Genomic DNA, 221,574 nt, shown 5'->3' with positions numbered 1-221,574 from the left:
TGCAATCAGGCCCTGTATTCCTGAATTAGCATTCAACAATCTTCCATTTTCCAGGGTCTTGGTGCTAGGTCAATGGGTCACAGCAAAATCCACATGACATGCAGCTACATAGTTGCTAATACTTTTTCTTTCTTTTTTAAGCACTAGATTTTTGCTTTAAGATTCCATTTCTGAAGAATAAATTTGTTTCATATTAGGTGTTATAGAAACCTATATATAGCTCATACCATCAGTAGGTGCTGACCAGTTGGCGTTGGTCTGTGACAGAAACTTCTTGGTGGTGGTTCCCTGTTTGTGAAATGCCCTCCCTGGTGAGGTGGGTCTGATAACATTCCTGTTTACCCAGACATTTGATGGCTGAAAGATGCAGTTCCCAGCAACTTTGAAATTATTAGCTGTGAGGTTGTGTAACTCTTTTAAAATGTTTTTAGATGTTCTTAATGTTTTTAGATATTTTAAATATTTTTTATTTCATCTCATTTTTAATTGTGGTGTTTTACTGATTTATTGTTTGCCACCCTAGGAGGAAGGGTGGAGCAGAAATTTAATACATACATAAATAAATGACATCAGTGGTAACAGACTCCCTTGCCTGGCCTGTTTGCTCTGGACCTCAAGAAACATCTCAATAAATTCAGAGACTGCAAGACAGAGCGAAGAACTAGGGGTGCGTCTGCAGATGGGATCACATGCCAGCAAATTCACATTGCACAATTAAAGTAGTTTTGGTACTCTTGTGCAACAAGCCTGCTTCACACAGAAAACAACCAGAAAACGCAAACTGGAATATTTGTTATAAAGAAAGTGATGGGGAAATGCTCTGGAAAGGTGGGATAAATAGAGATATGAAGGCTTGGGGAAAAATGGAAAACTGGGAAAAATTGATTTTGAAATATTTTCTTTTAGAATGATGAATAAAATGTTTAAGACAAGGTGTTCATGTGTTTACTCACCAAAATGATTTCTAAAAACAGTGGTACAGGAAGACTATGTACGATATTCACTAATAGGCAAAAAAAGCCCTTGCGGTTTGAGAACGTACCTATAGCCAACAGATATTTCTATCAAACTTTAAAAGGCAGGGAAATTGGGCAGCTATAATTAATGCACCAGGGGAGCAGGATACCTGACCTCTTCTCTGAGATATTGTACTGCCCTACAAATCTGTAAAAATGCAAACACAATTTGGGTTGGTCTTTCATAGTCCAATCCACTTCCCGAGTTGCTTGGAAGGATTTTGTAACATGTACCTCTGAGCATATGGTGAGTGGTGGCAACACTATCAAGAGAGGTTAAGGTGGTAGGAACACAAGACAGGACCTTTTCTGTAGTGGCACCTTGGCTGTAGGTCTCCTTCCTTAGGAAGATTAGACTTGCTTCACCTTTGTTCATTTTTAAGTGGGCCATTAAATGTGTTGTTCCACATGGCTTTTGGCTGATTTTAAATGTAATTAATTCAATTTTCTGTTTTAATCTGTCATTATATTGTTTTAAAGTTTCTTTAAGTTTGCACTTTTAAATTGTAGATCGCCTTGGAGGGCTTTTTGGGGGCTGAAAGATGGCTCAAAATTTTAAAAAGGCAATGGAGAAAAGCATGTTGGTTTTAGGAGAAGGATCAAGGAAGAAAAGGAGTGACTCAAAACATGCATCACGCCTGCTGGTGTATCAAGAACAGGGTCTGGCTGCGTAACAAATCAGTCACAATGTACTTGAGGGCTTTTGATTCCTTAAACTTGGCAACCTTGCTACAACATGATTCTGGTCCAATAACATTTCAGTGCAGGTGAATGTCAATCTGTGCTGATCTTTCTTACACAATCGCTTCTGGCCCTTTTGAAAAGCAGTACTATGTTGTCCTTTAAAAAACTTCAGTTGAACACTGATTCAGCCTCTGCTAAAGCAGCTGTTGATTAAAATCGGAAAAGGAAAGATAGTTGGGTAGGCTGATGATCATCCAGCTGATCTTAATCTGCAAAGGGAAAAGGTCAGAGGTTGGGCGGAGTAGAGGAAGTTTGTCTGTCATTTGAAGCCATCAGAATGTTCACAGGGCTATCGTTCCTATCTAATGTGATCTTATTACCCAAAGCATCCTTTTCTGTGCTTGTGCCTGCTGAGAGAAACCATAGATAATGTTGTTTGGTTTAATGAGACCTGTCACTTTATTGGTGCAATTCAAATACAGCAGAGGGGAGGGCCTTAGGCCCTAAAATTCCCAGTGCTCACTGTAACCTTGTTTGATCACAGAATTCACAGCCTGTGAGTTCCAACAGTAGGATGGGAAAAGTGCCAGCAGCCAGAATGAAATACCATGCCTCCTAGCCCAGCCCTGCCTGACTTGGTGCATGGCCAATCCCTAGGGCTGATGGGAGTTGTAGTCCAATATGTCTGGAGGGCACCAGGCTGGGGAAGGCTGGCCTAGCCTATCTATGAGCCTATTAGTCAATAGCTACTTTTTATTTACTCCGTGGCTATCCATGAGGGAGTGGCAGTGACCTGCCCTGTTCTTCCTCAGTCATGCAGGTAAAATACAAAGTTGCAAAGCTGGTCTAGCTCAGAGTTTATATTGTCTTGAGCAGGAATAAGATGAGCAATGCTGGTGCGGTCATTGGTTGGGTCTGGCAACGATTCCTGATTGGCTGAGAACATGACACCAACTTTCACCACCAGCCTTTTGAAGGGGAGCCAAACCGTTCTCACTATGGCCAGCACAAGACATTTTGCTGCCTGAGGCAGAGGAGCAAATAGTGTTCCCTCCCCTCCCCCAACTGAACATGAACAGTACCCAAATGCAAGTCATGTTAGTTTCACACCTGAGGCAGAAAATCCCACAAGCGCCACTTCTTTTCCCTGGCAGTAAAAATACAACAATAAAAATTGAAAAACTGACAACCAGGTTCCCTTTTTGTAACACCCCAAATCATCCGCCTGAGGCAGCTACCTTGTTCTACCTAATGGTAGGTTCACCAGCCTTGATGCTCATATTTAATGAGGTGCTTCCTTCATTTCTCATCCCTTTCCTGATGTGTTTAGGGCCTAAACAGGCCAAGGGGTGCTTGGTGACGATTAGCTCCAGAATAACCTCCCACACAAAGTGCATTTTGTCAGAGTTGTACAGGACACTAGATACTTGCTATGCTTTAGACTGGTGGTAGGGAAGCCAGTGTCTACCAACCACAACTTCTACCATTCTGTGAACTATTGAGGAGTGACAGATGTATAAAACATGTGCGTAAGGTGCCTCACCCTGGCTATTGCTGTGCTCCTGTGTCCTCTCAACAAAGGCTGCTTCCAGCCAGATGACCTGTTTGTTGAGCATGCATCCTGACTTGTTTGCACAACATTTGCAGGGAATCTAGATGACATTGACTATTCATTGAGAATTCATTCTGTTTGGTTTGTGGGGGGGGGTTAGTCAACGTTGCGTCAAGCAATCACTATCCCATATTTTCCAGTGCATTTCTCTATTACTTTCCTTATCACAAAGTCAGGTTTTGGGGGGAACTGGGTTGGTTACACAAGAGCACCAAAACAACTTTAATTGTACAACCTCAGTTTGCCAGTATGTGCTTGAATCTCATCCCAAAACAGCAATAGTCTGAAGCATCCAAATATTCTTTTTTTTTTTTAATGAAAAATAAGGATACAGGCAGTTAGGCCCTGGCTTCTATGTCCTCAATACTGAACAGTTAAATGGCTCTAAAAAGATATGATCCAAGTGTCTGGAGGTTCTTTTCACATTGCTGAAGTCAGCTTTAGTACCAGTAGAAAGAGGGTGTGTGCATTTTGCCTTTGTAATTGGAATCTGTCTGGAGCTTTCAGAGCAGATTGTGGCTTGAAGGGTATGCTTGGAGCAATGTTATATGAACAAGAGACACAAAGATTTGTGATTGCTAACAACTTTTTTTAGCAGTAAAGCAAGTGCATTGATCTTCTGCCAGAACTGAGCCATTCAACATAAACAATAAACAGCAGACTCTGGACCTAAAGGCAACCTCTTTGTTCTAAGAGGCAACAAAGTGCCTTTGTAAGTGAGCTGGGCTATTCTTCAAAGTGGCAAAAGAAATCCAATAACAAATGAAAAGAGATTTAAAAATCTGGTACTTCTTTTCATTTTAGGGATCTGAAAAGGTCACAGGACTCTTGATCTGTTTCCCACAAAGGAAGAACATTTGTTATCAATACTATTAAGCTCGATTATCAGTGAACAATTTTAGTTGATTTACCCGTCTGGATTATAATTAATTGCCCAATTTAATTTAAATAAACCTACATCTTAGTAAAACTTCCATGCAGGTGTTTTGTTTGTAATGGAAGAGTATATTTTTGAGCTGTGAAGAAACATACAATACAAAATTGCTACCCTGGGCTCCTGCTGGGAGGAAGGGTGGGATATAAATCAAATAATGAATAAATAAAAGCAAAAGTTAGTACTCTGAAAGGAATCTGTCTTTTTTGGTTTTAGAATATTTCTATCCTGCCCCTCTTGATTTTTCCAAGACATCTTACAGCAAGATTAACCACATGATCCTCAGCATGTCTAACTTCAATGGGTCATTCCTGGTAAGTGTGTACAGTTTCAGCCTAACACTGCAATCCTTTGCCCTCTTACCTTGGAGTAAATCCCATAGAACTCAATGGAGCTTACTTGTGAGTAAAAATGCATAGGATTACACTGTAAAATGGAAAAATAATATATATAAAAAGCTTTAAACCTAAAGCAATAGAAAGCAGCAACTGAAACCATCAACATTAAAATACATTTTAAACCAGAAATGAAAAATAGACACAGGTCTGAATCAAGACATTTTTCTCCCTGAAGCAAAGATCAAGATGCCCCCCCTACAATTCCATGTACGAAACCTGACCAGCCTGGAAACTGAATCTTACTTCAATACTGATGATGGAACAATGTCTTCCACAGCACTTGAGGATAGTAAGCTGGCCTAGGGTAGGCTATGTGGCCCACACAGCTCTGTCCTCCTCTGTCTGTGTGGGAATTGCTTTTAATATGTTTTTAAACCTTTAAAAAAATAGATGTTTTTAAAAATGTTTTTAAAGATGTTTTATTTTAATATGTTTTTAATGGTTGTTTTGTTTTAATATATTTTAAAGTCTGTTTTCATGATGTGTTAAAATGTTTTTAGTGCTTTTGTTTGCCACCCTGGGCCTCTACTGGGAAAAAGGGGCAGAAGTAAATAAATAAATAAATAAATATAGCGTATGGTAGAATATTAAATATATGCCACATATTCAGTATTTCAAAGGCCTTACAACAACCGTAGGTCACTGGGCAGTATCATTATCTCTGTATTTCAGATGAGGGAGTATGACGAAGCTTGGAGATAGCAGCTGTGTGGCTGAGGCAAGATTTGTACGAGACTTTGCAATTCACAGCTCAGTTTTAGCAACTACACAACATGAGTGGTTTTCAGTTTGAAACATGACTTAATGTATTTATGAGAGAAAAGAGGAAAAGGAGCATTTTGTATGAAAATCTCTTCATTGAAAAAATATAAATACTACATAAGAAATCCAGACTCATAAATAAGCTACAAAAAAAGCTACAAAACATTAACTCAAAAACGTCCTTGGAGACAAAGAGAGACAAAGATGAGTTACGCCAGTTCCAAAACTCTTTTCTTCCATTTTCTTATTTTGACTTATTTTGATTCCAAAGCTGATTTCAAAGTGAAAATGGAGGGCCGCCTTAGAATTCTGCTTTTGCAAACTTCTATAGGCCATTGAGGCTGCAATCCTATAACTACTTACTTGGAAGGAGATGCTTTTGAACTCAAAGGGACTGACTTCGGATTACACATGTATAGGGTTGCACTGTAACGTATTAAAGAGTGTGGTAGTCCAAACCTCAAGCAACAATTGCAGCTGAGGGGTGAAATAAGACGCAGAGACATCAGCTTGGGTTGAACAAGGGCCACTTTATTTAAATTACAGTAAACAAAAACCCCAATTTAAAGTGACCTGCAGAGGGAAACCTAGGTGCGGGAACTGTCTATAAGCAAGTAGCTTACCACGCAGCTCTCGGGCGACCAGCCCCTGTTGGGGCAAGGGCAAGCCCATCTGCTTACCCTTTACCCCAGCCACACCTTGCAGGTGAGTAGGGGGGCCTTCCCACGTCATCCCCACCCGGGATCGTATAACCCCTGGGTAGATGAGGATAAGTTGGCCCCAGAAGCAGCCCATATCCTGCTCTAGAACCGTAAAGCCCTGAGAGACAGGCCCTCCGGAACTGCCAATCACCTCCAAAGGTGCCTAAGGGGGCCACCTAGCTGTCCTTACCTATTTCCCTTCCCGCACCTTCCCGCCTTGGTTTTAAATATATAGCCCTGTGGGCATGACCTGTTGGATGATTCAATTAGCCAAATAAGCCGAATCTGCCTATTAAACACAACACCCCCTAACCCGATTCCCTCCCAGTCCCATAGCGTGGAGTAGGCAAAAAACCTGCCCGCCAATGCGGGTGGGCAGGATAAAAATTCCTACTCGGCCCCGGAGCGACCCCATAGGCACACCATGAAAGAGGGAGGGTGGGGTGGGCGTTGTCTCACAGCAAAACAGAGGGAGATAGGAGGGGCGGCTGGACTTAAATAGTCCTACAATCTCCGCCCCTCACGTTACGCGTCGCGCCTCTGACGTAAGCGCGACGCGTGACGCTGCCTCCTTTAAAGATGGAGGCAGCGTCTTCACCCCCATCAGCAATCTAGCCCTGCTTGTCAGCTGCGCGGCGAGCGGGGTGCCATTTGCAGCTGAGGGGTGACATAAGACGCAGAGACATCAGCTTGGGTTGAACAAGGGCCACTTTATTTAAATTACAGTAAACAAAAACCCCAATTTAAAGTGACCTGCAGAGGGAAACCTAGGTGCGGGAACTGTCTATAAGCAAGTAGCTTACCACGCAGCTCTCGGACGACCAGCCCCTGCTGGGGCAAGGGCAAGCCCATCTGCTTACCCTTTACCCCAGCCACACCTTGCAGGTGAGTAGGGGGGCCTTCCCACGTCATCCCCACCCGGGACCGTATAACCCCTGGGTAGATGAGGATAAGTTGGCCCCAGAAGCAGCCCATATCCTGCTCTAGAGCCGTAAAGCCCTGAGAGACAGGCCCTCCGGAACTGCCAATCACCTCCAAAGGTGCCTAAGGGGGCCACCTAGCTGTCCTTACCTATTTCCCTTCCCGCACCTTCCCACCACAAAAGGGGGACAAATCTCTATTTAGTCCCCTTTTACCCCACTGCCGAGAAGCACCTCTCACAGACATCTCTGCAGGTCTCCCAAAAATAAGTCGTTACCTGCGTCGGACAGGTGAACGCCATCGGCCCTGTATAGTTCACCCTTCTGTGGCTGAATTTGGGGATGCGGAATGACCAACCCCCCATGCCCAAGAAGAGCCAACCGAATCTGCCGGTTGACCTTCTTCCGTGCTCGATCAATCCCCACTGGATCCCAAACATCACGCCACACCCGGCGTGGAAGCAGGTCTGACCACAGCAGACGCACCCAAGGCCAATGCTGCCTTATCGCTTGCATGTCCTTACATGCCTGTACGCTGAGGGCCTTGCCCTTCACCAAGCCAAGGTCATTACCACTCAGATGGATGACCAGCACTTGTAGAATTGTCCGCACCAAACCTTGCTGGAATAGAGCGGGTAGGAGCCCCTCCCAACGCATTCCTCGCCGGCCAAGCCACTGTACTGTAGCCCATCTACTGAGGCCCAACTGCAAGCCCATGCTCGACTTCACTGCCCTCCGGGCTGCCCAGAAGATCATGCTGTGGCCGCATATAAGGATCTGCGTCTGCTCCATCCCCATCCAGCAACCTGCCAAAACAAATGAAAAATGTTAGGCTTCCGCATTCCCTGCCCTCTGGAAGGGGCGAATGTAGCCCTTATACGCGTCAGAGGACCAGCGTCCAATGGCCTCTACTGTCACCTGGGGAAAACCAAAACCTGCTGCCGTAGAAGCAGCTCCGATTCTAAATGAATGTGTTCCAAATTGTGAGGCATCGTAACCCATCCTGTGCAATGCTAGTTTTGTTAAGGCCCAAAATTGATAAATAGAAAGAGGGTCCAGGTTCACATGTGTAAATAAATAGCCTTGGGCTGAGCCCCTGGTTCTTAGGAAATCATTTAAAGCCCGTACAGGGCAGAGGTGAGGCTCTGATGATGGGGCCAAGCGCACCTGTCTCCCTTTATACGTTTGGTCCGTTTTAGACCATCTCAAAGTTATGCAAGCGTAGCCTCCTTCCATGGAGACATCCGAAAACTGGAGGGCGCGTCGAGATGTGTCATGTTTAGAGCCAGCCACCACCTCACTTATCCGAAAGGCTCCAAAAAATAGCGTAAAGGCTACTGCCTGGAATAGCTTGGCCTCATAACTAGTAGTACAGACCGTTTTCCACTGGTGAACCATCCCTAGTATCATGTCCAGTGAGAAAGGTCGACGGGAATCCGGTGTGGCAGGGTGTTCCCTAGCCCATCCAGCCAACATGCGTCGGACCCTGAAGTCCCCGGTATGATCCGGAAAACCACCTGCCTTCGCTAAAAAGGCAAGCCCCACCAGCTTACCTTGCAGCGTTCGGACTGACAGGCCCCGTTTCCTGCCATCCACCAGGAATTCAAGCAGGTGACTTACTGGAATAGGCCACACCGGTGCATAGCCTTTGAAGGCCCAGAAGTCCTGCATGTCCCTACCTGCTCTCTGGTAACTGTTGAGCGTACTGGGGGCAATGGAAAGGCTTATGGCTCTCTCCAACTCTGCTCTCCAATCTCCCATAGCGCAGGGGGCACGGCTTCCGGCTGAGCCCTGGCCAGCGGTGCCAGCTGACGGAAACGTTCCATCTGGTTCCGTGACAGAGCATCAGCAACACTATTGTCAATGCCAGGAACGTGCCGTGCCCGAAAAAGAACATTAAAACGCAGGCACTGGAGAACAAAAGAGCGGACAAGACCCATAACCCTGGCGTTCCTGGATGTGAGGGAATTGATAACATGTACTGTAGCCATGTTATCACACCAGAAGTGGACTGTGGAATTCTGCAACTCCACAGCCCACAAATAGACCGCTACCACTATAGGGAAAAATTCCAAAAAGGTCAGATCCTTGTCTAGCCCCTCTTGAACCCATGTCTGTGGCCATTGTCCCTTACACCAGGAAGACCCAAAGACTACCCCAAAGCCATAACCGCCAGATGCATCAGAGTGGACCTGTAGCTCGGCCTCCAGGAGCCGGTCCTGCCTCCAAAAGGATGTACCATTGAAATCCTGTAAAAAGGAGGACCACACAACCAGGTCGGCGCGTAGAGCTGCTGTAACCCGAAATCGATGGTGGGGTCATAAGAGCCCCATCATGGACTCATATACCCGCCTCAAAAATGCTCTGCCAGGTGCTATGACCCTGCACGCAAAATTAAGGTGCCCTGCTAGCTCCTGGAGGGTGGATAGGGGAACTTTCTTCGCCCTTGTAACTTCATTTATCCTGTTGTGGAGGATTATTAGTTTGTTCTGGGGTAGCCTACAGCATTGCTGCAAGGAATCAATTTCTATGCCTAAGAAGGTCAAAACTGAAGCGGGACCCTCCGTCTTTTCTATGGCTAGAGGAACCCCCAGTTCTTCGGTCAACTCCTGAAACTGGGCCATTAAGTGTAGGCATTCGCCTATACCAGCCTCACCCGCAAATAGAAAATCATCCAGATAATGAACGACAGAAGTCCTGCCCGCCCTATGTTTGATGGCCCATTCTAAAAAAGTGCTGAAGCGCTCAAAAACTGTGCAAGAGATTGAGCATCCCATAGGCAAGGCGCGGTCCACATAGAATTTGTTGGCAAAACTAAAGCCCAGCAGGTCAAAATCTGCTGGGTGGACGGGCAGTAGTCGGAAAGCGGACTTAATGTCACACTTGCCCATTAATGTTCCTATACCGCACGCCCGAACCATGCGCACAGCCGAGTTGAATGATGTGTAGTGGACCGTACATAGACTGTCAGGAATGGAGTCATTAACTGAGTGTCCACGCAGGTGGGACAAGTGGTGAATAAGCCTATACTCCCCTGCCACCTTCTTGGGTACAATCCCTAATGGGGATACTCGAAGGTTAGGGAGAGGGGGTGATTGGAACGGGCCAAGCACCCGCCCTGCTTGCACTTCTTTGTCGATTTTTATTCGCACTATTGCCTCCCTGCCTATGACAGATTTTAGATTTTGGGACATGTAAGAAAACCTAGGACCGTTGTAGGGGATTCGGAAGCCTGACAAAAAAAATTAAAAAGAAAACCAGCATCTCCAGCTACTGGATAACCGGCTAACAAGCCCTGTAAAACATGTAACTTAATTGGGGAGGGGCCCTTTTCCTTGATTAGCCCCAGGTGGGGGCTGTTTTCTGCCCCACTGCTGGTCCCTGCCGCCTCCTCTGTATGACCTGCCTCTGTTGCAGGTGGTGGAAGGGTGTGAGGCTCCACAAATCACACACTCGTGTCGATAACAACACGGGTTGTGAGTGCAGGTTCCCCGGGCATTGAACTCCCAGCATAACAGCCGTTGTTGAACCCCTTGCCCCGCAGTAAAGCGGGGAAGGGTGGCCATCGACTGCCTGCTAATCAGATGCCCACTATCACACCTATCTCCAGTCATGGCACGGTCCGCAGTCATAAACTGCAGCCATAGCTCGGGTTCCTTCTTGTCCCAAGGAAGGGTCACATCGCATGCCGCCCGCATACGAAATGCCTCTTCGTAAGACAGCCATGCCAGACCAGAGAATTCTACGTACGCCCTATATATTATGTCCAGATACTTAAAGAGAGACAATGCCCTTTGAGGCTGTCTCTCGATCAGCACTCCTGCATATATCAAATACGCTGGTAGCCAATTAGCCCAGGTGCAGTCGTTCCTCCTGCACCTGGGCCTGTCTATGTCACTCTCAGTCTCCTTATCTTTGTCCCTTTTGGGGTGCTCCCTATAAAGTAGCAAAAAGACATCCACATACTCTCCCTTCCAAATTTTTTCTTTTGTGGAAGGCAGCAGGTGGAAACCCAAGGTGATTGATGTATTCCCGAAAGGAATAGCATTACTTGCCACTGACCCTAAAGGGTCTGAAATAGCATAGGGACTTGAAGTCGTGGTAGGTTGCATCTGTGCAGCACCTAAAACAGTTGTTGTAGCCGGCCCCTCAGGTGACACAGCTGATGTAATCCCTTGACCATTGCCTGCCTGTTGCCAAATCTGGCTGCATGCAGCCTGGAGCGACGGTTGAGATGCACCCTGACGAGGCCACCCCACACCTGTAGACCCAGAAGCCTGAGGAGACCAGACAGACTCACCCGCTCTTACCAGCTGCCCATTCAGAGATGACATCATGCCAGCCTGGGATGTAGACATTTCACTGCCAGTCCCCACTGCCGCTGTTGGAGCATGAGGCGCCGCCAGCCCATCGCTCGCCATCTGTGCGGAATCAGGAGGGGTTTCAAGCGCCTCAAGCCTCGCTAAAACCAATGCAAGGACATCACGGTTAGACCCTTGCTGTTGACCTTTATGTGCGTTACCCTGAGCCCGAGCAGTGGCTCGCTTTGGCCTGGTAACCCCCCCAGTGGAAGTTCCGGGATTGGCAGCTTCGTTTAAAACGGTTGGTGTGGACCTGGGCGCAGGGGTTGGCATCACCCGCCCCTGCTGCTCCAAGGCCTCAAGGCGCGTTAAGATGGCAGCCCATGGAGGTGCCTCGTCCTCATCCGAGGAGCCAGGCGCCGAGGGGGCGTTTTTGTGGAGGCTTGGAGGCTTTCCCCTTACCTTTTGCCCCCCCTTTCCTTTTTTGGATGGCATGACTGGTGACCTATTTGTTAAACCAGAAACCAAATTATTATTATTGTTATTATTATTATTACTAGTATAGGCTCTCAATGTAGACTAGTGTCTTTTGGTTCTAGTCTATCAATTAGAATTTAATTAAGGAATGTGTGTGTGTGTGTGATCTAATGTGTGTGCTCTTGTTTTAACTTGTGATAATATGGCCTGAGAGGCGAATGAATGCCTCTCTCCCTAGTGGGGGGGGAGTGAGGGCAGTTAGCGTTTAAGGCCTCGACGGAGACCGCCTAGCTGCCGCTCCTTGCCGATCTCCCAGAGGCAAAAGAGAGGGAGATAGGAGGGGCGGCTGGACTTAAATAGTCCTACAATCTCCGCCCCTCACGTTACGCGTCGCGCCTCTGACGTAAGTGCGATGCGCGACGCTGCCTCCTTTAAAGATGGAGGCAGCGTCTTTACCCCCATCAGCAATCTAGCCCCGCTCGTCAGCTGTGCGGCGAGCGGGGCGCCATTTCTCATGGTAAGGGGCTTGGTTTTATTTCCAGTATTCTGTAATTAACATTAATTAATTAATCAATCGATTGGTTGATTTATATCCTGCCCTTCCTCCCAGCAGGAGCCCAGGTTAATGTTAATGTTGTCATCAACAGATTTGCAATGAGATGGTTATATTGCTGTGGAATATAGTCTTTGATATATCTTGGCCTGAGCAATAGCAAAGGTGAAAAGGGGACCAGTTGCCCAATAATTTCCTGCAGAGTTTATGCAATGTCTTTCCAAACACCTAAACATAAGAATAATTTCATCAGATTCAAATATACTTTTTATCCATCTTAGTACATTTCAAACAAAGCCCAGTAGCTTACCCTGTATATCTGCCTAAGCTCCTTTAGGTTAAGGTACCAATGATATATTGATTTATAGCAGTTTCCTCTATAAATGAGAAAAGTGAGCAGCAAAAGGATTAATCTCTGTTACAGCAGGGAAGGACAAACTGTGGCCCTCCAGATGTTGTTGGACTCCCATCAGCCCCAGGCAACATGGCTAATGATCACAGATGGTAGGAGTTCTCATCCAGCAACATCTGGAGGATTCCCCACCCTGTAACCTTGTATTACAGTAACCAGAAGAACTTTCTTCCATATTAATTTTAATATGCATTCTTTTAATAGCATGTCATAAAATGATATTGTATGCTTTACAGCGGATCACTGTGCCTCTGGCTTTCATACACAGTTCAGCTTCTTGCTAACACAGGGAGTTGTTTTCTTTATACTTTCAAGTAGACTCTGATGAAGTCATATTACTTCCGCTGTGCTGCCCACTAAACCATGATAACGAAACACAGAAATGTTCTAGGTAGCATTTCGTGTCCTGCAGAATCCAGGCAATGCTTGCCCTTTGAATTCCCTAAAGGGAAAATAGTATGTACAAGAAACAAAATAATTTGTACAAAAAGGGACTAGGTCAGTGCCAGTCATAGGTAAAACAGAAACATTTGTGAACGATTTGAATGGTTACTATTGCAGACATCAGCTAGAAGCTAGTTTGCCTGCTGCCTCTTCTGAAAAGTGAACAGTGGTTGGGAATAGTTAACGTTGCTTATTGACATATAAAAAAAAGGTAAAAGTGTCCCTGCACTTAAAGTGCGAGTCGTTTCCGACTCTTAGGGTGGCGTCTTGCGACGTTTACTAGGCAGACTATATATATGGGGTGGGATTGCCAGTTCCTTCCCTGGCCTTTTTTTACCCCCCAGCATATGCCGGGTACTCATTTTACCGACCACAGATGGATGGAAGGCTGAGTGGACCTCGACCCCTTTTACTGGAGATTCGACTTCCTCCTTCCATTGGAATCGAACTCTGGCCGTGAGCAGAGCTTCGGTTGCATTACCGCCGCTTACCACTCTGCGCCATGGAGATATGCATGTTAATTTATGCAAATATAAACTCAAAATATTAGTGCCTAATATTAATTGTGAGAGCCAGTGTGGGAGAGTGGTTAGAGTGTTGGACTGTGACCTGAGAGACCAGGGTTTGAATCCCCACACAGCCATGAAGCTCACTGGGTGACCTTGGGCCAGTCACTGCCACTCAGCCTCAGAGGAAGGCAATGGTAAACCACCTCTGAATACCGTTTACCATGAAAACCCTATTCGTAGGGTCACCATAAGTCAGAATTGCCTTGAAGGCGGTCCATTTTCATTTCATTTTCAGTGGCCCAAAGTTGGCCTGTGGGCTGAAGGTTTCCCATGTTTGTTGTTTTGGTCTCTCTTTTTCTGCCACCCTCTTGCAGGGCTTGGAAAAGTTACTTTTTTTGAACTACAACTCCCATCAGCCCAATCCTGTGGCCATGCTGGCTGTGGCTGATGGGAGTTGTAGTTTTAAAAAAGTAACTTTTCCAAGCTCTGCTCTTTTCTCTTTCTCTCTCCTCCCCAGTCAGAGAGACAGATAACTCTTGCAAACAGATCATTTGCAGAATATGTGAAATGAGGCCAAAGTATAACCTTTGGGTCAATACTCAGGGCCAGTATCAGCTAAGTATGTCATTAACAGCTTCCTGTGTAAACATTTATGTAGTTATACTGTTGTTGTCTTGGGCAAACTGTATTTATTTTCATTCTGTCACTACAAACCAGCATTACCAGGTCTCAGGTTTTTACCCAGAAACTCTGGTTTTGGGGAGTTCTCTCTGGGTCTCCGACCGAGTCACCCCAATCTCCAGTTTTCTGGGACGATTCACCCAATGGCCTGGAGATCTGGCAACACTACACTGGTTGATCCGGGTTACCTATATCTGGTAGTGCCACCTCTTGTGTCAGCACATTAGTGCACATGCCTTCTGTCAGCCAAGATGGCAGCAGGGATGTGTTGATGCCCCTGTTGCCACCTTGGGTGATAGAAGTCATCATATGCTGATGCAATGATGTGGCACAGCCTGATGTAGACAGGCAGCACCGTCTGCCAGCTGTTCCCTGGGAGAGTGAAACTCCTGAGCTGTAATCCCTGTCACAGTCTGGTTGTGATGCTGGTGGGGATTGTGGAGCAGGAGCTCCACCCTCCCAGCCCCAGAGGCTGGCACTGGATCTGGCAAGAGGCAGGGGTGGCAAGGCAATGGTGGCAGGCAAGAGGCGGGGCAGCAAGAGACATCAGCAGGTGAGAGAAGACAGTGGTGAGTGAGCGCAGGCCTTCTCCAAGGTTGAGCAGGAGGGAGACCTATAAGTGGCCAATTCAGAATGCTCACAAAAGAAATTGGTGAGGGGGGGTTGAGTAAGTGCCTGGGGGAATGACTGGGGTGGCTGGGAAAGTGCCTGGGGGAATAAGTGAGGGGGGAGGGGTGGAAAGTGTCTGGGAGAGTAACATAACTATGGCCCGCCCCTTAAATCTCAGGGTTTGGGATGCTTCTGACTTGGCAAGTCTGCTACAAACCTTTGATCAAGGTCATACAAAACAGGGGAATTGCTTCAGAGACAGGCTAGCAGGTGGCTGTTTTAATGAACAGAGACTCTGTGCCTATAACAAGCTGTCCATATAGAATGGTAAGCCCTATATGCTAATTTAACAACATCAGGGGCAAACTAGAAAATGTTTAGTTTTTTCTTTTTTTCTGTTGTTACAATAAACTATAACAACATTAACATTGGAGTACAGTAGGGCTCTGCTTTATGGCATTCTGCTTTACGGCGTTCCGCTGATGCGGCGGCTTTCAGTCGGGAAATTCCCCGTTTTAAAGCCGATTTTGCCGTTTTGTGGCATTTCACGTCATTTTCGCGCAACACAACCCATTAAAATCAATGGGTTCCGCTTTACGGCGATTTCCGCTTTACAGTGGGGGCCTGGTCCCTAACCCGCCGTATAAGCGGGGCCCTACTGTACTGTTATTCTTGTCTCATTATCCAGTTTCCTCTTTGTTTGCACACTTCTGTTGCAAGACATTTAAAGTATTACTGAATCTGCGGACAGTGTCTCCCCTTGCATCAAAGGCAGGATCGATGCCAGGCTACCTTTGTCCAAATTCATTTATGAAAGACACCCAAATATCTCCAAATCTGTCTTTCACATCAGGTCCTGTGCTAGCTCTGTGGCCAAACTAGGTGTAGGCTGCATACATACCAAACATTTATAGCACATTATTTCTCCCAAAGAATCCTGGGATCTGTAGTGTAGCTTACCCCTCACAGAGCTACAATTCCCAGCAACCTTAACAAACTACAGTTCCTAGGGTTATTTGGGGGAAATAATGTGCTATAAATGCATGGTGTATATGCAGCCATAATGTTAAATGAGTCTTCATTTGATCCAATGGAGGATTTCTTCTCAACACAAATACCTGCTTCAGAGGAGGGATTTTTTGCAAAACTGAAGTAGAAGAGGTTCAGGTTTTTTCCTCCATGCCTACTCTGATCCCATTAAGTTTCAGTTTGCATTGTCTTGGTTTGCTCTTAGCCTGTTATTAGTTACTTGTTTTTAATAAGGTTCATGGAGAACTCATGTTTAAGCATTTTTTTAAAAAATGAATTTCAGGTTCAGACATGTTTAGGGAAAACTGGTTCTTGGCTCCACCAAGTGGCATTGCCCTCTAATGACAAGAGCAAGATGTTACTGGGATTTGGTTTAAGGACAGTTTAGCTACACAGGGGTGGGGAAAGAGAAGATCCTCAATATGGAATCAAGAAAAGGGGTCTCTGTCGCATAGGACATTTAAGTTTAAATCTGCAACAGAGGTGCTTTAGATGTTTGGCTTGCAGATCAAATATGATTGCCAGGTTTTAAATCTAGAGACCATTCTTGATCCTTTAAATCTGGGGTGGGGAACCTTTGGCCCTCTGGAGGTTGCTGAACTACATTTCCCATCTGCCCCAGCAAGCATGGCCAATGGCCAGGGATGATGGGACTTGTAGTTCAGCATTTCCTTCTTGGCAAACTTAAGATAGCCTCATGCCAGCAGTGGGTAGGGCAAGGCCAGAGGCAAAATGACAGTAGAGTTTACTTTTGTACAGGAGCCTGGTTTCTACAGACACTGACATGTCCCTCTCTATTCTCCATCCAGGGAAGCAAGGGGCATTATCAGAGGTCAAAGACACATTCCAGCCAGGCAAAAAGAGTTATGGAGAGTGCAAAGCAGGGCCAGTGGGAAGTGTGGCTGGGAAGAGGGTGTGGCCTGGAGAGACCCCTTAGTGCCAGATAGAATGGCTTGGAGGACTGTGTTCTGCTCCCAGGCCTGACGTTTCCCAGCCCTGCTTTCAGTGCTGCAAGGCAGCAAATGAAACCTGTGCTGTGCTTCCTGCATGGTTTGTCCATGAGCATCTTTGGCTACCTGTTGTAGCAACTAGGATTCTAGTTCTGCCCAATAGCAGGTGGGTGAAGGAACCAGTGGAGGAAAGGGGCAGGGGGTTCAGCAGCTGCCACTGTCTTGAAGCATTTAAAAGTGTAATGAAATCCTGGCAACCAAATATCAAGCAGCCCAGATAAGAAAAAAAGTCTAACCCTAGATACACGAGTTGTTAAATGCAAGTGGTACTAATCTGTATTGTTGTTTATTAGGAAAGACAGAGGATACAACTCTATGCATACATACCTGATAGCGAGCCAAATGAACATAGTGGGGCTTATGTCTGACTAGGGTTGTACCAAGAGTGAATTATATTACTTCTTTTCAGCTATGGAGTAATGTATTGAATATAATTTCTGTAACTAACCAGTTGTAGCAACTTCATGCTTTTCAGACTGCAAGAGACCAGGGGGGAGGGGGAACCAATGTTAATAGATATATAGATATTTGTTTGACTCAGCCTTGCACCCTAAACCTACAGTTTGCTTTGCAAGACAAAAATAGATAGGAATAGCTGGAAGAGCCCTTGTACCTGTTTCTCTCATGTTGCAGTTAGGGTTTCTCGTTAGGAGAAGAGAAAGTCAGCCAAGTGCAGGTGTTCTTGCAACACTGTAATGAGAAAAACCACAAGGTGGAATTCCCCCTTCCCACTGCACAACTTTTAAAGATACAGATACAGGATCAGTTTCAGGCCATGAACCTGGCAACCCTAGTTGCAGTGTTGCACCTATGTAGCAAAACATTCACAATCTTGCACCAGCAAACTGTGCACCTGCCTTGTGCAAATTTTTGGATGTGAGCAGAGAAGTGGCTTTAGTGCAACATTTCATGTGTTACCTTTTTGAAAAGCACCAAATGTTAAGATCCATGGAGCAGGCAGTTCAAAGGATGCTGATTAGGAGTAGGACTCCAACAAGCTTGACTAGCTCAGAGATGATGCAACATCTTTTTGCAAATATTTCTAGAATCAGGCTGCTAGTAACCTCAAAAATAGAAGCAAAAATGTTTATTTAAAGTAAAGGAGTAGCCAACATACCCTCCCCCCAGAGAAGTCCTTCACCCCTTTTAGCATGAGTAAGTTTTATAAAGAGGCAAAGGGCTACTTTTTGAGTGTTGTCATTTCAAAATTGTCTTAGGATCACTTATTGTTATTTCCTTGATTTGAATGAGTTCTATTAAGAGTTTTTGCCCTTCCTTAATCCTGATATCACCACTTTCCCTAGACACTTTCCTGAGTTCTTTTCACAGGCAGGTGTTGGATGCTTCAGATGCTAATGGGCAGTTCTTCAGAGTTTCAAGACTCCAGAGGTTACCTTGTCTCCCAAGCAAGGGAGGATACCTTGTCTGAGTCTAGTCTCCAATGTGTCAGACAGGATGTACTTATTAAAAATGGTTTTTGAATCCTCTTTTTCTGGTGTAAATACTATTCTCATAGTATTTGTGGGTTGTGATTTACCTGAGAACAGTATGTTCGGACTGAGCACCTTCTATTTTTGAAACCTCCTTAATTTGCAACAAATAAATCATAGAATGCCTAGTTCTTTGCTAAAGTGCTTGACAAATATGACATAAGTTGTGGTGTGCTTGTGGTGGAACCGCCTTCATACAGTGGCAGTGCACCTTCGTACTGACCCCTTAATTACATTGGAACCTCAATTACAACAGTACTAAAGGTTCCAGCTCCAATTACTGTGTAACAAGAGCTAGTCCATGTCATTTACTCTCTCAGGATCAATTAGAATAGATGTTACATTTCAGACGTAGGCCTTTCAGAAATGTGTGTGATTTGACAGATTCACTCCTGTCAGAAGGCTTCTGATATAGCAGTTGAAGGAGGGATTTGCAGATCTCTGGAGTTTACAGTTGCAGATGCATGAGTTCAAAACATCCTTGGCAGCTTTTTATGTAAGGTGTTAGACCATGCAAACCCAAGATCAATAGGAATAGGAAACAAATTAATGAAGTACGAGTAACAAATCTGTTATGGCTTTGTGGATGTTGCATTTGATGGAGTTCACTCTAGTCCAGCCTTTCGCAGCCTTTGCATCCCCAACTGGACTACAGTTCCCATAATTCCTTACCATTGGCCATGCTGGCTGAGACTGATGGGAGTTATAGTCCAGCAACATCTGGGTACCCAAAGGTTGGGAAAGGCTTCTCTACTCCACAAATGTTTATGCCATGGTATGTTTATTAGTCTTTGAGGTGCTACAAAACTTTAGCATTTTTGCTGCTATAGACTAACATGGCTACCCCTTTGGAAGTTATGTTTAGAGAAACTAAATATTACAGCAAAATAAAAATCATTGATACCATGATTATGTTTTATTTATTTATTAAATTTATATCCTGCCCTTCCTCCCCCAAATATATGTCCCACTAGCAAGCATCAGATCTTTGGGGGGGGGATTAATTGAAACATAATAATGCTGGCAATGTTTTTTTCTTTGTCAGGGCAATGGATAAATGTAATAAAGACAACATTAGCCTATCATCTGTTGTTTGAAAGGCCCTCATATTAACATAGGAAGCTGGATTGAACTCTGACTGGCATTGGTTTTCTATGGTCTCAGGGAGAACTCCTCCTTAGCCCTGTTACCTGAGATCCTAGCTAGAGATGGAAGGGATTGAACCTAGAACCTTATGCATGCAAAGTCTGAGGTCTACCACTGATGGCTCCTCTGCTCCCCACTCAGGTTACAGCAAAGCTGAGAAAGACTTCCCTCTGCGGCCTTAGAAAACAGTTGACCATGCAATTAGAGGCTGCTGGGTAAGCTAGACAATGGTCTCTGTAGGAGGCAGCTCCATCTTTTGTGTCATAGGCACTGTAACGTAGGACAGATGTGGGGAACCTTTGGCCCTCCGAATGTTGCTGAACTACAACTCCCAACATCCCCGTCCATTGGACATGCTCGCTAAGGCTTATGGAAATTGCAGTTCAGCAACATCCGGAGGGCCAACGGTTCCCCACACCTGGTGTAGGAGGAGCAGCTGATTGGTTATTTATGATCTTGTAGAGCTTTCTCAGTAAGACTGAGCTAAGGCACTTCAAGTAGCTTAACTAGTTAAATGTTTGTACGATTGAAGATACATAGAGCTATATAAATGTTACATATTATTAACTGCACTTGGCATGAAGAACTTGCCCCTGGCAGCCAGCAATGCTACTCACTCCCATTGCAGCTGAAGGTATGTTTTTTTTAAAAAAAAATGAAAGGGTAAAAGGTCATGTGGTTCAGAGTACAGTTTGCAAGTATCTTTTAGCAATATTTTGAAAGGGCTCAAAAAGAGAAGAGAGGAAGACTTAGAGAACAAACAATGTATTGGGAATCTTTTTGTATGACTTCAATCAAAGGGATTCTCAAAATATTTGTGGGTACCAGCCCAGAGACCATAAAATTCACTGCCCTGAAATAGCAAAGGCCAATCACAAATTTACGCTTAATATCCAAAGTTGGATACAAATTATATGTTAGAAAGAACGAATTCTTAAATAAAGCAATTTCCATCTGTGTTATTTTATGAAACATTTTTAGGAGATCAAGATATGGGGGGATTGGAAGCATAACAACCAAACTTGTGAATAAAAGTATAGACATAGTCATCTAAGGATGAATCCAGACATCCACCACCACCATTGCACTGTAAGTTTTGCAATCATTATGAACAGTGTAAAACAAGTGAGTTGAGATTAGCTTAAAGGATTTAATTTGTGATGGAACCCAACTCTGATGCATGCGATGGAATTTAGATAGTGGTGACATCACACCATGTATCTTGGATTAGCAGTATCCTCGTTATGTGACCAAACATATGTACACAGTAGGATCATGGCAGCAAAATCACTTGCTGTTGGCACCTGTGCAAGGCAGAGGCTTGTACAAGCAGTTGGAGTCTGCTCATTGAAGCCTACATATATAGGTTGTAGCACATGTAGGCACACTACAGATGTGCAAACTAATGTAAGGCAGTGGACAGAGCCATTGCAACTCCTCTTCCCTTTTGCGCTGTTTGCAGTTTGGATAACGTGAAGCAAGGTTAGCTGTTATGGGGGAAGCCATACAACTATCACAATGGCTCAATCCAGCATTGATCTGGCAATTAAAATGGTTTAGTTACTTCGTCCTTTTATCTTGTCTATGTTTCTAAATAAACAAGAATCATACAGTTCTGAATCCGAATCTAGACTATACTTGAAATTAATAATCAATGCCATTATCTGTTTAGCCTGCCTCCAAAGGAGAAACAAAGTGCACAACAGCAGAGACCTATCACACAAAGAATCATACTTGGTGACTCTCCTTAGGACTACCAAATTCCATGTCCAATCCAGCTTCATTCAATGAAAATCTATGTAAAAGAAAAAACAGAACCTGTACTTATCCAATTGTATTGTTATCCAAATATTTTGGCTGTCCCCTCTGGCCATTTGGTGAAATTTTACTATGCTGTAATGTTAATGGCAAGACAGGTTTGGACCATCTTGTAAGTACATAATCACTCTTGTCCTACTGCCAATGGAACTGGCGGCCAGTTCATGCAGTGCATTTTTAATCCATGTGAGCAGTCCTAGCTGTCCCAAGATTCGTACTCAAAGGGATCAACACCATGGCTGGTATCCAATTAATTACTTTAGGCACACCCAAAGAGTTAGCATGCTGAGTGATTTTTTTATTATTGAACAGCAGACCCTCCCCCGTATGACATATTGTACACTGTTTTTGAAATGCATCTGAGTTTTAAAAGCAGTTTACCATGGAAAATGGGGGGGGCTACTGTTGAAGAAGCATCAGTCCAGGAACCCTTGGACTGTGGACCTATGGAACCACTTGCATAGTTCATGGAATTCTGGCTAGTATGTGTGTCAGGTGATCATGGAGATAGTCAGGAGCAATTTACATGATTGCCTTTTCAAAAATTGTCACCATGATTGAGGTGACAATGACCCATTTCTCCTGTAACACTAGATGAAACCATATCTTAGCATGAATGAATAAATGTGGGAGTTTCCAGAGAGAAGATTGTTGCTACTTTGCTCCTCTTCTGGTTCTGCTGTTGCTCCACTGCTGTGAGCCAAGCCATAGTTGGGTTTAGTATTACTTTCAAACCAGGACTTGTGGTTTATCTCATTCCAGACAAACCATGAACTATAGCTAAGGTTTGTTCTATGGCTTACCGCTCCTGGTTTGTCTGGGGAAGATAACCCACAAACCCTGGTTTGGACATAACATTAAACCAAACCATGACGTAGCTTACAGCAGCATGGCAGCAGGACCAGAAGTATGCAAAGTGATCACAATCTTATCTCAGGGAGTCTGCATGTTTGCTTTTTTGTGCTAAGCCTCCCAAAGCTGGGGATGGTTCAGTGGCTGCATAGCTAATGCCAGCAAGAGCCCTGTGCCTGCAGATTCCTGGCCACAAGATTGCTTCATTCAACATATCTAGTATTTATTTATTTATTAGATTTATATCCCACCCTTTATCCCAGTAGGAGCCCAGTAGGGGTACCTAACCTGTGACCCTCCAGCTGTTGATGTGTCCCAACTCCCATCACCCCAACTAGCATGGACAACGGTCAGGGATGTTGAAGTCCAACATCTGGAGGGCAACAAGTTCCCCACCCCTTGGTATGCCACCTAGTTATGGATACTAATATGAGACTAGATTTCTGTGCCTTCAATAGTTGTATGGAGGCCAAAAGGTCTTTTTCTTCCATCAAGGAGCACTGTGAAGACACAGGCTCTCCCCTGTACACATTATCTTGTACATTGAACCTGAGAACCCCAACATTAGTGACCTTGAAGATATAAAGCAGAGTCTCAACTTATTACTGATTTTAAGTGAGATTCTGTACACTGTGTAGATATATATTTTATACGAGTTTGTGTTAGATAAATATGGTACAGTATAGAAATTAATTAATTACTGTCCAAATGAAAGTGTGCAAGCTGGCAAATTTATGTGCATGCTGGCAAGCTCTGAAGAATAAGCATTTGTGGCAAAGAGAACCTCACACTCTCCAGTATCCACGTGTTGGACTGGTTTCACAACACGCTAAACTTAGTGTAAATGCATGGGCTTCCAGAGAGGCGATCATGACAGCTTTCCTCCTCTTCTGGTCCTCCTACTGCTGTGCTGCCTTGACGCAACCCACCTGGGTTTGTGGTCCCCCAAATTGACCATGAGTTCTAGCCAAGGTTTGTCCTATGGTTTACGGTGTGTGGCTTGTGCAGGAGAGCTAAACCACTAGCCTGGGTTCAGGTGACATGCTAAGCCAAACTCTTGCTTATTTGAGCAGCAAAATGACTGCGGAGGAGCAAAGTGCTCATGATCTCCTTGCCCGGAACTTGCACGCTCATGATTTGGGTTAGCATGATGTGCAAAACATGCCATTAAAGAATATCAAATCACACCTATATATCAGTCTCTTTCAAAGGTAGAAGACATTGACTGTAAAACAGTAATAACTGGATAACCCACTCAGCTGTCCCTCATTGTGAGGAACCCCTTAATAACATCCTGCCGGAAATGTATTAGTGAACTGAAGGAAATAAACAGGAAACTGAGGGAAATAAACAGATGGAAGTCATGGAGCCAATGGAAGATGGGGGAGTAGCTTTTAAATAGATGCAAGATGTCAATCAGGGAGAGGGGCATCTGGCATTGAACAGCATTGGTCTTAGCAACTGATCTGCCATCTTGGTTGTACTTCTGACTGGTAAAAACAGCTCCATGCTGTTTTGGCAAAAAGAAGCAAGATTATAATCTTCTAATTTTGAAAGCCCAGGTGTAGCAAATAAGCAGCATGTTTACAAGCATTCATGTTACAGTGGCTGTTTAAACAATTTATTGCCTTTCAACATCTTGCCCATACTTTTTAATTAGCGCTACCCCTTTATCATTTGTGTTGTGTGTTCTTTCAAAGTCAGTTATGTGAAGGTCCTGTTTGCCCAATCGTGTAATAAAATGTGTAGACTGGTAAGTAAGTCAGGGAGAGTGTTCTTTCAAGTAAAAGTAGCTCTTACTTGTTTGTTTTTGTCCTATTCAGTTTTAACTTTCTGAGTTAGTTATATAACTGTTCCATTTGGCTGGTAGTCAAGGTTTCAGGTTAACGATAGCTATTCTGCACTTGGCTGGGAAGTCAACACCACACACACAACCAGTCCACGTGTCCGTGTCATATTCCCAGCTCCTAAATATTCTGTTGAGTGGCAGGAAGTGGCATATCTACAAAGGCGCAGATTTGCCCTTCAGCATGACATAGAGAGGGTGATTTGCAGATGACGCACAATGTCAGCAAAATTAATAATTTGTAAGGGCTCAATTAGGCAAAACACGTGTGTGAAACAGCCCACCAATTGCTCCTTTTCCCCACAGAAAGCAGCTTTGAGAGAAGACATGGTGAGGAGGAGGGACTTAATCCCTTCCCTACCCACCATTCTTCTGCTCGAAATAGCTCTTTAGTTAATTGCCCCACCATGGGATTCAAAACACACATTTGCCTCTTTGCAGTCAAGAAAGAATGAGAGAAGGTAGGTGGAACCCTTGCCCTGACAGCCTCTCCCCCTAAACAGGAGCCCCTTTTCAGCCCTTCCGGTGCCCTCATGCCGTTGGTGCGTGGGGCCTAGAGATGGAAGGATCTGTCCATTTTGATTCTCTCAGTTTCTTAATCTTAAATTCTGTTCTCTACATTTCTGCAGTTCAGGCTATTTTTATTTTCAGACTCTTAAATAGTCTTCCCTCTAACCTTTCACATGGTAATGCAACCATCATGTGGTAGCTTGTTTGCAGGAAAAAACTAGCACAATACATGCAGCAGGGACAAGCTTATCATATGATAGGCTTATCACTTGATAACTGCTATTTCTACTGGGTATATGAAATAGCTCTCAATCTTAGGCATTATAGCTGTTACAACAATACAGTATGCTCCGCTGTTTAGGATTTGAAAAAGATGTGAAGCTTCAGTTTGGGGGCAGATGTAAGCCATCTTCATCTCATGTTGGGTATTAATTTCGATGTTTTCACAGTCGTCTAATGACAGGGTAGATCAAATCAAATCACTGTTTTAAATCAAATTTCTCATTTTTAATTAATACATTTCCTGAACAAGAGTGCATACTAATTTGTTGCTGAAATGGTTACAACATATATTGGCTTGCAGTTCTTTACTCTTTCTAGAAGCGTGATCCAGAACCCCCAGATGTGCTACCCACTACAAAATTATCTATGCTTAGATACCAGGCAGAAATTTAATGGGTTTCTCTTTGGCTCTCTTTTAACTCATGAAAGGGAACAAGGGATGAGGACCTGTGGAGCTCCAGATGTTGTTGGGCCACAACTCCCATCATCCCTGATCATAGGGATCTGTCCCTGCCTGCCTTGAAGACAAGGGCTCTGTCTGAAGCCAGTTTTTGGGTCCTGGATTATGCCTAGGAGCGCCAAAACCTTTCCCGAAGCAAAGGCCGGTAATTACTGGGTAGAACAGTGTTCCTCCATAATACAGAAAGTCCATGATACCTATGCTATTTTAGTTAATACGGTCATAAATATGGATAATTTGGCATAATAATAGGTAGAAATGCAAGGCCTACTGTATTATAGTTTAAAATGCTTGACCCCAGTCACTGTAAGCTTTAAAAAGCCTTCAGCAATCTCCCAATGCGCTAAAAAAATATGTTGGGATACTGCCCTTATGGGGAAAAAACACAAAAATCTTGTTTGCATTTCCTGCTCCCATACGTTATCTTACCCATACAAAATATGCTGTAAGCCATGGGTTTGATACAAGGTTTGGGCCTGGAGAAGGGCTCAGTGGCAGAGTGCTTGCTTTGCATGCAGAACATGCAAGGTTTTCAGTCCCTGGAATCTCCTGCTAGGGTTGCGAAGGACTCCCTTCTGAAACCTTGGAGAGTCACAGTCAGTCAGTCTAGACTGGGGATGGGGAATCTCAGGACTGGGGGAGTAAATGTGGCCCTCCAGGCCTCTCTGTCTGGCCATCAGGACTCTTCCCAGGCCACACATTCTCCTGAGCTACATCCTACACCAGCCCAGCTTCACACACTCCTTGAGTGCTTTTGCATGGCTGGAATGTGTCCTTTAGCTCTGATAATGCTTCTTGCTTGGCTGGATGGACAGCAGGGAGGGGTGTGTGAACATGAAGAAACTAGCCTGCTATACAAACAGGCCTGGCACCAGTGGGTGGCCAGGTTGGGCACTGCCCAAGGGCCTCTGCAGATGAGGGTGGGAGGGTGGAGCTCCGGCTCCATGATCCATGCCAGCACAAGTTGTGGGTCAGGACTGCAAATAATGCCCTGTGACCCAATGCTGGCTTGGATCGCGGCACAGGAGCTCCACCCTCTCAGGCAACACCTCCCCCATTCAACCAAGATGGGCTTAAATAGTCCCAGCCGTGTGATCTCCTGTGTTGCCACACCCGCCATCACCCAAGATGGCGGCAGGGGCACCAACATGCCTTTGCACCCATCTTGGGTGATAGCAGGTGTGCCCATGCACTCGCATGCTGGTGTGGCAACACAGGAGGTGGCATAGGCAAAACAGGTGCAGCTGTGTGACATCCCATGACACTACATCAGTGTGCTAGCACACTGCATGCGCACACCTGCCATCACCCTGCACTAGTGTGCTGATGGGCCTATTTAAGCCCATGCCAGCTGCGGGGTGTGTGTGTTGGGGGCCCACTGCAGTCTGGTGCCCAAAAGCCTGCTGCAGTCTGGTGCTGGCCTAGTATGCAAAAGGTAAAATTCACATTCATTGCTCTGTCCACTTTTACCTCTGGCCCTGCTCACCACTGGCATGTGCCTTCCAACCCCAGAAGGGAAAGTAGCCCTTTGGCTGCAAAAAGGTTCCCTGCCCCTGATTTAGATGCTACTGAGCCAGATGGGCCAACAGTCTGACTTTGTATAGTTTCCTATGGAATTATTTTTGAGAGATAAGTGCAACACGTTTGGCTGTATTAAATCCAAATTTCATTTTAAAACAAATTATATTGAAAAAACATTTTTTTTAAAAAAAAAATCCAGTTAAAACTTTTACCCTTGTGATCTCCTCTGTGAATGGTGATCCCTACATTCCTTGACCATCTCATTTTCATATGCTATCCTGTGCAGACACTCTTGGATGAAAGCCTGTGACACTGTGACTCTGAAAATGCTACATGTGATCTATTATTTGCACACAGTAATCTCTCTTTTTGTTTGTTTTTATTTCTGATTTTTATAACACTTATAAAACTTTAATACATTTACATTATGTACAAAAAAGCTAATTCCATGATAGATTAATCTAAAACAAGCTACTCCATGTTATTATATTCTTCTTATTCTCCACCTGCTTTTATGATACTAAAGTCATAACTTTCTGCCATGTGATCTTGAGTGACACCTGAGAAAATGTGTTTGTTTCCTGCATACTCACACAACTCCTTGGCTTCCTTTCTGAAGCATGTGAGGCTCATATAATTTGTTGTTAGCTTAAGCAAGCTATATGGAATCTGAAGGCAATTCCCTGATCTTGAACAAGCAGAACTTCTGAGGAGGGGCCAGGGAGTTCTCTGAGCTCTTGGCTGTGAACATGCTTAAATGAAACAATTCTGTATGGGGCTGATAAAAATTCAGTTTGACATAATTCAAGGGGATTCCAACCCCAACCCCCATCTTATCTACTGCAATACATGAGTAGAAACAGATTGCTAGTGTCTGATCGTAAGGTTTGTACTACAAGCATGAGTTCTGTGAAAAAAATGATGTTTTGCAGCTGTTCTGTGATTACTGTATGCCTTCCTCCCATGAAATGAATGGGAAGACTTTAGGGCGGTTCAGAAGAATCCCCTTATACAGTTGAAGCTAGCCCACCCACCCCCAAACCAATGCACTCCCCAGCCACTCGTGCAAGAGTGGCCCTATGGGTATACCAATATATGCGCATACAGTGTCTTCACGCAAGGGGGGAAATCCTTGGGCCACACCAAAGGGCAAATTTTAGAACACCATCCTCATGCAGAGGAATTCTACACACATACACAGGTAAGCCTGTGGGGCCTTTTCTTACACTTGCCAAAGGCCATGGCTGATAGAGGGCACGGCTGGTGAGTATATTGGCAGCAAGAGAAATGGGGATGTGAGAACCTTTGCATCTACAAGAGTTCATGAGACTAGGGTGTAAATGTTTTTAAAAGACAAAAAATGTACAGTAGTTTGTCTTTTTGAATGCAGTTCCCCCCCTTCCAAAAAGGCTTTTTTCAGGAAAAAAAGCTTCTCTTGTGGACATATTTTAGGGCAAAATCCATTCCATTACCTTGAGTAGGCCCCACTGAAACGCACAGGTGCTGTGCAAAAAGCACGACTTGTATTGCCCTTCTTTGTGCTTATGTGTATAAGCTCCCTGGTGGATTTTGCCCTTTGCATCACACGTTATCTTGCTTAGAGACAAGGCTGGGAATCTAGTGGTAGCAGACCAGTAGCTAAGGTTGCCAGGAAATAGTCCAATGCCAGGGGTAGATCCTTTAAGGAGAAGATACAATATCACAATATTCATTATTAAGGATTCATTTTCTCTTTTGCTTGCCATACAATGCATTCAACCACTGGGTGAAATGAGTATCCCAGTCACATGCACATAGCATGCTTTGTTTAAGCTCTTGTCATCAGCCAACACGTGTAACTTGCCTGTAGTGGGAGGTATGAGGCTCTCCTAGGATTTTGGGTTACACCCACTTCTGGTGTGGTCCTATAGTTCAGTTTTGGCAGTCACTTTCAGAATAAAACTTTCTTTTAAGAAAAATAAAAATAAAAGATAGATATGGCACAGTTTCAGGTCTAGACCCTGCTGCTTGTAGCAAGCGAAGGATAGATGTCCCCTACAGGGGAGGAAGCAACTATGCTCTATTACTATAAATATAGAGAGCAGATAAATTTTCACTACGTTTTTCGATTGAAAATAAATCAGTAGACATTCAGTTCATGCACATCTTGCCAGCAATGGCAGATGCTGGGAGTGTAAAAAAAAATGTGATCAATCTTCATCATGGAAAACCAACAGGCATTTTCAAAGCAAATAAATACTGTGTTTCATACGCTACCTTGCAGTGCTTGACTCATTCATTTGCATGGTTTTATGAAAGACAGGAACTGCCTGTGGCCTAGTCAAATCAACTGCTTCCTATTTTAGCTCTTCACATGCAATTTTCACAATTATTTTCACATCAAATATTTCTTTAACTACATTTCCTGGTCAAAAGAGGCATTTGTGTGTTGTTCTATAGAAGTACATGTATGCATTTTAATTGAGAAAATTTAGATCAGCTTGATAATGTATAATTGAATTTTACAGCTGGAAGGGAAAATATGTTGCTGCTGTACAGGGGGTTCTTAAATAATTACTCTGAAGGCTTTTCCATACAATAAATGCATAGTTGCATTATTTCATTGCAAGGATTCCAGATGTCATCACTGAAGAGAGTAAGACTGTGAGCACGCTAGTTGCCTACAACAAAGCATTTCCATTGGCCACACCTGGAGAGGCAACGAGTTGATCTGCTGATCACTTGCAAAATCTGTTTGAAGCAGAATTTTAAAAAATGCACTTGAGCTGATCCCACCAGATTTTACAGTAAAAAGGGGTGGGGTTTGGCTAGTGTCATGTGCCCCCATTTTCAGAAGAGAGTAGTGGAGACGCACTAGAGTCGGCAGAACAGTCAAGTGTGTCTCTATCCTTAGTAAGCATCAGTGCTGAGTACCCTATGTTCTCTTCCTCTCGTTCTCCCAGCTTGAATTTATATATATATAAAAATTCAAACGCACCCACCCACCGCACCTGGCATTTTTTTAATGCACATTTATTGCATTCCGACAATTAACATTGCTTCTTGGCCCAGTAAAATTAACTCCTTATTTTAGCTCTGCACAGTCGGTTTTCACTTTGTACTGTGAAACAGACTTGCCAATGTCACTTCTCTGATTTTGGTCACAGAAGTGAAATAAATGAAGCTCTCAGTCACAGCATTTGTGACCTGATCTTGAAATGAATAAAAACCCTTCCCATCTTAAATTCTGGAGCATGATCTAGTTCTCCCCCCCCCTTTTTTTTAAGGGCTCACAGTGACACAATTACTCTCCCAGCCAAGTCTGCACTGCTCTGTATGCCTGGGTTTCAGACTATTGTCCTTAAGAGATTTGTGGGAGGGTTGAGCAAAGGAAAAAATGTTGGGTACATTTTACAAGGTGATGCAGATAAGCCTAAAATTGCCTGTCCCAGAGGCTCGTTCCCACATTACAGTTTAACATACTACTCTTTGTGCTTTTGTAATTGTGGAGCATTACGTGCTATACAGTGGAAATATGGCTTGAGAAATAGATATGACCCTGTGACAAAGTAAGTAACCAACCAATTTATCCTCATTAGAAAACAAACTTTGCTCAGCTAAACCCTCCAAGAGTGCCCAACACTTTATGTTCTTCCCCCTGTTTTTTGACAGGCAGGGCATAGTTTCAAATGTCAGACTGGTCTAACAGAAAGTGTGACTTGTACACACTTGTAATACAATAAATACACTATAGAAAAAAAGCAATACAAAATACAATTAAAAATCATACAGCATCTAGCAGAGCACATTACAATTGCTACAAGAGGCAGAAAAATCATTAAGTAGTCCACCATAACCCTTAGCAATTTTAAAGTGGTCCATGGGGGAAAATGTTAGGGAACCACTGTGGTAGGCCAAATGTGACAGTATCTGGTGACCTCCCTTATTGATTTTGTTTCATTTATATCCTGTCTTTCCTTCAAGGAGCTCAAGGTGATATACATGGTGTGAGTAGGGGTGTAATTGTCCAGGGTCTCAAGGGGTTTTAGACCACTTACCGTTTTGAGAGAAGGGTCTCAGCAGGCTCCCTATGTCTCCAGCATTCTCGGAATCATTCAGCATGAAAGGGGAGTGTGCTAGCCACTGAGAAGAGTCTTTTAGCATACTTCCTTGTTCTTTCCTACTGATTGGAGGCAATCAGAATGAAAGGAGGTGTCTGCCACTGAGAAGAGTCTTCTCAGTATCTAACATGCTTATTGGCTGCTAGAGATGTCTGTTGTTATGGGAAAAGGCATTAACAAGAATATAATTCTCAACCAAGCAGCAAAAAAAAAGAGGGAGGAGCATGGCTGTGACTCATATGAAAGGCCCTTACACTTCTGAATTTGCCACTATAGTAATGGGTATGAGGAAGGTTAGACTGAGGGACAGTGACTGGCCCAAAGTCACCCAGTGGGTTTCATGGATGAGTGAGGATTTGAACCTTGGTCTTCTAGGTTCTAGTTCATTCTAACCACTGCACCACACAGGCAGATAGATTACTGCAATGCATTATATGTGTGTGGGGGTGTCTGCCTTTGAAAACTGAAATTTCAGCTGGCCCAAAATAGGGTAGCAAGACTGTTTACTGGAACTGGTCTATATGATCACAACATGCTAGTGCTTTGGCATCTACACTTGCTTTCAGCCCATTTCTCCTGCTGGGCTTCTGCTGGGAGGAAGGGTGGGATATAAATCAAATAATAAATAAATAAATTTCTGGGACCAATTCAAAGTGCTGGTATTAACCTTTAAAGTCCCAAACAGTTTGAGAACAGGACTGTCTCCTCCCCACATATAACTGCCCAGACCCTAGATTATCTTTAGAGATTCTTTTTGCCAAAAAAGGCAGGCAGCTACAGAGAAAATGGCATTTTCAGTGGTGGCACCCCTGTTGTGGAATTCCTTTCCTAGAGAAGCTCCTCTTGGGCCTATAGGGTAGTCTTCCCAGCACCAGGTGAGACCTTTTTATTTTGGCATGCTTTCCAGATTTAAAAACATGTCAAAGTGTGGTACAGATATTTGGCCCTGCTGATTTCTCTGTTGTTTGTTTACTTTGATTTCAGTGTGATTTACATTTATTTATTGTCAGTTTTGCATTGTATAGTTTATGGGTTAAAAACATAATAATTACATTATTCTGTAACTACCTAGGGAATATTTTGTTTATTTATTTATTTATTTATTTGTTTGTTTCATTTTTAAACTGCCCATAGCAAATAGCTCTCTGGGCGGTGTACAAAAAGATTAAAATACAAAATATCATAATAAAAACAACCAAACAATAGTAAACACAAACAAGGAACAACAGAAATATAGAAGTTAACACATTAAAATGCCTGGGAGCATAGCCAGGTCTTAACCTGGCGCCGAAAAGATAGAAGCGTAGGCGCCAGGCGTATTTCTTCAGGGAGGCTATTCCACAGTTCGGGGGCCACTACAGAAAAGGCCCTAGATCGAGTAACTGTCCTCCGGGCTTCCTGATGAGTTGGTACCCGGAGGAGGGCCTTAGCTGCTGAGCGAAGTGACCGGGTAGGTTCGTAGTGGGAGAGGCGTTCCACAAGATATTGCGGTCCCACGCCATGTAAGGCTTTATAGGTCATAACCAGCACCTTGAATCTGGCTCGGAAACAGATAGGTAGCCAGTGCAAATGGGCCAGAACAGGTGTTATATGTGCTGACCAGCTGGTCCTCGTCAGCAGTCTGGCTGCTGCATTTTGCACTAGCTGAAGTTTCCGAACTGTCTTCAAGGGCAGCCCTACATAGAGCGCATTACAGTAATCCAGCCTAGAAGTTACCAGAGCAAGGACAACTGAGGCGAGGTCATCCCTGTCAAGATAGGGGCATAGCTGGGCTACCAACCGAAGATGGTAGAACGCATTCCTTGCCACCGAGGCCACTTGCGCCTCAAGAGACAGGGAAGGATCGAAAAGCACCCCCAGACTACGAACCTGTTCCTTCAAGGGGAGAGTAACCCCATTTAGAACAGGGTAAACATCCACCATCTGAACAGGGAAGGCACTCACCAACAGTGTCTCAGTCTTGTCTGGATTGAGTCTCAGTTTATTAGCTCTCATCCAGTCCGTTATCGCGGTCAGGCAGTGGTTCAGCACATCCACAGACTCACCTGTAGAGGATGAAAAGGAGAAATAGAGCTGCGTGTCATCAGCGTACTGGTGGCAACGCACTCCAAAACTCCTGATGACGGCACCCAGAGGCTGCGTGTAGATGTTAAAAAGCATGGGGGACAAAACCGACCCCTGAGGGACTCCACAATGGAGAGTCCAAGGTGTCGAGCAATGTTCCCCAAGTACTACCTTCTGGCGACAATCTGCCAAGTAGGAGCGGAACCACTGCCAAGCAGTGCCTCCAACTCCCAACTCCGCGAGTCTCCCCAGAAGGATACCATGGTTGATGGTATCAAACGCCGCTGAGAGATCAAGGAGAATCAACAGAGTCACACTCCCTCTGTCCCTCTCCCGACAAAGGTCATCGTACAGGGCGACCAAGGCTGTTTCAGTGCCAAAACCAGGCCTACAACCGGATTGAAACGGATCCAGATAATCGGTCTCATCCAAGAGCGCCTGGAGCTGACCGGCAACCACCCGCTCCAGAACCTTGCCCAAAAAGGGGACATTCGCCACCGGTCTATAGTTGTTCAGGTTATCTGGGTCTAAGGAAGGTTTCTTTAAAAGAGGTCTTACTACTGCCTCCTTGAGGCTACCAGGGACTACTCCCTCACTCAAGGAGGCATTTATCACTTCCTTAGCCCAGCCGGTGGTACCAGTCCTACTAGCCTTCACTAGCCAAGATGGACAAGGATCTAGCGCAGACGTGGTCGCCCGCACCATTCCAAGCACCTTGTCCACTTCCTCAAGCTGCACCAACTGAAACTCATCCAATAACGAAGGACAAGACCATCTTCTGGACAATTCAGTGGATTCATCTGTCATAACATCAGAGTCTAGGTCCCTACGGATGCATGCAATTTTATTTTGGAAGTGCCCTGCAATGTCGTTACAGCGAGCTTCAGATGTTTCAATGGTATCTTGAGGACCTGAATGTAAAAGTCCTCTTACAACCCTAAAAAGCTCTGCTGGGCGGCAAAGAGATGTCCTAATAGAAGCAGCGAGGTAAGACTTCTTCGCCGCCCTTACCGCTTTTATATACGACTTGGTGGAGGCACTTACCAAAGCATAATTGCATCCGTCTGGAGTTCGTCTCCATCTGCACTCCAGCCTCCTTCTCTCTTGCTTCATCGCTCTCAGCTCCGGGGTATACCACGGAGCTGTATGAGCTCTGCAACGAAGAGGGCGCGTGGGCGCGATCGTGTCAATAGCCCGGGTCATCTCCGTATTCCACAGTTCGACCAAGGCCTCAACAGGAGCGCATGTACTATCAGCCGGAAAAACTCCCAGAGCCCTCTGAAAACCAATAGGATCCATGAGTCTCCGGGAGCGGACCAACTTAATAGATCCTCCACCCTTGCAGAGGGAAAGAGTCGTCGTAAGTCTAAAACTCAACAGGCGATGATCTGTCCATGACAATGGGGTAGATGAGAAACACCCCACCTCCAGATCACCATCTCCATGATCCGTGGCGAACATCAAATCAAGAGTGTGACCCGACACATGCGTTGGGCCAGTAACAAATTGAGACAGCCCCATGGTTGTCATGGAGGCCATGAAGTCCTGAGCCGCCCCAGATAAGATAGCCTCGGCATGAATGTTGAAGTCCCCCAACACCACAAGTTTGGGGGACCTCAACAACACCTCCGAGACCATCTCTGTCAGCTCAGCTAGGGAAGCTGTTGGGCAGCAAGGTGGACGGTACACCAACAGGATTCCCAGTCTGTCTCCTTGGCCCAGCACAAGGTGGAGACACTCTAGACCAGTCGCCGTCTGGACAGGATGCTTGGTGAGCGAGAAAGTACTCCTATAGACCACAGCGACCCCGCCTCCCCGGCCCTCAGATCTACCACAGTGCTGCACTGAATACCCAGGTGGGCAAAGCTGAGAGAGGGCAACTCCTCCCTCCTCACCCACCCAGGTCTCGGTTATACATGCCAGGTCAGCACCCTCATCCACAATTAAATCGTGGACAAGAGAAGTTTTATTATGTACCAACCTGGCATTCAAAAGCAGCACCTGGAGATCTAAGGGCAGGCTGATAGAACAACCAGCAGTTCTGTGGCCATGAGGAGAACCGGAACAAGGCACAGACTTGTTAATGCGTAGTATGACAATGGTGAGACCTAGATAAATACAATAAAATAAATACAGACTGTAAATTGCTGGTTGTTGAGGCTGACAGGAAAAAGCAAACAAACAAAAAGCAGGAAAAGGAAACAGTTACATCACAGCGAGCAGTTTGACTCTATCATCTTCTTAGCATAATGAACAGATATTGCCTTATTTGACTATTTTTGCAGAGTCATATTTGCATCAGAAAGGGAGGCTGAAGTACAGTTTTCCCTCTTGTAAAACCTGGAAGCTCTGGTCAGGATCACAGCTAAAGAAATGTGTACCTTTCTATACAGGTGAAAAATAGTGGAGACATATCTGTATTTCCCACTAGGTGGCATCAGATGCTTCTAAATCAGGACACCCCCTAATTTATTTCAAGATTGCTCTGGAAATGATCACTCATAGGTTTTAATTTCTTTATTTTTAACATTCTTTCCCATTTATTCCTGTGGAGCTATAATGTTTATTAATGGCCAATGTCAGCAAAATATTAATATGAATGAGCATCTCTTTTTCAGAATTTAACATCTGGAGATGCCATATGATCTGCCTCTTACTCTTTTAGCTTACTCATTATATGCCAAGCTAGGGTTTGGCAACACATGTACATCTGCCCTTATTAACAAGCATTTCACAAGTTAACAGTTTCAAAGCAAGCCTAAATCACTGGATCATCCTATGCCTAATAGTGTGTCCCCCTTTCCCACTTTGTTTCTTCTTCCACCCTTCCAGCCATTTTACCAGGCCAAAGTGTTGTGGTTGGTAGAAACTGCAAGTCTGTAGCCCTCTCACATCAAAACAGAAGTAATATTTTGGATTAGCAGGAAAAAAATTGTCTTTAGCAAACAAGTCATCTTCTTCCTTTTAATTTAGAGTATTCATGTTGGAAATGAGAGGCCTAGCTTGTAATTCAGTAGAGATTTCCTCGGATTAAACCCACAGTAATAGTACTATCCTTGTTTAGAACATCCATGACATCAGTGATAGCAGATTGTTGGCTCAATGTCAACAACAGCAAAGTATTCAAATGCTCAGATTTTATATCAACAGTGCAGGGCAGATTCAATAGCAAACCCCTTCTAAATCAAGTAGTAGTATATGTTATCTACTGAACCAACCTTTCTGTCATTGTTATTTAGCTTATTACTGAAAATATTTATACTTTCAAGTAGAAGCCCTCTCAAAGTTATTTACAAAATGAAGCCCTAAAACAATAATATATCTAATCTAGATCTATACATCAGTTTGAATAAAATACAATTAATTAAAGCAGCAGCATCAAAATATTCCTTTTGATATTATCATTATTATTTATTAAATTTATATTCTGCCCTTCCTCCCAGAAGGAGCCCAGGGCAGCAGTGAAGACCCCCACCCAAAAAACCAATGACAATAGAATGATAAAATGTAGCTCAGCATCAGTTAAAAGCAGATTGAAACAACCAGGTCTTTAAGACCCATTTAAATATAATCAGATGTACCTCCCATGGAAGAGCATTTCATAAGGATGGGGCCACCAGAGAGAAGGCCCAGATCTCTTGTGCCTGCCAACCTGATGTATCTTGAAGATTAATTCCACTATGTCCATCAGAAGATTATGTTTCTAGGCCTAAGTGTCTAATAGGGTTGCCAGGTCCATGGCCTGAGACTGATCCTGTATCTTTAGGAGAAGAGAAAGTCAGCCAAGTGCAGGTGTTCTTTCAACACTGTAATGAGAAAAACCACAAGGTGGAATTCTCCCTTGCCCCTGCACAACTTTTAAAGATACAGAAGACCTCTTGGTTAGCAGAAGAAATACTGGCATAGTGAAAGTGATAAACCCAGAGAGCAATAGGAGTGGAATCAACCTTTGGCACGATTGCCTTTACCATGCCTGCAGATTCATTCTCCAAAATGAGCTGAATAACAATATCCAGTGCTTGCAATAGAGAACCTATAAAGCTACATCCAGCCTGCTATGGCTTTTGGGAGGGAGCATGTTGTGTCCTACACCGCCCCCAGGGAACATCTTGCCCGGAAGGATGCAGCCATCAGGTTCTGCTTTGCCTATCCTTGGATGGAAAACCAAGCCACAACTAACATACATTCTAGTCATTGTATGGGAGAAAGCCAGGAGGAAGCAATTCCGGGGTCTTATGTCGCCTACTCCTGGAGTAATGTAAATACCAGGGGAAGGCATTTTTGGCTTATAATAATGTATAGTTTAGTCATACAATGTTCTCCTTTATTCCATTGGTTTTCATTTAGTGCAGGGACAGAGAATCTGCATCCCTCCCTGTGTTGTTGGAATAAGGCTGCTCCAACCCTAACCCCACTTACCTGGGAATAAGTCCCATTAAATTCAATAGGACTTACTTCTGAACAGACATGATTAAGATTATGGTATTAATTACTATCCCTGACCATTGCCCATACTGGCTGGGGCTCATGGGAACTGGAGTCCAACAACATCTAAAAGGTCACAGATTCCCCATCCCTGATCTAGTGAACTGGGTTTCAGAATTGGGCCATGAGTCAACCAAAGGTGAGTCGCATCAGAAAGGCAAGCACTAAATGTATGCATCACCTATTCATTGCTGGAAAAAAATCTGCAAGAGCACTTTTAAAAAGTTCATCAAAATAATGCAACAATTAAAATGGGCTAAAACAAGAATAAAATGACAAAGCAGAATGAAACCAGCAAGGCATCTTAAGACAATAAGCTATATAAATCCATGGTCACAAAATCAGAAGAGCAAAAGTGAAGATTAAGAGCTAACCATCATTGAATGTGTAAGAGCTATTACAACATTCAGAAATACTGCTTCCTGTTCAGTAATGAATATATTGGGGGCGAAACCCAAGGAAAATACTCAGAAAATTTGCTAAGGATCACCCAGGAAACTGTCTCAAAAAGGGGTAGATTATATGTTCTCTGACCCCTTGATGAAATCTACAGTAAAAAAAACCTTGAGAAATTGTTTCAAGTTCTGGTTGATTACACGGACAGCACCTATCCTTGAAAGGGACTTAAGCAAATCTGTCCTTTAATATCTTTGATGGTAAAATGTTAAAATGTGCCAGCAGAACAGCTCTTCTACGCTTAGATATTGTTAAAAATTATAAGTATGGTATACATTGGTTAGAGGCAGACCAAGTCAGGCCCGGTGGGCATGACCAGAGCTTGGAAGTAACTCATTACAAATAACGAGTTACTTCTAATTTATTACTTTTTGAAATAACGAGTGGATAACTTCTTTACATTTTGCTAGTAATAGAACGACTAGTCATTTCCTTACTTTTCAGCAGCAATGTTCCCAGCGTTACTTTTGGGCATTACTTGGGGGGGAGCAGGGGAAGTCTTCTGCTCCTCTGATTGGTGGATGAAAGACATGTGCCTCACAATGGGCTTCTGCGCAGCATTGCTCTTCCCTCGTGCTCTGTGTTAGGAGGCACAAGGGAGGAGGTGAAGAGCCAGGCGGTTGTGCAGTGGAGAGAGAAAAAGAAAAAAAAATGGACGGTGGAGGGAGAAAGCCAGGGCAAGGATGAAGGAGAAGGCAGCAGCAGAATGAAGAGCTGTGATGATGATGATGATGTGTGTGTGTGTGTGTGTTAGAGTTACCCTTTCACTTGCAGGTAATCTCTGGACTCACTTCGGATGGTGGGTCTCTGCTTGCCCTCCCTTGCCCCCCGCCTGCCTGCCCGCCCACTTGCTGACTCCCTCACTTGACCTACTGCCCCCCCACCCCTGCTCTCTTGCCTGCTCACTCCCTCTCAGCCTCACTCACCCTATTGCCCCCAACCCCCCTCTCTTGCCCTCTACCACACTGCTCGCTCACTCCCTCTCTCAATCTGCTGCCCCCACTCCTGCTCTCTTGGACCCCCGCTAGCTCATTCACTAACTCCCTCCCTTGTCCTACCACCCCTCACCCCTTGCTCTCTTGGCCCCCTGCCTGCCCCCCGCTTGCCCTGTGTTGCCCTAAGTTGGTGGGAACACACACAGAGAGACAGAGAGATCAGCAGAAACACAGATATATAATTTAAAAAATTGCAGATGTCTCTGATGGAGTTAAAAGTGGCTCCTGATCCAACAAGGTTGACAACTTCCTGCCTAATCCATTGAAAATGTGTTATTGTAGATGAGCTAGCTACTCTCCCTCCTTCCTCCAAAAGGAACATGAATTCTCACTCCTTGTTCCTAGGATTACTGCTAAATCCCATCAAGCCCTTGGCCTCACTTGGTCTCAACACTCCTCACACCCTGCAACTAACCTATGATTCTATGAACCCAACAACAACAAAAAACTCCCTTTGACGTACTGGAAGAACACAGTGTGCCTTCATCCACAGCCTGGCTTTCCCTGATGGCTCTGATTTCTTTGCTCCTGTCTGTAGCAAACAGTTAGACGTCTACAGATATAAATCAGTGCTAAGCAGACGGGCAAGCCAAGACTCTGTCACAATGTATTATCCTTCGAGTTTGTGCAGCATGGCTGCTAGCGGTATGGAAATACTGCAATGCTGAAAAAAGGTGCACGAACACAAGCCCAAAGAAAATGAGGACAAGGTAGGATATTCCGTCTGAAATATTGTTAAAAAAAATAGAATGCCGTCTGTAAAAACTGTGTGGACATCAGCAGCAGTCAGAAAGTGGTAGGTGGTGAAGGGTATTGGTTAAAAAGATATTTTAATTGTTGTGTTCTTTTTTAAGTAGGGTATGGGCTGTAGTTTACCTGGTAGAACATATGCTTTGTATGCGCATGCTTTGTATGAATCTCCAGGTATGGCTGGGAGAGATCCCTGCCTGAAACTCTGGAAAGCAACTACCTGTCAGTGTCGGCAGTACTGAACTAGATGGACTAGTGGTCAGACTTAGTATAATAAGGCAGCTTCCTATGTTCTTAAATATAGTTGGTGGTTGATGCAGCATCAAGGATAGATGGACATACATCATAGCCTTTTCCTCAAGGACAGCCTTAGCCTTTTGATCAGTGTGAAAGAACCAGATGCTGGCCACATTTGGGACACATACAATTGCTCACCTGTGCAGTGTTGTCACTGGCCTAGTGGCAGTGATAGAGGGCAGTGATATTTCCAAGATGGGGCCATGAAAGCACCAAATCAGTGAGTGTCATGTGTATACTGTTTTTTTCTGTTAATAAAATTATCAAAATTTGCCACTCCTTAAATCATGATGCGTTCTGCCATCTGAGGCTTCTGCCTCTCTTGCTTGCACCTTGTGATAGGGTTGGCCATCTTTTCCCCTTTTATAGATTCTTATTAAGCCAGGTAATAATTGCATTTTAATTCTACTCTGAATGGTGTGCATATGGAGGGACAAGCATCCCAAGCTTTCGACTTATTTGGCATGTATTTGTTGTTGTGGGTGTGCCGATTCATTTGCTATGATGTCCAAAATTACATGTAAGCAGTGCCCTATGTTTACGTTCAGAACCAACCTGTTAAATGAGTAGGGGGGGAAATATATCCAATATGGATCGAAGAAATGAAATTCAGTAATAATTTCAATATAACATTGAACTAGCCATTATATATTAATTTCCATATTATATGTATTATCTTTTGGTATACAGAAAATGTCTTAGTAATCTATTATTAGAGGCTTAAGGATAACTTGGAGATTTAAAATCCTCTTAGCACACTGACATAGATAACAGGATGTATTCTAAAAGAGTTTGAAATCATGGAAATATTCAGGTAAACTTGTTCCAGAAACTCAACATTTGTACCTTAGTAAAGCATGGATGTGCAGAGAAACTATTTTCAGATTGTTCACTACAAGAATGAAAATATACATTTCTGATTAATCTGCTTGATACCGGTGCTGCTGATGCTATGTGAGGAACATAGCTTCAGGTTGTGGTATTCTTTGGATTGGCAGGGTCTGGTGTAGAAAAGAAGAGATTCAAATAAATTGAACTAGGGCTAAAGTTTAGGAAGTGTGATAAATGAATGCTGCAATTAAAGTGCACTTAAATAGCCTAAAAAGACAAATCAGCATGGTATTACCAAACAAAACAATTAAATGGCCTGGGTAAATAAAAATATTCCCTCTGGTTCAAAAATAAAATAAAAGATTCAGCTCAGGTGATCTCCTTGCAGACAGAATTCCACAACCAGGTGCATTAATAGAAAAGGTCCTTTCTCTGGTGGCCACTTACCTAACTCCGCAAGAATACACTCAGAAAAGGATGTGTGAAACATTTGGGTATAGGGTTGTCAAGTTCAGGGCCTGAGACTGATCCTGTATCTTTAGGAGAAGAGAAAGTCAGCCAAGTGCAGGTGTTCTTGCAACACTGTAATGGGAAAAACCACAAGGTGGAATTCTCCCCTCCCCCTGCACAACTTTTAAAGATACAGAAGGCCTCTTGGAGGCCGGGCAACCCTATTTGGGTAGGTTCATCTGAGAGTCTGTGGTCTTTAAAGTGGTCCCAAGATACATAGGGCTTTAAAAGTAAACACCAATAGTTTACACTGTTATCCCATCATCTGAAACATAGCAGGTGGGAATAAGAGACCATAGTTTAATGTTGCATGTTTAAGATTAACTACAGTTTGGATTTGAACAACACAGATGAAATTAATCAAAAATGGAAGTGAAATCTTTCAAAGTCCTCTTCACAGCTGCTCTGGTTGAAAAAGCGGAAGTGATTATGTGAGCCTGAGACTCACTGTGGTTCATTTTTGTACAATAGCATTATGCCTGAATGCAGCCACAGTCTTTTTTTCCCATGTTTACTGCTTTCCATATTATACACTTAGCCAGGGGCTTGTCTCTTTTATGCCAATACAGGACTAGTCTTGAATCATGTTTAGCTAATCTTTATCTAGTAATTTAAATCTTTTGAAACAGTGTCACTGATAGTTATTAGAACTAATAGAAGGCTTGTGGAAATTCTTCATTCCCTGGCAAAATTCAAGCCAGCTATTGAAAAACCACTTTAACTGGTCAGACCCATAGATTCATCCATTCCTCAGGCTAGAACACTAGCACAAGTCTCACTAGTTTCAGCTGAGCTTATGCTGCTGTAGCCCTCTTAGGATAACACATTCTGTATTTTTATCACACAGTTACAAAATAGCTTCATGAATTCTAAAGGAAACAGAATCAACATTGTGTGCCAAAGATCATCAACAAAGATCAAATGTCTTAATGTGAAGAGAATGAAAGATAAATGGAAGTTTTCTTGCTGCATAATTTTTTTTTAAGGACACTGAATTGTAAGAAATTAGCATTTTTTAAAAGTGGGACTTACAGATTATGTGCTTTCAATATTGTTCTGCTTCATTAAAGCAATTCTTAAGGACAGATATGAGTATTCATTTTTCATAAACACACAAGACTATTTTATAAAACCTGTCAAGAAAGAGCAAAAATTATTTCTCTATCTTAGATGTAGCGAAAGTCTGTCAGTTTTGATAAGGTTCTTCTCCAACCAAAACCAATTACCTTTGCTGCAGTTTGTGTGTGTTGGATCCTAACTTGTCCTTCCATTCACACAATAGGGAAGAGTTATGCCAGTTTCCTCTTCCATCTGCAGCCCTGCATAGTCCACACAATTCAAAAGGGTCCCCTAAAGCCAGGAAGATTATCAGAGGTACAGAGAGAAAGGGGAGGCAGAAAAACCCTGTTCCATTAACATGAACTTAATGATGTTTGAAGAAGTAAAGTCAGGATCCCAAGCACTCTTTCTGTCTGTATACCAGAAGTAGTCCATGTGGGTGCCCTGCAAATGTGTTTGAACTGCAGTTCCCATGATCCCCTGCCAGCATGGCCAATGGTCAGGGATGATGGGACTTCTAGTCCAACATCTGGAGGACACTATGTTGGCTACCCCTGCTGTAAATGTACATGCACTCTCATAAGCAATTATAAGCAAACAAGAATATACCACAAGTCCTAACATTAAGTTTATTTAATGAGGCATCCCACTGCAGGACAAGCGTCTTTATATCTTCTACAGTCGTGAGGGCTAGATACTTCCTTTGGGGAGAAAAGAGGTGGAGCCACAGGCAAGGAATCATTTGCAGTGTCTGATTGTAAGGCAGTTGCTCATTGTCAGCGGATGCAATGGCAGCCACACTCTGCTTTCTCCCCCCTGCCCCAAATGCAACTTCAAATGATTGTGATGCCCTGCTTTTGGAATTCCCTCCCTGCTGAAATACAATAGGCACAAACCTTAGTTGTGCTTCAGTGTCTGTTAAACATTTATTTATTCATCCAAGCGTTTGCTGATCCTGATTCCTACCTTTTATTGATATATTGTATTTGACATACTGTATTTATGATTTTAATATCCTGTTGTTTTAATGTATTTTGTAAGCCACTCTGGAATATGATAATAAAGGGCACAGATATGTACTTTATGTACAGTATCTAAGTAAGTATGTAAAACATGATCCTGTACTAACCTCATCCAACCAGAGCAAGGGAAATGCAATACGAGAAGCATTCCCACATCCTGAATTTGTTTTATTTTCCCTTACAGCTTGTCCATATGGGAACATTACTTCATACTAAAAACACTGTTTTTACCTGTTTCCTATGTGCATTATCTGCAGTGAGTGCTCAATGCTAGCTACAAATATAGTCTTTTCTATTCACATAAGCAGTCCTTCCTAACTAAAGGATCAATCACACAGTTTCCTAATGACCACTCCCTCTAATTTTACATTTCCAATCCCTCTGGTTGCTAGGGAACTGAGCATGCTCAGTTTATTTTACCAGGCTGCAGTAGATTCCTTAAAATAATGGGGGGGACCCCCAAATGGTGGGCAAAATAGGATTGAGAAAGTACATCTCCCTCTGTTTATACCCCATGGGTAGAGGACTTAAAATTAGTGTAAACATTCTAGATCAGGAGTTCTGAAATTTTGTCCTCTACTGTACCTTGTCCAAATTGCCAATGGTCTTTGTGGGCAAATGAATTGATTTTTATTCCTGTTTTTGCAATTGTAATATGCTGTGCTAGATAATCTATGACTTTTAAATGTATTTGTATTGCTGCTATTATTTCTGCTTTGAGTTCTTATATATTGATACTTTTTCAACTTTCATCTGCACAAAAGCTACTTAAGTGCCCCAGCAAGCTGGGTTGAAGGGATAGTCTCCTAATGCATCACCAGATAATCATCTGCCTTTAGATATGTTAAATCAAGTACCCAGCATGGCAATTACAGATAAATGAACTGGATAAGTTAATTTTGAGATGCTACAGCTGAAGGTACAAACCTGTTTGAGCAATATTACACCTTTGCACACAAGTTAGGGAGAAAAAAAAGAAAAAGAAAGGCACCATTAATCTGCCAAGAAGCGGAGCTGCTTGGTGCAGTAAATAGCTGTAGAACACTGTTGGTAGTCTGCCCCCTGTAGCTGTTTGCAGCAACATAAAAAAGGCCAGCAGAACTGAGGATAGCAGCTGGAAGTTGTTTGTCAACCCACAGGAAACAAAATTAAAGAAGGGAGGATATAGTAGGCATGGAAAGGGGTATATGAAAAAGTAACTAGTGACACACCCACCTAAAAACATTGAAGCAAAGTATCTGCAACCACTAGTGGAGTGGATTGAAGACGTATTTTTCTCCACTTTTTGTATTATCAGTGGATTGGGGTAGTATATATTTACAGGGGGGAAACTGTGTGATAGCTTCTGTTTGCCGGTAACGTCATGTGAACAATGCAAATTAGGAGATGTGAATAGTAGCAAACACACAGTAAACCATTGTGGAGATAAGCCCACTGTCACAATGATAGATTGGATTGGATATTTGGGTGGGTGGTATTACTGTATTCACATTGTGATTCTAGAATTGGGGGAGAGGGGGATGGTTCTGATGGAAATGTACAAGGGGTAGTGAACAGTGGGTGTACAATGCTGAAAGAAAACTTATGTTTTTGAGGGTCTTTGGGGGAATATGTTGTGTCCTCCCCAGGAAAATTCGGTAGACCTCTACAACAGAGATATAATAGGCTACGTGCACACTAGTGTCCTTAAAAGCAGTGAAATTGTTTTGCCTTGGACTGTGTGCGGTTTGAAATTAACCTGCACCAGGCTGTACACATCTTTACTGTTTTATTAATTTTTAGCATATTGACTCCATGTACTCACCAGTGGACTAAGCAATTAAAAGTTTACTGAATGACCACACTAGGCACTGCATGGAATTTAAATAGAATGGCTCCTGCCTAAGGGGCTGGCTATCTTGGAGCAAGTTCTTGAAATCAGTGGGACTGACTGTCACTGAATACATTTGGTTAGGAGTAATATGTAAGACAGAAAAAAAATGTAATGATGAAGTGGGAGGGTTGGGATAAAGGAGTCTTTGACAAAGTACTGACGTCCAAGCGGGAAGGGTTACTGGGTACCAGATAGTGCAGAAAAAGAGCCTTTTCTCCATAATTGCCCTCTGACCCTGTAATAGTCTGGCACAGAATTCTGCAGTTTAACGCAGTTCCACAACACTGTGCATTGCTCAGTTTAAACCTGTAGTAAAGTGCCAACAAAGAGTCGAGTCACAGTGGAAAATGTAGAGAAACCAATCCAGAAATGAATAGGCTTTAAATGTACTTTGACTATTAGACCAGATTCAGATTGCTAACATATATATTTCAGATAAATATGAAGTGTTTAGAATTCATGTGCAGAATTTCTATAAATTTAGGTCTAATTACTGGTTCTCCATCTATATATTTGCAATCTCTTAACAAAGATTTAATGGCAAGTTCAAAGGCCCAACCTTGAATACATTCAAAATGAAATGCAAAAAGGCAATACATACTGAGAGCACTTATATCAGTCATATCCTTTTAAAATACCTCATAACAGTTACAGCAGTGCTATCAATACAGACCAAACAGTCACAATTTTTAATGCAAAAGGATTTGGCAGGCATAGCCCATTTAATTGTTAATAACAGCAATAACTCTGCATAACCTATGAGTGAACTTGTGCTCCTGAGGTATAGTTGCATATGACCTGAAGCACTGGCAGTGGCAGCTGCTTGAATGGACGGGAGAGAAGAAATCAGGAATTCTCTTAGGGGTCAGATTTTAACCAAGCCCAAGGAAAGTTTTGGGTCTTGTTGAACTGCCAGCACCCCTAGTCTTTTTTTCTTCTAGTTGTGCAGTATCAGAAATAGAACTGGTTACTGGTTATGCTGTTGATTTGTTCTCAAATTTAAAAAGGTAAGATCTTGTGATTTCAAGAATAAAAACAAAACAGAAAATCCTAAAATGTTCTGGGCTGGTTCAAAATTAGAGTCAGCCTGACCAAATTCCAAGGTAGAACCAATACTGAAAACGTGGAACTTCAAAATCTGGAGCAGAATCTGGTTGAAGCAGATTCTATCAGCATTCCTAGTAAGTATCATAGTATGCACCGCCCATAATTCTCTCACCCAAACAGTGATCCTAGAAACAAAGGCAGCTGGAAAGTCCTACCATACCTGGATGATGCCTGGTTTGACCTGACAATGGAGATCTGGCAGGGCTGGCCCTGTCATTAGGCATAGTGAGGTGATCACCTGAGAGGGCAGATTCTGGGGGTTGAGTGGACAGTAACAGCACTATAGTAGTCCTCCCTTGGCTGTTCTCCCCTATTTTGCCATGGAGGCTGCCCTATATCCCAGAAACTGGCCTGTTTCGCATCCTCCAAGCTAGTCTACTACCCTCGGGTATAGGGGAGGATGTTTTCCCACTGTTAGTGCTGAAATAAGATTCAACTGCCAGTCTAGTCAGCTTCTGTATGTGTGCTCCATCTTGTCCCTTGCTTCAGGCAGAAAAATGTCTTGGGCCATCTCTGGTGATCCAGATAACTGAGATTCCAATAACAGAATTTTTAGTGAAAGAATTAGAAAGGGCTGGCTACAACCACTGAACGCTTGTATAATGTAAACAGTTGCTTTTCCTGTTGAGGGCCACATTCCCTGGGGTAAATCTGTCAGGGGCTACATGCTGGTGGTGGGCAGGTTCAGAGCCAAAAGTGGGCTGAAGTTTGAAGCACTGCATAATGCTCTCTCTCTCTCTCTCTCTCTCTCTCTCTCACACACACACACACACACACACACACAGCATACACAGTGGTCTGAAAGCAGGAGACGATCTGCAGCATCCAAAGGATATGTGCCCCTCACCAAAACTGCAGGTTGCCCACTACTGCTCTAAGGTTCCATACACACCAGGCATTTAAAGCACATGGTTTCCCCCAAAGAACCTTAGTAACTTTAGTTTGTTGAGGGGGCTGAGAATTGTTTCTCTGTGATGGGTAAAGTATAGTTCCCAGGATTCCTTGGGGGAAGTCATGTGCCTTAAATGTATGGTGTGTACAAAGTCCAATATAATAATTCTCTGCTGCATTTCCCAGCTCCAGATACAGGTCTATTCAGAGTGTGCATATTATTGCCTAGAGTTTATTATACAGCCACAAGAGTGGCTGTATACTATAGCCAGCGTGGATTTTTCACATTCTGTAATGTTAAATTGAAAATACCCCCCATGCCATTCTGAGGCTTCCCATAAGCTCATTTCATAACAAAACCTTACAAAACTTATAGTCCTGAACTCAGAAATGCTTGCTTAACAACCTTCTCAATTTTCATGGCTGTACACAAAACAGAGAAAATAGAGAGTTCAAAGTGTAAAAAGATGGGGGGAACCAGAGCCCTTTTGGAGTTTTTTCTGTCAAAGTTCTCATAATCTGATGAAATTCATTAAAAATCAGCCAAATCATCAAACCAGCCCTCCCCTCCCCCTTCCTTTGCCCCCCTCCAATATGCTCCTTCCCCTTCCCCTTCCCCTTCCCCCTCCCCCGCCTCCCCCATGGTCAGTTTTTCCTATCCTAACCAAGATTGCATAGGAGTAAATCCCATTGAACTCAATAAGCATGCAAACCAGAGCTTGAAAAAGTTAATTTTTTCAACTACAACTCCCATCAGCCCCAGCCAGCATGGTCACTGGATTGGGCTGATGGGAGTTGTAGTTCAAAAAAGTAACTTTTCCAAGCTCTCATCAGCCCTGCTTTCCCCCTCCTTCCCCTCCCCTCTTCCTTCTTCCTCCTCCCCTGCCCACTCCAGCCCTCCCTCCGTCCCCCCCCCAGTCAGTTTTACCTATCCTAAGCATGATTGCACGGAAGTAAATCGCACTGAATTCAATAAACATGCAAATGATCAAACCTGTCCTTCTCCTTCCCTCTCCCTCCTGCCTGCTCCCATCCCAAAATTATGTTTGCATTTTGACAACTTTGTAGGGCAGTACAATATCTCAGAGAGAAGGTCAGGTCTCCTGCTCCCCTGGTGCATTCACTTATAGCTGCCCAATTTCCCTGCTTTTTAAAGTTTGATAGAAATATCTGTGAGCTATAGGTACGTTCTTAAATCACAAGGTTTTTTGCCTATTGTAAATGTAAATGTACTGCCTTCAAGTCGATTCCTACTTATGACGACCCTATGAACAGAGCTTGGAAAAGTTACTTTTTTGAACTACAACTCCCATCAGCCCCAGCCAGCATGGCCACTGGATTGAGCTGATGGGAGTTATAGTTCAAAAAAGTAACTTTTCCAAGCTCTGCCTATGAATAGGGTTTTCATGAGGCTGAGAGGCAGTGACTGGCCCAGGGTCACCCAGTGAGCTTCATGGCTATGTGGAGATTTGAACCCTGGTCTCCCAGGTTGTAGTCCAACACCTTAATCACTACACCACACTATATAATCATTTGTGCTAAGCTAAACATATATATTGAGAGATATGGCTTGCCTTTTCTCTGCCTTTGGCTAAAGTATTTCGACAGAGATTTCAGAAGACAAGAAAAATAGACTACACTGCCTCAGACATATTTGTGCTAGTTTAATATCCTCCTTTGAAACAGCCTGTGATTACACTAGCTAAAATAGCTAGTTTTAGCTGGAAAATAGTGGTAATACCTTTTTAAATAAGGTTTTTCATCTTTCCCATCATTCTTGGGCTTTCAAAACAGTAGTTTATTCATTCGAAAGAAAATCACAACTGAGTCTAACCAAATGCTGAATTCAATCATTTTGGACTCCAATTCACTTTGTTCATTTTGTTTAACTCCTTGTGCTAAAGCAGTTACAAATGGAGTTGAACTCCAAAGCCTGATTCTATGGTCCATAGGATCATAAAATTAGGGGAGTATTTATATTATTACATATGTAAATAACAAACATAATCTGTTTGCTTTTATTTAAAAAGTATCAAACAGTGGTGCAGTTAGGTAATGTTACATTCAGGCCCAGTGCCAGCACGCAACCAGGTTGGGCCCTGGCCAAGGGTTCCTGCAACTCACAGAAGCCCCTGAGGGGCCCCTCCTTAGGGTGGGAGGGTGGAGGCTGCTCCGCAATCCATGGCAGCGTTGGGACATGCAAACTGACACTATCACAAATCGTGAAGCGGAACCTCCCAGGCACACCCGATACAGGTGGTATGGGCTTAAATAAGCCCACCTGCCTCCCCTACCTATAGCGTTAGCGTGTCAGTGTGTGCACCCCGTGCAATGTATGTGCATTCTTGCTATCACCCAAGATGGCATCAGGGATGTCCCTAAGGCATTGATGCTCTGCCACCATTTTGGGTGATGGCAGGCATGCACACTGACATCAGAGGTAGGTTGGCAGAGTGGGTGGGACTATATAAGCCCCACATTGCCTACATTGGGAGGAGGTACTAGGCTGAATGGTGCTGCGGGCCCAGGCAGGCTGGTCTCCAGGGGCTCAGTCACACCTCATGTCGACCATGGACTTATTAATTACTTTTTTATAAAAAAAACCCATATCCTGCTTATTTCATGAGGTGCCTATCAAATCACAGGTACAACAACATTTCAAAATATAAAACAATCCCCATGTTAAACTCTATCATGATGACCACCAAGACCTGGCTGGACAAGCTGGGGAGGACTGGTTCAACCCAGCCCTGTCTGCCTAGGCACCAAATGTAGCACCAACACAGACTAGAGAGATGTGGGAGGGGAGGGAAAGAGAACCATTGTTTCCCATAAAGATTCTGTCTCTCTCCCCAGGAGGCCCTTCTACTGGTGGACTAGAATTGTTGGAGGATGTGCTTGAGATTACTCAGTTTCCTATGAAGACCACTTCCTGGTGAGGTTTGGCCTGGTGGTGATCTTGCTCCTTTCTGGGTTGGGGGGCCAATTAAGATGGTCTACCTGCAGATACCTATGCGGTCCCTCACTGCTCTGGGATTTTTTTGGTTGACAAGGCTGAATCAAAACTGAGGCTGAATCCTGACAAGGCACAGGCACTGTGGTTCGGTAGCTCTTGGGTCCAAGAAACTTGGCAGCTTGCCTGTTTTGGATGAGGTCACATTCCCTCTAATGTAGTGGATGCATAATTTGGGGGTGCTCCTAGATCCATCACTGTCATTGGAGGAACAAGTGGCTGCCATGACAAGGAGTGGCTGGATGTGATTTGCTGGGTGGGGCAGAACTGCTACTCTAGTTTCCCAGGGGGTGGGTCACTGTTGCTTAGTGAGAGGGAACAGGAGAGGAGTGAGGTGGTGCAGAGGTTGTTGTGGTGCAGACACACTGGCATGAGCACCGGATAGGGTAAAAGGATAATAAAAACAATGGCATCAAGAAGGGCAGAGACTGAGTGAGTGAAGCAATCAGAGGATGCACAGGGGAACATAAGATGGACAGGACCAACTAGACATTATTATGCAGATGCATACAAAATGCTCCTGGTGGGGGTGTTACCTTTTTAAAAAAAACAAAACAAAACTGAAAAGAAGTGTTAGGAGACTGAGATCTGGAACAGAAGAGCAGCAGGAGAGAGGTCGCACAACCCTTTTCTATCTTCCCACAGTTCCTTTTTTATATTTTCCCCCACATTAGGAAAACCATCTGGGAAGGTGGGTCTGGGTGATAAAATGATCCCCTGGGGAAGGGTTAAGCATCACCTTCCCTGCTGCCCTTCTATCCTGATCACATTCTCCCATGGCTGCTGTTCATTAAAACAACAACACAGGAGACTCTTCCACATATCTGGAGGTAAAATCCAGTTTAGCCCTCAGATTACACACATGCTCAATATGTGCTTTTTCTGTGAGAAATGAAGCACATAGGTTAATACAACATTCACAGCCTCTGCACCATGTACGCATTATGCTTCATGCAATACTCAAAATGTTAAAAGTAGCTGGACTTCGACTGCCCCAAATCCTGATATTTCCTTCTGATAGCTGAGGAAAGGTGCAGGACCTAGCTTTGAAGTCATACTGAAGAGGAAGGAGATACTGCTAGCTTTTCACACCTGTTATCTCCCTTAACTAATCTCCCTTGCTATTGCTTCTCCTCCCAATTGCTAGGTATGTGCAGCTTTCATCAGAAACTGCTTAGTAAATTATTAAATAGTTTACACAATGAGGCCTCTACCACTACATGGAGAGTCATACACCAACTTCTGTTAATTTTTGCACTAGAGAATAAAGCCCATTGTATTCTTAGAGCACAGTACTAACAGAAGTTGTGGGGGAGGGGGTGGCTGGGTTATATCTTTTGAATCAGACCACCTAGAAACTTAATTTAAATAAAAATGAAATCTAAGAGTCTGGAGAATAAGGTGACTCACTCGGAGACCTGGAGAGGACCCAAAAAATCCAGAGTCCTGGCAGGCCTAAGGTAGAACATAGCCACCATGGCTAGTAGCCATTGATAGCCTTGTCCTCCATGAATTTGCCTCATTCTCTCCATCTAGGTTGGTTGCCATCACTACTTCTTGTGGGAGCAAAGAAGAAGCACTTTTGTCTGTCCTAAATTTTCCAACATTCAAATTCACTGGGTGGCCCCACATTCTAGTATTATCAGAAAGGTCTATCCAATTTTTCTACTCCTGGCATAATTTTATATCTCTATCATGTGCCCACTTACATATCATTTTACAAACTCAAAGGCCCCATATATAACTTTTCCTCATAGGAGAGTTGAACATTTTGATTGTCCTTTTCTGAAACTTTTCCAGCTTTACAATGTCCTTTTTGGGGTGTTCTTCACAAACCTGGTATCCTTCAGATGTTTTGAACTACAACTCCCAGCATTCCTATACAGCATGTCTGGGCTGGCTGAGGCTGATGGGGGTTGTAGTCTAAAACAAGCAGACAGCACCAGTATGGAAAAGCTGTTATTAACATTTAGAATTTGTAAATCAGAAGGCATCCTGCAAATTAACCGTATAAATAGTCACTTCAGTGTTAAGCTCCTAGTGTGTAAAGAATACTTTTGCAATGGAATATTAAACTAGAAAATGAGATTTATTTCCTTTATAAAAGCATTTGGGAGAATGGGGGTGGATATGGGAAATATTTATTTCAAAAATTAAATCAGGGTGGCGGATATTGCTCTTAAACAGCATTCTGAGCACAATATTAGGCAGCCTTATGAATACTCAGAAAATGGTGCCATTTTGAAATTATCTTGAGAATGTGGATTTCAGCCAGTCTTTGAAGGATGAACTTAAATTGCTTCAGCCAGCCTGCCAAAACAACTGAGGTCAGTTTCTGTGCGTTTGTGTGTGTTTAAAAAAACACTGTTAGGATGTAAATGTCACATCCATTTAGGAGAAGACTCATAATCTGGGCCATATACATTATGTAAGGTTTCCATGGTAACAGTTTCTCTGAGGGAAAAAGCAGCTGTCTGCAGTTTCCAGAGAAACTACTCCCTGCTGAGACAGGTGCCTTGGAGGGAAGGGAATAGGAATGAGAAGTCTCACGTGACCCCTGCAGCATACATACACGGTACCAAATGCAACGGTGCATCCTCTCTGGTCTTATTTCTTCCCTTTTTCGTTGCAAGGAAATTGGGTCGGAAGTTTCAGTCACTTGAATCCTGTAGTGTAAATCGCTTGATCACAGTACCTTGGGCCTATATGGAGGTAGCTTTGTTGGTCCTGATTTGGAAATGCCACTCATCTCGAGCAAACTGAATCCAGGCACTTCAGCTTCTCACGTCCCGCATTTTAAGAATCACTTTGCATGGGACCATTTGACTGGTAAATGAAACCTCTTATTTTACTTCCTTTATCTGGAAGAGCCGGCAAGCAGGCATATGGATACAGAGGAAGGGATGGAGAGACTCCTCCTCTGGATTTTTTTTCCTAAAGGGACCGTGGTTGTTTTAAATTAATGTTGTATTAAGAAATATGGAGAGAATTGAGGCGCATCTGTGTGTGAATTTGGACCCCGATTAATCCAGGGAGCGATTTATTTTATTTTAAAATAATGACTGCAAGATATGTTAGCGTATCATTTAATTAAAAAAACCCATAGCACTGGTTTATGTCTAGTTCGAAGGAGGGAGCGGTGAATAGTGTGGCATTCATTGAAGGCTTAGTGCTGGCATAACCGCAGATTAACATGCTGGCTATTTCATCTTTTGCTGTCACCTCTTTTCCTCTTTATGGGGAAAGCAGCCCGACATGGTTATTAAATCTGGCAGCTGTGTTGTGCATGCACACGGGCAGCATCTAGAGCAGAGCAGATAGAAAATGAGTGGTTTTCCGATAACAGCCTTCTTTTTGCCGCTCCTGGGCTTGAAAGAAGGTTCAAAAGGCTCTTTCTCCTCTTTGTAATTACTAATCGGTGGATCACTGCACAAAGTGTCGCGAACAATTCCAAATGTAAGTATTCCTGGCTTTGCTTGTTTGCTGCTTTCAGGTTGCCAGTTAAGGGTAGGGTGGGTTTTTTGGTTCGTTTTTTTTTTCTCCCTTCAGTGTTCTAGCTGAAAGAGCAACAAGATGAAAGCCAAAGACCAAGTCAGACAGGAATGTTTCTTTGCAGTGCTGAACTGACTTTCAAATGAATGGCTGACAGAAGGGGGGGAGAGAAAGTTTGGTACCTAGAGAAGTAGCGTAGTCCTATTTTGCAGTGATTAGAGGCTGTGTGAGGTGAAATCTGAAATCTCAAGGTTTTTTTTTTACAATTTTTTAAAATAAATGCAAGGTCTAGAGAAGGGTAAGGAGCTACTTATTCCTTAAAATAAAATTTGTGTTAATCTGGAATCCCTGGTTAAATTTTAAAAAACAAATCCAAACCTGTGGTTGTAAAATTGTGTAGGATCTGGTTAGAAAAGCTAAAGCAGGGGTATTTAACCAGCATAAAAGTGAAAATAACAATGCCAAGAAAATGGTGAACAATACTTATTTTTTTAATAAAGACTTTTCAAATGTATAGAGTATGACCTTTCATTGCCTTTGAAGCATTAAATGCTGACTAATTAGGTTCAGGCTTTTCTCAGTGTTGGATATTTAACATTTCTCAACAAGGATTCTCTGTTTCTCTCTCTTTATAATTTGCATTTTATACCTAATCAAGTCATTTTTGTTTATATGTTCTTGGTTTTATTGTAAGGCTGCAGAAATGTGGAATTTTAGAGTACAACTCTCAAAATTGCATTATATTATGAACAAAACTTGCATACTTGAAAGTGGTGCAACTGTTATTATGCATATTCAAATCAGATAATTGCATGAGAAATGCCTGCCATTTCCAATTTGTCTGAGTTGTCATGTCCTGTTTGTTTATTTCCAGGATGTGTTATTTACTGGAGATTCAGACATGGTGCCCTAGTTCTCATCTATGTAGCAATTTTATTACTGCAGTTCTGTCACATGGTTATTACAGAAGGAAAGTGTGAAGTGACGAAAAGGCTGTTTATATTATGTCTCAATTTGGATGATCCTGTAAGTGTAAATCATGGCTTGGAAACTTGGGAATATGCTTTGGGCTCACATGCTCCCTTCTCTGCTCTTGTGTCCAGATTTCCTTCTTCATTTTCCAAGTTGCTATAATCATAGTTTGGGCAGCTGTGGTTAATGCTAACTTCCATAATGTAGTTTGCAAATGTACTTAAAATCATGGTGTGGACTGGTTAGCGCTAACTATAGTTTACTGAAATCTTATGTCATAGCAAATTGGTTATTATAAGCCCAGAAATGGAGGAGAGAAATTGTGTGGAAGAGGAATGAAAGAGTCCACGCTCTGTTCTGGATCACCAAAATTGAGCCTGTTCTGCTCTTTCAGGCAGAGGGATAAATGTTTTCCTGCTTTTGTTGCAGTGTAATTGGAATACCGTGTGTTTGTTCATATACATACTGCATCTAGTTTGCTGGAATGCAAAGAGATATTTTTATATCCAGATTTCCAGGCTTCAGTAAAGCTTGAACCTCTTATATGTATGTGTATATATATATATATGTATATATATATGTATATATATATGTATATGTATATGTATATATATATGTATATATATATATATGTATGTATATATGTATATATATGTATATATATGTATATATATATATATATATATATATATATATATATATATATATATATATATATATATATATATATATACATACATACTGTATTAGGTTCAAGCTTTACTGAAGCCTGGAAAGCTGTATATAAAAACATCTCTTTGCATTCCAGCAAACTAGATGCAGTTTAACTTTGGAAATACTCTGGCCCCCCTTTTTCCTGAAATAGCCACACCCTGTTTCACTGTGTATGAAAATGATCATATTTCATGAGAAGTGATGGGTTTCAACTTCCCCCAGGATGATTAGTCCATAAACCAACTGCAAAGACCAATGGTTTCAAGGACAACAGTCCATTGCAAAATTGTTAAATGTGATGCCATGGGCATCAAGGTAGGGGAGTGTGTGTGTGAGAGAGTGAGTATGTGTGAGTGAGTGTTTTCGGTTGAAAAGCATCTAATCCAGAATCATGTTGGATTAAATTCTCAAACGCAGAAATATGGTGGCAATTTTTAATTCAAAGGGATGTAGTGAATTTTTTTTGCATGGGATAGTTCTGAAAAATGGCTTAAAATTGAGATGTTTAAAAAAACAGGATTTTCTTTTCTCATGTCTGGATTTACTGATTCCAAATGCATGATGACTTGCACTGCCCTTTAGCTATGCCTCATATTATCTGTCTGGAAATAATGTTCTCTAATTTGGAAATCTGGTCCATAATTTGAAATGCACATTGGCTTGCTGTGATCACTTAATAGGGGGGAAATGGTACTTTGTACATGTACAGATGCAGTCTGTGGTTAGTATACTTGTTCCAAGCCTGATGTGTGGCATTTAAGCAAATTTCTAGCTCTTGAGTAATGGCTGCAAATTCATCCTAATAAAGCTTAAATTGCAGGTGAACAGCCCTTGGCTTCTCTTTCTTTCCAGCCTGGGGAGCTCCTTCTACCTTTCCCCTCTTCTCAGCTGATGTACCATCAACCCTTATCTGAGTGGTGGGGAAAAGATAGCTGGCCGCATGCTGTTAAGTAGTGTGGGGTCAGCAATCTTTCTGAATATCAGAAGCATCGTGGGAGGCTTTAACCTCTAATCCAGCCAAGATCATTGGGCAATGGTAGAAAGGATGAGTGAGAGAGGCGTGGGAAGATTGTGTATTTGTGGGGGGGGGGAGGATGTGGGCTGAGTATGTGTGTGAATGGCCCCACCTGCCACTAGAAATGGAAACAGGAATGGAAATTGCTGATGTTTGCTTATTCATTCCATGTCTAGCATGGAAATCAATCCAGTGAATACAGTCGGTATTCACTATTGTTGATACATTGGTTAGGGACTTTTCCAATTTGCACTGAAATAAATGGAGTGGAATAACTAGAGATGTGAAGGCCTGGGAAAAAAACAGAATTTTTTTGGGGGGGCAAACATTTCCCCCCAAGTTTTCTGGAGTTTTTTTTTCAAGCCTTCACATCTCTAGGAATAATACAATGATAATGCAATTATATAAGTTACATAATTCTGTAACTTACGTAATTTTACCACAATGGACAGCAAGATGAATAAACAGTTTCTGGTGGAAGGTGAACTGTAGTGAAATGGGAACAGTGCTGCATGTGACTCATACAGGGCAGAATGGAAAATGATACCTCCTTACATCCCTGCCCACTGCCTGAGCTGGCAATACCCACTAGCATGTGTACCTGAACACCCACCTACTGCTGCATTTTGCCCACTCCTTATTTAAATAAAGCTTAGTGAAAAGTGCTACAAAACCTGTGCCCTGAGATTCTCAAAAATGTATTTGAATGCATGAAATAACCCCACAAAAAATGCTTCTCAGTCACTTTGTTTCACATTTTGTCCCATGTATTGAGCCATTTGACTTAGCATTTGGACAAGGGCTGGCCTATGACATTTTGTTGCTTGAGGTGGAACAGTAAATAATATCCCTCAAGTCAAGGCACCTAGTGCCCAAGGACAGTCAAGTTGGGAACATAGGAAGTTGCCAAATACAGAATTGGAACATTAGTTTATCTAGCTCATTATTGTCAACACTGACTGATAGCGACTGCCCAGGTTTTCAAGTAGGAGTCTGTTCCATTCATTTCATTGGCGATCGCTCATGGCTGAGTAAGATTGTCTTCCAAGATAAGGTCTTTAACAGCCTCCCACAGTGAGGACATAGGTTTCCAGATGGAAGATGGTCATGATGAGGATTTGTTTGACGTGCTTTCTGCTTAGCTCGTTTGTCCCATTCGCCCTGTATTCGTGCTTCTTCGAAGTCCACAGCACCTTTGATAATAGCCGACCTCCATTTGGGACATTCATGGGCCAATACTTCCCAGTTGTCAATGTTCATATTACATTTTTTTAGATTTGCTTTAAGAACATCTTTAAACCTCTTTTGCTGTCCACCAATTTTCTGTTTTCCATCCTCAAGTTGGGAGTAAAGTAGCTGCTTTGGAAGATAATGATTAGGCATTCGAACAACATGGCCAGTCCAGTGAAGTTGATGCTGAAGGATCATTGTTTCAACACTGGTAGTTTTTGCTTCTTCCAAAATGCTAACGTTAGTCCGTCTGTCTTCCCAAGTAATTTGCAGAATCTTCCGGAGGCAGCGTTGGTGGAATCTTTCAAGAAGCTGGGAGTGGCGTTTATAAATTGTCCATGTTTCACAGGCATACAGTAAGGTCGGTAGTACAATGGCTTTGTAAATAAGCATTTTGGTCTCCCTGTGAATATCCCGATCCTTGAACACTCTACGCTTCATTTGGGAGAATGCGGCACTCACAGAGCTCAGACGATGTTGAATTTCAGCATCGATGTCAGCTTTTACAGAGAGATGGCTGCCGAGATAGGGGAAGTGATCAATGTTCTCCAACGTCACACCATTAAGCTGGATTGATGGTGCTACAGAGGGACTAGTTGGCACCTGTTGATGAAGCACTTTGGTTTTTTTAATATTAAGTGAGAGCCCAAGCTTTCCATATGCTTCTGTGAAGACATTTACGATAGTTTGAAGATCTTTCTCTGAATGTGCAGAGACCACATTATCATCGGCATATTAAAGTTCTGCAACAGAGGTTGACATTACCTTACTTTTTGCTTTCAGCCTACTGAGATTAAAAAGTTTTCCATCTGTTTGATATATGATTTCCACACCAGTAGGAAGTTTCCCCTCAATAAGGTGTAGAATGATAGCAATGAAGATAGCAAATAAGGTAGGAGCAATGATGCATCCATTTTACGCCTGATCCGACTCTGAATGGATAGCTCTGAAAGCCATTGTTGTCCAAAATTGTTGCTGTCATGTTGTCATGAAGGAGTTGCAAAATATTTACAAATTTATCAGGGCATCCAGTTTTCAGAAGGATGATCCAGAGAGCGGTTCAATTCACAGTGTCAAAGGCCTTAGTCAGATCTTGAACTTGGCACCTTTTGCATGGGAAAGACCTCTGTCTGAAACCCTAAGAGCTGCTGCCAGACCATGTTGACAATACTGAGCTAGATGACCAACTCGGTATAAAAATGTTCACCTGAATATATCCCTCCCTAGCAGTAAAAATACAATGGTAAATTAAATAACTAATAATTTGCTGGCCTTTCTTTATACTCTTGGGTATCTGTTGCATTCCATGCGTGCTCCAAATATCACAGAAGTGGTGGCCTCTTGTCCAACACAGAAGACATTCTGTAGGTGGCAGAACATCTGGACTTCTGTATTTTGTTTCAGCATTGTTCAAATGTAAATATATCTTTCATGGAAGAATATATTGCGGAATAGGCATGGAAGATGCTTGAGGAGTAGCCGGGGAATATATTGAGGAATGGGTACGGAAAATGCTATGTAAGAATGAATTGTGAAAACTGTAAAGTGCTAGGTGGCTATGGATTTGTGACAGTGCTTTAGCCTACAGATAAAGTATAAATTAGTAATTGGTTTTTGTCCTGGCAGTAAGTAATTAGTAAGCAAAAGGTAACCGTTGATACTTAAAACTGGTTAAGCACTTAATGAAACAATGCCCAATACGGATGAACATGAACATGTTGCTGATATAATATATTCTTGAATGGTAAGCAAATGTCTGCCTCTGGGTACAGCAAGCAGGTTCTTTTGAAGCAGAATTTGCTGTCTTATAGTTTCCAACTCTTCTTGCTTTTCTGCCGAGATGACCAGTGTCATTGGTTCCTAACAAACCCCGGTTGCAGTTTGAACATATATAAAAATATGTTTTTGAAAGTCAAGATGATGAAAAGGCTGTTTTTAAAGCAGCAGGGTGAAGCATGTAACATAGCTTTCTTGTGTAAGACATGCTGTGGACACCACTGTATGGGCCTCATCAGCCATGAAACACTGTACATAGGAATCATTAAGTAATGATGAAAAAAGAAGCAGTTATTAACAGTGTAATTATTGACATGCTGGTGGTAGTTTAGTTAGTGCTGTCCTTGACACTTGGGGCACAGAAAATAAATAATTGCCCCTGATTCATCATGTCAGCTTTGTTCTCCTTGAAAATATGAACAGAAAGAAATTGCACTGAGGCAATTTTTCAACTAAAATAACACATTAATTTCTGTATTTCTCTTGACCAAATACAGCCATTTTTGTTCTACCAGATCTAGCTATCTTTCGCTTGCTGTTTGTGTATTGTACAAATTCTAAGCCATCCAAATCTTCTATTAGGATTGCTTAGGTGAACACCTCTGAGAAAAATTTGAATGCAGAGTTTTGTTTTTTATCCTGCCCCCCATTCATGACACTTCCCAAAGGGCCCAAACCGTCCCCCCCCTTGTTTAAGCATTGGAAACAGGTGCTAGAGGAAGGGTCGTAGCTCCGTAGTACATCTGCTGTGCCTGCAGACAGTCCCATATTAAATTTGTTTTCCAAATAATATAAAGCAGTATGGAAATGACATAAATAAATAAATAAAATCTTTGGCCTCATCAGGTTGAGCAGAGTGATTCCTGCCTGAAACCCTGGAGAGCCACAACCAGTCAGTATAGATAATACTGAGTTGAAAGGATCAATGTCCTGACTTGGTATAAGGCAGCTTCCCGCGTTCCTGATGGGGTTGGAGAACTTTTGGCCCTCCACATGTTTTGGACAACAGTCCCCATAATCCTTGACCATTAGCCATGCTGGTTGGGGCTGATGGAAATTTTGGTCCAAAATACCTTGAGGGCCCTAGACTGGCAAAGTTATACCTTCCCCTCCTACAGGCCCAATCCAAATCAGGTTACATCCAGTGACAGCATTTAGGAGAAGAAAATTATGCGGGGGTGATCAAATCACAGATCTCCTATGTAACGTAGTTTGATGGATTTCTCCAGCTGAGTTACAGATGTTTTCACATACTCTGTGTCAATGGGGAAATTGGGACAGGCAAGTTATGTTCTTATGCGGATCTTTATTTCTCCTCATAGGTTCATTTTTAGAGGATCAACAGCCTTTCTTATACCTGATTATATGTAGATGATGAGGGAGAAGGCCTATCTAGAAAAGGAGATGATAGCTCATTTCACACATAACTATACGTCATGGATAATATAGCTCATTTGGTTTGAGTAGCATGTTATTGCACACTGCCTGATCACTCATGCATTGCTCCAGCCACCCACCTAGGCTGCTGGTATGCCATGAAGCCCTTGGCTGGATGTCCAAACCTGGGTTTATGCTTTGTTTTTCCTGGAGGGAAGAAAGCATGCTCACAAAGCCATGATTTGTTCTTGACTTGACTTGGCCAATAGATACTCATGCTGTTTGCCTTCTATATCTCTGAAGACTTCTGTAATTCAGCTGGGCAAGTCACCACACTAGATTTCATGTGGGAGATTCCTGCTTGGATCTTCCTGGTGCAGTTTTGTCTAAAGTCATGGAGCAAGGCCTGATTTGGAGTGAAGAAACTTGGAGTTTCCCTCCCAAAGAGGGTTCTGAGTAATAATAAAAAATATATTTTTAAATGAGTGCTATATGATGTCCTGTCCCCAGCTACCAGCAGCTGTTGACGTGGGAAGATAACTGCATAGGGTCTGAGAGGAGGAGGAAAAGCCTAGTTCTGTCCTCTTCCACAGCTTCAGTCCAAATTATTTGTCTCCTTCTCTCCACAGTTGCTTTAGGAGAAAGAAATGATGGGGGGGGGGATACAATCATGGCTCTCCTTGTACAAATAGCCCTCAGTTATTTCAGTTTATTTGTGTTTTCAAAGGGGCTTTTGAGATGTGTTTGCCAGTTTTGTTACTGTGTATGCAAAGAATATATGCAAACACATTATGATTGTTGGCTTGCATGCATCCAACAAACATGGCAGTAATAACATTTCAATTGAGGAGAAATTGATAAAGAACACAAATGGCACGTGGATGGTACCAGCCACTCCAGATAATATTTTACAAAACATTTACTGAATGGTTTTATTGTTGTGCTTAACAATTGCTGGTCCTTAGACATGCCAAGCACGGATACAGAATGCAGTCTCTTTTGCCACACTCTGTGTCCAGTTTTTTCCACGAACATTTACATTCAATCAGTGCTGAAACCATAATCAAGTGGAGCATCCACCAACAGACAGAATGAAATCCAGAATTAGAGCCCTGCCTCTAGATTTGGCATAATGGCCTTACATAAGGCAGAGAAGCAAAATCTGACAAAAGTTTCTGTGCTGGAAAGATGTTGTAGCACATTTCCACTATGGGGTACAGATAAAAAATTGAGGTTTCTGAGAAATTTATGGAACCTGCTTAGAGCTTCAAGACTCCTATCAGCACTGGAAATTTATAAGAATTGGGTATAGTGATAAAAGTACATCTGATCTGCACAATCCATACAGTGCACAGCCCAGCTATAAGATGCTTATTGAAATGTTTGTGTCCCATTAATTGAGTCCATCAAGTTACTTTGTGAAACTCTGATTTCAGACAGGGGTGGGAAATAGGGTTGTCAGATCAGAAGCATCCCAAACCCTGAGTTTTCAGAGGTCGGCCCTAGTGATGTCACGCGAGCAGGCCCTAGTGATGTCATTAAGCATGACACATTAAGCATCAACCACAGTTGCTTGGATCATACAATTAAAATAAAAATATTTCTCTGATTGGAAATTAAGATAGAAATCTTAGCTAAAAGATGGAGCCTGGGTAGGGAACATTTAATCTAGCCTACTTGCTTCTACCAAGAAGGGTTTAAGTGCCCTCAGACCAGGCCAGTCACCAGAAGGCCATTGTAGGAAGAAAGGAGTCTAGTTGTGGAGATGTTACATGGAAGCACTCAGGACTAATGAGCGATGTCCCGAAGGCTGCAATTTTAAACACACTAAGGGACTAAGCCCCATACAACTCAACAGGACTTACTTCTGAGTAGATACAGTTTGGATTGTGCTGTTGGTAAAGCTTGACTAGGGATCCTCTGCAAAGATATCCATATCCAAGCAGGGTTGGCAACCCCTTGCCTAGAATGCCCTGCCACTGCCTTTTAATGTGGCTGGTCAAAATCAGTTGGTCGTTGCAGAGCATTTTTAAAAAAATAAAAATAAAATAAAATCAGTATTAGTTTCCTACATAATAAAATCAGTGATACCTAAGTAAGCCTTGCCTAATTGCTTAAAAAAAGATTGGAGGGGGAGAAAAAGATTTACAGCACAAACACAATTAATTAACAGCACAATTCTAACCATGTCTACTTAAAAGTAAGCCCTATTAAATTCAATGGGGTTTACTCCAGGTATGTGGGATTAGCATTGCAGCTTTACTCCCAGAAAAGTGACTATTGGATTAAAGCTTCATATTGGGAAGGTTTTCAAAATGCTGCCCACTTCAACAGCCCAGGAAAATTTAAACCTGTTTGACTCCTGCACACAAGACAAAAAAAGACTGAAAGCTATACACTTACTCAATTTATGAGATTTTCACATAAGCAGGAAAAAAACACATTTTTTCTTGATTTGCAATGGGGTCTTGCTACTACCTGGAGGTCAACAAATCCCTTGTCAATCATACCCCTGACTTCAGTTATTGGCTTCAAACCTGAAAGGGTGGGGTTAGAGCAGCCAATTATGAGCTCATTTAACAGAATTTGCGGGGGAGGGGCTGACATTTTGGTGTATATCTCATGAACCAGACCACCTAGAAACTTAAATTTTTATTTTAAATGAAAGCTGAGAAACTATAGATTAAGGTGACTCGCCCAGAGACGGCCCCTGAAAACCAGAGTCTCCTGGTGAAAACCAGAGTCCTGACAACCCTAGAGGGGAACCTCCAGGCCTCTCTAGCTGGCCCTCAACTCTCCCGAGGCCACATCTCCTGTCCTCATGCAAAGTGGCTGGAATCTGTAAGTGAACTCTGATAATGCCTCCTGATTGTCTGAATGGAGGATAGAGAGGGGAGTGTGTAGAAACTCATCTGCTGTACAAAGATAAGCTTTTCATTGTGCCTCTGGCACCGTCCACCACTGGCATGTGGCCCTCAGGGGTTGCCCAGAAGGGAATGTGGCCCTTAGGCTGAAAAGATTCCTTACCTCTGCAGTAGCCAGTGATCTGTGGAATTGAAAGACCCACTTCTAGGACTGGTTGAAGCATTCACTCTTGGAGGTTAAGCTCCTATCCATGGTGTCATTTAGGTCTGAGGTTTGAGAATGTGTGTAACAATTACCATGTAAATAGTGTCACTAAAGAGGTATACAAAATAGTTACATTGCGTGCAGATATGGCTGTAAGCCTGGCTCACACTTAATACCATTCATGCAGTGGTATGCATGCATTATTTCCAAAACTTGGGTCTACATTTGGCTACCTGTATGAATATCTGAAGCAAGAATGAATATCTGAATCCAGGGCCGGCTCCAGGCATGCCGGGGCCCTTGGGCATCAGCTTGCCCTGGTCCCCCGGTGGGTGGGTGTGCGCACATGTGTGTGTGCACGTGCGCACTCTCCCCCATGCCCCCATGGCCCCCCTGTCTAGTCTTTACCATTGCCCTTAATGAAGATGGTGGCCATGGTTTCCCTAAGGGGAATGAACCCTCCGCCGCCATCTTTGTTGATGGCACATGTGCATGCTACGCACGCACATCTCTGCCATCAACTAAGATGGTGGCAGCGGCTTCAGTACCTTAGGGAAGCTGCGGCCGCCATCTTCATTAAGGGCAATGCTAAAAAGCCGGCTGACAGGTAAGTGGGGGGCGTGGGTGGGGGTGTGGGTCGCAGAAGGGGAGCGGAGGGCCCCTCAGGGGCTCCTGTAGCTCCGGGGCCCTTGGGCCAGTGCCCAACCTGGCCGCCCTTTAGAACCGACCCTGTCTGAAGCAAGTCTTATCACCATGGAATTTGCCATGCTTCTCCATTCATTCACTCCATTTTGGCTTCTAGAACCTTATTTCATAATGTACTCTGGAATTTTGCCTTGGGGGTGGGGGCAGGATCTCCCCAAATATTGCCCAGCAGAACATAGCTATTCTGCTCATTCTTATATGTTCCTCTAATGACACAGCTAAAAGTGTGTTCTGTAATTCTGGCATATTAGAACAGTGAGCCTAGTTAATTGTATTTGTATTTGTAATTGTATAAATGTAATCATGTGTGTACTAATAAATTAATGTAATTACAGGGAAATTACCAGCAGGTTTTTAGACTTAAGTTTAAAAATAAATAACAGGAATTATTTTAAAATAAAATACTTTAAAAAACCCTGTTATTTTCACTTTTCACTTATTCTTGCCTGAATCCATCCCTTTTTATAGCAGTAGCTGCTAGTTAAATATGAATGTTTTTAAAATAAAATCTCTGCAGAAATGCTGCTGAATTGGTTAATACTCCTTCATTTCTCAACTGTCCAAATTCTCGCCTCCCATTTGCAATATAAAACAGATAGATTGTATTAAAACATAAAAGATACAGCTTTACACATATAGGACTCTTCCATTTTGTATGGGATCTGGTCAGCCAGGGTTTCCAGTTGCCCAACACAATACTATACGAGTGCAGTGCCCTTTTTGCATTAACACCAAATGGGTGATCTGATGTGTGGGCAGCAGATGCATTGTCATGGGAGTATGCATGGCCTTTAGTTGCAGTTCAACTGCCGCCTCATGCGTTCAGTAAATGTAAGAGGACTGCTGCTGATTGTGTTTTTAACAGACGGATTTTTTTATAATACATTTGTTATTTTCTGATTCATATGTGTCAAACTTGTTATTAGTTTTGTTGTAGTTTTTTTAAAAAGTTAAGTGACATTGAAGTAGAAAATTCCACCTCTGAGGGTCGTTATTGGTATGTAGATAAGATGGAAGGGGACGGATGTTGCAACAGGACTGGGCAGACAAAATCTGTGTTCTTGTGCTGATCAAACAAAATAAAAAAATCAGATCACTTGCACTGCAATCCAAACTGTGGCAAGGCTTGACAGAGTGGTGGGCCCACATCCACCATCTTGCCATTCATGCTGGGCTGGAAGGTGGAGGCAGGCAAATCACATTGGCCTCAGCTGATAGCAGTGGGTCTGGCTTGGCACTTTGGCCAGCCGGCACCTCAGCAGGAGGAACAGGGAGCTCCACACCAATGGAGTCCAGCAGGGCTGGGTGGAGGGATACCCTCACCCCCAAACCAGCCCAAAGTCAGTTTGGACTGCTGCCTTGATCTATTTGCTTCTCTATACAAAGATTTTATTGAGCATCCAGTTTCTGAAATTGTTCTGTGTAACCTAAGAGCTTGCATGTCCTTAGGGGGTGATGAAACGCAGACATTTTTCTATGGAATATTCCAGTGCTTTGTTTTTCCACAGAAAGTTTTCCATTTCTTACCTTTACTAATAACAGTGAATAGATACTAATTGCAAATACAGTATTAGACAAGCTTGTCAGTTTCAATGTTTTTATATTTTTAAAAATAAAATACAACTAAAATAACCATGCTAAATAAGATCACTCTCTTAGGGCACCAGAAATATTTTCAATAGAAACTGAAAATGTTAAATGTAAAACATTTACGCTAATTTGCACAGGATAATTTTCCAGAAAACGTGCATCACTGACCGAAATATATAACAAATGGCCAAATGCAAATACCCATGCACCACTTTTGTTCTAGTTAAGATGAAAATATATGCTGGTAGCCATTTCTTTAATCATAAATATCTCACTGCTTTAATCATAAACATTTCAAAGGCACATGCTTCTAAATTAAACATATGAAAGATCACCCCCTAAATCATTGGTGGTGTTTGGCTGGCTGTGAATCGCAAGTCTTAATTTACACTTCAGTAAGCATGTTTAACTTTATAAGAAGCACAAGTGAGAATCAGAAACTTAACATAGAAAGAGGCAGGGTTTCTTTTTAAATTTTACTATTAATATTAAACAAACTGTACCGATGAAGAAACTGATGTAGTTGTCCATTCCCCGAAGTCTGTATCCCTGCTGATTTTCCATTAATCACAGGACAGCAGCAGGGTTGGAAGCAATAGCCTATTAATATTAAGAACAAACTCTTCCATAGGGTCCTGACACAAAGTTTTGCTTGTTAGATCTGAAAGCTGCCTTTTTCAATCAATATTGTTACTAATACCAGTGTTGCATTTCCATAGTTGATCTTCAGTAGTGGATTTCAATAGTGCTACATAGTAGGTTAAGAGTGGTTGTTTCATTTCCTGCACAGAAACAATGTGTGCTTCCTTGGAAGTAGGTACCACTGTATTCAATGAGACTTGCATATTTCAGACTGCACACTTACTCTTGTGAGTAACATACCAGATCAACAGAATCCAGCACAACCATAGATAATCCCACATCTGTGGTTCAGCCGTTAAATGATAGTTTCATTTAGACTAATGCCATAATCCTCTTAATACCATATAAGTTAAAGCTTCAAAGGCAATAGTTTCCTAGTTTGCATTGCAGGAAAGCTTCAGGTTAATTCATGGATGCACTATTAATGCCAGCAACTGGGCAACTGTCCAAGTATCCACTCCATCCTGGCAAGGGGCCCTTATTCCTATATCCTCCCGCTGCTGTTCTGTAGCTGGCTGGATTGAAGATGCAAGGTCAGTCTGAAGTCTATTCTGTATGAAAGGAAACATGGGGGCAGGGGGATTATGGGAAACTGGAAATTACTGGCCTGTAAAGAATACCCCTCATTTCAGTGGTCTAGAAACCTTATTGACTGAACAAAATATTTCAGTATTAGCAGCAACTATTGCCCTCTAGCAGTTTTATCACAAAAAATGAAGACATAACTGTTTCTGGTAAACATCAATGGTGCTTTCAGAATCAGTACTCTGCCAAAGCATCTGTGCCTCCTACAAAAGACTGGCTTTCAAAAAGGCCCTTGAAGTTGCATGTATGAACGAATCGGCAGATTTGGCTCATCAAAGAAATTGACAGTTGGGACTCTATGATTATTTTTGGACATGACAGTCCTTTTGTGACTTTTTGGGGTCAAACATATGCTCTTAAAAGGATTTGTGTTGTCTTTCTTTCCTTTATAAATAGTATAGGAATTATTGGGTGGCATGCAACATTAGTTCTTACTCAGAGTAGACCCATCAGAGTTAATGGACATGACTAACTTAAGTTCATTAATTTCAGTGGGACTACTCTGAGTAGGACTTAGTTGAAGACAGCCCATTATTATTTAAAATACTCTGCAAAAATACAGTTTTGCTCCACATGCTTTTTTTATTACCTAATGTAAAAGCAACACTAAGCTAAATGCTACATCGTGGCCCATGGGCTTTCAGTTAGTACATGCAGCAAATATGTGCTTTTCCTGGAGTGACTTATTGATTTATATTTTCCCTGTTCTAAGCATTTTCCTCCTGTTCAGCTGCAAGCAAGCCCGGCACAGTTCTTCCTTGTCAGCTCTTCTCACTCCCCCACTCTCCTCTTTAAGAATGAAACACAATATCTTAACCAAACAGATACTAAAGTGTCTCATCATTGGCTAGCGTTGTCCCCTGATACAACCGGTCCCGCCTCTTTGGTTGTGCTGACAAGCTGTTTATGTTTTTGCAAGGCCACCCTTTAACTCAGCCTTCTGATGGTTGTAATGGGGCCAATTGTCTGAATGCTGCAGGGAGCAGTCTTCTCTCCTCAAAGAGGCTGCATTTCAGTCCCTGGAAGGACATAATGGAACGCCTGTAAGTAAGCTCCTAACTGTGCCATCAGGTTTTCTTCTTTTTACAAAATTGTGCTAGGATTACAGAAAATCCTCATTTAGCACGGCTCTTCAGGGTTTTATGATTCCAAATGTGTGTGTGTGTTTGGGAAGGAAGCCTTAAATCTTTTGAAGGAACAGCTACTTTGTATTCAGTAACATGCTTCCAAAGACTCCTCTGTTCATATCTCATCCTGGAGATCTTCCTGGAGGGAAACAGAAACTGATGAAATAATGAGTGGGACAAGATTTTAAAAGGACAAAAATGTGGAAGTCTTTAAAAACTTTTAAAAGAAGTATAATTATGACTTCATTGTCCTTTTATGTGCTTCTTTAAGACGTGATCAAAAGTATATTAAGATACAGACATTCATCAAAGAGTGGTGGGAGGTATAGAAGGTAATAAGCACAGTTCTTTTGAAAACTGAAAAGGTTTAGAGGTGGTATGGTGTAACAATTAATGCTCCAGAAGGGTGCTCAGCTAGAGTTCTTGCTGTACTAAGATGTATTTCTAGTAATAAATAGCTTATGCTCTGCATTGTCAAAATATCTGCCTTGCAGAACCTGGTTAAGGTTCTGAAACATTTTCAGTTTAATAAAGAAGTGGAAAGCGGAAGAATGAATAGATATTAAACTTCATAGTCATCTATGACAAAATAATTCATGCTTCCCCCTTCCCCATATTCATAATTTTACAAAGGAAATCTTAGCATCTAAACAAAATTGTAAAATTAATTGAAAACATTAAATAAGATATTGTATAGACATGAAGTGATTTAGAAAGGGATTCTGATGAAAACCCACTGCTTGAATGATATATACACTGCTATAGTGCCACCAACAGCAATTGGGAGCTGATTTTAGCACAGAGTCCCTCAACTCCTAAATCCTAATTGATCTTTATGGCTCATAAAATAAACCATTTCCTAAATAGGAAAAAAAATAAAGAGGCAGCAGGTAAATTACTTCTCATAGGCCACAAGGTATGTAATTAACTCTTAGAACTTCCACAACTAGTAATTTCTCTTCTCTTTCACTTAATTGCAAAATTCCTCCCAACACTGTTTTCTAATAAGGAGTAAATTTCCTCAGGGACTTTGCTTTGGTTAAAAGAACCACCTAAACTTCATACTCTGATCAGACATGCAAAATACCAGGTGAAGCCACCAAGAAAGTGGCCTCTTCTTGTTCTGGCAGTTCCCTGTGCTTTTAACAGCTGCTTTGCCTTGGGCCAGTCACTGCCTCTCAGCCTCAGAGGAAGGCAATGGTAAACCCCCTCTGAATACATTTACCATGAAAACCCTATTCATAGGGTCACCCATAAGTTGGAACCGACTTGAAGGCAGGCCATTTCCATTTTGCAGACTGAAATCTAATAGCTGCAGTCTTTTAGCTGATGTGTGAGTTTTCACTTGTTGAATTTACATCTGCCATGTAAGTTGTTAAAGTAACAGGAATCTCCTCAGGAAAAAAAAGTACAACAATTCTCCAGATAAAACTTCTTAAGCCTTCCCCTCTTTCAGTTTCTTTTATGCTTTGAAGCTAGAGTTGCTCCTCCCAAAAGAAAGCTCTGAGTGTAACTTATTTGCATATGGTATTGTTTTGCCAAAATCTGTGTAAGGAATAGACATTATTGTAATTCATGTTACCCCATTTTTCCTCCAAAGAATCTCAGCATAGCTTACATGTTTCCCAGCTGGCTTTCCATCTAAGGCAAAGATGGGAAGTCTGTGGCCCTCTAGATATTGCTGGACTACAATGCCTATCATCCTTGACTACTGGCCATGCTGTCTGGAGCTGGTGTGGTTTGGAGTCCAACAAGAGCTGGAGGACCACAGCTTCTCCACCCTGATTTAGCTAGGGGACTTGCAGGGTTGGTCCTGCTATCTTCAACAGTTGAACTGGACCATTCGCTGTCTCTGCCATCTGTAACTGCTGCAGGTACTACTACATGTCTTTAAACATTTATACTGACAGGAATGGAGACTGAGCTAAGGAAAGAGAATCTGATAAGGATAGTTTCAAAATTCCTTGGCAGCAATCCTATTTGCTAGTTCACCAGCTTCTTTTAAGCAAATAAACCTGAACAGAGTTCTATTCTAAAATAAATGAACATATGAACAAAAAAGTCTGGAATGTGAACATTGTTAATAAGTTATAGAAAGTGGCTTTCACAATTTAAAGTGAATGTATGTTCAAGGCAATATAGACTTTGTGTTGATTTTAGACATGAGAAATGCAAAAAATACGGTTAACCATCGGCTGGAAAAAAAATTATCCCAGCCAAATACAAAGTCCTAAAGCAGAAGTAACCAATGTGGTGCCCTCTAGATGTTTTGGACTCCAATTCTTGTCATCCCTGACCTTTGGCCATGCTGGCTGGGGCTGATGAGAGTTGGGGTCCAAAACACATTGCCCTAAAAGAAAAGGGCAACTTTTCCATCTCCTGGAATTCTTGGGGTCACCTCTCAGCAGCACCAAAGTTTGCCTACCTGGTTTCCCATTGCCAGTGTGTGGGTATACTGGGGGAAAAGTATATCTTTTTTTTTTTAAAGGGCACTGTCTGGAGTAAGTCAGCCATGTGAATTAGCCCTTAACACTGCATTAGCTTCCCCCAGGCACCTGGTTGGCCACTGTGAGAACACGATGCTGGACTAGATGGGCCACTGGCCTGATCCAGCAGGCTCTTCTTATGTTCTTATGTTCTTACTGTTGTCTTGATTATGATCCTTTTGACAGAGACAAAATTATTCCGTAAAAGCCTTCACACACTGGTCTGTTAAATGTGGTTATAGCGCATAAAGGTATGGATTTTGCAGAATTTGAATCAATTCTGTGTTTTCTTTCTTCAATCTTGCATGTGTTTTTGTGTGTGTTTAATGGGGGACATGAACTGTGCACATGTTGAAATTGAATGATTATTTCAAAGGCCATAACAAATTTTTGGAGGAAAGGACTCTAACAGCTAGTAGCAAAAATATTTGTTTGTGTGCACAGCTCCAAAAGGATTTGGGCAAAATATCTTCTGATGAGTCTCTTCCTATGTCAGTGAGCTCTGGCAGGCTTACATAGTAACAGACAACCACCACCATTTTAATTCCCTACAATGTTCCTGATATAGTGTCATTCCAGAGCATTGTGGGAAATCTTAAAATAGAAAAGCCAGGGCAGATGTCATTGATAAACCTTTCTGAGGTTTGGAGCCTCCATCTCCCCAGTAATATGTGTGCTTATTCTGTCCTTAGCTATATGACACCTCAATATTCAGAGCTGTATTTCCTATGAATGCTACCAGTTGCTCAAGGCAAATAGTAGGAGAGGGCTATTGCATTTAAGCCTCTGATTGCGGGCTTCCATGCTTCATCTGGCAGACCACTGTGGGAAGCAGGTTGTCAATGTAGATGGATCTTTGGACTGTTCCAACAGGATAGGGCCCATAGGTTGGGGTTAGACTACATACTTTGCATGTAGAAAGTTCCAGCTTCAAACCTTGGCACATCTTGGTAGAGCTTAGAAAGGCACTTACCTAAACCTGGAGAGTTGCTGTCAGTAGACAATACTGAACTATATAGTATTGCACACAATTTTAACTTCACAGCATGAATGAGTGATGAGTGGAGCTAGGGCAATGGTTGGGAACGTCTGCCCCATAGGCCATTTGGCTTGCAAGGCCATTTTGGACAAGCCACATCCACCCACCCCTTACATGGTGTGTCATACATGGTGTCAGGTATGGGGCAGGTTAGAGAGGGCTTCAAAGGGAAAAGCTTCAAGTGACTTCTCAATTGATCCTTTGCTGGAACAAGGCATGCACCCACTGCCAGATGGGCAGTGGGAGTGTGCTTTGCTCCAGGAGGAGGAAGCGGTGTCCATTGAATAGAAATCACTTTGCCCTCGCAGCACTCCTCCTTGAACTTCTGAAAACCAGAGGTTCAAAGAGCAGCACAGGGCTGTTTGAAAGCCCTTTTATAAATAGCCCCCTGCTGCTTTTTGAGCCTCTAATTTACAAGAGTTTACAAGAAAAATGTACTTTGGGGAAATAATTCATGATTTTTCAATGAAATAAACCAGAAAGGAAAAAAGCTTTAACATGAATTAGTCTGTTTATAAAATGTTTGCAGCTGCAAGCTTTGTAGGTCTCTTCTTCATGCTAGATGTTAAGAAACAAAAACAGGAGAAAGGTGTGTGTGGGGGTGCATGGTAGAACAGCCCCTGTGTGGAGTGTGATGTAATTTCTGAAATGTAGAAAATGTCATTTCAGAATAAAAATAGAAACTCTTCTTTCATCACTTATAAGATTGCATGTATGGGATGAGATCATAGTATGTTTGTCGGAAGGAGTGCATATTACTATTTTGTACAGAGCCTGGGGAAAAAAATGCTTGGATTCTGGTTGGGGGTATGAAGGCCAAGCACTCAGACCTGTTCTCACATGTCAGCAAGATGGTAACAGCAACAGAGGCTTCGATTAAGGACAGCAAGATGAGTTGGGATGAAAATCCTTCTCACCTTAACCCAGCCTTTCCCAACCACTGTGCCTCCAGATGCTGTTGGACCACAACTCCCATCAGCCTCAGCCAGCATTGCCAATGGTCAGGAAGATGGGAGTTGTGGTCCAACAACATCTGGAGGCACACTGGTTGGGAAAGGCTGCCTTAACCTTTTCAGTAAAGCTGCTGACATTACCATTATGCCAGGATGGAATTCAGAAAGGCAAGCCATCTGCCCTTACCTCTTGCCGTTGTATTCCTTTATTGAAGTCATTCTTGTTATTGGCAAGCTTGTTGTGCTTGATAAAAAACTGACAGTGTAACTGACAGTGACATATAACCAAAAAAGACACATTTCATTCTTTTTGGCTGTTTTTTAATTTAAAACCAGAGGAACTAAGAGTGATCCTCTGATCTACCCCAACATCTGCAGTTTGACAGCTTCCAGACATCTAAAACAGAATTCTGGAGAGGCTTATCAATATGAACAACTTACAGCCCAGCTTCTAAGTTATCTCTATCCTGTCAGGGGTGAGTTAGGAGCCCAGGAAGGAATGCCTTTATCCTTCCTTTGCCTTCCGCTTTATATCTTGTCCTGTTCTCTGCTCCTTGGTGATGTTCAACATTTGTAGGATAGGTTTGCCCTCACCAGAATAACCCTGCAACAGCTGTATAGAAACTTCCAGGTGCAAGCTATATATAGAATAGTATTCAAGACTGTAGTTTGGGGGAAAACCCTGGAATATTAATAACTTTACTATGTACAGACACTTAATTAGAAGACATGCTTGCATGTTCTTCACTATCAACTAATGATGTGTGATAGAGACTCACAAATCAAACACCACCTACAAGGGCTCCTCATCGTAGCACAGTACTTCCCAATTAAAGCAGTTCTTCCATTCAGAGAATCAATGAGGCTGCTTCAATCCTCTACCCAGTTTCTTAAAAGAAAGCCCCACGGAACTCACTGGGACTTACTTTTGAATAAACATGTTGGATTGCACTGTGAGCAAGTAATTGAAGTGCTGTTTATATGCACGTGTGAATCAGGCTTTTCAGGAAAATAGATTAAAATATGGAAGCTTGGCAAATACAAGGATAAGTCTTATCCATGGTGTGAACATACAGAGTGAGGAAGAACTAATCTTGGGCTTGATCACAACTGTGTTGAGATGGGGGGGGTGGAATGTGTTGAGATGGTAAAGCCATTGTTTGCTTTCAACTTCACTTGAGAAACGGACAATGTGCTAATTTGGTACTGTGGAGCTAGATCAGGAGGTGTTAGAATACAAACTAATCTGATGGGCTTTGAGCTATAGTTGCTGATTTGCATTGGGCCACCTGTGTTTATTCTGCCAGTCCCTGGACTAGCAGACAACAGCATGAGGATCAGCACAACACCTGTCAGGCTTGCAAATGGGTATGCTGATTCAGTGTGAGGTTGGTTTGGTTATTTTTGAGCATCTGCATGCAAATCACACTAGAAACTGGCTGAATTGTGTCAAAATTCTACACAATTATGTGGGGTCTGTATGTGCCAGGCCAGCTGGAGGGAATGATATTGTGACAGGGTTGCCTCTGGCAGTCGTAATACTCTACCTGGGTCAGCTGGTGTCATTGTAGGGTACTTTGGGATCTGCAGCTAGGGGAATGTGGTATTTGCATGCTTCAGTCTTTCCTCTGTGATTACATCAGACTATGAATCAGGTCCACTGGAGCTGGGCTGAAGGGTGTGTAGGATTTAGCTTTACCAGTAAGCATCCATTATCCTAGCCTTTTGACCAATTTGGAAGAAGTACTATATGCAGTGTATTTGATTCTGCTCAGTGTAAATTTCATTGCATATCTTCTACCCCCCCCCCCCGGTGTGGTGACTTGTATACGGATACAATACTGATAACTGGCCAAGGGCCCATGAATCAGGTCATGGAACTGTATTTAGATTGGTTGTAGGAATATACTTGTTTGCATTGGTGATGTTGTTTTAAAGGTACGCTGCTGAAATTCTGAATTAGATTTTATTGGCAGTCATCTGGACATGCAGGGTTTTTATTATTATTTAATGCAATTTTAAAACAACCAGCCATTGGATATTTTCAGACTCTTTGAGATTCAGATTTCTTAAATTTGTGAAATACAACTGCACAGCATACATCTTTGTGTTCCTGTTGTCAATTCATGAAGGACAGATGCGTGAAAGGTCTGGAAGTTTAGCATAATAAATGCTACTGTAAGAAAAATCCCAGATTAAGAATATTTTGATACTTTCCCCCGCCTCCGTTTCAATTTTCACTACATCAGTGGTATGTGTCCAAGGAGTAACAGCAATTTCATTTGTATAATGTGGAGATGACGTTTTAACATTTCAGATCTCATCTTACCATAAAGTAGTGGAGCAACAATAGTTGTAAGGAAGGAATTATTTAAAGGAACCACTTGGTTCTTTTACCACTGTCTTCTTAAATACAGTTAAGTTTTGCTACAGCTCCTTGCATTAATTTTCGCTAGGAAGCGTTCTGTTAAAAGTGTTAACAAAACACTTCTGCTGAGATTTCTAACAGCAGTTCTGCTGTGTTGATGTGAGAGTGTGAAAGACGAGAGGGAGAGCTTGCAGCGCCCCTCCCCCAAGTTTGTTTTGGGAAGAGAGGGTGGTGGCCCTGGGTGAGGTCAAGAGCTGGCACTTTGAAAGCTTCTACTGCAGATGAAGAACATCTATTTTAGAATTTTAGTCATTGCATCTTGAGAGCACAGAATTATCAGAGCTCAAGGCTGAAAAAAAGAAAAGGGATTTTTAATCCAGTCCTGTGTGTCAGGAGTTGTCTGGAAACAGCTGTCTGAAGAGATTGTGGGATGCTGCATAGGCCAGAAGAGCCATGACAAAGAGAAATATTTCCTGCTCTTTTAATCTTTTGTAAAACTGGCTCAGTGCCAGGTTTCTTGCTAATGAAATGTGGAAAAGTGTCTTTATTAGAACAGGGATGTAGTTAAATCTTACCGGGGGAAATTATCCTTGCTTTTTAAACTCTTTTTACTTTGTCATTTCTTTTTTCCTGTTGTTTTTTAAACCAAACCCAAGGGTGGTGGGTTTCCTCCCCTCCTTTTTGTGTGTGTGGAAAGAAGACATTCAACAGATAAGGTAAGTCAGCAAACAAAGTGCTAAATAATTTTTAAAAGTGTTTCACAAACTTAAAATGTTAGGAAATGCCCTTGTCTGCTGAGGGGGGCATTAGTGGCTTTATAGGTATTTGGACTGTTTTATCTTTGCACAGTTATTCAGTAGCAACTTCTGTGTGTTTTGATCTAAAATGATAGGACATAACAGGATTATAGGCATATGAGCCAAAGGAAAGGTTTTGGTGTTGTCTGATCGGTTTGGAATGATTTTTTAAAACAAAAATCTTTATGTGAACACATTACAGAGTCTTACTGATGTTTGTAAATTAATTGCATGTCCTGATCTTATTACATCAGAGGTAACGTTATTTCAGGTGGCAATTGGAAATGGTTGGCATTTCCTTGAAAGTTGACAACACTTGTACTGATGAAAATCAATGTGTGACAATCCTCAGGTTGCTGGCATTCACAGTTAACGGTAATAAATGAGAAACTTGGTGAGTTTTAAAAAGCTGTGCACAATTTTTTTGAGCCACAATTGGTCCTTGTGGGCAACGTACAAGGATGAGGCCTTTAGAAAACCAAGATGGTTTGACATTGCAGTATGTGTGGGAACTCTGTTATTTCTTTAATTAATTAATTAAATTTATATCCTGACCTTCCTCCCAGTAGGAGCCCTTTGTTATCTTGCAGGTGTAACGGTTAAGCTATTGTTATGACAACTGACATTATTGCTTGATATACAGAACTTGTGAAACAACTATACTGCATTGGTTTCATGCAATTGCTTATCACAGGACTGTTTTCTCTTACCACGCCAAATAATTACCCATCCTTGGGAGCCAAGCTAAGAGGTGATAAGCTTATCAGAGCCTACCTATTCTAATTTATTACAATCTGCCTGTTCTGTTTAGACAGTGCTGAAAATCATTTTGGGTTTCTTTCTTTTTTAGATTACTGTCTGAAAACCCCATTTACTTTTTTTCTTCTCACCCAAAGGTGGGTCTGGATAGTTGTAGAAAGGTCTGTTTCTGCACATTTACTAGTAAGTGATGCCCAAGCCAGATATCATTTGCTTGGCAGCTGCTGTGACATGACTACTCCTCTGCTTCCACTGAAGGCCAGTCATTCCATAAATCCAGCTGTTTTAATGGTCAAGTCTAATGCCCAGTCTTCAACAATTCTGCTTGCCCAACAAGCATGGTGTCTCCCTCAAGAGAACATGATGAGCAGGCAGTCTTCTTCCCAACTTTGTAATCACAGAAGTGGGTGGAAATTGTGCTGGCGGTTGCAATATCCTTCCAGGCTCCAAAGCTGGAAGGAAGGCTGGAAGTTGTTTGGAAAGCTGAAGTTCACTGGCCATGCAGGACCAAGGTCTCAGCCTCCCCCACCAGCCTTTCTTGCTCCAGAGCAGAAAAAGTGGTGGTGAGGCTTGTAAGTGGCATCCAAGCTGGCAGACTCCTATCCCTGCTGGCCTCTGCCTTGGGAAAGGCAGGTGAGGAGCTCATGACTACAATGTTTGGCTAGGCCAGTGCAAAGTATTGTGTAAAGTTACCATGTTGGCCACGTTGTGTGTACAGTTGTTGTTGGCGATTGTTTGGGAATTGTGACATTGCAGAAGCCCCCACATCAAGGAATGTATGAATTGAGCCTAACAGTACATTTTTACTGTTTTCAGTGGGGCTTATTCTCAAGTTAGAATGCACAAGATTGCACTGCGAGTTGCATTAAACTTGATAACACTTCTCAGTAAACTTGCTTGGTGTTGTACAATAAAACTGAGATTTGCCCATAGTATCTCCCTTTTTAGCTCTTCGTTTCACTTACTAGTGAAACTCTTAAAAATAATTGGAGGAGCTGCATATTAATTGAGACAAGGGCAATATGGTAGTCCCAAAATTATTGGTCAGACTTACATTTTTACAGAAACAAACTTTATGAACAAATAACATGGTAACTGCAATAAATACAGAGAGCAACATGATTTTATCATTCCAGAACTTAGCAAAGTACAGCAATTGCATCCTGTCATTGACACTTGCACACCCTTGGGCACACAGCAGGTTGGAATTTTTCTTCCTCTATTGGCACAGAAGATGCAAAAGGAACACTATTCATACTGCTGGCAGTTTACAGTTCAGTCCCATGTATGCAGAGGTCTCCAGAATAAGTAAACTAAGCTTGTTATGATCAAAGTTCTAAGGTGGTTATGATGAATACTCCATTGGGGCTTTTAAGGGGAAAAAATAGTATCTTAATTTAAGCCTTAATTTAGAACCCTCAAAACCTTTCATATTTAGTAATTTCCTAAAGTCAGAAAAACTCCCAAAGCCTTTGACATTGTGTTATGAATTCTTACACTGGATGAGTGAACGCTATATATTTTTTATATCTCCATTGCTGTGAGTTGCATATAGTAGAGCTAAATCAGGCATAACTAAATTAAGACAAAGACTAATCTCAGACATGTAAAGTATGCAGGATGTATGCTGGAACTTCCTGTCCCAGCTGTTATATTTATGACTGGGCAAATTCACAAACAAGCAAGCTTGATGTTTTCTTTGATGTCATTGAAGATATCAGATGACAAAAAATTTCATCATATGCCCTGGTTACTCACTACAGGAAAACAAATTGGAGAATTTATTTGTTATTTGATTTATATCCTGCCGTTCCTCCCAGCAGGAGTCCAGGGCGGCAGAACTGGAGAGTTGGAAGCTACCTGAATGTACAGTAGTCCTCTGCCTTTTCAGGCACAGGAGTCACCTTTTCATTCCAACCTGCAACATGGGATTCACTTTGAATTTCCTACTGCCTATCAACTTCTCCTTCTTTTAAAAAAATCTAAATAAAGAGCAAAAACAAAAGTGGTGGTGGTGATGTTTGTGAGCAACATACCAGTTGTAGACAGATTATCTCACTCATCCTTTCCACTGTGAAAGCAAAATCTTCTGTTGCAAGAACTAGTCAGAAGATATTGCTTTTTAACTGATTGTTATTGTTACCTTGTTTGTTGGTCAAGCCATTGAAGTGGTTATGGCAATCCTAAAATAAGGCCAGTAAATACACATATAGCATGTGTGCCTAACTTTAGAACTGTTATATGTAACCTAATTTCAGGCAGCTTGTTTTCTAGTAGTGCCAACTCTCATACAGAGGGTGGAATGGAAGGATCCTAAGTTTAATGACTTAGTTTCTTTTCATTGTCAAATTGGAATCTAGGTTGTCTGAATTAGTTAGTTGTGTTTTTTCCCCCAGAGGTCCCGAAGTTACTAATGTGCTAAAAATTCCTTAGATGTAGATCCAAATTAAGATTGTAATCTTTCCAACCCTCATTTTCCACTTGATAATATGCTATTCAAACAAATTTCTTTGGATTCTCAGTGCTATCAAGTGACTGCATGAACCAGCATCATGGAGATTTTGGGTTGTGGCCTATATCATATAGCAACTCAGAAATGCTTTATAAATCAATAATTTTCAAAAGGCCACATGTGTCTTGCCTACAATGCTAAGAATTAGTGTTCTGGAAACTGTTAAAACTTTATGCAATGGCTTTCTGCCAGGTGGGATGTTTCTGTGTTTCGTATATCCACAAATAATAGAACTAGGAAGAATACTGAATCTTACTGGGAGGGACAGGGCAGGAGGGAGATTCATTGGATTTTCAATGATTTCTCTCCCTACCCCCAATAGGAATAGAAACATTTCTTGTGGAAGGTCAGTTCAGTCCATACACAACAACTTTATTTCCTTATCTTTGGAACCAGTTCATCAGAGGAAGTGATAATGTAACCCTAAACTGGATTAGCTCTCACTAGCCATATTCTTTTGGAATCCCTTCCATTTGTATGGGATGCAGAGCACATTCAGCAATCCAAAAGAGTTCTCCTGCAGAAAGACAAATCCCTAGTATGCATCAGAGCTTGGAAGTAACTCGTTATTTTTAACGAGTTACTTTTAATTCGTTACAATTTTAATTAACGAGTGGGTAATTCCATTACATTTGGCAAGTAACGGAACGAATAGTAATTTCCCTACTTTTCAGCTGCAACTTTAACGTTTCCACGTTAGGTTGGACGTTACTTGGGGGCGGGAACAAGGGGAAGTCAGCTCCTGGCTGTGATTGGTTAACACAAGACATGTGCCTCACACTGATTGGACCTCTGCGCAGACTGTCTCTTCCCTCGTGATCTGTGTTAGGAGGCACGAGGGAAGAGGTTGAATAGGCAGGGGGAGCCTGCTAGCGTCTGACTCTGAGAGGACAAAATGGACGCCAGAGGAAAAAGCCAGGGCACAGACAACAACGGAGGAGAAGGCTGCAGCAGAATGGCGAAGAGCTGTGGAGGTGAGTGACGATTATTTGTGTGTGTGTGTGTGCCCCGGTGTGTGTGTTTTCGGCTGGAGTCTCTGGTTTTTTGGGGGGGCTCTGGCTCTCTGGCTACCACCCCTTACTCTCTGGACTCTCCGCTTCAATTAAAAAAAAAAATTAAGTTTCTAGGTGGTCTAATTCCCGAGATATACACCAAAACGTAAACCCCCCCTGCACAACTTTTTTTTAAACAGATTCATGCTCTAGCTACAACTCCCATCAGCCCAATCCAGCGGCCATGCTGGCTGGGGCTGATGGGAGTTGTAGTTTAAAGTAACTTTTCAAAGCTCTGGCTGCAACCCCGCCCTTTCATGATTGTGAGTAAAGTGCAGACTTGTGTTTGTGTTGTAAATCTCTCTCCCTCCAACCCTATTTTTAAAGAAATTAGGCAGGGTTTATCACAGTTTTTATTATGTAGGAAACTAATACTCATTTTTTTAAAAAATGAATGAAGTTTATTTATTTATTTTTATTATTTTATTTATATCCCACCCTTCCTCCCAGTAGGAGCCCAGGGCAGCAAACAAAAGCACTAAAAACACTTTAAAAATCATAAAAACAGACTTTAAAATATATTAAAACAAAACATCTTTAAAAACATTTTTAAAAGCTTTAAAAACATTTTTTTTAAGAAAAAGTTTAAAAACATATTAAAAAGCAATTTCAACACAGACGCAGACTGGGATAAGCTCTCAACTTAAAGGACTTGTTAAAAGAACAAGTTCCTTATCACTTGAGGCTGCAGTTTTCCCTGGTTGAGTAAGCCCCATTGAATACATTGGGACTTGCTTCTGAATAAACAAACATAGGATTGCACTATAAATATCTTTACAGGTTATATAAATAAACATATTTGATAGTCATGCTTATATAAATATTTTCATAGAATAGTAGAGTTGGAAGGGGCCTATAAGGCCATCAAGTCCAACCCCCTGCTCAATGCAGGAATCCAAATCAAAGCATTCCCGACAGATGGCTGTCCAGCTGCCTCTTGAATGCCTCCAGTGTCGGAGATCCCACTACCTCTCTAGTAATTAGTTCCATTGTTGTATGGCTCTAACAGTTAGGAAGCTTTTCCTGATGTCCAGTCGAAATCTGGCTTCTTGCAACTTGAGCCCATTATTCTGTGTCCTGCACTCTGGGATCATTGAGAAGAGATCCCGGCCCTCCTCTGTGTGGCAACCTTTCAAGTACTTGAAGAGTGCTATCATATCTCCCCTCAGTCTTCTCTTCTCCAGGTTAAATATGCCCAGTTCCTTCAGTCTCTCCTCATAGGGCGTTGTTTCCAGTCCCCTGATCATCCTTGTTGCCCTCTTTTGAACCTGTTCCAGTTTGTCTGCATCCTTCTTGAAGTGCAGAGACCAGAACTGGACACAGCACTCAAGATGAGGCCTAACCAGTGCTGAATAGAGGGGAACTAATACTTCACATGATTTGGAAACTATACTTCTGTTAATATAGCCTGATATAGCATTTGCCTTTTTTGCAGCCACATCACACTGTTGGCTCATATTCAGCTTGTGATCAACAACAATTCCAAGATCCTTCTTGCATGTCGTACTGCTGAGCCAAGTATCCCCCATCTTATAACTGTGCATTTGGTTTCTTTTTCCTAAGTGTAGAACTTTTACTTCCACCCAGTTTTGTCATGCTGTGTCCCTATAAGTATCCAATTGCATACTATGGTTGTACAATACTTCCTTTACATTTTAAGTATGCCTTGGGGTAGTCATGGTTCTCCATTGTTTTCATCCTGAGGGGCAGATAGGCTGAGAAATGGTGAGTAGCCCATGGTCACCCACTACACTTTATAGCTTATTTTCATTTTGAAAAATTAATTAAAACAATTTACATGCAGGCAAAATTTATTAAGCGGATTCACACAATATGTGTAAAGCACATCCAACTCGCATTTAAAGCGCATGACTTCCCCTAAAGAATTCTGGGAAGTGTCATTTCCCCCTCACAGTTATAGTTCTCACCACTCTTAACAAACTGCAGTTCCCATGATTCTGTGGTGGGATTCATGTACTTCAAATGGGTGTTGAATGTGCTTTAAAGGAATGGTGTGGATCTGCCCTAGGTATGATGTTCATTCAAGAGTGAATTGAAAAGAACAATTTTAAAAGATACTTCTTACTCATTTTTCAGACCTCTTTCTGAAGTAAAGGGTCAAATCTGTAAAAACATTTGGAGCAGCCACATTAAAAGATAAGGGCAGGGTATTCCAGGCAGGGGGTTGCCAACCCTGCTTGGATATGGATGTCTTTGCAGAAGAACCCTAGTCAAGGTTTACCAACAGCACAGTCCAAACTATATCTACTTAGAAGTCAGTCCTGTTGAGTTCTATGGGGCTTAATCCCTTAGTAAGTGTGTTTAGAATTGCAGCCTTCAGGAGCCTCCATCTTTACTCCCCAAAGCTCCCATCTAACATCTCCACAACACTAGGCTCCTTTGTCTCTGCTGTGGCCTTCTGGTGACTGCCCTAGCCTGAAGGCACTTAACCCTTCTTGCTGAAAGCAAGTAGGCTAGATTAAATGTTCCCTACCCAGGCTCATATATATAAAATATAAACGGCATTTTGTCAAAAGTATTTTTGTCTACATTTTATACCTCATCCTTGGTTTTCCAAGCTTGGCAGGGAATGCTTCTCATACAGAATTAATTTGAAATGCTGCATATTTATTATCATTATCATCACATTCAAAATAAAAAATATATGTACCGCCTTCAAGTTGATTCCAACTTATGGTGACCCTATGAATAGGGTTTTCATGAGGCTGAGAGGCAGTGACTGGCCTAAGGTCACTCGGTGAGCTTCATGGCTATGTGGGGATTTGAACCCTAGTCTCATTTTGTTCTCACAACAACCCTGTGAGATAGTAGGTTAGACTGGCCCAGGCAGGGTTATTTAGTGAGCAAAAATGATGCAAATAGGATCTCTTTTAATTGTGCTATTGACCTGCTTACTTCCACTCTGACTGGGGCATCTTGCAGCATGGGGAAGAGATGGGGGCACATCACAGCTGAAGTTCACCCATATAGGAGCATTTTCTCTTGTTTATTACAGAGACGCCTGTTGCAGGTTTTGCTGCTGAGAGCAGCAGTCAGTTAGTGCAGCCACTTGAGTCACAGCTTGTTGATCCTGAGGAGGCAAAACTAGAAAGTGAGGTTCAGAAAGGAGGCCCTGTGCACGAGGAGGAGGAGGGCATGAAGCAGTGCCAGTTGCCCACAGCCACATCTGCAGAACAGCAAGTACCATGGTTTGGCTTTGAGAAAGCTTGTACATTTGTGAGCCAGAGTGGGAAAAATGTTGTTGTACGATGCAATTACTGCCTTCCAAGGATCAAAAATCTGAGATCAGCTGTTTCCTCCTCATCCAATGTGAAGAAACATTTTGAGGTAAGCCTTTGTCATGCTGGTCCTCAAAGAGTGTCCATTGTCTATTTATGTTTAAATTGTGAAGTTCCTCTTCCATTTTTTCTTGGATTCATGCTTTGTTCTTCTTCCTCAGAGGATACACCCTGAGAAGCTGAGAGCAATTGAAGAAGCAATAAAGGCAAGGAGACGTGGCCTTCCTGAACCAATGCATGACACCCCTCCTCCCAAAATGCTGAAGCAGCAGCAGACAACCCTTGAGAGGTGGGGATCTGGCAGGGAGCCTGTCACCCAGAGCAATCTCGACAGGAGAATCATTGATTTCATTGTAGAGGAGACATTACCACTTCAGACTGTGGACAAACCATCATTCATTAATCTGGTTCGCATTGGACTCCCCAAAGATCTCACCATCATATGTGCCAAGACTCTGAGAGACAGAATTGAGAAGAGAGCATGCCACCTGAGAGAAACTCTTGCAAACCGAATGGGTGCTGTGGCATATATAGCAACCACTGCAGATTGTTGGACCAATGGCAAGAAGAGTTACTTTGGGGTAACAGCCCACTGGATCAACCCAACTACCCTGAAACGTGAGGTCGGGGCCTTGGCTTGTAAGCGTCTGAAGGGGCGCCATACATACGATGTCCTTTCAAAAGCACCGCATGATGTACATGTGCAGTACAGGATCCACAACAAAGTTATGTGCACTACTACAGACAATGGCTCCAACTTTGTGAAAGCGTTCAGAGTTTTCATGGCCAAAGAACCAGTGGAAGCTGCAGGCACCAGTGACGATGATGGTGATAACCAAGAGGAGGAGGAGGCTGAGGTGGAGTTTGTGCCTATCTGTGAGATCCTGGACACAGGACCTGAGGCAGAGGAAGAAGCTGCAGACTCAGGAGAGGATTTTGTTTTACCACCACACCAGAGATGTGCTAGCCACACCCTCAACCTTGTGGCAACACAAGACATAGAGGCCATGCTTTCTGACTCCTCCAAAAGTAGTCTCCTTGGTCCTTTCAAGAAACAGTTTCGTTCCTTGATGGGAAAGTGCAGCAAGTTGTGGTCCAAGCAGAACCAGTCAGCCCAGATTGCTGAGTATATCCATGCGCAATGTGGTGTGTATCTGAAGGTACCGAATAAGACCAGGTGGAATTCCACCTTTGATGCGTTGAAGCAACTACATGAGCTCCTGTCAACTGTGCCACTAAAAATGCATGCCATAATGGACCGCTGCTCCTTGTCCAGGATCACAGCTGCTGAGATTGAAGTGGTACAGGAATACACAGAGATTATGGAGCCACTAGCCCAGTCCCTAGATATCCTGCAACGGGAGAACGGCATGTTCATGGGGTATTTGCTACCAACGCTCTGCAATCTGGACCGCAAGTTAGAAGGACTGGAAAACAAACCTGAGAGGTACACATACTGTTTTCAGCTGCTGAGAGGTGTGTGCGAAGCCCTAAGAAAGCGGTTTGCAGCTATCTGGGAGGACAAGAGGCTTCTTCTGGCAGCCTGCCTACACCCTCGCTTCAAACTAGATTAGCTGGAATCGTGTCAGGCCACCACCCATACCAACAAGTAAGAACATTAGGGAAGCCCTTTGGGTGGATTACTCCAAGGGAAATGTTGTCTCAAGGGAGGCATCAGAGGGCTTAAGGTGGTAGGCAGGGGCTGGGCCTTTTCTTCCTGGGGCTCCTCATCACAACCTTGGGTTGCTGCAGGTAATCCTTAAGGGTCTGCTGTGCTGCCCCATGAGTGTGGTGACTTGGTCACCTTCCTACCTTCCATGTCATCATCCACAGGCTCAGGCTGGACCCTGAACCAGGGGACATGACAAGCATCAGGAAATGAAGAGCAGATGATGGTTTCCTAACATATATATGTTAACATATCCTCTCTCTTTCTTAGATACACAATGGAAGCCTTGCTGAAAGCCGAAATAAAGATGGGTGTACTTAATGAGGACAGTGATCAGTCTTCAGATAAAGACCCGGAAGGAGATGACTTAGCAGATGACTTCTTTAACTTTCTGCCCCAGGGCAAGAAGTCAGCAGTGGACACTGCTGAGGAGGAACTGGTGAGGTACCTGAGGTCTCCCAGCAGGGAAGTGTCATCACTCCATGGCTTTCCACGTGTGCTGCGGTGTTTTTTGCAGCACAACACAGGCATGCCTTCAAGCGCTGCAGTAGAACGCCTGTTCAGTACTGGTGGCAACGTAATGACTGTAAAAAGACATTCCTTGTCTGACATGCTCTTTGAGCATCTTGTTCTTTTGAGACATAACAGAAACATATTATAAAAGCATTTCAAGTGTAAAATTTGATTTCAAGAGTTGGGGTATCTTCATTGCTTGGGGGGATGTGAGATTCTGTTATGCCATTATGTTAATCTTATGGATAATTTTTTTTATTCTGCTACCCCCTGTGTGTGTGTGTTTATTTTTAATATTGTTTTAGGCTTCTTAGATGTGCAGCAGCCAAGGCCAGCACCTTGTAGGAGTTTTTTTTAAAGTAACTGAAATGTAATTGTAGTGATTACTTTTGAGAAAAAGTAAAGTAATCAGTTACTTTCAGAGCAATTGTAATTGCAACGGCAATTACTACTTTTTGGGCCAAGTAATTGTAACTGTAATTTATTACTTTTTAAAAGTAATCTTCCAAGCTCTGGTATGCATGCACGCCATACATTTGAAGCACATGACTTCTCCCAAAGAATCCTGGGAACTGTACAATCCCCAGCATGCTTAACAAACAACAGTTGCCAGGATTCTTTGGGGAAAGTTATGTGCCTTAAATGTATGGTGTGTTCGCAAGCCTAAGTTTGAGAAAAGCATGCCCGAACAATTGCTCTGCATGATGTTGGTGGGGTCTGTGGTTCCATGTCATTATTTTTATAGGGCCAGAATATAGTCGCTAATGTAGTGTGAAGAATTACAATTGTGCCTGCTAAATGAATAAATGGGTATGTGGTCCATCTAAGATTAATCATATTGAAGTTGGCATATGTGTGTGTGAAAGAGCTAATACATATTTAAGGACCAAACTTTAGTTAGCTAGTAACAAAATGATTATACTTGAAAAACAAATACTACATAGTTACTATGTGTTCTTTTAATGTCTAATTGGCAAGACTGGATTTAGCAGCCTGTGGTGTGACTAGATTGTAAGAGTCTTCAAAAAGCAAGTTCTCAAGAGTGTTGCTAACTGAGGAAAATGCACTCTGCACTAAAATACACAATTTTTTAAAAAAAATTGTGGATTAATTAAATCTGAAAGTGAAAACCTTGAGTGTGGTGTAGCGGTTAGAGAGTTGGACTATGACCTGGGAGACCAGGGTTCGAATCCACAAACAGACCTTGGGCCAGTCACTGCCTCTCAGCCTCAGAGGAAGGCAATGGTAACCCCCTTCTGAATACCGCTTACCATGAAAACCCTATTCGTAGGATTGCCATAAGTCAGGATCGACTTGAAGGCAGTCCATTTCCATTTTTTTTCCAAAGTGAGAACCAGTAACTAAAGTACAGTTTCCTTTTGGGGGCTGCAGCAGAAAATGTGTTCCAATCAGTTTTCAGAATCATTAAACTTTTCCCCTTGATAAATGGTTTCCTAGAAATGTATTGGAGAGCACCTACTCCTGGTTCATGCAGTTTTTGCCAATCGTCTTCTATCATGTCTTCTTCCTCTCCCCAGTTCCCAAATAAGAAACTTGGATACAATGTTTCTCCCATCTTCCTTATCTTGCTGGCCTCTTCCTCTCTCTGCCTTCCCACCCCACCTAGCCCAATTTCTCTCTATTCCAGCTCTGGATTTGTTTCTCTGGACCTTGTCCCTCTCTCACTCAGCCCCTCTGTCTACCCGCTTTCCCTTGCCAGTCCTTCTCTTCCTCTCTGAACTTCTTTTAAATCATCACAATCATCTTCTCTCCCTTCTTCTTTTCTCTAACTTCCATGCACAGCTACTTTCCCAAGGTACAGGATTGGATATGGTGCTTTTTTTTAAAAAAAAGAAAAATTAAAACCCATGGAGATTTTAGGTTCTCTGGCAGTCTTGGTTTTTGAGCAGAAAGCCTTCCTCTAATTCCATTTGTGGGGTGGCTTGGTATGATTAGACATAGATAAGGAGAAAGCTCTCTGCACAAATTCAGAGGCAGTATCTTCATTTTCATCACTTCAGATTAGGATTTTTAAGCACCTGAATTTTGGCATTGAACAAAGAACATAAGAAGATCCTCCTGGATCAGGCTAGTGGCCCATCTAATTCAACATCCTGTTCTCACAGTGGCCAATCAGATGCCCATGGGAAACCCACAAGCAGGACCTGAGTGTAAGAGCACTCTCCCCTCCTGTGGTTTACAGCAACTGGTATCTGGACTATGGAGGCAGAGCATATAGCCATCATGGCTAGCAGCCATTGATAGCCTATCCTCCATGAATTTGTCTAATCCTCTTTTAAAGCCATCCAAGTTGGTAGCATCACTGCCTCTTGTGGGAGCAAATTTCATAGTTCAACTGTGTGTTGTGTTCTGGGCTAAGCCCTAGTGTGGGCATGAGGAACCTTTGGCTCTCCAGATGTTGTTGAAATATAACTCCCATCATCCCAGCCCATTGGTCATGCTTGCTAGGGCTTCTGGCAGTTGTAGTTCAGCAACATCTGAAGGGCCAAAGGTTCCCCACACCTGGCCTAGTATGATTGTACCTCAAAGGCTTTTGAAATGGCCCTCTGTGGTGAGGTCTGCTAGACCTGATCCCTGTACATCATTAGCTTTTCATTTATCTGGAACTATTTGTTCTTCAGGCACCTTTGTCCAGGGTCTCAAGCAGGGATCTGACAAATATTATGACATAGTGATTTTTGTGATTTTAGGCTGTTTTTCACTGTTTTTAATGCTGTATTTTATGACCCACCCTGGGACCTTTAGGTTAAGGGCAGGCAATAAATCTAAATAATAATAATCAGTGCCAGTGCCCTGTGCTCTGGTTTGTTCCTCCTTGCAGGACTGTGTCCAGAGAACAGCAGAGACTGACACAGAGATGGTGTCTTGGCCTGAATGTCCTTGTGCTATGGTGTGATGCAGGGCACAATTTTGTCGCTAGCACGGTTTAACATTTATATGAAGCCATTGGGAGTGGTCATTAGGAGTTTGGGGGCAATTCTATTTCTCCATAATATCTGAGACGGAAGAGGCTGAGTATGGTCTGTAACATTGTCTGGATGCTGTTGCAGAATGAATGAGGGCTAAAAAAAAGTAGGTTGAACGCTGGGAAAATGGAGGCACTGTGGGTAGGTGGTTCCTGTGTCTGGGAGATTGGCTGTTTGCCTGCCCTGAATGGCGTTCCTCTCTACAGAACAGATGTATCATTTGGGGTGCTGCTCCTGTATCCATCTTTGTCACTTGAGACTCAGGTAGTCTCAGTGGCTAGGAGTGTCCTTTACCAGCTATGGCTGGTATGCCAACTACAGCCATTCTAGGATAGATATAGCCTAGCTGTGGTCAGGGGCATCACTAGCGGGGTGCGGGGGGTGCGGACCGCACCCGGGTGACACCATGAGGGGGGTGACACCCAGAGCCGCCCCGTCGCAGGGCAGGGCGCCCATGCCGTTGCCCAGCAAAGGAGCCGAGAAGCGCTCCGTGTTGGCATAGGAGCAGCCAACTCCTCCTTGGAGGCAGGCAGGCGGGTGGGCGAGACCGAGAGCAGCATCAGCGGAGTGAGGGAGGCGCACAGGTGTTCCCAGGCCTGCTTCTCCGGCTGGGTGCCCCTCCGGTGCGCGCCCTCTCAAGGGCATGGATGGGGGTGGCTGGCTTCATGTGCTCAGCACAAGATTTGGGGGCTCGCCAAGGGCCCCCCGGTACCCGGTCTGGTGCGCGCCGAAAGTAGGCACCCGCTCGCTGGCGGTGAAGGTGGGACGGGCCTTCCACCGTCAGCCTGGAGTGCGTGGTGAGTGCGCGCGCACGGCCAGCCACCCCCATCCATGCCCCTGGGAGGGTGCCCGCCGGAGGTCCGCACCCCTTGCGCTCCCGCTAGTGACGCTGGCTGTGGTGATTCATGTACTGGTAACCTCAAGACTTCATTATTGCAATGAGCTCTGGTGATGCAAAATGCTGCAGCTAGACTGTTGATGGGGACAGACTACTGCCAGCTCACAACTTCGGTGCTGAAAAGCTTGCACTAGCTGCCCATTTGTTACTGGACCAGTGCCTGATTGCTTATACCTCTGTCCACTATCTTTGGGGGAGTCTCTGTTAGTGGTTCCCCATAGCTCACATGCATAGCTTGTAATTACCAGAAGCCATGCATTCAGTGAAACTCCCTCCAAATGAGATTAGACAGGCAACCTCTTTGCTGTACTATGACTGTTCACTAGTGGGGCGCTCCTATATGCAGCCAATCACCGTGGGGTTCACTGTCAGTACCAATCAGCTGACTGGCACTGTCAGAAAGCCCCACTTGCAAAGAAACAATTGGGAGATAACTTTAATCTCCCAGCTGTTCCTTTGCGGTTATGTTCTTACCACCCCCCACATACGATACCATATAGGTGTGATCTGAGGGAAACTGCCTCACAGGCCAAACTGAGACCAGTGCTGGGCCTAGTTAGGCGAATAGGTCAGAGGTTTCTCACCCCTGGTCTATACTGTCTGGCAATAAATATCCAGGATTTCAGACAGGAATCTCTTACGTAAAACCTTTTATTGTGGAAAAGCAAACACAATAGGACTATGAAGCTTGGCACGTTTCCCCCCAACATGCTTTGCAGTATTCTCAGCAAAGAAAGGCAAGTAGAAGGCACTATTTCCTGGCCTAAGGGAATGGCCAGGGCTGTATCCAATGCTGCAGCTCCACTGGCACAACAGAATCCCATGCATGCAATAGAACTTCCTCTTCCTCTTCTGTCTGCTCCAACCCCCCCTGTGTGCCTTCAGAATTGGGTTGAGGAATCCTACAGAGCAAATTTGGGAGGCGTACAGGGAGAGGAGAGGAATAAATCCTGTTGCTTGAGTGGAACTCAATAATTAAGGAAAGATATAGAGAAGGAAGAACAGATTTGTGGCACCAGTTGGAAGTTGAGCAAATAATACAATAAACCTTTCTCTTATTGTTCAGTTTTTTGAGTACTTGCCAGGGGGAACTTCTAACAAAAAATGATAGAAAATACCCGACTGATATACTTATTTTGCACAATTAGCAAACACTCTGCATTGTATTCGAATTAGGCTGCTTAAATTTGGGGTCCTGAGATGAGGCACCCCTTGCATAACTTTTTCACAAAGTTGAATAGCTTCAGGTCTTATTTGATCCCACATAGTCTTCTTGTAAGATGAGAAACATTAGGTGAATTCAGGGCGGGCTGCTGGTTAGATACTTAATACAGTTCTGGGTGGATTGGCGAGCTCATCTCATTCTGTCTGTTGCACATTAAGTGGCTACCTAAGGATTATTGCATTAAAGATGGGAAACATGATAGGGGTTTATAAAAATATGAGCAGCAGGGAGAGGGTGGGTAGAGATTTCCCTCCCTTCTCATTTTCATTGAGTAAGTTACATTAAAAACCAAGAATATTTCCTTCCAAATAAATGTAGAATCAGAGTATCAGTATTAGATCCATATCTTAACACGATGAGAAAAATACTTACATGTGTCTTTTGCTGCTGTACCACAGTGATAGCTGTCCCCTGCCTGCTAATCCTGTAATAACATTCCGGTGACCAAATTCAATGGGCCAGCATCTGAGCCTTGAAACAGCTGATTGCTGACTTGGAAGGGGGAAAAATCCACCCAGCGAATCTCATTGCAGCTCTATGCTGCATCCCTATCCCACAATCCCTTGCACGGTTTGCTGCAGTCTTTCAGCAACGGGTTGAGTGAGAAAGATGTACTAAATAAAGATTGATTGGCTGGAATCCTTTTTTGGGGGAAGGTCTCTCACTTGTCAGTGACCTGGAGAGTGGGGGGAGGGAAATTAGTGACTGCTTGACTGGGCCTCCTTTTATTTCTTCCATGATTCTCTCCATGGAATGGAGCGCTGTTAGCTAAAGCAAGAAATATGCTGCATCTCTAATAACGACTGTCCAGACCCAGGGATTCTCTAACAGTTTCACACGTGAGGCTTTCAAACGTGACACATCACTACAATTATGGTTGGCTTATTCGGACGACTACAGGACACAGCTCTATCCTGGAAACATTTTACTTTTTTTTAACCTGGCACTGCATTGATTTAAGCTGCTTTTCATGAAGATGGGTATGTCTTGAGCATTCATGTTTGTTCAGTATTGTGCCTGGTGACTACTTGGTTATGCATTTTTGCCCCTGTTGTAGCTCCTTGCTTTTTAAATAATAACAACAATAGTAACAATAGGGTTAGATAAGTTCTTTAAACAACAGGGGAACAAGCTGTTTTTAAAAAATATGAGAAAACGAAAGTGTGAAGGGGGGAGGGGAAATCCTTCCTTTTGTATTGAGTGTGTGTGTGCATGAGGATGGGAGAGTTTTGCTTAATTGGTTTTAAAAATATAATTTAACTATAATATATATATTATATATATATATATATATATATATATATACACACACACACACACATACATACAGTGTTGATTCTGAGACTTAATAGACTGTTTGTATAGCCTTGCTTTGCTAGTATGGGTTGTCATCCAAAGTGATGTGCTTGTGTTATCTATATCTTATGCTTTTTTGTGCTACCTGTATCTTATTTGGTCTTTGAAGCAATATATAATAAGAGTCCCACCCTTGCCTACAGCTTTAGGGCTTGAGAGTTCCATTCCAAACGTTGCTACTGGAAAACTATTCATTCATAATGCATGGCTTAGACCCTCCGGTTTGTGCATACCATTGATAAGTGGTAGGCAATTCAGTCTGTTCTTTCAGAGTCTAATCACAGCTCTAGCTGGGTGGAGCACTGCCATTATCTGAAAATCCTATACATTTTGGACAGGCCGCCCTCAATCATCTTTATATTTCTACTTCCATCATGTAAAGCCATAATTCTGAGATAAATACATTTATTAAAACTGTATAAAATATTTTCTAGAGCCCAAATGGTTTATTTGATCGGAAGTTCTGTTTCAGATGGGTGTGGCTGCACACACTACTGATTTATTCCTTTATGGATTTATGGCTGCTCTTGGTTTCTTATTTTATGTGCATATATCACAATCTTGCATATACTGTCTTTGTTTCATAAAGACTGTTTTGATTAGAAATTGGGAATTGCTCCCTAGATCTTTTATAATTAGAAACCTACAAGAAGAAATGAGGATGATGTCATTCTTCTGGAAGGCTTCTTAATGCAAGCATTGATCTCTTATCAAAGGTGCTAGGTATCTGAGAGCTCTTACTCTGGATTTGGTTTAGCTGATCTGACTTTATTTTAGAGCCATCTCTTTATGCAGTGGTGAGAATTTATTTAGGTTACTTCATCCTGAAAGTATGCAAGTAACCCCCTTTGCCTGGCTTAAAAATTAATGAAAGGAACTTGCTCCCCAACTTAAAGATAACAGCTTTTCTTTTAAAGCTTTGCAGTGACATTTTTAGCACAGTTGGTTTATAACCCTTCCTTGCCTTTTAAACTAAATTGATTCCACTTTGATGGCATATTAAATTATACATGTCCTTTTCAGGTGACTAGGAAGTGCTCTGTTAATTAATGTAAGTTTCAACAAGGAGCCAATCCGGTATAGACAATAGGACTTCTTAGAACAAGCAGACTTGTGTTCAAGTCTTTGCAGTTCCATGGACTCATTGGCTGCACTCAAATAGTCCTCCAAACTAGAGCTTGCTCAAACCATACTTTTTCCAGTTTAGATACAATGCACAACTATGGTTTACTTAGACCAAGAAGTAGCCTATTAAGCTGCACGTGTTGGGACAGGAGGGAGTGCTTGAGCCATGAATCTTCCTCCATGTCTGTCCCTGCTCCTTGGAGAATGCTGCCATTGTGTAGCTATCAACAACTCACTTGTTGATCTTGCACATATTTACTTGGGAGTAAACACCCTTAAATAGGTAGAACATCTAAGTAAACCTGCAGAGGAGAGGGCTACACTGTGGAAACTAAGTGGGATCATGTGAACTCTCCAAATTCCATGGCTCATAAGAAAACAAGAACACTTAATTGCCTTTCTCTTCTTTTTTCCCTTTCACATACATGAGTAAGTATTTATAATTCTAATCTAGACTGGGACCTTGGATGTGATAACTTTCTCTCTCCGAAAACTTAAAAGCCAGAAGCAGCAAAAACCTTTACCAAGGAAAGCATGTTAATCATATGCAGCTGGAATAAAAACATCTTTCTCTTTAAGAGCCAGCAATGATGAGGTTGAATTTACTTTCCTAAGGAGGATGTCCTAAGGTGCAGGGCAGGGATGAAAAACCTCAGGCCCAGAGACCTAATGAGACTCTCCAGGCCCCTCTGTCTGGCCTCCAGACCTTTCCCACACCCACTCCTGAGCCGCCCACACACCCCATGAGCTCTGCTTTGTATGTTCCCTGAGTGTTTTTGCCTAGTTGGCATGTCTTTTTGAATTCTGGCAATGCTTCTGGCTTGCCTGGACGGATGATAGAGAGGGGTGTGTGACTGTGTGTAGAAGCTACCCTACGTACATTTACAGGTAACATTTACATTTATTGCTTTGCCCACTTTTGCCTCTGGTCCCACCCACCACTGGCATGTGGCCCCCAGAAGATTGTCCCAAAGCGAATGTGGTCCTTTGGCTGAAAAAGGTTCCCTATCTCCTGGTGGAAGGCCTCTGCGAAGAAGGCCCCCAACCCTGGTACTTGCCAATCTAACAGCACAGACTGGTGGCCCATAGAGCAGGATCCTGGACACTGATCTTAATGCTTGGGTAGGCTCATACATACTTTGCAACCATAAGGATGAGAAACTTGCTGTTAATTAAAAATTAAAGAAATAAAAAAGACGTGCAATCCTAACCATGTCTCAGAAGTAAGTCCTATTGAATTCAATGGGGCTTACTTCCAGGTAAGTAGAGTTAGAATTGCAGCCCTATTCAATAAATTGAATTTCTTAGCAGAAAAACCTGAAAAATATAAAATAATATATGTGTAGCCTTATAATTTCAGCACCTGACTTAGAAGTGTAGCTTTCTTTCATGATGAAAAGTATCCACCAGGCCATGCCTTAATTATTATAAATTTATCATTTTTCATAACTTGCTTTCTTTCCATGCATGACACTGATCTTTTTGTATGTGTAGTAGATTTAGTTTCCTGGTGTTTAAGAATGTTGGACTGGAAAGACTAGGATTCAAATCCTCACTTAGCCATAAGGCTAACTGAGTGATTTTGAGCCAGTCGCTTTCTCAGCCTAACCTACCTTACCAGGTTGTTGAAAGGTGAGAACCATGTATGCCACATGGAGCTTCTTACAGGAAAGATGGGATGTAAATATAATAAATAAATAAATAATATAATCAGTGTTATGTATATTTTTTGAAAAACAATTGGTGGTGGTGGGAACACTGCTTTAGCAGCTTCAATACATTTTGTAAACATTTGTACTCTGTCAATGAACACTGACACCTTTCTTGGATAAACAGAGGCCCCATTTGCATTATACATCAAAAGCAGTATTATAGCACTTTAAACAGTCATGGCTTCCCCCAAAGAATCCTGGCAACTGTAGTTTAAGGGTGCTGAGAGTTTTTAGGAGAGCCCTGTTTCCCTCATAGACCTACAATTCCCAGAGTTCCCTGGGAAGAGAGATTGCTTGTTCAACCCCTCTGAGAATTGTAGCTCTGTGAAAGGAATATGGGTCTGCAACGACTTGCAACACCCTTAACAAGCTACAGTTCCTAAGATTCTTTAGGGGAAGCCATGACTGGTTAAAGTGGTATAATAGTGCTTTAAATGGATAGTGCAGGTGAGGCCAGAGAGCCTTGTCATGGTTAACCACACTCTTGTAATATCTTACCATAAAAAGAACGCTACAAATCTGTCTGAAACTAGAAATGGTCTTTCCACAATTTCTGTCCCTTTTCATTTTTCTGCTGTTTTCATTTTGGTATAGAATACTTTGTCTACTCTTCATTCCATAGTAAAGCTTTTCCCAACACTTAACTCTACCCCAGGAAATATTTTACCTACTTAATTTCTGTGTATCAGGCACAAACTATTTAACAGCAACTCACCTCTTTGTTTAAACCTGGCTTTTCTCCCATTGTGTTTAAAATGGAGGGTAGGCTCAGTTTTCGGGGGGAAAGGGATATGGGTGTGTGTGGTAGGATTTGGGCTGGGAATGCCTTCACTGTGTTCAGTTGGGGTTTGAAAGCATGTTAGGGGAAAGGCTGTGGTAGGCACATTTGCAAACTGGAGCAACCATCATGGACACCAGGCACACATGTATGCATAGCAACTACGTGTACCACAGCTGATGTCCTCATTTACTCACTCACTCTCTGCCTGGAATTAGACTTTAAAAGTGTTTTAGCTCACCCCCAACCTAATAAGGTGGTGGCTGGGTTATGATCTTCCTGGAGATTGTCTCTGGGAAGAGAGTGTTACTCTTGCTTCTTTCAAGCCTGATGTCAGTGGGGTAAGGGATGGATAAGATCCTGTGGGCACCAGGAAAGGCCTCTGCATGCACATGTTAGTGATCCATGGGCTGCTGTGGCAAAGTAAGCTGCAGCCTGAGGCAAGGGAAGGATTCAGCTCCCTCACCTCAGTACTTCTTTTGTTCTAAAAACTTGTTACTAGGACCATCTGACCTTAAACATGTTGTCTGGCTGTTCTCATGTATCATTTGACTCTCAGAGTAGACCAGTACAACATTATGCTAAATGGAATACTTCCATTGTTACTTTATAGTTGACCCTCTTGTTTAGGAAATGTCACAATAGGTTGGGATGTTTGGTTGCATCTTTCACAATTTAGATGTAGAGTAACTGAAAGAAAATGTATTGGGGGAAGGGCCATATCTTGGAAGTTGAGCACATGTGTTGTATGCAAAATATCACAGGTTCAGTCCCTGGCTTCTCCAGTTTGGGTTGGAAAAGGCTTCTGTATGAACCCTTGGAGAGCTGCTGTCAGTCATTGTAGACCAGAGAGCCTCCTGCCCACAGCATGATATCATCTGGACTTCTGTGCCCCCTCTTGCCCATCAGCTATTCAATGGAGGGCAGTTGGGGAAGGAAAGAGCTTTAATGTTGTGCAGAGCATGCAGTTGCAGCTCCTCCTTCTACAAGTAAATCAAAGCCAAGGGGAAAATGTCTTAGCAGAAAAGTAGACTTTCAAAAAGTGTCCATATACAATGCAATTGCATGCATGCAATTTTTGGGATGCAATTGCATTTTTAAGTTTGAGGCTTTGAATATCTATAAAGGACTGTTTGCAGTTCATCTGTGCATAGATGATGTTTGCATTCTTCTGTTGGGATTACTGAGTTCTCTTTGCTGTTTTGTACAGTAAGGACAGATGAAGGGTGTTGGAGAGCTTTTATCTTTATTTTTAATGAACTTTGTAAAAACTTTTATGGGAGTAATGGAAGGTGACATTTAAGTGGAGTTACTAAATTAAATATATACCTCTGTTTCCATGGGTCATAGTTCTCTGTGTGATTTGTGTGTTAACTGAGGGTGACTTGTAGGTCTGGCCCTGCCTGCTAATGGAATGTAGCTCCCAAATGCATCCCACTGGGTTACTGTGGCCCTTGGCATGAAAAGGTTCCCTACTCCTGATATAGACAGTACTGATCTAGATTGTCTGATTTGATGCAAGGCAGTTTCCTGTGTTCTTCCTGTTAACTGCCAGCTGACCAGTATAGCAAAGGCATAAATATGAGGTCTTTGCTATAGAGTTGAGCTATGTGTTGCTTTTCACTTATTGGCCAGGCTGTAGCTGACTATTTATATTCATATTAAATTAGTGAAAGTATATTAGCCTGATCTAGTATAAAAATAATCCTATCTGTCAATTTAACCTAGTTTTGTCTGCTCTGGCTGGTTGTAGGTCTCCAGAGTCAAAAGCAGAGGTGAGTGTTTCCTATTCACTTGTTACCTGATTCTTTTAACTGGTGATACCAGGGATTCACTCTACTATTTGCAACTCATGTGCTCCACCAGTAAGCACTGGTCCCTCTGCAGCATCAGAAACGAATGCCCATACGTTGACCAGGTTAGGAAAAAATTTGTCTTGGCATAATTGCCTATCAGAGGGTAGCCTTTTATTTTATTTATTTATTTATTACATTTATATACCACCCCATAGCTGAAGCTCTCTGGGCAGTTTACAGCAGTTTAGGCGGTTTTCTTTTGTAACACTCAGTATCATATGAGTAAGACCAGATTTCAGCCTGATTGGTTCCTAGATGGCAGACAACCCGGGCGCTGCTCTGAAAGTGGAATATAAATATAATGACTGAATTTAAAAGAAACTAATGCAGTATAGTAAGGTTTTTTTCTTGACATCTGCCCAGATGCTTTAACAGCAGGAATTTATAGTGTAGCATTTCCAGGCATTACACACTGCATTTCTTATTATTATAGATCTTGAATCGAGATAAAGAACATTAAAGCTCATTGTTAGCAGAAAGTTAAACCCTCTAAAGCTTTGTTGTTTGCTTGAACATTTCAGCAGTGTGCAGGGTAAAAGAGAACAGGACCCACATGTCAGTGGTCTAGGATGGCCAGTGAAGGCTCCAACATCCCAAGTCCTGTGGTGCGTCAGATTGACAAACAATTTCTAATCTGCAGCATATGCCTGGACCGCTACAAAAATCCCAAAGTACTCCCCTGTCTGCACACTTTCTGTGAGAGGTAAGAAGGATTTCTATTTCCTCCCATCAGTGTTACAGTTGGCTTGTCTCCCTGGATTCCCACAGTGACCAGTTCCCAGAAGTCTAGAGTTACGCTGATAATTCAATGAACCTTCACTCCTGTAAAAAAATGTCTCCTGAAATATGAAACTTTTAATGGATAGAAAGATAAAATGCCCTTGGGTTTGTTTGATGCATAAGAAGAAAGACAGGATTCAGATTCTTAAAGAGGATATTGCAAAGTAATCTGGAATCTCACTGTGCTCTTTGGGTAAGCAGTTCTGTCTTTATTGTGAATGTTGTACTGGGGCTGATGAGAGTTGTAATCCAACAACATCTGGAGGGCACCAGGTTGGTGAAGGCTACTCCAGAAGATGCCTGAAATTCACTGCTGATGTCTTTTTTTCTGGCCAAGCTCCTGTACATTTAACTTACCAGGTGGGATTTTTCCTGTGCTACACTTCCATTCCTGGAAAAGCAACAGAGAAGCCTTAGCCACAGAAAGAATGCAGCAATCCTGTCTGAATGTGGAAATGATCTTTCCACCATTTCTGCACTCTTGACTTTGTCTATTTTCATTTTGTAAAACTGCTTTACCTATTATGTTCCATAGGCATTTGCCTTTTTAAAAAACATCTTGAATGAGTCTGTCTTTCTTTATGTTTTAGAAATATCTGTTCATCTTGGCATATTCTTTTAGAAGCCAGTTCAGCCTGAAAGGCAGTTAGTCTTATGTGTCTGCTGCTGTGGGCTGATTCTAGTCTGGATTCAACTTGGCATGCTAGCACAAATGCTCACAGTGGTGGGACAAAATCCAAACCTAGGCTTAAAGCAGCGTGTGGTGACAGATGTGCTTAATTGCCTCACCACAGGCTGAAGCAGTCAGAAGTTAGTAGAGGCTTGGCTTTTCCCTCACAGCCACCAAAGGCTGAGGTGATCACAAGAATAACCCCAAAGTAATGCAAATCATTCCATGGGCTAAGATTGGCTGGGAAGCAGAATATAATAATAAATAATAATGTTTTAATCTCTGCTCCACCACTCTAGAGCTTATCCTAACTTTTTAAAAGCATTATACATGTGTGGATGTTGTAGGTACCAAATGTTGTCTTCAGAATTTTAGTGGTAATCTGATGGAGTGTAAACAAAATCTCAAAATGTCATAAAGACATGCTGATATTGGGCACTGACCCAGCAGGGAACCCCCAACAAGCACTTGATCATATGTCATTAAATGATTATACAATTGGTAAAGCTATAGGTGAAAACCAAAGGGTTGCATGTAGAGCTTTCAGATTCTCTGTTCTAATTTTGGATGGGTGGATTCAGTTAAATGGCACATGACTTTGCATGTGGATGGTCCCAAGTTCCACAGGTGGTATCTCCTGCCAAAAATAACTGGTTGCAAGAGGTTAGAGCAGCCTCTGCCTGAGACCCTGGAGAGCCACTGCCAGTCAGATTAGACCAGGGATGGGGAACCTGTGACTCTCCAGATGTGGTTGGACACCAACTCCCATCAGCCCCACTCATGATGGCCAGTGGTTAGGGACTATGGGTTATAGTCAGCAACATCAGGAGAGCCACAGGTTCCTCATCCCTGGAGTAGACAATACTGGGCAAGGTGGACCAGTGGTCTTGATTTGGTCTGGGTCAAGGGTAGCCAGGCTTTATATGTCCCTATATGTATACTGGCACATTTGAAGTCTGACTCCCCTATAGCAAGTCAAGACTAACCCTTCATCCCCCCCAGTTGTTCTAGAAAATCAAGGGATTCCAGAGAGGCATTTGATGGAACAGAAGGAGCTGCATCAGGAGAAGGAAAGAGGCACCCCTTTATTGCACATGCCTAAGTGCCTCATGCATTCACAAGGAGCTTTCCGAATTCTGGCTAGTCAATGCTAGTTTAAATGCAAGAGTTTTTTGTTTTTTGTTTGTCACTGGACAGTTGATTCCCACAGAATTATTTTAGGCCCCATGGTTAATCAGCGTTTGACATGGAGGCCCAGAAAACATTGACATTAATGATCTATAATACTGCTGCTGCTTTTATTAATATAATATGAAAAATATAAGTAATGCTTCATGGTGCTTCCACCAAACTTTGGACCAGAGAGAGAGAGTACCACCAAATGCAAACAAGGACAGGGCTCCTGCAATCATAATGGCTGTTGAGAAGAGGCAAATTCAGCCAGTGTCATTTGCCATAGAGGGAGCAACTTATTCCGCTTCTCCGCTATTAATGATAAAGGAGTCCCATCTTTCCCCACATCTAGCCAAAGAGTGTTTGTCTGAACAGTGCAAGACATTCTTGTAGAGTCTGGAACATTTCATGTGAGCAGAAGCTCAGGCTGTGGACATTTGTCCTTGTTGCTTTCTTATGTTTTTAAAATAGAGTTTTAAAGATGAATACCTCATTGCCTGTTTGGTGCAGAATTGTAGAGAATTAGGTGGTACATTTTTTAAAAAACAACCCAAAGATGACAGTGGGCTAGTAAAATGTGTGGGTATACCACAGGAAACAAAGTTTCTATCATATTACTGGTAGCTCTCTGGAAAACATTGCTGATTTGATAGTGCACCTTGAAGATGATTTCTTTTTGCTCTTGCATGGATGCCTTCTCTCCTCATCTTCTGTTTAGACTGTCTCTAGTCATCTCACTATATAATTGCTGTATTTTTTATGTAACTCACAAGAGCCTCCCCAATCTGGTGTCCTCCAGCTGTTGCTGGACTACAACTCACATCAACCCTCACCATTGGCCATGGTGACTGGAGCTGATGGGAGATGGCATCCAATAACATTTGGAAGGTGACAGGTTGGGGAAGCCTGCCAAAATACATTGTTCTCCTCTCCTGATATGAGTTGCAAAATGTGAAAATTTCAAGCTGTGCTAATGGTTTCTCTTTCTCCTCTTAATAACTCATGCTGTAGGAGACTTCTTTTTTTGCCCTCTGACATTGGTCTATCTTTTTACCATCCTCATTAGGTGCCTACAGAATTATATTCCACCCCACAGCTTAACCCTTTCTTGCCCAGTGTGCCGCCAGACATCCATCCTGCCAGAGAAAGGGGTTTCTGCTCTTCAGAACAACTTCTTCATCACCAACCTGATGGATGTCCTGCAGAGAACTCCAGACAACAGCATTGAGGAGTCTTCCATTTTGGAGACTGTCACAGCTGTTGCTGCAGGGAAACCACTCTCTTGCCCCAATCATGAAGGAAATGTAAGTGGGCTAGGCTTCTCATAAAGTTTACCAGTTGATTAGGGGGGGAAAGGCAATTTTCATTGGATCCTAAAATTAAAATTGGGGATTATTGGACTCGCAAATTATTGATGTAATAACAACAACAGAAATCATTAATTTGATAGATGTTACTCAGCTTTTATTATATGCTCGCATATGGATACCTCATTAAAGAACTGGGATGAATTTGTGCGTACTAGCAGATTAACCCTCAGTGAGCCCAATACTGAGTGTTCTGGTTACATTCTCTGTTTGTAGGATGCTGCACTTTCTATGGAATTAATCATGATGGTTAGTAAAGTGCCTTTCTCACTACCAAGCTCAGTAGATGTTCTATAATTCATTTAAGTGACAGTTTATGCATCTATTTTAGTTTTAAGTGAAAGCAACTGGCTATGATTTGGAAGATGAACTACTACTTTTGCTCTTTCTTTCATCTATAAATTAATATATTCCTTGAACTGGAGGACCAAAAGTCCATTTCCTTCTCCATTATTTTTATTTATTTATTTATTTATTGAATTTATTAGTCACCCATCTGGCTGGCTGTCCAGCCACTCTGGGCGACGTACAAAATAGGCATACAATACCTAGACATTAAAAATCTAAAAACAATGAAGATAAAACCTAGCCCACCCCAAAAGCCTGCCTGAAGAGCCAGGTCTTCAAGGCCTGGCAGAAACTCATCATGTTGTGAGTCCTTTCCTATCGTCAATCTATGCCAATTTTTACCAACCTGGTGCCCTTCAGATGTTGTTGGACTACAACTTCCCATCATCCACAGCCAGCATTGCCAGTAATCAGGGAGGATGGGAGCTCTAGTCTAGAAACTAACCTTGATTACTAAGTTCTGCCTCCCCTGTAGGAGGCAATATGCTTCATAATGCCAGTTGCCGGAAACCGCAGGAGGGGAGAGTGCTGTTATGCTCGGATCCTACTTTGGATGCTTCCCATAGGCATCTGGTTAGCCACTGTCAGAACAGGATGCTGATGGGCCACTGATCAGCAGGCTCTTCCCATGTTCTTAACATGTGGAAGACACCAGGTTGGGAAAGGCTGATCTATGCAATCCAGACCATAATATGTTTAAATTATGTAGGAAGTGAACTGCACAAGCTGTCTGCAGAGCAAATATCTCAAGAGTAATCGAACAAATAAAACAAACAGAGGAAAAGTAATCCCTTTATCAGCAGGTTCTTTGGTAGTCTGACATGGGAGGGAGGCATACCTTTCTGATAGCAGATTGTATCCTGCGTGTGAACAAAACTCATTCAAGAGAAATATTATTGGATTCACCTGTACACCACCCAATATCATTGCTGTCCAGTTATGGTAATCGGTGGCACTGGGAGATTAAAAACACGCAGAGAGGGCACATGCTAACAAGGGTCCTCGGGAATGAATGGAGCATATGGGCTGAATTATTTCATTATTCCACTTGAGCTGGTGGGTTGGCATCCTTGTTACATCAGAAAACACTGTGTTGCATTCAGAATGTGCCAGTTGAATGTGAACAGCATTGCAATAATTGCCTCACGTGATTAGGAAGCTTTTTCATTAAAGTAAAATGCAATCAAATCCTTGGCAAGTGGCAGACAAAAGTCCTTAGGCATGACAGAGGTAACAGCAGCTTCTGACCAGCTTGGCAAAAATGAGTGTTTCAGAGTTACAGGGTTAGCAGCAAGAGTTAGTAGAGGGCCCCTACATGCACACTGCATGGAAATCTAGTACAAGACCATATATTTCAACATACTTTTGTCACCTAGATGTAACACACAAAGCTCTACACCTCTCCAGATGTTGTTGGACTCCAACTCCCATCAGCCCAGCATTCCTGAAAAAGGGTTTTCTTCTGTTTATGCACCACTTAGATTAATAGGACATTAAAAAAAACAGATCCAGTACTGGGCAACAAATACTCTGAATGTTTCTGAAGATTATGACTCCACTAAACAAGAGTATTGCTTCTCAAAACATATATGTCTATTAGTCTCATATGAGAGAGAACAAAGTGTCTAGTGGCACCTTATAAAGCTATCACTCAGGAAGATTCAGATGTCTAACAAAATCTTCCATGTAAAAACCTTCAACAGAGATCACACGTTAAGCTTGTTTTTACGAGCTTATTTAAAACCCTTCCGTCATGATGGTTTTTTTTAATGCAGACTAGAACTAAGAAAGAGAGGTGCTTTTTAACAGATGCTTTATCCTTTGTTAGTTGAGAGGCTTGCTTCTATTTCTGTTAATCTGCAGGAGTTTCTTGGCCTCACTGGGTCCTTTTGTATAATTTATTTTAATGTTCTCTTGCCTAGTTTGAAAAATAACTAATGTTGTCTCCCTCTGCTAAACTTTTTAAAATGTCAGCCTAAGCTGTACTGATCACTCCCTGTTAGGCTTGTGACTGCCAAAAATATGGCCTTCATTATATGCAAACCTGATGCCATTCTGTTTTGTATTTCAGAGTGCATCACTAATGCTGTTGGCTTTTGTGCAGTAACTTAATGCTCTTAATGCACAAGGCATGGCAGTTTTATCTGAAACAGAATAACGGTGGAAGCATATCATGTGGCATTTCAAGTATCTGAAATTGAGTGCACGTTTATTTGTGTGTGTTAAAGTAGGGTAATTTTTAACATAAACTTTCATAAAAATCACAGATATAAATCCATGATGTTAAACATAAGCACTGTTTTATTACATTTTAATCACAAGCAAATATTTTGTTTGACAATGCAGTAGGTTTGAACTCCAGTCACTGGTACACATGGCTATTTATAATATAATCTCATTTGGTGACTTTTTGTGTGCTTGTGGGGGAACTTAATAGAATTTGTGATAAGAGACTTTTTTGACATTAACAGTACCACCCCCCAAGCAAATCTATTCAGAAGTAAACCCATGAATGTCAATGAGACTAAGGCTGCAATCCAATGCACAGTTACCTGGAAGTAAGTCCCATTGAACCCAATGCAGCTTACGTCTGAGTAGACATGTATTGGATTGCACTGTAAGGCTGCAATCCTTACCCTGGTTACCTGGGCTCGGAATTTGCCACACTTAATTCAATAGGCCTCACTTCTGAGTAGACAGGGTCAGTATTCAAAATGGCATGCCTCTAACCAGAGAAACTGGGACTCTAATGATGGTCACACTCTCCCTCTCTGTAATCAGCTGATGGAATTCTACTGTCAGTCCTGTGAGACAGCCATGTGTCAGGAATGTACAGAAGGAGAGCATGCAGAACATCCCACAGTACCTCTCAAGGATGTAGTAGAACAACACAAGGCTTCCCTTCAAGCACAGCTAGATGCTGTCAACAAAAGGTAGGAAACCTTCTGTAATACACATCCCATGTGGTAGGAGTAGCCCTGTCTTCCAGGCCCAGACATCTGTTGCTCCTAGATTTCTGGAGGAGGGATTCTTCCTGGATGGTGGGGGTGAGGGCTTGCTCTCCAAAACAGCAAAGATCTGTGTAGGCAAAATTATATAACTGCATTATATATAGAACTATAACTTTAAAAATGGGTTCCTGAGCTTGTTTTCTCCTTTCTTTCTCCCCAGTCCTTTCCTTGTGTGTCTCATACCTTTTTAGATACTAAACCTGAGGGCAGTGGTTGTCTTGACTACTCATTTATGTAAGCCACTCTGGAGGCCTTTTTTGGAGTATGTAAATGCTTCAAAATAAAATGAAATAAAATCCTTGAGCTGTATCCAATGCTGCCACTCCGCTGGCGCAAGGAACTCCCATGCTCAGTGGAACTTCCTCTTCCTCTCCTGTCCCCTCCAGGCCCCTCCTGCAGGCACACCCTTGAAATCAGCTCTGGAGGGACCTGGTTTGTATTCTGTCAAGTTGTAATCATTAAGATAAAAATACCCCAAAAATATAATTCTGTGTCATATGACTTCATATGGAAAAATGATGGTAATGCTATTTGAAATGCCATATGCTGTGATTTATTCTTCAACAGGCTTCCAGAGATAGATACAGCACTTCATTTCCTTTCTGAAATTATACATCAGCTGACCAACCAAAAGACCAGCATTGTAGATGAAATTCATTCCACTTTTGATGAACTCCAGAAGACTTTAAATGTCCGCAAGAGTGTACTGCTTATGGAACTGGAAGTGAATTATGGGCTTAAACATAAAGTAAGACCTTTGTGCTTTTCAGACAGATTTTATCCATTTCATTTACACCACTTGGAAAAATGATGTCTGAAATCTCAGCTTCTTGAGCTGAGAGAGGGTGGGAAATAGCCTGTATACTATATAAGATTAATTGAGAACCCAACTTCAGTTGTGAGCTTTTCATTTCATTTTCATTAGGTGAAAAATAGTGACTTTATGCAAATAAACTCTGCAACATCTCCATAAAATGTGTCTAAAGGCCAATAATTGGGAAAAAAGCTTTAAAGGAACAATCATTCCCGACTGGATTATCAGAGTGCATATTATTGTACTGATCTAACTGAGAATTTAGAAAACTGAAAATTAACTATTGCCATAATCAATGGTTAAAGAATTGTCCAGTTTCATTAGGCATGGTACAGCAGACAATCAAAATAAATATGATTGTTTTTAATGTTTTCACCTTATTAGATGAAGATGATGATTATAAACCAGTTATGGACATATGTTCATTGCTGCCCTATTTTCATTGTAAGAATGTAATTTGTTTTCTTAATGTGTATTAAGAAATACAGTATATAAATAGACACACTGTTAACACGTTAAAGCATTGTGTTGAATCTTTTTCTCCCTGTGTAAGGGAAGAGAAAATACAAATTTGGAAGGATGCAAATGTGGGTGTACTATTTTAAAATCTTTCTTTGTAGTGTATTTCTGCTGCCACTTGGGATTTAGTACATTTCATCCACATTTACAGCTTACAGTCAGATTTAGAATACTAGTGAGGTGCATCTGTTTAATTCAGCACATCCTTCAGCAAATTGAGTACAAAAAAACTGTTCTCTCAATTTATTTAACTCAACAAAATTCCCTTACAAAAATGCAAAAGTGATGCATAACACACTGAACCAGAGATATATTTTAAATTATTGGGCTGTTTATATATGTTTATGTTTCCAACAATACAAAATGAGGCTATATATATAGCCTCATTGTATTGTTGGAAACCTGATGAAAATTAAGCGCCCCTATATTGGGGACTGCAGGGAATAACGTCTAAAATGATGTTCTGTATGTTTTCCTTATATCCTCACATGAGAAAGTTTATCTGTTTTGAGTTGGGAGCGGGATCCTTATTCAAGTGGACTATTTTGGGAATGTAGTTAATGAGATATGTCATCTCTTCCCTTGCCCCTCAACAAAAGTTAGAACGTAGGATTTTATTTATTTATTTATTAAATTTATATCCTGCCCTTCCTCCAGAAGGAGCCCAGGGTGGCAAACAACAAGCAACAAAACACTAAAAACATCTTTAAACACATCTTTTTAAAAATCCCCCGCAAAATCTTAAAAACAAAAATCTTTAAAACATGTTTAAACAATCTTTTAAAAAATCTTGAAAAACATCTTAAAAACCATCTTAAAACCTACTACAATACATATGCAGACTGGGATAAGGTATCTACTTAAGAGGTGTTGAAAGAGGAAGGTCTTCAGTAGACACCAAAAAGACAACAGAGATGGTGCTTGTCTAATATTTTTTCAGATGTTTGTAGCTATGCTGTATATCAGGTGTCATAATGACTGAGGCTACAATCCTATGCACATTTATCTGAAAACAGTGGTAAACATTCTGAGTAAACATGCAGAGGATTGCATTGCATTACATTTTGGTTCAATGCTGTGCCTACAGCATTCAGTGTAACTTCTATGTGTAGGATTAGGCCTATTAGACTTAATGGGCCTGGATTCAGACTAAGGCACATTTACCTGGGAGTAAGTCCCATTTGAACCCAGTGGAGCTTACTTCTGAGTAGACATGTACTCACTCATGTACTCTTGAGTAGACGAGTAGACATGCCTAAGTTAGTTGAACTTCGGTTCCAATGAAATCAATGGGATTTAAGTTTAACTAACCAAAGTCTGGATCCATCCCAATGTAGTGCTGGAATCCATAATTATAAAGCCTATTTCTTGCAGATAAAAGTATGTAACATAATTCAGTAGATAGGAATTTGTTCTCATTGCTTCCTCTCCTTTTGCTAGATAATTGGGTTTTAGTTGGGGAGACCCGAGTTCAAATCCCCACTCAGCCATGAAGCTCACTTGGGTAGCCCTGGGCCAGTCACACACTCCCTGCCTCACCTTTTTCACAGATTTGTTGTGAGCATAAAATGGGAATAAGCCTCATCCTTCTACACCAGCCTGGGCTCATTGGGCAAAGGGTGTAATATCAATCAATGTGATTGATGATAAGGAATGAAAGAGCCAACATCTGGCTAGGCAAGCCCTACTAGACAGTATGCTTTGTGAATCCTTCCTGCCTTTTGAGCTTTTTAGGTCCTTCTGCTGAACTTTGCATACTCTGTTAGAAAACAATTGCCCAGGAAGGTAATTTACTAAACTGGGACTAGCCAATCATCCCAAGATAATGTTATGTCAATTGGAAGAGCTCTTTTAAGAATGAGATCCAGTACTCAGCATCATAAGTGATGCAGGTACACATTGTCCTTGTCTGCACAATCAAATCCTGGCTTCATAAGCCACGATATGCAGAAGCTCCATGCATCTGTACACAGCTCCTTCACTCCTCCTTCGTACAAGTGGAACCCCCCCCCCCGAAGTCTTCAAGTTAGCTATAGCTTTCTACTATATCCAAGCCAGGATCTATAAGCTAATTTTAAACTATAACTTCATATCCTGGCTTGTTTGGAAGCCATTAATCAAGTATTTCCCGGTTTGCACATAATGGGAACTATGGTTAACTGCAGTTTCCTGATTTCATAGAATCATAGAATAGTAGAGTTGGAAGGGGCCTACAAGGCCATCAAGTCCAACCCCCTGCTCAATGCAGAAAAGTATTCCTGACAGATGGCTGTCCAGCTGCGTCTTGAATGCCTCCAGTGTCGGAGAGCCCACTACCTCTCTAGGTAATTGGTTCCATTGTCGTACGGCTCTAACAGTTAGGAAGTTTTTCCTGATGTCCAGTCGAAATCTGGCTTCCTGCAACTTGAGCCCATTATTCCATGTCCTCCACTTTGGGATGATTGAGAAGAGATCCCGGCCCTCCTCTGTGTGACAATCTTTCATGTACTTGAAGAGTGCTATCATATTTCCCCTCAGTCTTCTCTTGTCCAGGCTAAACATGCACAGTTGTTTCAGTCTCTCCTCATAGGGCTTTGTTTCCAGTCTCCTGATCATCCTTGCTGCCCTCCTCTGAACCTGTTCCAGTTTGTCTGCATCCTTCTTGAAGTGCGGAGACCAGAACTGGATGCAGTACTCAAGATGAGGCCTAACCAGTGCTGAATAGAAGGGAACTAATACTTCACGTGATTTGGAAACTATACTTCTGTTAATGCAGCCTAATATAGCATTTGCCTTTTTTGCAGCCACATCACACTGTTGGCTCATATTCAGCTTGTGATCAACAACAATTCCAAGATCCTTCTCACATGTCGTATTGCTGAGCCAAGTATCCCCCATCTTATAACTGTGCATTTGGTTTCTTTTTCCTAAGTTTACTTCTCTGTTCAATAGAGGGAGGAGCAGAGGAGCTCCACATGGATGTGCAGAGCTTGTGCACCTCCTGGCTTATTAAGGCAGGATTTGATCAAATGAATGTAGCCATTGAGTATCTCAACATTCTTATAGCTGGTTTCATTCAGACATCATGCTATACTTTGCTTTACGTGTCCCTCTCCCCTGTCCTCCAGCATGGTTTTTGCTTCCTTTTTAAATTAACTGTGTTTTATTATTATATCCAAACTTAGACATGTTGTTAATCATCTATGATTTAAGGAAACAATTCAGGATTGTAAACCACGATTGCAATTGGCTTGCTTCCCTGAAGCATAGCTAAATGCAGTTTGTCTGGGTGTGGACATAATGAGTACCCATGGTTAATTGAAAGATGAGGCTATGTACTAACTCCAGTATCAGAGACAGCTTGCCTTTGAATACCAGTTGCTGGAGAACACAGATGGGGAGAGTGATCTTGCATTCATGCCTTTCATGAGGCTTCTCACAGACTTCTGGTTGCCAGTTCGTTTATGGGCCCAAACCAAGGCGCTCACGTTAGTGTTTAAAACCCTAAATAATTTAGACCCCAAATACTTGAAAGACCACCTCATTCCCTACAGACTCTCTCAGGTGTGAAGATCAGTAGACGGAGCCCTCTTGGAAGTTCTGCTGCTCTCAGAAATCCAGAGATGGTGATCTGGGAGAGGGCATTCTCTGTGGTAGCCCCTAAGTTGTTGAACTCCCTCCCCACAAAGGTGCATCTGGCAACTTCACTATATAACTAATAGGCAAAAAACCTTGCTAGAATATATTTCACCTCTCACTGTTTTATCTTGTGCAAATTGAGACACTCCTGAGGTCGACTGGAGACTATTCTGCAGAAGTCAGTGCCATTATTCCACAATTATGTTTGGAGTTTTTTTAGTCTAAATTTTGCAAAGAGTTGCTGTACTTCACATATTCACAGAAATAGAAACAAAAGAAAATAATTTCCTATAGGAAACTTCACTAAAATTGCAAAGGAAATCAGACATATTCAAAGTGACCATCTGAACTATATCAACTGTCTTAATAATGTTGCTTCCTCCTTGCTAAAACAAGATCAGCACAGCACATGTCTTCTTTCTATTATTTGGGCTGATTGCAGGTGTTGCCACCACTCACCATATGCTCAGAGGCACATGTTACCAAATTCTTCCAAGGTACACAGGAAGTGGACTGGACTGTGACAGACCAACCCAAATTGTGTTTGTATTTTGACAAATTTGTAGGGCAGTACAATATCTCAGAGAGGAGATCTCCTGCTGCCCTGGTGTATTCACTAGAGCTGCCCAATTTCCCTGCTTTTGAAAGTTGGATAGAAATATCTGTGGGGTATAGGTACATTCTTAAACCGCAAGGTTTTTTGCCTATTAGTGAATGTCTCTGCTTTTTAATCTGGAAGGTAAGAAATGGTATCCTGTGCAAGTTTGCTGAGAATGGATTGATCATTTGCATGCTTTTTGAGTTCAATGGGATTTATTCCCATGCAATCATGCTTAGGATAGGTAAAACTCACCATAGGGAGGGAGGTCTGGAGTGGGCAGGGGAGGAGGAAAAAGGAAGAGGGGAGGAGAAGAAGGGAGGAGGAAGGGAGAGGAGAGGGGAAGGAGGGGAAAAGCAGGTCTGATCATTTGCATGCGTATTGAGTTCAGTGGGATTTACTCCCATGCAATCATGGCTAGGATAGGTAAAACTGACCATGGGGGAGGGGGAGGGGAGAGTAGAGGGAAAGAGGAAGGGGGGAGAGGGATTCAGAAGGAGGGGGAGGGGGAAGGAGGGGATTGGAAGGGGAGGGGAAGGGGCAAAAGGGAGGTGATGGGAGGGAGGAGGAGCAGGTTTGATCATTTGCATGCCTATTGAGTTCAATGGGATTTACTCCTGTGCAATCATGCTTGAAAATGAAATGGACTGCCTTCAAGTTGATCCTGAGTTATGGTGACCCTATGAATAGGGTTTTCATGACAAACTGTATTCAGAGGCAGTTTTACCATTGCCTTCTTCTGAGGCTGAGAGGCAGTGACTGGCCCAAGGTCACCCAGTGAGCTTCATGGCTGTGTGGGGATTCAAACCCTGGGTTGTAGTACTAGGATAGGTAAAACTGACCATGCGGGAAGAGGAGGCGGGGTGGAAGGGCGGGGAAGGAGGAGGAAGGGGAAGGAGAGTATTGGAAGGGGATGGGGAAGTGGAAGGGAAGGGTGAGGAAAGGGGCAAGATGGAGGGGATAGGATGGAGGAGGAGGGGAGGGCAGGTTTTATCATTTACATGCTTTTCAAGTTCAGAGGGATTTACTCCTGTACAATGATGCTTAGGATAGGTGAATGAGGGAGAAGGAGGGCAGGAAGTAGAGAGGGGAGGAGGGCAGGAAGTAGAGGGGGGAGGAAGCGGGAGGGGAGAAGATTGGATGGGTGGGCACTGAGCTGAGGGGAAAGCCCTTTCCTTTCCAAAAGGAAAACATTGTGACCACTATCATTCTTTTTCAGGGGTTTTCCCACCTTTTTATTCTACAGCAGGCACATGTAGCCTCCCACCCAAATTTAAACCAAAGCTGTCACTGGCCACATCCACACCACACCTTTATTTCCCTTTAGATAGTCATGACTTTTCCCAAAGAAGCCTGAGAAGTGTAGATAGTAGAGGGTTCTGAGAGTTGCTAGGAGATGCCCTGTTCCCCTCACAGAGCTTCAGTTAGAGCGGCTGACTGTTAAACCACTCTGGCCACTGGAGCTCTTGTCAGGGGAATAGGAGCCTCCCCTCAGCACTCACTTGCCAGTAGTGTAGTTCCTTTGGGGGAATCCATGACTGTCTAAAGTGAAATAAAGGTCTAGTGTGGATGTGGTGCCCTGATTAGGCAAGCCAAGCAGCTGTGAGTCTGGCTTTTAGAACACTGACAGTTGGTTCTTACTGAGCATGCCCAACATTATCATTTAGTTTAATGCTAAATTTCTTAAATTAATTAAAAATCAGCCAGGCATTTTTTAAACTTTTAAACTGCAGATAATGGTCAGAGTATTGGGCAAAGTCAGTAATAGGGTTACAGGTACTCTGTGAACATGGCTGATTTTTAATGAATTTCAACAGATTATGAGAACTCTGACAGAAAAAAGTCCAAAAGGTGTCTGTTTTTTTCCTGTCTCTTTTTACACTTTGAACTCTCAATTCTCTCTGACTGTTTTGTGTATTGCCATGAAAACTTAGAGGGCTGTTAAGTAAGCGTTTCAGAGTTCAGGACTATACGTTTTGTAAGGTTTTGTTTTGAAATGAGCTTATCAGAAGTATCAGAATGGCATGGGGGTATTTTCAATTTAACATTGCGAAATGCAAAAAATCCATGCTGACTGTAGTATACAGCTACTCTCGTGGCCGTATAAGTTGCTGGCAAATGTTAAAGACACATCTCTTTACCCTGCCCTTTGACACGTGAGATGTACATCAGGACACTCTATTTTTGTGATGTTTGTGATTGTAAATTGTTTTAAAAGATGCATTTTAAACTGCTGTAATCCACCCTTGGACCTCAGGGTGATGGGCTACTACAAGAGCAGAATGCTGGACTACATGTGTCTTTGGTCTGATCCAGGAGGTTCTTGTTATGTTATTAGTTTATAATGAAAAGTGTTCAATATTCTCTGAACTATGCTTTGACAAGCAGTGGGAGGCCAAAGGTTTGTTCATATAATGCTAAAAATTATTTAGCTTTATGTCCAAATAATGCCATTAACATTATGGTAGCTTTTTAAAAAAAAATCATCCAAGAGAACTTAGTGGGTGTTCAATCAATGCTATTCAGTATTTTTTAAATGGAGCCCAACAAATTTTCTGCAACATTGTCTAGTTCAAAGCCATCCTTTGACATCTCCCCACAATATATGGATAAGTATGGGGTGCTTGCTTTATAACTTGCTTTTATAACCATAGTGCTTTCTCTCTAACCAGGTCCTGCAGACTCAGCTTGATACCCTGCTGGAAGGACAAGAAAACATTAAGAGTTGCAGCAACTTTACAGCCCAAGCACTCAACCATGGAACTGAAACTGAAGTCTTGCTTGTTAAGAAGCAAATGAGTGACAAGCTGAACGAGCTGGCTGTCCGAGACTTCCCATTGCAGCCCCGTGAAAATGATCAGCTAGACTTCATAGTGGAAACGGAAGGACTGAAGAAGTCGATTCATAATCTTGGTACTATTTTAACCACAAATGCTGTTGCTTCTGAAACAGTAGCCACGGGTGAAGGACTGAAGCAGACTGTGATAGGGCAACCTATGTCCGTCACCATTACTACCAAGGACAAGGATGGGGAGCTCTGTAAATCTGGGAACGCTTATCTCACAGCTGAGCTGAGTACACCTGATGGGAGTGTGGCAGATGGAGAAATACTTGACAATAAAAATGGCACTTATGAATTTTTGTATACTGTCCAGAAAGAAGGGGACTTTACCCTTTCATTGAGACTCTATGATCAGCATATTAGGGGCAGCCCATTCAAACTCAAGGTAATCAGGTCAGCAGATGTGTCCCCCACCACTGAAGGAGTTAAGAGGCGTGTGAAGTCTCCTGGCAGTGGCCACGTGAAGCAGAAGGCTGTGAAAAGACCAGCTAGTATGTACAGCACTGGCAAAAGGAAAGAGAATCCCATCGAAGATGATCTGATCTTCCGAGTAGGTACGGAGTGTACCATCTTCTTAATTCTTAGGATTATAATGTCCACCTGCAAACATTGTGCATCATATTGTCTTATTTTAGAATGAATGTCAGCACTGCAGCAGAAATTATTCACATTATGGTACCTTAGGACAGGAGTGGGGAACCTGTGGCCTTCCACCAGTTATTGGGTTCCAATTCCCATCAGCCCCAGCAAGCGTAACCATTTGTTGGGATTGATGGGAGTTGTAGTCCAGCAACATTTGGAGGAGCATAGATTTCCCATCCCTGTCTTGCTGACTTCTGTATTCCAGAGGTGTTGCAGATTAGTGTGTTTTAAGTCAGCCATACTAATGGTTCTTAGCTGCACTTCTCTAGCTAGATGGTTTTCCTCAAATTTTCTCTCTCAAACTATTTGCATAGGTGACTTAAATTTATGGAGTTTAGAATTCCCAGGACAATATTTCTGTCACAGGTGGGTTCCAAACCTATCTCACCTCAGAGGGCAACTGGAATTCCATCTTGGTCTTTCCTGAGACACAAGAGCCTTGCTCATAATGGGGGAGTAAGGAGAAGAGCAACACTCAGCTCATCCAGAGTCCCCATCGCCCCTGGTTTCCCAAGTTCTGGAGATCGTGGGTCCCTCCAGTTGTCAAATTTTATTGTGCATTCATGATGTACTCATGAAGATAATTGGGCTGTTAGACACCATCCTACTTTCAATACTATTTGTGCCTCCACATGTCTTGGGCTGAACATGCTGCTTCATTTCTAGTTGTTACATATCCCGTAAGTCCCAGCTGAATTCCTGTAGCTTTTTGTACCACAAATATTCTGGGGTTGGTTTGTTGTCCCTCCTTTGTTGTGCTGTAGTGCAAGAGTGGGCCTCCAAATGGCAGCAATGTGATAGCACCGTGGAAACATCGTAGAACAACTACTATATACTCACAAAATAACAACAACCATTGTGGAGGGCCCCCCTGTACAGCCTGTCAGTTCTCTGACATTTCTTTCCAGTTCTTCAACTTGAGAGTCATCAAGCCTTCTCTCTTCCTTTCTGTGCCACCATCTGGGCTGTTTATATGGGAATGCAAAAGCAGACATTTTCCTAGTTTCCTGCCCCCTTTCTGCCATGTTCATGCTTTGTTTATTTCTGGCACAGATAGAGGCACCCAGCCACATTGTGCCTTCATCCGACATTTTACAATTTCTAAGAACTACACTGATGAGAAAAGACAAATGGACAAATATTTTAAGTATTTAATTTCTCTATAGATCTACTGCAGAACAAATTCTTGTACTTGGCTAACCAAGAGCAGCCTTTGATTTAACTTTCTGGTCAGCATTCCATTTATGCTCACATGCAGTAAACAGTTCTGTAGTTTGAATATCAGCTTGGCCTCCTGCACCCATTTTTAAAGTGGGGAGAGAAATGGAAAAATTAATCTTCAGTTTTGAAGATGTAAGTATATAGAATGAAAATTGGTGGGCATGTTCAGGACAACAATCTGGGTTGGATCCCGGCGCCACCCTCTGTGAACAGAAGTTCTCTTTCTGTGTTCGATCCAGTGGAGAGATCCTGTTGGCAGAAGGGTATGGAAGTGATTTTTGCCAATTCCTCCTCTGTCCCAGCACCTCACATTGTTCCAGTCAATCCCACAAACCTCTGAAGTAGATACTTTTGGGAATAAGGACTTCAGGGGGAAGGGTGTCATATCTCTACATCTGAACTTCTATGTTTTAAGTACAATGCCAGATTTACTCTCTCAGCCTCATCTTCAAGAGGATTATGAAACCTGTAATCTAATGCAGCAAAATATTTTCCTTGAAGACTATAGGATAAAATTTGGTGTACACATTCACAAAATCGTTCTACCTTTCACATTTGAAGACTAGCTGAACCCCTCATCCATTTTCAAATGGAAGGGGAATGCATAATAACCTTTCAAAAACAACTTCACTAGTATTAACTTTTTGGTTGTTGGAGTCTGTCTCGGAGGTCAGTTCCCCATTGGTACATTATCTGTAACGACATGGCTTATGAAGATGGAATCGTTTTGATGCATCTTGTTTTGATGCACTTGAACCAAGGGTGCAATATTATGCATGCTTATTTGGTAGTGTTTCCATGCTGACTATAGATGAGAGGGGTTTGTCCATGACCAGTGTGGAAACAAGCTACTAGCCTCCTAGCTGGCTAATTTAAACAACTGCAGCCTAGTAACTTTGTAGGGATAGTTACAAGGCTATATTTCCAATCATTTTCAGAAAACCCCAGAAGAAAGTTTAAACTTTCTCTGAAAGCTTGAAAGAACCTGGACCCTTTGCAAATGTATTTCCCTGCCAGTATCCACTGTACCCAACCTTCTCTGCATCTGGTTTCCTCTGCTCCCACCATTGTGAAACCCCTTCCCGTTCCTTATAACTTAATTTCCAAGATGAGGCTACTCATTGGGCAAAGGGTTGGAAAGAGTTTTTGTAGTCATTTACTTGACTTTTTTCTAATTTGTTTTGCATGCACATCTCCTTTTAGGTACCAAAGGGAGAAACAAAGGGGAGTTTACAAATCTTCAGGGAGTAGCTGCCTCTACAAATGGAAAGATATTAATAGCAGACAGCAATAATCAGTGTGTGCAGGTACGATTCCTTTTTCCTTTCAGTTGAGAGATTTTTATGGAAAGATGCAGCACTGATCAAATGCATGAACGTTCTCTGAAGTACCAGCATTGCAAGATTGATAGTGAATGATGAACAAGTATTTCTGTGTTAGAGTAATAGCTCAAATGCTATTTCCAGTTAAAAATTCATGTATTTATTTACATCTGCATCCCACCCCATAGAGGTGCACACATGGAGTAGGTCCACAGGCAGTTTACCATCCAGGTTATTAGCCAGAGTTGCAGTTTATCAGCTTCCGAAGGGAGCAACTTTAGGTGTGTATAGAAATGTAATGTCAAATACCAAATGCTATGTGGCCTGAGACTCAGTTTATTTCCTCCTAAAATCTGGTAGTTTGAAATCAGTGGGTTAGCTTCCCCCCTTTTTTAAATATGCAACCATTTTCATCTTAGCCTATTGATTTTGTTCCCCAAACTCACTGGAACTGAAGGATGCGTCATACATTTGCTAGTACCTAAAGTGTCATGTGCAGTGTTTTGGACATACTTTGAAGCATTTCAGTTCCCACCTCCTGATGGCAGCTCTGTGTGTCCTCCAAAACAGCTTTCCCAAAAGTTAGGGTGCTTTGAAGCAGATGCAAGTAGCTGTTTTCAGAACTGGCCACCATCCCATGGGCTCTAGCTTTTGGATCCCAAGCCATCTTGTATGTTCCTGTAAAAATGTGGGGTGTGCAAATGGCAAGGATGTGCATGGATATCCTACAAATGCATTGCTATATGTACAGATGGTGCAGAATATATGTGCTGCTGAGTAACATGTGTGGCAACTCTTAAATATTAGACAGGCACCATCTCTGTTATCTTTTCAGCACATATTGAATACCTTCCTCTTTCAACAAGCCTTTTAAGTTGAGACCTTATCCCAGTCTGTGTCTCTGTTGGAATTGCTTTTTAATATGTTTTTAAACCTTTTTTTTAAAAAAAATATGTTTTTAACCTTTTTTAAAAAAATGTCTTGAAAGCTTTAAAAAATGTTTTAAAAGATGTTTTGTTTTAATGTATTTTAAAGTCTGTTTTTATGATGTTTTAAAGTGTTTTTAGTGCTTTTGTTTGCCACATTGGTCTCCTGCTGGGAGGAAGGGCAGGATATAAATAAAACAATGAAATAAATAAATAATGAGCCCACTCAACCATAAAGCTCTCTGGGTCACTATCTCTCAGCCTAACTTACCTCACAGGGTGATTTTGAGGATAGAATGGGGGGAAATTAAGACCCATATACATTACCTTGAGCTCTTTGGAAGAAAGGTGGACTATAAATATACTAAATAAATAACAGTGGTGTACAATCCAAAGCTTTACAAATGCTGAGACTTTCTATTCTCTTCTATAAAGCTAAATTCTCTGTGTGCCTAAGGATTCTTTCTGTTGTCGTTGGCACGGCCTGCTCCAGGGATGCTGGGGGCCTTGGTCATCAGCCTGCCCTGGGCCCCTCTGCTCCCCTTCCGTGATCCGTGGCAGGAGCCGTGCTGTAGATCGCAAGACAGTGCAGAGCTTTCAAACCACCCGCGAGCTGCCCACCACGCCCACCATGCCCGCCATGCCCCCCTTCACCTACCTTGCTCCGTTGTTCTTTGTGGCTGCGTGCGCTGTGCGCGCAGGGTTACCATCTTTGGTTACCATGCATTGTGCGCATTGCTGCCATCAACCAAGATGGCGGCAGAGGCTTCAGTCCTTTTTTGAAACCTCGGCCGCCATCTTAATTGATGGCAACCCTGCGTGTGCAATGCGTGCAGCTGCAAAGAACAGAAGAGCAGGGTAGGTGAAGCGGGGGGATGGCGGGCATGGCGGGCGGCTTGGTGGGTGGCTCCTATCCTGTGATCCACGGCTTCTGCCATGGATCGCGGAAGGGGAGCAGAGGGCCTCTCAGGAGCTCCTGTAGCTCCGGGGCCCTCGGGCCAGTGCCCAACCTGGCCGCCCTTTAGAACCGGCCCTGGTTGTTGGAGTATCTCCTTGCTCACAGATGAGCAGAGGAAGACTTTGATGTATAGCTCCACCATTACATTGAAACTTTGTCGGCGTGTCCCTGTCTGAACAATGGGTATGACTCCATTTTATGTGAAAAGTTGTTATTTTAAGAAAACCTTTTTTAAAAAATTGTAGATATTTTCCACTGATGGCCAGTTCAAGAGTCGCTTTGGTATCCGCGGAAGGTCTCCTGGTCAGTTACAGCGGCCTACAGGAGTGGCTGTGCATCCTTGTGGGGACATCATTATTGCTGACTATGACAATAAATGGGTTAGCATTTTCTCTTCTGATGGAAAATTTAAGGTAAGTTTATACACAGATGAAAAATAAAAGACAATTATTTCTCATTTTTGAATTGATAGTGTAGAATTGGGGAACAACTTGGTAAAATGATAATTCTTCTGAAGGTTGGGGGGATTTAATACTGTGTCAGTTGACTGAATAACTAACAGTTGGTGATAAGGGAAAGGATGGACAAATTTATGTTGATGAAATTATTTTGTCCTAAACTGGAGGGAAGGAAAGAGTCTAAAACATTTGCCCTGGTATTGACTGAAAAGCATATTGATCAAGGGTGGGGAACTTTCTCAGTCCAAAGGCCCCATTCCCTTCTACGCAACCTTCTGAGGGTCAGAGACAAAGGTGAGTGGTGCAACAGCTGTACATTTTACCTTTGTTCAGTGGGCTAGTTTCCTCACACTCTCTGTCTTCCATCCAGGCATGCAAGAGTCCTTATCAGAGTTCAGACACATTCCAGCAAGGCAACAATGCTCAGGGTGCAAAGTAGGGATAGTGTGGGGTATGGCCTGAGGAGAGCTCTGAAGGCCAGATAAAGAGACCTGGAAGGTCACATTCAGTACCGGAGCCTGAGGTTCTCCATCCTTGATATAGATAATAATGTATCCCTTTTCATCTCTTCCACTAATTTACCATATGATCTTTTCTGTATACAATAAATCCCTAGAGCATGTTACAGTAGTCCAAATGTAATATTGCCACAGACAGATTACGCTTGTGTGTAAAAGCAACTTGAATCTTTTTCTTTGCTCCTACAGACAAAAATTGGATCTGGGAAACTTATGGGACCAAAAGGTGTTTCTGTGGATCGCAATGGGCACATCATTGTAGTAGACAACAAAGCATGCTGTGTGTTTATCTTCCAGCCAAATGGGAAAATTGTAACCAGATTTGGAAGCCGAGGCAATGGAGATAAGCAGTTTGCAGGTATCACTTACTAGTGAATATGGATCTTTTGCTTACATTTGAATGAAATCTGGGCATGCTGGAAAAGCATTACTGAACTCCACAGTTTGCTGTCTTGGACAGCAAGGCCAGTCAAAAAGCCAAAAATTGTAGTTTGCAGCCACACCTGGGAGAAAAGTGTCCTGGTTTAGACACTACTGTTCGAAGGCATCCTGAGCATTGTCAGAGAGCAGTGTCCAACCTCTCCTGCCTGCCATTCCTTAGAGAATGGGAGTGTGCTGATTTGGGTGCTACTATTTGAAGGTAACCCATGCACCTTTAGTTAGTGGCACAACAGCCTTCTCCAACTTGCCATTCTTGCTCCATAGCAGGAAATGCCAGCAGCCTTCATCCCTACTTTGGGCTGGGGAGGTAGCAGGGATTGCTGTGCAACCGCTAGGATAATTCCTACCCATTTTTGCAGCTTCAGAGTTGGGAGGAAGGCTGCGGGTTCCTTACATTTGCCAGTGGGTGGTCCTTTATTCACCACAGTGAGCAAGACAAGCACTTTAGAGTTAAAGTGGTCTCTAGTCCATGACAGTGTATGTTTTCATAAATTTGTTCATCGTTAACATGCCTCAGGACTTGATTTTGCTTTTGTGTTGTGACCTCCCTCTAAAATGGGAGGTATATAATTGTAAAAAAAAAAGTTCTACAGCTGTTATTATTATTATTATTTATTAAATTTATATACCGCCCGACTAGCGATAGCTGTCTGGGCGGTGAACATAAAATAGCATAAAAATACAATGAATAACAAAATAATACTAAAATACAATCAACAATCCAATACAATAAACATTTTTAAAAGTAAATCAGTGTAACTTAAAATGCTTCAGAGAATAGGAAGGTTTTGACCTGGCGCCGGAAGGAGAGCAGAGTCGGCGCCAGGCGTACTTCCTCAGGGAGACTGTTCCATAGTTCGGGGGCCACCACTGAGAAGGCCCTAGATCTTGTCATCACCCTCCGGGCCTCCCTGTGAGTTGGAACCCGGAGGAGGGCCTTCGTAGCAGAACGTAGTGCACGGGCTGGTTCATATCGGAAGAGGCGTTCCGCAAGGTATCGTGGTCCCGCACCGTATAAGGCTTTATAGGTTAATACCAACACTTTGAATCTAGCCCGGAAACATATTGGCAACCAGTGCAAGCTGGCCAGAACAGGTGTTATATGCTCGGACCGCTTGGTCCTTGTCAGCAATCTGGCCGCCGCATTTTGCACTAGTTGTAGCTTCCGAACTGTCTTCAAAGGTAGCCCTACGTAAAGCGCATTACAGTAATCCAAACGTGAGGTTACCAGAGCATGTACCACTGATGTAAGGTCCTCTTTACTCAAATAGGGACGTAGCTGGGCTACCAACCGAAGTTGGTAAAACGCATTCCTAACCACCGAGGCTACTTGAGCCTCAAGTGAGAGGGAAGAGTCTAAAAAGACTCCCAGACTACGAACCCGGTCCTTTAGGGGGAGTGTAACCCCGTCCAGGACAGGGTATATATCCAGCATCCGATCAGAGAACCTGTCCACCAACAGCATCTCAGTCTTGTCTGGATTGAGCTTCAGTTTGTTAACTCTCATCCAGTCCATTGTCGTGGCCAGGCAACGGTTCAGCAAATCGACAGCCTCACCTGAAGAAGATGAAAAGGAGAAGTAGAGCTGCGTGTCATCAGCATACTGATTCAGTAAAACATGGGCAAGAAATAAGCATTTTATCTTTAATATTTGTTGCATAGTTGTATACTGAACTTATATAACTTTTCATAAACAATTTTTTGAAATATAAGTAAACTAAGATATTGTTCCTAAATACTGCTTTCTGCTACCATTTGTATTTTGTATTAAACACAGTGCTATTGCTCATGTTACAGTTAATGTTTAATCACTTGGAGAAATTAGAACCTAAACTGTACAAGTCTTGCCAGAAGCTGTACAACTTTTGATTAGATACCAACTTGTGCCTGAAAATGCTTCAGGTAACTGCCTGCTAAGGCCCCAAACTTCGTTTTATCTTCAAAGACTGTAGAGATAATATTCAGTGCTTAATAGGCTCTTAAAGGTGAACAACTCTCTCTTTGCACATGAGAAAAAGTCTACAGACAACATTAGCCAGACTTGGAGTAGGTCCATTGAAATTAATGGACATGACTAACTTTTGTTGTTGTTGTTATGTGCCTTCAAGTCGATTACTACTTATGGTGACCCTATGAACCAGTGACCTCCAAGAGCATCTGTCATGAACCACCCTGTTCAGATCTTGTAAGTTCAGGGCTGTGGCTTCCTTGATGGAATCAATCCATTCTGGTTTAATTTGTTCTAACACCCAATTATTTGTCTTTTTCACAGTCCATGGTATCCACAAAGCTGTCCTCCAACACCACATTTCAAATGAGAGGATTTTTCTCTTATCCACTTTTTTCACTGTCCAACTCTCACATCCATACATAGAGATTGGGAATACCATGGTCTGAATGATCCTGACTTAGTGTTCAGTGATACGCCTTTGCGTTTGAGGACTTTTTCTAGTTCTCTCATAGCTGCCCTCCCCAGTCCTAGCCTTCTTCTGATTTCATGACTATTGTCTCCAGTTTGGTTAATGACTGTGCCAAGGTATTAATCCTTGACAAGTTCAATGTCCTCATTGTCAACTTTAAAGTTACATAAATCTTCTGTCGTCATTACTTTAGTCTTTTTGACGTTCAGCTATAGTCCTACTTTTGTGCTTTCCTCTTTAACTTTCATCAGCATTCGTTTCAAATCATTACTGGTGCATTAATTTCAGTGGGTCTGCTCTGAGTCGAACTTAGATTATTCCAACCCAATATAATGTAGTTGACTTGCACAATCATGCACAGAGTTGCATAAGCAATTGCCCTGAGAGCTATTTGCTAAGGGCGGTATATAAATGCAACCAACCAAATAAATAAATAAATAATAAAAATGGCTAGTTAGCAGATATCATGTGTTTTTCCACCTGTCTTATTGTATCTGTTATATAAAGTTCCATTTCTTTTTTTAAAAAGCCAAAATTAGTCTGATCAGGTTGCAAGCCAGGGCAGAGGGAGGACAACTGCATTTTTCAGCTCAGAATTATCTTTCCCATGCTGTTTTCATTTGGAAGGGCAAAGATATAGGGAAGATTCAGGGATTCTGGATATTTACCGTTGCTGTGAAAAAACAGCTTTGGGGGGGTGGAAGGGTGATCTTGAGCTGAAAAGCAACTTAATGTGAAAGGGTTAAGCAGCCTCTGCCCTGACTCTCAATTTGCCCAGGCTCTTTTTAAAAAAAAGGGTGGGGGCAGAACATAGAACTTCATGGTATATGTTGTTTGACCTTCAATTTGCACCCTTAATTTATTCATGCAGTTCATCATATGCAAACATTTGTTTTTTCATTTTGAGATGTCCTTTGTTAACGTGCTGAACTGTATCATTGGCATGGCTCAATGCAAAATCTGAATCTTGTTGTACACCTATCTAGAGCACACCCTTGTTGCATACCCAATTCAATGCATATCCCTAATACTGGGTTAAATAAAATGTGGGTATAATTTTCATTCCAATTGTTCTTCAGATCTTTGGGTGGGGAAAAAAACAATATCTCAGGAAGAATGAAATGCCCCTGGTCTGATTGCTGTGCTTTGTTGGCCATGTCATGTCTTAAGACAGAGGTAGCCAACATGGTGCCCTCCAAATGTTGTTGGACCCCAGCTCTCATCAGCCAATGGTCAGGAATGTTGATAGGAGTTATAGTCCAAGAACATCTTGCTACCCCCACACTTAAAATCTTGTTGAGTGAACAGTATGATAAATATTTCAATTATTCAAGTTCAAAATCCCACAAGGTAGGGGAAAAAGCATGTTCACTTCAATATGTTAAATGAGTTTTAAATAACCTATTTTTTAACTTTGAAGTTGTACTAAAAATTAAGTGGGGAAAAGCCGTGAAACTGGTTTTGAATATGGCCAGATAGCAACTTTTTTGTTTGTTGTTCTCTAGAGTAATTGTACTGTTGCCCAAGTGCATATTTTTGTTGAGTTAGTAGCTCAAGGGAGGGTGTAACACACAATCCCACTTTCAGTTTGTGTCTGCAAACATTTTGGGGTGGTTGCACTACATCATTTCCAATCAGTGCATATCCTATAACCTCCTGTTGAAATCCCACAACTTTTTATATTGCAAAGGTTCTGATTTATTTTTGTCCCGCTTTTGTTGTGCTATAGCCCTTCAGATGGCAACAATGTGGTAAGGTTGGGGAAGCATCATGTTATCCTTTATATACCCAGCTGATCACTGCGCTCTGAAGGTGAGGGCCTCCTGCAGATACCATCTTATTAGGAGGTCTATTCCGCACAACATAGGAAATGGACCTTTAGTGTAGTGGCACATACCCTTTGGAATTCCCTCCCCTTAAATATTAGATAGGCGCCATCTTTTCGGTGTCTACTGAAGACCTTCCTTTTTCAACAAGTCTTTTAAGTAGAGACCGTATCCCAGTCTGCATTTGTATTGGAATCACTTTTTAAGATATTTTTAAGATGTTTTAAAGACCCACCGTGGTGCAGAGTGGTAAGCGGTGGTAACGCAGCCAAAGCTCTGCTACTTAGTGTAGCAATTTAAATGAAGCTGATTAATTTCCACACATTCCATTTTTACTTAATATGTTAATTTCTAAAAAAGAAAAAGCATGCTTGTTGATCAAAAAACAAGTTTTCACACATTTGTGTGAAATCATGCAATATGGCTAAACTACCTTCCTTTAAGACCATGAAAGAACTTGTTGAATTACACCAACAGTTTGGATCAGAACTTTTAAAATGTGGTGGCCAGGATGTAAAGTGCTACTTCACAGGGATTGAAATCCATGTTGTCATGGTTTATAATTTTTCCTGCATTTATCTTTCTTTCTCCTGTTGTTGCAGGGCCTCATTTTGCAGCTGTCAACCACAATAACGAAATTATTATTACTGATTTCCACAATCACTCTGTTAAGGTAGGATGCTGTTAATTCTTCAGAAAATGTAAAATCCCATTAACAAATGCATTGTTGTTACTACAATATCTAATTAAACTTGCAGGTTCAGATAAGAAAATGGAATTGATTAATTCCTGAGCTTCGGCCAAGAAGAACTAATTGTTTAAATTTAGAGGTAGAGAAATAATTGGATTAGAGCTTTGTCTTTTTAAAATAAAGCTGTATGTTCTCTTTAAGTTGATTCAGGAAGTACAGAGTTGATCTCCAGTAGAAAGAAGACCGTGGAGTCTTTTCATACCATCATTTTGACATGCTAGTTGTCACTTGTAGAAGTTTACTCTGTTCAAGTTACTAAGTATTCAAGAGCTCCTCTGGACCACTTAACATATTGCAAAATTACTGCGTAGAAGTAACAGGCATGTGTGCCATTAATTACATAGGAAACTACGTTATACCAAGACGGATCATTAGTCCATCTGTTCCAGTATTGTCTGTACTGATTGCCAGCGGCTCTCCAGGATTTCAGACAGGAGTCTTTCCCAGCCCTACCTGGAGATGCCTGGGATTGTCCCTGTGATGTTTTTCATGCAATGCATGTGTTCTATGACTGAGCTACACACTCTTCATTAGTCACATGTTATTTGTGTGCGTGTGTGTATGACACGGGCATGTTATATTACAATGCAATCACCCAGAGTTGTTACTAAGAAGTCTGATATATATTGCATATCTTTTTCCTTTTCTTGTATTTGGGAAGGACTTCTCTTTAGAACTTTGCACATGTGGGCTCCTCTTTTGCTTAACACAGAGGTCTGTGCAGGTTTTCTACGTGTGTTATATTGAACACACTTAGAAACCTCCCTGTTATTGGAAACCCTCATAAGACGGGGGTCCTGATCATGGAGATATTTTGAAACCCTCTGCAGACCTTCACACTACATGTGTTGATTAATGCAGAATCTAGGGGTGTGGGGTTTTCATGTGGAACCCTGTCCACTTTTTTTTAACCTCCCACATGTTAAGATCTTCATTCTCTGTTCAGTACTTGTTCTCTATTAACTCCTTACTATTGCACCAATCTTTATTTTTGTAACAATAATAATAATCCATCTCTGTCTTATTCAAACCTAATTTAGTTCTCAGTTGCAACATCACACCCTAGCTTTTTAATGCTCTTCTACAGTTCTTAGCTTTGCTTAACAATCTTGTTAACTTGATTAGCTTAATTTTCCCCTTAATGCTATCAGGACTCAGGGCATGTCTAAACCAGCTATTTGTAGAGCATTCATGCTGATAGGTGCATGTGGAAGTTGTATGGCATTGCTAGCATTTGGGCTGTTATCCCACACTTTCCAGTGCAATTTTCCATTACTTTTCTCATCTGACTGTTTGTGCTCGAGTTTAGAAAGAGCAGGATGACAACCAAATTTTATGTGAATAAACAGCTTACCTGGAAGCGCTCTTAGATTGCTTTTTCACATGTTAGCAAAAGCTATTCTGCCTATTGACAGCATATATAAAACTGGAACTTGCTTCCCTGATTCTTCTTCCCATATGCCAAGCTACTTAATAAAATTCACCTCAAAACATGAAAGAGATTTCCTTATCACATAATTATGATTACATTCACAAATTTGGAAAACCTAAAATATTGTTTGTCTAAAACATTGCTGGTAGAACAAAATGTTCATTCATCCTACACTAGTGTGTGTGTGTGTGTGTGTGTGTGTGTGTGTGTGTGTGTGTGTGTGTGTAGCAATTCAAAGAAGGATATTAGCTTCTTCATGCATGTAAAAGGCCAAGTGTGCATCCTGCAGGACTACCTGAAAGAGCCTCCAACAGGTCTTACTTGTTCTTATTGCACTAGATCAGAGGTTGGCCGATATCAGACCTCCTTTGCATTTTTAATTTTATTAGAACACCAAGTTTATCAACCAGTGCCAGCTGCAAAATCCATACAGTTATAACTGAGGACCAGAGTGCCTCTGAGCACATTTTGAGCCTAGGAATATGTTTTCAGTGCCAGAACTGAACTGAGCTCACAATCCTTTCACACAAAAGTCCAGTTCTGGCTATCTCTCTCTATTGTAGTAACCCAATTTAGATGGAAAAAGTAGTTTTGTTGGAGCTATTGTTAAAAAAAGAAAAGAGAAAGAAAGACCAGGAATGGGAAACTCTTGTCAATCAACTGCAAATTGCCCAGAGATCAACCAATAGATCCCATCCTGCCTTCTGCCCTGCACCAGTATTACACATTATAGAACCCATACAGAGACCTTTTCAATTGGGTTCTACATAATAAAAGTCATAATAAAAGGCTAAGAGCAGCAAGAAGAGAAATGTGGCATAGTCCATTATAGGGCTTCCTTTAAGTTACATACATCTGAGTAATGTAACTCTTACTCAGAACTAACTGCCCAATTTTAAATCAAGACTGTTTTTCATAGGCTTCTGGAATTAGGCAGGAAATAAGTGCTCCTGTAGTTTGGATTACAATTAAGAAAGCAAGGCCGCAAGAGAGAACTTAAGGTGATTGTTGGCATTGTTTAGCAGCAGGTGGGCTCTTCTTTTGATCAACATACATCCTGGGAAGAGTAATTGTTCAGCAATGCAGGATTTCCTAAAAGCAAAGGTTTTTAGTTCTGTGGCCAGGCTCTGACAAATTAAGAAAATAAAGAAGTTATGAATCTGACTGAATATTGTATTGAAGAAAACTTAAAATCTATCTGGATTAAGCTCCTGGTTCCAAGGGTTCAGCCTAGCACATGGTTTTCAGTTTATACTGAGGCCTGGATTTTTAGTTTATATTGTCCCATCCTCCTGGCTTCCCCAGTAATATTGGAATGGGTGAGGGAGGGCAATTATTTAAACACCTTTTTCTGTAATTGTTGTGGGCTCCACAGGGAGCCTATTCCACATTAATTTGTAATATAAATAAAAATGGCCTTAAACTTTCAGCTAACTCCTGCATTAATGTTACCACATTTTGTTTACATAGGACAGTCTACCATGTATCATATCCAAAATACGGGATAATGGAAGCATGCAGAAAAAGTGCAAATATAATTGTAATGAGAAGAATGAATTGTATTATAAGCTTGTCATGAAGCCAAGAATTTGTGTTCTTATGGCTTTGTTTTGGTTTTGGTTTCTTGAAAAAGAACAAACAGTTTAATTTTAAATTGTTAGGATAGCAAATCACCTTTCATCCACAGCACTCTGTTCATGGGTATACTACTGTTTGCAATGAGAGGAAACTCCCATGTGGGAGGGAGGATGCACTGGGGAACTGGACTAGGGATCCTCATGTTTAAAGATGGGCATAAATAACATTAATTCTGTTATAGGGCAACATCCCATGATGTCCAGCTGCTTGCGCAATGGAAATCTTCTTGCATGATGGGACTTCTGGTTTATCATTTCTCCCTCCAACCCATAATGCACCCCCCCAAAAAAACCCTGCTCCAGAGGGGGGGCCCAACCCTCCAGTTCAGATTGTGGGAGCACTGAGCAGGTGTCTGGAGAGAGGAGGGGAAGGAGAAGTCCCATTTTGCATATGAGTGTTTGCTTGCATGTAACATCGAAGCTCAGGGCGTGTGCCAGAGGTTGGCCAGGTTTTGGTCCTAGCTAGGAGCCCCTGTAGGGCCCCTCCTTAGGGTGGAGGGGTGGTACTCCTGTTCTGTAATCCATGGCAGCATCAGGTCCTGCAACCTGACCCTGCCATCGATCACAGAGAGGGAGCTCTCAGGCACGTCCCCAATACAGACAGTGTGGGCTTCAGTAAGCCCACATGCACACCCTACCTACATCTCCTGTGAGTGTGGATGTTGTGTGCACTGTGCACGCCTGCCTGCCATCACCCAACATGGCAATGGGGACTTCCTTAAGGGGCTGACGATGACATCTTGGTTGATGGCAGGTGTGCATGCTATGTGCACACGTCATTTATCCGACACGAGAGGTAGACTGAGCACGCATGTGGGCTTATTAGCTCCGTGCCACCTGTACAGGGGGTGTTGGGCTATGGTGCCATGCACCGGGGCAGGCTGGTGCCCAAGTGCCCAGTCATGCCTGGCACCGGTTCTGTCAAAGCTAACTCTTTATGTTTATTTTTAACACTAGGGCTGCCACCACTGCTTGCTTCACTTGCCAACACTGCTTACACCCCACTCTACAGCACCCCAAAGGCCTCCTCAACCCCCTCTGCCAGGTACCCTCTAGCACTCCCCTAACCACCTCTGCCAGGTGCCCCAAGCCATCCCCCACCAACTACATAACACATGGGTTGACAGAGCCCCCCTGTTCGCTGGTTGCTGAACCTCCCCCTCCATGGGTCTCTAAACCTCTCTCCCCTCCCCCTCCATGGGTCTACAAACCTCCCCCCTCCCCCCCAAGTGTCTCCAAGCTTCCCCCTTTCCTTATGGCCTTGCTGCTACTGCTCACTTACTCACTTGCCTGACCGCTAGGCTTCAGCTCAGACTGGCTAGGCCCCGCCCACTACCCCCCACAGCCCCTCCTCTCCTCCTCACTGCTGCCCCCCTTGCCACCACACCATCACAGCCAAGGTTTGCCTGCCCTTGCCCTCCTCACCTGTAAGCGTCACGCTACCTGTGAATGTTTTGTTGCAGGCACGTGCCTATGCAGAAGTGTTCAAGGGTAGCATAGCACAACAGCACTCAAATGTCATACTGTATTATATTTTTGGTAACAAAAATTATAATTAGAAATTATAATGTAATATTATATTTTGGTAACAAAAGGTAACCTTTTGTTATTCTATGTATAACGACATAGATATCAAACCACTCAAGAGGAAGCATATCAAAACCCAAATATAAGTAACAAATCACATTTAATAGCATTACGTGGATGAGCTGGAATGAGCCTGAGTGAGACTTGGGGGTGAATGTCCTCTTTCACACAGCCGGGAGAAAGACTTTAGCAGCATTTAGTTTCACTTTTCCTTAGTCTTTCCGCTTAATTTTGCATGTAAAACAGAGATAATGGTTTATAACCAACTCTACTCTGTTTCAAAACAAGCCAACTCTAAACTCTGTTTTTTTGAAGCTGGCATGGTAAATTAACTCAAGGAGACACACATACACACCACTGCTGGTTTGTATGCAACAAGAAGACAAGATTTGGGGAAAGTGAGAGCCAGTGTGCTGTAGTGTTTAGAGTGTTGGACTAGGACCTGGGAGACTAGGCTTCAAATCCCCACTCAGCCATGAAGCTCGGTAGGTGACCTTGGGTCAGTCACTGTCTCTCAGCCTAATGTACCTCACAGGTTGCTGCAAAGATAAAATGTGGAGGGGGAGAACCATGTGCACTACTCTGAGCTCCTTGGAGGGAAGGTGGGATACCAATGTAAAAATAAATAAATAAATGCTGATGGAGCATGTCCTTGTAGGAGGGGGAGAGGAGAATTCATGAGCCTGAGTCACTCTGGCTTGTGCATGAGGTGCCAAACAATGATTTGATGCTACATATGAACTGAGCCAGAGATATGTAGTGCAGTCCTATATACATGTACTCAGAAGTAAGTGCCATTAGCTTCCTAGTAGGTGGGCTGGTGGGGCTTACAAGGAGGGAGAAGGCCAGGTGTTGGGATGATCAGCATGGTACACAAACACACTGGCAGGATTGCCAGATTGATTCTTCTTATGCCTCCCCCTCTCCCACCCAGTAAGCAACAGCGACCCACCTGCCAGGAAGCAAGCGTAGCAGCTTGCCCCACCTGGCAAGCCGCTTTGGGGTAAAACCATCTTAGCAGCAAAGGGAGCATGATTTTTAGTGGGGGGGGAAATGACACAAAGGAAAGAGGCTAGCTTTAAGTCCCTAAAATTAACTGTGGAATTGAACTGTTTCATCATTGCAATATGATCCTATTCGGGGGGGGGTTGTGTCCGTTTTTGGCTGGTACCCGTGTACCTTTGTCAAGATATGAGTACTGGCATCTAATTTTTTTTTTTTTACCAAAAACACCGATCCTTTTTTTTCATTAATTTTTATTCAAATTTTCAAAGACAAAAAACAAAACAAAACAAAAACAATCAAACAACAAAATAAAATGTTGACTTCCGATTTGTCGCAGATCAGTTATAGGTCTACAATATATAACAATCCTATCTCTAAAATTATATTATAGAATCACTTTCCTCTGGTAGTTACCTTAATTAATCATCAAATCTCATAAACATTATTTTATTCTTTCTACAAAAAGTCAAAGAGAGGTTTCAATTCCTTGAGAGATATATCTTTCAATTTTTCTCCAAATAAACATGTTGCTTAATTCATCTGATTCAAATCTGTTAGTCCCAATAATTTCAATAGCCATTCTTCCATAATCTATATTAATTCCATCTTCCATCTTCAATAATCCTGTTAAGTCCAGTAATTTCAGTAGCCATTCTTCCATTATCAGTATCCCATAATAATCTTGTTGTCATAGCCATAGTCCAAATAAACATATTGATTAATCCATCTCGTCAAATCTGTTAAGTCCATTAATTTCCATAACCATTCTTCCATTATCAATATTAATTCCATCTTCCATCTTCAATAGTCCTGTTAAATCCAGTAGTTTCAGTGTCCATTCATCCATTATGTTAAATCCAGTGGTTTCAGTATCCATTCATCCATTATCAGTATCTTATGATGATCTTGCTGTCATAGCCATAGTCATATAACAAGAGTCTGATGGGAATTTCCCCCATCACAAATATATCCTTGCCATCAATTCTGAATATGTTGCTGAAATATTGTTGTAAAGTCACATCTCTGCTCTGGGTACATCTCTGCTCTGTCACATATTTGTAGTTAATTCCATAAATTTTTTCTATGACAAGCCCCATCACATCATTCCAGTCAAGAATTCTGAATATGTTGCTGAAATATTGCTGCAAAGTCATATCTCTGTTCTTCTTTTTTACAAAATGCACTGGCTCATCTCTTAAGAGTTTCTCCACTATCACATATATGTAGCCAACTCCATAGATTTTTTCAATGTCAAACTCCATCACATCATTCCAGTCCAGAAAATTATCCAAGACATTGATAACTTTACCACCAAAATCTTCATTAATTTCTTCAGAGACAACGTTGAATTCCAAACAGTAAACTTTATTTCTAACATCCATAAACTCCAAATCTTTTTCCAATTTCACACTTGTTCCAATCTCCAGGGCTTGTAACTTCCCTTTAATTTTTCTTTTCTCATCTCTAATCCCATCAAACACCTCTTTCACAGAATCCCCTATTTCTTTAAGCTCCTGTGTCATTTTGTTAAATTCAATTTTCATCTCCTGTCTACCCTGTCTCAGGATTTGTTTTGTTATCTCAATCTCATCCATTATTTTCTGAAACATAATTTCTTTCATGGTCTCAATCACTTTCCTGGTTGCCATTCTTAAAACCACAGAAATAAAAATTATTTCAGCCACAATTGGGTTAATATTCCAGGCTGCTGATATCAGTGTAGACAGTACAGCCTGCCTTATCTCTATGTGTTCAGGAATACAAAACAAACTTGGTTCCCAACATCAAAACAGTTAGTGGCGTTGTGAACAAGCAGATTCGTCAAAATGAAATAGACCAAAAAAATTTTTTCCCCCCTCCTCGAAATAGAAATCCGTCTTCCGTTAGTATCTTTAGAATGCACCTCCAGGACAGCTTTTTGCGATAAAAACAAAGCTTTTTCGATTTCTTTCCTCCTTAATTTCGTGAGTGAATGAGAAAAGTCATAACTCACCTAGGAATTCTTCACAGCTGCTTCATTGACAAATCTCTTTTTTACTGCACCAATTTAAACCAAGTGGAAAAAGAAAATAGAAAGAAGGATGCTTATTTGCCTGTTAAAATCTGTTTTTTCTTTAAAGAAAAGATAAACGTGTCGCTATAATCAGCTAGAGCTTGATGAAAGTCCGTCCGACATTGCAGTTTGAACCTTTTCTCATAAATAAATGAAATCCAGTCCTCCCCACAAAAACAGGCTTTGTGGTTGATCTCACGTTTCTCCCTGCCCAGGAGAAAATCTTTACCAGTCAAAAAAGGCGTTCTGACTGATTTTAGAGCTGAAAAAGCTTCTTCTGAGACAAGAGCTCGGCTCAGAGGCAGCACAGGCAAAGCAACCCTTCCCGGAAGTCCAAAAACACCGATCCTATTACAAAAAAAACAAAAATCACTTCTTTGTGTGACAATAACTTCTTCTTCTAAACCAGAGGATGCCAACCCATAGCCTGTGAACACGATGGTGCCCAGGAAAGCCTTCAGTGGCACCCCCAGCAGGTAGCCCAGAATCTGAGCTTTCATTTAAAATAAAGTCTCTTTAGAAATAAAGTTATGGAGCAAAATGTGCAGGTGCCCTAAGCGATTTCTGTGAAATGAGCTGGCTTGGCTGCTCCTGCCCACTCATTGTTATTAACCAATGAGTGAAGTCAGAGTTGTGATTGATAAGTGAGTTGTTCAGACACCATGCAATAGGAATCCCTGGGGCCTAAAAAGCTGCTGTTTTGCCCTCACTTTTAGTGCACTTTTCCTGCTTCTGTCTTCCCCCCCCCAGTCCTTTCCTATGGAGCCCTATCGCCATAGTTTACCCTTCCTTTTCCCCTAGCAACGAGGATATTTCTTGTGCTGGATTCACCTGAAATCAGGTAGCGTCTAAAAATTATTTTCTGCAAATACTACTACACGATAAGTGTGTGTGAATGTTAAAACAATCCCCCTCCCCTCAAAAAGCAAATGTGAAAACTTTGCAAAGATGCTTAAGCATGTTTCCTGCTTTGTAGGAGCTAAAGACCGGGGACTTATTAAGAATTCTCTATATAGTTAACATGCAGTACAATGGTATACATGTCTACTAAGAAGTAAGTCTTTTTGTGTTTAATGGGGTTAACTTTCAGGTAAGTGGGTATACGATGGCAGCCTTGGCTTTGATTTATGGTTGGCACTGGGGAAAAAGGGGTTTTTTGTGCCTTTAACAGCTGTGTGGCAGGCAGAAATTCAACAGATCAAGCTGTTTCTAGTATGGAAACACGATTATGGAATTGGTGACCCCAGCAGTCTTTCAAAATTTGAAATGTTCCCTCTGGTCCAAAAAGGTTGACAGTCCCTGTTCTAAACAAACAACAAACTGTGTTTAGGGTTTGTTCTTAGCTTACTGCTCCTGCTTTGTTTGAGGAGACAAACCACAAACCTGAGTTCATACTTAATATTATGCCAAACCATGACTATGCTTCCAATAGCACAGCAACAGCAGAATTGGGGGAGCAACCACAATTTTCTAAATGTGCACTAGTACACTTGTTCATTCACTGAAGCCATTGTGTGCTAGCAGCTCTGGAGCATGGCCATAACATTTTAGGATAAATTTGGTTTTTGCTGGTTCATTCTTGCATAGCTTGCTATAATTTTCCTTTCCAGACAGTACTGTCATTTTTGTTGGGTCTTGCCTTTGCCATATGTTGTCTATGACTTCTTTTTCTCCTGTTACTTCAGAAAGCAAATGTTTATCTTCAAGTATTGATTTATATGTCTGAGGATAATAACTATTCTGTCTTGCCTTTAGGCTCTCAACTTTCATCACCAAGTACTAGATAATGTGTGACTTGAAGATTTATTTATTTTTAATTTCATACAGGTATTTAACCAGGAAGGTGAATTCATGTTGAAATTTGGATCTAATGGAGAAGGGAATGGACAGTTCAATGCTCCAACAGGAGTAGCTGTAGATTCTAATGGAAATATTATTGTAGCAGACTGGGGAAACAGTAGAATACAGGTAGGCAAATCATTTTGGGCTTAGTATGATATATGTTGCCTGGATAGGGATTTTTCCTCATCTTCAGGACTAAGACACACGTTCCTAACTCTATCTCCAAAGTGTCTTATAGTGCTAGTAAGAGGCACGTTACCAAATTCTTCCAAGCTACACAGGAAATGGATTGGACCGTGAAAGACCAACCCAAATTGCCTTTGCATTTTTATGAAGTTGTAGGGCAGTCCAATATCTTGGAGAGGAGGTCAGGTCTCCTGCTCCCCTGGTGCATTCACTATAGCTGCCCAATTTCCCTGCTTTTTGAAGTTTGATAGAAATATCTGTGGGCTATAGGTACGTTCTTAAACCGCAAAGTTTTTTGCCTATTCGTGAATATAGATAATGATGTCTGTTTGCCAAAAATCGCCTATCATTTTTAGTAGAAAGCCCATCTTTAGTGCAAAATAATTCTGGCAGCCTTATGCCATGCAGGTTTACTTGGAAGGAAATTCAGTGGCATTTACCCTTAATTAAGAGTATAAAGTTCTGTATCTAAAGGTTGTATGGATCTTCAGTTTGTCCTTGCCTTGTAGTGGAGTCCTAGTTTATAAATACCCAGGCCAGTTCACGGCTGCCACCTTTTAACAATTTTTAATGTACAAATAAAACAGCTCAGCTCCATAAAACAAAAACAGCAGCAGTTTAGAACTCAACCCACAGCACTTTTAAGAGAATGGAGTTTGAAAAAGTTTTTAAATGGACCTTAATGTTGGAAGTGTGTGCGTTGTTGCGTGAAACAGCATACGTTACATTGGAGTTAAGTTGAGCAAGAAGCTTCACAGAGGCATTAGAACATGTTAAGAGTCCTTTATTAAGACATTATGGCTTAAGGCTTTTTAAGATCCCCCCCCAGGAGAGAAGTTCTCAGTTCAAAGACATTACACAGAAGACTCAGCTCAACACAGATAACTGCTAGAACTCTCCCAGTCTATCTTGATGTTGCCATGACAATGGCCTTGACTGTCCGTTCCCAGACTGAGCAAAGACATAACTTCTCTTAGCTATAGATTTCCACACTTTCAGACTTGATGGAAAAAAACACTCAGTGACAGTATAGTTCAATGGTCAACAATTCCCCCTTTTTCCCATCACGTCTGTAATTCATTACAACAATAACAATAATACATTTCTACAATACACCTTGCAATACAGTTTACATTTCAGTACAGTTCAGAACATCTCTGTACATTTAGCTAACGCTTTATTCAATCAAACTTTGGCTGAACACAAGTCAAATATAACGTTTCAGGATCCATTTCAACCAGTTTGTGCATTCCAAGACTGGTTACCACCCCCACTGTGAATTTTTCAGGCGGTTTCCCTATGTTTGATCTTGTAGAACGTCTTAAAGGCACTGAGGCTTCTGCTCTCTCTGCCCCCCCATTTGTGCTTGTGCTTGGCACAGCCTGCGCAGGAGATTCCATTTCCTCAGCCTTACGTTTCTTTGATCTGCGTTTCCCACAAATGATTTCATTTAAAGCATCCCTGAGAGGAATTTGTGTGCCTTCCACTTTTATGTCAAGATTTGGTGTAAATGTTTGCGCTTGTCTTTGTGCTTGTGTGTCATCTGACCCTGTAAGAATGACTGTTTCCCTTTGATCCCAAGGTTTTTCTGAGACTTTAATGCTTCTGCTTAGAATTAACTGCTGTGTTTCTGGACACCAAACTCTGAAATATGCATTCTGAAATCCCAAAACAAAACCTTGCTGTGCCCTCGGTGCAAGCTTGCCCCTCCTTTTCCCCTGTGGAATGTGGATCCAGCATCTTGCCCCGAATTTTTGAATGTGTTGTATTTTCGGTTTTCTGCCAGTGATTTTCTCATAAGGAGACATTCCAAGTGCACTGTGTAATACCCTGTTGTGAATATAATTCGCATAAAGAATTGCTTCTGCCCAGAAAGAATTCCCTAAACTGCAATCCATTAACATGGCTCTCATTGCTTCCTGAAGCACCCTGTATTTTCTCTCTGCAGTTCCATTGGAAAACGGGCTGTATGGAGCAGTGAAATTCTGTTTTATTCCCTTACTCTCAAGGAAGTCACTCAATGTTTTATTCGTGAATTCCCCCCCCCCCCGGTCCAAGCGTATAGCCCCCACTGTGGTGCCATGTTGAGTTTCGATTCTCTTAATGAACAGTTTCAGCTTTTGCTCAGCTTCACTTTTATGCTTTAACAGAAAAACATGACAAAATCTTGAAGAGTCATCCATGATTACCATAAAGAATCTTGCACCTCCGCGTGAAGCATTTATTGGCCCTGATAAATCAACATGAACTAGCTGGTAGGGAGCTGTTGTGGTTCTTTCAGCCTCCCGGTTAATTGGTGCAATTGTCATTTTCGCTTTATGACATGCATCACAATCCAACATTAACTGTCCACAATTTCTCAAACGCATGTTTTCACTATGCATTGGGGTTTTCTTTATCGTGTCAAAGTTTGCATGCCCCAGCCTTTGATGCCATTCATGGACGCAGCCCTGATGTACCTGTGCCTCAGCGTTTAACACAGCACACCCTGTTTGACTGCTCTTTATTACAAACTGTGAATCGTTAAGGCTTCCCTGCAAACACACTTGATCTCCCCTCATTACATAACATTTGTCTTTGTGGAACAATACAGAAAAATCACAACTCACCAGTTTTGTGACTGACAGTATGTTATGAGCCAATTTCGGAACAAACAAACATTCTGACAGTATTCCCAACTTGTCAAATCTCACCAGACCTCGAGCCTCCACATTCTTCTGCGATCCATCCGCTAGTAAAACAAAGTCCTTCACATTTTCTGAAGTGTAAAACAAACTTCTGTCTGTGATTAATATATGGCTCGCCCCGCTGTCAACAATCCAGTCAACAGGTCCTAAATCTTGAGACTTCTGTTTACAAACAAAGTTCACATTGCCCTGCTTCAAGCCTCCGCCCCTGGAGTTTCGCTTGACTGCACAGTCTCTTTGAAGATGTCCACGAGCCCCACAGGCATAACAAGCCTTCAGCCTCGGCTGTTCTTGCTTGTTTTCCTGTCTGCTGCTGCTTTCTTCTTTCAGCTTGGCTCTTTGCTTTTCCTGAGCACTTTTTGCCTCTTGTCTCCACTGCCATTCCTGGGACAGTTTTTCCTCAATAAATGCAACGTTCAAACCTCCATCAGGCATGGCTTCGAAAGCCATGACCATATTATTCCAAGTCCCATCGAGCGAAGCCAGGATCAAATAGGTCTTCTGAAGTTCAGAGTGTTCGACGCCTCGGTCCGTCAGCTCAGCAAACAAACGTCTGAATTCCGTGAGATGCTCACTCATTTCGCACTCACCCGTGAAGCGCATTTGATACAGCTTCCGTGCCAAACACAATCTAGATCCCGCAGTCTGTTGCACATGTAGAGCCTCCAACACGTCCCACATCTGTTTGGCGTTTGTAACATCTCTCACGTGTAGCAGTTGAGAGTCAGATAGAGCCAGAAGTATAAAAGCCTGCGCCTTCTGATCTCTACGCGTCCAGGCCGCAGTCAGTACCGCCGGAGTGGGTCCATCTATCGTGTCCCATAAATCCTCTTTTATCAGCAAAGCCCGCATCCTCGGCTTCCAGCTGGCGTAATTCTTTTCCGTCAATCTTTCCATTGGCAAGCCTCCCCCAGACAGGTTTACAGCCATGTTGCTTACCTCTGTCTGGTACAATCGATCAATCTGCCCTCTGGATCTCCGTCTGCCGTTCAGACCAGCAACTTACTCCTGTGTTACTCCTGTGTAACGTGCTGTGGATCTGGGCCCATAACCCTGTTGAAGTGTGTGCATTGTTGCATGAAACAGCATACGTTACGTTGGAGTTAAGTTGAGCAAGAAGCTTCACAGAGGCATTAGAACATGTTAAGAGTCCTTTATTAAGACATTATGGCTTAAGGCTTTTTAAGATCCCCCCCCAGGAGAGAAGTTCTCAGTTCAAAGACATTACACAGAAGACTCAGCTCAACACAGATAACTGCTAGAACTCTCCCAGTCTATCTTGATGTTGCCATGACAACGGCCTTGACTGTCCGTTCCCAGACTGGGCAAAGACATAACTTCTCTTAGCTATAGATTTCCACACTTTCAGACTTGATGGAAAAAAACACTCAGTGACAGTATAGTTCAATGCTCAACACTTAAAAGCTCAACAAAGAACGGAAATACTGGGAGAGTGCCAGGGAGATGGGGCCATTATTGGTAAGGCCCTTTCTTGAATGCCCACCAGTCTGGTGGATCTTGAAGAGTTAAAATAAAATATTATGCTACTTAGTAAGGCCCAAGAGCAGGGTCTTAGAGGGTTGTATAAGTGCAGGCAGTCCTTCAGATGGCTTGGTCCCAAACTGTTTAGGGTTTTAAAGATCAATACCAGCACTTTAAATTGAGCCTGAAAACAGCCAGCCAGCCAGTGCAGCTGATACAGTATTGGTGTGTGTATGCTCTGAACACCTGGCTCCCATAAGCATCCTCACATCTGCTTTCATATAAATGGAAGCTTTCAAACTGCCTTTAGATGCTGCTCCATGTAAATAGGATTATGGTAGTCTTGTCTGCATGTGAGCAGGCATGTTGTAACTCAGGCAAGAACAGCTTTCTCCAGAAAGGGCCATAGCTGGTGGCCAGCCTAAGCTGTTTTTATCTAGTTTTTAGGAAATGTTATTTAATGTTGTTGGTTTTATTGTTTTTATGTTAAACCGCTTAGAGATTTTTATTCAACAGTATAATTTTTTAAATAAATAATAAATAAAAATAAAGAAGGCATTCCTAGCAGCCAAAGCCAGCTGTATCTCTATAGATAAAAGCACCATATAGCTTAAAATCAAGAGTAAGTAAAATCTTTATTACGGTCCAAGACCAGCAATTATAGTTACAAGACCTCTGGGTATCAGAGAACACAGAATCCAATACATTATCATCACAATACAGGGACAATGTTAACTAAGTCCACATACTGAATTAGCTGCTACCTTAATCTAGCGCACAATGCATTAAATCCCTCCTGTGAGCCATAGCAGCTACGCAGAATGAAGCAACCTTGGCAGTGGTCTGGGAATCTGAGTCCAGTGGCATCACTAGGGTTGGTGTCACCCAGTGCTGTAACTCATGGTGTCACCCCCATGGACCTCCTCCCGTACCAGACCTAGGGTGCCTAGGGGCGGGGCGGCTCTCGGTTAGGGTTGCCATATTCCAGTTCCACAAATCCGACAGGCTAATTTGCATATTATGCAAATTATTTGCGTATTATTTGTATATTATGCAAATTATTTGCATATTAATATTTGGATTGTCCAGTTGTTTTGTTTTTGTGCCTAGGAATTACCACCGAAAACTGGGGAAAGATGTGAGAAATCTTTTTTAAACAAAACTTAACATTTTCAGCTTTAAATGCCTAGACTCTAGTTTCCAACACTATGCAATGTTGATTGATTGATTAAGAGGATTTATATCCTGCCCTTCTGCTGTTAAAAACAGCTCAGGACAGCTTACAAATATAATAAAAACAATAAAAATGCACAATCAATATAAAAACATAATAAAAACACAAAATAGCAACAAACATAAAGTAAGTCAGGGCAGCAGTACGGTTAACCATTACATATACGATATATTTCAGAGATGTGGTGGGTGGAGAAAAACAAGCCAAAATGTTAGGAAAAGGAGTCTTTCACACCACATGCTCAGTTCTAAATACTGTTGCAGCAAGTTTTACAAGTTCCTCCATTATTCCACTGGTGGAGGCACTCAGACATTCAAAGTATCTGTATGTTTCTTAGGTTTTATAAAAGCAGAGCTTTGCTTAACTCAAAATTTCTTCTCCCTTTGATCAACCACATCTACACAGGTTCCACCTCCATACTCAAAATGAAACTGGGCCTGAAAGTGTGCAACAACCCCACACATGCCTTGCTAATTAGATTACCAATGCCAGGATGTCTGTCTTATCGACTACTCTCCTGCTCCCCCCCCCCCGGGCATCATGAAAGACTCAGTCCTGGGCTCAGAAAGAAAATAAATATCTGGTCCTCTTCAAAGTACAGTTAAGCCTCTTGTTTTAATTAAAATAATAATTATAAGTTCTTGCTCTTATCACTAATGGGAGTTAATTATCTTGCATATGCTGCTGTTGCTTCTATGGCTGTAACGGAGTGAGGTTAAAGATAAGTGAAATGCAAATAGGAAAAAAAAACACAGAAGGCAGTAACACTTTCCTAAATGTAATACCATACCAACCACAACAAGATTCCTATGAGTAAGGCAGAAAACTAAGCATCTCACAACCAGTCAGGATTCCTAACCAAAAACCAAAAATACGATAAATGAAGAAATATTTATACAACATGACTATCAAATATATTTATTATTTACACAAACTGTAAAGATATTTATAGTGCAATCCTAGGTTTATTTATTCAGAAGCAAGTCCCAGTGTATTCAGTGGAACTTACTCAAACAGGGACAGAACTGCAACTTTAAGTGATAAGCAACTTCATTCACACAACCCAAAATTCCGAATCATGCCACTTTATGCTGTTTTGCAACTGTTTATACTTGTGTTTATGGTTATTGGATTTTAAATGGCTTTATTTCTTGTTGTGAGATGCCTTGGTTTCCAACCCTACCTCACAGGGTTGTTGGAAAGACTACACATACACACTCACTGCAGATGTATAAATACATACAGCCCATATAATAGTTTATTGTCAAACCAGTTGGTCATTGCAGAAAAATCAGTATTCGTTTTTTAAAAAATCAGTATTAGTTTCCTACAGAATAAAAACTGTAATACCTAAGTAAGCCCTGCCTACTTGCTTTAAAACAGGACTGGGGGGGGGAGGACAGAAAGAGAACACAAACACAATTCTTTTTTACATTCACTCCAAAGTCCCATTGATTTTCAGCACATTCATAACCATGTCTACTCAAAAGTAAATCCTATTGAATTCAATTGGATTTACTCTGGACATATGGGGTTAGCAATGCTTTTACCCCCACAAAAGCAGGTATTGGGAAGGTTTTCAAAACACTGCCCAGGATCTGACTCCTACACACAAGAGGGGGAAAAACTGAAATGTATATACTTACCCAATTTATGAGATTTTCAGATAAACGGGGGGGGACCACCATTTTCTGGCCTTGCAATGAGGTTTACTAGACACTGCCACAGGTCAACCAAACACTTCACTGATTGGCTGCAATCCTGAACGGGCGGGGTTAAAGCTACGAAGTGCTATACAGTAGTTTAAAAAAAGATTTAATGGGGGGCTGATGTTTTCATGTATATCTCGAGAACCGGACCACCTAGAAACTTAATTTTTTTTTAAATTAAAGCTGAGAATCCGGGCCAGCTAAGGGGCTAAACGGGTGCTGGGTGGCATGCATAGAATCAGGATAAAACCCAGCTAACTGGGCAATATGGCAACCCTACTCTCATGGTGTCACCCTGGTGTGGTCCGCACTTCCCGCACCCAGCTAGTGACGCCGCTGTCTGAGTCTGCCAGGAAGTATTGCAAAATCGTAACCTCTGAGCACGAAGAACAATTGGACAGAAGTGGGGAAATGAGCTTGATTAAAATCAAGAAAGAACTTAAAAGTGCTCTAAGGAAATATTAAACATAAATCAGTATGTGTTCAATTTGACAACTTTTTATCATGATACAACTTGAGTTCTAGCTTGACATAGCATCACAGAATGTATGTAGTGAAGAATGCTCTATACAATTTAGGGATTATGTACATTCACAAAGAGAATGTGCGCACATACACAAATGTACATGCCTGAATGGATAATTGCACACATTGCCTGGTCAACATGCATAGCCTTCAAGGATATTGGAAAACAGGTAGAAATAGAAGGTGTTGACTTGGCACTGTGTATGTTACCTAGTCAATCTACATATTTTTGTTTGGTAACTGTTTGCCCCAGCAATGTAAAAAAATTGATGTGGGAGCTCTGCACATTAACTGGGCAATGTATGAGAGTGTTTTTAACAATTTAAACAATTTTCTCTGGCATCCATTGGTGATTATCCATATTCTCTTGGCAATGGGCAAGATCCCCTGCAGACAATCAATGTATCAGTTCTCTGTACCTCATGTGAATGTGTGCTTAGCTTCAACATGTACACAGTTTGCTTTCTTTGACTGACTCTTTACCTTTTTCACAGGTTTTTGATGGAAGTGGATCCTTTTTATCCTACATAAATACATCTGCTGATCCTCTTTACGGTCCCCAAGGTTTGGCCCTTACTTCAGATGGCCATGTTGTAGTTGCAGACTCTGGCAATCACTGCTTCAAAGTCTATCGATACTTACAGTAACAGCTGGAGCCAGATCATGCTTAAGAAGTTACTAGCCTCTAAGGGCCAGTGTAGATCTTTTTTGTGTAGGATGTCTACTACTTAAATATTTCAATTTTAATACGGAAGGAGTCTCCAGTTTGTTTGTTGTTTGATTTCCAAACCTACCTTGTTTACATAGGACTTGCACCTCGTATGTTTCGCACTGAACTCATCATAAGGGTTAATGAATAAGATCCCCCCTCCCCGGCCTGGAATTCACAGAGACAGTAGAATATTAGACATGTGAACTGTGGCTTGTAGATCAGGCGTTCATGAAACTGATTTTTTTTTAAAGGAGTGGAAGAATTTAAAAAAGCAACATGATTTAAAGGATTTATTTAACATGTGAATGGGGGCACTTGTTTAAAGCTTCCAAATTTGAAAATTGTTACTGTTGAACATTATTTAACCCAGCAGGAAGTCTGGGAGTCTTCTAGATCACATTGTATAATAAGTATTATACTTGTAACATTCTTCAGTCTTAGTAACTGTAATCAGTAGTTTCTTTTAGTAAAGAGATATGGTTAACCCTTCCTGTACTAGCTATCAGGCCTAACACAGCTTAACTTTTAGCACTAAAAGAATCAATGCAAATTTCCTGTCCTGTGTAGAACTCATGTACATGTTTATCAGTTTTCCTACTGCTCAGTGTGTGTTGTAGGGATGTTCCAGAAACCTGAACTTCTAAAGCTATGGAAATATTTCCTATTAAGGATGGGTTACTGCTGGCACTTCGTAACATCGGATTCCTCTTAGCATTGGACTAATTCATTAGAAAATTATGACCGTTGTTTCAGCTTAGCTAATTGTACAACTGCCACTCATATTTCAAACATATTCTTGCTATGGTTTATGAAAGCAGTCCATTTTGTTCAATTACCAGTTCTCACATAGGATAATAAGTCGCACATGTACCCCTATCAAAGGACCCACTTTGTACAACCAAAGGATGTTTGGCAGTTGACAGTTTTTGTTGTTTGTTTATGGGTAAAAACCAAGGGTTACCAAAGCAGGGTTTTTTAAAAATTCCAAAAAGACTGAGCATGAAAATAAATAAATCAACGCTTCTTGAAGATCCTTATGAGAGTGAGAGTGGTCTAAAATAAGGATTTAAAAAACAGTTCATAGCTTCTCTATCATGTTTATGTAGTATGAGAAAAAAAGATCAAGGGACAGAAATGTAGGTATCAACAAACAAACAATGCACATAACCTTTTGTATGAGAGAATAGTCTGAACAGTTACCTTCTCTTCCCTCCCCTTTCCCATGTACAAGTCTCGTAACTTAAAATGATCAGATTCACCTCAGTGTTTGCAGTGTGTTTCCTTTTTAAAGTTATTTCCAATAACATTCAGGTTCATAAACTTTGACTACGATTTTACATCAGTTGTGAAGAGAAATACATTTAACAGCAGTGTGGGGTCATGAATTGCCTCCAGCCTTACGCAAAGAAGGTTTCTGGTCAGTGTGGTTCCTGAATCTGAAATCTTACATTTTCATCTTGATTTTTGGTTTGATCAGTCTGGGTGGATTCTTGATATCAGCCACAGCCAGCCTGCACTTTTGGGGTGACTACAGTCTTAAAACATTTAAGTCCATGAGTCCAGTTAGACTTGCAAAAACAAAGACAATTACCTAGTTAGTCCATAATACAGTAGCTAGAAAATTGGTTGTATTAAACTAAGGTATAGATGAGTAATGTTTAAAGGCTTTTTTTCCTGCTCACATACTCCTGTAAAATCTTAAATGAGTAATGCCAAGAATCTAAATTTATGGTTCCTGTTTTTTTTCTCGAAGTGTCTGCAAAAACAATAGATGGGGCACTATATGGTGTTAGTCTTGGACACTGAACCACCTTGAAAGCTATTTAATTCTGTATGAAAAGGGACGTCCTATTTATGATTTTATATGTATTTATTAAACCATTTAATCTTAGGCTGTCTCATAATTGTTATTGAACTTCTAATGTAAAGAAACTCACAAACTGTTATATTGCAAAGCATATTGTCATACCAATCTGGCTAAACGTTTTAGATACTTATGTTTTTGTAAAGATGTTCTTGTGACACAAATATTCAGTGGAAAATGTTTTTAAAAGGGGATACTGAGCTAAATCCTGCAATTATCTAAATTGGAATTAGGAGCACCCTCCATCAGGACAACTGCTCACTTCTAGTGAAGACCTGTGCTCTTGTATACTCCTACACATTTCAATTGAATTTTTGCAGGAACAGTTCCTAGTGAATTGTATTAGGGAAGCCAACTGTTACAAATTCACATGTGGAGACCATGTCATGCATGCAGACATGTCAATGCATTCCTTCAAATGCTTTCCTAAAGTAATTGTTTCTTAATCCTAGTAAATCTTAGTAATGCTATATGTACTACCAACTCAAATTTGAATGATTGCTTCTTTCCTTTGCAACTAACCTAACAAATGTTAAGGGTGATGTGGCTTTCCCCTCAATAAATTTTTTTTAGATCCTGGTTCTTCCTTGATTAATTGTTAAGACTTAAAACCTTTTGGTGACGCATGCTGTCATAAACTGGTGCTAGTCTGGAGCAATGTTGAATTTCAGATTCTTGCCAATGAAAGCTCGGTAACATCATTCAAATGAACACAGGGCAAAACACTGGCAGTGAGCATTTGAATATTAGGCAGCAACGATCAAAGTGTTACTTGCTCACCAGTTTTCAATTGTTCACTCTTGTTGCCCTTTACCCAGTTACCTGATCAAAGAACTAAAAAAATCTCACCACTGTAGAAATGTGACATTTAAAAAAATACTAATTTTTGGTCCAGGCAAGCATTCATCAGAATTATGCTGTTTGCTTTCTTGAATTAATATCTAAGGAAGGGATGGGAGAACTGTGGCCCCACAGATATTAACTCCCATAAGCTCCATGGGCAAATGATGAGGAATGATGGGAGCTTTACTCCAGCATCATCTGGAGGGCCACTGGTTCCCCATCCCTAACCTAAGGCACGCAGGTTAGACTCAAAGCCTCTTACACTGCCAAACCCACATCACAACCTAAGGCACTGCAAATGTAAACTGGATTAACAGTAACAGGTTGTCCCACGGATTCTTGATTCTAGTTCATGTTTGCAGTATAAACATCCGTCTTCTGTTGCTCAAAGGTGCAGTTATAAGTGGTAATGCATCATGATCAGTGCATTTACATATGTGTTTATTAAAGCAAACACCTGCTGGAAATAAGCCTAAAAATGTTGTCAATTCATTTTTCGATAAACTCACAAACTGTACATTGAAGTATACATTTTTAACTCTTAAAAAGAAAACTATTAAATACTAGTGAAGTTTTTACACTGACATTGTTTCAGCAAAGCAGCAAAAAAATATTATCTATTGTTGTTGACCTTAGTAAACATTACAGGGCTTTCAAATTGATAGCTAATTTTTTTCTTTGATAATTAAGGATCTAGTGTTGCCATAATGAAAATAAGTGCCCATTAATTATGCTGGTTGTGTGAGGGTTTTTTTTAGTGGATGTTAGCAAGAAACAAAATGGTAACGTCCATTGTAAATGTTGTTGAAAATGAACTGTGAGCAAAAATTTTGAAGCTCTGTGTTTGGAGAATGTATGGAAGGTTCGTACTTAGTGTAGGATGATTCCAAGAAGGTGGTAGTATTTGATGAATGTACAACACTTAGGTGGATGTTTGTGAGCAACACAGCCTTAACCCTGATGGTTTGCTTTTTTGCTTTATGACATGGGAATGTTCCATAATGTGCATCCGTGTATTGTAATATCCCTGAGCTAGAAACTGAATATGTTGTACCTTTCCAGTCCTTGGAGTGAATGACTTTTTTTGTACATTCCAGCTTTGTAAGTCAGTTTCATACGTTTTGTGTAAAGAATGCTATAAAGTCTTGCACTATCTTAAATCATGCTGAAGTATGTCAATATTTTCTTTCCCACTACAGTCATATACCCTCTCCTATTTAGAAGAAATATAAATTATGTCTAGTTAAGGCTGAAAGGTGCTCACTGAAGAGTGTTTGTGTGTGTAGGTTTAGCTTCATGAATGCCATGGTATTTTTTATGCTTTATCCTACAAAGAAAGCTTAAAAGAAAATACCTTGTGTTGGAAGAATAGGAAAATCCGGAGTCAAATGTGTATCTTTTATCATGCACAGACCCCAGAAATAAAAATAAATGAATTAAAAGGTGTTTCCACTTATTTTTCATAATATATTGTCCTAAGATATATATTTTGTTGTTCAACTCACTTGTAAATAGGGCAGAAATTAGGAATGATATATCATGAAGCATAATTTTATATGTCTACAAATAAGTTAAAGAGGGCTTTCGCTGAAATCTAAAATCTTTCTGAGCTTTCTTTGGGAAGGAGGAAAGTGTTAATATTGGCCAAAAATTATGTAAGGTTGTTCATTCTGTCACCTCCACACATACATAAAAGGCATTGAGGGAGCTGTGGGATCCCACTTAAGTCCATATGTTTAGCATGACATTTGAAATAGGATATTTGAGAAATTCTGCTACCAGTGCAACAACTGGAGGTTTGTAACCATGGGAATTAAAGTAAGTAGCCAATAGTTTTTTTTATGCTTCCTGTTTGTCCAAGTAGTGAAAATTCTGGACTCCAGTTTTACAAGAGAACAAGTTAGTACTGGAGACTTTTAGGGTTACTTTTTTTTTACCAATATACAAGCAACACACAGCAGAAGCAAATAGACTTCTGCAGTAGGCAGCACTATTGCTAATTCTGTATCAAACTCCCCCCCATCTCTCTCTCTCTCTCAGACACACACACAATTCCTACATTGTTTTAAATGGTTTTTAATAAAGTATTTTATATTGTTGTGACCTGCCCTGGGACTATTAACATTGCAAGAAATCAGATTGGTTCCACAGCAGCTGTGACAATATTTAAAGTCGCATGTATATATTAGCCAGTTCAGTTTTATAGCTAGCAGCCATAGGCTTTTACAAAAGGAAGATTAGCAAAACGTTTTGTAAATGCTAAAAACAAATTTACAAGCACTTGTAGCAGTTATTTAACAGCAAGTCACCTGCATAAACGTGTTTTCTCTCCTAGAGAGCAAAAGTAAAATCTAATTAAAACAAAGGAGATCCACAATCCGTTACAGCAAAGAACATTTTGAATAAGATTTGCTCTGGTACTGGCTGCAGCAAATGCAATGGATGCTGTGCTCTAAATTATTCGGACTGTCTCATTTTAATACAAATATTCAGTATATTGTAAATCCTTTGGGCAGGTGTAGTGGCCTGGAGAAAGCTATTGCTGTTTGCGCAATGTGTCCATCTCCACAATGTCACCAGTATCTCTTGTAATATCCTCCTGCTCAACCATTTCTATACTTTATATCAACTGAGAATGTTCTCAAATTGCAAGAAGTAGCTGTGTTTTATCATCTTTGCCGGCAAAAATCCTACATGTGGGGTTACACTCAGGGCATACCAGAGTACTGCAGATACAATTTGTTCTCAGTTCTGCATGAGAGAAGCTGTGCCTGTCAAACTTTCATCTTCTGTGTGAGTTCATATAGTGGTTAAAAAACTCCTTGTACTTCACCAGAAGCTTTCAGTTTGAATCTTGCTTTCTGCCAAGAATTTGCTAGATGGCCCTAAGTAAGCTTGTCTCTCTCTCAGCTAGGGATGGGGCAGAAATTCAATTCAGGTCACATTTAAAGGCAAATCTACCCAATTTGGCCTTTCTAATACAACATGCAAACCAAACAGGCAATCCTATGAATTTTGCATTCCTTTGAATTTTACAATTCATTTGTGCAGCCAAGGAATGTGTGCAAAAATGCATAGACAAAGGCAAAGTGTACATAACAATGCATATATTAGTGAAAATAACACAAAAGGTACATTATATTAGAGAAAATATGTTCTGATAAAATGTATATATTGGGCAAAAATGCATATATGTATTAAGCAAAATCACTAAAATGCTGATGAATTTATGAGGACTTAAAAAAATCTACACAAAGGTGTGGAAATGTGGAGAACTGTTGTTTGATCCAGGTTGTCTTTCCCTATATGTTGTCTGCTCAGTTCTCTCAGGGTTTTTTTATAAAAAAAATGCAATTATTATTTGATTCAGTTTGACCAATTTGTCTTTTACTAGCACTGCATGTAATATCTTAGTCTGTCTCCACAATCACCATTTTAGGGCAGGAGCAAAGGCTATAAGGATGCTTTATGTCAATATGCTTGGAAGCAGGTTTGTAGATTATGGAATAAAATTACTTGTGACCAACGATATGAAAACATGCTAGATCAATGGCTACTTTGCCTGCAGAAAAAATGTCCCCTTTTATTATGCATTCATGATGATTTGTATTTCTGCGTGCAAAGCTTTGGGGTGGACACACTGCTTCATTTCCAATCAGTGCACATCCTATAACTTCTGGCTGAAATCCTGTAGCTTTTTGGTACCACAAATGTTCAGGTGTTGTTGGGGTTTTTTAAATCTTGCTTTTGTTGTGCTGTAGCAGAAGAATGACCCTCCACACTGGGAAACATCTCATAATAAAGCAGAATGATGTGTCGATGATCCCATAGAAATCCACCACTAATACACTATTATTGTGTCAATGATGTGTTTCAGAATACACCTGGAACCCACCACCACCACCAAACTGGAGGAGTCTTTATTAGTGACTACTAATGCCATGTACCCTTACCAGAGGGAGAGTGAATAACAACTGGATTTAGGAAATAATAGACAATTGTAGGACTTAGTCGTAGCTATTAAATGAAAGCAGGTCTCTTTCACCTCGCCACCTTCCAAAAAGGTAGAAATAGTTCATACTTCTCCAAATAGATGTTGTGTGTGATGTTTAAATGAGAGTTTTAAAATAGTAATTTAAAAATTAAAAGAATTGCACTATAAATGCAAATAAATGGAAATATAGCGCACAACTGCATATTACAGATGGACGGGGGTCTGAGAGTGCCTTTCCACAACCTTGCAGTGTAGTTCAGTATTATTATCTTCACCTATGGGTGGGTGAGACAGAGCACTTTAGAACTCTGTAAAGTAAGTTCATAGCGATGATTATATTCATGTTTCAAGTTGAATTGTGGGCCATTACTGAAGATGTAACCAGCAGCATAATAACAGTAACAGACAATAATCTGCTAACAGTGTCCTTGTGCCTGCCTAAAATTTATTTGTTTAAGATATTGCATACCGTCTTTCATATGAGCAGTTCACAATCAGAAATTAGAACCCAGAGCAGTTCACAATCAGAAATTAGAAGAAAATACAGTTACATAAGATCGATACACAGTCATGTTGGCCATCAGACAGCAAAAAGATCCCAAAGCAAAATCTCTCGCTTTGCACTGCAGCAAAGCGGCAGCTCCTTAAATTGGCATCTCCGCCGTCCCCTTCTTTAAAGCCCGCGCTCAGGGGAATGCAGACGAGCGTTACGCACCAGGCATAATTCAGGCAGACGGTGCGGGAGAGAGATCCCAAATAAAACGGGAAGTCGGGGCCGACATGCGACTTCGAACCTTTCTCCTTTGCATGGTTGGAAGGATTTGTTACGAGGAACCGGAAGAAGCTGGGGGTGAGGAGGACGGAGCATAGAAATAGAAAAGTGTACAGAAGGCGCAGCTACACTGGGTGCCTTTTCTTTTCCAAAACTTTTAATCTCTACTGAAAGTATGTGTTGCTCTTTCATCTTGCTGTGGTTCTTTGTTTCAGTTTTCTTTTTCCATCGATCAACCGGCTGCAAAAGTACAACGAAACCAAGAAAACATCAAATCAAACACAAATTAACAAGAGAGATATGACATCCAATTTAGTTTAGTTTAGATATGATGTTGTAACCACACTTGTGTGTGTGTTATTAAGACAGTCATCTAACTCTAGCAGATTTACGATGAAGTCTCAAAAACATACTATTAAAACAACAGCTATAAAAATCTATCAACAAATCAGGACATACAACAAAACAACCCCAGGCAGCCTCCACACAAAGCAAGCAAATTTATCAGTGATCGTAAGCTGGATGAGATGTTCCACCAAATGTTTACACTGAATGGCGTGATAAAAATTTCAATCCAATACGTATATTCGGAAGAAAACGCTATTGAGTGCGATGGGACTTACTCTGATGTGAGGGTACCTAGGACTGTAGAGTAAATAAATACAAATACAACGAAAGTCAGACACGACAGTCCTTAAAACAGTTCGATTTCCCACTTTAACCACTGAGATGACAAGAGCTAGCTGGAGCGACGTCCATTTTAGGAATAGGAAACAGATTACCAGAGTGGGCATTTAACGTTCACCGGAAGTGTCTTTGCTTGCGTGAGCTCTCATGTTTCTCTTTTCCTATCTCTGTAGGGTGGAGCAAGGAAGACTGAGAGGGGACGCGAGGCGGCGCTGACGTAGTCTTTCCGAGTCCGGCGGGGCGCGATGCAGTTTAGAGGCATCAGATGGTGCTAGTCTGCCAGGAGGCGGAGCGCCGGCTCCTTGGCGCTTCTTTTTTCTCTTAAACTCGCATTCCCGCCGTTCGGGGCGGGGACCCGCGGCTGAGGGAAGGAAGCGACATGGTAAGTCGCCGTTTGGATCCCCACCTTGCGCTCTTCCCGGGCTCCTCCCGCGCAACCAACCAGTTGCTATGGCGGGGAGAAAGTGACCGAGGTTGGGTTATAATGGAGCTAGTGTCTGTAATAATTCTCCCCGTTCCTTGTGGGCTCACTCGAAGCTGTAGGAACCGCGAGATCGTCGAGGGGCGCTTATTTGGCAGTGGCAAGAAGGGTGAGCCTTTAAGTAACCCGCCCTTACTCTTACCAAACCAGAAGAGGCGCCGTCGTAGATTGCACCGAAGACCCGCCAGATTGATTCCTTTCTTTTATTTATATGCTGCTTTTCCTCCAAGGCAGTCCACGAAGGACCTCTTTCCCCCGCCCACCGTTCCCATTTCATCCTTGCAACAACCCTACAAGGTAGGCTAGGCCGGAAAACAGCGACTGTACAATCATGCCTCACCACAGATTTACGATCAGAATGAGGAGGGCGAAATTGACAATCTCTCTGAAGTGTGCATATGTAAGAAATTAGCTTGGAAGATATTCAGTGAGTGACACATCATTAACTAAATACATGCTCCTCCCTCCAGACTGGTGTATTCTGCAACATGTCATTGACACATTAATAGTACATAGTTAAACTATGGAATTCACTCCCCCAAGCAGTGGTGATGGCAACCAACTGATATGGCTTTAAAAGAGGATTAGACAAATTCACAGAGGATAATGCTATGTCGGAGGCAGTATGCCCCTCAATATCAGTTGCTGGGAAACACACATGGGTAGAGTGCTATAGGGCTCAGATCGTGCTTTGGGGCTTCCCATAAGCATACTGTAAGAACAAGATGCTGGACTAGATGGGCTCTTTGTTCTTAATAGTGAATTAGTAATGGAGGTATACTGGACTATCCATGCTACATCCGCTGCATAGTTTGTATAACTTTATAGGAAAAATACAAATGACTCAAATCCTGACGTAGTTTGCCCCTCCACATCCTGACCATAGAACTCTGAGGCATTACTACAGGACCAGGGTCACACAGTGAGCTTCATTGCTGGGCATTTGAACTTGTGTCTCCCCAGCCGTAATTCAACACTTTCCAGCATCCCGTTTGCCAGTTGCTGCTGGGAAGCCCAGTGGAGATGTGAAGTCGTATCTTCTGCAGTTTGTCCAATACTCTAGCTGCTGTCCCCCCGTCCCCTCAGTACCCAAGATTTACACTCTGGTACCCTGCAGCTGCATTCATAAGGCTCCTTACCTGGAGAAGTAAGCTCCATTGAATGCAGTAAGGGTTGACTTCTGAATAAATATACATTGGATTGGGTTGTGTGTTAATCATCTAGAATATGTGTTGTCTAACCCACCCATCCTGCTGTTAAAATAATAAGAATTTCTTAGCTGGATCAGTTCAGGCCTATACGTTGGTTAGCCATATGCTTCTGGTAGGCTCACAAAGCAATCATAATGCTAATGGTCACCCCCTGTCATTAGTGCTAGAATCTGATCATCTTGGAGATACTGTCTTTATTGTAACCACTAGCTGCTGAAAGACTGGTCCTCTGTTTGAAAAGCTATCAAAGTCACATAATGTGGTAATAAATTTAAATAAATCTTGCACAGTGAAGATGCTCCTGGTTTTTGATCATGATAGCATACTTGGGCTGCCAACTTTAAGTTTTGCATGACAGGTTTAACAGCTGTGTGAAAGGCAGAAGTTCAGCAGTGGAACCTATTACGCAGCATGGAGGCGCAGTGGTAGGAAAGGCTGAAGGGTGGCTGAATGTTACCCGTTGTGCAGCTGCTGAGTGCAGGGGAGCCAAGTCAGAAAAAAGATGATAACCCAAAGGGTGTGAACTAAAGAATGCTCTTTTGTCTTCACATCTTAAGCATCTTTGACAATTAGTTCTTCAGTGTCAGCTAAAGAGACTGACTAATCCATGTTAAGCTTTTGAGATGGGAGTGGGCTAAATATTTAAATAAGACATCTGCTGGTATACTATTTATTTATTTTCTACATTTATATCCCACCAAGGTAGTATAAATGTGGTTCCCAGGTAGTCTTTTATCCAGGGACTGGCTAGACCCAAGACCTGCTTAGCTTCAGCATAGTGGTGGCCTCATGTGCCTTCAGAACATACTAGTGAAAGATAACAAGATCCTGGTTTTGGGGTATAATATAGTACAGGTTTGAGTGCCTAGTTGTTCATTTCCCCATAACTTTTGTTTGATTATAGCACACATACTCAACAAGTAAGGGTTGCTGAAAAATACCAGTTATTCATAGGAACACATACAGGAATATATAGGAAGCAGACTAATACTGTCAGCATCCTATATGATAAATTTTAATTGTTCTTATTCTTTGCATTTTTAAAATATTTTATATGCGCCATTTAGAAATTCTGAATATTAAGTCTCATAAATACTTGAAATAAATAGAAATGCATAAATAGTGAATCTGTCTCACTGTTGTCTACACTGACTGGCAGGGTTTCAGGCAGGAGTAATTCCCAGACCAAACTGGAGATGCCGGGGATTGAACCTGAGATCTTCTGTGCAAGCATGTGCTCTCCCATCCACACAGACACTCTAATCCAGGAATGGATATGCATGCAAAGTAGGAGGGTTTCATGTACATAATCGGTAGAGATGCAGATGCTTCTGCACATCATAATGCCATGAACCTACAGGAAATACCCTGCAGACTAGCACCACTCTAATATGAGAGGTTGAAAACCACCATTTGGTTTGAACAGGTCAGTTACTACAACCTGTCTTCAGCTCTGCTGTTAGCAGCCCAGCTAAAGTCACCATGCTGCTGTCTTCTTAACACTTTACACCTTTTGCTTCTCATGCATTCTGATAACGTCGTGGTTTTACTTGTGGTTAAAGGGCATGCCAGGCAAATATAAAATAACTGTATGGTAGGAACTTAATATTGCATCTGGTCATGGCTTTGGGTTGAAAACCCATGTTGTGGCATGTTTATATAACTTGGTTCCCCAAGAGATTGATAGGATAGAAAATGGCACTTTCTCAAGCCTGTAACCATCCGGCAGTGAGTCTCCATAGTTAAGTCAGGATTTTTTTAACGCTGTAACTTCAGATTTTGCTATGCAGTGTGCCTCCCAGGTACATTTTTGTTTCTGTGTTATACTTCCCAAGTGTAACATGTAACATTGTGTCCTGCCTGGTAGCCAGAGGCGACTAGAAATTCCATGCAAGCGAGTGAGTGGGCTGACAGGGAAAACGATAGATCTCTCATTTTCTCCTCTTCTAGTCTGCTTGGTTTCTTTCTGCGGATTAAAGGAAACCTGCCCTGCAGCTTGTGGTTCTCCCCCAGCCTACTTAATAGAAAGGATTTTTTTTCATTAGCCTAGAATATTATTTTGTGTTTCCATGCTAGTAATGGGGAAGAGATTTCCCCTTACTCTGCATGGAAACATAGACTATACATGCCTCTTTGCAGGCTAGGGTTTGTTTGCAGGCTAGTATCTTGTGATTTACAAGGCTCCTGTATCACATATTCATATACTGTGGAGGTGATGTTGCTGCTGCTGCTGGAGAAACAGCCTACTTGCTGAGAGGATAACTGTTACTGCTGTTTGCTGCTTTCTTAAAAACATGCATCCCAATACTGGAAAAGAGCAATGCCTAGTAAGGAAAGAAGGGGGGAATTGTTAAGGAGGAAAAAAGGAACCAAAAGCCTGATCTAAAAAATGCCTAGGGCTGCAAGCCGTAACAGATTTAGAGAGCAAACCTCATTGGGATCTGCTTCTGAATAAATATGCTTATTGCAATGCAAGGCCGCTATCCTGTACATGCTTAATTTGGAATATAAGGAAATGGGATTTACTTCTAAGGAGATGTGTAGAACTGCAAATGCAAAAGTAACAAGTAATTGGAATATTTCAGTGAAGAATTTGGGAGATGAATTGCAGTAGAAAGGCAGTCTTACTGCTGTTAACCAAAATCTCACTGCATGCTGTCTCTTGACCTGAGAGGGGCAAGCAAAGAGAAGAAATGAGACTTGGAGTGAGCAAACCATTCTTCCTGTGGCAGTTTAGAAAGAAACAGCCTACATGCAAGTAGGGTCACTCATTGTTTCAAATGTTGTTACTCATCCTAAGTGTGCTGCCTACCAAGTTTCTGAATGTGGGTCATGATGAGCCCTGCTTGATAATGCTTATCTGGGCGTATATCCCATGGAATTCTGGGCAGACATGTATAGGATCCCACTGCAAGACAAGCTAACAATATTTATACTGTATTAGAATGTATTTGGAAGCAGAGGTTTATATACTTTGCAGTAAGGTTGTGAAAAACTAAGTTGGGTCAGGTTTGGTAGTGTGTGAAAACCAGTGGCCATAATCCTGATCTGTAAGAGATCTGGTCATACACTGAAGGACCCGCCCCCCCAAGTTTTCCCTGTAACAGCTACCAGCATCTAACTGAAGCTTCTTTTTGAAAATTAAACATGCCAGCAGCTGCTGCAAATAAATCCCAGGAGATAGCTCCAAATGTACACACCGGCTTGTCTTCTCTGGATTGTGTCCACTTTGTATTAAAGTGGGTTGTCACGGCATGCTTTTCTTTTGAAGCGTTGAACATGGAGAGCACAGGCTCGTTCTGTATATTCTGGTATTTAGGTCTTAATAGTTCATGTACTACTTCTGAGGGCCCAAATCAAAATAATCTAGTACCAATGAGGGTCTTCCTGAGCTTATGTTGTCAAAACCACATAACCAATGAGCCACTGGTGTACTTGGGGTAACCCAAGATGTGCACAAGTAACAATCTGTGAAGAGAAGAAAAAATCTAAGAGAAGGGACCCTGTTAGCAAGATTCCTGTAGACATGGGTTTCACATTCACACATTCTGAGAGTCTTGTGAATTAGGATCTTTAGACATTGGCAATAGTGCGTCTTGGCAGATTTGCCCAGTAACTCACACAGGTTTAAAACATTGAGATATTTATTGAGCATACCTAGAATCAAAACATATACATTAGTGGGGAATAGCTCAGTACCAATACATATCTATTAGCATCAGTGGGGATGGCTCAGTAACAATATGTGTGAGGGAATTAGCTAAATAAACCTAATCATAACCAAATTAATACATGCATACATGAAGGAGCAGGGACACAAGGCATAAGAAATGGGGGAGAGTTGAGTTCAGCACAACTGAGGAAGGCACACTAGCCTGCCCTCTCTGGGCCACTTTGCAGACTAGGCCTCAGTCATGCGCAGCTGGGCAGGGAGGACCAGAGCATGGTTTCTAAAACAGACACACAGTCACACACACACACACATAAGCAGAGTGAGCAGATGTGGAGGCTACAATTTGTAGGAAAAGGACCTCCAGAAGACAGGATAGAGAGCACAGTATACTTTTCCTAGCCCTGGTGGGCAGTCTGGAAGTAGAACTGGAACACACTGAAACTCCTGGATCAGCCAGGGAAACAGCAAATGCAGCGGACAGGCCCTGAAATGGCTTCTTGGATCTCTGCTTTGGCTAGCAAAGGTCATGGGGAAAGCAGTGGAGTCCTGAAGAGCTTTTGAGATAGTTTGAGCAAGCAAGGACCTGTTTCAGCAGGTAGGGGTCCAGAGATAGTGAAGGAAAACCAAGGGAGAGTCAGACCCCTGGGTTCTGGCTGGCTAAGTGGTTTAGCAGGTGATTTCAGGTAGAGTGATATTCAGCAGGGTAGGTGACCAAGGGCCAGAACAATGATTCAGCAGGTGACTTCATACTGGAACTGGGCAACCAGAACCCAGAACATGGCTCTAGGAATCCAGTTTTTATACCTTTCTGGACAAAAGCCTCAAAGGAGAATGCAGAATTGATTGGATCAGGCAGGTGTTTTCTCTTAATTTCCATACCTGTTATAACTCATATGGTCAGGGTAATGGGCTTTTCTTTTGTGAAGACAGGTGGAGGCATTCACCTTTTAGCTAGCATGATAAGATTTGAGCAATGGGCTCCTCTCTTGAGGACCAAACTTTTGGGACTGCATTGATTGGATTACCAAAGGTCATGTCCTATGCATATGACTGGCAACATCCTCTTGGTTGAAATGACAACCTTAACTCTTTCAGCTACTTTTCCATCAGCGCTCAAGCAGCCTCTGCAAAATGAACCAAACTGAAGCCATTTTAAAAATCATATAGGCCATGTTGGGATGCAGTGTCCCTCTGGTTTATAGGCTTATAGCCAGCCTACCAACCCACCAACCCCAAACAAACAGCCCCATATTAACTCAGTGGTATAGTATGTTGACAGAATGGGGGGCTGGCAAATGGGGGGGCATAAGATATGGCTGGAACAGGATGACAGATTAGATATAGGCAATATCCCATGTTCCACAAGTGGTCTTTCTCTAATGCAGTGGGACTTCCCTTTCCTCTCTGCCCGCTTTACCCTCCCTAGAACTCCAACACTCCAGAGCAGATCTTGGGAGTGCATGTGAGGGATGGGCTGTAGGAGAAGAAAAAGTGCAGCTCTGTTCTGCTGAGGGGCAGCCACAATTGGGTATCATTTATAGGTAGAAAGAACCATTGCATTCTCCAGATAGGTCATTTCTGGGTTCGCACTGAGAAACTCTTTCAGGGATGGTAGAGAGACCAGCCCATAGACATCAATGGAGAAATTAAAGAATTTATTGTTGGTAATGGGCATACGTGTGTCCATTGTCCTCCTCTCCCCCCTCCCCCCAGAAAAAAAATGAAGAGAAAAAAATCAGAAGAGTGTGCAAAACCCTCAAAATGGTTCAGTGAGTACTGACCATGCTCTGTCGGTGTGAAATGCCAATTGGCTGTTGACAGGGAGGAGGAGTTGGAGGTGGAACAAAATGGCGATAAACCTGAAAAGAAGCACTCTACCCTGTAAAGAAGTTCTCCACACTGCAGCATTTAATGCCGAGCACTGTTTGCATTCTGTATTCTTGTTTATCCTTTTAGCAACCCTGTGAGGTAGGCCGCTCAAGGTGTCAGCTTCAGAAATAGCTTTACTAATGGTGCATGAGAAGGCAGGACTATTACTAAGGCAGTCCTGAAGTGGCAGGACTATTGTTGACTGGGAAGTGGATACTAACCTTAACATTCCCAGCTCTTTTCTACTTCACCTGCAGAACAGCAGCCTGTTGGAGGAACCAGAAGATTTGGCCAGCTAGCCCCTGTGAAGAGCAAGAACTTTGCCACAGCTATAGCTGGTTTCCTGGGGGGGAAGTGGATTTACTTTGAGATTGCGACTGATGGGCTCCTCCTGGTAGAGTAGTTCTGGGGGAGGGGTGATACCAAAGGGCGTTGCTCCTTTGAGGTGTGACAAGAGTGAGGGTACTCCCCATGGATGACTGGTTCTGGATGGGCTTCTAAGTGGGGGAGAGTTAACTTGGTTTCCAAGTGAGAAGTGGAGTTGCTCTGTGACAAGATTATGAATGCAGTTCACAAACACATACCTAGTGTGATTGGGAGGTAATGTGTGATTTTGCTATTTTGTATTGTTTTGATTGATTTATTATACTTGTTGTATCTTTCTTTTGTATTAATATGTTGTTCGCTGTTTGGGGAGCCCTTGGGCCAAAAAGCAGTATATAAATAAATGATAATGTGTTTTTTCCTGTTTAGTCAAAGAAAAGGGGGTTGAGTGTTGAAGAGAAGAGAACACGGATGATGGAAATATTCTTTGAAACGGTAAGTAATACTGGATTGTTGTTGTAGACAGTGTTATGAATGGTTTCATGGTGAGCATATATTGAGCCTGAATTGAAAACATGCAGATGCCAAATGTGGGTAGGGCTGGCCCAAAGATATTTGCTGTGAACAGAATGATTGTACCAGAAGCCCCCATCATGTCAGAGAGTATCTGTGCTAGGGTTGCCAGGTTCAATCCCTGAGACTGATCCTGTATCTTTAGGAGAAAAGAAAGTCAGCCAAGTGCAGGTGTTCTTGCAACCCTGTAATGGGAAAAACCACCAGGTGGAATTTTCCCTTCCCCCTGCATAACTTTTAAAGATACAAAAGACCTCTTGGTTGCCAGGCCCAGCCTCCAAGAGGTCTTTTGTATCTTTAAAAGTTGTGCAGCAGGGAGGGAGAATGCCACCTGGTGGTTTTTCCCATTACAGGGTTGCAAGAACACCTGCACTTGGCTGACTTTCTTTTCTCCTAAAGATACAGGATCAGTCTCAGGGATCGAACCTGGCAACCCTAATCTCTACTGTACTAGAACATACTTTCAACTCACGCAGAGAGCTAGCTGTGTCAAGACCAATATAAAACCTTTGACTTGCATATTCCTTCTGGTATGGTGGGTACTTCTTGAATTTGGCTACCTGCATGGTTGACAATAAGGACTGCATTAATTAAAGTAGGGATAGGGAACCCCCAGACATTCTTGGACCATAATTCCCATCATCCCTGACCATTGGCCATGCTGATATGGTGATAGGAATCAGAGTACAGCAATGTTTGGAGGGATACAGGTTTCCCATTCCTTCTTTAAATTAAAATGTTCCAAAATTTCTGAATTGTATAAAGCTACAGTGTTGTACCGTGAAGAACTTTGAATGCTTTATCTACTTTTTTAGCTGCATTTTGTCCTCACTTTACTGCGTGAGTGGGCCATTGTATTCTGTTCAAATCGTCCCTTGCTGGCAAAGGATGTAGTAGTGAAAACAGTACTGAGTAGTTTGAACCTAGCTATACTTTCTGTCCAACTTGGGTAGGTACAGCTCTTGGCTACTTAGTGCTAAGCAAAAAGGTTTTTTATGTAATGCAGTGCTTCCAGTTAAAATGAAGAAATACTCAATCCCCCCTCCCTTCAGTAAAGCTGATATTTTTGCACATCTGATACGTTTCAGCCATTCAGCCACCAGCTGTTAAGCAACAGTTCTTTCACATACAATATGTGTGAAATATATTTCACATATATATAGAACTTCCTTTTACTAGCTCAGGTGCAGATATAAATGAATAGTCTTGGATATAATTTGTCCAGAAGTTAGGGTAGGGGGAGTGCATTGAACAGTACCCCATGAATAACAGGAGCTAAAGTAGGTACAGACAGTTCTGAGGCAAAATATAAAAACGAATTCCTCCTCCCCCTATTATGTAGCTAGAAATATTGGTGTGAGTAGGCTAAAGGTACTCTTGTGGCAGGTTGCATCGTAAGTCGTTGTGTAATGCAAAACAAATCTAAATAAGAGCAGTCTAACATTTCCTTGATTCCATGTATTAAAAATGTACGTTAAGTTGTATTGCCTACTTATTGAACATAGATAGAATAGCTTCTGTACTCCCCCTGCACTTATATCTCTGTAAGGAAGCAGGCCAAAGACAATCACTGTTACCTTTCCTAAGGGACAGGCAGAGGTGAAGCAGGATAGTCCCTGGCAGGGTTCTTGTGTTTTCCAAATCTCTGCTCCCATGGCCATATACAGCAATTACAAGCTACCCTGGACAAAATAGGAGTTGTATCAGAGAGATTCAGGTGGTAGTCTGGCTTGAAATAATTCCCTGCTGTCACGCAGTCCTGCCTTGTCAGTACTCACGGTGCATGTAATTCTAGGAGAGAGGGTGGGATATAAGTCTTATACATCAGTTGCCATTTCAGTGAGGTTTATACCCTTAATGTCACTCTCCAGAAGTTGTTGGACTCCGATTCCGATTATTATAATTTAAATACTGTATTATTTATTTTAATTGTTTGTAATCTTCCTGGGACGTTTGGGTGATGGGCAGATAAGAAAATTAAGAAAGCTGGCTATGCTGGCTGAGGCTGATGGGAATTGGGAGTTGAACAACATCTGGAGGACCACAGGTTCCCTCTCCCAGCTTTACTGTAACCAGGGAAAAAATGCCAAGCTGTCTTTGCTTTACTCCACCCTTTTTGTGTTGTGTTCTTCCACCCCCACCCCTTCTCAGGCCTTCCCTTAGCATGTGCGGGGCCCGGGGCAAAAGCATAGTTGGGGGGCCGCCCCATGAGCACCACTTTCGTATTTTCTGTTTTTATCTCGATCTCGACTTGCATTCATTATAATTATCTAAAATAATAATAATAAATTATAGATAGATCTACGAAATTAAAATGAAATTATCACAACATAAACCAAAAAATGAATTAAGAAAAAAGGAGATGCAGTGGTACTTACGTTTTAGTTGTCTGCACTCAAATGAACTAGCAGCACAATTATTTATAATCAAATTCATGCCTCTGTTGTCTTGGCACTATTTTCTTTCTCAATGCGAACAGTACTAGTCCAGTTTATCTTACAGAGCGCCTTCAACGCCACCAACTGTGCCGCCCGACAAGATCGGCCACACAGGGCCTTCTCTCAATCCCGCCAACAAAAACAGCCAGACTGGCGGGTACAAGAGAGAGGGCATTTTCAGTGGCGGCCCCCACTCTTTGGAACTCCCTCCCACAAGATCTCCGGCATGCCTCTTCCCTAAATGTGTTTAGGAAAGCCTTAAAGACCTGGCTCTTTCAGCAGGCCTTCAGGGTATCCGGGGAGGGTTAATTGTTATAATTGTAATGCCTCCTGCCCAGTTTTAATACTGTTGCTGCAGATGTATTGTTTTATATTTTATTACTGTATTCTATTAACTGTATTTTAACATTTTGTAAGTCGCTTAGAGTGGCCATTGGCCAGATAAGCGACGAAGAAATTAAATTTATTATTATTATTATTATAGGTTTTTTATGAGAAGGAAGGGCTCATTTTAAAACACTAAATATAGGGGAGCAGTGTATAGTTTAGAACTATACATGCTCTTGATAGGCGAAGTTTTCCCGCTCCTTCATTTTCTAATGCAAAGCAGGCTTTCAGCATAGAGCTGCGAAAAAGGCCAGAGTGGCAGATGTCAGTTTCAGCGTCCACAGAGAACCATGGCCAAGAGCGACTTCCAATTGAATACGGGAAGTTCAGGCTGTGCAGCTCATAGAGACAAGGATCAGAAAGCACCGCTCACGATTTGACGCCCAAGGACCGCGACGCCACCTCCTTGGCCGCCTCTTTCGCACTACCTCATAGGATTCCCGCGCCCGCCTGCTCGCTCACACGCACGCATGCATGCCCCCCCCCAAAGTGCAGGGCCCAGGGCAACTGCCCTGCTTCCCGGTGCGTAGGGGCAGTACTGCCCCTCCTGCATGCAGTAGCAAAAGGCAGAGCAGAGAGATGGCAAAGGCTAAGATTTTATTAAATTGGCATGTAACCTAAGCTTTGATAAGGAAAGGATGGAACAGTTTGCACACCTGCAGATAAGTCAGAACAGAAAATCCCAGATGCAGAGCTGTCTTTATGCTTGAGACTTAAGAAAAATATTGGAATAATTCCGTGTTTCCAGTTTGTCCAGTGGCAAGTGGAGTTGAGCATTTAGCATTTGCATCTTCATCACCACAGACAACTGAGGTGGTGTTATAGAATTCTTGGGAGATCCTGCTTGCAGCCAGGAAGGCATGGGTGGAAAATTAATGAAAGGGCCAACCAGCTTCTGCATGTGAAAGCAGTGATGTAGTGGAGTGCTTATGTAAATTGCAAAGAGCATTGAGTCAAAAGTGTTACCCTTGAAACCACAAACCTCCTTTACCAAGGAAGGAATTCCAGATTGCATTAGATACTCTGCATTTCAGGTCATTGTATGATGACAGTGATGGAGTGTGTCATTCTTTTTTTTACTTAATTTTATTTGTGACAGAAAGATGTATTCCAGCTTAAAGACATTGAGAAAATTGCTCCCAAAGAGAAAGGAATCAGTGAGTACCTAGATTTATTTTCCACCAACTCTTTGCTGTTATGGGTAAACTGTTTTGCAAGGGCAGCATACCCAGTTCAACACAGAAGCTTTGGGAACATGATCTAAATAGTAAAACTGTAAAGAATTATATGAGTGCTATGCTCTTCATGCTGCAGGTTAGATGGGAAACTGGATCTGGCCATTGGGCTGGACCTTTATCTCTCCCACCCTCCACGGATCAAGCTTGACAGTAACACATTTTTTGCCTGGGTAGCAATCAGCTGATCATTGGGACTTGCATAGTGTGAGGTGATACAAGCCCTGATGATGAGCTAACTGTCAGCACTTGTAAAGAGCTATGCACAGGGCTTCACAGAAGTCACTAATCTGTTGATTGGTGGTGCCTGCAAACCCCCTTTGGCCCAGCCACTTCTTTATATGCCCCACACCTGATGTCATATAGGGGCCTGGCTTGGTCAAAATGGCCTCATGAGCGAAATCGGGAGATCTGGTCTGCCTAATTAGGCTTGTGGGCCGAAGGTCCCCACTTCTGCTGTAGGTTAAAGGGAGGGAGAAGCAAAATATATTGACTTTGTTGCTGCTGTTGAATTTCTAAACAAATAGAGAACTCCACTGAGGGTGCTCCCATCCTATCAATATGAAGCACTTACCTGTAATTAATGTATAATGGAAATGTTAAAAGAGCATCAGGGGGGAAGGGGAGGAGTTTTTTTTTTCCTTTTAGGCTAGATAAGTGATTTTTTTACAAAATGAACATCTCTGCAATAGGCTATTGCTTTAAAAACTACATTCTCTAACCTATTTTAGGAATGCAAAGTATGTTGCATATAATTGTTTCTGATATAACCGCCAAAGAGACCAGTTCTACCCCGTGTCCCTCCACAATATGTCACCTGTGGTTATGTCACCTATGTGCCAGGTTTGGACGACAGAGGCATTCTCAGCAGTTTCTGAACAATTTTCTTTGCTCTGCAAATTCTCTATAGCTTGAGCAGCATCTAGATAAGGTATTGCATGGGCAATTGTCAGGGATGAAGGTAGTTGTAGTCCAACAACTTCTGGATGGCCAGAGATTCCCCGTGCCTGATCTAGATACTAGGGAATGTATCCAATGCTAGTCCTACATAGAGTAGACCCACTGGAGTTATTAGACATAACTAACTTAGAGTCATTCATTTTAATTACCTTTTATTTGGGCTGGCTTTGAAGACCAGAATTAAGATTTCAGTGTGCAAGACTTCATGTACATTTCCTTTTAACTAGCTTATTTCAGAAATTGTAATGACCTATGAGAAGTAGAGATGGTAATAAGAACTAAAACGTAAGTGTATCATGATACTATTTGCAATTCTTTTGGAACAGGTATAATATAAAACCATTGCTGGTTCCAGTTTTATTTAATACAAAAGCACATTCATGACCTCACTGTTATGTGACCTGAGTTTGGGAAGTCCCTTGGAAACCCTATAGAAGAGGCCTCTCAATATTTATCTTACCATACCCTACCTGCCTCTGTTATTCCACTTCAGTCTTTTGTCAGCCTCTTAGACATTTTACACATGACCATTTTCTCACCACATGACACCTTTCACTCTGTCAACTTATAGCAGAGATTCTCTTAGAACTGTAGGACAAGCCTGCTGCATCAGGCCAATGGCCCGTCTAGTCCAGGTGCTGTTCTCATAGTGACCAGTTAGATGTCTATGGAAAGCCCAGAAGCAGGACCTGAGCGCAGTAGCAGTCTCTGTACTTATGCTCAGCAAGCTTAATTTAGTGCCCATTGTTCTGTAGCAACTGACAGAACTTTGTGGGAATTGTGCAAAATGTCTCAGAAACGAAGAAATCATAGAGTTCTTATGTTTTTATATGTTCTGATAATTAGTCAGATCTCTTATAATGCAGTGTTTGTGTCTTTGACAGCTGCTATGTCGGTGAAGGAGGTCTTACAGAGCTTAGTTGATGATAGCATGGTGGACACTGATAGGATTGGGACTTCAAATTATTTTTGGGCTTTTCCAAGTAAAGCTCTCCATGCAAAAAAAAGGAAACTGGAGGAACTACAAAATCAGGTAATTCAAGGTTGATAGCCTACTTCCTACCCATCACAAGTGGACATAGGGATGCCTGAAGACCAGCCTATTCCCAAGTAAACATTTTTCCACTTCCATTCTTCATAAGTTAAGGCAATGTAGTGATGGTTGTAAACCTGGCTTATTAAGTAAATTGAACCTTCTGGCTTTTCTCTCAGCTCTTCATTACAAATATTTATAATCTGTTCTTTGCGCTTTGGCATTTATTTTCAGCTGTTTGTTTAAAAGCACTTAAAATATTATTGACCATAATAATCATTTTGCATCCAAGATGCTATGTTGAAGGGTTTGATTTTGCTTTTAAATTCTAGATTATATATATATTTATATAAATCTAGATCATGAACTCACCCTTTGTAGCCTTAATCATGATTAACATAAATGCCTACATAGTTAAGGGCGGTGGGGATGGTGGAGGAATAATCCAGTGTATGGTCTCCTTTCAGTAAACAGAGTTCATGCCTTAGAGGAGAATAGGAAGGGTGGGGGAATACACAATCCCATGGTCTGTTCTTGATCTGCTTACTACAGTGAAGGAACAAAAAGCATTACATTTATGCTGACCCTTTTACAGAATTAGTTGATTCTTCAGTGAAATAATTATTAAATCAAAATATTTCTCGCTCTGGGAAATGATCTTAGACTTGTATTTTTCTCAGTCCTGGATAATGTGCCATCCAGTCAAACTGAAGTACAGCATTGATAATATAAGCCAAAATGTTGTGGTAATTAGATTTCTACAGTAGTGGCCATTTGCATTGGAAAACATACAGGGATGTATAGGTTCCTTTAAGTAAATGGTCTCTTAAGATTCATACAGAATAAATGCCATTAATTTGTCAACAAATTACTCCCCATAGAATGGGAGATCTTAACTAGTTGCTCAAAACTATCTTCTACCAACTCAGAAATTATTTATTTATTAATTCCATTTGTATATCGCCCCATAGCTGAAGCTCTCTGGGCGGTTTACAACAATTAAAAACATTAAAAACAAATATACAAATTTAAAAACACATTTTTTAAAAAAATCTCTCATAACTTCAGAAACAGAATCCTTCTGAATTTTCTTTGCTATGAGTTAATAACTCTATTGTTTGTACCATCTGTGTCAAGATGAGGAAAGGGATCAGAGGAAACCTCCAGCATTACATGGAGACAAGGAGCTGCTGAGACTGAATCTGTCCAAATTTGAACAAAAAATTGTTGACAAATATGGAAAACTAAACAATAGCTGGAAGCATTCAATATACATCCCAATTCCAAAGAAAGGCGATCCCAGGGAATGCAGTAATTATTGAACTATTGCCTTAATATCCCATTGTCAAACACGGTGGCTTCACAGCATCTAGCAACTAATTAACAGATACCAGCCACTGGCCAGACCATAAATCTTCCAGGCAGGAGGAACCAGGGGGCCAGCCAGCGTGTTTACTGTTTGGGAGGCGCTTAAGGAGGAGGCAGAGAAGTCAAGTCGTTAAGGTAGTCCAAATGTCCAGAAACCAAGAGTTCCGATTAGGCAGGGCAGCGTCCAAAGCACGGGTTAACAGGAGAGCCGGAGTAATGCCTGCAGCAAGGTTTGACATTGACTCTAGCAAGGATTCTCCCTTTCCTTCCAGTCTTTTATGCTCGGTGTCCGAGGCCAGGTGCTTACAATTAGCCTGTGTTCTTGCGAGCTCTCCTGCTCTTTAATCAAGCTGATTGCCTTCGTTGCTGCAACACCTGTTGGCGTCTTCTCTCTGCTGGGGAAGGGGCAGCCTCCTGGTCGCTTCCCGACTCTGACAGGCGGGCTTCCTCGGGCTTGTCCCTGGTCTGGCGAAGGATCCTGAGCTGTCTCCCTGCTTGTCCCCTCTCCTGGGTCTGCAGTCTCCCATTCCTCTTCCTCCTCGGATGAGTCCTCTAAGGGGGTCATGACACCCATACAAGTAAAGTAATACTCAAGATTCTACAACAAAGGCTCTTACCATATATGGAGCGAGAAATGCCAGACATCCAAGCTGGATGTAGAAAGGGAAGAGGCACCAGAGGTTGTATCGCAAACATACATTGGATAATGGAATGGACCAAGGAATTTCAGAAGGAAATCACCCTGTGCTTTATAGACTACAGCAAAGCCTTTGATTGTGTAGATCATGAAAAACTATGGAATGCTCTAAAAGAAATGGGGGTGCCACAGCATCTGCTTGTCCTGATGCGCAACCTATATTCTGAACGAGAGGCTAATGTAAGGACAAAATATGGAGAAACCAATTGGTTCTCCATTGGAAAGGGTGTGAGACGGGTGTATTTTATCACCCTACTTGTTTAATGTGTATGCAGAACATCTATGGAAAGCGGGATTGGACCAAGATGAAGGAGGTGTGAAAATTGGAGGAATATCAGTAATTTAAGATATGCAGATGATACCACACTACTAGCAGAAACCAGTAATAATCTGAAATGAATGCTGATGAAAGTTAAAGAGGAAAGCACAAAAGCAGGATTACAGCTGAATGTCAAGAAGACTAAAGAAATGACGACAGAAGATTTATGTAACTTTAAAGTTGACAATGAGGACATTGAACTTGTCAAGGATTAATACCTTGGCACAGTCATTAACCAAAATGGAGACAATAGTCAAGAAATCAGAAGAAGGCTAGGACTGGGGAGGGCAGCTATGAGAGAACTAGAAAAGGTCCTCAAATGCAAAGGCATATCGCTGAACACTAAAGTCAGGATCATTCAGACCATGGTATTCCCGGTCTCTATGTATGGATGTGAGAGTTGGACAGTGAAAAAAGCAGATAAGAGAAAAATCAACTCATTTGAAATGTGGTGTTGGAGGAGATCTTTGCGCATACCATGGATTGCGAAAAAGACAAATAATTGGGTGTTAGAACAAATTAAACCAGAACTATCATCATCATCATCATCAATCTTTGTTTATAGTCAACTGACCACAAATATAAAACATAATGCTGGGAGTTATAAAATAAGATTACTTAATAACACAGGTTACAATGAGCAACAAACTGAATTATATAAACAACTCAAATTATTTAATTACCATTGACAATCATACCGAACTATCACTAGAAGCTAAAATGATGAAACTGAGGTTATCATACTTTTGACACATTATGAGAAGATATGATTCACTAGAAAAGACAATAATGCTGGGAAAAACAGGTGGGAGTAGAAAAAGAGGAAGGCCAAACAAGAGATGGATTGATTCCATAAAGGAAGCCACAGACCTGAACTTACAAGATCTGAACAGGGTGGTTCATGACAGATGCTATTGGAGGTCGCTGATTCATAGGGTCGCCATAAGTCATAATCAACTTGAAGGCACATAACAACAAGAGGGAGAAACCTCCATGCTGCAGGGTACAACACATTTAATGCCTCACCCCACCCCATTGGTATGATAAAGTGCTACAGATGTACATAACAATTTCTCTGTGACATGTCAGATTAATAGTGCTAGTGTTAAGGCTGAAACATATTTTAGGGAGAAATGTTGTTAATCCAGATTTTGTTAAATTGGAAAATACTGAGAATAGAATCAATATATCAAAGTTGTTATTTACAGGACAATACTATTTAGATCAGAGGTCGCCAACCTCTTTGAAACAGGCACATTTCAAATTGAGAGAGTGCTGAGGGCCCAGTCACAAAGTTGCTGCCATGGGAGTGTGGCATAACACAGTGCCCTTCCATCATGGCTCCTGGCAGTCACCACTCATTTGGCAATGTGATGATGCCACCATCATAATATTTACAGCTGGCACATTGTGGTGGCCCCACCCTGAACATTGTCACCATTGCTTCTGTTCTCAGGTCCGGTTTGGTGGTTGTCAGTAAAAACTGTTTGACTGAAGAAGCTCAGCCCTCTCCTCATAGGCTCCAGCAATGACATAGGGGCACACTGATGACATCTATTCATTTCTATAGCAACAAGGCATGGCTCAGACTCATTACACAGCTCCAGCATCTCTGTTATGCTTAGGTGCTCAAAGAGATGCACATTAAATTGAGATATATACATCACATACTTCAGGTTCCTGTTGGAGCCCCTTCATATTAAACTGGAAGAAAACAAAAGTTAGAGGAAACAAAGCAAAATGGTACGGAACTGCATTCCAATTCAGTGGAATGCAAGCAGGTTGGAACCAGCTAGTGGATCCCAACCCTAGTCTCAATTTTCACTGTGGGCAGTTGTTGCAGAGTTCAGAAGCTCCCTGTGGGCTTCTAGAACAATGTCTCAAACATGGTTCAAATGTGCGGAAATAGTGCAGCGCTTTGTTGGTTGCATCATGTGAAGTAGCAGGTAGGGAGTAGCATGTTTTGAATGTACCTTCATATAAACAACTCTGCAAATGGACAACTACCTTGTTGGAGATAAGGGCTGTAGCCTAGCTTAGAAGTGACCTCCAGATGTTGTTGGACTCCAACTCCCATCAGCCCCAACCAACATGACAGGTCAGGGATGATAGGAGTTGTGATCAATAACATCTAGAGAGCACCATGTTTTGGGTACCCCTGGCCTAGCTTTTCCCTGATGTGCAGGTTTTCTACAAATGAGTCTTTTTCACAAAGAAGCTTTCACAATGTGATCTCCCAGTCTACAGTCAAAAGTGGCACAGTCCAGAAAAGACTGTACAACATGCAAGTTTTTCATATTTGAATCAAACCTTAATGTTCTGTTTGGCATGCTGACAAATTTATTGGCGCCTTCGGTTTAAGTCGAAGATACATATGCTAAAATGTGTCGCCCACATACAATCAGATTCATGCTTTATACAAAAACTGGGAAGAGTTCCTCCCCCACCACCCTAAAGCTCTGTGTCAGTTTTTACCAGTTCAGCAACTGCTTTTAAAACAGTATAGATTTTCAGCCTTTGAGGAATTGCTGAGCCACACCCAGCACAATTTGGACTAACAGTGGCGTCTGACTCATCTGCACCCAACCAAGAAAACAAGCCTCTTTGTGCTCCTTGGAAGCTTTAACAGTGTGACTAAAACTAGGTGCATTCTGACTTTGGTAGTGAAATGACCTCCTATAGCCTTGGGGAATCATAATTTTTTGACCACCATCATATCATCTGTGATGTGGAACATGAGAGTAAAAACACCTGATTTGTATGTTTTTGGTAATTAGCGAGTCTTGTACGAGAAGTGTAGTCCCCCCATAATAATTATATAGGATTTTTGGCCTAAGGCACTTGTAAAGCCTTTATCTTACTTGCCTTCTCACATGAGTATTCAGAAATATGTCTGTCACTTCTCATTTACAGGAAACTGTCTGAAAGTGACTTGGCTCAAGCATCCCTGCTGAGCCTGGGGCAGATGACATATTTAAACCCAGTTCTATTCAAGCAAGGCATAATCTACAGTTCTGCTAATTTCCATTGACAATAATCTATAAGTGCCAATAGATGGCCAATGGTCAAATTAAGCTAGCATAAAAAATTAAGTACCTGAACATGTCATGTCACATGCAGGTTGTCTTTGGATTAGACTTCCCAAACTACCTGCCTGTAAATCACAGATCTCCAATAACTCAAGTTCCCAAACCTGATCACCGTGAGTTAACAATAGAAGAGTCAAATACAGTGTAAGAAGTGTGCTTAGAGCAATAACTTATGACCAATGCAAGTGAACCTAGGCACATGCAGAGTAGGAAAGGCAGAACACCATAAAATCAGCCAATCTTGACTTGGAGTGGAATTCCTTTGTGACCTTCAGTATGTCAATGAGTTAGACCTTGAGTGTGACCAAAATCTACAGAGAAGGGGTGGAAGGATCTGTCAATTTCAGTCCTCTCAGTTTCTTATTTTTCCAATCTTAAAATCAGTTCTCCACATTTCTGCAGCATTTTGCAATTTTTTTTAAAAAAATTGTCATCATTTTTCTAGTGTGAATTTCTTCTAATAAACACATTTTATATGCAGTTTTGACTCGTATACATTTTTTCAAGGAATTTCTTGCGATATAATGCATTTTTGTTTGTTATTTTCACTAATATATTCCATTTTATGCACACTTTCCCTTAATGTATGCATTTTGTAAACATTGGTTGGGGAACTGCATTGCAAAGTTTGAGTAAGTGCAAATTTTGAAGGATGGCTGTGTTTCAGTTCTGATATTATTTCAGTGTGAAACTGGTAGATTTGGCTTTAAATGTGAACTGAATTGCATTTCCCCCCCATCCCTGCTATAGGGGTGATCCAGCTCAGATAGGAATTTGATTCGAAGGCTACTTTGTCCTTTATGGCTGACGTTTATAATATAATCTTGCACCAAGCACAGTGTTTGGGTGGGCTTTCATCCTTGTAGTTAGTGTTGCTCTAGACTACAGTGTTGGCATCAGTGTGGGATAGTTGATTAGAGGACTGAGGTGGGTACACTTGGGTTCCCCTTCCTCCTATCCAGCAAGCTCACTAGGTGGCCTTGGGCATGTCACAACTTCTTAACCTCGCCTTCTTCACAGGATTGTGAGAACAAAAGGGATAGCTCCATGTATGCCACCCTTGAAGTCACTGGAGGTGTAATTTAGTATTAGAAATGTGATTAAATGTGTAACAGGCTTCCCAAACTCATTGTCCTAAGTTGAAAAGTCTATGGGTGATAGAATGCTCAAATTCTTTGTAGAGTTCATAAAGGGGAGGCTAACTTCATGAAGCAGAAAACATAGGATGTGACTGTTTACATGAATGCTGGTGCTCTCATTTCAGAGAAAAGGCAGGTTGGACCTCCAAAATGTGCATGCTATTTCATTTTGAATGCAGCATGGGAAATTTGAGCAGATACTGGTGAGTTTACTGTTGCAGATCCACACCATATATTTAAAGCACATCGAATGCACATTTAAAGCATGTGACTTCCCTCAAAAAGTTCTGGGAGCTGTGGGTTTCCCCTTGCAGAGCTACGCATTCCCAGCAACCTTAACAAGCTACAGTTCCCATGATTCTTTGGGGGAAGTCATGCATTAGATGTGCTTTAAATGTATGGTGTGGACCTGCCCGATACCCTGTCTTCTTGCTGTGCTTCCTTCTGATAAGTTCTCTCTAACTTCTCAATAATGCTTTTCTACTGGTAATGGTCATTTCTTGTTCCGCTGGTGGTGGTTCCAGTCCCAAGACGGCAACTTACATGTTCTTTATGTAATCATTAGACATGTGGAAGTTGAAATTATCCTTTTTCTGTCTGATTGCATATGCTTGATGGTGCCTGGGCCTGCCAGTTTTTTGTTTGTTTTCGTTTGCACAGCTCCTGTGGCTTTAACACCTGCATAACAGGTATACTTTTTGCAGGTGACATTTATCCTATCATAGCATCTCCATGCTAGGAACAGGTTTATCTGTGAGATTTCTGCCTGTATTGCAGTTTCAAAAGCACAGGAGCTTTGCCAGGAAAAAAGTTGGCAAGGCTGCTGGCTCCTCCACTGGGAAAGGAGCACCGCCCTTGGGCATTTGGAGAAGCAGTTAACAACAGACTGTCTTGAGGCTAGCCAGGACATGAACAGCCTTGTGTGAGCCGATCAGGCTTAGGATTGGGATGGGAGTGGGGGCAGGAAGTACATTTTCAGTGAAAGTTGATATACAGGTAGAAAAAGGAGCTGTCAGTGAGACCGAAGGGACAGATCCTAGGACAACAGGAGCACTGCAGGAAAACAATGAAAGGAGTGGAGAAGACGATGGCCAAGAGGACATGGGGACCGAGGCTCATGTTAGATGTGAGCAGGGCAACCACATTTGTGTTTGTGTGTCTGTTCAATTCACATATAAGATGGTGGTGCCTGGGGTTTTTTGTCTGTTTTACTCCAGAAGGAGCTTTAAGTTTCGTCTGAGCCACAACATTTAGAAGATAGAAAGAAGCAACTCAAAGAGTATAAGAAACCTTTCTGTTTAGTCCAGGGTTTCCCAAGCTTCATTGACCCCTTGATGAGCTTATAAAGTCGTCATTGACCACAACCCAAATTCTTAAGAATGTAAATGAAATAAAGTCAAGAAATATCTATATATAATCAACTTATTCATAATTGATCAGCATTATCAGGAATCATAAAATGTAAGAAGTAAGTAAAACAAATGAAAATGATGGTACCATACTTTTTATATTTTCTAGTGAGATGGATGGGCCTAATGGGCTTTAAGAAGCGTATGAATATTGGACTGTATGTTTGTGAGTGTGAATCTTAAGTCGCTACATTGTTCAGTGTTGTGTTGTTGCCTAGTAAGGCTGCCTTTCTTAGAAATAACCTCCAAGCACTTCAGGTAAACTCACACTAGAACAGCTTTATTTAAGTAACTGTACACAGGGAGTCAAACTGACTCATTCTCGCCTAGGCCTCTCTTTCCCTTTGCTCTTCCCCCCTCTTCTCCTCAGGAAGTCCTCCCTTCAAGTACCTTCCCTCAACCCAGGAACTATCCAGCTACACAAGTGTGTTTCTGTGTTTGTTCAGAAGAGCACTAACATAGCTGAATCCAGTTTCAACCATATACAAACCTGGAAATGCCAACTATTTACCTTTTCGACCCCCATTCAACCCCAGGTCTTTATTTACTCTGCTGCACAGTCCTATTGACCCCAGGGGATCAATATCAATCACTTTGGGAAACCCTGATTTAGTCTGTCTATTTATAGCGGGAACTAGGAATGGAAAGATCTGTCGGTTCCCAGTTTCTCACTATTCCAATTTTAAATTCAGTTCTCCACATTTCTGCAGCAATTTGTGATTTCCCCCCAATAAAATCCTCTTGAAAATTCTCCAGTGTTTTAGTGTGAATTTCTCCTAATAAACATATTTTTGTAGGGAGCTTTGACCAATGTACACAATTTTGCAATCTATTTCTTGTCATATAATGCATTTTTGCATGTTATTTTCATTCGTGTATTCATTTTTATGCACACGTTCCCCATATAATACATTTTTGTAAATGTTGTTTGCGTAGTGAACTGCATTGCAAAGTTTGAATAAGTGCAAATATCAGAGGGTGGCTGTGTTTCAGGTTCTCATACTGTTTCGGATAGTGTAAGTTTGATAAAATTTGGCTTGAAATGCAAACTGAGTCAAAATTCTCACGTCTCCCTAGTATGGAGAGACAATTCTAGTTAGTATTGCAAAATTCCATCCAAGTTTGAGGCTATTGGTATTAGTAATAGCTAGAAGACATGGTCATTCACAACCTCTGTTTTCCAGGTAGCTCATTAGGCTAGATAGCTACTGTGGAGACTAGGAATGTGCTAGAATTCTGCCCAATTTGGATTTAGTACCGATTTTTTCATTAATTCGCTTATTCACTATCGTTGCAGATTGGATTTTTATGTAAATGACTTTGTGCAGCTATTTTTGAAAATAGATTTTTTTAAAAAAATCTGCTTCTAAAATCTCGGTATTAAGAATGATAATTTTATAAATATATCCTTTCATTTATCAACATTTCCTTTCAAAATATCAATATTTTTAAATTATTGATATTAATATCAGTATTTTTTGTGGGGGGGAAAGGGGATTAGTAAAAGCAGCAGCTAGCAGACAAGGAAGTTGAATTGATACCAACCTGTTAGGTTGATGGAATGCTTTTGGACTAGCACTGGCCAAGAGAACCCATCCCTGGTAGAGCCTGAGGATCCTAGTCAAGGTAGCTTCCCTTACATAATCCTAGCATGATACAACTAGCTAATTCTCTTCAGGCTACAGAATAACATTTCTGTGGTGCTGACAGTGTATGGTAGCTGTGGACAGCAGTATTCTGTTCCATCTCCCGGACCATCGCTTTACTGATATTCTATACCTAATGTTTAGGTTTTACGTCTGTTTACTTTGTTGGTAATGTTATGAGTTTTGTTGCTTATAATTGTGCTCTGATGCATAGTTTCAAGAAGTAGTCTGCAATCCTTAATATTATTGTTTTATGAATCACATTTCATATAAATGTTGAGGCGATTCACAGTACAAACTAAATAGGTTTTAAAAACAACTTTTTTTCATCCGGCTGGAAAAGCTTGTAGAAACAAAAGTGTCTTCGCTTACTAGGGAGTAAGGCCATGGCTGCTCACGTTGGATTTACTTCTGAGTAGATGGATTGGACTATTAAAGTTGCATAATTTTCAAGCCACTATTCTGAAAGGATTGTTTTTGCATTTTGATTACTATGAAACTTCAGTAAACAGCGAAAGGCCTCTTAAAATGCCTACAAGGCTTTGGTGCCAAGTGAAAAGTATATATATATTTGTGTGTGTGTGGGGAGAGAGAGAGGAAGGGGGAAAAGATTATGGATATGCAAAATCATATATGCATGTAGATTACTGTTAAAGCCCTCCTTTTAATTCTCCTTTGCACCTTTTAAAAGTGAAGTGGTGTATGTCGAATTTTATAGTCAGCCATCTGCCCCTCAGACCAAACCAGCAAGCTCAGTTACAGAGCTAGTGAGGTTTCATTCTTACTTTTCAATACATGAAAATGTTCCCTTCATAATTTTGTCTTACTATGAAAAGAAATACTTTGTCTACATTAATTTCTGCTTGCTAGCTGTAAGGGTTTCCAGCTGGCAAAACAGAACAAAAAACCCTTTTCTGCAATGTGTGTGTGTGTGTGTGGACACACGCACACACATACAAAAATATATTGCCGTGAATAGAGTTAATTGAATAAAAAAGTAAGAGTTCTAATAAATTGCTCTGATGTAGAATAACAACATATTGTGAATCAAAAGTCATAATACTGTTGTTATGAATATGGAACAAGTGAAACAATGCCTTTTGTTTCGTGGAAACATGAGAGAACCAAAAAGTGATCTGTTCAAGTTACCTGCTTCAAGATAGTGTTCTAGTCAGTGTGCTACAAGTAAAGAGCAGCTGCTCTGTAAGAGGTGCTTGAAGAACAATGGACTTGTTCTGTTAGCGCAAGGATTTCTGTTTGCACAGTGGAACTCTCCCCCTCTCCACGCACACCCAACGTCTGGTTCAGAGGGTTGGGGAACCCCCAGAACAGATTTGAGGAACAGATTTGAGAGGGAGGGAAAATTCCATTGTACAGCCAAAAGTCCTTACGCTGACAGAACAAGTGCATTGAATACCTCCTGATCTCTCCAGACAGTTCCTTGTAAGCCAGATTGTGCTGGCCAACTGGTGTCTAAATGCTGAAGCAAGGTTTCAAGTTGCCCAGGGCTCTTGCTCAGAATACATATTAGGGCATTAGGCAACCAAAATATTGCAAATAGTGTGCAAGCTTTTGAGTTCTCCAGAACTTATTACCTGGCTAGATCATAAACAGAGCAATGGGATGGGGAAAATTTGGCTGATATTGAAGCATGGAGTCTGCGGACATTCAAATGAAGATCTTTTAGATGCTATTCAGGTATCAGGTTGCAGCAAGGCTTGTTATAGCTGACGTCTCCTGCTCTGCCTGCACTGTCAGGAAATAAGCCAGAGTCTGGTTTGTTGTGACATCCGAACCTGGGTTTGTGGTTTATTTTCCCAAACAAACTGCAAGTACTAAGCTAAAAACAAACCTTGGTCACTGCTCATGGTTTGTTTGGAGAGAGACAAACTAGGAGCCTGGGTTTCTATGTCATGACAAGCCAGACTCTGGCTTGTTTCCCAGAGGCAAGGGAGGAGTAAGAACTTTTCATCCATGTGCACCAACAATGCTGTGTGTTCACATTAAACCATAGGTTGCTTTGTGGTTTAAGTGTAATGTGCAAACCAGGCTACTGGCCTTTCCCTGTTTCGTGGAACATGGCAAGACTCATAGCATCATGGAGTCAGTTTTTTAAAATTTTGTTTCTACAATGTGTATATGTGTGCTTGTATTTCTAGATAGCTGATGTATAAACATGTATTGAAAATTGAGTTTCTCCATCAGATTGTGCACAAGAAATCAATCTGGCTTACAAAAGGTGTTCTCCTAGCACAGGTGGTCAGCTGTGAGTACTTTAGCAGTATGGTTAGTGTGTGTTTTAATATGTCCTTATGCCTTATTTGGATTGGTTTCTTGATTATAAAATGCTAAGAATATTACAGCTTTAAAAGGCCATTACAGCAGGGAATACTTTTTGGTGCCTGCACTTACAGGACACTGGTTTGATTTCTAGCCAGTGCACATGTTATGATAAGGGATTATATTTGCATGAGCAATACCATGATCATAAACAGTTACTTGCGAGAAAGGCTCATTGATTTCATTAGAGCTTGTTTCCAAGTATGTGCTCTTAGGACTGCAATGAGGTTTGTAGAAACTTTTCTACTACTACTAAAATGAGTTGTAAAACCAGCTTAAGGGACATTTCACACTGGTCTGCTTTAAAATATTTGTATCTGGAAAGCTGGGATCTGATTTTCTGTGTTTAATTGAAAAAAACAGAAGAGGAACTCTGTAAAGATCCCTGTGCTAGAAGGACACCTTTTTGAAAGGCTTCGCCATAAAAGGCAATGTGGATATAATGGGAGCTGTAAGTACTTGTCAGTGAGTCAACAGAACAGAGCCTTAGCAATGTAGCTTGAATGATGTGTTGTGAACCATTCTTAGTCTTCATCTGGAAGAACGACTATGAAAAAGTGCTATGTGAGCAGAATTTCCAGAGGCCTTAGAAGCACAAAAGCCTATGCATTATAGGTATTATATGCACTATATGGTACTGATAATTGGATTGCTGGGCAACTTAGGAACATGTAAGGTAAATGTTCAGCCAATGGTGCTTTTTCTTAGTTTATGTTGAGTTTGTGGATAACAGTGACTGCTAATAAACTGTGAAAAAAGCATTTGAATTCATTCTAATTTCTTTTTTAATGTTGAAAGGATATCTGCAGGTATATTCACATCAACGCTGCTTGAATTCCTGATAAATAGATCATCTATTCAGCTCCGTCTGTCTTTGTTGCCTTGTATTTAGAACGCCTGGACAACTTGAGACCCAACAGCTGTGCATTGGTTTCATAAACCTTTGTGTTGTTGCAATTCCAAGAGACAGTAACAAGAAGTTTAAAAGATCACAGGCCCCAGTATGTGGCTTGTGGATTACATTCAGCTTGTACCCTCCCTTCCCCCCCCCCTCCGGTTTATAAGCATCCTTGTTGTTTCATCCAGAACAAATTATGTGCTGTGGTATAGCAAATTCTTCATATCTACAGTTGCTTGCAAGTTACTAATAACTCTGTTGCTTACCATAATATTAAAAGTTTTTTTATGAGAAGCAGGGGATCAAGTGAGGCCATGAGAGCAAGTTGAGTACAGAGGGGGCTGCAAAAATAAAGCCCTGATTACCTGCATTATTTACTTATTTAATATAAGGGTTTTATATGCTGCCTTTCGAAACAAGCTTTTCCATGGTGGCTTAAAATCAATATTATTAAAACATAATTGTATAAGAAGTGTTTAAAGTAAAAACAGCAGCACAGGTCTGAAACATACAAGGGTATCCCACTATCATCCTTGCAAGAGAGTTGATGTTGCATGCTTGGGATTTTAATGGAGAAGCATTTGAAGTGCTACAGTCCTGAATTTTGGAATTATTGTTTAGTCTTGCTCCTTTACACTTTGCGTGCATCAAATTAACCCACTTACTACCCTTGCCTTTTTCCCTTTGAGGATTGTAAAAAGAAGTTGGTCATGTTCTTTGCACCCTGTTTTGCTATTTGAAATGCTTAAAAATGAGAGAGCTTATGAAATAGTCACATCATGGTCAGATTCCTGATTTACCATCAAAAGCTAGGCCTGTTTCAGACTGGCTCTCTATTATTCCTTAAACTGAAAAATTATAATGTTAATTGTTAAAATATTTAAAATTATATTAAAATATAAATTGTTTGAGTTATGTTTATTTTCTTCCTTCAGTTCTCAGAATATAACCAGAAGAAAAAGAGTTTGCAAGAAACCACTGAGAAATCAAAAATTGGGCGGGAAGATACTGTAAGTTTTATTTACACTGAAATATCCATAAGAAATCATAATCTGAAAACTGTAGGAGGTTCAAGGTGGAAATGTTTCTTTAAATTGGAATGACCTTGTGCACTTGGAATGCAACAGAGGACGCAGAGAAAACCTGCCGCTAAAGACAGCTCTGTGTGCTACCACTGATATTTGTATAATATATTGGGTGTGGGGATAAAAACAAATATGTCAAATTAAGTGGATCTCTTTTTTTAAAATGCTTTTCTTACTGAGGATTGCTACACTTGTACATAAAAGATACTTGCATGTCTACTTCTGTACCAGAACATTATCACAAATATGCTGTTGCTGAGATGCTGTTCAGCCATGTAGTACTGAAAACTGAACATTTACAGGCAGTGCCATTTTGCCTTGCCCTTTGACTCCAAATGTGCATTGGTATAAAGACTAATTCACTGTATCACAGCTCTAGATCTGGTGCTTGCTTCTTTAGAGAGAAAAAAAGGTAGAATGCAACAATTGCCTTATGTTGTGATTGCCACTTTTTAAGAATATTGTTTTAATTCTTTTATTCTCCTCAAATAAAACAAAACCAGGCAGAGCGTGCAGCACTAACAAAGGAAGTTACTACCCTTCAAAAGAAGAAAGAACAACTAAAGGCAGAGATAGATAAATACAAAGAATGTGATCCTGATATAATTGAGGAAGTCCGTAAGTTGTGTCTAGAGTTGTTTTGGCATGCTGTGTATTTTACAGATAGTAACTAAAATGTTATAGCATAGCAGTCTTTAGTAGCTCAGGTGTACTTACTAAAAGTGAGCTGCAAAAGTGGTGACGCACAAACACTGTCACTAGCAAAACATTTTAATAACTTTTTAAATAATAATAGCCAGGGAACTCTGACATCTAGAGTAGGGAAGGGTAACCTTTTTTGATCCAAGAGCTACACTTGGGGTTAGCCATTCCTCCAAGGGATGAATGCCAGCTGTGAGCCAACACATATGCGTGCACACCATACATACAGGCAGAGAGACAGATTGCACACACTGTCTCTCAGCAGAGGAGGGGGGTTCCTCCCATCACAGCACTGGACTAGAAGGAGAGGTACAAACCCTGCTTTTTTCCTCTTCATTGCAGCGCCAGGTAGGGGGCTTTTCTCCTAGTCCAGTACTGCAATGGGGAGGGGAAATGCTGCACTATGCCACCTCAGTGGTACTATGAGAAGGGAAAATGCAGTGTTCTTCCTTCTCATTGCAGGAGCCTCCTACCCCAGCACTATGATAGGAAGAAAATCCCTTCGAAAATTGGGTCCCTTTTCATAACTTTAAAAGGCACCATTTCTCCCCTTGGTATGGCACCACTGTTGGGATGGTTTTAGCGAGAGGAAACAAGAAGGAGTACTCCTTTCTGTTTCCTGAGCATCTTTAAGACTTTCTAACAATGACACCATGGCAAGGTGAGAAGATAAGAAGAGATGCCTGATTGATAGAGGGTGGCAGGTCACTAAAAATGGCTTTGCAGGTTGCGGCCAGGTCAAATGTTCACCACCCCCAATCTAGAACTGTAACGTATACATAATTGGATGGTTAATATTGTGGACATAATATTAATGGACTGTGACATGTGATGTGTTGTGGGACATAAAACTATATACTCTGCTGCATCAGATCAAAAGTTCAGTTAGGCCCCATCTATATACATTTAAAGCAGTATCATACAACTTTAAACAGTCACAGCTTCCTCCAAAGAATCCAGGGAAGTGTAATTTGTTAAGGATGCTGAGAGATTTTAGGATGTAGCTCTGAACTGCGTCTTTTGGAGAGATATGAAGTCCATGAGTTGACCATTTCAAATGTATTGACTTAACTGATCCAGAATGTGAGAAAATTGAGCTGTCTTTTCCTTTTCCTAAACGGAAGGCTGCTTCAGTTTTAACTGTTGTCTTTAGGGTGCAATGCAATAAGGCTTTTGTGCAAGGCAGATTTTGAAGAATTTCTGTTGTGACTGTGTCTTCAGTTAAATCCTTGAATGAATTTAATTGTGCACATTAATTATGCACTGTCTTTAACACAATATCTGTAAAGACGTTCTGTAAAGCTAAGGAAGTATATAAAACAGTATCACATCAGCCTTTACACTTAAGAGCAGTGTATATTAAAAACTACTGTGCTGCGCCTTTGTGTGGCTGCATTGTTGATGCATTACATCTTTTTGAACCTTTGTAAAAAAAAAAAAAAAAGTATGTCAAGTCCAATCAATGTAGGCTTCCCATGTCCCTTATAGAAAGGTCAGACTGTCAAATCTCATCAGTACGCAAGTACTGTCTCCCCAAAAAGTGTCTGATAGGGTTTGTCAGGACTAAGTCAACCACACAAATACATTGTCTGCAACCATACGCTGGCTTAGTTGTACTGCCCACACACTATTGACCTGTTTGGGTTTTCTTTCTCTTTAAATAAAAGAGCTTTTGCTTAGAACTCAGCTCCATAGTCTGCAGTAGGTGAGCTGAAAGTCTGTTGTTTGTATTTTGAACCTCTCCTCCAACACAGCAGCTTCCAGTCTTCATTAAGCCCCCTTTTGAGGTTTTCTGTTGTATGTACAACATGGACGGAGAGCAGTTTGTCTTGATTATCTCTTATTAGCAAATGCATAAGCTGGCGTTGCCTCCTGGACTCAACAAAAGTGCAAATGGGCAGGAAAAAAGGTCTTTTCTGATATGCTCAGAGGCACATGTTACCAAATTCTTCCAAGCTGCACAGGAAGTGGATTGGACTGTGAAAGACCAACCCAAATTGTGTTTGCATTTTGACAAATTTGTAGGGCAGTACAATATCTCAGAGAGGAGGTCAGGTTTCCTGCTCCCCTGGTGCATACACTATAGCTACCCAATTTCCTTGCTTTTTAAAGTTGGATAGAAATATCTGTGGGCTATAGGTACATTCTTAAACCGCAAAGTTTTTTTGCCTATTAATGAATTTCTCTGCTTTTTAATCCGGGAGGTAAGAAATGGGATCCTGTGCAAGTTTGCTGAAAATGGATTGATAGTTTTCATGCTTATTGAGTTCAATGGGATTTACTCCCCTGCAATCATGCTTAGGATAGGTGAAACTGACCACAGGAGGATGGGGAGGGGTAGGGGAGGAGAAAGGGCAGAGGAGAGGAGGGGGAAGGGAGCAGACAGGACGGGGAGGGGAGGAGGAGGAGGGCAGGTTTGATTGTTTGCATGCTTATTGAGTTCAGTGGGATTTACTCCTGTGCAGTCATGCTTACGATAGGTGAAACTTACCACGGGGGTGGAGGCGAAGAGGGAGGGAGCGAGGGCTGGGGAAGGCAGGGGAGAAGGAAGGGAGAGGGTAGAAGGAGGGGAGGGGAAGGAGAGGGGAGGGGAAAGGCAGGTCTGAGAGAGGCCCTACAATCCCCAGAAGAGGGGCTGACTTTTAAACCACTCTGGCCACTGGAGCTCTGTCGGGAATAGAAATCTCCTAGTGTTGAGCCCAGGGGTGTGGAGCCCAGCCTCTCTCCTGAGGATCAAGGAGGGGGAAGGCATGAGTTGCAGGCGCCTCAGCCGTCAGCGGGCATGGACGATCCAGCTGTTGTTGAGTCTAGCCCAGACCCTGAGAAAGAGAGCGAGATAGCCGCCCCACCAGTTTCCACAGATGGCCCTGCCCCTCAATGGGACGGCGCTCAGCCATCAAGCACCCCTATGGAGCCGTTAGGGGAGGATTCTGAAAGAGCAATAACTCCTCCTGTGCCAAGCAGTATTCTAGAAACGCCTGACGCTTCCCAGCCCTCTGCTTCCCCGCCTGCAGATAAGGACCCTGTTCTGTCAGATGAGCCCGTGGAGGCTCGCCCCCCTTCACTGCACTCACGACGTAGGGAGAAGCGGACAGGGCAGAGGGCGTGTGTGCGAAGGAGTGAGAGGTTGCGCTCCAAGACCTCTCCTATTTAAGACTGCCGCGCTGTGAATGGGGCGTTGAATCAACTTTCATCACACGTTGCAGAGCATGTCTAGAGGGTAGTTAGGGACTTGTAGTGAGTTAGCATAGGGTCTTTTCTATGAGGCACTCAGCCTTTGATGTATCCATTACGTTAATAAAGCAAGAGTTCCTTGCACCCTCGTCTTCGACTCATGATTCCCGCTCTGAACTGGACACCTAGCAGCTCTCAGCACCCTTCACAGACTACACTTCCCAGAATTATTTGGGGGAAGCCATGACTGTCTAAAGTGAAATAAAGGTCTGGCGTGGGTGTGGCCACCTGATTAGCCAAGCCAAACAACTCTGAGTGTAGCTGTTAGGACACTGACGGTTCTTACTGTGCATGCCCGATGCTATAATAGACTCTCTGATTTTCATGTATCGCCATGAAAACTTAGAGGGTTGTAAAGCAAGCGTTTCTGAGTTCAGAACTATAAGTTTTGTAAGGTTTTGTTTGGAAATGACCTTATGGGAAGCAGCAGGATGGCATGGGGGGTATTTTCAATTTAACATAGTGGAATTTGAAAAATCCATGCTGTATAATTATGCTTTTGGTGAACTACAAAACATTCTTTGCTTTTTACTGTAGTCATCTCACTATTTAAGTGCAAATCATGATTCATTAGGTGAACCATGCTGCTGCAACTCTGGAGCTTCTATCTTCTCTATTTTCAAATGGCAGTGGAATACATTTGTCCTAGACATTGTGAGAGTTACTGACGTAATAGCTTGGGAATATCAAAAGGAAAATGTTAGTTATCATGCACTGTGTTAACTGTATCTAATTTGAAAGCCTTCTACGAGATCTGACCATTGTTAGCTAAAGAAATCCATAAATCCTGTTTGTTGGTAGATAGTTGCAACCTGATAGCTCATACTAGCCTAAGCCACTTCTTGTTTTGTAAATTTAGATATTCTCTCTGTCTGAACGCACTTGATGCTTTTTTCAAGGTTGGGCTTGAAGTTCCTGTTTTCTAAAGGATTTCATTTTACATCATTTCAACTTGCCTTAAAAGAGGAAACGTCAATATTGTATGCAAATACTTCTTGCTAAAAATTCAAATGATGCTTGTTTTTATTGAGGTTGTGCAAAAACCCTGCCAAATCCTCAAGACAATGTAATAAAGTTACTAAGGTTTAAGAGTTCTAACATTTATTGTACAGCCACGAGAGTGAATTATATTTCAGTCTGATTACATTTCAGTAATCAGTCTGATTTTACATCAAACTGCAGTATCAGATTCAACTGTTAATGCGCCCAAAATAGATATAGAGCATAACCTCCAGTTTGAAACACAAAAGGCTGTCTTCACCATCATATGACATTGACCAATAAAAAGGATTTGAAATTAATAAAAATAAATTTGACACAGATTTCTAGGATGAATATTGAGATAAATATAATTTTCTAGGTTAGATTCTCTATAGAAACAGTAACACAGAAAAGAAGCAAAGTAAGAAGAACACCAAGAAACATACAAAAATGTAATTCTATATCTTTGGAGATGGCAGGTGTTGCCACCATTCACCATATGCTCAGAGGCACATGTTACCAAATTCTTCCAAGCTACACAGGAAGTGGATTGGACTGTGCAACACCAACCCAAATTGTGTTTGCATTTTGACAAATTTGTAGGGCAGTATAATATCTCAGAGAGGAGGTCAGGTCTCCTGCTCCCCTGGTGCATTCACTATAAATTTGAATATAGCTGCCCAATTTCCCTTCTTTTTAAAGTTTCATAGAAGTATCTGTTGGCTATAACTACATTCTTAAACTGCAAGGTTTTTTGCCTATTAGTGAATTACCTTTTATGTTATTGGGCTTTTCTCTGCATACTATTTTATTTGGATCTTTTACATCAACTTTGCAAATGGTTTCATACATTCTCTTACTCTAAAGTATCCAATACATAGATATTGTGAAATATCACTACCTTTTGCTCATAGCAACCACACTAGCCCAGAATTTACCTCTCTTTAATTTTGCGAAGGGCCCTTTACAAGAAACTTCCCATTAAACTCTACCAGATAACCTGGTATCTGTCTGGTAGACAGCATAGTCAGTAGTCAGGTATGATGGAAGTTGTAGTCCAATATCATCTAGAGAGCTACAGGTTCTTCATCCCTGCTCTTTAGATTCTGTTTCTACCACTTTCCCCTTTCAGCATTTGCAGGCAGACACTCCACCTGTATCTTAGATCATCTTTTATTTGACCAGCTTAATGATTTTAGGATGAACAACATGGTCAAAGTTTGAAATAAGTCTGTGATTGTAAGAGGTTTGGATTTATGTGATTGCAGTTATTCCTCTTGTGTTTGTATTCTTCGAGACAATCAGAAACTTACATTCTAAAATTCAGAACTGGTCTTAAGAATCTGTTTTCCTAGCACATTGGTATGAATCTTAATATTTGTCTGTTATATTTTCTCATTTTATTAGAGGTCAGTTAAACATTATTGTCCACTGTGTGTTGCAACAGATACACTGGGAATGCCTATGAATAATTATGCTTACCGGAAGGCTTCTTTGTGTATGAAAGTGAACACCTCTTAAAATCTGTACAGATTAGGTACTTCTATTGATTAACTTGGAAAGACAGATTGTATCTATGCGTATTAAGGATAATTGATTTACATTCTCTTAAAACATGTCAAAACCATCTCGTAACATATGGTTTGCTCCACACCTAAACCAAACTAAGTAATGAATTTATAGATATCATTTCCATGCTACAACTTGAAATCTGTTGTTGCTTCTAACGATCCTATTTAGACATTAGCACCCTCTAATTTTTATCTTCTGCTGTTGAGATCCTGTCATGTTGTCTTCCTTACCCTGTATTTTTGGCAAGCAAAATATTTATATTTGGTCAATTCATTATTGCCATCACTGTTACGGCAGCAGCATGTGATAATGGTTAAGCTTTGTTATTTTCCATGCCTCCACATTTGTAAAATGGCAATTAGGAAAACATAGTTAAAGCTCCAATAGCTCTTAGTACCTTCTTTGGACTAGACACTCCCAAAGTCATTTAATTTTTTTTCTTCTTAAGTTGCTTTTTGGGATGCAGAAGACCTTAAGTGTGAAATTCTTGAGATAGAGTATTGTCTTTATAAATGCCGTATTTTCCCAAAGACAAATGCAATGTGCAGTTATGCTCTTTGTTCTATTCAGCTGCCCACCCACACAGTACCTTCCTCTTACCTAAAAATCACTTTGAGAATAAAAGGTCTACTAGGATTTTTGAGTATTTTGCAATATCATTCAAATCAAATCAAAGATAAACGCTTACACTGACTTATATATAAAAACTTGGCCACAGGTAACAGGTGTGAATTATTATTGCCCGACAGCAGTCTGTACATCCAGTGCTCTGTGGAACCGTTGTAATACTTTTCGATGTGGGGTGAGATATATAAATTCCTTTCCAAGGAGTATAACGGGCAAACAAAAAGTACATGTGGAAGCATTTCTATGTGGCCTTCCCTGCATGGACAGAGGCGCTGGTCTAAAGGAATACCCTGATATCTACCCTCCAAAAGAGCCGAGTCTAAACAGTTAAAACGAGCAATATCATTAAAATGTGAGCTTATTTTATGCCCTGTCTGGTAACCTAATACAAGTGTTGGCAATAAAGTTGATTTTTTAAAAAGAAAATTGTAGAAAGATTCTCTAAGCTGGAGAAGCCCTTTTCCCTTTCCACTGAGTTTTAAAACAAATCAAAACACAAATACTCTGTGGTCTAGGCTGATAACAGTGTTTGGAGTCAAGTAATGTACACTAACTCTCGTGTGCTTGATGGCATGTCATTTTGCAAGTTAAATAAGTCTTGCCTATGGTACAAACATCAAAACAATGAAATTTTATGTTGCTTTGAGTTTTCAGCGTCCCTAGAGACAAGCTGTAGGATGTGTATTGACCACTGCCAATAAATAATGCTAGGCAAGCACTGGCAAGACAGAAGGGTGTGTTTGGGTGTGAGAAATATGACAGTTCTTTCAGGGTTTTAGTATGGAAATATGAATCTGTGTCTGTATATACTCCAGAGGTGAAAAGCAAGATCTGAAAGACAGTTTGCTTTGTATACAGTCGTCGTCCCCACCCCAGTGTCATACTGTTTGTAGACTGAGCTTAGGATATGTTTAAAGGAGTGTTTGGGCCTGTGTTTAAACTACAGTCTTACATTCCTTCCTTCCATAAGTTGTCTATTTGCATGAGTAGACCAGTGTATCAGCACAGAGCTCATGAACCTCAGCTACAGCAGGCTTTTCAATCTAGAAAGCATTCAGTTATGAAAGTTACAGTGGCTGATGTCAATAGCTGCTGGTTCCCATGTAATGCTGGTCACTTGAATAAATTGTCCGCACGAGTGAGAAAAATGATTGAAAAGAACATGTGAAGTGGCCCATGAGGAAGGTTACTCCAATCACTTTAAAAAAAAACCAATGGGGGATTTCAACACAAGATGAAATGATCTTTAATTTGTCCATGTTTTCATTTCTTATAAATGTGTAGTAAGAAAGAAAGAGTGAAAACCACATGAATTGTTTTCTTTTAAACTTGATAATTTTGTGTGGCTGTATCAGAGAGCTGACTCAAACATTCCTGGTGATGCATCACAAAAGACAGGTGCTGTGACTCCTGAATAGGGTTTATTGAGCATCATGAAATTTTGGCCCTAGGAATAAAGCCAATGGGACAAGCAGGTGGGGATGTGTTCAACAGGACTTCAGTAGGATGTGAACAGTTGGACCCCATTTGTTTTTATCCTCATTTTTCCAGTCTATGTGTGGAGCACTCTCTCTGGCACATGACAATAAAATGCAGTTGCAAAGTTGTCATTTGTCATTTTTAACATAGATGGTAGAAACCATATATTCAATATGCAGATTCATTTTGATATAATTTCATTAATCTTATATGAGGGTTTGGTTGAATAATAACTTCAAAAGTAAAACATTTTCAAGCCATTGCAAAATAAGAATGGTGCTGTGTATTCACAAAATCACTTTAAAATGCGATTTTAATTCCTTTGAGTCTGTTGTATTATGTGACTAGGAACTGCTTGTACCTATTTCCTTTTGTTTTTTGTTTTTTCAGGTCAAGCAAATAAAGTATCTAAGGAAGCAGCCAACAGGTGGACTGGTGTGTGCATTTACATTCCTTAGCGGTATTCCTGCCCCTTCCTTGAGGAAAAATAAACTCGAGAAGAAGCATTCATTCATAACACTTGAAAATTGTTAGTTCTTACCTGAGTTGTTTAGCAGCTAATGATTTGCTATACAATTCATAAAATTCTTTCACTGGTGAAGTTCGCCATTGCTTGGGCAAATGTAGATATAAATACAATGCATGCTACTTTTCATGGATCCACTTTTATATATTCATTTTGTGTACTCTAAGCAGTAACCTGAGTCACTGCCAGATATAGTTGTCATTTTTGGTCCAGCTATAACCACTGTTTATTTTAAGAGAACCCAATTTGTAAATAATGTGCACAGTAGAAGAATTTGTTCTTTCCATTTCATTTCCGCACAACCTATGTCAGGAGGATATCTTTACCAGCAACCTAGCAAAGCGCTTGAATCTAAACCAGCGAAAGACTGATGCAGGTGAGCCTGGAGGACACAATGGTGGCTTTTAAATTTGATTGCACAGCATCTCTTAGATCATGACAAGCTCTTCAAAACCATTTTGTACTTTACAACTGCTTCACTTGGATAGTTGTCATAAGCAGTGCACTGTTATCAAGTCTAAAGCAGTTGATGTGTGTCCAGGAGTCAGCTGCATCAGTTCTTAACCCCAGGGAAATCCAGAAAAGTGGGAAGAAAATGTGCACACTCCACTCACTAAAATGATACCTTAAACATGCATATTTATTGCAGAAGGTGCAGAATATAACTTCTCCCACATAAACTTCCCTGTATACTGAGGACATCTTCAAAGGCTTTTCTTCAGATGCCCCCACCTTAAAAACGTAGGCAGGTGGCTCTGGGGAAATGGCATCTTTGAGTAGTGTCCCACCTTTTGGAATGACCTCACCAGGGAAACTTACCTAGAATCAATTCTTTTTTTATTTTCACAGGCATTTTAAACCACTTTCATAACACCAATGGTGCAAGGGTGGATAAAAATAATAAATACTTGTATAGTTATTTAGCTCTGTTTCTCCTCTTTAAGTGTTTGCCAGCAATGCTGTTTCAAGAACTGATGTGTGTTGACTATTAATAAAGTGTTAGTCTACCCTTAGTGTTTTTCACGCCCTGATCCTCTTCCTTGTGATTTTTTACTTTTTTTTTGATAAGGTCTGGTACCAGTTCTGATGTGACAACTCCTGTCTAGACCATTTCCTGCCACCAGATGTCTGGTTGGAGGTTTGAGAGTGGTGAAGAAATGACAGGCAGAAGTTAATAGTAACTTGTGCTAGATGCTGCAAAAGAAAGATAGAAAATCACCATGAGGAAAACCTGGGCATGGATAAGGTCATGTGGAGATTGGCCCTGAGACTTTTCACTAGGAATGGATTTTTTAAAAACCTGATAATTTAAATTATTGAATGGAGCACTCCATTCCAAAAACATTGTTTCTTGAAATCAGAAAAGCCTTTTATTTAATGTACATGCTTCTCCCCCATTCTGTCTACAGATAATATCTTTGCAGTAAAATCTTGGGCTAAACGGAAGTTTGGATTTGAAGAGAGCAAAATTGACAAAACATTTGGTATTCCAGAAGACTTTGACTACGTTGATTAAAAGGGTTTAGTAAGGACGGCACATAATTTAATATTGTTCACGGGATTTTGTTTTCATTCTGAAGTTCCTTTTCCTTTATTATTTGTTTTTTGGTTAATAAAATCTGAAAATACATTGAGAATCTATTTTGTGTTTACTCCATGATCCTCCCAGTAATTCTGTCTCAAACTGAGAGCTAATGATGAAGTAGGGTTAATGTCCATTTTGCTGGTTGCATCACGTAAGAGGTGGGTGAGGCACAGACAAAAAAATGAGAGAGAAGATGACACTCTGGGAAACCATCTTCATTATTCTGGAAATATATTTGATGAATAAATAACATCAGAGGAGCTGTGATTAGAGGGGTTTGGGGCAGATAAATGATCAGCTATGCTTGTTTCATGCAGCACACATTCTCAAAGTATCAGGTTGGACTATTCAGGGAATCAGATGGTTTACTCAGCTTTCCCAAGCTGTAATTTAGGATCACTGAGCAATTTTGGAAAGCCAGATAGACACAAATAACAGGCAAAAAGGATGTTGTACATGTGTTTATGGATGCTTTCCTGGGATAAATAGAAACAGTAAATGTAGCAATCACAATTCACTGACTATGTGCAATGTTGAAAATTACCCCCCATTGTGACTGCAGTTTCAAGAATTGTAATACTGTATTCCTCACTAATTGTCTTTCTACAAGACTCATCTAATGTAATAAACATTTGTTACGCAGTTGTGGCATCTTCCTCAAGGTCCTGCTTGCTGTGGGATTGTAAATGAATTAGGAGAAGCAGGAACATCAGCCTGACAGCAGTCTTCACTTGCACCTCATCTGAGTCAGATCTCTGTATTTTGCCCATTAATGCTACTGCGCCACCAAGTCTGTCTGGGCTTCACATGCTAGATCTGTGGAGAGAGGTTCTGGTTGGATGTGGCACTCCATCATGCAATGTTGCATACAAAGCTCCCAAGCAACTGCCTGTGTATTTCCTTAAGAGCAAGGAGATGAAAGATGTGCAGAAACATAACTCTTCTTAAATCTTAATAATGCAATCATTCAAAAGATTCATTTTGTCCACATAAAGGCAATTTATCTTGAAAGCTATCTAACATGTCATCTGATTTTGATGTAGATGCTAACTCCATCCTGGCAGTTACAAGGAAACATTATCAAGTTCATATCTTGCTTGACAATATAAATTACAAAGTCCAACAAATGATCATAACCAGATGTGTCTAATTACATTGATCATATATTACCAAAACTCCATAACTATATCGCAGCTTCACCACTTAGGAAAATAATCTGTGGAACATTGTAGTGTTTAAGCTAGAGTTCTTGAGATAGCAGACACAGACCATAATCCTCCATTTAGAATCAGGCTACAAGTAATATAAAGTTCTGTGCAACTGATCTGTAGAAAGGCTGGTGAAGAGAATATATTTTCCCCTCCTTGTGGCTTGGTTGCAGTATCTTCACTTTATATCTTAATTCATATGATTTCCTGTATGACTCTTGCAACTAAAAATATAGGTAGGAACAAAATGAAACCATTTCAATAAATCCTTTTGCTAAAACTTCTTTGTACAATTATGGTTAATTCGTTTTTTAAAAAACACTTTTGAAAAAAAGACTAATTTTAAAGAAAAGTCTTCCCTTTGATTTATACATCAGAGGTATCAGAAGCACATAATAAGCAGATGGAATAAATTATTAAACTAGTATTGCTTCCTCATTGCCTACATTTGTCCAACAATGAGATAAGACTACTGAAACTTCTAGTGGTATTGAATTTACTTTGTTTTTAAATAGCTGTAATCTTTGTTTAGGCAGATGCCTCCAATATAATTTCTGAGAAAAATGTATTTTTTTCTTTACACAGTAAGAAATGTATTAGCATATTAACACATCATCTTTAAAATATACTGAATTAAAATATACCTCCTTCCCCCGCCCCCAGGCCTTCATTTAGTCCATGAGTGTCATAACATCTTTCAGTGTCACACTGTGTGGCCCATGTGCCAGCCTACACGGATGCAGTGTTTATAAGTCAGCAAACTGCGGTCCAAACAGACACGTATTGTCATGCAGATACTTCATGCCTGTGGATTGGTGCTGTGAGTTTAATGCCTTTTAACATGATGTTGACTACATGGTACACCTATGATGTCTATCACCTTAAAAGCACTAGCCATCACATTTGAATCAGGTGTGTCTAAGACAGAGCTTGGAAGTAACTCGTTAGAAATAACGAGTTACTTGTAATTCACTCCTTTGCGTAACGGGTAACTTTGTTACATTTTGCTTGTAACAGAACGAGTGGTAATTTTATTACTTTTTAGCTGTAATTATAATGTTCCCCGCGTTACATTTGGACGTTACGGGGGAACAGGGGAAGTCTGCTGCTGTGATTGGTGGACGTAAGACATGTGCCTTATACTGGGCTTCTGCGCAGAGCTGCTCTTCCCTCGTTCTCTGTGTTAGAGGCACGAGGGAGGAAGTGGAGAGAAAGAAAAAAAATGCTTCAAGAATGGATGGTGGTGGAGAAGAAAGGAGTGGAGGAAGAAAGCCTGAGGGCAAGGACGGAGGAGGCAGCAGCAGAATGGAGGTGAGGAGCTCTGTGTGTGTGAGGGTCATGGTAACATCCCTACCCCTACTCTCTTGTCAGCACTCGCTCAGCCACCCTCTTGCAATACTCCCTTTCTCATCCTAACACCCTGCCCCCATTCTCTTGCCCGCGCTCGCTCAGCCATCCCTTCTTGCAATACTCCCTTTCTCATCCTAACACCCCAGCCCCATTCTCTTGCCCGCGCTCGCTCAGCCACCCCCTCTTGCACACTACCTCACTCTTCCTAACACCCCCACCCCCACTCTCTTGCCCTACTCTCGCCCCCACTCTCACCCCCTGCTCACTCCCTCACTCACTCTACCACCCCCTCCCCCCTGCTTGCACACTTTATATGGTTTTTTTTAAAGAAATATGTGGTCTTTAGTTGTGGTTGCATTGCAAGAGTGCTTAGAGGGCTGCTGTTGCAAACTCAGGGAAGTAATTTTAATATCTATCTTACCCTTTTTAGTGTGTTGCATAGATCATCAAATGTATGTCAGTATTTATTTGGCTGCAGTAGAGATGGGGGGGCTGGAAACGGAATGAGATGAACAGTACCCTTTATGGTACTAATTTGAAGGGTTAGATCTCTTTGAGAGACTGTAATTACAAATAGCTTTGTTTGATCTTGCATCAGAAGCGAAGCTGACCACTTAACAAAGTGAGAAAACTGTAGCCAGAGCTGGTAAGTTTTCGATTTAGTTGGCTTGATCTTGTAGGCAGAGCTGGCTTCTTTTGCTTTAATTTCCACTTTCTTCTCTAATCATTTCTTTACCTTCTTAGAAAGTGTTGACGCTTCTGTGTTGGTTTTCTGCACATTTTTGTTTAACTTAAAAAAGAACATTTTTTGTTTTGTTCTACAAGGATGTAATGATGTTGTATAAGCTGTCTTGCTCCCTTTAAGAAGGAAAGATTTTGTGTGTGTGTAGAATAACTGGGCATATATCAGTCTTGCTGTAGAGGAATGAAAGGTAGCATCATACCCCAAACCATAATTTGTCCTTGGCAGCAAACTCCTGAATTACAGAAATTTTATTTATTTATTTATTATTTGATTTATATCCTGCCCTTCCTCCTAGCATGAGACCAAATGGCAGAGACGGGTTTTTTTCTCTCTGTTTTTATATCATGTAAAAGATACTGACTTTCCCTCACTCTCATCAAAGGAGTGACATTCTCCTTTGGTGTTTCCCTGGGCTGGGGCTGACCTGTTGGCTACTGCCAAATAGGCTTGCCCCTTGGAAACCAGCTATAGCTGTGGCAACAGTTTGCTGTTCTTGAGATGCAGCAGAAAAAGGTTAGGGAGGTTATGGTTGGTGTCTATCTCCCAGCCAGCAATAGTCCTATTGATGTTTATGTTGTGGGTGACATTGTTAGGTCCTGCAATAGTGTTGCTAGATAAAACAGTGCTAAGGTCAGAACTGGCATCTGCGTCTGCCACAGGATCTGGTCCCTCCATTTGTATCTCTGTTATATGGCCTGTTGCTGGTAAGTAGCTGTTTAAGTTTACAGGGCTGTTTCTAAGCAAGGACAGGTATAAGCACCCAGGGCCTGCAGGAGGGGTGTATTGTTGTCCAGAATAGGCTGTAAATCATTACTGATATGTAGAAGTGGTTTTATGGTCATGCTGACTTCTAGCTGCCTGTAGTAAGAGGGGAACATATTACTGTGAAGTGCTGAAGGGATCACATTCACTACTCTTCTAATTTTCTGACTGATGAGCTGTATGTAAAAGCAATTATAATGAAAATAATGTTCTAAAAGTAAATATTTGTCTTTTGTTTTAGCTTGTGTTTAAAGAGGTTTGATCCTAGCTAAAGTTGTGTGTGCCTCCACATCCTTTGTAACATTTTGAATTAATTGTTTATTTTTAATGTTGTTTTAGGCTACTTAGAGGTGCAGCAGCCAAGGCCAGCACCTTGTAGGCGGTTTTTAAGTAACTGAAATGTAACTGTAGTGATTACTTTTGAGAAAAAGTAATCAGTTACTTTCAGAGCAAATGTAATTGTAATGGTAATTACTACTTTTTTGGGCCATGTAACTGTAACTGATTGATTGAACTATAACTGTAATTTATTACTGTTTAAAAGTAATCTTCCAGGTTCTGGTCTAAGAGTACTTTCAAAAGGACTGATAAGATTGGTTAGTGGTGGCTGAATCTATAGCATACATATTACAGAATCTCTGTAGGAAATATGTTGCAAATGAAGCATTTTGAATTGCAATAATGTTCACAATATTGTCCTTTGGTTTATTAAGTGAACACAGTCCTAAATGTCAAAGCCTACATATCTTATTCAAGTTTCCAGAACTTGATTATTGTGTTTTCATAGTCCTCTTAATAGTTCAGTTTTTAAAACAAGCTTGTTTCTTTTTATAGTTGTCCTTCTGATGTAGTTTGTCAGCCTTCTCTAAGTTCTGCACTGTCATGTTCTTTGTCAGTTTCATATAAATATGTGACACAGCTGCCACAATCTGGACGGGTCTTTCAAAAAATTAAACAGCAATCAGTTTACAATCATTTTTGTAAACATTTGTAACAATGCTAAGCACACTTTAAAGTGCAACTTAAAGTGTAACCACATAAAGATATCAGTGTCAAATAAGAGACCCTGACATTTGCCTCAAGTTTCAATTGAAAAAGTAAACTCAGACATATAGAAGCACTGAACATGTCATCTCCAAAATGATGTCATGTGTTCTGCTTCTGTGTGGGGATGTGTGTGTTTTGAAATGTACAGTATATATATGTTTGCAGGGCTAGCTAGGAGATCTTTAGTTTGTTCTCTCTTGATATTAATCCAAGTATTGGTGCTCTTCCATTCCAAAATTAACTCCTCAAACTGTTGCTGATTGTCATAACTAAGATAATAGGGGACCACTTCACGTGTAAAAAAGTTCATACACAGAAAGTACATCCACCCATCCTATGTAGAAATAATGTTAATTCAACATATATTTGTAAACGGAGGCTTTTCATTCTGTTTACATGTGCTGGAAAGCTACTTGGTTGTAGCTTCCAATAAATGTAAAATGTAAAAAATACTTAAGATTGTCCTACATGATGATCTACAAACAACACTCTCAATTCTGTCTCATGTCCTATTAATGGTATGCACAAGCTTAATTGTTCTAACAAATTATTGCCATAAGTATCTCTCTAGGTTAAGCTTATATAATATAAATGGAGTTCACTACTAGTTGATCATGCTAGGAAAGGAAGTATGGGTATTAAGATGAACTTGTAAAATCCACGTTTTCAGATTCCTTGTGACAAAAACCAACAGTATATAAACTAGTGCCAGATGTGGGGAAAATGAAGCTTTTAGCTGCCCTGTGTTTGGGGCTTTCAGATGTTTTTGCTTATTGCTGCTTGTTTAACATGTGATAGTGATGGTTGGATACAGATGACAATGTACCAAATTACAATTTTACATGCAGTGAGCTGTTTGTCTGTAGTATCTTGCCCAAAGGGATGGTGAGAAATCTACTGTGTATCCAGATATCTGTAGGAAGAGCCAGGTAGTGAATTTCTGTTGGCTTACCACATGATGATAAAATTGCCACTTCATAAATTATTGCCTGAATTCGTCTCATTTCTTATTTGCATTCTTGGGTAGATATTCAATTTCATGGTAACAAACTGAAGAATTAAGTCCATGACTGGATTTTGGAACAGGTTAACTGTTCACTCAACAGCTGAAACAGACAATGTGACCAGTTTATCTTCTCTTGTAAAGCTGACAAATTGACTAGCGAGACCATTGTTGCCTTAATATTTGCCTTAATATTTGGCTTATTTGACAAGACCGAGGTGCTGCTTGTGGGAGACAGAGGAAGGTTGGGTCCTGTTGACCTGAGGTTTAATGGGGTACAATTACCCCTGAAGGACCAGGTCCGCAGCCTTGGGGTTGTTCTTGATTCCAGGCTGTCCATGGAGGCTCAGATTTCGGCAGTGAGCCGGGCAGCCTGGTACCAATTACACCTCATATGTAGGCTGCAACCCTACCTCCCTGTTCATCAGCTCCCACTGGTAGTACATGCCCTGGTCACCTCTCGATTAGACTACTGCAATGGGCTGTACGTGGGGTTACCCTTGAAAACGGTCCGGAAACTTCAACTGGTACAGAATGCGGCGGCTCGTTTACTTACAAACAGTCGTCGCCGTGATCATATTACGCCAGTATTATTCAATCTACACTGGCTTCCAGTAGTTTTCCGGGCCCAATTCAAGGTGTTGGTGTTAACCTTTAAATCCCTATACGGTTTTGGCCCAGTTTATCTGAAGGAGCACCTCCAGCATCACCAATTATGCCGCCCGACAAGATCAGCCACGCAGGGCCTTCTCTCAATCCCACCAACAAAAGCAGCTAGATTGGTGGGGACTAGAGAGAGGGCTTTTTTGGTGGCGGCCCCCACTCTCTGGAATTCCCTCCCGTTCGATCTTCAGCATGCCCCTTCCCTGGATACCTTCCGCCGAGCCTTAAAAACGTGGCTGTTTGGACAGGCCTTTGGGACCGCCGGGATGAGCTAATTACATACTGAATGCCCGTTGTTGTGTACTGCACATGTTGTTATTTCTGTTACTGCTGATTATATTGTATTTTATTGTAATTATTGTATTTTATTGTATTTTATTGAAATTTAATATGTACGTCGCCTAGAGTGGCTTCGGCCAGATAGGCGACCTAAAAATTAAATTTACATTTACATACATTTTACATTTTATTTGCGGGGAAATGTTCAAAATCAGGGTCTATTCAACAAACTATGTACTTGTTAGTGTTTGTTATCTTATATGGGGATAAACCATGCATGCAAATTGTTCATCAGTGTGATGAGGTGAGCTACAAATACATTAAAAATTAAAATACACAAATGTTGATCACATGGAGTACAGACACCAAAGATGCTCCTGGCCTAGAGTACTATTTGGTCAATAGTCTCCCTGACACTGCAAAGTTAGTCATTAACTAACTGAAGCTCTCTTGTGCCAGTTTGCTTCAATAGTACAGTTGGTGATAAAGGACCATAACTTTTACATGCACGCAGGCATACGTGAAAATAGATAAAGAAAAATATTGTTGCGTGCCTCCCCAATCTCTGAGTGGTGAGATTTCAGGGGTCCCTGCGCTCATCCAGGGTTTGGTTTCCTTTGGGAAGAAGGTCAGCAGAGACTGGTGTCTTTATGAAATATGGTTTATTTATTTACACACATTCCAACCTGAGTTTAGGATGGAGGGATTCAAGACATCAGCAGTCCAATATCCAGCTTTCCCATCTGGGTTACAGGAGGCATCCTAAAGCCATGGTGCAGAGGGATAGCCTCTCTGCCTGCCTCCAGTTCCCAGCCTTCCTTAGTCTAGAGCAGCCTTTCCCAACCTTGGGTCCCCAGATGCTGTTGGACTACAGCTTCCATCAGCCTCATACAGCATGGCCAATGATCAGGAATTATGGGAATTGTAGTCCAGCAACATCTGGGGACCCAAGGTTGGGAAAGGCTGCTCTAGAGTCTAGACACTCTACACACACTCAAAGCACAAACTTCTGCTAGCCGCCAGGAAGGGGGGGAGGCTCTCCTGAAGAGCTTCAATGACAAAAGGATCTTCCTGGCTCATTCCCCAGTTGCTGGGCACCTAATAAACCCATTTACTACCCGGCCACGCTGTTAGCTTAACAAAAGAAACTCCAGCAGCGCCAGCCCCTCACCCCGAGGCATAGGATTCCAAATCAGAGGCTGGAAGGGGACCCACAGGAACCATCCATGCCAACCTCAAACTCACAACAATATGTTTTAATATGTATCCATGGTTTTGTACTTGGATCCAGGTCACCAAAATCCTTTTCACAAGGAGATGCCCCTCCTGTCCCTGGGGCATGTGTCCTGGGGTAGCCATGACTATAGGCTCGGCATTTTTGTGGCACTTTCCATTATCACAGCGGCAGACCCTTCAGCTGATATGATTATAAAAACAGTTTCTGGGAGGCTTCAGGTGTGTATGGATTCCACGTAGCACATTATGTGTAAGAAATACATCCCTGGCACTAGACTGCTTCACATGAATATGAGTGTGAGTGTCTGAGCCAGTGCTCAGTAATTTTTACTTCTGGGTTTGGAGTTGGTTAAGTGACTAGAATCAGGTTCTTGTTTACTTAAAATAGATAGGTTATTCAACTGATGGAGTGACATTGCAGTTAATGCAATAATTAAGTTTAGAAATAGCTAATATGCTGTAAAGATTTCTTTTTGTCAAGTACTGTCAATATCATACAAGATCTGAATTATAAATTACTTCATTTTTAACCCTTATGAGTAAATAAAGTTGTCTAAATTAAAGAACATCAGTGATCTCTTCTCTAATATGCTACTTCATAATGTGCCATTGTTTCAGTATGAGTAGAAGCCAGATGTATGATTACTAGGATGGCTTTTCTATATATATATTTTTAGAAATTGTATTGTATTCATATTTATAATATATTTCATTCTACTTCCTCTGTATTGCAGTATGTATGTGAGTGAGCAGCTTAATGAGCTAGATTTGATTTTCTGCTGCATAATTGATGTAATCTCTTCTGTAACACCACCACCACCCCATTTTGGTGCTGCCTGGTCTGCTTTTGTTGAATGAGTTTCACTTTATAAAGCCAGAAGATGTGGACAAGGAACTTGGATGGGTGTGGGCAATCATGTGTCAGCTTGCTCTGTGCTCTTCAAGGCTTGTTAAATCTACAGGGAGGGGATGTTTGGTTGTGGCAGGGTGGTGATTAACACCTCATTATAGGAGGCCTTAAAACCACTCCTGACCCAGAACCCTAAATGATTATAGACTAATTACAAACATCCCCTTCCTGTGCAAGGCACTCTCGAATTTGGCTGATTTTCTGGATCCATTTCAATTAGATTTCTGGCTGCCTCGGTCACCCTGTATGTTAGCCTTGGTTGGAATATGGGGGAATATGATCTTGTTCACTCTTCTTGATCTAGCAGTGGCTTTTGAGATCATCAACCATGATATCCTTCTGCAGTAGTTGTCCAACGTGAGAGTGGTTCCACTCCTACTTGAGCTCCAGAATGTGATGCTGGGGGAAATTTGCTGGGCCCTCTAGAGCCTTCAGTATGGGACTTCTCAGAGTTTGGATTTATTTCTTATGCTATTCAAGATCAACATGAAATTCCTTAGTGGGATCATCTGTATTGACATTAGTACAGTAGGAGCCCGCTTTGCGGCGGCCCGCTTTTCAGCATTCCGCTAATACGGCGGCTTTCAATTAGAGTAAGGCCCCATTCATATGGTGTTTGTTCCACTTTTATGCTGTTTTTTGGGTGTCAGGCACCATTTTATTGATGGAGTTCCGCTTTTCAGTGGGTTTTGCTTTTAGGAGGTGGTCTGGAACGTAACCCGCCATATGAGTGGGGCCCTACTGTATGCTGATAACACACAGTTCTGTATCTCCTTTTCATCTCAATAAAGTGTAGTGGATAAGTAGTGTGCAACCTGTTTTGGATGGGATCACACGTGCATAGTTTGAGGGTACTTCTGAATCCATTTCTGTCACTGGAGGTACAAGTGGCTTCTGCTGGTGATCCAGCTATGGCCCTGTCTGGATGGGGACAGCCTGGCTTCAGCCTATACCCTGGTAACCTCTTATTTGGATTATGGCAATGCATTGTATGTAGAGCTTCCATTGAAGACTATTCAGAAAGTGCAGCTGGTGCAAAATTCCACAGCTGGATTATAAATGATCTGAATAAGTAACACCAATTCTACCTCAATTACACTGACTTCCAGCTGGTTTTTGGGCCCAGTTCAAAGTGCCGGTTTAATCTCTAAAACCTTACATGCCTCAGGACCCAATATCTTATGGAATGCCTTTTCCCATTGTAGCATACCTGGACCTTGAGATAACCATCAGAGGCTCTTCTCTGTGTGCCCCCTTCAGCAGTAGTTTGGAGGGTAGTAACAAGAGAACGGGCTTTTTCAGTAGTGGTCCCTTATTTGAGGAATGGTCTTCCCAGGGAGGCTTGCCTAGCACCAACATTGACATCTTCTCAATGACAAATATGTTTCTCTTCTCCTAGGCATTAGAATGTTAATCCCTGTAGCAGTTGGTGGTATTTTCTTGGTGTGACAACGGAAAGTGGCTAGCATCCAAACCAGGAAAAAAGAGGGGCAGAAACCAAGATGCTAGAAAAGTAGAAATTTATTGTTTGTAAAAACCCAACGCATTTCAACCAGTTGAAACGCGTTGGGTTTTTACAAACAATAAATTTCTACTTTCCTAGCATCTTGGTTTCTGCCCTTTTCCCACCGTATTTTCTAGGCATCATTTGATGGTCATGCTTTTTTGGGGCGAGGGGGAATTGTTTTTAGAATCTGGACATATTTAATGTTTGTATAAATTTTAAAAAACTATTGTGTACTAGACTTTTATTTTTCTGTTTAGACTTCTTGTGGAAAGTAGCTAACAAACTGAATAAGTTATATAATTTTTTTGAGATGTCATCCTATACATGCACATACATACATATATGTTTCTTTATGAATTTAGCCTTACAGATTTTATTTGTGATGTCAGTATTCTTAAGGATTTTTGTGTGAATTCTGTCTGCTTCTTTCTGAGAGACTCAAACTGAAACAATTTTTTTACAACACACTATAATTTCTGCCCGCTTCATCAATTTCAGCTTTTCCCCAACCCCCTTTCTCTCCTCCCCCACTCCCTCCATTAGTGGTATGGAACACTTACTATGCTGTTTGATTTGAGCCGTTCTTGGTTGGCAAAGCTGGCCAGTGGTGAATGGAGGATGATTTATGGGGACTAAAGGGCCATTCCCCCTCCCCCTCCCTGCCCAGCATCTTGCAAATAGAGAGTAAGTCATGAGAGAGTTTATGGGAGCTTAAAAATGTTCCTTATTACTTAGTTCCATGTGTGTTCACCACATCAAGGTTACAATCTTTAACTGTATCCAAATGTCCAAGTATCAAATGTTTGGTTAGAAATTGCCCTCTCCTGCACTTCTCAGATAAACACTGTTTGAATTCATTACATGTATATAAATTAGATCCTTCTCTGAATATTAAGAAAACATAGACCTCACTAAGCAGAGAACTAATTAGCTTAAATATTATAATAAATTAATAAAAATATTCTCCCAGTTCTAGTTTACAGGTTTAGCACTCTGTGTGTGTGTGTGTGTGTGTGTGTGTGTGTGTGTGTGTGTGTGTGTGTGAGTGTGAGTCATGCATCACCCTTTACTGTGGGAAAGAATCCTAATCCTTATTTTTGAACATGAAAGATGGTCTATTCTCTTGTTATAAATAATACTGACTAGGAAATTGTCTTCTAAAATATATGGCTGTGTACTTGACTATTGTATCTTTCAGATGAACTGTTACTGATAACTTTTCATTATTTCCTGATTATCCATAATTGCAATAATGGTAAATGAATGTGTGCAATGAAGGAGTACTTGAACTTTTTGAATAATGAGCAAATGTTTATTCATTCCAATTAAATGAAAGGTGATTTCATTTTTAAAAAGTTAAATTAATTTTTAAAAACAAAAATGAACAGTTGTTTTTCCTCTGTATGGCGTACATTTGAGTGCTAGGATTGGTAATGTTAATTAAAACTCACTATGGCCTAGTTAATAAATTCTTTGGTTCCATGGTAGAAAGTCGTGGGATCCCCTTCCACAGCTCAGGAGCAGCATCCAATGCTGTTATCTGTTCCTTAAAAACCCTCTTCTTAGATTTGGTCAGCCTTCCCCAGCTTGTTTTGGATCACAACTCCCATCAGCCTCAGCAAATACAGTTGTGCTAGCTGGCACTGATGGGAGTTCAAAACATTTGGAAGAGTACCAGGAATGCTGGGTTAGGTAAAAAAGTCAGGAATATGGTGAATTCCAGAAGATGCATTATTAACAGAGAAAATGCTACTGGTGGCCCCCTTAATGAGTATAAGAGCTACTGCTTTGATTTATATCCACATTAATATGATTATTAAATTGCTTGTTACTATCACATCGTATATTTCCCCTAATTCTCATAAAGAAAATCAATCATGGAAATTATGCAGTTTGAATTCTGTGAAACAAATATTCACGCTAATGGGCAAATATTCCATTTAAATTTATTGACACATTTTGAACAGAACAGGTTTTGGTACAGAAAATGGCATAGAATTGGTTCCTATAGAGGGGAGACTGTGACGTCCTTCCCCAGCACCACCTGTGAAGCTCTCACTTTGTGGCTACCAGCAGACAGAAACGTCAGGTTTATTCTTACCCTTTACAGCACTAGCACCTATCTCAAAAAATCCCACTGCTAGGCAGAACCACCCGACACTCTGTAACCCTTTTAGCCAATAGACTGTGCCTAGTCTCTGCCTGGCTATTCCGATACCTTGTGTCAATGGGTATAGGTAATTTGTAAACCCCACCCCGCAGCCCCTTGACTCTGAAGCATACAGCCCTGGGTTTCTCTGTGGGACTGGATACACTTTCCTCCGATCTGCCGCTGCCACCATTCGATACAAACTGTTCAGCCTTGGTTACATTGCTATTCCCCCTGGTATGTGTATCCCAGCTGAAGGAATCAGGCTTTTATTTAACCAAGAAATATTTATTAAGAATTAGAAATAACAAGATTACTTAAGGAATGTTTCACAAGCATATGGTTTCATCTATATTCTGTTATGTACTTGACTTCTTACTAATTGCCTCAGAACTCCGACTCACTCTCAACAACAACAACCTCCAAACACCACCAAAACCTCTCTTTCACCTCTCTCAACCTCCAACTTCCACCTCCTTGATTCAACTGTCATTCCTCCATTTATACTCCCAGCCATTCAAACGCTCAGCCAATCATCCAGCATTCTACTGCTCAAGTACTCCCCCTCCTCTTTCACTCCACTTACCATATATCTTCTATATAACCGGCACTTACCATATTTACAATATAAGCAGGAACATTACAGAGACCCATCCCAGTGAATGAACAGGGTCCCTCTATGAGTGTATATGAAGGTAAACAGCATGAACCTATAAGGACCAAGGTGTAAATTTGGCCTCCAGATATCATGGACCACCACCAATTTAGGATAAACTCCCTGCCTGCCGAGCTCACCTGCCCATGCTTACTCTTGAAGTAGCCACCAGGTTGCCCACCCTGAAATAAAAGTAGTAAACCCAGCCACTCTTGCTAGAGTCCTCCTTTCCTATTATTCCTGTCCTCCCTTTTTTCAACTTTCTCATTTTAGAGGAAAGGCTAAAGTTCAGTAGTAGAGCACATGCGTTGCATGCAAAACATCTTGGATTCAGTCCCCACTGTCTCTTGGTAGGGCTGGAAAAGACTGGTCCAAAATCCTGGAGAACCACTGCTAATCAGCGTAGACAATACTGGGCTAGATGAACCAATGATCTGACTCTATATAAGACAGCTTCCTATATTCACATGTTCCAGCATGGAACAGGGGAAACTGAACAGTTTCCTCTTTAAAATCCTCTCTACCTTCCAGGATAGGTGTATCTGGCAAGCCACCGGAGTTAGCATAAGCTGGAAACAATATCATGACTAGTTCATCCACCATAGAGCAAACCCTTGCTTCCATGATTTGAAGTACCTAGCTGGGCAACTAAGGCCCAGATGCCTTGAGCCCTAAAAAATCTATTTCAGAGAGGCCACATTCACAGCATACGTTTGTTCCACTATTATTCCAATTTCAAAACTCCTGGCTTTCCCCAAATAATCCTGGGAAGTGTCGTTTGTGAAGTGTTTAAAGTTGTCAAGAGACCCCTATCTCCCTTATAGAGCTACAATTTCCAGAGTTCTCTGGGAAGAGGGACTGCCTGTTAAACCACTCGGGAATGTAGCTCTATGAGAATAGGGGTCTCCCAACAAACCTCAGCACCCTTCACAAACTACACTTCCCAGGATTCTTTGGGGGAAGCCATGACTGTTTAAAGTGGAATAATAGTGAAATAAATGTAAGGTGTGAATGTGGTCCCTTACAGGTTTGGCTACAGCAACATTAAAGTAAACTTTAAAAAAACCAAAACCAATCATATAATCACTATGCAGAAAGAAAAACAGAAAAAGGAAGAAATCAATAAACAATCAGCTTCTGTTTTGACCTTGGTTTGGGTTTTTTTATTCTGGCTATTTTACTTACATGGCTTTCTTTTTGTTAGAAAATATACCCAGACAAGTCAGAAAACCCTTCTTCAGAGTAAGTTCTTGTCCAATACTCCATTACTGTCTGAGTCATACCTGCACTTTGCAGGTGGATGCCTTCCTTTATTTACATGTCTGTCCTCACTCACTGCTGTTGAAAATGGCAGTGCTAGGTCTGTTATTCTCATAGTGGTTTAACACTCAATCCTTCTTCCCAGTGAACTCTGGGAATAGTAACTTTGTGAGGGGAACAGGGCTCTCCTAACAACTCTCTGTACCCTTAACAAAATACACTTTCCAGGATTCTTTGGAGGATGCCATTACTGTTTAAACTGGTATAATGTTTCTTTAAATGTGTAGCGCAGATGTGGCCTCAATTGAGCTAGAGCAGACCTCACCCTATCTTCAGGCAGAGCGAGGTGGCCATCTCATGCAGTGTATGCTTGGGGGTGTGGACAGCTGCAGTTGCAAGTTGATGGAATTGTGAGTACCACACAGCCTACCCTACAACCCCTAAGGCAGTTTGCTTCTCTCTGATACAATGGAGAATGCTGTCTCATCACTAGTGTTGAAATCCAGTTTGCTGCTGAACATGGGATGGGGGCGTGTTATCTTGTCCTTTGACTCAGGCAGCAAAATGTCTTCAGCTGGCCCTGGGCTAGGAAGAAGGGTATTTCTCCAAACAGTGCAGCATGGTACCAAGCGCCCACAGAGCAGGCTAGAAAAGAGTTGTCCTCCAGGGAATGAAAAGAACAGTCTTCCATCCTAATGTACTGGGGACTTTCAAAAGCAGTTTTATGATACAACATTAGAGATCTACTGTTCAGAGCAGAAGAGAGCCTCTCGCTGGGCATGTTTTAAAGTAGCTTGTTGGATCCTGGCCTCTGCATGTTTTTGTTTCAGTCCCATTAATTATTTCCCTCTGTGCTGTTAGGCCAAGGTCTTCTAGTCCCCCCTCACCCCTTGGGATCATGAAGTTTGAAACACCGTTCTGAAGGTGTGTTTTCTTTGAAATATATAACAGCCCAAAGAATTCTGAGGCCACATAATTTCACCTCATTATTACAACCCAAGGACATGGACCTTCAAGCACCATGTCTCTGAAACTGCTCCTCACCTTATAGCTTTTCCCAGCATTGTAGGTGGGCTTCAGATTCCTCCCAAGACTGGGGTGGGGAAAACAACAGAGGCCTCAGCAACCGTGTCAATCTTTCCTCAGACTGCAATATCAGTACTCCTCACAAGTCCAGGCGTGTTACAGCTGGTATTTTTGGTCATGATCTGGATTTGACTTATTTATCTGTGTGTCCAACTTAGCACCAGGCCTGTGGGTCTCTGATGACTAGATGTAATGTGCTTAGTCTTGTGTCAGGCCTGCTGTCTGACCTTACCAAAAGAAGGTTAGCAATATCATGGCAACCCCAATAACTCAGTCATAACATTTCTACAGCTGTCTAGAGAATAAAGTTGTTTCTTGACATACCTTTTTTGGGGGGGGGGTAAATACACACACACACACACACACAGGGAGTCAATAAAGACACACAGACACATATATAGCTTTGTGTAATAGAAATACAGGGAGAGAGAGTTTGAAACTCAACAAGTACTGGACGTTTATAATAAAGTAATGAAGTCTCCACAGGCTTTAATCTCAGACTGGAAGTTTGCAAGCTGGATTCCATCTCCAGTCTAAGCATGAAGGTGATGGACATCTTTCTGTTTTAATGTAGTGCATAAAAGGGACAGAGTGACACTTTCTTATTGGTTGTTGGGGGAACAAGCATCCCCTCTGTACTGAAGTTGCAAAGGCAGAAGAAGAAACAGTTCAGGAATGGGGAGGAAGAAAGACAGGAAAGTTCAAGGGTATAGAGCAGGGTTGGGAACCGTTTTCATCCTGACGGCCAGGGCTTTTTTAGTTTTTTTTTAAAAAAAGAGGTGTCGGTACTCAAACCTTGGTAAAAGTGCTGTGGGTGCCCACACAATCATTGAAAACCAAATAAATAAGAAACAAATCATAGTTCAGGGTCACATTTCAGCCGGGCAAAAGAATTCAAGGAGGGTTCAGTCTGAGGTTCCACACACCTGATAACACAGCAATGCGTTCTATGTGGGGCTACCCTTGAGGTTGGTCTGGAGGCTGCAGCTGGTGCAGGACATGATAGCTTGTGGGGGGCAAACTACAGCCTTGCTGCTTGCTATAGTACAACACCTTGTTTGCAGGATTTGTACTGGCTGCCAATCTGCTTTTGGGCCAAGTTCATGGTTTTGGTACTAACATATAAGGCTCTATATAGCTCAGGACCAGGTTACTTGAGAGACTGCCTTATTCCTTGTATACACAGTAGATCACTGCAATCTGTGGGAGAGCTTTTCCTGCAAGTTCCAGAAATATCAGAAGCCCGCTCCACAATAACTCAGAGCTGGGCTTTCAGCGTGGCTGTCTCTGTTCTGTGGAACACTATCTACGTCAATATATTTATTTATTAATTTATTAGATTTATGTTGTTGTTATGTGCCTTCAAGTCAATTACAACTTATGGCGACCCTATTAATCAGTGACCTCCAAGAGCATCTGTTATGGACAACCCTGTTCAGATCTTGTAAATTCAGGTCTGTGGCTTCCTTTATGGAATCAATCCATCTCTTGTTTAGACTTCCTCTTTTTCTACTCCCTTCTGTTTTTTCCAACATTATGGTCTTTTCTAATGAATCCTTTCTTCTCATTATGTGTCCATGTATGATAACCTTAGTTTTGTCATTTTAGCTTCTAGTGACAATTCTGGTTTAATTTGTTCTAACACCCAATTATTTGTCTTTTTTGCAGTCCATGGTATGCACAAAGCTCTCCTCAACACCACATTTCAAATGAGTGGATTTTTCTCTTATCTGCTTTTTTCACTGTCCAACTTTCACATCCATACATAGAGATTGGGAATGCCATGGTCTGAATGATCCTGAATTTAGTGTTCAGTGATACATGTTTGCATTTGAGGACCTTTTCTAGTTCTCTAACAGCTACCCTCCCCAGTCCTAGCCTTCTTCCGATTTCTTGACTATTGTCTCCATTTTGATTAATGACTGTGCCGAGGTATTGATAATCCTTGACAAGTTCAATGTCCTCATTGTCAACTTTAAAGTTATATAAATCTTCTGTTGTCATTACTGTAGTCTTCTTGACATCCACCTGTAGTCCTGCTTTTGTGCTTTCCTCTTTAACTTTCATCAGCATTTGTTTTAGATCATTACTGGTTTCTGCTAGTAGTATGGTATCGTCTGCATATCTTAAATTATTGATGTTTCTCCCTCCAATTTTCACACCTCCTTCATCTTGGTCCAATCCCACTTTCCGTATGATATGTTCTGCATATAGATTAAATAAATAGGGTGACAAAATACACCCGTCTCACACCCTTTCCGATTGGAAACCAATTGGTTTGTCCATATTCTGTCGTTACAGTAGCCTCTTGTCCAGACTATAGGTTGCGCAACAGGACAATCAGATGCTGTGGCACTCCCATTTCTTTTAAAGTATTTCATAGTTTTTCATGATCTACACAGTCAAAGGCTTTGCTGTAACAGGGTGAACTTCTTCTGAAATGCCTTGGTCCATTCCATTATCCAACGTATGTTTGCAATATGATCTCTGGTGCCTCCTCCCTTTCTAAATCCAGCTTGGACGTCTGGCATTTCTTGCTCCACATATGGTAAGAGCCTTTGTTGTAGAATCTTGAGCATTACTTTACTTGCATGGGATATTAATGCAATCGTTCGATAATTACTGCAATCCCTGGGATCCCCTTTCTTTGGAATTGGAATGTATATGGAACGCTTCCAGTCTGTGGGCCATTGTTCAGTTTTCCATATTTCTTGACAGATTTTTGTCAAAATTTGGACAGATTCAGTCTCAGTAGGTTGTAGCAACTCTATTGGTATGCCATCTATTCCTGGTGATTTGTTTCTTCCAAGTATTTTAAGAGCAGGTTTCACCTCACATTCTAAATTTTCTGGTTCTTCATCATACAGTTCCTCCGCGAATGAATCTGTCATCCTGTCATCTCTTTTATAGAGTTCTTCAGTGTATTGCTTCCATCTTCCTTTTATTTCATCTCGGTCAGTCAGTGTGTTCCCCTGTTGATTATTCAGCATCCCTACTCCTGGTTTAAATTTCCCTTTCATTTCTCTAATCTTTTGGAATAGGGCTCTTGTTCTTCCCTTTTTGTTGTCCTCCTCTAGTTCTATACAATAACTATTATTATTATTGTTGTTGTTGTTATTATTATTGTTGTTATTGTTATTATTATTATTGTTATTATTATCCCGCCCTATTTTCCAAACTGGAACTCAAGGCGGCTTCCAGATAAAAATACATATAATTAAGAACATACAATAGTCTAAATTAAATAGAATTAAACTATTTGCAATATTTAAACCATTCAAATATACACTTAATAAATCACCTCAGTTTAAAATAGCACAATTACAATAATAACAATACAGCACCCTCTTCAAGCCCTGACCTTAGCAACCTTCAGCTCCAAAGGCCTGTTGGAATAAAAAAGGCTTTACCTGCTGACGGAAGGATTGTAAGGAGGGGGCCATTCTTCTATTGTAATAGTTCTCTTTGTCCCTGTGTACTAGTCGATGTATTGTTGCATTTAGGGTTCTGAGCGTATTTCTATCTCCTTTTGCTTTTGCTTTCCTTCTCTCTTTAACCATTTTAGGAGTTTCTTCAGTCATCCGTTGAGGTCTTTCTCTCTTTTTAACTAGAGGTATTGTCTTTTTGAATTCTTCCCTGATAATGTCTCTGACTTCACTCCATAGTTCTTCTGGTTCTCTGTCAACTAAGTTTAAAGCCTCAAACCTGTTCCTTATTTGATCTTTATACTCTTTTGGGATGTTATTTAAATTGTATTTTGGCATTATGATTGCTTTGTTGTTGTTCTTTAGCTTTACTCTGATTTTCGATACGACCAGTTCATGATCTGCACCTCAGTCTGCTCCTGGTCTTGTTTTCGCAGAAAGTATGGAACTTCTCCATCTTCTGCTACCAATTATATAATCAATTTTATTCCTATATTGGCCATTTGGTGATATCCACATGTACAGTCATCTTTTTGGTTGCTCAAAAAAAGTGTTCGCATGAAACAAATTACTGGCTTCACAGAATTCAGTGTCTTTCTCCTGCTTCATTTCTGTCTCCTAAGCCCCATTTCCCCACAATTCCTAGTTCTCTGTTCCCTACTTTTGCATTCCAGTTCCCCATGATTATCAGCACATCTTGTTTTGGTGTGTGATCAATTTCTTCCTGTTCTTCTGTGTAAAATCTCTCCAATTCCTTTTCTTCTGTGTTTGCTGTTGGAGCATAGACTTGGATCATGGTTATGTTAATAGGTTTTCCATTTAATCTCATTGATATCACTCGCTCAGACCTTGTGTTGTTGCTCCTAATTGCTTTTGCTACATCACTTCTCACTATGAAAGCAACCCCATTTCTTCTTAATTTCTCATTTCCTGTAAACCTTGGATTTTCCCCAGGTCTGCTGATACTTCCCTCTGTGCATTCATGGTGCCATGCTAGTTATATAAAGACAGACACTCACAGAATGAATTCACTGTTAGTAAAAGACAAATAATAATTGGGTGTTAGAACAAATTAAACCAGAACTATCACTAGAAGCTAAAATGACAAAACTGAGGTTATCATACTTTGGACACATAATGAGAAGACACAAGTCACTAGGAAAGACAATAATGCTGGGGAAAACAGAAGGGAGTAGAAAAAGAGAAAGACCAAACAAGAGATGGTTTGATTCAAAAAGGAGGCCACAGAACTGAGCAGGGTGCTGATTCATAGGGTCACCATAAGTCGAAATCAACTTGAAGGCACATAACAACAACAATATATGATTGCAGTTCTAGCCTGTCCAGTGTAGAGAAGCACATTTAAGGCTTTTCACAACTCCTGTGCCTCTAATCAGATGTAGGGAACCTCTGGCCCTCCAGATGTTGCTGAACTACAACTTCCATCATCCCTGGACATTGGCCATGCTTGTTATATGGGAGTTGTAGTTCAGTAACATTTGGAGGACCAAAGATTCCCCACTCATGCTTCAAATAAATATCCTCTTGCAGGTTCTGCTGATTATATGACTTTCTAGTTGATTCGGGAAATTTATGATCTGCTTACTACTGGTGTTGGCTAGGTGATTGCAGTCTGAGTCTACGCAACAGATTATATTCCTATATTTAGTGTGAAAGTCAAAAAAATTATTGAGGGAGGGACAAGATTAATTTCCCACGGTTAAAACCACACTTAGAACCCAACTTGATCCTCAGTGGTGGTTTTGGTCAAAGAAAAATTCTTCAGGAAATCTGTTCATAAATCTCCCAAATCATGTCTAGTTAGGATCATTGATTTTTAATTATGTCATGGAAGCAACTTGCAACAGAGTATGTGGCTAACTATGTCTTGCTTAAGGCATCTGGCAGTATCCTTTGACTTTGTAGCTTCACTACAAAAATGTTTCACAGAGCAATTGGTAGTTTTGGGGCTATCCAGTGATGGCTTCCATTCAAAGCTGTTCTCTTGGCCCAAAGTTCCTGGAGTCAGTCAAGGTTTTGAAGCCATCTGGGTTATTTTACAAATTTATTTGGAAGAAAAGGATGAGGAGCAGGGTTGCCAGGTTCATGGGCTGAGACTGATCCTGTATCTTTAGGGGAAGAGAAAGTCAGCCAAGTGCAGGTGTTCTTGCAACTCTGTAATGGGAAAAACCACAAGGTGGAATTCTCCCTTCCCCCTGCATAACTTTTAAAGATACACAAGACGTCATGGAAGCCAGGCCTGGCAACCAAGAGGTCCTCTCTATCTTTAAAAGTTGTGCAGGGGGAAGGGAGAAATTCCCCTTGTGGTTTTTCCCATTAGTGTTGCAAGAAAACCTGTACTTGGCTGAATTTTATCTTCTCTTAAAGATACAGAATCATTCTCAGGCCCTGAGCCTGGCAACCCTAGATCAAACCCACACACCCTTCTCCCTCCTATCCCCTCCCCCTTGCCCTTTCCCTCCCCCTTCCTTCGCCCCTCCCTCCCCATCCCCTTCCAATTCCCTCCTTCCCCTTCTTCCTCCCCATGGTCAGTTTTACCTATCTTAAGCATGATTGCACGGAAGTAAATACCATTGAACTCTATAAGCATGCAAATGATCAAACCTGCTTTTCCCCTCTTTCCCCTCTCCTCTCCCTTCCTCCTCCCCCCTCTTCCTTCTTCCTCCTCCCCTGCCCACTCCAGCTCTCCCTCCCTCGGTCAGTTTTACCTATCCTAAGCAGGATTGCATGATTGCAAGAACCTGGCAACCCTAGTGGGGAGAGATGTTTCTTATCATCCAATAAAAATAGTTAGCATTAGATTCAGGACTAACAAAATTAAGTACTTATTCAGGTGATGCATATTAATTTATGGTGTTTGCTGCCACAAGATGCAGTGATGATGGCAACTGGTTTAGATTGCTTTAAAAGTGCATGGAAGATAAGTCTATCAATGGCTACTACACATGATACATAACAACAGACGAACAGCCTGCTGGATCAGGCCAATGGCCCATCTAGGCCAGCATCCTGTTCTCACACTGGCCAACCAGTTGTCCCAAACCCACAAGCAGGACCCGAGTGCAAAGAGCACTCTCGTCTCCTGCAGGTTCCAGCAACTGGTATTTGAAAGCATACTGCCTCCAACTATGGAGGCAGAGCATAGCCATTGCTTTCCGGGTTGGCTCCATTCATTGTATTCATTGCTTTTGGACCCTTTACCGTCTTTGGGCCCGTGTTGTGACGACTACTGCTATTGTTGTTTGCCAACCATCGTCATTGTTGTTGTTTGGTGGTATGAGTGGTTTGTATGAGTGTGGGTGTGATTGTGTATAGATTATGAGTTTTGTTGTTTATTTTATTTTTATTTTTATTATGTGCCTGGGCGGGAGGATAGGGTGTGGGGAGGGAGGACCAGAGGGGGCCCCTATTAGCGTAGTGACGGGCAATGGAGGTATGGTGTTGTGAGGAGGACATGCCAGTTTAGGGGAACTCGGCCCAGACAATTGGTGGCTGTACCGTGTTCCGGTCCTCCCCGCACCCACAGGATTGCTGGTAGTTCTATCAGCCAACCCTCGGATCTCCAGTTGCTGCTTCTTAATGCCAGATCGGTAAATAATAAAACCTCCCTCATCCAAGATTTAATTGTGGATGAGGTGGCCGATCTGGCGTTTATTACTGAAACCTGGGTGAGCTATCTGGGAGGCATTAATCTCTCCCAGCTATGCCCACCTGGGTATTCGGTTCAGCATCTGGGAAGGTCCGAGGGTCGGGGAGGGGGAATCACTGTGGTCTATAGAAGTTCAATCCCTCTTGTTAGGCACCCTATCCAGGTGGCTAATGGTCTGGAGTGCCTTCATATTGCGTTGGGTCAACGAGACAGACTGGGAATACTGTTGGTGTACCGTCCACCCTGCTGCCCAACAGCCTCCCTAACTGAGCTGATGGAGGTGGTCACGGGTTTGGTGTTGCGATCCCCCAAACTTTTGGTATTGGGGGATCTCAACATTCATGCCGAGACCGCTTTGTCTGGGGCGGCTCAGGACTTCATGGCCTCCATGACAACCATGGGGCTGTCTCAATTTGCTATTGGCCCTACGCATATTTCGGGGCATACTCTAGACTTGATTTTTGCCACTGGATTAGGGGATGGTGATCTGGGAGTGAGGGATTTTACATCTATTCCTTTGTCATGGTCAGACCACCGCCTATTGAGGTTTAGACTGACAATGTGTTCTTCCCTCTGCAAGGGTGGAGGACCAATTAAGATGGTCCGTCCCCGGAGACTAATGAATCCTGAGGGTTTTCAGAAGGCTCTAGGGAGTTTTCCGGCTGATAAAACTGACGCTCCTGTCGAAACCCTGGTCAATCTGTGGAATACGGAAATGACCTGGGCAGCTGACACAATCGCCCCAATGCGCCCTCTCCTTTGCAGAGCTCAATTGGCTCCATGGTTTACCCCAGAGCTAAGAGTGATGAAGCAAGAAAGGAGACGGCTTGAGTCCAAATGGAGACGAACTCCCGACGGCTGTGGTCTTGTACTTGTGAAGGTCTCTACCCAGCTCTATGTGAAGGCGGTGAGGGCAGCAAAGAAGCAGTACTTTGCTGCCACCATTCAGTCATCTTCTAACCGCCCAGCGGAGCTTTATAAAGTTGTTCGGGGACTTTTACATTCTGGTCCCCAGAACGCAGGAACACCATCAATAGCCCGCTGTAATGAGTTTGCGAGACACTTCCAAGATAAGATCACGAACATCCGCCGGGGGCTTGACTCCAATATTGTAGCAGTTGACCCTAATGAGGTGTCCAGAGCACAGTTGTGTCCTGTTTTATTGGATGAGTTTCAGTTGGTACAGCTCGATCGAGGATGTGGACAAGGTGCTTGGACAGGTGCAGGCGACCATGTCTGCCCTGGACCCTTGCCCCTCGTGGCTAATAAAAGCTGGCAGGAATGGAACAGCCGGATGGGCCAAGGAGGTGATTAATGCCTCTCTACGAGAGGGAGTGGTACCACTTAGTCTGAAACAGGCGGTGGTGAAACCGCTCCTAAAAAAACCCTCCTTGGACCCTGAAAATTTTGACAACTATAGACCGGTAGCAAATATCCCATTCCTGGGCAAGGTTTTTTTTTTTTTACAATAATTTTTATTCAAATTTTCATAAAACATACAAAACAAAATCATAAAACATTCAAAGACAAAAAACAAAACAAAACAAAAATAATTAAACAAAAAAAATAAAATATTGACTTCCCATTTGTCACAGATCAAATCAGTTATAGGTCTACAATATATAACAATCCTGTCTCTTAAATCATATTATAAAATCACTTTCCTCCAGTAGTTATCTTAATTAATCATCAAATCTCATAAACATTACTTTATTCTTTCCACAAAAAGTCAAAGAAAGGTTTCAATTCTTTAAGAAATATATCTATCAATTTTTCTCCAAATAAACATGTCAATTAATCCATCTCGTTAATAATTATAATAATCTTATTGTCATAACCATAGTCCAAATAAACATTTCGATTAATCCATCTCATCAAAATCTGTTAGGTTCAATAATTTCAATAGCCATTATTCCATTATCCCTATTAGTTCCATCTTCCATCTTCAATAGTCCTGTTAAGTCCAGTAATTTCAGTGTCCAATCTTCCATTATCAGTATTCCATAATAATCTTGCTGTCGTAGCCATAGTCATATAATAAGAGTCTGATGGGAATTTCCTCTATCCCAAATATTTTCTTGCCATCCATTCTGAATAAGTTGCTGAAATACTGTTGTAAAGTCATATCTCTGTTCTTCTTTTTTACAAAATGCACTGGCTCATCTCTTGAGAGTTTTTCCATTGTCACATGGCTGCAGTTAATTCCATAGATTTTCTCTATATCAAACTCCATCACGTCATTCCAGTCCAAGAGATTATCCAAGCCATTGATAACTTTATCTCTAATATCTTCATTAATTTCTTCAGAGATAACGTTAAATTCCAAACAGTAGATTTTATTTCTAAAATCCATAAACTCCAGATCTTTTTCCAATTCCACATTTGTTCCAATCTCCAGGGCTTGTATCTTCCCTTTATTTTTTCTTTTCTCATCTCTGATCTCATTCTCCTCTCTCACAGGATCCCCTATTTCTTTAAGCTCCTGCGTCATTTTGCTCAGTTCAATTTTCAGCTCCTTACTACCCTGTCGCAGGGTTTGTTTCGTTATCTCAATCTCATCCATTATTTTCTGAAACATAGTTACTTCCAGATTCTCAGCCACTTTCTTGATTGCCATTTTTAAAACCACGAAAACAAAGCAAAACAAAAATAAAGAAGAACCACTTCTTATTTCAGCAACAATTGGGTTAATATTCCAGGCTTGATGACATCACAGTATAAACAGAGCAGCCTGCCTTATCTCTCTATGTTCAAGAATGCAAAACAAATTTAGTTCCCAGCATCAAAACAGCTAGTGGCGTCGTGAAGAAGCAGATTCGTCAAAATAAAATAGACCAAAAAGAGAATAGTCCCAGACAATATAATATTCCTCGGAATAGAAATCAGGAATAGAAATCCCTCTTCTGTTTATATCTTTAGAATGCACTTCCAGGACAGCTTTTTGCGACAGAAACAGAGATAAGCTGTTAATTTCGTGAATAACAGAGAAGAGTTATAGCTCACCCAGAAGTTGTCCAAAGCCGATCAATCTGACAAATCTCCTTTGGCTGCAACAATTTAAACCAAGTAAAAAAAATAATAGAAAGAAGGGTGCTTGCCTGTTAGTCCGTTCTCTCTTTAAAGAAAAGATAAACGTATCGCTTAAACAGATAGAGCTTGTTCGGAAGTCCGTCCGGCATTGTTGGCTGGACCTTATCTCATAAATTAATGAAATCCAGTCCTCCCAACAAAAACAGGCTTTTGAGGTTGATCTCTACGTTTCTCCCTGCCCGGGAGAAATTTCATCAGTCAAAAAAAAAAATGTTCTGACTGATATATATCTGAATAAGCTTCTTTTGAGGCGGGAGCCCGTCCCAAAAGCAGGCACAAGCGAAGTCACCCTTCCCGGAAGTCCTCCTGGGCAAGGTTTTAGAGCGTGTGGTCGCTCGCCAGCTCCAGGCTCTCTTGGATGAAACTGATTATCTGGATCCATTTCAATTGGGCTTTCGGCCGGGATTTGGTACAGAAACAGCCTTGGTCGCCCTGTATGATGATCTCTGTCGGGAGAGAGACAGAGGGAGTGTAACTCTGTTGGTTCTCCTAGATCTCTCAGCGGCTTTTGATACCATTGACCATGGTATCCTTCTGGAGCGGCTTGCGGACTTGGAGGCACTGCCTGGCAGTGGCTGTGCTCCTACCTCGAGAATCGTCTCCAGAAGCTGGTGCTTGGGGAGCATTACTCGAATCCCTGGGTACTCCAATATGGGGTCCTGCAGGGTTCGGTTCTGTCCCCCATGCTTTTTAATATCTATATGAAGCCGCTGGGTGAGGTCATAAGGAGATTTGGAGTGCGTTTCCAGCAATATGCTGATGATACACAGCTCTACTTCTCCTTTTCATCTTCTTCAGGTGAGGCTGTTGATGTACTAAATCACTGCCTGGCCGCGATAATGGACTGGATGAGAGCTAATAAACTGAGACTCAATCCTGACAAGACTGAGATGCTGTTGGTGGGGGAGCTCTCTGCCCAGATGGCTGATGTCCGACCTGCCCTAGATGGGGTTACACTCCCCCTAAAGGAGCAGGTCCGTAGTTTGGGGGTCTTATTAGATCCGCTCCTGTCTCTGGAGGCTCAGGTAGCCTCGGTGGCACGGAACGCGTTCTACCAGCTTCGGCTGGTAGCCCAACTACGACCCTATCTGGACAGGGAGAACCTTGCCACAGTTATCCATGCTCTGGTAACCTCTAGATTGGACTACTGTAATGCACTCTATGTAGGGTTACCTCTGAAGACGGTTTGGAAACTTCAGAATGCTTCAGAATGCTGCGGCCAGAGTTCTTACTGGGATTAAAAAATATGATCATATAACCCCTGTCCTGGCCCAGCTGCACTGGCTACCAATATGTTTCCGGGCCAGATTCAAAGTGTTGGTTCTTACCTATAAAGCCCTTAACGGCATTGGACCGCAATACCTGGTGGAACGCCTCTCCCGCTATATACCTGCCCGTTCACTACGTTTGACATCGAAGGCCCTTCTCTGGGTTCCAACGCATATGGAGGCCCGGAGAGTAATAACCAGAACTAGGGCCTTCTCAGTGGTGGCCCCCGAGCTATGGAACGCCCTCCCTGATGAGATACGCCTGGCGCCTTCTTTGTTATCCTTTTGGCGCCAGGTAAAGACCTACCTCTTTGCTCAGGCATTTTAATTTAATTTTATTTTAATTTGTCTTTGTCTTGATTTTGTTTCTATATTTTACAGTGTATTGTTATCATGTTTATTGTATTTTAATCTGTTTTTACCTTTTGTACACCGCCCTGAGAGCTAGAAAGCTATAGGGCAGTTTAGAAATCTAATTAAATAAATAAATAAATAAAATTGTGGCTAGTAGCCACTGATACCCTTTTCTTCAATGTATTTCTCTAATCCTCTTTTAAAGCCATCCAGGTTGGTGGCCATCACTGCCTCTTGCGGGAGCAAATTCCATAGTTTAAATATGTACAGTGTGAAGAAGTACTTTCTTTTGTCTCTCCTGAATCTTCCAACATTCAGCGTCGTGGGATGTCCATGAGTTCTAAGAGAGGGGGAGAAACTTTTCGCCATCCACTTCTCCATGCCAGGCATAATTATATACACTTCTACCATGTCACAACTTTACTTGCCTTTTCTCTGAACTAAAAAGCCCCAAATGCTGCAACCTTTCCTCATAGGGGAGTTGTTCCATCCCCTTGATCATTTTGGTTGCACTTTTCTGAACCTTTTCCAGGTCCACAATTTCCTTTTTGAGGTGAGGTGACCAGAGCTGTATGCAGTATTCCAAATGCGGCTGCATCATAGATTTGTATAACAGCATATCGGCAGTTTATTTTCCATACCCTTTCTAATGACCCCTAGCATGGAATCTGCCTTTTTCACAGTTGCCACATACTAGGTTGACATTTTCATTGAGCTATCCACTGCAACCCCAAGGTCCCATTCCTGGTCAGTCAATGCCAGTTCAGTCAATCCCATGAGCATATATGTGAAATTAATTTTGTGTTCAAATATGCATAACTTTACACTTGTTTGCATTGAAATTCATTTGCCGTTTTACTGCCCATTCACTTAGTTTGGAGAGGTCCTTTCAGAGCTTTTTGCAATCCCTTTTTGTTTTAACCACCCTGAACAATTTAGTATCATCAGCAAACTTGGCCAGTTCGCTGCTCACCCCAACTCTATATCATGTATGAACAAGTTCAAAAGCACAGATCCCAGTACCAATCCTGGGGGACTCCAATTTCTACATCATTGGGAGAACTCTCCATTTATTCCTCCTCTCTGCTTTCTGTTTCCCAGACTATTCCTGATTCACAGGAGGACCTCCCTCTTATTCCATCACCCCTAAGCTTGCTCAGGAGTCTTTGCTGAGGTAACTTGTTGAAAGCTTGTTGAAAGCTCAAGTACCCTATGTTAATTGGATCACCTTTGTGGAATTTCCATTTGTAGAGGCTGTGTGCCACGAAATATCTGGAGAGGGCTGAATACCTTCATATCCTGCTTGTGAACTTTCCAGAGGAACATGTCTGGTCACTATGCTGGACATGAGGGACCTTTGATCTGATCTTACCTGTGGAGCACTGGCTCTGGTAATGTCACTCCCAATGGCCCAGAGAGCCCTGAATTTAATAACAAAGAACAAGACAAAACAAATTGAGTGCATGTGGGACAGGAAGAAAATAGAAATCCTCCCACTCAAGGAACATAGCAAAATATCTTACAATGAGTCCACTGTAGGATAGTGCAGCTAGTCCAATACCATCTCCTCTGACAAGCAGCAGCCCTGCAGGGTTTCAGAGGGAAGTCTTTCCCATCCTAGCCATGCTCCTGATGAATTGTTGGCATTTTGTTTAACTGGAAATGCTAGGGATGGAACCTGGGACTTTTGACATGCAAAGTGTCTGCTCTACCACTGTGCTATGGTTCCTCCTCTGGTTTGGGGTCTGTTTTGGCCCTCCTAAACATTTGTGGGCTGGTGTTCGTGCTTTCTGGCAGCCTCCCTGTCAAGTAGCTGGAATTTGCTGGAGACTCTTTGCACAATGTACAACTTTGTGGCTACTCTGTTTCAGTTCTTTTTGGTGCTAGCTACCCCTCTTGAGAGAATAGGCCATGAAAGGGATATAACACAACTCTTTCCCCCCCTGCACTCTCAATCCTTTTCAGCTTCTTCCATCGTTGAATCCATCATCCATGTTGTAGAGATGACTGGGGCGGGGAGTAGGTTGGCTGCACCAGGCTAAGCCATTGAGTCCTACGCTTACTGGGATGAAGTGCATGCAGTGTGTTGTGGGGTTGAAGGGAGCGTATTGGTGGTACAGTCGGAGATGTATTCACAACAGCCAGGAAATGGATAGAGTAAGTCTCCAGCCTCAGTATCACAGATGCACCCACGATGGCATTTTGTGTGAGGATTCTGTTTCACCCAGAGGTGTGCTTCTCCTGTATTAGAAACTGGGCTTTTAGTGTTGCAGCTCCAGCTCTCTGGAATCAATTTCCAGCAGAAATCAGACAAGCGCCTAGCGTGATGATGTTTAGGTGCCTACTGAAGGCATTTTTGTTGGAAAGACTTTCCCTTAGGTATAACCCAGACATTTATGGAATGATTAATGTTATAATGATTACATTGTTTTGTTGTTTTTAGAGTTTGTACAGATGGTTTTATTGTTTTCAGCATTTAACATTTGTTAGAGCTTGTGTTTGTGAGCTTTATTTGGTTTTTATCTTGTGCACTGCTTCAATTGCTTTATGCAGTGACACTGACTATGTATTTGTTTACAATAATAAGCGTAGCCATCAGGGAAGCCATCAGCAATGTGGTCAGTGTTTCTGCTCCTTGGACAGTCACTGGTCAGATTTTCTAGAATGTGTTTGCAACTGTAGAGAAAGGGAACACCTATGATTGGTAGGGACAAGGACAATTTCATGGTGAACAGAACAATTTGTCTTTCTCGGCTCATAACAGTGGCCTTGCATGAGTTACTGGAACTGTCAATGATATCACCATACTGCATATTGATACACATTGAATGGGTTTCGGTATGTGTATTGTTAGATAAAGAGCAGCATTTACAGTGGCACCATAGGCTTTGCCTGTTGTTATACTCAGCAAAATACTCCATTCTTTTCTTATACCTGACACATTGTGCAATTATTGGGGAAACTGCAAGCAGATATTTACCATGGAGACAAAAGAACACTCTTTAATTATTGATTTCAAAGATGTTCAGTAGACTCTTTAAGAGCATGGCTGACTCAAACATTTGCAATTGAACTGGCTGGCTCTCCAGGCATTGTCAGATGGAGTGCAACCATTACGTACAAAGCATGACTCAGTATTTAGTCAACTGAGGTTTACTTAAGGAGTGGAAAATTCACCTTGCTATTCAACAGGGAGTCATACCTGAGTTTTTTAAGGCTCGCCCAATGCTGTATGCTTTGCAGAAGGCACTAGACAAGAAGCTAACTGTTTTGCAAGCAGAAGGTGTATTTTTTCTCATGCCTTTTGTGAATAGGTAACCTTCAATGTGTGTGTACCTTCCTAAGATGATAATATGGTCTAAATCTATGGACATTATAAAATTGTAGCAAATTCATTATTAGCTGTAAAACAGTATTCCATTCCATGTGGCTTCTATTCATCTCC

At 41.6% G+C, this 221,574-nt stretch overlaps 3 protein-coding genes and 1 long non-coding RNA gene across 17 annotated transcripts; 2 read left to right on the top strand and 2 right to left on the bottom strand.

Moving 5' to 3' along the window:
• Positions 1-7,167: 7,167 nt before the first annotated feature.
• LOC133364152 (uncharacterized) lies at positions 7,168-31,211 on the bottom strand. Of its 2 annotated transcripts, none has more exons than XM_061584321.1 (3): positions 31,015-31,211; positions 11,328-11,489; positions 7,168-7,833 (listed from the first exon to the last, which is right to left on the bottom strand). In XM_061584321.1, exons 1-3 carry the CDS (start codon positions 31,118-31,120, stop codon positions 7,265-7,267), a joined length of 837 nt encoding a protein of 278 aa, XP_061440305.1. In that variant the 5' UTR covers positions 31,121-31,211; the 3' UTR covers positions 7,168-7,264. The 2 variants fall into 2 exon arrangements, with proteins under 2 accessions (XP_061440305.1, XP_061440306.1); XM_061584322.1 differs by lacking the exon at positions 31,015-31,211 and adding an exon at positions 17,666-17,729.
• Positions 31,212-53,023: 21,812 nt separating this feature from the next.
• On the top strand, positions 53,024-147,571 carry TRIM2 (tripartite motif containing 2). Of its 10 annotated transcripts, none has more exons than XM_061584588.1 (13): positions 91,859-92,261; positions 98,006-98,027; positions 98,630-98,811; positions 101,798-102,035; positions 105,228-105,379; positions 106,025-106,205; positions 113,679-114,402; positions 116,915-117,018; positions 119,163-119,330; positions 120,083-120,251; positions 125,183-125,253; positions 134,873-135,013; positions 143,205-147,571. In XM_061584588.1, the coding sequence occupies exons 3-13, from the start codon at positions 98,678-98,680 to the stop codon at positions 143,355-143,357; spliced, it is 2,235 nt and encodes a 744-aa protein (XP_061440572.1). In that variant the 5' UTR covers positions 91,859-92,261; positions 98,006-98,027; positions 98,630-98,677; the 3' UTR covers positions 143,358-147,571. The 10 variants fall into 10 exon arrangements, with proteins under 10 accessions (XP_061440573.1, XP_061440567.1, XP_061440570.1 ...); XM_061584585.1 differs by lacking the exon at positions 91,859-92,261 and adding an exon at positions 94,364-94,650; XM_061584589.1 differs by lacking the exons at positions 91,859-92,261; positions 98,006-98,027 and adding an exon at positions 53,024-53,259.
• Positions 147,572-148,189: 618 nt separating this feature from the next.
• On the bottom strand, positions 148,190-152,418 carry LOC133364260 (uncharacterized). The gene is made up of 2 exons (XR_009757898.1): positions 151,519-152,418; positions 148,190-151,135 (listed from the first exon to the last, which is right to left on the bottom strand). It is a non-coding gene; the product is annotated as an uncharacterized LOC133364260 (long non-coding RNA).
• On the top strand, positions 151,755-190,518 carry MND1 (meiotic nuclear divisions 1). Of its 4 annotated transcripts, none has more exons than XM_061584572.1 (8): positions 151,755-151,964; positions 159,570-159,635; positions 163,638-163,695; positions 165,618-165,766; positions 179,607-179,681; positions 180,260-180,374; positions 188,742-188,786; positions 190,287-190,518. In XM_061584572.1, exons 1-8 carry the CDS (start codon positions 151,962-151,964, stop codon positions 190,391-190,393), a joined length of 618 nt encoding a protein of 205 aa, XP_061440556.1. In that variant the 5' UTR covers positions 151,755-151,961; the 3' UTR covers positions 190,394-190,518. The 4 variants fall into 4 exon arrangements, with proteins under 4 accessions (XP_061440556.1, XP_061440557.1, XP_061440558.1 ...); XM_061584573.1 differs by lacking the exon at positions 151,755-151,964 and adding an exon at positions 158,783-158,915; XM_061584574.1 differs by lacking the exon at positions 151,755-151,964 and adding an exon at positions 159,002-159,416.
• The last annotated feature ends 31,056 nt before the right edge of the window (positions 190,519-221,574 follow it).

Source organism: Rhineura floridana, chromosome 9, assembly GCF_030035675.1.
Source record: "Rhineura floridana isolate rRhiFlo1 chromosome 9, rRhiFlo1.hap2, whole genome shotgun sequence".
NCBI lineage: Eukaryota > Metazoa > Chordata > Lepidosauria > Squamata > Rhineuridae > Rhineura > Rhineura floridana.
The sequence above is the reverse complement of the archived record's forward strand: the minus strand, read 5'-3'. Positions and strand labels throughout refer to the sequence as shown.

What these genes read in the sequence shown, in the direction of transcription:
- MND1 (XM_061584572.1), top strand. An exon ending in TCCCAAAGAGAAAGGAATCA is followed by an intron (nt 163,696 to 165,617) that starts GTGAGTACCTAG and finishes TGTCTTTGACAG; the next exon opens with CTGCTATGTCGGTGAAGGAG. An exon ending in TGGAGGAACTACAAAATCAG is followed by an intron (nt 165,767 to 179,606) that starts GTAATTCAAGGT and finishes TTCTTCCTTCAG; the next exon opens with TTCTCAGAATATAACCAGAA.
- TRIM2 (XM_061584589.1), top strand. Translation starts at nt 98,678, where the DNA reads ATGGCCAGTGAAGGCTCCAACATCCCAAGTCCTGTGGTGCGTCAGATT. An exon ending in CTAGATGCTGTCAACAAAAG is followed by an intron (nt 105,380 to 106,024) that starts GTAGGAAACCTT and finishes ATTCTTCAACAG; the next exon opens with GCTTCCAGAGATAGATACAG. An exon ending in TGGAGATAAGCAGTTTGCAG is followed by an intron (nt 120,252 to 125,182) that starts GTATCACTTACT and finishes CTGTTGTTGCAG; the next exon opens with GGCCTCATTTTGCAGCTGTC.
- LOC133364152 (XM_061584321.1), bottom strand. Translation starts at nt 31,120, where the DNA reads ATGCTAAAAGACTCTTCTCAGTGGCTAGCACACTCCCCTTTCATGCTG. An exon ending in GAGACCCTTCTCTCAAAACG is followed by an intron (nt 11,490 to 31,014) that starts GTAAGTGGTCTA and finishes CATTGGTTTTAG; the next exon opens with CGAGGCTTGAGGCGCTTGAA. An exon ending in TGGGCAGCTGGTAAGAGCGG is followed by an intron (nt 7,834 to 11,327) that starts GTGAGTCTGTCT and finishes TTGTTTTGGCAG; the next exon opens with GTTGCTGGATGGGGATGGAG.